The sequence below is a fragment of the Coturnix japonica genome, chromosome Z (assembly GCF_054131305.1).
Source record: "Coturnix japonica strain WE chromosome Z, WE-NBRP24, whole genome shotgun sequence".
Lineage (NCBI taxonomy): Eukaryota > Metazoa > Chordata > Aves > Galliformes > Phasianidae > Coturnix > Coturnix japonica.
The window spans coordinates 33,072,552-33,360,909 of record NC_140702.1 but is presented as its reverse complement, the minus strand read 5'-3'; the positions used below and the strand labels follow the sequence as shown (position 1 = coordinate 33,360,909).

General features: G+C 40.7%; 5 protein-coding genes, 2 long non-coding RNA genes and 1 pseudogene across 42 annotated transcripts; 4 read left to right on the top strand and 4 right to left on the bottom strand.

Annotated features, from left to right (window-relative positions):
- Window positions 1-13,971: 13,971 nt before the first annotated feature.
- Window positions 13,972-21,859, bottom strand: LOC146753907 (uncharacterized). Its single transcript, XR_014939422.1, has 3 exons — window positions 21,745-21,859; window positions 20,944-21,046; window positions 13,972-14,301 (listed from the first exon to the last, which is right to left on the bottom strand). It is a non-coding gene; the product is annotated as an uncharacterized LOC146753907 (long non-coding RNA).
- Window positions 21,860-32,057: 10,198 nt separating this feature from the next.
- On the top strand, window positions 32,058-41,827 carry S1PR3 (sphingosine-1-phosphate receptor 3). Of its 4 annotated transcripts, none has more exons than XM_015849371.3 (3): window positions 32,058-32,250; window positions 37,836-37,910; window positions 38,046-41,827. In XM_015849371.3, exon 3 carries the CDS (start codon window positions 38,227-38,229, stop codon window positions 39,367-39,369), a length of 1,143 nt encoding a protein of 380 aa, XP_015704857.1. In that variant the 5' UTR covers window positions 32,058-32,250; window positions 37,836-37,910; window positions 38,046-38,226; the 3' UTR covers window positions 39,370-41,827. The 4 variants fall into 4 exon arrangements, with proteins under 4 accessions (XP_015704857.1, XP_015704855.1, XP_015704856.1 ...); XM_015849370.2 differs by having other exon boundaries at window positions 32,232-32,354; XM_015849369.3 differs by lacking the exon at window positions 37,836-37,910.
- A 6,380-nt stretch (window positions 41,828-48,207) lies between these two features.
- Window positions 48,208-107,804, bottom strand: SHC3 (SHC adaptor protein 3). 11 transcript variants are annotated; one of them, XM_085529010.1, is made up of 14 exons: window positions 107,414-107,661; window positions 105,209-105,370; window positions 94,852-94,920; window positions 91,999-92,069; window positions 79,591-79,654; window positions 75,613-75,732; window positions 72,709-72,762; window positions 70,311-70,362; window positions 64,938-65,064; window positions 63,525-63,666; window positions 56,832-56,928; window positions 55,766-55,960; window positions 52,570-52,865; window positions 48,208-49,495 (listed from the first exon to the last, which is right to left on the bottom strand). In XM_085529010.1, exons 4-14 carry the CDS (start codon window positions 92,037-92,039, stop codon window positions 49,367-49,369), a joined length of 1,317 nt encoding a protein of 438 aa, XP_085385136.1. In that variant the 5' UTR covers window positions 92,040-92,069; window positions 94,852-94,920; window positions 105,209-105,370; window positions 107,414-107,661; the 3' UTR covers window positions 48,208-49,366. The 11 variants fall into 11 exon arrangements, with proteins under 11 accessions (XP_085385136.1, XP_015704847.1, XP_015704848.1 ...); XM_015849361.3 differs by lacking the exons at window positions 94,852-94,920; window positions 107,414-107,661 and adding an exon at window positions 107,687-107,803; XM_015849362.3 differs by lacking the exon at window positions 94,852-94,920 and having other exon boundaries at window positions 107,399-107,696.
- Window positions 77,406-78,201, top strand: LOC146753906 (uncharacterized; annotated as a pseudogene).
- Window positions 107,805-135,008: 27,204 nt separating the features above from the next.
- Window positions 135,009-137,752, top strand: CKS2 (CDC28 protein kinase regulatory subunit 2). The gene is made up of 3 exons (XM_015849356.3): window positions 135,009-135,124; window positions 136,125-136,252; window positions 137,474-137,752. The coding sequence occupies exons 1-3, from the start codon at window positions 135,066-135,068 to the stop codon at window positions 137,524-137,526; spliced, it is 240 nt and encodes a 79-aa protein (XP_015704842.1). The 5' UTR covers window positions 135,009-135,065; the 3' UTR covers window positions 137,527-137,752.
- A 516-nt stretch (window positions 137,753-138,268) lies between these two features.
- On the top strand, window positions 138,269-168,547 carry SECISBP2 (SECIS binding protein 2). Of its 7 annotated transcripts, none has more exons than XM_015849352.3 (16): window positions 138,269-138,350; window positions 143,446-143,575; window positions 144,003-144,226; window positions 145,287-145,374; window positions 148,072-148,217; window positions 148,654-148,809; window positions 152,093-152,194; window positions 156,531-156,663; window positions 159,244-159,413; window positions 160,852-160,990; window positions 161,430-161,559; window positions 163,236-163,456; window positions 164,161-164,315; window positions 165,323-165,524; window positions 166,235-166,374; window positions 166,981-168,048. In XM_015849352.3, the coding sequence occupies exons 1-15, from the start codon at window positions 138,315-138,317 to the stop codon at window positions 166,342-166,344; spliced, it is 2,142 nt and encodes a 713-aa protein (XP_015704838.1). In that variant the 5' UTR covers window positions 138,269-138,314; the 3' UTR covers window positions 166,345-166,374; window positions 166,981-168,048. The 7 variants fall into 7 exon arrangements, with proteins under 7 accessions (XP_015704838.1, XP_015704839.1, XP_015704837.1 ...); XM_085529006.1 differs by lacking the exon at window positions 138,269-138,350 and adding an exon at window positions 139,689-139,719; XM_015849353.3 differs by having other exon boundaries at window positions 143,449-143,575; window positions 166,235-168,048.
- On the bottom strand, window positions 167,647-254,473 carry SEMA4D (semaphorin 4D). 17 transcript variants are annotated; one of them, XR_014939421.1, is made up of 23 exons: window positions 254,416-254,473; window positions 226,209-226,315; window positions 206,122-206,185; window positions 202,391-202,783; window positions 200,208-200,353; window positions 199,260-199,322; window positions 195,747-195,845; window positions 194,428-194,521; window positions 193,399-193,512; window positions 191,963-192,114; window positions 190,077-190,252; window positions 189,814-189,970; window positions 189,057-189,279; window positions 187,671-187,786; window positions 184,254-184,426; window positions 183,994-184,037; window positions 182,578-182,904; window positions 179,931-180,137; window positions 174,471-174,492; window positions 171,213-171,422; window positions 170,556-170,667; window positions 169,037-169,134; window positions 167,647-168,485 (listed from the first exon to the last, which is right to left on the bottom strand). XR_014939421.1 is itself a non-coding variant. In XM_085529000.1 (21 exons), exons 4-21 carry the CDS (start codon window positions 202,482-202,484, stop codon window positions 168,441-168,443), a joined length of 2,538 nt encoding a protein of 845 aa, XP_085385126.1. In that variant the 5' UTR covers window positions 202,485-202,783; window positions 206,122-206,185; window positions 226,209-226,315; window positions 254,416-254,473; the 3' UTR covers window positions 167,679-168,440. The 17 variants fall into 17 exon arrangements, 13 of the variants coding, with proteins under 13 accessions (XP_085385126.1, XP_015704830.1, XP_085385129.1 ...); XR_014939419.1 differs by lacking the exon at window positions 226,209-226,315; XR_014939420.1 differs by lacking the exons at window positions 170,556-170,667; window positions 226,209-226,315.
- A 22,497-nt stretch (window positions 254,474-276,970) lies between these two features.
- LOC146753905 (uncharacterized) lies at window positions 276,971-284,823 on the bottom strand. Its single transcript, XR_014939423.1, has 2 exons — window positions 284,735-284,823; window positions 276,971-277,324 (listed from the first exon to the last, which is right to left on the bottom strand). It is a non-coding gene; the product is annotated as an uncharacterized LOC146753905 (long non-coding RNA).
- Window positions 284,824-288,358: the final 3,535 nt, after the last annotated feature.

The window sequence follows — 288,358 nt, the reverse complement described above, 5'->3', positions numbered from 1 at the left end:
GAGTAAAAGAGCAGCCGGCACCAATTGCTACAAAGACAGTGCACAGACTGCAGTACTGCACCAACAGGGATTCTTTGCTTCCCATTCATGAGTTGATTTGCCAGGTGGAGAACCAGGGAGTGATAAGCAAAACTCACTCACCTTTTAACAGCCCCATATGGCCAGTGCATAAAGCCAGTGGAGAATGGAGGTTAACCTTAGACTACCGTGGCCTGAATGAGGTCACACCACGACTGAGTGCTGCTGTGCCAGACATGTTAGAACTTCAGTACAAGCTGGAGCCAAAAGCAGCCAAGTGGTATGCCACCACTGACATTGCTAATGCCACCTTCTTCATTCCTTTGGCCACAGAATGTAGGCCAGAGTTTGCTTTCATCTGGAAGGGCATTCAGTACACACGGAAACACAGCCCAACCATTTGCCATGGGTTGGTCCAAACTGTCTTGGAACTGGGTGGTGCCCCTGAACACCTGCAATACATTGATGACATTGTTGTGTGGGGTGATACAGCAGCAGAAGTTTTCACAAATGGAGAGCAAATAATCCAGATTCTTCTGCAAGCTGGTTTTGCTATAAAGCAAAGCAAAGTAAAAGCACCTGCACAACAGATTCAGTTCCTAGGCATAAAGTGGCAAGATGGGCGTTGTCAAATCCCAACAGATGTGATCGACAAAATCACTGCTATGTCTCCACCCAATAGCAAGAAAGAGACAAGGTCTTTTCCAGGCATAGTGGGCTTTTGGAGGATGCACATCCAAACTACAGCCTCATTGTAAGCCTCCTTTATCAAGTGACATGGAAGAAGAATGATTTTACATGGGGCCCTGAGCAGCAGCAGGCTTTTGAACAGATTAAACAGAAGATAGCCCGTGCCGTGGCCCTGTGGCCAGTACAGACAGGACAGGATGTAAAGCACATCCTCTTCACTGCTGCTGGAGAGAAAGGTCCCACCTGCAGTTTGTGGCAAAGAGCATCAAGAGAGAGACCCAAGGCCAACCCCTTGGTATTTTGCAGTCAAGCGTACAGAGGGTCTGAAGAGTGCTGCACTCCAACTGAGATCTTAGCCACAGATGAGGGGGTTCAGGCTGCTTCCGAAGTAGTCGGTACTGAAACTCAGCTCCTTCTGGCACCTCAACTGCCAGTGCTGAACTGGATGTTCAAAGGAAAGGTTCACTCAACCCACCACGCTACTGATGCCACCTGGAGCAAGTGGATTGCTCTGATTATGCAGCAAGCTTGGATGGGGAACCTCAGCCATCCAGGGATCCTAGAGATGATCATGGAGTGGCCCGAAGGCAAAATAAGTTTGGAACATCACCAGGAAAAGAAGTATTGCATGCTAAAAAGGCACCACCATACAGTGAACTACTAGAAAATGAAATTTGCCTTGTTCACAGATTGATCATGTTGTATTATGGGGAAGCATTGCAGATGGAAAACTGTTGTGTGGAACCCTACACAAAGAGCTGCAAAGGCCCCTGAAGCTAAAGCAGAATCAAGTCCGTTTGCAGAGGTAAAGGCTGCCCAGCTGGCCTTAGATGTTGCTGAATGGGAGAGGTGGCCAGTGCTTTATACTGACTCATGGATGGTGGCAAATGCCTTATGGGGGTGGTTACAGGAGTGGGAACAAAACAACTGACAATGGAAGGGTAAACCTATTTGGGCTGCTGAACTGTGGAAAGACATTGCTGCTCGAATAAAGAATATGGTTGTAAAAATGTGCCATGTAGATGCTCATGTTCCCAAGAGTCAGACTACTGCAGAACAAGAAAACTACCACCAAGTAGATTAAGCTGCCAGAATTGAGGTGGCCCCAATAGACTAGGACTGGCAACACAAGGGTGAATTATTTCTAGCTCGATAGGCCCATGAGACCTCTGGTCATCAAGGAAGAGATGCGACATATAAGTGTGCTAGAGACCGAGGGGTGGACGTAACTATGGACACTATTGCACAGGTTATTCATGACTGTGACACGTGCCATAATTAAACAAGCCAAGAGGATGAAACCTCTCTGGGGGGAAGGGCAATAGCAAAAGTATAAATATGGGGAAGCATGGCAGGTTTGTTATATCACCTTACCACAATCTCGCAGAGTTAAGTGTTATGTGCTTACCATGGTGGAGGCAACTACTGGGTGCCTTGAAACATATGCAGTACCCCATGCTACTGCCCAAAACACCACATAGGGTCTTGAGAAACAAGTCCTGTGGAGACATGGCATTCCAGATAATGGGACTTATTTAAAAAATCCTCTTGTAAATACTGGGGCCAAAAATCATAGCATTGAGTGGATTTATCATATCCCCTACCATGCACCAGCTTCTGGTAAAACTGAATGGTACAATGGGTTGTTAAAAATCATGTATAAAGCAGTGGGTGTCACAACATTCATACACAGGGAGAAGTATTTGGAAAAAGGATCTGTCACAATGATCTTGCTAGCTCGCTACATACTTTCAAGGGAGATAAGGTCCCTGTAGTACATGTAAAGAACACATTGGGAAAGGCATTTTGGGTCCTCCCAGCCTCTGGAAAGGGCAAACCTCTCCATGGAACTGTTTTCGTTCAGGGACCTGGGTTGCCTTGGTGGATGATGCAGAAAAATAGGAATATGATGTTGGGGGAGTGCGGTCAGTAGTTGCATATGTGTATGTATGTATGTATGTATATATATATACACACACACACACATACACACACATATATAATATATATATTATATATATAAACACACGTGTATATAATATATACTATATATATATATAGTATATATATAGTTTTGTCCATGCATACATGTGTTTAGGCCTTGTTAATTATGGTTTGTTTGTATATACTAAGCATGATGTAGTGATGTAGAATAATGGGTGGAATGTCATGGCTTTATGATTTTCAGTTATTGGTATTCCACATCATAACATCGTGTAGTGCACCGGGATTTAAAGTATTGACGCTCCAGTTCCAGGTACCTGTCCAGAAGAGAAGAACTTCATTCCCCCGGGGGCTCTGTGGTCAGAAAACAGATACAACTCCTGGCAAGTTCACCTGATCAGGCTTTTCTCTCATCACTCTTCTCCTTCATCTCTCCTGTATGCTGCACATCCTGGCTGCATGAATCACTCCAGTATCAGTGTGAAGCCTTCAGCTTTTTGGACAATCTCACTCTCATTACATTTATTATCTTCAATTCTAATTATATTGTATTATAGTGTGTTATTTTGCAATCTGATATCATATTTAGTAAATTAGTTTGTTTCTCCTCAGATCAGTTTTTAATTACTTTGGTGTCCCCTGTTTCCCCTTTCTGGAGGTGCAGATATTGTGAAATCCCTCCACCCCACTAGCCATGGAACCAGGCCAAAACAGCCCATAAAGCACTGACAGTGACCAAACCTCAACCATTTTGTTGTAAGGCTTCTGGCCCTGGGATGGGGGCGGAGGGGCAGCGTGACCTGCTTCTTGCCCAGGGTACTACAGGATATTCTCCCTCCTCTTCTGCAGAGGACATGACTCCTGGGACCAGCAGATATTAGCAGTTATAGAGGAAACTTTTCTTGGCAGAAGTAGCTCCCAAAGAACAGTAACTAATATCTAAAGCAGTGACATTTTACCCGGGGAAAACAGACATGCTTCACTCTGAAAGAAGAGGGGAGCAGGCATGCACCACGAGGATGTATGGGCAGGAAGGAAGCAGTGCACATCTCTTATCCCACAGAAGCTGTTGACCCAGGTGGCACAGGCCAGGCAAGGAAAGGAGACTATACAACCATGTCTTAGAGAAAGGGGCTCCTGAGTTGCACAGATACAACCAATTGCACCTTCACACAGCTGCTCACTGTGAAAGGCTGCGTTAAACAAGCAAAAGACCTCCCTCTTATTTTTATTCTCCAACCATTGCAAAATGTATCACTAGTCTCTGCAGTCTAGGGGAGCACAAGGAGCTCAGCGCATGTCTATATGCATGTGTGCTGCCCTCACCATGAGCTAGCCAGCTTGGCCTGGACCTGGGGTAGTACTGATACACAGATTTAGAGACAGCAACAAATCAGCTAATGTTTTAGCTAAACTCAGACACACAGAAATAATGAGTTATAACCAAAATAATCCAGAAATTAGCTGTTTTAATGTTTTTTAAAAGGTATAATAAATGTTATGCTGTTTTTATTCATGGAGTGGTCATAAATGGCATAAAACACTTCACTTGGATGTAAAGTAACCATGTGTTAAAACTGCTGGACCTGAAAAGTCTCTAAAAATTACCTGACTGACATGTCTGAGACTTTCAGAAAGCAAAGGAAAGCAAAGCAAAATGAAACAAAACACTATTAATAGTGGGCATTTCAGTGCATTTGCAAAGGTTGTTAAAGTTGAGATGCCTCCAGGTTTACACTTAGTGTAAACTATGACAGGAACAGGCTGCCTAGTGGTGTGAAGGTAAATATATGTAGAGAAGTCACTGCATTAGTTATCTTTCCACAGAGCAGCAACTGTGTCAACAACTTGAAAAGAACCTCTCTCCTCTAGACAGCCTTTACCCCTTTATCTTAAAACAGGGCTGGGCATTCCTGTCTTTTGAGGAAAATTCCAGTCAGGAGCTTTTAACCTTCCTTTCTCAAGTTTCCTGATAGTTGAACAGATAAAAATAAACTACATGCTTTTAACTGATGGCTCCAACAGCTTGATTTTTGCAAGTACTAAAGCTAAGCTGAAACTTAAATACCCATCTATTTACTCTCCCACTGTTCCACCAACTGTAAGGACAGTTTTTGAGCTACTGCAGCAGCAATACAGTGAAAAGAGATATAGAAGCTGATGTGCCTGGGGGCAGCCATAAAATAACTATCATCCTAGTCATTTGTGGTTCAGCATTAGCCAGTCCAACCAAACCTGCCCCTTACTAAATTTTCTATGTTTTCATATTTAAACAAAGTTCAGCTCTCCCAGGCTGTGTGCAGAAAAGCAAACCTAGTGGTCCTCATCTGCTAATCCCACAGAAACTTCCTGTGTTAATACTCCAAGGAATAAAAACAATTTCTAGCCATGATGATAATAGTGTTTTGGTTGCATGCATAATCATGAAGTTTGTTTTGCATAGATTTAAACTAAGGCAAAATGGACATAATCCTGCTACTTCAGGACATGCAGAAATATCTGGCCTGAGCTCTCCTTAAGCTCTGCTTAAGAATCTCAGCTCTTGTGACTTTCCACTCTGAATCAACATAATATTCTCAAGCAAATGGGCTCTTTTCAGAAGTAATGCTTAATTATTTTCCAAACTTGTAAAACTCTCTAGACTCCATATTTCAGCAGAAATCCTACATGGTCTAAAACAGGAAAAAAAAACAAAAAAAAACAAAAAAAACCCACCAAAAAACAAACAAACAAACAAAAACCAACAACCCTGTAACACCATAGGGCTATGGAAAACACAGTAATATGAGCAAGGAGGTGAAGTCCTAGGCTGCAACAAGAGAGGATAAGCCCAATTGCAGCAGCTGTGGACACACACAAAAAAAGTATACAGGCTGCCGAGAGAGGTTGTCTCCTCTTGGAGATACTCAAGACCCATCTGGATGCCTACCTGTGCAGCCTGCCTAGGGAAACTGCTTTGCAGAGGAGTTGGACTTGATGATCTTTGAGGTAATTTTCAACCAGGCCATTCTATGATCTCTAGAAGTCCGTTCTAACTCCTACTATGCTGTGATTCTGTGATTCAGCATTGCACTGGTCTCATAACTGTTATTAAAATGTTCATTGGCAGGACAATTGATTCTTCTTCATAAATGAAAAAATTAATTATCTAGGCACCATATAACTTAGTTTAATCTGGGTGAGAGATTGAACTAGTGTTGTCAAAGACCCCTCAGATCTGATCCTACTTTTGGAAACCTGGTAGCTCGAGCTGAATACAGGGTTATCTGTGAAGACACAGCTAGCAATCCTGAACTATGAATAAATATGAATAGTTTCCAGTGTATTTCTGTACATTGTGTTCCAGCTCTACAGTACTTCATGAAGCTTTCCCCACAGCAGAAAACACAGTTCCTTTATATATATATATATATAAAGTCTTCGATTGCTAGCATCTAATATCTATTTTAGGGATTTCTTCTTTCTGATTTCTTCCAAGGAAAAGGAAATAGTAATTTCTCATTTTAGTCAGGGTCTGCACAGAGAGAAATTTCCTCTAAAGTAAAGTAAAGCTTTAATGCATTACAATGGTGCTTTCCATTGCTGCAGCTGTGAAGTTGTTTTAGTAGCACCATTCGTGTGTACACATCCACCTGCATGTTACCCCCTGATGTAAGAATTCAGATGACACAGAAAACCAAAACAAATCATTAAAGACAATAAGATCATGATTCTTTTCAGATGCATAGCCTTTCTTATTTTATTCCTCTTTCTTACACAGTGCTGTTCTGTATTTCCAAGGCATTTTCCTTTGGTCTGTGAACCACATCTTGCTGTGTTCCACAAGGGTAATTCCTTTGACTTCTGCTTCACTGCAAAATAGTGCCCAATGTTGTGTTGCGTAGGTTTCACTTGCCAAATGACCAAGAATACCATGAATTTGAATGCCTTTGTCACTTTCTCTCTCCTCCTAGGCATCTGCTCAATACATAGCTATTACAGTATGGGCATTTTTATTATCTATATAGGAAATTCTGTTTCTCCTTGTATTTTTTATCTTTCTGTACTGTCCCACAGCTGAAGGGTAATGCATATTGTCACTCATTGTAATTTGCCAGCCTTTGGCTACATGTTCTCCTGCCTGCCTGAATTTAATAGCAACAGTGAAGCTGAGCTCTCAAATACACTTTTCCATAAGATGAAAAAGAGCAAACAGAAACTGGTACACCAGCCTTTCAGGCCAAAGGCTGCCCTCCTCTCCCCATTTTTTCCTTAGTGCAAAAGAGCCGCTGGATTTTTTGGAGTCTTTGGGCACCACTGCAACATAAACAGTAAGTAATGATAAGAATACAATACAAGAATAAAAAAACAACCACATATAAAAAAAAGTTCTTCCCTCCACAACAAAGAGAGTTAATATCCTTAAAACACTGTGTGAAAAAATATTTTCCCACTGAAAGATGCCACAGGAAATAAGAAAAATCATCATTTTTTTACATGAGTTTCTAATTGCACTGTTTCTCTTTGTACAGAAATTTAATGTATATTAAAAACATCTCAGTTTGTTAGCATGCAATAGATGGAATTCAACCTTGATGAATAGCCCTCAAAGCAAGTATCTGTAAATGTTAAGGCATCAAATGAGATGTCTTAAATGAAGGTTCTCTAAAAAGTCTGCTTCTATCACTGAACTTTCCCAATCCATAGAATGAGGAATAGTTTGAATTATTTACAGACTTCTTTTTCATACATTTTTTCTTCTTTCTGATGGATTCCTGGGAAGATTGAGAATGTTTATCCATTTCCACTTACTCCACTAAGCTTGTCCCTGTGACACTGGCATTCTGATGCAGTACTGCAAATCTGCCCTCATTCTGAGAGACCTCATGAGAGCAGGTAGAGGAATAGGGTCTAATTTGCAGTACCATGTGATCCAGTCACAGGAACCGTGGGCACTGACTACTCTTCCCATTGTCCCTCTCTGGGAGTCATCTGTAGCACATGGATCTCTACCTTGCTATCTCCTGTGCAGGAGATGTACATCCACATCTCAGTGGGTATACATTGTATTTCATTTTATGCCTAAAAATCATGAAGAGACATCAGGTAGCATACAAGTGGCCCAGGAGTCCAGCATTAAAAAATTAATATGAATCAATAATGGTGTTTTTCACTCAGAAGTCATTTCTAACACAAACCTAAAATAAAGTAAAACATAAGAAGTGGCCTGAACACACAAAATATGGACAACAGTTCTATAAGCTTTAAATATCAGTAAAGAGAAGCAAAACCTTTTTCATTTCTGTCTACACATCAGACCTTCTCCAAGAGATTTCTTTATGTTATGTATCAGACTTTCAAGATATTGAGGACCCTTTCTAAGTATGCTCTCATAGTCCCTGCCTTCAAAGAGATAAATTTGAGACAATATTTAACTGTTATGCAAAATCACCCGACATTGCATTCCTCTTTAAATCTGTTCTTCTTGTCCCTGGACAATCCCTGTGAACAGAATTCAGTCAAGATGCTAAATTTAACTTCATGCTTCTGAATAAACTCCTCTCACCTCTCTCTCTCCACAAGGCTTTTTCACACTGAAACAGAGAAATGTTATAGGAATTTAAGCTTTGATTTGAATATACCTGCATTTTCATGCCTGACTTACTTCACTGTCACTCAGTTACAACTTCAGCAAAGCAATAAAGCCATTGAGCTGCATTTTGAGAATAAGCATAAGCAGTGTCGCAAAAACAACAACAAAAATCTTCAGAAAACAAACCCAGAAAGGATGTGGTAAACATCTGCCAGTCTGAATCCTCCTTAAAAAATACCCAGGGGAAATACACTTCATTAGTGACTATGCATATTTACCACAGATTTAACCATTTTGTTGAATAATTGAGTACCCTTCACATTCTGAACCAGATGAGTGGTTTAGGAGAGTCATTAGGTAGATTAGACTGCTTGTAGATAACTAAGGCATCCATCTTTTTTTTTTTTTTTTTTTTTTTTTTCTCCTCTCTAGAAAACAAAAGTCCATCCGTGAAGGAAGATCACTCCAGAGGAATCAGTTTCAGAGAATGGTTTGTACAGCCACAGTTGTTCAGGCGATGTTGAATCACTTGGTGGGAAAAAAAAAAAAAAAAAGTTGCTAACTACTGCGAGTTTTGCCTTCAGAAGATTCTGGAAAATCTAACATTCTTTTCTGGATTCCAGTGTGACACTCAGTGTGTGTAAAGAAATGAGAAAACCATTTAAATCACTAATTATGCATTACCACATGAGCACAATATACTTACATGAGAGGATTAATGTTGTTTGGATTTCAATTAAACTTCACATTAGTTAAAAGCTTCCTGTCTATATGAAGAATTACTGTTTGGCAATTAAAACACTCCTGCAATTTACTTAAATCTATGTGTACATATGCTCTCCGTGTTGACATCCTTTTAACATCATTTGCTCCTTGAAACTGGAAAGGCCATGTGCCAAGAGGATAAAGTTATGAACTGCTGCATTTTTGTAAACCCCAGGATGGGAATTTCTATTTGGTCTGAAACCCACATGTTTTTAAAAATCTTTTCTTCTACAGACAGGTGAAGTGGTCCTTAGAGGGGGGTTGGAAAGGAAGCCATTTCCTTGCACCTAAATTACACTCTGCATTTCATATTATTTGTATTAGGGTTTTCAATGCCTTGCAGGAGAAACATATTTTGGATTTAATATACCAAATTAGTGGTGTTACAAGGAAGCTTGTTTTTGAGCAGCTAACTGGAGTGCCTAAGATAAGTGCATCACCTCCTGAGATTGTTCCACTGTGGTTGATGTAGATAGAAACATCTTGCTGTAGTTTAACCTCAAATGGCTCAGAATCACACAGAAGTATTCCAACCACTTCCCAGTGGGATGGGGGAGAGAACTGAGAAGGAAAACAAGTAGAACTTGTGAACTGAGATAAAACTATTTACTAAAATAGAGAAAATGAAAATGATAAAGTTTATGACTATATATATGTATATATTTGTATATAGATGAATGTATATAACAAGTGATACACAAGAAATTGCTCACTACCACCCAACCAATGCCTAGCTATCCCCCCACGTGGTGGAAGAGAGACAGATGAACTCCCACTCCTTAAAACTCTTAATGTCATATGGTATGGAATATCCCTTTTGCCAGTTTAAGTTAGCTGTCCTAATTCTGTTCCCTCCCAGCTCCTTGGGCACTTTGCTGTGACTGGCCTTAGCTGTATACAACTCTGCTTAGCAGCAGCTATAAACACTGGTGTGTTATCAACACTGTTTTTGTCCTGGAACCAAAACATATAATCATACTAGACACTCTGAAGAAAAAAAAAAATCCATCTCAGATGAAACTAAGACAGATCTACTACAGGAATACTGCTTAACAAGTTTTTTGGACAACTACACATGCATGAACACATGCTTGTGTGTGACACAAATTAACTGTCTGACCTCCCAAACCAACCAGCTCAGCTAATTGTCTACAGTGATGGAGCACAAATTTGGCAGCAAGCTACCTACATCATTCTTGCCCATACAGTGCTAAAATGTAAAGGCAGAAAAGTATGGGCTTTATATTTATGAACTCAGTAGCTGCTAAGAGTCTGAAGAAAAATGCATATGGGATTTCCAGCTAGATGTTTGGTTCTTGTGAGGACTTGAAAACTAGGAACCCTTTTTATACTAAGTGAAGCTTCACAGACCTGGTATCTGTTTGCAGATGGCAACACACCCATGAGACTTGAGAGGAGAATTTACTCATATGAGTGCATTGTAAGTAACCAGAGCCCATACTTAACACTGCTCTTAGCAGTCTGGAGAATGATGTAAGACAAGTCTTTTTCATCCAGATTTGTGAGGAAGTCCAACCTGTTGGTCATTTCTGTACAGTCATAGCCAGAAGTACAGGATTGGCTTCTTTCCAAAATAAGCAGTAAAATTTGAGCATTTGGATGTGTCTCTGTTATTCCCCAGAATCATGTAAAGAAACTAGTAGAAGCTAGATAAGATACTGGATTCTTATCTAGATGCTAAATAAGAACTGGAAGTGGCTGCTCATTGCATGCACTCAATTAGCCAAAATACTTCCTGTAGAAGTAAAATGAGACTGGATATTGTAGAAAGCTTCTAAAACTCTGCTTTTGGGAAACACTGTCAGTATTACAGTATAACTCTGTTCTATCAAAGGACATCTACTTCCATGCCAAGTGATGATGAGATGATATCTTGCAAAAAAATACAACTGTTGTTTTATTTCCTATCCACTAAAGTTTCATAAAATACAAGTCTCTTGTACCTTCTATAATATTTGTGGGAGGATATCTCATGCTACTTTTTAATTTTCTTCTATTAGCAATATGTCTTAAAACTTCTAAAATCTCAATAACAGAAACTATACATAAGAGCTAGAAATCAGTTTATATTGCCTGACAGAAATGTTCATACTCGAAAGGATATGAAACTGGAAGCAATATGACCACATCAGTGCTGCTACTCAACCAAACTGATTTGCTTAGCAAAGTGGTGCAGGATTTTGGAATAAGGTACTGTCCACACAGCATGAATGTAGCCACAGAATCACAGAATTACAGAATGGCCTGTGTTGAAAAGGACCAGAATGATCATCTAGTTTCAACCCCCCTGCCACAGGCAAGGTCACCAACCACTAGAATTTGAGTTAGAATTCAACTGAGAACACACTCAACTTAGAACTCATTCTAAGTTCCAACTTAAAATGTTGTTACAATGAGTTTTTGTATCGCTCTCTTTTGCAAAAGATGGTCTGAAAGTCCATATTTATCCCATCTAGCCTCAGGCACCAAATCGAGATATATTTCCTTTAGTTTCACTGTACAATAAACTAAGAGAAATAGACACTTTCTTGTATCATTCGTGTCTTCAGTGAATCCTAAAACATAAGCTGATATTTTATTTAAGTGCTTTGAAAATATTGCCTCTACTATTTTTCTTATTTCCCTAGTTTTGAACATGATTCAGAATTAGAAGATGATGTTTTAATTTCTTCCTTCTTCCATACTTGTTTTCATTTATTTATCAATGAGTGATACATTATGTACAAAACTGTAGGCAAAAGATATAGACTGTCTGTTTACTCCATATTCTTTGCCAAAAAAATTCAAGGTCAAAAATGGAAAGCATACTACATATGAATTTACTTCACAGTGCCCTGGATCCAGCTTGAATTAGAAACATTTTGTTTAATAATTTTCCATCTGGAAGCAACAAGGAAAACTGGTTCATTTCACATTTCTGAATTCCAAAGCCATGTAGGAAAAAGCCATAATCATTCACAGAGAGAGGCGAACAGTGCACTGGATCCAGAAGGTACTGAACACTTTATGCTGAAGTAATTGATGTGACTTTTTCAGAAAATGACCCCAGCACCTGGAGCTTGCATTCCATGTGGGGATGACAGACGAGCAGGCAGCAACATGGTTTATTTCAAAGCATATTGCTCTTGGGTGCTGCTTGGCTTTGATCCATCAGCTTCTCCTTGTGAGTATTTCTTCACACTGCCAAAGCTTCCAAACTCACCTATAGCTTCACTGAAATATGTATTTAATTTTGAAAAGAGATTTTAAATATGAAGACTGGACAATTTTGAAGAAAAAACTGTATATACAGGGTTGGTTGGTTGCCCAAGCTTAGCGCTGCATTACCTCATTTGCATGGCCCTTGATCATTGCAGCAGAAGTAAGAGATACAGTCAGCTTGACAGCAGGGTCAGGATAACAAGACAAGATGCAAATGATCTGTGAGCCACATCACTCAAAATTGTTGCAAACATGTCTGAAAGCTTGCAGTGCCCAGTCATATGTGGTAAGGATACCATGTGCCCACAGCATTCCCAAAGCATGGAATTAGCAGCCACATATACAGCTGCTTTAGATGAAAGTAAGTACAGTTTCCCAATGGAATTCCCAAAAGAGAAAGTAAGCATGCTCCTGGGGGCCTCACTTTTATGTGAACCAGTTCAGCTTACAAAAATACAAGAGGAAATTCTTCTTCCCAGGACCCCATGAAGGAGCTTTTGAAGCTTCCCGTTGCTAACATTTGCTTGCTAACAGTGGAGCCAGTATTTATGCTGCATTAGAGATTTGTGCTCCTTCTCATTATTTATTCCACAGTCCTCTGATATTCAGAGTCATTTAGAGGGTTATTCCAGCTGGCCTGTGTCCAGGGCTGGCCCAAGCACAAAGCTTAAGTTTGCAGCATCTGTGTTTCATTCCAAAATCAAATTCCTTAAATATTTACTTTGAGTACATTCCCAGGAAGCAAGATACTCTGCTGAAATTGTTTTCCACCTGGAATTTGTTACCACTTGGCACATCATGCAGCCTTTACATTGCCTGTGTCTATAGTTCACTGAGGAACAAATGGACTTTCTGGTCATACTCCACGTAGTCGTCACTAGAACAAAAATTATTCCTCCAAAAAATAACAAAAGCAATTCACAACACAAAAACATTTATGTCAGAGAAACTGTAGCAAGCCCATCGCACATTTCCCTGAAAGGCCCATGGCTGCTGATTGATGCCACTTCCTGTACTGTGAGCTATATAAAGACAACAAGCACAGTGCTGATAGTGAGACTAGCATGTTTGCTCTCCTCTAGACAGGACAGGGCCACACTCAAGAGTCAATGACATGGCTGACTGCCTGTTCCAGGATGGCCTAGGAGGGTGCACAGCTCTGTCATGCCACCACATCCAGTTCCAGAAGCCCAGGGAGAAAAGGCTACCCCTGAGCTGTGGTTGTATTCCCTCTGAAGACCTAGAAGAATGCAATGGGCCCAAGGAGATAAAATTCTCTGGCTTGGGTGGCAATATGCATCACTACCTATGAGGTGCAGCACTGTGCTGTGCCTCATACTAGTTATTTTCACGTGTACTTCATGCAGTCATTGAAGATGCTTCAGATTTTTACACTTGGCTGGAGTATCTTGACATGGTTTGCTCAAACACTGCAATTAGATCTAAGGTAAATCAATTTTTTGCATCTTGTTTTTTAACAACTTCTCTCTACCATCTAATACATTGCTTATTGCTTTTAAATAAAACTAAAATGATGCAGTGGAACTGTCAGTGCTTTTAATTCAGACACAACAGGGATCTAGTGGTTATGTGAAAAATTACACAAAAAGAAAATACTCTGCAAACAGAAACATCTCAGAACCTTTCAGCTGTCCAACACTGTTTACAAAATATTTCAGTGATTAAAACATAAGGTAATTTTGCCTTTAGATTAACACATAAACAGAAAACACCTCTGAATTATTGCAGAAAAAAAAATAGATTTTAGAAGTAGGGTCTTTTTATTAAACTTTGTTGTCTGATCAGTCTGAGGTATTCTGCATAAAGATGTGTCGATACATAACATTTTTTTAATCCAAATATACTGGTGTTTTAGTGCATGTTATTCAGCATCTTCAGAGCCAAATTTACACATGAGCAAGTGGTTAAGTGCCTGTCTGGGTCTGCCTTGAGAATACTGGCTTCATTCTTCACCTGACTCGCTAATGGACTTCTGTCCCTCTTAGCCTCTTCTCCCAACACCTGTTGGCTGAGATCACTGAGATCCCGTCCACCCCTTGTGTGCCAAGGTGATGTTGAAGATTCTTAAGCTGTAGAAAAAAAAAGTATAAATATACTGGCTGAGACCTAATGGAAGAATCTCAATGCTATATGTGTCTCTGAGCACAGATCTTCCTCTAGTGACCAGAAAATGCAGATCAGACTTTTTAAAGTTCATGGTATCGTAGATATTTCAGGATGCTCTATTTAAACATTAGCTAATATTTTACATTAAATATATTTTAAAACTGGAAGGGGGAATAACCTTCCCTGTACATAAATAGAGGCTTCTCAGCAATTTATTCAGTGATTTTCACTGTGAAAACCTTAACATTCTCTGGGGAAAAGCCAGTTCATTTATACAGGAAAGCAGTGCTGCATATACTTAGCCCCACAGTCCCATGGTATTAACTTACAGCAAACCAGTTAGTAACCAATTAATTATAACCAGAGTCTGTTACTTTCCTGATGGTGATTGGATCTTCTTTCAGAGATCCTGATCACTGTGACAGGACTACAGTTTCATTCTGATGCAAATGTCATTTCATTTAATTTTGGTCAAGTGGATGCAGTTCTTCAGAAAGAGCAGCAATTCCAGGAATGATCCTCAAAGGATACATCTGACATTTTGTTGATTTCTTAATGAAGGATTTGTGAATGGCTGTCATGAAGACGTTCACTATACACACAGAGGAACCGATGAGCATCACAGTTTTTGCAAAACTCAAGGAAAAGCACAACACAAGAGTTAACAGTGTATTCAATAGAAAAAAATGGGGGGTGGGCAAAAAGAAAACCCAAACACACAAAAGATCAGTTTCAAAAGACCATACTTGCCAGCGCATCCTTCTAGTTTTGTCTTTGTGAGAGATGCAGTATGCTCAGGAGAACTTTTACTCCACTGTGCATGCACTCACACACACATTTCCCTACTGCAGCTGTGACACAGTCCATTCACAGTAGCTTTCTCCCCAGTCTGCTGTACTTTGTTATACTTCTGTTACTATTCTACTCTGTAGTGGAATCTGTTGAGATACACTTCCTATGATTATCATGAGAACTGTAAACGCACATCTGAGTGGGTCAACACTCTTCCCTTTTCTGAAATAGATTTAATCTACTCACATATTCTGGTCACAATTTCCTGAATGGGAATTGCTTCACTGCTACATGATGCTTCGAAGACTACATTATCTGTTGATACTAAATTAGTGAAATGCATTTCTCCAACTCTCATGAGAAACAGGGAGACAAGGAGCAGATGCTTGTATTAGAAGCATATAAAGATGATTTATCTTTGCAGCCTTACATGACCCATAGCACTGCATTCATGGGGAAAGTTTTTCAGTTCTGTTATTATTACACAGCAGCCACATGGGTATACCTGGAATGATGCCACATTCAACAACAGCATTATAGACATTGCATCATTTCTTCTTCTTCTGTGCTAGGGAGTCATACTTGATTCTCCGCACTTTTAACAGGAAGAACTGATATCAAACAAACTATTTTAAGCCACACTATTTTAAGTTGGTCATACATTAGAGGGCTTTAACTGATAGAATGAGAACCAAGGTTCAACTGAAAGCTCGCCAAACAAGCATGTAAAAAATATTTGTTTTCTCAGATTCTTCTAAATGCAACCTATTGACTAACCACACGGAACAGAAACTAAAAGAATGTAAAAATTATAAGATGCACACACGTGGATGTACAATACTGCAGCTATTTTCACTGGGATTACAGAATCAGCACTTGTAAAGGTATGGCATCAAAACACATTTTGAAAACCACTGAGCAGCAATTAAAATAATATAGAAGCTCACTCAGGAATTGTTGCATGTGTACATTATGTAGGAGGATTCTGGTAGTAAGTATTCTCTTAATAGTATTTAGTCTTGTGCAGGGTCATTGCAAAAAATTTGTGTTGGAAGAAGATGTCAGAAAGAGCACCACACTTTTATTTCAGTCTTTCCTTCATCTCTCCCTGCCCTTCAAAGGACTGCAGGGTTCCAGAAGGTATGTAGAGTAAGTGCACTGTCAAAATTTCATTTTTATGTGCATAAGTAGGCTTCAAAGAGTAAGATATTAAAACCAGGGAGTGTGGATTCCAGCAGGCAGGAAAATGTCTTTCACATACACTAAGTGAAGCTTAGACCAAGTGTAGATCACTTTGCAGTCAGAATGCAAGGTCTGCCATTTCTGGATCATAATCAAACTAACAATTTACAAGAAGAAATCCTCATGTTCTGCTTCTAAAAAGTGAGTAAATATATGAAGTGTTTTGATTTATTTGTATAAAACTAACAGAACTAGTTTCTTAACCAAATATCTCAAGTCTTCAGATAAAAAGGAATGCTGTAAAAATGTATTTCTGCAACAGCCATTGCCATGTGTTTTTTCTTTGCCTTCTAGGACAAGGCCAATCATGTCTGGAGGCAGCACAAGAGAATGCAGTTTGCGTTACTATCAATAGAGGAGAGATGCTCTGAGAGTGGAAATACAGGGGAAAGTGCTTTACTGAAATTCTCTTGCTTATTCTCTGTGTAACTTGCACAGGTAGTCTGTGCCTTGAAGCCTGAATGAGTATGTCAGTGTTGGCCAAAATATCGTCTATTATCTAATACACTATTATTAATAAAACATTCTGGATACAGCACCTCAGTGCCATCCTCATGTGTCATCATGCATTCCCAGACACACTGGACTTTGACTGCTACCCTGTGAAGTTCAGATCTGTTGTGGTTTTGTGATTTTTGTTGTTGGTATTCCACATCAGAACATTGTGTAAAACAGTAGGAGTTAAAGAGTTAATGTTCTGGTTCTGTGGACTGCCTTTTTTGGGCATTTTGGGTTCCCAGAGAGGAAGGGAGCAGTGGCATTCCTGGAGGACCTGGCCTACAGAGGAAGAAAGGTGAAGCTCCTGGCAGGACACCAGTGGTTCTCCTTGTTGCTTACTCGCTCTCTTGGTTTGCTGCAGAGAAAAGCACATGCTTCCCCAGCAGTCAACTAGTGTAAGATCTCATATTATGGGCACTCTTTTCTCTCTCATTTTGTTTGATTTTGTTGGATTTAATAAATTACCATTCCCCCTCAGATAGCTGCCTTTCTTCTATCTCCCTTCCCTTCTCACTATCTCCCAACTGTTCTCCCTCTCCCCCTTTCCTGGAGTGCATGGCCCACCCATGGCCGGCAGCGCTGCAAAAGGTAGGGTAGTTTTCCTTCTCTCTCTTGTCTTTTGTCTTTTTTTTCTTTTTTTTTTCTTTTTTTTTTTTTTTTTCTGGCTTGTGCTTCTGTCACGGATTCAGATCTAGAGATAACTCCGTGACAGGGTGGACAGGGGTCTGAGCAACCCGACTGAGATGTATGTGTCCCTGTTTGTTGCAGGGGAGTTGGACTAGATGGCCTTTAAGGATCCCTTCCAACTCTATATAATTCTACGATTCTATGAAATGAGTGTGAACAAGGTGAAGTTGGGGAGAGTTTGAATACTGACATAATAAGATTTATATGAGAGATTTCAAAAATAGAAAGCAGAGCTATAGGAATATACACAAATATAGGAATAGTTAATGCAACATATTGAATAGGAAAAGAGCATACTGGAGCTGGAGAACTTGATCTACAGAAAAACATATTTGAAAATCTGAAGAGTAAAAGAAGAACAGAAAGGGGAAGTTGTAAATGAAAAAGAGACTTAGAAAATAGAAATAATACAAAAATTATTATTATCAGCAGAAATCTCCCTGTTGATGTGAAAAAAAAAAAAAAGACTTATATCACTCAGTTTGAATCAACTGCTAGGCGATATATGAAAGAAAATTAGATGAGTGGCAGACCTAACCACAGTTTAAGGATAGCATTCTCTGCTAACAACCTAGTAAAAAAATTTCCTAAGATCAACCTGGCAAAATGGACTGGAAACTCTTAAGGCATGTAGTGATTGCTAGTATAGATCAATAGCTACAAGAGTTGTTTGTATACTAAATAACTACAGACAATACTAAAATTGGAGTAATCAATTATTCCCTCAACAGGATGGAGGGTGCAGAGAGACATTAACTAATTGGAGTACTGGGGACTCACCAAATACAAGAACAGGTGCCAGATTCTGCACTTGGATTGGGGCAACCCCAGGTATATGCACAGACTGTAAAGTAGCCCCATAGGAAGGGTTCTGGGGGTTCTGGTTGACAGCAAGTTGAGGTCCCTCATGCCCAGCAGTGCTAGATGGTTGAGGGAAGGGAGTGTCCAACTTCTCCATTCTGCAGCTGTGTCACCTTGAGCACTATGTGCAAGTTTGGGTGCCACAATATAAGAAGGACATAAAGCTATCAGACTGTCCAAAGAAGGGCTACAGAGATGGAGGAGGATTTAGAGAACATAATGTATGGGGAGAAGCTAAGGTCCCTTCGTTTGTTCAGTCTTGAGAACACTGAGGGGATACAGCATACAGCTCCTCACAGGTAGTAGAGGGGCTGTGCTGAGTTATACTCTTTGGTGACAGCAACAAGACCAGAGAGAAAGGCATGGAGCTGTGTCAGGAGGGGGTCAGGTGGAGGCTAGGAAAAGGTCCTTCATTAGGGGGTGGTGGGCATGGAACAAGCTCCCTAGGGCAGTGGGTATGACCCCAAGTTACTGGAGCTCAAGTAGCATTTAGACAACATACGCATGAGTTTTCGGTGGTTCCATATGGAATCCGGAGTTGGACTCAGTGCTTTTTGCAGGTTCCTTCCAAATCAAGATATTCTATCCCTCTATAATTCTATGATACAACAGCCCCAGAGAACAGCTTTGTGTAAATAAAGCAACTTATGTGTACTGAATGCAATAAGGACAGGTTTCTCTTTAACTGTCAACTGTCAACCGTTAATGGGATGGTTCAGCCTGGTTCTGTGACTAGTGGGGTGGAGGGACCCACAGAACGATGTCCCAGTGTTGGGGAACAAGATTAACTGAAGGATGGAAATTAACTGAATGGAACTGAGTTATTGCACAAGAGCTGTCAGCAAGATAGGACTTTGGGGGTGGGTAGGGGCAGGTGCACATGGAATTGAGTAAATGGGTGTACAGGACGTGCTTGCACAGAAGCCATGCTGCTATATAAGCAGTGTGGTTCAACAGTAAATTTGAGAACTGACTCCACAGCATCCATGTTTGTGTCTCTCTCTGGACAGAGTTCATTCCAGACGGGTTCCAGCCCAGGGTCAATTGCTGGAAATAACAAATGGTAACCCCACTGTGACTGTAGTGATAGCAGACATGATAAGCAGTGTAAAGGATAGTGTGCCAGTGTGAGCAGGGCTCGGGGTAATCCAGGCCTAACCATGTTGACAGCATCCATCGAGGATACAGTTAAGGTACTGAAGGTGCTTGCTTGGGAGGTAGAGGTTTTGCTCTCCTCCAGCAGCACAGGGGGGCTCATCCAATGGATGTTTCAAAAGGTCTTATTGGGATCTGCCGCACAGGCTATGAACTTGGAGAAAGTCCAGGCAGCAGGGACGGAGTTGTTGTTTTCTGCTGAGGCAGGGAGCAAGACAGTGCTCCAACATATTCTGACATGGGGGATTTTATGTTCTTACCTCCAAAAGATTCAGGAGGTGCAGGGTGTGTGGGCAGCTACAGTAGAGGCTATATGCGGGTCCCCTAGCGCAGTGGACTAGAATAAACTGAGGGATAACATAGAGGTGGTTTCAGCTGAGCTGCCAGTCCAGTGGGATGGAGCGGCAGAGTTGGGCTTTCCTGATTAGTGACAGGTAACCCTCGGGCTCTGTTTACAGATGATAACCCATATGCTCCAGGGATCATTCTGGGTCTCCCACCGCTGTGCCCCTCTGTCACCCTCTTCTGGCGGATATCAGCATGCCTATGACTGGGGACCCTCCCCAGGGGATGGGTGGATCCAGAGGAGAGAGGCACAGGGAAGGGAGGAGACAGAGGACCTGCTGTCTTGAATACTAAAAGAAGTGTGACACATTTCAATCAGTTCTAATACATTGGTTCAAGCTATGGAGAAGAGGAATGAGCACGGTCAGGGTGCTACTCCAAGAGACCCAAGAGGCCATTGGCGGTTGATAATGAAAAACTGTTCTCTCAAAGGGGACATGTTCTTGAGCTTGGTGGATGATGCTGAGCTGTAGATATGTCCAGTGTCTCAAGATCGTCAGGGACTGGCCCTATGTGGGTTCCAGCACAATATGTTTGGCCTCATATCAAAGCAGAAAATAGCATCCAGCCTTCATAGTGACTGGGACTGTGTGCTTCTTACTTACTGGTATTGCTTTGTAATTTGTTATATTACAAATAACACTAGTATTGGTATGACATAGTGGGTGATTTTTCCTGTGTTACCAATGCATTCTCAAGAATTAGAATTATTAGGCATTATCTGTGTTGTTGTGTGCTTCTATTTTAGTAATAGATCGTATGCGAATTAAACAGGATTTGATGTTACCAATGCTGGAATCTATGGGAATAGCTCCTTTGATGTATTAGTAATGTTCAGTTATCATGCTACTAGTCTATCAATTAGCCTTTTCTTAAATTGCAAAGATGAAACCTGGAAAGGTATCCCAGGCAAAGGGATGACCCTGTCTTATGGAATGATTAACTCTCTTCTATCCCACTAATGAGCATTTTTAAAATATGATCATGCATTACTTTAGAGAAAGATGCATGCTAAGAGAGCTAACCTTGCTAGTTCATTCTGTTTTCCAAGCAGGTGTTCCACTTGGGCTCTGTATCACTCACTGGCCACACGGATATGGCATTCAGATGGAAAATACCCTTCAGACCCTGAGAGGAATAAAAACAAGAGAGAATCTGTGGTGGGTGAGAGAGGAAAAGTGCACTTTGAAGCAGGGGATGCCATGCTGGCATTGCCTATCACATCCACTGCCAGCACATTCCTTTTTTCTCCTTTTCCACAGTTTTGCTGTTTCCCAAGGGTCAATAAGTAATAATGCCCCTCATGATACTCTATAATCATCTGTTAGGCCAAAGGCATGGTTGTAAGCACTCTAAAAGCATTTGCTGTACAAATGTTAGTGAGATCATCCAAAATCAATATATCGGAGTATATGAAAGTTGAAGTCTTTCTTCTAACCAGTTACAGATTAACACAGAATGTGGACTTATTTCCAGGTTGCAGCAAAAACGTCCCTGAATTTCTGAAAACTGGGTTCTCTCTTGATGGAGAGCTTTGGGATAAAATTGACATAAAACTCTTGGAGGTTTCTATTACTGGGGACAGAAAAGCTGCTAAACTTTTGTCTGTTTGGCACCAAGTAGTGGAAGGGCTAAAACAAATTCAACAAGGAAGAATTTCTTCTGACTGTTCTCTGTTGCCCTCCCTCCCACACCCACCACGGCCCCTCGGTGCAGAGGGCAGGCCCTGCCCGGAGGCGGTCCGAGACTCCGGCCCCCCAACAGGCTGGGGAGAAATCACGACCAGCCCCCTGTCCTTCCCCCGCACGGCCGCCCTACATTCCAACCTCGACTCTAGCTGAGTCGCTCCCATTCTCCGCCCTGCCCACGTCGCTCGCCGTGACGCTGCCGCCCTCCTCCGCGTCTGCGTCAGCTGCTGCTGTGTCCCTGCAGCGTGCGTGTAACTTGGTTAAAGACAGGGGCGGGTTGGAACCAGAGGAGCTTTTTGATCCTGGTCCAGTAGATCTGGAGGACAAGCCGATCATTTTCCTTCATGATAATAATTTGAAGGATGCAGGAAAGAAGGATTTTTCTACAGCGTACCTGGGTGCTTGGGAGCAGTGCAGAGGAGATACAATATTATAGGGTGATGCTGATACTTTGTGGGCTTTATCTGTGCTATATTATCCAAATCAACCCCTTTCCTCCTCTCCCCGCCCCCTCCCAGTGGGAATTCATGCCTTATGAGGCAGTAAAGGAGCTAAGGAAGTCAGTGAGAGACTATGGAATTCAGTCTGCCTTTACATACAATCTTTTGGTTGCAGTTGGTGACAGTTATGTTATGACCCCTCATGACTGGAAAATCTTGTTAAGAACGATCTCATCTCCCATGCAGTACACCGCATTTATGACTGAATACCGAGATCAGGCTACCATCCAGGCTATGAATAATTTGACTAACTTAAATCATATTGGCATGGAGGAATTCATGGGAGAGGGGTGTCTGGGCAACACCTTAGGCCCAGGCACAGATGGACAGGTAGTGCCTTGAACAAGTTAAGACTGGTGTTGTGTGCTATTCCTTGGACACCTGATACTAATGTGTCTAATGCCTCAATTATATCAGTCAAGCAGGAGGCTGCCGAGCCTGACATTAAATTTCTTGACCATTTACAAAATACTCTAGAGAGACAAGTAGGAAATCAGGCTGCCCGAGATGCTTTGCTTAAGCAATTAGCAGTAGAAAACACAAATGTGGACTGTCAAAAGGTTTTACAATCGTTAAAGAATGCAGATCCATCCATTACTGACAGGATTAAAGCCTGTCAAGATGTACGCACAGAAAGTCATAAAATGGCCTTGCTAGCAGATATGCTGGCAGCCCAATTCGATGCAGGAACAGCATGAAGTATAACAACTGTGGGGAACCCAGTCATGTACAAAGGGACTGTAAAAATCCCAAGCAAGAAAATAAAAATGCTCATGCAAATTGACCCTGTCCCCAGTGCAGGAGGGGGCTACATGGGGCAAAAGAATGCCAGTCCAAACTCCCTGTTGCTGCACAGCCCTGTGATCTGCCATGAAATGGGAAGACCATGCGCTATGACAGTGAATATGGTCCCGAATCAGCCAGCCACTGCCTGGCCAGCTCACTCAAACCAGCCACCCTATGCAGTGCAGGAGTGGATTTGGCCACCGCCCAGTCAGTGCCGCTGACTGATAGCACTGTGACTCTCAAGCAGTATGGCGCAACAGTAAATCTGAGAGCTGACTCCATGGCATCCATGTTTGTGTCTCTCTCAGGATGGGGTCCATTCCAGACAGGGTCAGGCTTGGGGTCAATTGTTGGAAACGACCCACCAGTAAAGGGGGAAAGGAAATATGGTAGGGAGATGAGCCTAAAGAAAAAAAAAAAAAAAAAAAAAAAGTGGCAATGACCTGAGAAGAAACAAACCAATTTACTAAATATGATATTGGAATGCAAGATAACACAAAATAATGCAATATAATTGGAAGTGAGGCGAATAAATAAAATAGGAGTGTCCAAAAACTGAAGGCCTTACTCTAATGCTGAAGGTGAGATGGCTAGGAAGCACACAGAGTACAGAGATTAGCAGAAGGGGAAAAAAGAGGACATCTCATGACCTTCAAAAAGTTTTATCTTTCCCTCTGAATGGAAAACAGAAATGAAGAGTCCTCTGGAGTATATAGTTCTTTTTCCCTTCTGAAACAGGTATACCCAGAACTACTGATAATCTACAGAACTGGTGCATTAACTCTTTAACTCCCAGTGCACTACATGATGTTATGAAGTAGAATGCCAATAACAAAAACCATAAAACCATGACTCCATCCATGGAAATGTGGCAGACAGTCCAGAAGAGGCAGTAGTGTGCCCCTAAGAATATGACTAGCAGAGCTAGTCATCTAGGAGTGTCCCATGCCAGAGAAACAATGCTTCCAGTAACCAAGCTATGTTGTGGATGTTACTACGCAGCACAGACTTACACTCCATATACAGACCCAAAAGGATCAGTAAAAAAATACACTCAAATCTTTAAAGCAATTTGATATTATTTTATACACAGATGTGGAATCATGTGGGTATGCATACATTGTTTTGGGCAGCCTCAATCACCTAAAGGTCTTCTTCTGCCATCCATCAATGCCATTCCATCTAATGACACCATTTGAGGCACATGGTACTCTCAAACTGATCCTCAGTTTAATCTGCAGACTATTGTAATATGGCCATTATTTACTGGAATGTTTCAATCGTTGAATAGGAAAAAATACACCAGTAGCTCCTAAGAAGCTCTCAGGTTCTGATTCAAAGAAGTGGCACAAAAGGATTCTAGGGAACTTCTTGTTTCATCAAATAATAACAGCTCTTAAGAATGCTATGTAGTATGAGAGGATTTTTTCTTTAGTACAAGGGAAAATATATGTTGAAGAGAGAGAGACGTGGGACCATTACGGGGTTTCTGAGAGAGGTCAAGGATTCTTTTCTGAACAATACTTGTTTTATAATTCCTTAATTGTAATTTTGAGTCATTATTATAACGTCAATACAGATGTCTGTTTTTCGACATTTCTGAGCATTCTCAACCCTTATTATTCTCAATGGGGATCAGAATGCTCAATGGCTTTGAAAACTGGGTCCATTACCTTCTTAAAAAGTACAGAATTTCTTCTATTCCCTTCTTCCACTTCTCTTTTAATTTCTTACACTCGGTCCAAGCATAAAACATGTAATCATAAAATATCTTAGGTTGGAAGGGACCCCAAAAATCATCAAGTTCCAACCCCTCTGCCACAGGCAGAGCCACCAACCTCCAGATCTGGTACTAGTCCAGCTTGCCCAGGGCCCCATCTAACCTGGTCTTGAACACCTTCAAAGACAAGGCATCCACAATCTCTCTGGGCAGCATGCTCCAGCATTTCAACCACTCTGTAAAGAACTTCCACGACATCCCATATTGAATCAAAGAGCATAAGATCACAGAGACCACTAGCATTTTCATGTCTCAACTGGCCTACTTACACATAATATACTACATATTACATATTATGTGTAACTCCCTGCATGTTCAGATGCAAGCCCAGGTGCAGATTAGCCTGGCACACTACTAATATATAGAAGGGCCTCTGTATTATGTTCTTTTCCACCTATGGCCACCTCACATGGCCACTGTGAAAATGGCAAACTGTCTGATGAGGGGTCCTAGTCTTCTCAAGCAGATATTGGAGAATGTATATGTAGCCTTAATCCAGGCTGCCTGCATTTGCATGTATGCTATGATAAAGAGAATCTTAAATCTCTTTCTTTATGACCCAGGTTGCATGGACTGCTGAGGTCTAACCAAATTGTCCAGATTTTTGCAGTGTTAAGAGAATAGGTGTCAGATTTTCACAATTAAGTCCCACATATCCTGCTATGATTTTCCTTTGTGACTCCTGACATGCCGTGTCAGTGGTAACTTTGTCCTTCCTGGTCAGTGCCCAGATGTAATCAGTCATACAGTCCCTTCACATGGAGCAGACCGGTGCTTACGAGTCTCAGTATGCAACTTGGATTGTGCTTTCCAGGATAAGCTTTGACAGAATTTCAGAGTTGCATTAATGGAAAGATCAGTGGTGAACTGAGAGAACTTGACATAGGACAAAACTTCAGTGTCTTTAAGCATGGAGTACCACAGAACTCTGATTCATGGACTCCTCATGGAGTTCAGCAGAGAAGACTAAATGTCAAGGCCTTGGGGCAGGCCATCCTAATGGCCCAGCCACTCACAGCTGGCATACCTATTCACAGTCCCTGCCTGGGCCAGCGACCACATTTTAGTCTGAGCTGAGCACCTCACCTCACCCTGGGCTCAGTCAGGCTGCAGAGATCCAGCTCCAGCTCCATTTCCCAATATCCCCTGGCTGTGCCTGGGGTGGTGGTGGTGGTCACACAGTGGGTGGGGCCCTATGACCAGCCCTGTTCAGATCTATGGATGAGGGTCTGGCAGCATGAGGCAGTCCTTGTCCAGGTTCCCAAACACTGAAACAGTTATGGCCACAGTTACCTGCCTGAACAGCTGTCATAGACCCTTAGAAAGGAGATTATCAACTAAGCCATAGACTGACCTGGAGGAGGTAAACACTTCCAGGAAAACAATAAAACAGAGAGCTGTGGACAGCTTAATTCAGCAGGGCTGAAGTAGGGCTGGAAAATCAGTGCCCCCAGTACCATGACACTTCAATACTGCCCATTAAGCATCATTATTACACAGAGCCCGTTCTTTCAGCATTGCAAAACAGATTATTCACCTTTTCAGTAGGAGTTCAGGTGGAAACTTACCTTGTTTTCTGCTTCTTTGCTGTGCCAGAAAAGGACCATTTCCAGCAACAAGTACCAGGAACCCAGATGTTGTCATATTTATTCTGTGGTTTTTTTCCTCTCCCCAGTGCATCAAGATGCTTGATCTAAATGGCTGCATCCTTCCCTGATGCAAAGCAGTGATGCTTCAGTGAATGAAGCCTGTCACTCTGCATGATGGCACACAGCAGACAGGGATCTAGCAGACATTTTCTAAGCATTTTTATTTCAATCTGCAATCCACATATTCAAGGATTCAAGTTTGCTGATTTCATGCACTTTTTGAAAGAACGTTCACTGGATAAAATTTGTACAAAAATAATAAACAAAGAACACTTCCTGCTTCTTCGGAATGGTACTTTGCTACTTTGCTACTCTGCTGTTCTGAATACAGGAATTATTAACCAAAAAAAAAAAAAAAAAAAAAAAAGAGTGTTAATTCTGTATTCTGTGGATGTGCCAATTTTTGGGGGGGAATGCTATGCAGTAATACACCCCTGCTGATTCAGTTTGAGACAGTTATAAAGCTCCTCCTCTATCTATCACAAGTCCATGGGACCAGAGGGGCTCCATCCTAAGGTGCTGTGGGAGTTGGTGGGGGTGACTCTCCAACATCTATCAGTGTCCAGAGGATTGGAGGCTTGCCAATGTGACTCTCATCTACAAGAAAGGCTGTAAGGAGGATCCAGGGAACTGCAGACCTGTCAGTCTGACCTTGGTATCAGGGAAAGTTATGGAGAAAATCATCTTGGGTGAGATCACACAGTACATGCGTAGCATTCAGGAGATCAGGCCCAGCCAGCATGGGTTCATAAAGGGCAAGTCATGCTTAACCAACCTCATCTCCTATGACTGGGTGACCAGACTGGTACACGAGGGAAAGGCTGTTGATGTAGTCTCCCTGGACTTGAGCAAAGCCTTTGACACAGTCTCTCACAGTATTCTCCTGGGGAAACTGGCTGCCTGCGGCCTGGACAGGGCACTCTTCTTTGGGTAAGGAACTGGCTAGAGGGCCAAGCCCAACAGGTAGTGGTTAATGGAGTTAAGTCCAGCTGCTGATCTGTTACAAGTGGTGTCCCCCAGGGGTTGATACTAGGGCCCATCTTGTTTAACATCTTCATTGATGACCTAGATGAGGGGATTGAGTGTGCCCTCAGTAACTCTGCAGATGACACCAAGCTGGGAAGTAGTGTCGATCTACCCGAGGGTAGGGAGGCCCTTCAGAGGGATCTAGATAAGCTGGATTGCTGGGCTGAGGTGAATGGGATGAGGTTCAACAAGACCGAGTGCCAGGTCCTGCACTTTGGCCACAGCAACCCCATTCAGTTCTGTAGGCCTGGGGCTAAGTGGCTGGATGATTGCGAAGAGGAAAGGGACCTGGGGGTGCTGGTTGATGCTTGGCTGAACATGAGCTGACAGTGTGCTTAGATGGCCAAGAGGGCCAACAGCATCCTGGACTGTATTAGAAATAGTGTGGCCAGCAGGAGCAAGGAAGTAATCATCCACCTGTACTCAGCACTGGTGGAGCTGCACCTCAAGTATTGTGTTCAGTTTTGGTCTCCTCACTACAAGAAAGACATTGAGACATTGGTCTCTTCTCCCAGGCAAAAAACAACCCGAGGAAAAGGCTGCAAATTATACCAGAAGAGGTTTAGACAGTTTTCTCTCAGAGAGTGGTTAGGCACTGGAATGGCTTCCCAGGGAGGTGGTGGAGTCACCATCCCTGGCAGTGTTCAAGAGGCACCTGAGTGAGCTACGAGATATGGTATAGTGGCTTGTGGTAGCAATGGTGATAGGAGAATGGTTGGACCAGATGATCTTGTAGGTCCTTTCCAACCTTGAGATTCTATGATTCTATGATTCCTTTAAAAACAAGACTTTCACTTGAATGAAAACTCTTGCCTGACAAAAAACTGTCTATGAATTTCCATCCTCATGGGCAAATGGGTTAATCTGCTCATCTGCTTGCTTACATTCCTTGGTAATTAAAATTTAGTTCTTTACCATATTATCCATTAAAAAAAACAAGTTTCTGTTTTAATGACTTAGTAGTCCTTGGCTAGTCTGAAAGGAATTCAGTTAGTTTTGGTTATTTTTCTCTCAAACAGCAAAATCCCTACATTATGCTGCTTTTGCCAACAACCGAATTTTACTATTTTTTCATACATGTCCTTCTGTTTTTAACTGCAATTTTTTTAAGATTGCTCCACTCACATTTTGTTTACATATTAAAGCAATCAAATAAAAAATAGATGATTGAATTTCCAAGTGATGAATAAGTACTTCAGGAGCATCAGGAAATGAAATCAGTGACAGATCTGCGTAAGGATTCCTAACTAAGGCATCAGCAATACAAGGCACTAATGTTTTTTAATGTTGATAAGCCAAAAGACCCTAAGTTTTATAAGATCTAAAACAGTTAACGTTTTCTTCTGGTACCTGAGAAAGACATTATTAGTCATGTCACATGTGTTTCTGTATAAAAACCACGATCTTCTGTGTGAGGGTGGTTTAGCTTGTGTGGCAGTTACCACATTTATTTTATTCCTCTAACTATTTGTAAATAGAAGTCCCAAAACTGCTTTTATAACTTACAAGCCTGTGCTGAAAACCCTTTAAAGTAAATGATACATGTGTCTCTCATTGAGTGAGTTGAATCAGAAACCACTTCTGAATAATAGAACTTAATTATGAATTCTCCATTTAACACAGATGACCGAGAAACAAAGTCATCAGCTTCCACAGTGTGCTGAGAGACTCCAGACTGATCACACAGCTTGGCTAGGTCACTTCCAAGTCCATTGCTTTGCCTGAGCCACTTCTCAGAGTTCTGAATCTTCCTATTCCACATTCATATTAAATTCCAGCCCTTCCCCCCCCCCCCCCCCCCCCCCCCCCCGAAAAGTGATCAGTTTTTCTGTGTCTGCAGAAGCAATGTTTATGCTGTCACCTATGTGACTGTCCTTTTAGCCAAGACCATGAGTTTTTTTTTAAAAAAAGAGGAAAGAAAACAGACAGGATCCACTCCACTCTAGTTGTGGGGATGGAAGTGTGCTGCCCCAGGAGTTTCTGTTCCATGCTGCATTTGCCACTAGGGTTAAGAGTCATCAGAACTGTACCTGTGTGTGCATTTAACCATTTTCTACTTTTCTCTCCTGCAACATGTTCCTCAGTTCAACACTATCCTTTTCGAAATTTGTTTCCTTTTGTATTAAACTGTCTATCTCCACTGTGTTTTTCCTCACACTAGTGATCAGGCCCAGCCAACTTGCACTTTCTCTGCCCAGAAAACTTTTATAACCATCCTGTCATCTTGTGTGCTCTTTTCTGTAGTTCATTATAGCACGTTATATCATATTACAGGTTTAATTATGAGGCAAAGCAACCAGAGATAAGCTCTGATTTTCATTTTTTAACTTCATCATTCCTAACATTTAGTTTCCCAGTTACAATTAATGAGTGTACAGTGTTTTCAAGTAACTATCCACAATTACACCCCTCCTGTAACACTTCAGACAAATTTGTGCATGTGTAAGTACAGTTGTTTTTTCCTACATTTCACTTATCAGCCTGGAACTGAACACATCACTTTATCATAAGGTCACTCTGGACCTTTGGGGTCTGGCAATTTTTGCTGTTGACTACCCCCAATAACATCAGCAAATGCTGCTCTCCCATTATGTATCCTATTCACCCAGTTACTCATGAATTTCCAGGTCAGAACAGACTCCACATTGCTGGGCAATACGGAGGCTAAACTCCTGTTGCTATGAAAATTGGCCATTGTTCCTTGCCATTACATTCTGTTTCTTACCCGATTGCTAATGAAATGCCATTTCTTTTAAGAGTGCTTCAACAAGTTTGAGAGCTTCTTGGAAAACTGACTGTTTGTAAGCATGCCTTTCAGGCTGTTGCACAATGTTCATAAATGAACCAGAGGGCTGTGCTGAGCTCCTAGAGGGTTGCTGTGGATTGCTGCTGGGACATGCAGTGCTTCCTGAGGAAAACCCCTGACAGCATCTGCTTGAGGACCTTTCTCCACTCATTACTTCTGGGAGGCTCCTCCAGCCTGCACTGCCTCCCTGTCTTCCAGAGAGGAGAGCTGGGGTATAATGTCCTCTGTGCTCACTGCCAGGATCATACTATTCAAGGTGCTTCATTGGCAGAAGAAGGGCTTGGGATGTCAAACATCAGCATTCTCATAAGTGATACCTGGTCTGCACCACATACACAACAACACTTCCCACACACAGTGCTCTGCAGTGAAAGGCAGTTTCCTTGTCCTGTGGTGGGTCCTGGCTATTCACAGGGCCAGATGAAGAGCCTCACCAAATCCACTGCAGACAGCAGGGTATGGCTTGGCACCCCCTGGCACTGTTGCCAAAAGAATCTTTCAAAAGAAACAGCAATGCTGTTCCTTCTATCTCCTCCCTCAAAGTATAAGAAAGGTACTAAAGGAAATACAAAGATACAGAGAAAGGGACAAGGAATAGTAGCAGATCTGAGAGCAAGGCGAAGAGGTCTTTACCAAAAAAAACATCTCTGCCAGAACTGGGCTTTGCAGCATGTGGAAACTGGCTGCCATGGGGACTGCAGAATACCCTGGGGTTGTTTGGAGGGAAACTGCTGGACACGGCTTTTTCATGGTAAAGACCCAGTCCACAGGCATGAAGTCCCCTTTACTGAAAAAAGTGGTGTGTGCATCCATATGATGTGAAGGGAACTTTCCACAGAATTGAGCACACCTCAAACAGCATGCAAGATGGAAAGATGAAGAAGTCAGGCCAGCACCACTCTCACTGCAGCACAGTGCTGCCCATAGTTAGGCAGGGCCACACAGACTGGACCCAGAAGCTTCAAAGTGATCGTACCAGTCTTGGGCCACCTGTAGTCCTTATTTACCAAGGTCCTACCCAGAATCTCCCATAGATAAAAAAGTGACCGAATACTACCATATTCTGTTTCATCAACTTTGTGTAAACTTCTGACTTTTAAGACCCCAGTTCTGCTTTCTTCTAGGACTTTAACCAGAGCAGTGGTGCAGGCAACACGACAGCTGAAACTGTGGCATGAGTCTCACTGTGATGATGCTGAACTGCGGACATCACTGCTGTGAAGCACTGGGCAGCCCTAAAGCCCACCTGCCCTCAACAGCGCTGCTGCGCTGCTCCTGTTCATTGTATGCACTCCTGCCAGAAAGGATTTGCTTTCTGACAGGACACCCTGCAGTACCCACAGACACTTTAAAAACTGGAGTAAATTAAGCTGCTCTAGGATACTGTTTTCAGCTTCTTTCGAGAAGTGTAGTTCCCAGCACTGGAGCAATCTGCATGCCTATGGCTATCCTTGAGATGCTTTTATTCAATCAATACTTCTGTCAAGATGTACCTTGTAAAGGGCCTACTGTAATTGGCAGTTCAGTGTAAAACTTTTGCATTTTTTGCTTGGAATTTCTAAATGCGCCTTTCACCCTGTGCCACCCCTCTCTGCCAATTGCTGATTACTAGGCACAATAAACTGCAGGAAAGGTGAGCTTTGCTTGAACACGCTAATAATTTAAGATGAGTAACAACTACCTAGAATTTCCTCCTCCGCTTCTCTCCACCAGCATTTATACGGACCGCAAACTCCAACGGCGGGCTCTGTTGCCTCGCTCTGTCAGTGCTCACTGCTGTTGCTCCACGTCTGCCTGTTTGTCTCTATAGACATACAGACAGACAGCGGGACAGGCAGAACAGGACGGAGGCGGGAGGAGGCGGGCAGAGCTCGGGGTTGAGGAGGGGGCCGGCCGGCCGGGGCGGCTCCGGCGGGGAGCGGCAGCGGGCCAGGGCTGCCGCCATCTCAACCCGGCCATCTCAGCCCGGCCCGGCCCAGCACAGCCCGCGAGCTCGGGAGCCACTGCCGCTGAGCTTCCGGGGAGGGTGCCGATCAGTACCCGCAGGTACTCTGTTCCCCGAGGGACGGCCTCTGCCCAGAGTCCTTGCTGCAGCGGGTGAGTGCTGTGAGTCCCCTGTCCCGCCGCCAGGGAGCTACTATTCGGGGCTGGAAAGTTGCAGAGGGCGGCGAGCCCGGGATGCGGCGAAGGGCTGCGGAGCTGTGAGTGAGGCGCCGAGCGCCGGGTTTAGGTGACGCCGGCGCTCTGCGAGCGTGCCGGACCTGTCGGGGTTGTGCTCGGATGGCTCCAACGAGCGCCTCGTCACCCCCTTGAAGTTTGAGTCGCTGAGAAATCAGAGTTTGCGAGCTGAATGCTGATTTTTTGGGGGTGGGAGGAATAAGTCGAGGCAGCAGGGGCCGGCGGGTAGGGGCGGGGGTGTTGGGGGGAAGAAGTGAATGTGCCTTCTTTTAACGTGCTTACATGCAGGAACAAAACCAGACGGGGCTGCGAGTAAGAGGAGTACGTGTGCTATTCGGGATTACGGAATGCGAACGGATGTCTGACTTGCAAAGCCACAAAGTAACCATTTGCTAAAGGCTGCCAGCACATTCACTTCAAAACCAGAACTATTTTAAAGTTTATTTGAATTGTCCAAGACATTGTTTTGCAGCAGATGTTTGTTGTCTGGATGCCATTTACATCGAGAATGGCTGTTCTTAAAAGCCTTTGCTTAAATTTAACACTGCCACGGTGTGCCAGACAAATTGCAGACATTTACTTTTAATCTATAAAAGGCCTTACAATATACAGAGGTTTGGCTGTTAATATACATTCTTGTCTTTCACTCTGCTTTTCTTAAAATTGTCATTTTTGGCCAAAGCATATGGCAGTGTGTGGAACTGAAGGACAGGAATGTGTGTGATGGTAATGAGGGGGTCTCCGGTCCATTTGGGCATGCATTTTCATGGATGGTTGGAAGGTAGGAAAACACAGAATCTAGATGAGTTGCAGTGGATGTCCCAAACTTAACTGCATTTTAGGCTGTTGTGAAAGGAAACGCAAGGAGCAGAGAATTGTCGTGTTCTCACTTGTGTTTTATAAGATTGACTTGGGGCTATCATGAAGATTGTTTGGCTCAGTGTTTCAAAAATACGTACTTCTTATTTTTGCTACTGTAAATTGCACAGTGGCACATGAGATGGTAGAAACCCTCTGCTCCCTGTGGGTCTCCTAATAGAATGCCTGCTGAGAACAGAGGTGTGCTGCAAATAGTTGCTAAAGGTTGTTAGAAGTCTGTATTATCATCAGCTCCCTGCTGCCTCCTGGTACTGGGAGTTACGTGGTCCTAGAGGAAAATCGCAGGTTGTCTCCAGCAGCTTTACCCGGACAGTTATCTGTGGGAAGCCCTGCTTCCCCACCTGTGCTATTGGTATGTCTAGAAATGTAGAGATGTACCATGGGGCAGGAATTAGTGTTGTGGTCTTCCACACATCACTGACCTTTCCATGTGGAAGACAGTATGTACCCCACCAGACACTGGGAACATCAGCTGTGGTGGTGAGCTGTGCTGCAACCTGGAACGATGCATGACCCTATGGGATCTTAGACCTCTACAGAAGACCACACTAACAGCTGCTGAAATCATAAAATATAGCAGTGGGAAAGAAGGTTTGCCAGCATGGGCAAATCACAGTGCTCACAGCCACACTACTCACCCCGCTGCTCTTTCCATCCTCAGAGCATGCAGGTAACTCCAACAGCTGAAAGGAGGCAGCTGAATTGTGCTCCACTTGGCTGTTTTTCTTGGTGTTGTTCCTTTGTTTAAACACTGATTTAGCCACTGCATCCTCAAGGAGGCAGTGTCAGGTTGCCCTTACTCTGTCTATAGCTTTATAGTTCTAGTGGTACCTCATTGGTGCAGCAATAGGAATTCTCCTCTTTCCTTTAGAGAGAATGAAATGGATTTCTGTCAGTATCTCAGGGTATTGAGGTACTTAACTGCAGCAGTGCTGAATGTGCAACACAGACCAACGTGTTCTTCAGGGGTTTTTTTTCAGTGTTTAAAGGTAAGGTCCATACTTTGCAGCTAGTGACTAGTCCTCTGCATCTGGCTAGCACAAAGACGTTTGGAGGACTAATCAGTAGAGCTGTCAGGAAGCAGTGGTATAGGCATTCTGGTACACAACCAATTGTATAATTTCTGAGTTACTGACTTCAAAGAGGAAGATGAATGAAAACAATCTTTAAAAAATGGCATGGCTGAATGCTGCTGCCAGAAAAGAATATTTTTTAATTTATTTTGCTATTATTTGTATTAACTTTTAAGTGGCTAGTGAGTGAGATTCATTCCCACAGAGTCTTGGTGAATACTGTTACATCCTTCACTGCCTTGACTTTGGGCTGTCAGAGGCTGACTTACCTTTGTGATACTGAATTTGCTGTAATAATTTTAAGAGAAGAAGTAATTATGAACAATAAAAGAGGCCCAGTATAATTTCTGCTGATTGAGTGCATCAGCTATGCTTTCTGCCAGGGGAACCTGTGTAGCACAGTTATTTTCAGTAGAGTCAGAATGAAATGCTGTGATAGAAGAGTATGATATCTCTGCTTGGAAAAGTCTTACAGGAACATGCATTTTGCTGCATTTGGTGCTGTAACAGCACTGAGTACAATTCCCTCAAGCAGTCTGATGCTAGTTAAGCTGCTGTTAATGAATACTTTTCTAATGAAATATAATTGTTTATTGTACATTGACAAGCATTTGCAATTCATATGAACAGTGGCATTTTGTTCTAAGTCAATACAGTGAAAGACTGTGATAGTCTGTGATAACAGTGTGCAGATTTCAACTGAATTACAATTAAATTGAAAGTTAGCTGAGGTGAGGTTCTGCTGAAGAGCTTTACTGTTCATGCTTCAGGAGAAGTGTCGGCAACTCAAGGGCCCATTTCAGATCTGGAGAAGTCAATGAGGGGGTTGCCATCTTCAGAGAGAAGTCTACCTACAGCTCCAAGAGATAACTGTGCTTCTTGCATGATCTCTCCCTGTGGGTCTCTCCACCAAAGCATTTTGGACATAGAGACTAGAACGGGCAAATAATAATAGAAAACCACTCTCACAGACAATCATTTGGATATATCTGAATGTAGTAATGTCACCACAAGCTTCTGTCAGATTCATTCTTTTCTGAAGGAGAGAATCTAGGAAAAGGGAGAGTAGGAAAAATGAGTAGTGTCATCCTTTAAACCTCTTTACGTTCAACTGGGACTTGCTTGCTCCCCCTGTCTTCTACAAGGCACTTGAAAATGCCACTCCCTCTTCTCCAGCATTCAAAACAGTGTGTTGGAATAGCAGTAACTCAGGTGCTTTTGTGATCTTCAGAAACCTGTGTGCTTTCCAGTGAAGGTACTGTGTTAAACCTAAGCCTACTGACTGCAAGCCTGCATACCTCTGTTATGTAGATTATTTAAGAGATTCCTTGTAATGAGGGTCAGAGGTTGAAAACTGCTGGTGTACTGGTGAAGGCTGAAATCTCAAATTCGTCTATTGATAGACTTCTTTTGAAAGTGCCTTTCACATATTTGGGAAATGCTTATGGCCGTTCTGTAATCAGTATATATATATATGAGTTATAACTCTCATAAACTCTTAAAATTAAGCTACTTTTTTTTTTTTCTTTTTTTGGGGGGGGGTGGGGGGCTGGGGGACTAGGGGGCAGGAATTGGGGTGTGAGTAGCAATAGCAAGTGACCTCCCATGTAGTAGAAATTTTCCTATTTTTCCTGGGGAAAAAAAAAAGGTACAAATTTGCTTCAAATTGAACCAGTTCTTTTCTTCGTCCTGGCTTGGTAGCTGAACTAAAAAATTGGCCTTTCAACCTTGCAGTATGCATTTGAGGTGTGAGCACTGATTCTCATTGGAGTATGCAGTGCCTGTCACATTTTAGTAGAGTATTAAATACTTATGTCACTACTGGATATTTTTACAGAGCTGTGCAGATCTCTTCTAATACTTATGCATGGCAGTGCAAAAAAAGAGATGTAGAAGAATCAGTCTACTGTGAAAATGCAACATATCAAAGTCTGTGGGAAAATGCTGCAATTAATCTAAGTCTCCATTTGAAGAACAGAAGTAAATTGAAAAGGACAATAATTGGTCATTATAGTACTTAGAAAAGAAAAATCTTAAATCAGTGTCTTTTATGCATACAATGGCTCTGTGTCCAGGTGGAGACCAGTAATGAGTGGTGTCCTCCATTGGTCCTTCTTGGGACTAGAAGGACTTTTCAGCACAGACAGTAGAATTGCTCTGTCAACAGGCTCAACACAAGCTGAGTAGTACACCTGATGTAGCAGACAGAAGGAATGCCATCCAAAGAAACCTAGACAGGCTCAAAAAGTGAGCACAGATTAACCTATTGAAGTTCAACAAGGACAAGTGCAGGGTGTAGCATGTGGCTCAGGGCAATCCCAGGTACAAATACAGGCTGGGAGAAGAGCTCATTGAAAGCAGCCCTGCAGAGAAGGACTTTTATGTCCTTGTGGATAAAAATCTGTACATGAGCAAATAGTGTGTGCTTGCAGCCAGGGCTGTATCCTGGGCTACATCAGAGGAGGGGTGGCCAGCTAGGTGGAGGAGGTGATAGTTTCCCTCTACCCTGCCCTTGTGAGACCCCATCTGGAGTACTGCATCCAGGTCTGGTACACTGAGTAGAGGAAGATGGAGCTATTGGAGCAGGTCCAGAGGAGGGCTGCAAGGATGATCAAAGGGCAGCTCTCCTATGAGGAAAGATTGAGGGAATTGCACTTAACTTGGAGAAGGCTCCAAAGGAGACCTGATTGTGGCCTGAGAGTACATGGAGGGAGTTTATAAGCCAGAGGGGGACTTACTTTTTACATGATATATTAGTGAAACAACAAGGGAGAATGGCTTAAAACCAGAAGAGAGGAGATTTAGGTTAGACGTCAGACAGAAGTTTTTTACTCAGAGGGTGATGAGGCGCAAGCGCAGGCTGCCCAGAAAAGCTGTGGATGCCCCATCCCCAGAGGTATGGCCAGGTGGGTTGGGGCCATGAGCAGCCTGATCTGGTATGAGACAATCCTGCCCAGGGCTGTGGGGTTGGAACCAGATGATTTCTAGAGGTCTTCCAACCAAAACTATTCTCTGATTCTGTTCTATGCATATGCATGTGTTGCATATGCAACGTAGAGGAAAAGTAGAAGAAAGATGTGATTGGCTATGTTTGTTTAGAAAAATGATAGTAGTAGGTCAACTAATTTGAATTTGAAGTAGGATTAGCTTTATGATGAATGGCTTTCAAGGTGTCTCCTTAATTGCAACTAACATAGTTTTGGTATTGTTAGGTTTGGGAACCTATTTTAGGCATTGGCGGTGTGCACAATGGTGTCAAGAGTCTTATGCTTTCTTAGATTCTTTGCTACCTAAGATCTCAATGGGAATCTAAAATGCAGTAATTCTGCCTTGTTACTGCTCAGGCAGTGAAGATGGGATGGTGTTTTGGTAGTGCCGCAAACACTTCAGTCTTTCTGAGACTGAGTGCACCAGTTACTGTGCACATATGCTTGCTGAGAGCTTTTGCTAATTGTTCTTGTTACTCTTGCTTTTTTTCTTTTCTTTTTTTTTTTTTTTCTTTTTTTTTTTCTTTCTTTTTTTTTTAAAAAAAAAAACATGGAACTTTTGCAGGAGAAAACACCTACCATTAGGAGCTGCACCATGGAAAGCAAGACCTGTGGCTTCCTCACCACCAGCTTGATAAATGTACGACCTCAGAACTCCATCCTAGCCAACATCCCTCTTGAATCAGGGGCCTGTATTACAGCTTGAGCTATTGCACAATATATAGGTGATGTGTGATGACAGTGAGACTTATGTTGCATTTGTTCTTATTTTCAGAACATGATTTCTTAGCTGCTTTCCCAAATTAACATGAGAGAGTCGCTGGATCTGGGAATATCCACTGCCTGCCCAGAGGAGTACTTGGAGGATTGTGGCTTGATCTCCCTCTGGTGGAAAATTACTGGAACTAAATTCTTGTGACGTTAAAGAAGACACATCCAATAGCAACTAATAAACTATGTCAACAGTTACTGTGATACCTGCTGCTGTTGTTGGTACTGAAGGAAATGAGGAAATGGACTCTCTGATTGTACTGCATTATAATTACACAGGAAAGCTTATTCTGAAGGAAAAGGCAACTGATAACATAGACCTTACAACTGTTGCATTTCTGATCCTGTGTAGTTTCATAGTCCTGGAAAATCTGATGGTGTTGATTGCCATTTGGAAAAACAATAAATTTCACAACCGCATGTACTTTTTCATTGGCAATCTAGCTCTCTGTGATCTTTTGGCTGGGATTGTTTACAAAGTAAATATTCTTATGTCTGGGAAGAAAACACTGAGCTTGTCCTCCACAATCTGGTTTATTAGGGAAGGCAGTATGTTTGTTGCGTTAGGAGCCTCCACCTTCAGCTTATTAGCAATAGCTATTGAACGACACTTGACAATGATTAAGATGAGGCCTTACGATGCAAATAAAAAATACAGGGTGTTCCTTCTCATTGGAACCTGCTGGCTTATTTCAATCTCTTTGGGTGCCTTGCCCATCCTTGGCTGGAACTGTATAAACAACTTGCCAGATTGCTCAACGATTTTGCCTCTTTACTCCAAGAAGTATGTTGTATTCTGCATTAGTATCTTCATAGCCATTCTGGTAGCCATTGTTATCCTTTATGCACGCATCTACATCCTGGTAAAGTCCAGCAGCCGTAATGTCACTAACCATAACAACTCAGAGCGGTCCATGGCACTCCTTAGGACTGTTGTGATTGTTGTTAGTGTCTTCATTGCCTGTTGGTCACCATTGTTCATTTTGTTCCTTATTGATGTGGCCTGCCAAGTTAGGGAGTGCTCTGTTCTGTTCAAAGCCAACTGGTTTATAGCTCTAGCCGTCATCAATTCTGCAATGAATCCTATAATCTATACTTTGGCTAGTAAGGAAATGCGTCGAGCTTTCTTTCGACTTGTTTGTGGGTGCCTGGTGAGATCCAGGGCAGCCAGATCTCTGTCTATCCAGCCCACACCAGATCACAGCCGAAGTAAATCCAGCAGCAGCAACACCCCGAAGCCAAAGGATGATTTCCCGCAGATGAGCATTCCCTCATGTGTTAATGAGAAACATGAGTCTTCATTTTACAATGGAAGCTTCTGTAAGTAAAGTATTCCTCAAGACAAGGACCTTTCTGTGGCTTAGAATTAAACTACAAGTGTAGTTTAAGTATTTGTGCACTTGAATTGTAGGGGGAAACACTAAATTATTTAAGGACTTCATCATCATCAGTTTGCTTTGCATGTCTTTCAGTAAGGCATCTGATTGAGAAAAGACTTTTCATGGTACTCAGCAGTCAGTACAGTGACCATGCACATCTGCTGACATTGTGACTGCGATGGCATTACATTGTGAAGCTGTGTTTGATGCCACCTGATCCTTCAGGACATCAGTAAAACCTGTTACATTCATTAAATGTTCACAAAATAAGTAAAACTTCAGCATTCACTAAATGCTGCTGATAATGAAAAAAAAACGAGTCTGATTTTTGCTGACTCAGAGAAAAGCTCATTCCAAATACTGGGGATTATAATTCTCTGTATCTTGCTGTTACATTAAAGGCCTTGCTAGTATGTGATATAAATAGATGTATATTTTTTACAATACCATATTAAAAAGTCATTGAATGGTTAGAGTTAACTGTATTTTAAACATATTGTAGTATAGAGTATAAGGTGACAAATTATAGTGATAGATGTGTTCCAAAGGGGATTTTTAAAATACATGAAGTAGTAGCTTTTACTGACAAACTTCAATGCCATATCAATGCAGTATTTTATGTTTCCACTGTTACTCAAACTTTTCATGTTTAGTGAAAGACAACATGACAGTTGTCACTGTGACATTTCACAATTTATTTTAAGCACTCAGTAGTAAATAACTATTGTGAAAGTCTATATATGTTTGCTGTTTAAATCAGCTAAATTGTGAACCAACCATAAACATATCAAGTGTGTGTAATAGTTCAATGTGTATGCTTTTACTTACTATTTTTAGTGTATTTAAAAATGCATGTAAAACCTATATAAACCTATGTACCTTGTGAATGTGCTACCTAAACTGCTTCAGTTCTGAAGCACAGATGTATCATTTCAGAGACAGTGAACCACAACCTGGTTCTTGTGGAGTTCCTTGTTCTCCCTCTGGGCGCTACCACAGCATGGGATTGTGAAATAAATTCTCCCTGGGAAGAGGCCCCACCAGTAGGATGAAATTTCTGGCAGTGGGACATCGTGTTTCTGTTGTCTCTGAACACCTTTGTGGATGCAGGAGGGAAGATGCAGTACAAGAGTCATGCTGAACGGCATCACTCAATTTATACCAGACCCTGCCTTGGATCTGGAATGAGGGCCCACTCAGTTCAGAAGACCTTCCAAATTTGCAGGAGCGTTAGAATCATCTTTCTGAGGGGATGGTCCAGAGAAACCTCTATGAAAACAGTAGGCCTTGCCAGACTTGGTGTAGGATGCTGTTTGGCATCACTAAGACCTAGAGTACATAGGACTTAATAGGCGTAAGTTTATGTGGCCTGTGGTACTTCTATCCAGGTAGTTTACAGCTAGAGGCTTTGCTGTAGGCTTTCCCTTCAGTGGAAGGGAAATACTTTACTTTTCAGTGAAAACATCTAATTTTCTTGGGCTCTTTCAAAGATTCCTGTTTAATGTCTCAAACCACACTTCACCTTAATCACTATCAGAGAGGTTGAGGCTTTTTTAATTAATAACTTGTAGGACCTCATCCTTAGCTTGAGTCTGATCTTCATCTTTCTCAACAGCATTAAGACTCTTTCCAAGCATGTATAGTGTGCAAGTGATGTAACGTGTGTCGCAAATGCCTTTAAAATATAGAGGTTTGCATTGTGATTATCTTTACAAGTTAGCAGTGATGTTTTCTTGTTGTTAATAAAGTGTAAGAACAAGGAAGAATATAGACTGCATTTGAACAAAATGTGAAAGAGAATACTAAGTATGAATAACTTCTACCAAAATGATATAACACAGGGCATATGCAGAGAAAGAACCAGCTAAACAAACCTTACCATGAATAGGAGCATTAACTGCAGATATGGGTGAGGTCAGCAGCTCTGTAGGTTTTCTAGAAATAGAACTAATATCACTGTTTTGTTGTGGCATAAGTTTTTAGGTGCTATAGTGCTATTTGTGTGTATTTTCAGTGTTGAAGATCTGCCTTGAAGTTGCCTGTTTGGAAACTGCCTGCTAAAATGTTAATGTGCTCCTAAGTGCTAGCTTATGAAGTGTCCACATGTAACATTTCTTGCTTTTTATAAATGAAAAAGGCTGAAAAGACAAGACAGCTGATGGAGAAAATGTTGTTGTTCCACACCAATGCTCACGTTGTGTTATGATGTTACATGATATTCCATATTTAGGTGAAAAATAAATATTGCAGTAGCCAAAATCTAGAAACATGCCTTGAAGTATGAGTTATGACTTCTGGATGCCAGTCTTAGCTGTTGTTGGTGCATGGTACAACCAATACAAGCAACTGCTGGAATTATGTGATTATGTGTCAATAATAATTAAAAAAAAAAAAACAAAACAAAAAACCTCCAGAACTCTCACTCCACTTTCTCTTTTATTTTGGAGGGTTTTGTGTTGTTGCTGTTGTTCTAAAGTTTTGAGTTTGGTTTTTTTTTTTGAGGGCAGGTTGTTGGAAAGTGGGGAGTATTTCACTGCCCAGGCATACTTGAAGCAGGTTCCTAATACTCATGCTTTTTCGTGGAACACTGATAATAAAATTTACAAAATACAGGCCAGTAAATAAATAAATAAATGACTGGTCTTTCTTTCTTAGGTGGGTACAGCTCACTAGAATATATTAGGTTAAATACAGATTTGGGGAGATTCCATACCAAAATTGTGGAGTAGGATAAATCAGGGGCTTAAAAGTACTGGACCCTAAACAACCAGGAAGAAGCTCTATCTTTGAAGCTTCTTTCCCCCTAAAATTTTATGAAGTCTTTTAAAATGCTGTGTAGAATCCAAACTTGTCTGATTTGAGCCTGCCAGAAATCTGAATCAGTCTCTGTAATTGGAACAAATGGAACAAAAACTGTAAAGCAAAGTCATGTTTGATTCAAACTATTTCATGAATTGAGGGGTTTTGTTTGTTTGTTTGTTTGTTTTTTTAGATTGCAAAAGAAATTGAGATCCAGCCACCTAAGGTGAAAAAAAAAAACCAAACCAAACCTTTCATATGCAGTTTTCGCAAGAGTCACATTGCTGACAGTCTTTATGTAAAGAGTACAGGTACCATAAACATTTAGAAAACTTTTATTTGAATCTCAAAGCTTTGGGCAAAGTTCTTATGTAGCAATCATATTTTAAAGAAAAGTAGAAAGATTTTGGCCCTCCTTAGAAAACACAGGTTTAAATTCTGGATGTCATGCCTGAAAGCACTATCTGTGAGAGCAGTGGCCATCCTAAGGCTGCTGCTCTGCCAGTCTGGAGCCAGCAGAAAGCTCTGCCTCTGTTCTGGGAGCACATCTGCTCTCTGACCTTATCTGCTCTGAGGGCCCACTGCACTGGCTGCAACATTGATAGAAAAGGTACATTTTGCAGTAAGGGACTGTAAATAGAATGTAACATTGGCTGAAGTGTTTGTTTTTATCCAACAGCTTTAGTGAGGAAATGGAAAACAGACCTGGGTGTGAAATGACTGGTGCCAGAAAGCTGAGATCCTGAGGGCAGCCAATCTACTGTTGAACTGAGCTTTGCTAGCACCAATTAGTGTCATTTAACCCACCATTTCTAGTACAGTCTGCAGCACAGACTCTTGATATGCTGGAAGCCCCATCCTGGGGACACTCTTCTCATGGCAAAAACTCACCAGCAGCAAGAACAGCAGTGTTGATCAGGGGTTTTTGCTTGGCTGTCAATGAGCCATGAGGCTTAATACAGCCTTGAGCAGGCTTCAAGCACCATGAAGAGGTATGTGGGCACCTCTGTGGCCTTCAGGACTGCGGATCTCACCAAGAGCAATGTAACTTCCCAGGGCTAAACTTTTCTCCTGTTGGTTTTGAGGAAAGGCTCTTTGCAAGGAACTGTTCTGGTGGTGTAGGAAGGGGAACTGGGGAGTGTCAGCCCAGCTAAATGTCCTTCAAATGTGAATGCTTTCTTCTCAGCACACTAAACAGCTGCTCTTGTATGGACATCATCCTTGCCATCGTTTCCCATGGAGAAACCATTGAACTGGTTACTTTCACCTATTTAGCATGCCAAGCAGGACAGCTACTTTTCAGGTGAGCATATCATCTGCTACAAAGAGTGTGGGCCTGTACTTGCATCAAGAAAATGTTATTTGGCAAAATAGAGAAGTGGAAATCAAAGCCATCTCTGTCAAAGTGAATGGAACTGCTCTAGTGTAAAGTCAGTGTAACTAAGATTACCAGTGTAACTAAGAACCAATACCTTTACATGCTACCTTGTCCTCTGAAACATTTGGTCTCTTATTTCTACTGTGTAGTTCATTAACTTAAAAATATTCAATATCCAATCTATTCAGTTAAATGTGGTAGTAGGTAGGTAGGTAGGTAGATAGGTAGGTAGGCAAATATATATACAGATGGTCTCTTAGGGAACCTGCTCATAGGAGCACAAACTCACGCCCAGTTTACATACATTCAGTATCGACAGCAGTGCTTGTTATTTTATTAATTTGATTATCAAACACAAACTGAATAATCAGAAAGCAGCTGCATGACATTTACATTCCAAACTTTGATGCTCAAGGACTTCCTCACAGACAAAATTTGCCTCCATAGCTACAATATCACAATCAGTAAGGAGTAAAAAACTTGAGGTTCACCAAAGTTTTCGGGGATATAAGTGATCACAATTTTTCCATACACATTATTTTTTCCTGCAGTTCTCAATTTGAAAATGTTTCTAAATGTAGTAAATATTAACAAATATAAAATGTATAGTCAGACTCCCTTTTACAGCAAAATAGCCACTTTTTTGTTTCATTGCTGTCCACAAAATATAAAGAAAAACATGAATTACCTGGTTTCAACTTCCTTTTTTCTTCTGCTTTCCACAGCTTGTGCTGTTGTCAGACAAGTTTTAAACACACTTCCTTTAGCTTTTCCACTATACAGTACTTTGGCTAGAAACCTGCAGCTCTGAAATCTTATCCCCCTTATTGAGATTTTTTAAAAAGTTTTTAAAAACTGTTGTTCACTGTTGTTCAGTGGAAGCCATACATGATGCACATGTTGGAGAATGCAGAGGAACAGATCAGGACTGTCTCAGAAATAGATGAGCCTTAGGCATTGCACAGGTGTTTTGCAACACATCTTCCTGTGGCTCTGCTTTAACTCTATCAGACAATTAGCATGTTTATAATATGGTGACAGCTCTTATTAGTGGCTTATGTGTCTATTGGCTCATGTTTCCAAGCCTCATACTTCTAACCCCCAGGGTCTACTCTCCTTTCTACTTTCTACTGTCTACTTTCAGGCAGCTTTTCATCTTTTGGCTTTCCCCAAGTCTCTGGTTAACTGTAGATTACATCCATCTTGTCATTATGTCCGTGTTGTCCTCTACACAGCCTTGTGCATGTTACAGCTGCATCCTGAATGGATGTGAGCAAAGTTCACAGACACTGAGTATGTGTGGGCAGAATAAGAAATACAGCAGTAATTAGCTCCATACCCTGACAGCTTTGAGGCAGCATGAAGAGTTGAGAGGTGCAAAGTTTCGCACAAAAAATACACTGCAAACCAACGTGTTTTTTTAGCAAATGAGGTAAATCTATATTTGGATTTCTTATAAGCATATTGTGAGACTGTCTCGTAGATTAGAAGGAAAATGTAGTTATTACTTCAGCTTTTTTTTATTTTTTATTTTTTTAAGGAAAATATGGCTTACATTAAAAATTCTTTGTTTCACCACTTCAAATAGACATGGGATTCTAAGAACAATGGTTTCAAAGCTGATTTGTAACATCAGAACAAGCAGAGATTGCAAGGTTCTGTTCTAGAGATGCAAGTGTCTTGGAGGCTGCAAAACAGTTTCGAAGTGCAGCATTTACTACCTACAAATAGCAAAATATGCATACATTCTGTTATGAATACTGTAGCTGGCGCTTGATATATCAGCAGCAGTTGCTGATGTATCAAGTATAAGTAACATATAAATGTTACAGACTCTCCTCCTCTAACTGCACATCCTGATGCCTGAGGACCATGACAATAAGAAATGTGAGCATTTTGTAATGGAAAGGAGAAAAATGATACCAGGATATTAGAAATTTAGCATTGCTAGCTAACAAGAGGCAGTTAGTAAACATTTTCTTATGTGACAGCGCACATTTTGTACTTAAATACTAGCCTGAGACCTATCTCCTTTGTTCTTTTCTTTTTAGTTGAACAAGTACAGTAGATAAATTTCTGATAGAACCCTGAGGATTTGCAGTGGAGAAAGCTACTGTACTTCTCCTCTTTTACCTTCTCCTCATGTACAAAGTAATTGTGTAAACTCTCATTGAAGTCAGAAGGTAATTAAGTTTTCAGCTCATGTTTTCAACCTTTTGGGTTCCATTGCTTGTAAAAGCACCTAAAGAAACTGAAAATTTGTGAATATGACTATACTTCAACTGTCTAATCTAGTGTTCCCAACTTCAATGGAGAATAGTTAATATTAAAAAAAAAAAAAAAAAAAAAAAAGTCAGAAGCAGTTGTTTTACTTGTTTTAAGGAATCTAATGTATTTTCATTGCTTGTAGTTCACAAAGTAGCAATACAGCTGGAATCAGAACTGATAACGAGATTTTCTGATTCAATTTCACTTCAATCTTGCCAACTATTCCCTGGGAAAATATAAAAGGGTACTACAATATTATTTAATCTCAGTGATTTCTGTTAAGCCTAGTAAAATTTTTCAGTTAAATCCCAGCTCTTGAAGTCATGGTTTTAAAGGATCATCATATTTCTAAACAAGTAAGTGTGTTGCCATTGGGACTATATAGGAGAAGAAAATCAGAAGGAGAGGGAGCTCAAAACCAGAGGCAAACATTAGAAGGCTCAAATTGTAATGGTGTTGGAAGTACAGTTTTTAATTAATTGTACAGCATTCAAATCAGTTTCATAATGTCATGTATCTTCAATTGCCTACAATGGTGTTTCCTCACAGAAATGAGCCCTGACTCCTCAACTCTAATGGCAACATCCAAATGGCTATACAGTTTTTATAGCATTGTCATAGGGAGGAAAGCCAGATCTATGAGAGTAACAATGACAAAAAAAAGCAGTGGCAGTGCAAAAGGAACTTTGATTTGCCCCTATGCTATTCCTTCTTGGCTAGCTTCAGAATCATTCCCAGTGACTTAGAAAAGGGTCTGAACCTTGCCATCTGACTGGAGTCTCCCAGGATATTGTCACAGCAGGACGCTGTTGCAGCCCAAAACACTTACGACTAAACTGTAGCCAATCAAGCTACATGTACTTGTAACATCAGTGAACAGACTTAGCAAATTGGACAGAACAGCCTGAAAAAGTCACCTTTTCCTAGAAGCAGTTTGTGACATATAGTTTGAGGAACTGTATGTTTCTTTCTGTCAAGATTTTTCATTTTATGTCTTCTTGACACCTGCTTTAATTTCTAAAACATGCAGTTATTTGGCTTCTAAGTTATTAAAGCTACCGTAAAGACAATGGTAAGAAAAAAAAACAAACAAAAAAAAATGATTATTTCAGTCTGTATTTAGTACCTTCAGTCATACACCTGTGTCTTGTCACATTTTGCCAGACATATGTTGACAAGATACTTAGGAATCTAAAACAGAGAGGTAGCAGGTAGGATTTTTGAAGGCGTATTAAGAAATTAGCCATCTGATGCTTTCTGAAGTGATATACAGTTACGCTTGTAGTACAAAAGAAGCCTTCTCTTATAGCTAGTTATATCACAGTCAAAACTTTTCCAGGACATGGCTGTAGATTGGTGGGAGCCCACAATGACATGTGTTCTATATGATGAAAAAAAAGGTGCCAATTGAGATACTTCAAGTGGAAATATGGTAAGAATGGATATTTATCAATAAAATCAATCTGATTTTATTCAGGATCTCTTCACTTTATCTCACAAATTCCAACCTGGTAAAAGGACAGCCTAGATCTTAAGAATTCCACTTGTCCCACTGACATGCTAATTTGTGCCGTGCTCATCTGATTTCTTTCCTGTGGTCTCAGATTGCACCCAGACTTAGAAACCTAATAACTAACTGCAATCAAAATGAATTGGGAACATTTTGTTCACTGAACATCTTAGTTTGGTTTCAGAATGTCCTGTTTACAGAATTAAAAGCACTTTTATGACACAGGTCACATGATCAGTCAGAGACTTTACCAGTTTTTGTTCTTGAGAGCAACCAAAACAAAACTTTCTAAAGTTGCAAACTCATCATGTTTCAAAGCAAACGGTCCAAGAAAATCATCTGAGGTTGTGATAAGTTTTTTTGTGTTTTGGTCGTTTTCTGTCTGTTATATATATATATATATATATACACATATATATACATATATATATAATGATGTTATCTGAATTCATTCCAAATCAATTCTTCCATCAGTTTGGTCTTAATATAACAAATCTTAAACTTTCAAAATTCTTAAAAGCAAATGTCTATTCTACATTTGACTACTTCAGCGCAGGCAGGTGCATAACCAAGACTTTTCCTGCTGATTTTTGGCCATAACAAATCAAAATCTATTGATTTGATTAGAGATGCTGTTGCTGGTGATCCTGGAATGCTGAATGCTAAATCATGGCTCTTGCTAAAACTTTGCTATAACAGGAACTGTGTCTATTCAGTGTGGCTCAATGGTTTTACATTTTACAGATTCTAGAAAGATAAATTCATTTAGTCCTTGCACTTGAACAGCACAAACCTTCACTAAAACATTTCCCAGTACCAAAAGTCACAGATGTATATGGAAGAAATGCATCTTTATTTAAACACATATTTAGAGAAAAGCTGATATTTTCACTATCACTTGATGAAAGCCAATGTCAAGTTATACTTTGGAAGAGGCATGAAATAACTTGGCAAATGCAAATTACATCATTTACAAAACTGATCATGGATTGTTAATAGTTTTCAGTTTTTATAAGAAGAAAAGTTTTTTTTTGTTTGTTTGTTTGTTTTTTTCCAAACGTCTTTGACTACTCACTTCTGTTTTGCATTAAACCTACTAAACACAAGGTGCTGGAACTTGTCTCATCAGTATATAACATCTCCACTGGAAAGTGATAGTCAAGGACACCTAGCTCTTCACTATAATCAGAGAACTATCTAGAAATAACTTCATCACTCAAAAATAATTTCAAGTTGCAGAATATTGTTATAATTAAAAACAACCAATTGCATACAGACTTGTACACAGAGAGATCACATCAAATCATTGTTAAAGCTAAATACAAATGCTTTGAGTAGTATCATACAAGAATTCAGACTTGACATCAGAAAGATAAAATGCTTTTTGTATCAATAACACTGAATGATGCTTTTAAAAATCCTTTTATGTTAAAATTCTGAGTTGTAGTACAAGTTGCTGAATTTACTCCCCTTACACAGTATTTAAGCAGTGTGATCCAATGATTATCCCCATAGTTGTGCTTCTTAGATAAAGTCACAGATAAGATACTCATTTATTTTTTTTTCTCCTTGAGAAAAAAAAATTGAAATTGAGACTGCTGTATTCTGCTTTTAGCTGAGAAATCAAAACTGGCAATTTTCTTAAGTTAAAAACACATGGCACAGAAGATTAGTTCTATACCATCAACAGACTGACCTGAAAAATATAAATATATATTATATTTATGTATAATGTGTATATATACACTTAATATTCATATTAGAGAATCAGAAGAATTTTATGGAAATTACTTTTTAGGAAATCCTTTTATTTTGACTTCATGTCCACATAAAGCATTGATTATTTTCAAGTGTAACATGTGAAAGAGAGTTTCTTAAAACTAAGGAAAACATACTGGTGAAATATAAGGAAATATGATTTTTTTTTTTCTAACATACAGTTCAAGAAGTTATAACTTGCAAGTTACAAAAATTGCAAGAATTATCTAGAGTCAGTGTCTTCTCTCAGCAGGCTGCTGCAGGCAGAGTTCACTCCCAGAAGAAACTATTGGCAAATTATTCTCAAGGTGATGATTGATAAGATGACTTATGCTGTCAAAGACACGATCTTTTGTACGAACCTTCAAAAAAAGGATGCAAGAAGTAGATTAAGCAGCAAAATACTTTTTCCCTTAACTTTGCATCAAATTCTCTAAGAATAAAATGGGATAATTGATCATGTTTTAGAGACTGATTACTCTCCCATCAGAAACAGTAGAAATTATTCTCTGTGACACTTTTAGTCTCCCCAAATAGATACTTGACTAGCTGTGGGCTAGTATACAGTTTGAAAAGTTTCCATACATCATTTTGCTTTACCATACGATGGACTTCTAGCTCGAGTTTTGTTCTTCAAGAAATTAAGGGCTCCTTTTAAATGTTTTCGTTTTTTTTCCTGGCAACATCAGAATCTCTCTGTGCACTTTAGCATCTCTGCCTTTTTTTCAACAAAGAAGGTACCAAAAAACAGTGCTGGCTTCCACTGGAAAATTCCCTTTGCCTGAAGTTGACCAGACACTTCTTCTATTTGACTTGCACTTGCCCCATGCTGCATGCATAGTATCTGCTTGGGACTTTGAAACTGGAACATTTTAGGACAGGGAATGTCATTTCCTCTGGCCCTCTTACTAGCATTTGTACCAGTATCCTGCTGAATGAAGTATTACTTCTATGATATGAGAAGATTAATGTTGCAAGGAAAACCAGTCTGCTAGGACAGAGCAAAACCTAATTTATATTACAAAGAGATATTTAAATTTATAACTTCATCTTCTCAAAACATCTTTTTCCTTTTTACATTTAAAACTACTTAAGGCATATAGTTCCACAGGTAGAGTAAAGCTAAAATAGTGCTTTGTATTGGGATGGCACTACAGTGTTGCAAGAAAAAGTGTACAGACACTGCTCTAAAATTAAGTGTATTACCTATTTTCTTTCAACTTTCCTCAAAAATAGATAACTTTTGTTAAAACTTTCTAGAAACAGTGTACTTTGGCTAGCATCTCACTTGAAATATTTCAGTCTTCATAATAAAGTTTTGGTAAATTAGAACATGGGATCACAGTATCACAGTCTCATGCAGGTTGGAAGGGACCTTAGAGATCATCGAGTCCAGCCCCCAGGATTGGAGCCTTCTGTGTAGCAGAGCGGCACTTCTACCACTTGCGCCACAGGGGGGATTCGAACCCAGGCCACTGGTGTTGCAAAGCGGCGTTTTTAACTACTGCGCCACCAAAGGCACACAATGTCACAGGAAAACAGCAAACAACTGGCATAACAAATGATGTCTTCCACTCAGCTGCCCGTAGCTGCATCACTAAAGAAAACCAGCAGGCTCTCATGGTTTTTCATACTTCATTAAAACATTACTTTCTGTAATTATTCAATGCTATATTCTGAATATACTCCACTCCATTGACCACAATTCTTTGGACCAGCCATCCAGCGTATGCTTCACCCAGCAGAGCGTCTGGCCATCCAGACCATGGGCAGCCAGATTCTCCACAAGAATGTTATGGGGGACAGTGTCAAAGGCCTTACTGAAGTCCAGATAGACCACATTGACAGCCTTATCCTCATCCACTAAGCAGGTCACCTTGTCATAGAATGAAACCAGGCTTGTCAGACAGTTCATAACATTAGAAAGCTTGTCTACTGTTCATAAACCCATGCTAACTGGACCTGATCCTCTGGTTGACCTTTAATTGGTCCATGATGGTTCCCAAGATTATTCGTTCCATAACCTTCCCAGACACCGAGGCGAGACTGATAGGCCTGTAGCTACCAGCATCATCTTCCTGATCCTTTTTGAAGATGAGATTCACATTTGCCAGCCCCCAATCCACCGCAACATACCTAGTCAGCCAGGACTGACGAAAAATGATGGAGAGTGCTTTGGCAACCACATCCGCCAACTCCCTCAGCACTCTAGGGTGCAGTCCATCTGGCCTCGTGGACTTGTAAGCATCCAGCTTTTGGAGCAGGTCCAAAACTATCTCATCGTGGCTCATGCAGGGCTTATTCTGTTCCCCATCCCCATCTACCAGCACAGGGGGCTGTGTTCCCAGGGAGTAACAAGCCTTAGTATTAAAGACTGAGGTAAAGAAGGCATTAAGTACCTCAGCCTTATCCCGATCCTTGGTGACCAAGTTGCTCTCTGCATCCAACAAGGGATGGAGATTCTCCCTAGCCTTCCTCTTGCTGTGGATGTGTTTATAAAAATATTTACTGTTCTCCTTTACCTTAGCAGCCAAGCTCAGTTCTAGCTGCACTTTGGCTTTTCTAATTTTCTCCCTGCACAGCTTCACTACATGTAATCCATAAACACATAAAAGTGTTAAAAACATTCTTTGACTGCCCTCGTGTGGTGAAGGTAAGTAAGTAGGTCAGAGAGTGCAATGGTTATTCTGGTCAGAGTCCACAAGACTAGCATGATTCTCATGGTCTTCCTCCTGCAGGTGTCTCAGTTGAAGTGGCTGCCAACAGGCCATCTCCTTTCCAGGAGCTTCTCTTTTACTCTGTGGCTTTCAATGCTGTTCTTTATAGCTTAAGAGGAGTTGCCATTTGCCAGCTACCAGAAGCCAAGATTAAAGTACACCAATGATTGCTGAAGCCTGCCTCACCCTCCCTGGAAGTGCAACAGGACAGCTAGAGAAACAAGAAGTTATTGGCAGTCACTGTGCTGCTACTGGGTGGCTTCATCAGCTAAAGGAGTCTCTGTGCAGCAAAGTGACGGTGTAGTTTTTACCACATCTGTCTCCTAGCTTTCAGGGCTGGAAAACTTAATGGCTTGGAGGACTTGGTCTTAGTCCTCAAAACTACTAGCATGAAGGCCGGTTGAATGTGCACAGAAATCAGCAGCTAGAAGGTTAAACAGAGACTTAGCTACACTTTTTGAGTAAGACAATACTGCAGTGGCCAAAGCTGGGGAACCACATCCCTAGGCTTCCTGCATTTTGGCTAAGTCAAGCAGGATGTCTTCACCTACCCCTACTAGAGGTAGGTGAAGAAGTACATCTTCTCCTAGGGATTAGGAGAAAAATAGATGCAACTGGCATCTAACGTGAGGTTGTCATTACAACCACTTGCAAATAAGCTTAAATATTCAGAGAAAATACAGAGTCAGAAACCTCCCATATTACTGAGTCACACTTACAGTTCCTTCTGGATCCACCAAAAGAAGGTGTTTGGCTTGTCCATTCTGCATGCCTGTCAACACGTAAGAGCCTGGATTTGTGGTACTCCTTCTCACAAGGAAGTCTCCACATTTCTTTAACAGCTGTTCAGCTTCTTTCCTGCTCATCTCTCCTTGATACCATGGCTCTATACTCAGCTCTTCTGTTTTAGTCCAGTCAGTAGCTCTACATAAGAGAGGACTAGTACATTCAACAGAAGTCAGTTTACTTAGCACAGGCTCAGACATTTGGTTCTTGAGGGCATCTTCAAATGGTTCTGGTTGTGGAAATAGAAGAAGTGCAAGATTATTCATAGGTAAATCATACTGCAAAACAGTGATATTCCAGTCATTTGAAATTGAAAGAGGCATGCTGCTGGGCCTATTGATTCATGTCATATTCTAAGAGCAAGGAGAGTAATATGTTAAAATAATATGTGACATGCAGAAAAATAGTGACAAAAATTGAAGTGAACCTTGGCAGGAGATTCTTAAATATAATTATTTTCTTTTGGAAATAGCCATTATCAACAGTTGTATTTATATACCTTGATACAAAACAGAGCTGTCCTCTTGCTTTAACAGTTATGTCATTCAGTCTCATTTCAAATAAATTGCATAATACTGGTACCCAAAGTTATTATAATCATATCTGTTCCATTGTCAAGCAACATACTCACTTAAGAGTTATCCATTACTGAGTCTCCAGCCTATTGGTATCTCTAGAAAGAGTCAGTCACCCTGATTACTCAGCCTCCTCCAAGCCTCAGCTTGTGACACAGAGGTGGACTGACACTTGTAGTGTGATTTACCTCAGTGAAATCAGCCGTTGAGAAACAATATTTTAAATTTCAGCTGAATCTTTAATTCCAAGAGTAGAATGAAAATATGTCGTTAAATGTCCCAGCAGTCTTACAGAAATAGTAAATAGGTCAGTGCATGCTTCACTATAGGCTGTGTTTCTTTCAGATTTTTTTTTTGGCCAACTAGAACATACTAAAAAGACATATTTTTTTGTGCCCACTAGACTTACTAAAGGACATCTGCAGAGCAGTACTGTGAAGTATTACAGAAGCTCTAAATAGATTGCTCTAACTCTAGGGACACATAGCCATACTTGTACAGGACCACTGAGAAGTTATTCTAGGTCAGATTAAAAGGACACATACAGAACTGTCACAGTTTTGCTAATTCTTAAATCTATCTTGTGCATGTCTTCACTACATTACAGTCTGCACAAAGCCCATGTTTAACTTGACAAATTACTAATTTTGTTCTAGTTGACATATTTTCGGGTCCTATTTTTTCATTATGTTCCAATGGTCAATAAAGTATAATGAAGAACATAAGAAACTGGAACATAAGAAATTGGTTTTCATTTTTAGGAAAGGAATATGTGTAGTATAGAGTTAAGCATGTTTATATTTTAAGGGCAAAGTTGTTAGAAATCAGTGTTAACATGAATAATTTCGCACAGCAGACTTTTCTCATTCCATACATATGTACACTCCCTAACTTTCTCCCCTGTCCCTTTCATTCTAAAATCAGTGAAAGCATGCCAGAAAGACAGTTTTGAAAAAGATATAAGAAATGGAGACAGGAAGACCTAAGGAACTACAGGCCAGTGAGCCTCACCCCTGTGCCTGGGAAGATCATGAATGAAGAAGATCTTTCTGCAAGCTATGTTAAGGCACATACGAGATAAAGAGGTGATTTGAGACAGTCAGCATGGTTTCACCAAGGGCAGATCGAGAGTGGCCTTCTACAAAGGAGTGACAGCTTCGGTGAATGGGGAAAGGGCAATATATATCACCTACCTGGACTTCTGCAAAGCCTTTGACGTGGTCCCCCACCACATCCTTCTCTCTAAATTGGAGAGGTGTGGATTTGAAGGATGGACTATATGACGGATTAGGAATTGGCTGGCTGGACATAGCCAAAGGGTTGTGATTAATAGTTCTGTGTAAGGGTGGAGGCTAGTCACAAGTGGTCTTGGGACCAGTGCTCTTCAGCATCTTCATCAGTGACATAGATGATGGCACTGAATCATAAGATCATAGAATCACAAGGTTGGAAAGGACCGACAAGATCATGTAGTCCAACCATCCTCCCTTTACCATACCTACAGAAAAAATACTAAACCATATTTCCAACTCCCTGTCCAGACACCTTTTGAACACTGCCAGGGATAGTGACTCCACCATCTTCCTGGGCAGGCCATTCCAGTGCCTGACCACTCTCTAAGAGAAAAAGTTCCTTCTCATGTCTAGTCTAAACCTCTTCTGATACAACTTGTGGCCATTTCCTCGGGTCCTGTTTGTTGTCTGGGAGAAGAGGCCAAGCCCCTCCTCGTCACAACCTCCCCTCAGGAAGTTGTAGAGTGCAATAAGGTCTCCCCTGAGCCTCCTCTTCTCCAGGCTAAACAATCCCAGCTCCCTGAGCCACTCCTCATGAGACTTGTGCTCCAGACCCCTAACAAGTTTTGTTGCCCTTCTCTGGACACGTTCCAGGGCCTCAATGTCTTTCTTGTAGTGAGGAGCCCAAAACTGAACACAGTACTGAAGATGTGACCTCACCAGATCTGAGTACAGAGGGATGATTACCTCCAGGTGAAAGCAAACTGTGGCCTACATTCTGCTGCTGCTTAAATGTGTACTTTAAGACTGTAGATAATACACTGACTTTGGGAACGCTGACTCCCAAGAATAACGCCCAAGTTAAAAGAGATAGCCAGGTAGGATTCCAGTCCTACCCAGAGAAAGAGATAACAGACTTGTAATTTCCCACTCAGCTTCCATACTGCATAAAGTTTTTGCTGTATGCACTGACTTTTTAGTAACACATACTTAGGGCAGGCAAGGAGGTAGTTCTCCAGCCATTAACTCACTTTCCCACATGACAAGGTCCATGATTAATTTTCCTTCTAACATAGATAGCCATGATGCTATGGAAAACAAAAGTTTCAGCTCAGATTAGCACAGATCTAGTACCAACTAGCTTCAAGACTTTGGTCAACTGCGTTTTTAACCATGTCAGATATGAAACCTCTGTGATTTCTAAAATTCACCTTAACACTAAAATTCCATCTGGACAATTCTATAATTATTTGTATGCAGAATTATTGCATAAAGATATTGACTCTCCTGTTAGAAAAGGAATGAAAAGGAAGGGGGCTCACTCATGTCAAACAGATCCTTTTCTGGGCTGCTCTCTTTGGTACTATCTCTGTTTCCACTGATGTCGTTTTCCGCATCTGCCTGAAGCGCCAATAGAGTTTCCATATTTATTTGCTGTGTGTTCACATACGTTGGCATCTCTGTTGTTGTGGTTGCTTGTGATTTCCCTTCTGGCATACTATAAATATCCATGGATCCTAGAAAATGTAAGAGATGTTAGAACAATGTTAAAATGACCAGATGATAAAATCACAACCCATCACCACAGGTTTAGAATTCCCTGGAATGGGAACTGGAACTGATGAACCTTGTAGGAAAAAATGCTGATGAATGGACAGAACTATGTTTCAATGAATTTTATTTTTAATTATTCAGGAAGAAAGGGAATTTTTTGTAAATAAAGACTGTGAGTTTCAAAACTAATATTCAGCTGGGGACTTGTGAGGAAGTAAAACAAAACACCCAAACTGCTGCACATTAATAGCAGATAACATGTTCCAACACTTGAAAATAGAGTCCCCAGAATCACCTCAAAGCTGTCACTTAAAGATGGATAGGGTAAAATTTTATACAGACATTTTGATGTGATTTCCTTATAATTTACAGGCAACAGAAAAATGAAAATTATACAGTATTTGTTTCTTTTAGAGCACAGATCATGTCCAAGGATGTTCATTATTCCATATTTCAAAATAGCTGATGACTTTAGGCTCTTCCTTTGGAAACTCCCTCTTGCATATTCTCATGGATCAGATTTTCTGAAAGGGCCAAAAAGCCTGTCTTTAAATACTAAGACTGTAAGACATGGCAAGCCAGATAGCTGAAAGTTTGGGCCAAATCCATATATGAGTTCTTCTGCAGAATATACATTTCTATATAACTGTAGATTAAATACTTTATGTAGGTGTATTTATCATATGCTTTACACTGCTATCAGCAATAAATTCTTATCAAAAGGAATCAGTGAAATGCATTTCACTGCCTTCAGGTTTCAAGGCATCAGACTGCCACATGCTTTGCACACCCAAGATGTCTTGCAGTATTAGAGATAAAACTAGCAAGTCTCACCTTCTTTAACAGTCTTCTGATGCCAGTCTTCATAGAATTTGTCTCCTAAGTGATGATTCTGGTAATAGATTTTCTCTCTTCTCACTCCTGCTGCAAACTAGAATGGACACGTGCAAAGAAAATTTCAATTATCTTTAAAATACTCTGGTATATTATGAGTGGCTTGGACAATTTCCTTGGTTTTATTCTCTATACTCCCACTCTTCATTTCTGATTTATTATTGAGCCAAAAAATATATCTCAGAAATGTGTGTAGGAGTAAGATATTACTGGTGACTTTCATGAAAACTTAACTCCTTCCTGCTTTTATTAATTCCAAGTGATGCTTCAGAGCATTTGCTTCCACAGGCAGCCCTGACATCCTATGGTGTCATGGTTTTGTAATTTTTGCTATTGGTGTTCTACATCATGACATCATGTGGTGCACAGAAAAGAACTACACATCCCAGAGGACCTCACGGACAGAGAGGGAAATACGTCACGGAAGTGATGCTCATTCTCAGTGCCTGGCAGCGGATGTGGGTGTGCTTCCATGCTGTGGTGCCTTCAATTTAAAAGTAGGCTTCTCGGCCTTCAGAAACCTCTCTCTTGTTTTACTTGATTTATTAGCCTCAGTTTCAATTAGATTGTATTATATTGTGTTATTTTGCATTCTGATATCATAGTTAGTAAAATAAATTTTCCTCCTTAGATCGCTGCCACTGCTGTTTGTTTCCTCGAGCCCAGCTCCCATCTCCCTACCCCTTTCCCTTTTTCCCTTCCCATTTGTTGGGGGCCGGGGGCCCACGGGCCTACTGCTCCCCCCCACCCCCCACCCTCACCCCCTGTCACAGACATAGATTGATCTAGATAACTCCATGATGGTTATTTTGGTGGAGAATGCAGGCACAAGCATAAGATTTTAACATTAATTAGAAGCTAGTTAGTAGGGAAGAAAGAAAAAAAACTGATTTTTTTAAGTCAGAGCATTGCTACTTGACTTTCATAGATTAGACTGTAGCCTGGGCAGTCTGCCAAACTCCAGACACTGTACAGAGTGTCTTCTGTTTTGGTTCTTTATGTTTTGTTTTGTTTTTCCGTTCTCTTTTTAGTAGCTACCAGCTATGAATCCACTCTTCATTCTAGTTGCTCTGTTTAAGGGATTGAAAGCAATTATGTTTTTCTCAACGTATTGGCTGATTATTAACATGATGCTTTCTTGTAGTGGAATTGTGTTTGTATATAACCAAATAAGGGCATTGATGGAGACACCTGCCTGGTACTTATATGCAATGTGGTATAATTTGAATTTTGACACTTATATCCCAAAGGGAATAGCTAATTTTACAAACACCACAATGTTCAATCCAATTTCCAGGCTGTCTTCTCAGTTTGCTGCATGCTTTTTGAAAAACGAGTTAGTGTTTATACTCATGTTCATGTTACCAATCTCCCTGAATGTACTCCTCTCCATTTGTTCTATGGGGAAGTCTCCTCCAAAACCAGAAAATGCTGATTGGCAGGGAATATGGAGATACCTAGGAAAAATCTTAGAAGTGTGGGGGCCTGCAGTGTCATGGGATTTCACTCTTGAACACCTGTGGGATCTCGAGAAACTAAGCCAATATTTGAGTCAGGGATGGTGCAGCTTATATAGATCTAAGGAGGTACGACTTATTTAGGGCTTGGCTTGTGCCTTCTGTGCACCATATAAAACTATTCTGGAGAGTTTCCAAGCTGAGGTTCAAGCTGAAAGGGGAAATCCCCAAGTCAAATCTGATCAGTCACAGGAGGCACCAGTAACAGTGTCAGGCAAGAAATGGAAACGGATGTCCTCGTGTGCAGAACAGAAAAAAGAAGCAGAGAAGGAGGCAGAGGAAGATCCAGATGGGGGTGGGGGTGGGGGGGGGAGGGCATCACAGCACCGAGAAAGGTAAAAGGAAAAACTAAGAGGCATGAAGAGGAAAGTGATGATGAAGAAGTCTGTATTACTGTTCATCAGCCTCTGAAGATGGCTGAAATCCAAGGCTCAAGAAAGGAATTTACACGGCGCCTGAATGAATCTCGTTACCTGGTTGCTTCGCTGTTGGGACAGTGGGGCCAGTAGCTTGTCTTTAGATGGCAACAAAGCTCGCCAAGTAGGAGGCATTGCCAGAGACCCAACCATTGACAGAGGGATTAGTAGATGTTTGGATGGGGCTGCCATCCCCTGGGAGAGAATGTTAGTAGCTGTGAGGGAAAAGCTTCCCTTCAAAGACAATCTGAAGCCTGTGATGAAAAAGTGAGACACAATTGAAAAAGGCATCCAGTACTTGAGGGAAATAGCTGTGGTGGAAATGTTGTATTACCCTAATTTTGATCCTAACGATCCTTGCCAAGACCATGATCCTGAGAGAGTGAGGACAACACCTGATATATGGCAGAAACTCACCAAAACAGCACCAGAAAGGTACATCATTACACTAGCAGCAACGTTTCAACGGTACGAGGAACAACAGAGAAGACCCCTAGTTTTTGAATTGGTTCTTCCACTGCAAAACTCTGAACAACAGTTACCCCCAACTCACGTCTCCATTTCAGCCATCTCAGAAGAACACACTCAATGAAATGCAAGAGCAAATATCTCTATTGATTAATCAGTATGATCCCGTAGTAGTATCAGAAATGATTGATGAAGATCAGGATCACCAAAGGGGTCTAATAAAGGAGCTAATCAAACTAGTCCAATTAATTAAAGGAGATGAACTGAGAGTAAAAGAGCAGCAGGCACCAACTGCTACAAAGACAGCACAGACGGCAGTACTGCACCAACAGGGATTCCTTGCCTCCCATTCATGAGTTGATTTGCCAGGTGGAGAACCAAGGAGTGATAAGCAAAACTCACTCACCTTTTAACAGCCCCATATGGCCAGTGCGTAAAGCCAGTGGAGAATGGAAGTTAACCGTAGACTACTGTGGCCTGAATGAAGTCATACCCCCACAGAGTGCTGCTGTGCTGGACATGTTAGAACTCCAGTATGAACTGGAGTCAAAAGTAGCCAAATGGTATGCCACCACTGACATTGCTAATGCCTTCTTCATTCCTTTGGCCACAGAATGTAGTCCAGAGTTTGCTTTCACCTGGAAGGGCATTCAGTACACATGGAAACACAGCCCAACCATTTGCCATGGGTTGGTCCAAACTGTCTTGGAACTGGGTGGTGCCCCTGAACACCTGCAATACATTGATGACATTGTTGTGTGGGGTGATACAGCAGCAGAAGTTTTCACAAATGGAGAGCAAATAATCCAGATTCTTCTGCAAGCTGGTTTTGCTATAAAGCAAAGCAAAGTAAAAGCACCTGCACAACAGATTCAGTTCCTAGGCATAAAGTGGCAAGATGGGCGTTGTCAAATCCCAACAGATGTGATCGACAAAATCACTGCTATGTCTCCACCCAATAGCAAGAAAGAGACAAGGTCTTTTCCGGGCGTAGTGGGCTTTTGGAGGATGCACATCCAAACTACAGCCTCATTGTAAGCCTCCTTTATCAAGTGACATGGAAGAAGAATGATTTTACATGGGGCCCTGAGCAGCAGCAGGCTTTTGAACAGATTAAACAGGAGGTAGCCCGTGCCGTGGCCCTGTGGCCAGTACGGACAGGACAGGATGTAAAGCACATCCTCTACACTGCTGCTGGAGAGAAAGGTCCCACCTGCAGTTTGTGGCAAAGAGCACCAAGAGAGAGACCCAAGGCCAACCCCTTGGTATTTTGCAGTCAAGCGTACAGAGGGTCTGAAGAGTGCTGCACTCCAACTGAGAAGGAGATCTTAGCCACATATGAGGGGGTTCAGGCTGCTTCCAAAGTAGTCGGTACTGAAACTCAGCTCTTTCTGGCACCTCAACTGCCAGTGCTGAACTGGATGTTCAGAGGAAAGGTTCCCTCCAACAACCACGCTACTGATGCCACCTGGAGCAAGTGGATTGCTCTGATTATGCAGCGAGTTCAGATGGGGAACCTCAGTCATCCAGGAATCCTAGAGGTGATCATGGATTGGCCTGAAGGTAAAAAGTTTGGAACATCACCAGGAGAAGAGGTGTCATGTGCTAAAGAGACCCCACCATACAATGAGCTACCAGAAAATGAAAAGAAATATGCCCTGTTCACTGACGGATCATGTCATACTGTGGGGAAGCATTGTAGATGGAAAACTGCTGTGTGGAGCCACACATGACAGGTTGCAGAGGCCATTGAAGGTAAAGGAGAATCAAGTCAGTTTGCAGAGGTAAAGGCTGTCCAGCTGGTCTTACATGTTCCTGAATGGGAGAGGTGGCCAGTGCTTTATACTGACTCATGGATGGTGGCAAATGCCTTATGGGGGTGGTTACAGCAGTAGGAACAAAATAACTGGCAGTGGAGAGGTAAATCTATTTGGGCTGCTGAACTGTGGAAAGACATTGCTGCCCAAACAAAAGATATGGTTATAAAGGTGCATCATGTAGATGCTCATGTGCCCAAGAGTCAGGCTACTGAAGAATAGCAAAATAACCAACAGGTAGATTGAGCTGCCAGAATTAAGGTGACTTAAATAGACTTGGACTGGCAGAACAAGGGTGAATTATTTCTAGCTTGATAGGCCCATGAGACCTCCGATCATCAAGAAAGAGACATGACATGTAAGTGTGCTTACTGCTTAACTATGGATGCTATTGCACATGTTATTCATGACTGTGAAACATGTGCCATAATTAAACAAGCCAAGTGGATTAAACCTCTCTGAGGGGAAGGGTGATGGCAAAAGTATAAATATGGGGAGGTGTGGCAGGTTGATTATATCACCTTGCCATGATCTTGCAATGGTAAGCATTATGTGCTTACCATGGTGGAGGCAACTACTGGGTGGCTTGAAACATATGCAGTACCCCATGCTACCACCTGAAACACCATACTGGGTCTTGAGAAACAAGTCCTGTGGCAACATGGCACCCCAGAAAGAACTGAGTCAGTTTATGGGACACATTTCAAAAATTCCCGTATAAATACTTGAGCCAAAGATCATGGCATTGAGTGGATTTATCATATGCCCTATCATGTACCTGCTTCTGTTAAAATTGAACAATACAATGGGTTGTTGAAAACTATGTTGAAAGCAATGGGTGGTGGAACATTTAAGCACTGGGAAACGCATTTGGCAGAAACCACCTGGTTGGTCAATATTAGAGGATCTGTCAATTATGATGGTCCTAGCCAATCCAGCCCCCTACAGACTGTAGAAGGAGATAAGGTCCCTGTAGTACATGTAATGAACATGTTGGGAAAAGCAGTTTGGGTCCTTCCAGCCACTGGGAAGGGCAAATCTCTCTGTGGAACTGTTTTCACCCAGGGACCTGGGTGCACTTGGTGGGTGCTGCAGAAAGATGGTGATGTTCAGTGTGTACCACAAGGGAATCTGAAGTTGGGGGAGTGCAGTCAGTAATTCTATGTATTTATATGTATATAGACCTGTGTGTGTAATGCATTTTAATTATTGTTTATTTGTGTATATATATATATGTTTTGTAAGCATGATGTGGTGAAGTAGAATAAGGGATGGAATGTCATGGTTTTGTAATTTATGCTACTGGTGTTTCACATCATGACATCATCTGGTGCAAAGAGAAGAACTACACGTCCCAGAGGACCTCACTGTCAGAGAGGAAAATATGTCACAGAAGTGATGTTCACTCTCTCTCAGTGCCTGGCAGTGGGTGTGGGTGTGCTTCCAAGCTGTGGCACCTTAAATTTCAAAGTAGGCTTCTTGGTCTCTGGAAAACCTCTCTCTCTTTCTTATTTTTCTTGATTTATTAGCCTCAGTTTCAATTAGATTGTATTATATTGTGTTATCTTGCATTCTGATATCATAGTTAGTGAAATAAATTTTCCTCCTTAGATCGTTGCCACTGCTGTGCTTGTTCCCTCAAGCCCAGCTCCTGTCTCCTTACCCTCTTCCCTTTTCCCTTCTCATTTGTTGGGGGCCGGGGACCCACGGGCCTACTGACTCCCCCCAAACCCCATTATGGACATAGATCGATCTAGATAGCTCTGTGGCATATGGGAAAACAAACCACATGTGGAATAAATGGACACCCTACGCGCTCTCCAAGGCTGAAAGACTCACATTGTTACTGGAGGACTCACTCAGGTACTGGTAGGAGAATGTTTTCTGAAGACAGGGCCCTTAAGAGATTTCAGTAGAATTGGGCTGGATCTAAAACTCTTACATGGCTGTGTAGGTACTGCAGTTAAATTTCCAACCATAATGCTGGCAGAAATATCTGAGCTGACTTCATTTCAATGTGAGATGAAAGATCTACCTGTGAATCTGCCTGAATACTAATTGCTACTGAGTTATTAACATAATGAACTGTTAGCAATGACTATGCTAGACTGTTCAAAAGGCTTTGTAACATTATTTTTCCAGTTAGTATGCCCTCATTTCATACTCTGCAACAGATACAGTGTTTACAAATACAGTACTCCTCAATGGATTTATCTTCCTTGAACCTACATAATTTTTTAACACTATGAAAAATTCACTACCCTTTGCACTCAAAATGCCTCATCTGTTGTCTCCTAGATCTTTACTGATTATTCTAAATTAAACTAGCCACACATTTCTGTTCCTGATATATCCACCTTAAAAGACATTTTTTCAGATCCATCTGTGGGAAGGCAGAGATGCAATTGCACTGACCTGAGGTGGGTCTGCAGCAGTGAGAATCCTTGCTTTTAGTCTGGAATCAATGAAGCCACCAGGAGGGGGCATTTTATTTGGGATTTTATTATAATAGGGATGTTCTGCTGCCACACTCTCTTCCTCATCAAAACTCTGCATCCTGTAAGAAAACAAGTGCTTCATTTTATCCTTCATTTTCAAAGCACTAACAGATACTTGCAGCATGTTAAAACTGCTTGTCAGGGAATCACTTCTGCATAGAACTGTAGAATCATGGAATCATTCAGGTTGGAAAAGGCCTTAAAGATCATTGAGTCCAACCATGACCCAACCATACTACTCTAACTAACAAGCCTCTGCTAAATCAATTTCCTGTGCACCAAATCCAAGAGGTTTTAAAACATATCCAGGGATGGTGATTGAACCACCTTCCTGGGGAGCCTATTCCAGTGCTTAACAACCCTTTCTGTAAATAAGTTTTCCCTGATATCCAGCCTAAACCTCCCCTTGTCCTGTCACCTGTTACCAGTGAGAAGACACCAGCCCCACTCTTTCTGTAAGCATCTTTCAGATATTGGAAGAGAGCAATAAGGTCTCCCCTCAGCCTCCTCTTCCTCAGACTGAACAACCCCAGTTCCTTCCGTCTCTCCTCACAGGGCATATTCTCCAAGCATCTTATTTAGAAAACTCATATAACATTATAAGTCAGGAAGGAATGATATATTGTGCATCAGACCTACTCTTAGACAAATTTGCTCTAATTTTTTGAAAACTCCCTTTGCAGTGGGTGAAATTCCTTATTCTGAGTCAAGGATTTTTTTGCTTACCTTCAACAAACAGTAAAAACGGCATTAGCAAAATATTTCATTTAATTTCACAATGTCCCTTGTCATATTATTCCTTCATTGATTGACTAAGCTCTAAATCATTGTCTTTAATTTTACCTACTCCAGCACCAGTAAATCTTCAAAGATATTCCAGAATTCCTGGAATAACTTCATGAAATCAAGAGACTGGATCTGTGATTTTAGTTGGATTTTAACATTTGTTTACATCACTAGTCATAGTGGAAGGCCAGCAACTCTAGTTCACTTCATCTAAATTGACAGAGTGACTATGACAGTAAAAATAATAAGGAAAGTCACAAATTACACCCATTTTTAGCAATTCAGTTCTGCATATAAACAACAACAGAAAACACATGATCATTTTAATAATTCCACTATGGAATCCAGATTTAGCCCATTCTTTTAAAATGGCTGTGTTCCTTTCATATTCATTAGGCAAGCTCTGATTTGCCAGGTTAGCAGAAATCTCTTTCTGAATGTATGTAAACCTTGTTCCTCTTCAGCAATTTTGTCTACAGCACATTATAATAAATAAATATAAAGTTAAAGTAGATTCTCAGCAGTATTCTTTAATCATACTCACCTATCATGGAAAGTAGGTATCTTAGAGGGGCACTGCAAGTACTGCTTAAATCGAAGCTCAAATGCTTGCCCTATGGTGCTGATGATATCCTGGGCAAGGCCATCACAGCATTCCAGTATATGACATGCTACATGAAAAAGATTAACATGTAGAAATTGTTACTTATGTTAGAGTGCACACAGCACAGCAGGGATTCACTGACCTGTGACAAAGCACCTACGTATCCAGCACAGTTGCCCTATTCATAGTATGCATATTTCAACAAACCCTAAACCAAGCACAGTGAACTTCAAACAATTGAATATTCAGAGGTTAAATAAAATTGCTATGGCTTATATCTGTAGTAGGTGAGAGCACAAATCAGTTCCACAATGTTAACAGGACCATGAAGACTGTAACCCTCATAAAACTCACCCATAATTACCTGAATATAACAGGCTGCAAGAAAATTCTGAGGCTTAAGTTGAGCTTATGAAGACTTTAGTAAATAGTAACAACAGCAACTATTACCAATACCAATTATTACAACACTAACTACTTAACCATTCCATACTTTCTTTGTTTTCATTAATGTTATCTCACTTTAGTTTTATTCCAGACTCCCATGACTACAGTGTTGGAATAGAAAAATAAAGGCTTTTTAAGAAGGACACGCAGGGGAGATGAGATGGAGGTGTCACACTCTATGCCAATGACAAGTTGGAGCATGTAGTGTTCTGTCCAGGAATGAAAAAAAAGCTGACTGAGAGTGCATGGGTAACGATTAAAAGGAAGAAAGGGTTGCTGACCTTATTCTGGGGGCCTGCTACAGGCCGCTTGACCAGGAAAATGAAGCCCTCTTCTAACAGACAGTTAACATCTCATTCACACAACATTGTCTTCATGGGGGACTTCAACAACTCTGATATCTTTTGGAAGGACATCACATCAGGGCATAAGCAAGGTTCATTCTCCAAGTGACAAAGGAACCAAAGAGAAGATGTGCTATGCTTGACCTCACTCTTGTCAATAGGGAGAAGCCTGTGGGGAATGTGAAGCTCAAAGGCAGCCCTGGCTGCAGTGACCATGAAATTCAGGAGAGCACATGGCAAGGTCAGTACCCGAGACAAGATGAGCAGACATGGCCTTTACAAGGATCTGCTTGGTTAAGTACTGTGATATACAGACCTTGAGGGAAGAGGGGACCAAGAAAGCTGACTAATATCCAATTATCTCCTGTCTATCCAAGAGCTATGCATCCCAGCAAAGAAATCAGGCAAAATGCTAGGAGGCCTGCATGAATGAACAAGGAGTTCCTAGCCAAATTCAAACACAAAAAGAGAGCCTACAGAGGATAGAAACAAGAACAGGTAACACAGAAAGATGACAGAGACATTGTCCAAGCAGCCAGAAATTAAGCTAAAGCCCAGAAAGAACTGAATCTGGCCAGGTACATCAAGAGCAATACAAAGATAGCAAGGCTACTCTTAACAATATCTAATAATTTTTGCTCAGTTGCAGCAACTGGGAGGAGTGTCCAAAGACTGCAGGGAAGCAATCGCTCATATCTTAAAGAAGGATGAGAAGGATGACTCAGAGAACTAAGGGCCAGTCAGCCTCCCTTTGGTCCCTGAGAAGATGATGTTAATTATGGAAAACATTTTTAAGCGCAAGAAGGAGAAGTCAGCATAGATTCACCAAGAGAACCTCATGTCTGGCCAAAATGCTTAGCTTCTGGTATAAAATCACAAGTCTGCTGGATGAGGGAGGGATGCACCATGGGATACCATTGGCTTTCTTGTCAGCAAGGGCACATTGCTGGTACCTGGTCAAACTGTTGGTTAGCAACAGAAACTTTGTTTCCGTGGGAGATAAAGAAATATCTATCAGCTGATTAAGCAGCTAAATCAGTCCTAGTCTCAGATAAGAGAATGTCTCAGAGGTATAACTTTATGTGGCAACATAAATGAGTGAACTCACAAAGATTTCACTTAACAGAGTAGGAATGTAGAAGAGTTGGAAGCAAAAGATCTAAACAAGCAACACCTCTCTAACATTATGAAAATCCCAGGCAAATTAATCTTCTATACTCAGTGCTGGACAGAAAGATGGTCTACTGGCTCCAGTCTGGATTGGATTTGAGACTCTGGCTCTGTTCCAAGCACTCCATAGTACCACAGGGTGTCCTACCCTGGTTACTTTAGTAATTTGAAAATAAATTATTTACTTGAAAAACTGCACTTCAGTGTATGCCCACTTCGTAGCTCAGTGGAATCAAGAGCTTTGAATATCAGTGTCCTACAAATGCAGACTGATTGTGACATTTATGCAATATAAATCTAGTTAAAGCAATGCGGGGATATTCAGAAAGTCTAACAGTGTCTTCCCACTGATGGTCTATTTGACAAACTTCATAGAAGATCAGACTAAAGAGTAAATAAATCTGCAGTCATGTGGGTAATTGCTAGAGCTGTTGCAGCACATTCTGAGCTTATCGTGAATGCTGCCCTGCTAAACAGATCTAGAGATGCTGTCTTCTCACCTTACGGCATTTGCTATGTCTACCAGCAGATTAAAGCAATATCTAATTTGAGGAAAATGGCCCTGATTTCATGTTGAAAGTGGATTTGTCAGCCAAAACCAGGAGCCTCTATGTACTCAAATACAGAGTCTGACAAAGCTAGCAACAGAATATTTGCTGTTTACAGTCTCTGCAACAGTGTTAGTGATTGGAGAACAATCAGCCCCAGATAAACTGCAGACATATCTCCTTGAAAGTGGACCCGGAGTAATAAGGTCAAAGAAAGCTATAATTTTTGCACTCTGTAAGTAGTGAGGGCATAAGAGGCTACACTGCTCACTGCTAAACCCGCCTGGAACTGAAATAAAGCATGAGACATTAAGTAGTTTCAGTGGGTGACACAGTGAGTAACACGTTTCCTTGGACACATGGATGGAATGGTAGGGAGATGTGCTTCTTTGTAAAAGAATGAGATGGTTTGGCTCATACGGAGATGATTTCTTGTGTATGTTACAATGGAAGACAAATAGACTTTAGATAGCCAGATGCAGAATATGAAACAAGAAAAAAGCTTTTCCAGCCTTGGGAGGAAATTAGTTTAATGCATGTGCAAGCTGTGGCACTGCACTAGACCTCGTGTCAGTAAGAGTAGCAATAACAATTTTGAGATACAGAAGTAAATTCAAACTCTTTTCTGAAGTGACTTGCAGACAACTCAAAGGCTGTCCAGTGATCGTGAAAGACAGCAACCTGGATCCCTTGCTAAACTGTATGTCTAAAAAATGTATTTCAGTACTAAGCACATGTGAAGTCACTGATCTACAAGCTTCTAATGTATATATACTGTTGGGGAAACATCTTTTGGAAAGCTGAAACTCAAAAGAGTTAAAGATCATAGAATCATAGGATTGTTCAGGTTGGAAAAGACCTTAGAGATCATCAAGTCCTCCTAGAAGAGAGCAATAAGGTCTCCCCTCAGCCTTCTCTTCCCCAGACCAAACAGCCCCAGTTCCTTCAGTTGCTCCTCATTGGGCATATTCTCCAAGCCCTTTATAAGCCTTGTTGCCCTTTTTTGGACCTGTTCCAGCACCTCAATGTCCTTTCTGTACTGAGGTGCCCACAACCGAACAAGAACTCAAGATCAAGAACTGCATGAGTGACAGTCATTGACATCACTGAAGTCAAGATCACTGCATGAGAGTACTTCACCCAAGACAACAGTGCTAATTGGCAGCATAAAGTGCTAATTTGAAAGGGCTCTATTACAGACTGCTGAGATAGACTAGACTACTCTGAAAAATAACAGATGTAATCTCCATTTTTAATATAAAGCAGAAAAGGAGGAACAAATGATTTGAAGGATGAAGGACATGAACTGTAGCTGGAGATCTACAGAATCCATTCTGACAGATTTTCCTAAAAACTGTTAAGTGACTTCATATAAACACATCACAAGGAAACAATATCAGGTACTTTTATTGTTTCTCAATCTAGAATAGACTAGCATAACGCAACCATGACATGAAGATAAGGCTAAGTGCATTCAAGTTAGATACAAGGTCCATAGTCTATGAAACAGTTTTTATATAAAATCCATTCACAGAGGAAAACAGAACTGCAGGGCCTCTCCAGGCCCTAAAGTGCATGTATATGTCTGCAGGGTGGGAAATAACTAGGTAATCCATTGCACTGCCTCTGAGATCTCTTGAACCAGTTTCAGCAGAACAGTACTGCTAAAGGAGGGAGGGTGGGGTCCTGCTCTGCATCATATAGCCTCCAGTCTGATGCCTGAGCCTTGCAAGTGGGAGGTACATCAGATTAAAACAAGCACGACGAGAAACTATCATCTCCCTACCTCCCACTCCAGATCTCTGTATTCTTCATTAATCACTCCCAGATTTCTGTATTCTTCATTAATATTTAGCATATTTATGTTTTTAGCAGATGTATTGAGTTAATGCTGTCAAAATCTGGACATTTCTGAACAAGGACACATCAGATTGCTTAAATATCTAAGATAACTAAGGGCCACAAAATACAGATGATATTGAATTAGTTGTGCTGATGGTAGCAGCTCTGGATTTCCAGGGCTGGAGTAAAAGTATCTAAATTCTTCAGAACTCCTGTTGAAAATCTTAAGACATGTTTTGCAGCTAGTCTTTTTCCTCTATTAATCTATGATAATAAATAGATTCTCAGGTGCATTATACAATATTCTGCATTCAGCATTAAGGCCTAGTGATGCTTTCTGCATTACAAGCAGGAATGTTTTATGTATCTATTCTTACACACTGTAATTCTCACTTTTTATAATTTGCTATTATTTTTGAGACTGCACCAGATCTCAGTCTTTGAACGCAATCAGCAACTGGTTCCCTATTCCTGACTTTTCACTGACAAAGAAATAGAATCAGGAATCTGTATTAATAAAACTTCCCAGAGAAAGATTTACAGCCTCCAGCAACCTGGTTCAAAAGCTCATACTTGTTAAAAATACCGGATTCTATCAGGAAGAATTTGTCATGTGCTGAGTTCTGACAGATTCCACTTCTTAATCACAAAGAGTTAATCAGAGGATTGCACCTCGACTGAAGCTAGGTATGAATTAACTGTTGACTAGAAGCTCATGCAGACAGGCTTTTGATTTAAAAGACAAAGAGAATCCAAGTGAAATTCGGAGATGAACTACAGAGAAGGCCTGTTCCAGGTTTCAGAACCAACTTGCATATGGCTGTTTTATTGCTACATAATTGTTTCATTACTCTGTCCAAGGCAATGTTTTATTGGGCTACATTTATTTTTTTTCTGGGAACAAAAAGAAAGCCCATTTTTCTCAAGGGACAACAGATGCCAAACAGACATTTCTAACTTACCTCTCCGATTAACAGGATCCTTAGCTACATAAGCAACATAGTCAGTTGTATCCTGGAAAAAAAAAAAAAAAAAAAAGTTATCTACATTGAATGTAAAAAAAAAAAAATTGCACAGATTAAATTAAATTATCGCGGCGTAGAGTACATATTTCTGTGAGTATGGGCTCAATTCAACATATTTTGCTCTACAGTTTTAAAAATCTCTTCCAAGGTCCTTGAAAATCAATTGAACAAGTCTAGAAGGATGTGGGTAATGCCTAATTTAGAGGGTGTAAAATTTCAAGTCCTCATCTTCCAAGTACCCAGAGAGTTTGTTTCAGAATACAAATATGCAACTGGGTCTGTGACAGAAAGAGTAGGACTGATGGCCCTGCTCCTCAAAAATATTTAGCAGTGTAGTTCATACATGGGTAATAAGTGGGTGTATTTAAATTACTGGCTACAAATACATATAGCACAGAAGTGATCAACCATGGCTAGGCTGTCACAAGCAATCTCCCAGGCCACTCTTCTTCTGCCCATGGGCAGTTCTTATACATTCCCATTCCCACGTGCCAGGTGGTTTTTCTGACAAGAGTGGGTTCATGTCCTCATTTGGGATATATTTTCTGCTCTTCTGTCACCTTCACACATAGTATATCTCCATGCAGATGAAGGAGAAAGGATAGTGCTCCCAGGAAATGTGAGGTCTGCTGGCACATCTGGAAAATGCCAGGTATCCTTGATGCAATCAGGAAACTTTGGTTAAATCCAGCACTTTCTAACATGCCTGGCTAGTGATGTATATTTAAAACTAATTGAAACATATATAGGATATATACTGATCCAATACTATTGACTATTAGACCAGGATCTAATGTCATAACAAACATCAATATACAATTAAATGAATGATTTCTGTAACTTACCTCTCTCTGGAACAAGCACATATACACCCCTACTAAATCACTGCTACCTGTATATACAGTTTCCTTCCTAAGGAGAGGACAGGGGAAATGATGAAGTACATTCATAATTTTGTTGACAGATGGACAGTTGTATCACTTAATGAACTACTGAAAGACAGGCACAGTGGTAATGGGCTTCAATCCCAGGAGACCATTAGGAGGGAAGAGAGTAGATCTGCAGATGCAAATTGCACTGTGCTGTTTGGTTTTGGGGTCTTAAAGCAGACCACAAGTCATTTTGCTCCCTAGTACAGACAGTTAATAGATATATTTATGCCTGAGTAAATCTTAGATTTACCTCATATTATTTCTGAGTGGGGGTATGAAAGACTGGAGCCACCTACTTTTTATTTCTTCTAAAGCCTCTTCATACACAAGCTATGATGAAGCAGTAAGGACAAGAGGTGAGTGAATAAATTATAAGGTTCTCATCAAAAGGGTATGCTTCCAGAATCATCAGCTGGGCAGAAACTGATAAATTGCTCTCCTCAGGGCCTCCAAAATGTCAACAGGCAGCATCAAAGCCAAATGTCTTGTCTAGCAGCCCAGAAACAGACATCTGAAACAACTATGGATGAAAAATGTTTTACAGAGCCAGGGATCTACGTTAGTCACCCCTCTGCCCACTTCAGTAATAGTTAATTTACAGCATCCATTGCAATCTGTTGTATTTGAAAGTTGCTGTTAATCCATTTTTTATTCCCCAGATTATTATGATATGGTGTCCTTTTCCCTTCTTGAACTTAACTGAATTCAGCAGAGCTATTCAAAGATTGAAGTTTGCCCTTATGTTTACCAAGGGTAGTGAAATGAACAGAGGAAATACAACCAGTCTTCAACTTAATGGAGTGTAACTGAGAGAAATAATCTACAAAGCAGGCTGTAAGTCACCTTACCTGTACACTATGACAGATAAATTGTGTATGATAATATGACAAAGGAAAATGTAGATTTATACAATTAGTCTAAGCTCTCATATGCCTAAGGTTATGATAAAAGCACTGTCCTGTTTTACAGTTCTTACACTTCTTTGTAAATGAGAAATACTTTCAGAACACATTTAATATCCCTTTGGATGGGCCACTCATAAAGATAGGATAAAGCACAATGAGAGTTTGCCCTTCTAAAATGAATCAAATGCATAGGTGTATCTGAAAACTTTGCAAAATTACAAAGAAATATCTAGCTTTCCTGAAAGCCAGTCTTCAAACTTTGTGTAATGACTATTCCTGAAGGCAGTACTTCACACACTCTTCACTGTGTTCTTCAAGACAAGAAATAAAAAAAACATATACACTGCACATATACATATAAACACACACACATATATATACATGTATATTACTGCAAAGAAGACAAAATAAAGAATGTTCAGGATGAAAATTCACACAATACCCATTTGCCTATCCTGCTCAATATCTATGTGGGAGAAAGCTTAAATAAATGCTTACCGGATCACCTCCAGATGCAAAAGAGATAGATTGCATGTGGTGATTTGCTATGATCTGTATCAAAAGATCAAAAGAATAAAGTGCAAGTCAGTAAGATCTTTTTACAGTTTATCCCTTTTGGGGGGTGAAAATCTGAAACCAAGATTAAAATAAACTGTGTTATATCTACAAAGGGGTACATGTGTAACACAAGAATGTAAACAAACTCAAGGATGAATGTATTCATTCTGATGTTCTTTGGAACCTGGCAGGACACAGCAAAACTGTCAAATATTCTTAGAACTCCAGTAAATCCAGATTTGTCATACAGAGTCTGCATAAGATTTTTTCCTTCACTTTCTTTATCACAGATAGTGATGAATGGAGCAAAGTGTCCTTTTCATCAGAATACTTTCCTGCTGATGCCATGCTGGTGAAATCAATGACATCATGCCAACCTGCATATTAGCTCAAGTTTCTAACATTCATTTCAATAGCTCTGTATTGTTTTATGTTGCAAATATAATTGTTTGCCACATGCAAATAGGATTTTCAATCTAGCTGCAGTCTAGCATCATGGTCAAAATTTCAGGCATAATCAAGGGCTTTGAAATAACTAAATTCAATTTACTTATGTACAATTTGAACTAATAAGATATTTATCACTGAAGAGATTAATTGTAGTGAACCTCTAATTGTAGGATAACAGCTCCTCTGCATTGCTATCCTGAGATTTAACTTTCATCTTTTAATAATAAAATCATTTAAGAACCAAGAAAGAAAAGGTCATTTGAGAGAAAATTTATCTTGATCATTTTATTCATAGAATCCATACCAAAGTATTCATCTGTTTTAGGACAGGCCTCTTACTCAGTGCCTCAGACATTCGGATCCTTTGCTTGGAGAGGGAACCATAAACTTAAGAAAACAGTTTTTTTGTTTGTTTTGTTGTGGTTTTGTTTTTGTTTTTGGGGGGGTGTGGGAGAGGAAGAAAGAATCAATAAAAAACATTCTGTGATATCTTTATTCATCCTGAATTTTAAAGACCTGAACTAGCAACCATCCTTCCTTAAAAAGAAAACTTCACCAAGTCAGATAGAATCAACACAGAACTCAGTGCTTATTTCATATAAAGAGTATTACCTTTTTAACACTTCTCCTTTTCCACAGCAGCCTCAGAATATGTACTTAATTTTTAAGTTTTCAGTGCAGAACCACCAGTCTGTACTCAACGGTGAGGATTTCCATATCTTTTTTTTTCCATAAAAAGGAAATAATCTCAACAATGAAAATGAACGAATAGATATTTTCTGTGCCTTTAGCATTGTGCAAACAACTCATTCTACATCATAAAAAAGAAAAATTAAGACTGCCTCAAAAATATTTTTTGAATTTTAAGGAAATGGAAATGTAGAAGTGTCTACGTCCTTTTTTTTTTTTTTCCCCCTAAATTCCATAGCTAAACATTTTCATTTAGTTTGAGTCAGGGCTTTTCTTCCCCAATAGCAAAATATTGAAACAAGTGTCAAACAGTTGGTATCTTGCCCAAATTTAAATGAAGTAATTTGCTCCTCTTGGCACATTGTTTGGAAAGACCTCAGCCTATCCAAATCTGCACTTTAAACAAATAAAATGAAGCAAAAGAAAACAAAAAGGTTCCATATGCCTCTGCTTAATATGGTCACAACATTCTTGTGCAGGGACATAATCCACTGCTTGCTTGCCACCCAAGAGCCTGCAACATAATTTTTTCTTTCATTTGAGTTCCTCTGGGAAAAATAGGCTATTACAGATATCTGCAGCCATATTCCTGGGTGAAGCCTCCAAGGGCAGGGCTGCTGTGCCATGCTTATTTTCAAATCAAATGCTTGGCACAAAAATGACACAATAGCCAAATGGGATCTTTGAGAAACCAGATGTTTCCCAGGCTGGGAACATCCAGGACAAGAATGATGTGGGAGAAACATATACAGTTTTGTCAACTATTTTTTTGTTTTGTTTTGTTTTTCAGCTTACTGGTTATCACTTCATCACTCACAGAGAAAAACTGAAGCATCTGGGGGAGGATGTTTTTCAGGAACATAACATTTAATTGCATTTCTACTCTGATGCCAGCTGAAAACAAAGCCACTTTCAGGGCCCTTTTTTTGATAGACGTAATATATTATAAATAGATGAATATATAAATAAATCAAGTTCCTATGCTTCTGACTGTGGGCAACTATCCTCATGGAAACATTACTTTGTCTACTGCATAATAAGGCTCCAAAATACTGCAAGCAGCCATCAGTGCTCACTGTAGAAGATTACAATGCCTTTGAAAAGGAGGACAAGAAAATATAATCACTGAAAATATAATAATAAAAGCAGGGTGGTTTTTTTTTAACACACAGTGTACATATTCATTTTCTTCCATAGTCTTGAGGCTCCTAAGAACAGCAGAACAGCAGAAACATTCTTTTTTTTTCCCTCTGGATGTATCTGGGCATTTCACTGCACTGCAAAATCCCCTTGGCTATATTTTTAGCAGCACTTTAGAAACAGATTGCCCTTTAAGGCTCTAAATGGGAAGAATGAAAACAAAATTAGGGTTGCACATTCCATCCCTTAGTCACCTATTTCAGATGCATCCCTCTGAACACTTTGAATGCTTGTAATTGGGCCTAACAAGAACTCCTACAGCCAGTGAATGCCATTTCAAATTACAGGTCTCAAGAGCAAAACTTCAAGAATGGTAACAAGAAAATCAAATCCGTGATGAATATTCCAGCAAACTATGACTCCTAATATTATTTATATTTCCATTTATTTTTTTAACAACGTTGAGGAATAACACCTTGAACCAGTACTTTGGTAGACTACAAATAACTGCACACTAGGCTGTTTGCCAAAAATCTCACAAATTAATATGGTACTTATACTCACCTGTTTCATATCGGGAGTCATAAGATTTAAGCTTGCGGTAGAAATATTCAGCATTATGCTCATTCCTGCAAACTGAAGATTGCTCTTTCCCAAAATGTTGGACAGAACTTTGCTCGGTGGCTGTGAGGGGGAAAAACACATTTTTGTTGTTTTCTTGGGCAGCCTTTCTTGTAGATAGGGTTAGCACAAACAATAAAGGTTTCTAAAAAGTTGCTAGCCTTTGAAGATCATTTCATTGGAACAACTGTTTTCCTTTGGAGATAATATGTCATTTATACTATTGCTTCTAATAATGATAACAGGTTACGTAGGTATTGACACCTGATCAAAGTGTAACCAAAGAGGTTACCTTGGAGCAGTTACATAGTTCACAAAGTTTCCACCTCTGGCAGCTTGTACAGATGCCTTGTCTGAGTAGATGCAGCCAGAAAAGCAGGCTGCCCACAAACAGCAGACCAAACCATGCACTCACTGCAGATACACAGCTGCATATGCATGTTGGTAATGTCGTTATGAAAGCAGAGCTGTGACTGAAGGCAGTGTTCCTCTGCCACTGTATTTGTGACACAGTGCCTGCAAGGCTGGTAAGCTCTGTGTCTACCAGACTGGCCAATTTTGTACTCTTCCTTAAAGCTTAAATTCATTGTAAACTTTTTCCTTTCTGTTTGATTGATTAAAAACACACTGACTACATATTACTTGCATGCAACATTTGTGCTTCACTGGTTTTAATTTATGATGTTACAGAAAGAGTGTTTTCAGAAGCTTTTTAAAACAACCTCTTTCAGCTATTCTTATTTCTTTTTTAAACCCTTCCCATCTAATGCCTGAGGATCCCCACTTAATGGTACCACTGTTCTCAAAAAGCCTCCTTAGCCAAACTGGTAACCAGTAGAGGCAAAATCTTGGAAGTTATACCCTGACAACAGATAACTTGTCTTTAACACTTTGCTGATATTCTGTTGCTGGGCAAAATTTCTTCTCAACCAGTAGATTTATTTTAAGATCTGTACTTCTTTTCCATAGCTGATAAGTGACACTACTTCTAAATACAGTCATACAGCAAGGTGTCTCACTAGGCAACAAAGATTGTTATATTTTGCATGACAGAACATACAGAACATTTTCAAAAAAGGCATTTTCCTCTTTGCCTTCATTTTTTTGTTTTGTTTTGTTTTGTTTTGTTTTGTTTTGTTTTGTTTTGTTTTGCTTTGCTTTGCTTTGCTTTTTAAGTCTGGAGAATCTAAAACTGACAGTGACATAAATTTCCTGGAGAAGAAAAGAAAATCACAACTTCAATTCTGTGACTGTTTCCAATTATGCTTTCAAAGATGTGGTTCCATTGCCTTATTTTGGGAATATTCCCCATTGCAGAAGCAGAACTGCAGTCTCCCTGTTCTGCTGGGACTGCACACACAGCCAGGCAGTGGCAAGCAAGCATACCTCACCTTCACCTGCCTGTTCTTCTGCATCCAAAAACACACACAAGTGCTACAATTAATTTCATTCATGACTCTCTCCCTGAGGCTTAGTGTTAAATCCCAGCTTAGCTCATGGGCATGTATAAGACCATAAGGTGGTGCAGGGGACAAGCCAAGGCTTCCTCCATTCATTTCTTTGCAGATCCTAATTCCTACTACATGAATAAGAACAAAAGTATAGTAATCAGTGTGCTAGGCCAATGCTGCTCAGGGAAGAGCACTGAATCAGGAAATAGCTGGGCACATTCTTTTGATTTCCAGAAACAAGCAATTTCCAAATATCACCAGTCACAGTTTCTGATGCAAGCCAGGATGCCGTTGGCCTACTTGGCCACCTTGACACACCACTGGCTCATGTTCAGCCCAGTATCAATCAATACTCCCAGGTCCATTTCCTCTACACAGTCTTCCAGCCACTCTGCCCCAAGTGTGTAGTGCTGCCTGGCGTTGTTGTGGCCAAAGTGCAGGATGTGGCATTTGGTCTTGTTGAACCTCATCCCATTGGCTTCAGCCAAGCAATCCAGCCTGTCCAGATCCCTCTGCAGGGCCTCAATACCACCAGGCATATCCACAATTCCAGCCAACATGGTGGCGTCTGCAAACTTACTCAGGGGGCACTCAATGCCCTCATCCAGGTCATCAATAAAGATACTGGAGAGGACAGGTCTCAGCACCGACCCCTGGGGAACACCACTCGTGACCGGTCACCAGTTGGATTGAGCTCCATTCACCACCACTCTCTGGGCCCAGCCCTCCAGCCAGTTCCTTACCTAGCCAAGGATGTACCTGTCCAAGCCACGGGTTGCCAGCTTCTTCAGGAGAATACTGTGGGAGACAGTGTCAAAGGCTTTGCTGAAGTCTAGGTAAACTACATCAACAGCCTTTCCCTTGTCCACCAGACAGGTTGCTAGATCATAGAAGGAGATCAGGTTGGTCAAGCAGGACCTGCCTGTCATTAACCCGTGCTGGTTGGGTCTGATCCCCCCTGCTGTTCTGCACTCACTGCATGATCTCCCTCAAGCCAATCTGTTCCATAACCTTCCTTGGCACAGTGGACAGGCTAACAGGCCTATAGTTCCACGGGTCTTCCTTACATCCCTTCTTGTAGATGGGAGTCATACTGGCAAGCCTGCAGTCTTCTGGGACCTCACCAGTCAACAAGGAGAGCTGATAGATGATATAAAGCAGCTCAGCTATCTCACCAACTCCCTCAGCACTCTCGGGTGAATCTTGTCCAGCACCATGGACTTGCGGCAGTCCAGTTGAAGCAGTAGGTCTCTGACTGTTTCCTCCTGAATCGTCAGGGGTTTTGTCTGCCCCCCAACTGAGACTACAAGATCAGAGAGTGGAGTATCCTGAGGATAACTGGCCTGATCTTTAAAGGCAGATGTAAAGAAGGCATTCAGAACTTCTGCCTTTTCCTTATCCTCAGTAGTCATATTCCCAGCCTCATCCAGTAAACAGTGGAGACTGTCCTTAGTGCTCCTCTTACTGTTGATGCATTTGGAAAAGAGTTTCTTGTTCCTTTTTACCCCAGTGGCCAAGCTGACTTCAAGGTGGGCTTTTGCCTTTCTGATTTTCCCTCTACACATCTTAACAATTTCTTTATATTCATTCTGAGTTGCCTGTCCCTCTTTCCACAGGCAGTAGATGCTCTTTTTCTCCTGGAGCCTCAAGAATATTTCCTTGTTCATCCACACCTGTCTTCTTCCCTGCCAGCTCATTCTCTGCTTCTGCGCCTTTAAGACCTTCTTCTTGAAGAACGACCAGTCTTGGGACCCTTTACTCTCTAAGACTGAATCCCAGGGGACTCCACCTACTAGATCTTCTGAACAATTCCAAGTCCACCCTCTGGAAGTCTGAAGTAGCAGCTTTGCTGCTCCCCCTTCAAGCTCCCCCAGGAACTGAGAACTCTACCATTTTTTTGGTCACTCTGTCCGAGACAGCCCCAGACCTCCACATCTCCTCCCAGACCTTCTCTGTTTGTGAACAACAGGTCTAGTGGGGCAGCTCCTCTTGTAGGCTCTCTCACCAGCTGCATCAGTAAATTATCTTCCACACACTCCAGAAACCTCCTAGACTACTTCTTCTGTGCTGTGTTGTATTCTGAGCATATATCAGAAAAGCTGAAATCCCCCATGAGGACAAGGGCTGGTGAACAAACAGCTTCTGCCCGCTGCTCATAGAACACCTCATCTGTCTCTTTATCCTGGTTCGGCAGCCTATAGGAAACACCCACCAAGATGTCTGCCTTGTCAGCCTTTCCCCTAATCTTTATGCATAGGGTTTCACCTTATCATCCCCAGCCACAAGCTCAGTAACATCAAAGTACTCTCTAACATAGAGAGCCACGCTGCCACTCCTCCTTCCTTGCCTTTAAATAGTTAATGATCTGCAATTCTCAAAGCTGCTCTAAGTCTCCTGCCTGCTGTGGCTGTTCTCCTTGGTGTTGAACTAAGAAAATACAGTGAACTTCAGTACAAGAAGGGAAAAATACCTTTCGTTTCTTGAAGGCTCCTTTGGCAGCAGGCACAGCTTCACAAACACGACTGATAGCTTCCCTGAAGAGACAGAAAAAATGTTTATGGCAAATGAACATGTGGGTTTTTCTTCACTGTGCTTTTGAAATGCACTGGAAGAGAAAAGAGAGTATCTCTGCTCACATGTGAGGACAGTTAGCAAGTCACTGAGCTCTCCTCACCAATAACGCAGTCAGTATTCAGAATAAAGCAAAAGGCAGCGAACAGCCAGCATTAATGCAAGGAAGAACACTTTGTGAACTGCAAAGGATAAAAGTGTTTTCTCACACTATTAAAAAGACCTTTCATTGCTTTAGAATATTTATTTTAATACTTTATTCCATTTCTCATAAGGGTATTAAGCCATGAGGAATCAGAACACAATACATGCACTTGATTACGTTACTTTACACCTTTATTTTAGTACTCTTACTTTCCTGTAAAGCAAGGGTTAGTAGCAATTATTTATCGCTGTACACACTTTTTCAGACATAGCAAAACCACCTTTTTGGCATTAGATAATATCAGAAACCTTCAACATTCTTGGTAATTTGCACGGTGTATAAAGTATGTTTTGACACAATTCTAATTGATGTGTTCAGCATATCTAAGTAATTTATTTGTGACTCTATTTTTTCTATTGCAAACAAAACTAGTGCCCTGAACTTTTTTCCTTAGTTTTCTTCCCATGAAAGCAAATCATGTTGAAAACGAATTTGAATGAAAAGAGTAACCATGTACTAATAATCGTTTTTCAAACTGTACTGCAACAACAAATCTTTTATATACTTTCAGTACTTAACAACTGATTACAAAACAGGGCTTGGAAAATCAACCCTATGAGGAGTGGCTGAGGGAACTGGGGCTGTTTAGTCTGGGGAAAAGGAGGCTGAGGGGAGACCTTATCGCTCTCTTCCAGTATCTGAAAGGAGCTTACAGTGAGAGCAAAGCAAGTCTCTTATCACTGGTGTCAAATGACAGGATGAGGGGAAATGGTCTCAAGTTGCACCAAGGTAAGTTTAGATTGGATGTCAGGAAGCACTTCTTTAGGGTTGATTTTCGAAGCCCTTTGCCCACCTTTTTGCCTTTCTTTGGACCTGCTCCAGCACCTCAATTTCCTTTCTATATTGAGGTGCCCAAAACTGAAGACAGTACTCGAGGTGAGGTCTCACCAATGTACAGAGTACAGGGGCGGGATGACTTCCCTGCTCCTGCTCACATTAGCAAACTGGAGTAACCTCTGAAAATTTAAACTCACAATTATGCCGAATGTATGTTACCAGCAGGTGATACCAAAAAGGCTGCTGAGAATTTAATAATATATAAGCAAATGAGCATTATTTTGTTCTTGATAATCTTGATCCAAAATCTTGGGTACCTTTCAAAGAGGAAAGCTCTCAAAATAGTTTGCAGCTTTGGGGAACATAAAGTAGAGCCATAAAAAACCTTGATTCTGAATGCATACTTACAAAAACCTTTCCTTTTGCACAACCCCCCATATGTTAAGAATAGAATCAAAAAACAAACAAACAAACAAACAAAAAGAAAGGAAAAAAAAAAGAAAAAGAAAGAAAAAATAAAAGAGAGAAAGATGTACTTGGAGGCTTAAACTGTTTGATAGGTCCAATCTTTTCCCTTCTTTCATGAGCTCCAGGTCTTCTTCCATTCAGCCTGGTCTCTAGCTGTTTAGTTGTCAGGGAGATTGACAGGATCTGATCCATGATCACAATAACCTTCAGACCAGGTCCAACCTCAGGTCATTTATTACAGCATTCTCTCAAAAAGCAGCCTTACCAGACATTTCAAAGGAAGGCACAGTAAACCTTACAAAAATAAAATGAAAAAAATTGGTCTGAAGAATATTTTTGTTTACTCCTAATTGGTTTAACATCTAAAACAGGACTTGGACATAAAAAAGAAGTCTTTGAAGATATCTATTAGAATACAAACATTCCAACATTGTATTTTTATGCAAACATGCAATCTTATAAGATTTATGAAATTTTATAAATATACCATATGTATCTGCCTAAAATGTCTGCCCGATGTTAATGAACTGTCTGGCATGACAACACGTTACATAAAAGGCATAAATTTCTCTGTGTAATCAGACCACTTGGTGCCACCAACAGAATCTGAAAGAATGTTAAGACGCTCTGCTATAACTACAACTGCTTCCTTGAATGTTTAGCTTCAGATTCTCCAGCTTTCCAGTCCTCTGAGATGCTCTTTTCTTTCTCATGAAGGCAAGTGGAGGGGAAGAGCTCAATTAATTAGTCTCACTCAGGCTTTGCATTGCCATGACATGTATTAGTCAAACGAATCCAAAAACCTGTTAACATTCTTCCTCACAAGTAACACATCAAAATGAAAGATCTCTATTAGGCATAGAACCCCTTCTATTCTAGTCTGCTTCTGTTCACAGCTAAACAAGAAAATGTAAATTATTCCTTGACACATTCAGCCACTTCAACTATCACTGCCTCACTTAATGGCCTGTTGCCTGAATTATAAGGGTGACTCCAGCCACCTCCAGGAGCTGTACTTCCTGGTAAAGCAGCAGAGACCAGCAGCTTTCCTTCCCAGAGCTCTGGCCCCAAGGTAAGTGTGCCCATGGAAAGTAAACCAGTGATGTTCCCAGCCCTGCCCTGTGGAGCCACATGCCTGGGGTGCTGTGCTCTGTGTTTCCCTGTAAACCAGTCCCTCACTACTGCCCCACACCCAGAGCCCACACAGCAGAAAGCAGGGGCAGGTGAAATACACCTTCTACACCTGAGGGCTTGATATTGAGAAAGCTGAGCTCAGAACTCTCTGAAGATGACACAATGAAGATGGTACCTACTGTCATCCAAAATCTGAGAAGGAAACTCTCTAACTCATATGTCATGTTAGAAAGTGGGCATTCCTTTATTCCTCATGATGCACATCGGGTGACTTGACAAGCATGCCCACGCTCTCAGTGTTCAGGTTCTACATTTATACAGTTAAGACATACATTTGAAGTACTTTGGCATACATATTCACTCTTTTTCAACGTCTCATAGATATGTGCTAATGTCCCTTTGGGCATGCTCAGTGGTGGGTCAAGTGCCCACCTACTTCTTGCCTTTTTTCACAATCAGCTTAATCACCAAACCCTTTGACTCACTTTCATTCACTTTTCCCAAGTTTGGAGGATTTCCATTGCTTATTAGGCCACAGTGAACCACTTTTTTTTAAAAACAGCGAATGTCAGAATGTCATGACAGGCTGAGGGAGTTGGGCTTGTTCAGCCTAGAGAAGAGAAGGTTGCGGGGTGACCTCATTGCAGTCTTTCAATACCTGAAGGGAACTTACACCCAGGAGGGGAGTAAACTCTTAGAAAGGGCTGAAAATAGCAGGACACGGGGAAATGGTTTTAAGTTGAAAGAGGGAAGATTTAGGTTGGATGTTAGGGGGAAGTTCTTCACTAGGAGAGTGGTTAGGCCCTGGAACAGGCTGCCCAAGGAGGTTGTGGATGCCCCGTCCTTGGAGGTGTTCAAGACCAGGTTGGATGGGGCCCTGGGCAAACTGATCTAGTAAATGTGTATGTTTGGTAGCCCTGCAAGGCAGGGGGGTTGGAACTACATGATCCTTGAGGTCCCTTCCAACCCGGGTCATTCTGTGATAAGACCTGAGGAAAATGTCCCTGCATGTTTTGAGGGAAAAGATAAAAGTATTCTATTTTGACTCCAGTACTTCTCATAAGGCAAAACCATTGAGGCAGAAGATAAAAGTATTCTATTATGTCTCCAGTGCAAAATTATTGAGGAAAAAACAAGACTGTTTACCCACTAAAGCCGAAATGGGAAGTTTTAGACTAATGACTTATGGATTCCTTTTGCTAAACTATTATATTGGTACTTAAACCAATGTACTAATGTACTAATCCCTATTGCTAAGCAAACCAACTTATATTACTATCCATGCTCTGAAAACACAGTGGAAATATCTTCCTTTCCAATGTCTTCAGACATTTTTCACTGATGTCTGCTGATTTCGAATTTCTAAAAGAATGCAATTATATTTGAAGGAAACAATTTATGAACTGAATTCATGTGGTTTAGCATTGAACTCAAAACCAACTCAGAAATACAGATTTGCATTCTTTCCCCTTTAAGAGGTTGGGATATTGTTATTAATGAGTTTGATTTTCAGTCTTAATGAACATAGGTTCAGGCCCCAGATATGTAGAGGAATCTCTTTCAAACTATTCAGCACGCCGTAGCTGCAGAGAGGATAAGAGTATGGATTTGGGTTCAGTGCAGGTATGAAATACTTCACTCCCCTGATCTACTTGTTATTAACACTCTGAGCAGTTTATTTAGTGTGCAATGCATTTTGCTTCTCAAGGGGAGGGGCTTTGTTTTCTGAAGCTACATGCAGTAAACCAATTGCATTTGATTAGGTATTAGTGAACTTGCAGTGTTGTAGCCCGGATACTTCTGTACAATAAACACTGTGTGCAACATTATTCTAATTAAATCCAGTGCATAACTACACTCATGCACATAACAAGCAGTAAAGACTCATTATGCTAAAACAGATTTAACAGTGAGCTTAGAAATACTAGATAAGTTGCAAACTCCTTACCTGATCTTTGCTTTATAAAAAGCCTGCCTGAGAGAACAAATAGTGGGGTCACAAAAGCTCAAAGGCACAGTGCACCTTTCTCTGTTGATGGTGATATGTATCAGATGAATGGTTTCTTGACACTTGCAATTAGCTGAGTATTCTCACCTTTAAGTCCTCCTTTTCCTCCTCTACTTTGAAAATTAAATGTTTCTGTTCATCTTGCTCCTTAAGAAAGTCTTCTTGACCTCACAAGTATTACAAGAATTGTCACCTGAATATTAATGATGCACCATGCAGATTTAGATGTTTTTTATTTTTCATTACATTTAACTACTGACCCTTGGTTTGCACTTCCATGTATTTGCTCAGAAGTACACAACATTATATTCATTATAGCAAAGAATAAGTGCAGTACAACTTGTTAGTACCCTATTCAAGATTTCCCATAATGTTATGGTTTTGTAATTTGGTTGGTGTTACAATTCCACATCAGAATATCATGTGGGATAATGGGAGCTAAGGAGTCAAGTTTTTTTTTTCTTTTCTGTGGACTGCCTTAAATGGGCATGTGGGGAGCCGCACCGGAGGGGAAGTCGGGAAGGGGACGGGGTTTTCTGTCCCGGCTCCCCGTAAGGAGGCAGCGTGGTCGGAACTTCCAGCCTCCCACAGCCCATCGGTGAGATTGGGGACTTGGTTTTCTCTTTGTTGAAACTCTCTTCTTGTTTAGCATTATTGGGTTATTAAACTGCCGTTTGTACTCAGATCATTCTTTTTTTTTTTTTTTCCTTCATTTTTCTTTCTTTTTTTTTTTTCCCTAGACCCAATCGCAATCTCCCTTCCCTTCCCCTCTCCCGAAGCGCACGTGGTCGGGCCGCGCTGTGCCCTGCCGTGCCGTGCCGTGCCGTACTGCGCTGTTAGAGAAGGGAGTCACTTTTGTTCCTGCTCCCCTAGGTTTGTTCCCGCTGTCACGGAGTGAGCTCTAAAGAGAACTCCGTGAAACATAATAAAAGAATTTTGAAACTTCAAATATGCAATGATAAAGGAAAAAATTCTCTTAAATATCACACAAAGCTGTTCATTTTTCACAAGATTCAGAATTAGGATTACCAAAACGTGAGCACATGAGAGAGGGATTAAGGCTGCATTTCTCAGCTCGCCTTCCCCTCCTTCTCCAGGCCATTGCTAGGAGGGGTGAGCCAACCCTCAACATCCCTCCCTGTAGTGCCTGCCATTGCCTTTGTTCGTTCTACACCCCCTTGCCTAGTTCATAATTAAGCAAATGCTGTTCTGAAACAATTCTAAGGAAACACGTTCCACATCAATTCCCTTCTTTTCCATAATCTAGCCATCTTCATGTCGCTGGATGATACCATTCTCTCCTAGGGACTTACGAAAATGCAACCCTCTTGCCATCTTTTGGCATATCTTGTTTCCATGTCTCATAATTTCCACCTAGTTGTTTAGACATACACAAGAAACAACGTAAATAACATATGAATATTCCAAGGTAGGAATATGCAATATTCTAAAGTCAGACTATGTAAGCCGTGAAGAGTGGCTTTAGTCAGGCAAAGTTCCGTAACCAACTGGTTAATTTGTTCCACAGATCTGTAAATCCTAATGAAGTATCATAGTTGTATACTGAATTTAGGTCCTTTTTTCCTATTATAGCAATTTTATTTGCACACCTATGCCTACCTCCTGCTCCTCCCCATAGTGTCCAATTGGTGGAGGGGATCCCATACTGAGGGAGTTCCATTTCTCTATCTTTTAGCAAGGCTGTACATATGCAACAAACAGTGAGGTTCAGGCTAGCCACTATTCCTTTAGTTATGTTTAAATAGGTATTTTTCATGCCAGGCTAAAGCAAGTCTTATATAACACATGCAGCCTATAAAACACGTTCTAAACATATTGTCTCTTAATCCTTAGCTTCAGTGGTCCGGACTTCTTAATAGCCCACTGGTGTTGAGAGGTCTTCTGAAGTCACATGTAGCGGATCCACAACACTTGCTCTTTTATCTTCACTACCTATATGATGTTCTGGCGCCCCATGTTTTGGAATTATCTCTTGTAATGATACTTTAATTACTTTCTGCACTTTGTTGGTCCTGCAAGGGAAAGCCTCTGGCCAACCTGAAAAGGTGTCTGTTAATATCAACATATATCTATACTCCCCTTTTCTTGTGAGTTCAGAGAAATTAATTTGTCATTGTTGCCTAGGCTAATTTCCCTTTCCTATATGTCCCAGTGGGACTCCGAGGCCTGTTGTAGAATTAAACAAATCTCACATTGCTGTGTTACCTCTTTAATGATGGTGTATAAATTCCAAGCCACAATCCGTTGACTCAGGTATTTATACAGGGCCTCGATTCACCAGTGAGTTTTCCTGTGCTTAGCCAGGATTATGGCCCATAACAGGGAGGTGGGAACTGTTATTTTGTTTTGCACCCTAATCCACTCTCCTTCTCCCACTTGCCCTTCTAAGTTCTTTATCAATTTTTTGTCTCTTTAATATCTTGGTTTACCTTCAATTTGAATTGTACTGTCTGTAACCAAAGCCTGCATATCTGTGTCCTTCATTTCTGCCACTATTCTTCTCAGTCAGCTAATGTGTTGTCTACTTCTTTGGTTGTTTCTCCCTTCTGGTCGGCTTTACAATACATCGTGGTCATCTTCTCAGGTAGTTGTACCACTTCTCGAGCAACTGTTACCATTCTTCCCAATTTCTCTTTCAGTATAATCCCTGTTTCTGTATACTCCCCAAGCCACCTCAATTAGTTTATCCAGGTCCCATATTTCTCTTCTTTTAGTCTGTACATCATTGTGAGAGAATAAAGACATTCTTGGTCTGATTAGCAAAAGACCTTGGGTGATGTAAACAAGTTCAGCCAGCAGGGTGAAAATAGAAAGACTGTAACTATTTATGTCAGACAGTACCTCTTGAAATAATCACAAGATGTCTAGCTTGTACTCCTGGCATAGGTGTGAGCAGATGCCATAAAGGTCAAGCCTACCAATGGCAAACCCTGCTGAACCTGAGGTGGCTGACAGAGGTGAGTGGCAAGGAACCATGGGTACATGCATGACAAAGAAACAGAAGGCAGATAATTGCCAAATAATGGAAGACCCTATCGATTATGTATGGAATGCACTTTACTTTGTCCCAGCCAGAAACAAACGGGAGAAAACCAGTGCAGAAGGTGAGCAATAACACCAAGCTGCATTTCACAGATGAATGGTTCCATGGCAGGCTAAGAGCAAGGCGTGGTGGGCAGCACATTGCTGAGTGGCTGCTGACAGAGTAGTGCACTGAGACGGGGGCACCTGATGGCTCTTTCCTCATCAGGGAGAGTGAGACATTTGTTGGGGACTATGTTCTGTCCTTCTGGTGCAATGAGAAGGTACGGCATTGCCACATCCACTGGCAGCAGGACACTGGCACCCCCAGATTCTTCCTGATCAACAACCTGGTGTTTAACAGCCTGTTCAGTTTCATCACCCACTACCAGGAGATGCCTCTGAAGTACAACAGAGAGGTGTTGAGATGAGTCTGACAGAGCCAGTGCCCCTGTCCAACACAACAGCAAAAACTGGTACCATGTCAACATCACCAGTACCTGAGTTGAGCACAGGCTGATGTGGGTGCCACAAGATGGCAAAAGAGGGACGAGCCAAGCTCCAGTGACATCTCCTTCAAGGCAGGATGGATGACCCAGCACTGCCACATGCAGCAGGAGAGTCATGTTTAATAAGATACTTGACCAAGTGCGTATTGTTCAAGTTAATCTCACTCAGTAAAAGTCTTTGTTATAGGAGGGTTCGGGGCAGACAATCCCTGTAACCCAAACATGGTTGAAACTTTGAGTTGGGCATCTACCACCCTGGGAGTACAAGGTGTCTATTGGCCCAGTTCCAGAGTACATATTGGGGATAGACATCCTGTCAGGTCTGACTTTCCAAACCACTGTGGGAGAGTTCAGATTAAGGGAAAGATGTATTAGTGTCCAGGTGGTGCAGGCAATCATACGGGGTCATGCAAAAATTGAACCTATTTGTATGTCACAACCACGCTGGATCACAAATAGAAAGCAGTATGGACTCCCAGATGGGCAAAAAGAAATCACCAAGACTGTGCACAAGCTGGAGAGAGTAGGAATCATTAGTCAGGAAGTCAGATGGTACATGGCAAATGACAGTAGGATACAGAGAACTAAAGAAAGTCTCAACATCAATCCATGGAGCCATACCCAACATCGCCTCCCTCATGGATACATTAACTAGAGAGATAGACAGAAGCATATCACTGTGTTCTGGATCTAGCAAATGCATTTTTCAGCATTCTAATTGCTAAGGAATCTCAAGACCAGTTCACATTCACAAGGGAGGGCAGGCAGTGGATTTTTCACGTCCTGCTTATAGATATATAAGATATAACAGGATCCTGAAGGCTGGCCTGAAGGCAGATTCACAGTTCTTGCAGGGGTGGAACAAGGGGCTTTATGAAAACCTGCAAGACTTGAATGAGAGACCAAGAGATGGCAGACCCAGTTTGCCAGTATCTTTAAGAATGTTGCAGACAAGTGGGCCTCCCCACTTAGGATAGAAATTATAGGTAAGGACACCTCACTCAAGTCACAGGTTGGCATCATGAATAATTTTCTCTTCCCTGTCCCTGAGGATCTAGAGCCTGGAAGACACAAGGTAAGATGGCCTTGGAAGGTGCAAGCAGGACCAAAATGGTGTGGTCTCCTTGCACCTTGGCGGAGATTGTCAGAGGATGAGGGAGCAGTAAACCCTCCATTAATTGGTGCATGGCCAGCAGAGGTAGTAGTTCACACCCCTGTTTTCATTGCAGAGGGGACATTAATCATGTCCATGTGGCAAATTAGAACCTCTCTTTCCTCTCCCTTCCCCCCCCCCCTTTGGTACCTGAGATAATGATTCAGCCACAGATATCAGGCAAAAGGGTGTCATATTGAAGACCAGGACGTGCCTCAGTACTGGCAGAGGTGTTGACTCAAGACTGAAATACAGCCTGTATCTTACCATGGAGGGCAGACCTACACCTCCTTGTAACTATCAAACATCTGGTTTGCTCCCCTTGAACTTATAAGTTCACAGGATAGCTGGCAGGAGCAACATTACTCCAGCATGCTTCAGTGTCCATGAGATAAAATTGTGACGCCCTGTGGTGCACTGCTGAACTTCTGGGAAATGGCAAGCACAAATCATAACCACTACTGGTCCTTAAAAAAGATATGACCCAAGAAAGAACATCAAGTGCTGGCCCAACAGAACCACAGAAAAGACTGTCAGTAATTGCCTTCATTGTCTTAACATTCTTCATTGCAGTGGGTATTGTACATACGTTGTGATGTACATTGTATATGAAGTCACCAAATTGCAGGAGCTTACCCCCTACCTGCTCAGTCATTGGTTCAACCTGTGAAGAGGTGGAGTATAGTGGAATTCTAGGGTCACAGCCTGAACCAATGGGTGAGCTACGTGGGTACATGAGTGCCAGGAGCAGTGGGAGATGTCTGGAGCCTCCCTACTTCTGTGTAATCTGAGTCTGCACATGTTCCTCCTCCCCCCCGCCCTTCTCTCCTGCACGACTGTACAAACAATTATCACTCTCAGATAGATGTAGCTTTCAGATACTTCCCCTTTATTTGTAATTAAAAAGTTGTACAGAGTTACAGGTGTCTTTTTGAGAGAGAACTAGTGCTTGTAATATCAGAATATCAGCCATATTAATTCAAAACATACCTTCAAGCCTACGTTATGCTTCTCAGTGCATATAAGCAAGCTAGCTGGCAAATGAGAGTTTTAATTTTTAATAGCAATTAGCATTAACTAATTAAAAAATAGGCTTGTACATGCAACGTTAAATAATGAATCCTGATCAGACTGCTTCCTACAGGTCATGATATGAGGATTTCTGAATTAATGAAATGCAGATTAAGTTGCTAGATTCTGATTCCAATTTCAACTAAAGGTTCCAACTTTAAAATATGTTTTAGCTAGGAATAGCATGATCAGAAAGCTGAATTAGAAAGTTCTTGTTATTTTATGAATCAGAAAATAGCAAATGCTAAACAATTAGCAAACCATGAAAACAGAGCTTCCTGCTTGAAAAAATATCCCATGATCTGATGAGGTCAAGGGAAGATAAGCCAACAATATGTCCAGCATGTAGTCAAATATGCTATAACATAACAAAAAAAAAAAAAAAGATTCAAAGTCTCTTTTACAGTAAAAGCCAGAAAGTATTTTTGTATTTAAAGAGTTTTAAGACGATACTTTGTGCAAATGACACTGCTTCAGATCAACAGTACAATCAAGTTTTGCATAAGTATGTGCTTAAGTATCAAAAGCAGAGTTGGGCTGATAAGCAAAATAATAAGAAAATTGGAATGCTGTTTCAGTGGAGGGATAAAGTGTAAAGAGACGCAGAGAGAAACAAACAAAAAGGTGAACTCTATTCATCTTCAATTATGAAATATAGAAAAAAAAACCTATCACAATAAGTCATCTAAATTCACAGTGATCATCACAGATGTACCATCTGCACATGCAGTCATTTTAGAAGTTCACTGTTGCAAGTAACAGAAATGTACACTATGAGTTTAAAAAAACACAATGAGAAAATTATCAGATGCTACCATTGTCTGTATTGTCTGAAATCCAGAATTCTGCCATTAATCACTCCTTGTGCTTTTATGCCTTTTGTCAAATCAGTGTCTTGACAAGTAAATGCTGAACATTTTTAGGGACACACTGGGTCCTATTCAAGGCTGATATATGCAAGGGTAACTCAAAGTCAGTGCATACAGACCATTAGTATGGCATCCAAGCCTAAAGTAAGTCATTTTCGTCATTTAATGACAGAAATACTTAGCTATCTACAGTATGACCATATTTTATGAAAGACCATCAGCAGCTGTGTCTGTGGCAATTTGAAATGTGATCGCAACACCACAGTTGTCTGTATCAATGACCTCAGCTTTTCAAGTGAAAACATCTTCAAAACACTATTTGCTACAGTTCTCAAAATATATCTTAGTAATAAAGTGATTCATGGTAATTTCTTAAGACACTATACTACCTTTAGAACAATGACAGGATAGGTATCAAAGAAGAACTGTAATGAGAGTCTAATATAAGCTTGCTGTTTGTTACATGTTGTCTGGAAAAGAACATATCTGTTCATTTCTTTTAGATTTCACTGTGGAGATGCATTTTAATATATCCTTATTGTCCGGCTGGTTTTTAATCTGACATCTTTTCATGAAAAAAATACTATTAAAACCCACAAACATGATGCTTCAAATCAGCTCCCTAGACTAATTTTGACAAATGCCTTGCAGGCTTGTATACAGATTGAAGACAAGTAGAGTTCTCATTCTTGCTAGCTTAAATGTCATGAAAGTGCTAGCTAGCTAAGTGCCTTTATAGGAAGCATCATTGAAGAAACAGACTAAAGTTTTCTAAAGTTGTTCCTGGCACATAAAATTTAAAAAAAAAAAAAAATTAAAAAAAAAAAAAAGAAGAAAAAAGAAAAAAGGGAATATATCTGTTAAATTTCACTGGAGCTGTATTAATACTTGGTGTGATGTTTGCTTTTGTAAAGGAAAACAAAAAACAAAAAAACAAAAACAATCAAACTGATCTAAGGTATCCATAAAATACTATTTACTGCATGTCTTGTCTTGCTATTTTCATATCCCTTCCTCTCTGTGGACACAGTTTACACTTTATTTTAAATGTACACTTGAATAAAGTCTTACCTTGTAATCTGTGTTCTGGTATTGAAGTCAAGAGATCTCATTGAACGCAAGACTTCTATACACCCCAAGTACTGCAAGGAAAAAGAAGCAGTTGAAAAACATGAAATTATTCTTGAGTTCTATGATAAACTGTTCACTGAAAGGCGTTGCACAATGGAAGCCTAGAAACAGGAAGGGGCATCAACTCTTTGAAAGGGTAGATAACAGCAGGACAAGGGGAAATGGTTTTAAATTGGAGGGGGGAAGATTTAGGTTGGATATCAGGGGTGAATTCTTTACAGATGGAGTGGTGAAGTGCTGGAACAGGCTGCCCAGAGAGGCTGTGGATGCCCTGTCCCTGGAGGTGTTCAAGGCCAGGTTGGATGTGGCCTTGGGCAGCCTGGTCTACTATTAAATTTGGAGTTTGGTGGTCCTGCCTGTAGCTGGGGGGTTTGGAGATGCATAATCCTTGAGGTCCCTTCCAACCCAGGCCATTTTGTGAATCTGTGATTCTGTGAATATGTATTTTTACATTCCATGAATCCTATGTGCTATGTAGATTTTTGTGATTATGTTCTTGTATAACACAGCTTTTCCATTAACAATTTCTCTCAAGTCTGATTCAACATCTCTCTATAAGTTTAATCTAATGCCATTAATACATCTTGTCCGTAATGTGCTGGTTTTTAGTTTTTCATTTTCCATGTTTTATTTTACATACAAAGCTATTAAAAAAAAAAAAAAAAAAAAAAAAAAAAAAAAAAGCAAAACAAAACAAAAACAAAAAAAAACAACCAACCAACCAACCATACAAACAAACAAACAAAAACAAACGAAGTGCAGAAAAACAAATTCAACTACCATTAGTGGGGAAAAAAACATTGTGGCAGGCAGGGAAGTTGTAAACAGCATCAGCAATCTGAAAATTCCTCACCTCAGGCACAGGTGGAATTTTTGTTAGTATTCTCATTAGTGCAACAATATAAAGATACAGGAAAGTCTTAAGAAAATACACTAATAACAAATGCTGGGAGATGGTTTTGACAGAATTATTCTAGAGAGGAGGGATACGAAGGCTGGGTAATATTTAGGAAAAGACCAGACTTATTGGAGCACACTTCTGCCCTGTACCTCTTTGAAAAACAGGGAGTAAGTTGGAAAATATGTTCAGATGTAACAGTAACTATCATAAGAGAGAGAAAACCTCAGGTGAATTCTCAACTTGCTTCCAAGAGCAGGCATAATTTGCACATGATAAAGCCTACAGCTAAAGCTGCAGATCTCAACAGGTATTTGTAGAATGGCTTTGTACAAACAGCTTATGGCAGGCATATCCAATGGCAGCATCACTGCATGTACTCAGCCATTCACTCAGCTTTTGAAAGTTAGGGGAAGCTGGAATGAGTTTTTAGATAATTAACTTGGTAACACTGTTCTAGCCTAATACCAATCTGCAGTGTAATCAAATCTATTTAGACACAAAACTGGTGCAAAAACCAAGTGAGGTCAGCATTTTGTGTCTGCTTAGGACTTTTTTATTCTACTGAAAAAAAAAGAAAAAAAAAAAAAAAAAGATTTTTTTTTTAATTACCAGGATCTTCAACAGTACTTTTTGTACAGAAACATATATGTTATAAAATGTTTACAAACCAAGGAAATTAAAATTAAAATCATTAAATTGCTCAAATTTGGATCATAATTGCTTGCAGTTTCTGGGAAGGCTTATTTCAAGATCAATTGTTTGTTTGTTTGTTTGTTTTGTTTTTTTAAGAATTCTTCTGCAATTTTATCTTAGGTTTTCAAAAAGTTTGTAAAATCCTTGTGGAAAATAGCTTCTTCATAGAGATCCTGGCACACAGAGCTTTCAAAATAAGGCTTGTAACATTATTACCAAGACCAAAACAGTAAAAGAAAAGGTAACCTCCTGTGTATCATTGCAAGTAGCTACTTTTTTTTAGTAGGTTTCTCCCTGCGCACTTTAAAGTATCAAGAAAAAAATATTGTCATGTTCTGATGAGAGAAGTTAAGCTACTAATTCTATTTTAAAGTATCTCAGAGGCTGATTCGATTTTCTCAAAGATGAAGATCAATTGAGATAATCAGCTGAACTCAGTTAAGTTATACCAATATATAGCAATGAATCATTTTGCTTTAGTTCTATGATTCTTTTAAGAATAAATGTTCCCCAATATTTATTTCATACAGTGTATTTTTTTAATTAAATATGTTGTAAATTGGTAAAACTATTCAAAGGCATTCCCGTGGCTGTTCCTTACTGAAATACTTGGTTTTCATTATTTTTTCAACACATCCACTTAGGCCGCTTGATACCAAAAGATTCTTGAATTGTACTTGTTCCTTCACTTGCCTATATTTGTCACAAGTTTTTTTAAGCTCAGAAATTGCATAATTTTGAGGGCTGAGTCAAATACTTTAGAAGTAAACTGTGAAAGGTAGTTTCACAAGTACATGCAGGCGTGCAAATAAATACACAAACACATATTCACACGTTTTGAAATAAACACACAAGCAATTAGACAGATATCCATTAACATACTTAGAAGGTGTGCAGTTAGACTCTCTTGAGTCATACTACCTGATCTGCATTAATGAAAGTAGAGACAAAACCAGACTGAAGGAAAGTCAGATGGAAAAATTATCTTGTACTTGCTTTATGCATAGTATGGAGACAGCTGAACACAACATAGTAAAGCTTGCAATTTTCCTGACTGATCAAGGCAAAGATGGTAACTGATTTTCTTGGATAAAAGATGCAAACACTTAATCACCACAGCATGTTTTTAAGTAATGAAATTACTATAAAAACTGACATTCAGAAGGCCCAAAGGCCAACTACAGGAACATATAACTCACCTACTGCTATGCTTCAATTATTCCCAAAGACCAACACTGTTCTCTAAAAATATCCACTTGAAGTACATCCTGACAAGGATCCACAGAAAGGAGACATACAACCAAGATAGCAAGTAAATAAATTATTCATTTATTTCAACAAATATATATCCCATTTAAAAAGAAATGCTTTTGTTTTAGGCATTCCATGAAACATTTAAAGTATAGTTATAAAACAGTCTACTTCAAATAAGAGCTCCTCTTCACCCAACACTTAACGCATATTCTAACCAACTGGCTACTGTGCATCATGATAGCATCCCACTAGCATCCTCCCTCTCATGCTCAATTTACAAAATCACCAAATGCAGCTCACCTTGAAGTAGGAAAATTTAGGAGCACCAAGCTCTCTCTGGTAATGTTCTACCTTCTGTCTAGTTTCTCATATCTGAATGAGAATATTCCAGCTTGTATACCTTCACTGAATGGTACCACACCCTAAGGCGACATCTTTCAGATGAATGAATGCCTCCCCATTCAGAGGTTTTAGAATCATAACCAACACTTTGCATTCTAAACTGTGCCTTGCAGGACACTGATGTAAAGCTTAAATGTGTCACATTCTCCTGGAATCATGTCTTCTACTGCAGAGGTTCAAAATCTAGCCATCATTTTTTCAGGTAAGCATAATACATTCCAGGTTTTTAGTTCATTCCACAGCAAAGATTTTTTTCCAAATTCCCTGAAGTATCTCTATCTTCTCTATGCTCTATGACTCACTCAGAAAATTCTTGCTTAGCAACTAATTTTTTTTTTTAATTTTTTTTTTTTTTTTTTTTTTTTTTTTACAGTACTCAGTGCAAGAAAGGGTAAAGAGTTCTTCACCATGTGTCAGAAACAGACAGGTTAAAAAATGAGGGTTGAGTGTATTCATTTGCATGGAGTGAAGAGGAAAGGCAAGCAAGAGAAGTCACCATCAGAGTTATCTTTTTCCCCTAGAACATGAAATCTTGCTCAGAGGTTTGTAATAAGCTCATTCAGAACATCAGTTTACTAGAAGAAATCTTTCAGTTTTTGTGTCAGAAGCTAGTAGTAGAAATAACAAGAAATGTTTTTATATAAATACAGCAGCACTTATGCACATATGGCACTGGAGTAGTCCAGCCTGGGAACAACACATGTTTAAATGGAAGGTGTATGGGTGGCACTGACTAGCAGACTAGTGTCTGCCCAAAGGTTGGGTAGCATGAAAATAAACCTATCACCCACTCTCAGACAAAATAAGGAAGCCTAATCCCTGAATGTAAACTACTGGAATATCATTAGTTCAATAAAGCTGCATGCTTATTCACAGCAAATTAAAAGTGGTTTCAAATCTGTGTTCCCAGCTACTTGCTATAAATCTGAGTGGCTCACAGCACTGCAGATTGCACCTGCAATACACATAGCCTCATGCAAGTTATATAAAGGATAACATGGTTATATCAGCAAACAGATATACACTTGGTAGTAGGCCATAAATTAGTCAGTGCCTTCAAACACTAAAGTATCTGAAATTTGCTCTAGCATTTCACAAATGCTGATAATAGCCTAGGGACTGAATGAAAAACAGAGGTATCGCCCTGTGATTCTGCATGATGTATACAGACCTAATTTTTGAAAATAGAAAGCTCTGAAACATATTGTAAGGTACTCGGTAATAATTTGGACAGTTTGTCACCCTCTGGCTCAGACTGTGCATTTACTTGTGAAGTATACAAAAGAGAACTCCTTTTTACTTGCCACATCTATTTCTCATGTGTATTTAGAGTAATATCCTGACTTTTTTTCTTTTTTTTCTCTTACTTTATACTTGTTAGGGTTAGTGCTAACAACAACAACAACAACAACAACAACAAGAGCTGACTATTGCTAATTAAGCCCAGCTGATTATTCCCTATTTCAAAAGGAGAGCTTCTATGTCAAATTCAGTCTATTTTGCTTCTGTTGCAACATACATTAATTTCTTCATCCAAACAACCAATCATCATAATTTCAGATGATGTCATTACTAGCCTAATAGGCTTGGGAAAAGGACACTAAGAGTTTCAAAATGTTCTACAGGATTTACAACTTATAAACTTGCCTTCCTTCATAAGCCCTATCAAAACTGAAGTCTAGATGCACACTAACAAGCATGGTATAATACAAAAATAGTTACAGGTTAAAGTTAATAAACTTGTCCACACATAACTGAAAACTCAGTCATAGATCTGTATTGTAAATTCTTGCATTGATGCAAGAAAAGAAGAAAACCAAATAAAAACAAAAGCAATCCAAGTCCTAGACAGAGTTGAGAGTTAACCACTTTCAAAGTAATTTTTATCTTTGGCAAAAACATAAGGAAGAATCAACTTGAATCCTTGTAACATCACTTTTTACCATGTTCCCAGCTTACCTGAATTTATAATGCCCACTTACTAAACTACTGAAAAGAAAAAAAGGAATTGCAATCAAAAGGTGTTTCCGTTAATAAAAAAATACTAAGTAAAAGAAGAAGTAATAAAAGATGCAAAGTATTTCATAATCTTTTAAAAATTTGCTTTAACTTAACATTAATTGCCTTGAATACCTTAATGATTGGAGTAAGGCACCTCAAATTGTTTGCACAAAGAGAGGATAGTTTATCATAATATACTTTTGCTCTTCTACATCATAAGAACATTGTACCTTAGTTGCATGTATACCAACAAACTACATAGCACCCTGTAGGAGTAAATCTACTAATTCTGTGAAGACAGTGGCATCTTAGAAGCACTGCAACATCATTAAAAAAGTGAAATTTTATGAAAAGTGAGAAAAAGATACAGTTTTCTGAAATACATAAGGACATCTGACAATACAGAAAATCCTTGCTAAAATCCATAAAATAACCCCCCCCTTACTGGCTGTTGCCTATCTTCTGAATACTACATTTTACTCAATAGCAAACAGAGGCAGCAGAAGTCATTGTCTGAGGACATCTGTCTGAAGGAATATGGGAGTAAAACAGTCCTTGCAAATTTTTAAAGACAAAATGGATAGTTTTACCTAGAATTTGAAATACAGAGTTACCTGTTCTGTTACCTGTAACAAATAGGCACAAGGCAGGAGAACATACCCTACCAGGTCTGCAGGAGGAAAGTAAATTGCTCAACATTTTTTAAGACAGATCTCCTATCCAGTTCAGGCTAATTATTTAAGGACCTCTGTATTCTCTGAAGGTGACACAGTGTTCACACTCCTGTGTCAGGCTAGAGCACTGGAAATGTGTGGGAAGTACTGAAGATCGGAAGGCACAGCTCTATGCACAGATAACTAGGTGAATGGTTTCATGTGTCAACCGTGTCATGGTTTAATAATTTTGTAATTTTTGCTATCAGTATTCCACATCATAACATCATATAAAGCATGAATAATTTTACTGAATCTGCAACTTACAGAAGAAGACTACATCTCCCAGAGAACAACACGATAGGTCACGGGACCTGGACTCTATATTAACTCGGTCGCAGAACAGACTGACGTCTTTCGAGTTCTGGCGTTCAGGGGAGTGTGTGGGAGCCTTCAGCCGTTCGCCTAGATTTGCAGTAGGCCTCTCGGTTATGGGACTCATTCTCTCTCCTATTTTGCTTGATTCGTTAGCTCAATTTTCAATTATATTGTATTATATTGTGTTATCCTGTATTTCGATATAGTATTTAGTAAATAAGTGTGCCTCCTTAGATCGTTGCCGTTTGTTTTCTTTTTCCTAATTAATTTTTTTTCCTTTCGGCCTAGGGCCCCTCCGGGGCCCACGGCCCCCTGTCACGGAGGCAGGTGGATTTTTAGTTCAAACAGTGACACTTCTTTTTAATATATGATAGAGTGGTTATTTCCTGATCACAACAAATAGTCAGTGCAAAGAAAACTGAAATTTCTGGGTTTGTTTGTTTGCTTGTTTTAATCTATAGTACTTACGAAATCCAAACTACCTTCACCCATTTGGAAAGCAAAATAAAAAGAGAATGGAGAGCATGCTAAGCAGCGGTGAGGATCAACTACTCACAAGCCCAGCAAAGTTCTCCAGGATCTTAAGCACAGTTACCTTAACTGCAATTGTTTGCCACAACTAACATTGACAGATATTTGTAGTTCTTATGTATATTTGGATAAAATCTTGTTTCTAATGTAATTACATATGGCGTACTTACGAAGCATAAAACCTCTACCCATTTAACAGAAAGAGCCAATCAAACCAGGTAAATAGTTCCTTTAGTTAAGTGTGGGGTTAGCCTTTATTCACTTTGAACAAAAGGACCACTTTAGAAGGAGGGTTGTTGTGAAGATATTTCCACATAGACAGTCTGAAACTGCCATGCATCTTTCAGCACTGCTGCAAACAAAAGTTAGAAAATGAGCTGGCATAACTATCAATTATGAGTACTGAAAACAATGGGAAGCTCCTAGGGCTGAATTTACAATTGAAAACTTTTACATACAGTATTACTGCATTCATACTGAAAAAGAGTATATATAGGGAATTCATCCATATGATGCTAGGAGCTCCACAGCTGAGCTGGAGCCTTGGTCCCTGCAGGATCTGGACCCACGGGTCAGCTATTGCATTGGAGCATGAGACCTACTCTGAAACCAATCCAGAAAAAAAACATAATATCATAAGGTCGTTTTCCTCTGTATCAGCAAAAAGCCAGAATTTTCTGAAGATCTGCACTTTAGATACGCAATAACCACTTTATTTTTTATAAACTTTAGTGTCTGCTAAGAGGGTGTTTGCCAAACCTCAGGCAAACCTCCTTGTTAATGAAGAGCAGTTGTGCACTGTACTGCCCCAGCTCCAGCACCATGGATGTCTGCAGACTCCATTTCTGCGGGTGTTGCTGATAAAGCAATGTGCCTCCTGGGAAATGGAGCTGCTTTGGCAAACTTGAGCTACCATCTTCTGGAGAGACAACAGTGAGAAAAAGGGCTCAGCATGTACTAAGCTGTTCAGAGTTATGTCAGAGTAACTACATATTTTAAGCATGTGGAATAGAAGATATGCTTACATATTTAAGAGTGGAATAGAAGATTGGCTCTGTGATATTCCTTATATAGGGTTAGTTACAATATTAGAAAAACCTGCAGGCAGAAGGAAGACTTGATATTTGGAGAAAAATAAATTTGTATGAGCAGCAGTTGCAGAGCCTTCAAGTCAGCTGTTAGAGATTTTCCATTTCTCTGGAAGTTTGGGATATAAATATTTGCCTATAAATGCTCTACTTAGCTATCAATTAACGCATAATAAAGTCTTACCTAGAATTAGTGTTATACTGCACATGCACATCATAAAGTAGCATAAATTAATCTTATAGTCTGTTATTTGAAATTTCATCAGTCTTTTGTGTAAGAAGATACGCTTGTAGTGACACGTTTCAGAGATTTCTATACACACAGGCATTTTCTGAACTCCCAAACTAAGTCTCTCCCGCAATTATCTCCAAAATGTAATAACTACACTGAGCCTTAGGATGACCACAGAGATGTCTGAGGCACTGAGGGCTGAGGTCCCTTGTCCATGCACTTCTGTGGAGCCCTGCTGCATGCAATGTCATTTTCTTCCCTTCCCCTAGGGCAAAGCTCACCTTCAGTGCTGCCTCTGAGGGTACCTGGTGCCTGTCCTCCACCAGCGCATGCTGAGGGAAATTATCTGCACCATGCTTTCCAAGTATCTCCATAATACTGCACCTGCTTCCTGCAGGGCTCAGCAGTACTGTAGCAATGAAACAATGGCTGCATCATTCTGAATGAGGGAAATACCCAATATGACACTGTCAGAATCTAACACTAAAAATGTGTCATAAATATATGTTGCCATGAGAAACAGAGAAACACTCTTCTAATTATAATAGTTGTAATAGAACACTTTCATAAAAGTCTCCAGGGAAATAAGACTTTCTCTGTATATCTGTGCTTTGATATATTTTCTGTCACCAAGCAGTAACAGTGTTTGGCATCTAAAGTACATCATTAAAGAATTTAATATTTATAAAAGAAAGGTCACTTTTTAAAAAATCCACTGCATGAGTGTAGGTCACTGTATATTTGCAAGATGCCTTGCTTTAGTCATGTAAATCCCTTTACAAAAAGTTTCTTGAAGATTTTCATTAAGGAATTCAGTCACTTAAGTAAAGAGAAACTTCCAGCAGGATTCTGAGAACAACAGAACAAAGTGCTTCACATTTAGTCAATACATAAAGACTGAAACTTCAACTGAACAAATTCTTAAGACAGATCCACTGCTAGTAGAAATACCAGCTTCTAAACAAAATAAGGCAACTGTTTTCTTTTTTTCATTTATTTGCTTGTGTTATATAAAGAATCAATCCACCTTAATATATAAAAAATCCTTTTAATTTATATATGAGTGTATAATATATATGCACACACAAATCTTAAAGTCCTGTATATTGACTACACATTTGCAGAAATATGTAGTACTATTGTTCTAAAGAAAACTTACCAAGAATCATTAAACATGAAAAAAACACCACTACTTTTCCTCCTTTCTGTAAAACTATTTGTAGATAAATGCCACCAATTTTAATAGTTTGTGGGCAGCTAAATATATCTACTAACTTTTGGCATATTAACTGCATATATCTACTAATAAATGATCTTGAATGTGTAAGAAGATATCAGGATCTGCCTGATACACTGAAAAAGATGGAAATTTGTTATCCTTTTCCCCACACAGAGATTAAAAAAAGTCTGTAAAGGCCCCTCTTTATGTGTGGAGATTCACAAAAACAGAGAGGCCTTGAAGAAAATATGAACACTTTTTGAATGTCTCCCATTCCTTCTGAGAGTGAGTAACAGAGAGAAAGCACCATTTGGCAAAGAAATGGTACTTCTGTGCCACTGTAATCAGGGCAGAAGGACAAATAGAAGAACAGTACTAAGCAATAGATTCTACATTCTTTAACATAACTCTCAATGTATGACTAAGATTTTATGTGACTAAAAATTATCACTTGCTGGGGGAAACATTAGCTGAAGTTAAGCTGTGTAACAAGGTACAGTATTTTCTCCATGATTCCAAGTATAGTTTTCCTCTCTCTACATAGAGAGAGGATATATATCTGTGTATGTATATATAAATATATGTATACATTCAGCATATATATGTGTGTGTGTGTATGTATGTATATATATATATATATATAGGGAGAGAGAGAGAGAAAGAGAAAATGTCTATATACAGATAAATATAGATAAATATATCTTATTATATTACTACATATAGATATTTTCTCTTGATTTTAAGATTGTAACATTTTCTACTTTTTTTTCCCCACTATTCTTCAGAGTTGTAGATATGAGTAGCCTTAGAAATCATCACACAACATCTCACAAATAAAAAAAAACCAACACCAGAACAACAACAACAAAAAAGGCTATCTCATAAATCTGTTCAAAAAACATTCCAATTTGGATACAACTATAATTATCGTAAGAAATTAATAGTAGTTTTACATTTCTCCTCTGTGAAAACATTCTGTCATCAACTCACACTCAAGTCACAGGATTATGTTTCAGAACTCCATTTAAAAAAATGCTAAGTATTCAGCTAGGGAAAGGAGAATATATTTTATCTTCTCTTGAAATGCTATTTCTTAAGTCAACTTTAAAGTCTCATTTCTTGTTAGGGAAATTATCTTTCTCCTCTTCTCAAGGAGAAAGATAGCACAGGGAAGCTAATTTTCCATCTGTCAACTTTCTAATCTCCATCTCAACCTCACTGAAAACAACACATGTTCATAAAAAGGATCTTTTTCTTATTTCTGACTTGCAGGATATGAAAGAACACTACCAACATCTTGCTCAAAAATACTCATAATGGAGATGCTAAAAGGAATGAACTTTAACAAGATTCCATATTTAGAAATATCAGTAGTTTTATATGCACAGTATTTCTTTTTGTTTGTATTTTGCAAACATACATTTTTGTATGCAAAAACTTGGAAATGCTGGAATCAGAAATGCATACATTAGGCACTTACCATTTTATACGTAAACATGTCTTGCATACTGCCTTTTTAAAATTTATTCATTCTCTATGTGTTACAGGTTTTAGTGAAAAAAGAGGCTGCATGTAGTTTAGTACTTTTCAAATGTAATTTTCAAGATATATAATAGAAGATGAATGCAATTGCTGCAGTGTGATATTAACCAAAGCGAATACTTGCAATATGCACAACAGTGTCACAAGTGAAGTGCTTCATTTTCTCAAGTACATACTGGAAATTAGTGAACACTTTCCAGACAGTTTACTTGCTACCCTCAATATTCACTAAGATGTCTTTCCTTTTAAATCTCCATGCAGATTAACTCTAGCAGCTTATGTTCTGCACCAGATTTCCCCTAACACTAATGTGCAAAAGTTCTGCAGCCAAAACATTATGCTTCAAAACCTGAAAATAATAATTAGAAGTTTAAAATCATAAATATGGAGACTGTAGATATATCAGTTTTTTAAGGAACATACATCAGCTTAGACATCAAGCAGAACTGCTTGATTTATTCCATTTACTACAGCAAAGATCCAGAAGATGGAAGTTGTAATGGGTGCACTTGCATTTAGCTGGGTATAAACCTGATGTAAGTTTCTGAAAAACTGCTGAACAACTGCTGTGCTTTCAAGACTGTACATTTGAAGGTGTGATTCCAGAAGCATGCTGCCAATGTTAAAAACCATAATTCAAAATAGACAGTTTCTTACATAAACACTACAGGTTTTCATCACAGGAGTCTAGCAGTTAATATATGTTTTTTCTGAATCTTAAATCAAAATTCACTCATATATAATTTTAATTTTTTTTTTCAAATCAATATATATATATATTCCACCACTGAAAAACACAGAAAATGAATAATGTGTTTGATTTCAGGTAAAACAAACAGAAGCAGTGAATTCTCACAGTGACTGTCTGCCTACCTACAATGTCCAAAGCAAAATAAATAAAACAGCTGAGTTTCCTGACCTAAGCAGAGAACATCAAACAGTATTCTGCCAACTAGATTATTTCTCGTGCAGATGGATCTCCACCGAGTTACATCTAGCAACAGTGGGACATTTTTATCAAGATGCTTCTCAAACAGTAAGAGAGAAGCAATTTATATCCCAAAGTGTAGCACTAACTCTCTTTTCCTATTGTACACCCAGTATATGTCAGAACAGTAAGGAAGTGCTATTTCAGATTAACACTGCTCTGAATTGGCCAACTTACTTCATCTGCCATTGCTTGCAAAACTAGCAGAAAGACACAAAAGCTGCTACCCAGTGTTTCAAAGGTTATATATGTACTCTGCTTTTGACAGTGAAACTTGAGAAATATTGTTAAGAGTTAAATAACAAGCATCCTGATACAAAGTCATGCTTTGTATTGCAAACAATATTTCTGCACCCAAACTAAGGGGAGATTTAAAATAGGTCTATAAAATATTATTAACAGTCTGCCACAGTTTAACATGATGCAAAAGCCTCTCAGCAAAGAAGAGTGACTGAAGAATGAATTGTAGATGTTATTTTTACACTTAGTGCACACTGTGGTAGAAGGCATATCCAGTATCTTACCTGTCTGCAAAACAATGCTACACATAAATAACCTATTCTCAGAAGATCTAATTTAACAGGTCATTGCAGAATACTTTCAAAGCATACCAAAATATTACCCTTGAAACTTGTGATTTGCTGCTCTTGACATGCAGTATCAGTGAACTGAAAAGAGCAATAACATTAGAAGTGACTGAATTCTCATTATGTAAAACAAGCATTTTCCTGCTCTACCCACAACAGTATTTCTATTTGTGGAACACGGTAAGAATTACAATCTGTGCCTTATACTTTCACATTAGAAGCACATGTGCCCTTAAATGTATTTCCAGTCTGAAAAATCATGCAAGATAGATGGCTGTTCATACAACAGGGTGTATTTCTTTCCTATTGTAGATTGCAACAGCCATATTGGAAGCTTTTGCATCCAAGATATATATAATATGCTAGATAACACTGAAAACCTAAATTAGGAAGATGAGTGAGAACAACCACCACAATACTAAGAAAAATAGCTGTTAGCTTAAAAACAGCATTTTAACCCAGCTGTAGCATATTATCTAACAAGCAGTCTATTTGCAGGTTTGCTCTGGTATAAGTAATAAATAAGTAATTTCCAACACTGCCTTTCTGCATTTACATACCATGCATTATGCACAAAAAAAAGGAGCATACAAATAGAGATCCTATCTGCCCATATAGCCTGCCAACAAAACCAGCACAGAATTTTTCATTGATAAAGAAAATGGAAGAAATCAGACCAACCTTCACAATGTACGTCACACCAGGTCCCAGGATCTTCTCACTCAAGTGCAGCCATCCTTGAGAGGGTTTATTGACAATGCTGCTCTTTTGATTCCAGTCTTCATCTCCTGGGCACATTTCCTCTGACCGTGTTTTTTTCCCCATACTCATCTTGCTCATGTCCTGCAGTGAACACGAATTGGCAGAGACAAGGTTACGTGTGTTGTCAGAAGCTTCTGCTGCTGAACTAGAAGCACTCGAGCTTCCCTGTAACTTGGAGACTGCAAGCTCCTTTACTGCAGAGGACAGGTTTTTGATACCCAAGAGGCTGCCTGTATAAGAGAATTTCAAGTGGGACACTTTATGGATGAGGGTACACAGAGTGGTGGGTCCATCTTCTTGGTCCTTGCGGAGAACCTCTGGAGTGACCAGGTATGAAGGTGCTGCTGAAGTCGTAGCAACTGCTGAGACCTTGCTGTTCATGGACAGATTGTGAATAAGATCATCAACTGATGTCACTGAATCATTCCTGAAGCGGTTATACTTGGTACGTTGAAGCATACCCTTCTATCTAGTTTCCTGCATATGTTCTGGCAAATCCGATACCAATGCAGGAGATGCTCGTGCTAACATAGCAGGTGATTCATAGCAACACAGGCAGAGAACAAGATTCGGGGGTAAAAAAGCAAACAATATGATGAAGAACAAGAAATATATATTTTAAAGATATTTCTTGTGGTTCCGCGTTAAGGTTAGGTGAAGTAACAGTTTTCTACAACAGAGATCCCAATCCTGCTTAGAGCTGCCAACTTGCTCACAGCAAAAGCATGACTCACACAAATGAGAAGGACCCTTTTCAACAAAAGGCTCAGTGAGCACTGCAAATCACTTCCTGTAGGAAAAAGATAAAAAAAAAATAAAAAAAATTAAAAAAATCCACCCACTTACAGCACACCAGCACCAATTGATTCTCAAATGTCCTTATCCTCTCTTCTCAAACAGATATTTTCTTTTAAAATATTATTCCTGCCCCCACTACTTCTTTTCATACCAAAGACACTTACCTTTAAAAACGAATTAACAGCCTATCTAAAACACCACACTTTATTCTTCTGTTTGACTGTTCTTTCACCTCACATATTTGTGAATCTATAAAGAAGGCACAACTAGATAGCAAATCTCTAATATATATACATAATACACATATATATTCCCCTCTCCCCCCTCCAGCAAAACACAGATACCTTGAAGGTTTAAAGAATACCTTTAAGCATCTCAAAAACATGTAATAGAAATAAAGAAAATACACCATTTTCCTTCACAAAAGCAGCCTAGCAGATTTTACAAGCTTTTGTGTCAATGTTGTTTCTCACATAAGTTGTTATTTCCAATTTTTTACAGATAAAACAATCCTTCTTCCCTACCTCACAGCAACCCTATGTTTTAATGCAGGATTATATAAAGTACCTATGTGTGAACTGAGTATTTCTCTGATATCCAACAACAAGCATACGAGATGTTTTTTCTTTCACCACTGATATTCACTCCAAACTAAAATGTGAAACACATCTTCCATCCCCTAGAATATTTGCTATAAATCTGAGAAAACTGAGAAGTGCTAGAGGAATATTCAAAAGTTTATGCATCACCTCACTGATGTTCTGCAGTGAAGAATAAAAGAATACACCAGTTCTTATTAAGCATAAATATCAACCACAAGGAATTGATCTGGGGAGGGGAAAAACATGAAGAAATCAGATGCTTCATTTTTCTTCCTTTTTTTTTTTTTTTTTTTCTTTTTAAAATGCAAAGTGTACACAGCCTTGTGAAATACAATGCTCATCACAAGCCACATGGCTCTTTCCTACAAATTGACTTTCTTTGCAAAATATCTTTTTGAAAATACATTACATAATATTCATTTTTAAACAAACAACTGCAGAAAATTTTAAAGGAAAAATCCTGTGCTATTCTTTCCCTCTCCCTTAACTAAAGGCCACAGTATTCGAATACAAAAAAAAAACCAACAAACAAAACAAACAAAAAAGACAAAAACAAACAAACAAACAAAAAACCCAAACCAAAGCAGCTTAAATACAGTTACTTAATTAGTATATTTATGCCATTAAATTAAATCAGCTCCTTTTATCCCCGCAGTGATGAATTATGGCAGTGTTAGTGCTTCTAGTGATCTGTGGAATAGCCTCTCACCATCACACAGCTAACCTGCTACAGCATCCTCACAGCATTCGTTCCTTTCTTCATCCTCCTAGCATAGCAACAGCAAATATGCATATCATAGCCTATTTTTACTTGTCTCTACTGCCCAGAAAACACTGTCACTCCCAAACGGCTGTCTTCATTAGAAGCAGCTAGCAAAACTGCAAAACATGAATGAGACGCTGGGTGTGTGAATGGAAGGACGGGCTAGCAACCTCGCATTTCTGTGAATGAAGCAAGGCCTCACAGCCTCTACCAGGCAATCCCTTGGGTACTCACCAGCCCAGCCAATACCAGCCGGCTTTGATGACTCATTCAGCAAAGGCTTGCTAAGTAGTGGAAGATCTCATTCCGAAGAGAGGTGGTGTCTTTCCTGCAGCGGCACGAGAAAATAAAGCTGGTGCCAGAGTGGGTGACAGCACTCTGCAAAGCTCCTGTAGGTGAAAGGGTGTTGCAGGAGAAATGCAAGGGCCATTTGGGATAGAGGTGGCAGGGGAGGAAAAACGGAGAGCCAGGGCTGGGTTCTTCCCCAAGCTGTTGGTTGAGCTGATTCCTTTGCATCCAGAGTGAGAACGTGAGTGTGCACATTTTGCTTGATGTTTAACTGCTCTGCCTGTGTGCCAGCAGATTCACAGATTTTATAGGTCTGCATTCATATTCCCATAAGGGAAAAAAATAAAATAAAATAAAATAAACAACAATAATAGTAATTAAAAAAAAAACTGCTTGAAAAGAAAAAGAAATAGTAGCAGATATTTATTTGCACTATTAGCATAGTAGATATTTTAAAATATTGTGATCATCAGGCCAGTGAGAGAGAAGCAGAGGGATTTCTTCCACTTCCCAGACCCACAGCAGCAGGATGCAATTCTGGCAGCCACAGAAATGCTATATAGACATCCAGTGGACTGAGTTCTCCTGGAAATATGACATTTAATGCTGTTGCAGAACGGAGCAGTAGTAGTCACTGAGTTCCAAGATCTTGAAATCTGGTCTGATGGGAACTGGTTTCCTTTGAAAATCTGTCCCAAAACTAGAAAAAGTAAATATCTGAAAATTTATAGTAATTCTTGGGACCAGAAAATGTAGAAAATTTTGCCTTGCAGGCAACACACCCAAATGTCTCTCAAGGAAATAATAAAATTAGGAGAACTTGTATTGGCCTTAAAATGCAATTAAAATTAGAATTCAGTCTCTTCACCTGTATTGTCAAATCATAACAAGGTGTCTTCTGGCTACATGCCCATACTTTGCTCACATATAATACCACACTAGCCTGCAACCAGTGAGTTCATTATCATCACTCTTGACAGGAAGGCATTCAGTGCACTATTTCCCTCAAATCTATCTGCAGCAGCTCTAGGTCAGCTAGTAAAGTGAATCCAAGTTAAAAAATGAGCCTTTTTGTTGTTCTTTTGCAGGGATGTGAGCCAGACACTGGCACCATGAGTAATAAATGGTCATGGAACAGTGAGTCCATTGTGGATTCAGAAATAAAATGACAGGTGGAACTTCACTGTTGATAAATTAAAAATAATACATAGCCCTAGCAATATACACATAATAAGGGGATGTAGCCACCTCTGACCAAGCACAGAATTTCTTGGGAACTATTTGGCAATGTTAAAATTTTGTGAGCAGTGGTGGAAAGATTTATCTTGGACAAAATTTTTAAAATGATGTGCATGAAAAAAAATTTTGGAGAAAGCATACACCAAACTAATTTAGGGTCAGCTGTTACAAGAAACACTGAAAATGTCAAACAGCTTTGAATATGGATGTTGCCATGAGTTTGATTGCAACACACACAAAGCAGACATAAGGGCTATTGTAGTTGACCTTCCTCTTTACAAGAAGTCCTAAGTAATCAATGTCATTATGTTTCAGCATTAAATCATCAGCATATAGAATTATATTTTTTCTCCTTGCAATCTGGTAGACACAAGAGTTAATGGTCTACTTTAGTAAATCATCTTGCAGACTATTTAATATCACAAGTGATTGACTGCTTACATTAAAACATAGCATTTCAACAGTCCAATTGTTTTATAATGTTCTGCGAGGATACTTTTCTCTTGATTTGTTAATTAAAAGGGGAAAATACCAGCTTTCCTTCTATGAGCTAGATATTTTCCAGAAACCTCTAGCTGTGTAGTCATCAGGCTTTACCCAGCTTTATATGTGTGAGGGAAGCTCAGATGACATGGTTCTAGACAAGGAAATGGCATCATAACAAGCAGCAAAGCATTATGATATAAACTTCTTAAGCAGGTATATAGCTATTATAGGTAAAGAAATGATTCTACTTAATTTTTATGTATCTATTCTGTTTGTATATACTTAATACATCAGTACCTGTCCTCCTCCCTGTCTCTGATACACCTGCACACAGAGAACAGTTACATGCTCTTGTGATTTTAAGGAACACTTTTACAGAGCTGACAGAAATATCCAAGAGAAGCAAAACATCCATCACTGTGATTAAAAAGAGCCATGACTACTACAAAACAGTCCGCAGGAAAGAAGATAGTAAATGCTCTTATAAATCTGAGTTTTTCACTTGCTGTTTGAGGCAGACCTCAGTTTCTGTATGACTATTGAAAAGGAAAAACAAAACCAAACTGAACAATCAAACAAACAAAGCATGAGTTAAAAAAAAAAAAAAAAGCAACAACAAAAAGCAACAACAAGAAGACCCTCCAACCACTACTTTTAAAAAATTGGGTTGATTTCTTTAAAGAAAAACCTGCTGCAAATTGCCTTCCTCTCCTTTTCATTCTATTCTCTCACATGATCAGTTTTGCTGTTTCCGTGGCAACCTTTTTGCTAAGGGTTGGCTGTGTGGGTAAATTGGAACATTGTCTGCAGTTGTGCAAGTTATTTCTCTGGAAAACCATACTGTTGGAAATATAACTGTTTAAAACTAACGATACTATTTACTAACGTTCAGCTTCTGCCTTAAATTGAAGTAGTCCAATGTAAATTAAGGTTCAAAGTACGACTACAGATTTCTGTGTAAATAAGCACATTTAAGCCAGAAGCTGATCCTAAACAGGATTGTTTCTGGTTGCTTGAAAATACTGGAACACTTTTTCATTGAGACACTTTCACCCTGTGAAAAATGACATGGAATAGTTGGTAGAGAATGCAACTTGCAACTTTTCATGCTCCACCAGAGTGGCTCATGTTGGCTTACTGCTAAAAGCCAGCACAGTAAAAGTTCAGGATGAAGATGGATATTAGACAATACCATATCTGAATGCAGGTAACAAGGAATAGTATAAACAGGCACCTTTATCTTGTATTGTACATCTAACCAAAATCCTGGTGGTTTGCATGATGGCAGGTCCAAGAGCTGTTCAGCCTGCTTTCACATTCCTTTCATTGACTTGTCATCATTTTTTCTGTATTGGCATAAAATGTGTGTTACAGTGCCTGTCTGAAGAATAACACAGAAAAATACACTTTTTTTTTTTCCAGACAGACAAATTCTAGACATACTTTCACTAAATGAAAAATTGAACTGAGGGCAGAGCAAAAGTAGGAATAAGTTGTGGACAGTGCAGAGTTTAAACGTACTAATTGCACAGGTCAAGACAAATGCCTGATTATCTATTTTCACCCTGAAATGCAATCCACCAGCTTGTGCCATTGAATTGTACAGGTTTTCTTGGCAAACAAGAAGTTATGCAGTGTGCCGTATTTATAGTGAAGACATCACTGACTACTGCTTTTACTGAAAGAATTCTAACAGTTTTGCAGCAAATAATAGCCAGCAGTTGCAGGGTTACTGGCAGCAACACTCATCCCACCATACTGAGAATGTGGGATACTTCTGCAATATTTGTACCGGATACAGTAATGTAGAAGAGAAAGCCATAGAAAAATGCGTATGTGCACACACTTGCCTGTGTGGACATGTACTTATGTCTTAAAGATGTATTTTCTCAGCTAGACTGTTCACCCTTCATACATTTCACAGAAACACCAAGGCTGGAAAAGACTTCCAAGATCATCCAGTCCTACTATCCACCCATCACCAATAATTGCCAGTTAACCCGACTTATCCCGGAACCTCGACTGTTCGGGGGAGAGAGACATAAACATGGATGCCATGAAGTCTTCTCTCAATTTATTGCTGCGTCACGCTCCTTATATACCATCCTAAATCCCACACAGATGCGTACACCTGCTATGCAAAACCCGATGCACATGAGAGAACCTATACACACACACACCTAAACCCCTGCCCACTAACTCTTAACCTACAGGCCATAATGCAGCTATTCTAGAACACTCCATCTACTCAGAACTACTGTATGCACTCATAAATCCTTACAGAGACAACTTAGTACCCCAACACTAGTCCTATCACCAGTTACCCGAAAGAAGGCCAACCCCCACCTCACAACAACCTCCCTTCAGGAAGTTATAGAGAGCAACAAGGTCTCCCCTTAGCGTCCTCTTCTCCATACTGAACAATCTCAGTTCCCTCAGCTGCTCCTCATATGGCCTGTGCTCCAGACCCCTCACCAGCTTTGTTGCCCTTCTTTTAAAGTGCTCCAGGGCCTCAATCTTCAAATCTTGCAGCGAAGGTCCCAAAATAGGACACAGTACTCGAGGTGTGGCCTCACCAGAGCTTTGTAGAGGGGGAAAATCACCTCTCTGTTCCTGCTGGCAACACTGTTTCTGATGAAAGTCAGGATGCCATTGGCCTTATTGGCCACACAAAGAAGGTGGATGTTCAGCTGAGCTTCACTCAATACTCCCAGGTCTGTTTTCCTCTACACAGTCTTCCAGCCACTCTGCCCCAAGTGTGTAGTGCTGCCTGGGATTGTTGTGGCCAAAGTGCAGGATGTGGTATTTGGTCTTGTTGAATCTCATCCCATTGGCTTCAGCCAAGCAATCCAGCCTGTCCAGATCCCTCTGCAGGGCCTCACTACCACCAGGCATATCCACAATTCCAGCCAACATGGTGGCGTCTGCAAACTTACTCAGGGGGCACTCAATGCCCTTGTCCAGGTCATCAATAAAGTTATTGAAGAGGACAGGTCCCAGCACCGACCCCTGGGGAACACCACTCGTGACCGGTCGCCAGTTGGATCGAGCTCCATTCACCACCACTCTCTGGGCCCAGCCCTCCAGCCAGTTCCTTACCCAGCCAAGGATGTACCTGTCCAAGCCACGGGTTGCCAGCTTCTTCAGGAGAATACTGTGGGAGACAGTGTCAAAGGCTTTGCTGAAGTCTAGGTAAACTACATCAACAGCCTTTCCCTTGTCCACCAGACAGGTTGCTAGATCATAGGAGGAGATCAGGTTGGTCAAGCAGGACCTGCCTGTCATTAACCCGTGCTGGTTGGGTCTGATCCCCCCTGTTGTTCTGCACTTGCCGCGTGATCTCCCTCAAGACAATCTGTTCTATAACCTTCCCTGGCACAGAGGTCAGGTTAACAGGCCTGTTGTTCCCCAGTTCCTCCTTACATCCCTTCTTGTAGATGGAAGTCATACTGGCAAGCCTGCAGTCTTCTGGGACCTCACCAGTCAACAAGGAGAGCTGACAGATGATATAAAGCAGCTCAGCTATCTCACCAACTCCCTCAGCACTCTCGGGTGAATCTTGTCCAGCACCATGGACTTGCAGCAGTCCAGTTGAAGCAGTAGGTCTCTGACTGTTTCCTCCTGAATCGTCAGGTGTTTTGTCTGCCCCCCAACTGAGACTACAAGATCAGAGAGTGGAGTATCCTGAGGATAACTGGCCTGATCTTTAAAGGCAGATGTAAAGAAGGCATTCAGAACTTCTGCCTTTTCCTTATCCTCAGTAGTCATATTCCCAGCCTCATCCAGTAAACAGTGGAGACAGTCCTTAGTGCTCCTCTTACTGTTGATGCACTTGTTAAAGAGTTTCTTGTTCCTTTTTACCCCAGTGGCCAAGCTGACTTCAAGGTGGGTTTTTGCCTTTCTGATTTTCCCTCTACACATCTTAACAATTTCTTTATATTCATTCTGAGTTGCCTGTCCCTCCTTCCACAGGCAGTAGATTCTCTTTTTCTCCTGTAGCCTCAAGAATATTTCCTTGTTCATCCACACCTGTCTTCTTCCCTGCCAGCTCATTCTGTTGCTCAGGGAGACAGCCTGCTCCTGTGCCTTTAAGACTACCTTCTTGAAGAACAACCAGCTGTCTTGGACCTCTTTACTCTCTAGGGACTCCCCCTACTAGGTTTTCTGAACAATTCCAAGTCCACCCTCTGGAAGTCCAAGGTAGCAGCTTTGCTGCTCTCCCTACTAGCTCCTCCAGGAATTGAGAACTCACGATCACTCTGTCCAAGACAGCCCCCGACCTCCACATCTCCTCCCAGACCTTCTCTGTTTGTGAACAACAGGTCTAGTGGGGCAGCTCCTCTTGTAGGCTCTCTCACCAGCTGCATCAGTAAATTATCTTCCACACACTCCAGAGACCTCCTAGACTGCTTTTTCTGTGCTGTGTTGTATTCTGAGCATATGTTGGAAAAGCTGAAATCCCCCATGAGGACAAGGGCTGGTGAACAAACAGCTTCTGCCCTCTGCTCATAGAACACCTCATCTGTCTCTTTATCCTGGTTCGGCAGCCTATAGGAAACACCCACCAAGATGTCTGCCTTGTCGGCCCTTCCCCTAATCTTTATGCATAGGGATTCACCTATCATCCCCAGCCACAAACTCAGTAACATCAAAGTACTCTCTAACATAGAGAGCCACACCACCACTATGTTATGTGCCCTCCCACAGGCTACTTTCAGCCTCACAGAAAATGGTCAAGTTCAAGAGATGAGTGGGCAGTACCAGCTCCACCCCTGCTGGCTCAGCAGCCTGCACAGAAGCTACCAGTCCCCTGCAACAGCATAGTGCTTTTGCTGGCTTCAAAAAAGCCCTATAAAGAGCATTTTGGTTGGCCTTTTTGCTTACCAAGTCCCTTACCCAGTACAGTCTTACCTGCCCTGAAGCTGGTCTCTGCAGCAATATTTGAGATGATTTATATAATGATGTGAATGAGAAATAGCGTGGCCAACCTGCAAGGTGTCTGAAGAAGAAGCAGGGGTGAGTGGGAGAATTTAAACAGCTGAGAAATGTTTGAGGTGAAAGTAGGAATCAGGTAAATAGGGGCCTTTTACATGAAGATTAAGTATCCTGAGCTCTGGGGAAAGTCAGAATAAAAGGACCAGTGGGACATGTTGACATTTCTGTAGTCAAGACAATGCAGCTGGGCAAACATAAGGGAAAGGTAGCCAAAGAAACTGGTTTTGACTGGATTAAGTGAAGGAGCTGGGTCAAAGAAGGAAGGTCAACCTGAGGAAGACTTCTGACTTCATCCTAACAACCACCTGAGTGAGACCTCTGCTATGGACTGCGCACATGTCAATAGGAGGGACAGCATGTAAATGAGTTCCCAGAAAAGCACTGGATATGTTAATGATTTCTTGGAAATCTGTTGCATATGTATATGCTTGCTCTATAACTTTCTTATGCTCCTGTCTATCTGTGCACATAATAGGAGAAGTGATCCCCCATGTGCCCAGCACTGAATGAACATATACCTGCTTTATAACCTAGTTCTGGTTATAGAGTTTGATTCTGCACATCAAAGAGTAATTTAAAGGAACTGAAGTTTATATTGTAGTAATGTGAGGAAAGACAGGAAGTAATGCAGCTGTGAATGAAGAAGACTGAGAAACTCAGACTTAAGTCCCATGCTTTGAAGCAGACCAGAAGGGAGGAAAGCACCCTTCACTCTCTAAAGGACTGCAAGATTAAAAATGTTTAGAGTGGATGGAGATGAAAATGTGTGCTCTGCTATCTTCCATAGCATCTGATATATTTCTTTGCAGCAGCAGAAGTATACACCAATTCTCTACCTAGGTACATACAGAAAATCTATTTTGTATGCTAAAACAGTACAGCCTCTGAAAACAATTAAGAACATGAGAAGGGATGGAAGCCACTGGTATTCTTAGGATCAGCACCTCTCCAAGGGACCTTGGCTATATGAATAACAGAATCACAAAATCACAGAACACTTTCTGTTGTAAGGTACTTGAAAGACCATATAGCTCCAAGCCCTCTGTTGTGGGCTGGTGCCAAGATGAACAGAGAAGTGCCACTGGCAGAGACACAGGATGCAGCTCCCACTTCAAGAAGGGAGAAAGAGAATGAGGATACTGTATGGTTGTCATGGTTTTGTAATTTTGTAATTTTGCTATCAATATTCCACATCATAACATCCATGTAAAGCATGGATAATTTTACTGAATGTGCAGTTCACAGAAGAATACATATCCCAGAGAACATCACGGTCAGGGATAAGTCACGGGACCAGGACACCGTATAATCTCACTCCCAGGCTGGGCTTCCTTCTCTTGAATCCTGGCAGCCAGGGGGGAGTGTGTGGGAGCCTTCCAGCCGTTTCGCCTAGAGCTACAGTAGGCCTCTCGGTTTTGGGACTCACTCTCTCTCCTACTTTGCTTGATTCATTAGCCTTAATTTCAATTATATTATATTATATTGTGTTATCCTATACTTCGATATAGTATTTAGTAAATAAGTGTGCCTCCTTAGATCGCTGCTGCTGTTTTCTTTTCCCTTTCCCTTTTTCCCTTTCCTTTTGGGGCAGCGGCCCTGCAGGCCAGCAGTCCCCCTGTCATGGGCACAGGTCGATTTTCGCTTAACCCGTGACAATGGTCTATGAAAGCCTGTAAGAGCAGTAGTTGTACCAGAAGGAACAATTCTATTAAGCAGCACTGAAAACAATCAGACTTATTGTCTTCTGGCAGCAACAGGGCTGTTTTCTCTGAGTAGTTAAGCCCATTGCAGCAGCAGCAGCACATCAGAGCATTAAACTGACCACTATTATTATAGACAACATGTAGGAACTGAATAAATGTTGTCTGCTGTTATTAATTTAACTGTGCAGAAAAGAGTAAGGATGAAATTACTACATGTCACTGAAGCAATATGCTAGGTCTCCTCTACAACAGCTATTATTCGCCTCCATGAATGGTTGCTAGCTTTCATATGACTAGGAGAACTTCTGTCTAGCAACACCAAAGCAATGATAGCTATGCTTTCTCCTAGCAGTGCTGCTTATATAACCAAGCTCAAGAAATTACACCAATAATGACACAATTTTTACATTATATTGTGTAAATACCAAAAGCCTGCTTTTGCACAGCATCTGATGAACATATGCCTGACCAGCATATCTAAACTAGCAGAAATCTTGTTTTTATGTAAGCATTAGGACTGTCATACAGCTAGGAAGTCTTTACAGTTGAACTTAAAACTGGCATCAGATAATGATAAAATAAGAAATAAGCCAACTGTGCAAAATTATGTATCAGAATAAAAACACGCATCTACTTCCTATAACTCAAATATCACTGATCGAACCATCACAGTGACAGTCAAATGAAATAAAAGGAAGGTGTTAGGTTTTAGAACAGTGATATGTATGTAGATGTTACAATTCATGGCTTGGCATTGTTTTTACCTTGCCAGAAACATTTTAATTTTGTTTTAACATTTTTGGGCAAAACAAAAGCTTTCAAAAGGAAATAGAAGAAGATTCTACTATATATACTTCTTCGTATAGGCAAAAAAGCAACTATACTACATTCTTATAAGACGTTGGGAGGCACAGACACTTTCATAACGTTCATGCAGAGTCATTTCCCACGATAAACATGAAACACCCGCCCTCTGCTGTCCAAGATGCAAAAGAAACAGGAAGAAGCTTTTCCTTTCCACAGTGCTCACTAACTCTTAAACATTAGAACCCAGGGTCAGTTAAGATCAGCATCCTGAAAAGCACAGCTAAAAGAGGAAATAAGGAGAATGAAAAGTTTGCATCTAAGACCTGGAAAGGTCATGTTATAACAGAAAGAATTGATTGTGGTCCATCTAAAAGTAATCTCGTTTAAGACAGCAACAATATCCTGACTTTCACACCTGTTCAGCAGCACATTACACTGAGAGCATGCGTTATCTCTGTAAGAAATATGTGATGCAGAATTGATTTCTACTCAGATTTTAGTACTTATGAAAGAAGGCATTCAGTGCATAAAATATCACCAATAGATAAAGTGGTACCCAGCCTAGAGGGGTTCCTTTGCAGTGGAAATGATCATCAAATCATTCAAGAAAAAGGAGTCAGAAGTGATTCATAATAAAAAAGGATGAGGCATGAGCAGGGTAGAGGGAACCATATGATTCACCTTTATGTAAATTTTAATTATGTTCCACAAATTATCTTGTACCTATAAATCAATCATGATTATGATTACTATCACTAATTACAATACAAAATTCAGGATTCCTCAGAATTCTGGCAAATTCCAACCACTAATTCAGCTGTCCTCATGCCCATTTCAATAGCACTAAATATGTCACTTTATAATTAAGAGTTTACCAATAGACTTGGTAATTTAAAGTCAATAATTCCTAGAACAAAGGCAAAAAGGAGTTATTTAATACCAACATTGATCTTTCACATAAAACATTTTTGCTGAGTTAGTTCTTTACTGTTACTGGACTACTGATAATTTTCAAGGAAAACAGTTATTTTTTATTGAGAATTCGCATCCATGGGTAAATTGCTACCATAGTCAATAGTCATAGTCAAACTATTTACTGCTTGTAAGCAGAAGCAAAAAAAACATGTCAAACTATACTTAGGAGCCTGTTCTTAGGGAGCTATACAAGGTCTGGATTAAGTTTAGATTTTCTGAGTAACTCTTAAGGCTAAATCATCCCATCAGTAGCTGCCAGTGCTGGGCAGCTCCTGGGCAGGAGTGTTCCTACATAATGCAAATTAATCACATACATAGATTTGCCCCTAACTATAGTGGCTCATACAGTCCAGTCAGATAACACAATAACATTATTTATCAGGGAGCACAATCTAGTGTCAAAAACACACATTTCTCTGTGCTATTCTGGATCTTGGCTATGGTCACCAGGACTAACAATATTCATTATTATAGCTTTTGATATGCAACTGTGGAAACTCCACTTAAAGGGGAAAAAAAAAAAAAAAATTGGAATCTGTGCAGGGTATTACTGTCAGTGAAAGTGGTGGGTAGAGGACAAAACATACTTAGTAAAAAATTAGCTGCAGAGATGTATACTAATCTTGTCCTTACCTGCACCAGTTTCTAAAATGCTGCAGTGTAACAAGTATTTTTAGTAATACAAATATTCACATGAATAATAATTTTACTGTTGCTTTGATGATCTTCTTGCATCCAGGTCAAGTAAACAAACATATGTAAACACATATATAAATACACACACAAGTATAAACACGCTCACTGTTTCTTCCCTGTTCTATGTGTAACCAATATACAAAAGTATATTTTTATGGCTCCTTTTCTATATTGATGGTATATATTTATAGACTTATTTATGTTATTTGTACAATTCTCTACAATTCAAACACATTGTATAAAGACCAAGTAATAACACTAGCAACCACCTTTAATTCTGTAATTCAATTAGTTTGTCATCAATGGGAAATAATGTATGATGGGCAACCATACACATATTTTTTTCATTTAAGTGAAGTTTCTTTTCCTATTTCTTGACCACTATCACCTGAATATGCATTTTCACTGCAGAATGAGCCTGTCAGTATTTAGAGCACATAAAACTCCAGACTTCAATGGCTATCTGCTAAAGATAGCAAGTACATCAAATCACTTTTAAGTTCATCAAAGTCTGTTAGATTTAAAGATATGTGGTATTTAGTCATAACTTTTTTTTTCCCCCTCGTAATCAAAACAGATTAGATTCCATGAGAAACTTAAGCATACTTGATATGGAAGATGGTTTTGGTGTTTGCTGGGTTAATCTGCTATGTTGTGACTACTTGTAACTGTCAGAGGCTCTCCAAGGATAAATAATTAAAGCTTCAAGAAAAATAAGCACTCAGGAAGTGGTGGAGATTGGATGTGTGAAGGTGCTGAGGGAATTCATTTTTATCCAGTCACTGAATAAAAAGCACATTATTCATGCAATTTTATTCACTCACTGCTACATGATCTGCACCACAATAGAAGACTGCAGCATCCAATGCTAAACTGAACTGATTAACTGATTGACAGCTCAACACACAGGAACAGAATGCCATGCTGTAGGTGACTGCATAGCCTTCAGTTAATGCTATAATTAGATGAGTAACAGCTCTTGTGACTAACATTGAAAAGACACAAAAATGTTTCTCATAGACTTTTTTTTCTTAGGAGCAATAAAATCAGCAAATATTATACTTCAAGTAAAATGACTTTCATTTTCTCTTCATTGTAGGTAACTAGAGAAAGTTCTTAAAATAAAAACGAAATAGAATGCACTGATTGATTAGCAAAGCAAAACAAACACAATGCATTGTAACATTTGAGGTACAGAATTTATGATAACAAAATATTCCAACTAAGTGAACACTTTAAGGTGTAAAATCCAAAGGAAAACAATCTCAGCAGTGAAAAACAAAAAACACACATTAAAAAAAAAACACACAAAAACAAACAAACAAAAAAAAACCCCAAACCACACACAAAAAACCACCCTGTTGTGTATTCCTGATGTTTTTTTAAAGCTCAAAACCAATTCTTTGCTATGAAACTGATTTCTTTGCTTTCACGTTCCTATATATGTTCCATGTTTACTTGATGTGGATTCTCCTTTAGGGCTGTTCTATTGTATGCCTGTTAATCACACCTCTAAATAAGCTGTTTATTTGCTTGAATACTGTTTTAGCATACATAAAAGGGGAAAGTCAATTAACAGTGTAGTGAAAAAAATCTACAAATAAACATTCATTGAAATGCTGCATATCTATAATTCTTAACTGAAGACCATGGTTATTGGAAAGCAAAGATTCTGCTAAAAGCATTCTGTCATCTCCCTCCATTATCTACTCACTGTGGGAATTTTAAATACCAGATCAGTTACATCACTCTTAGCAGCAGATGTTACACCTTCTTATCGTATACCGAAGTATAGACAAAAATAAATTAAGATTTTAACTCTCATAATGAAACACAGTCTTTCTACAGAAAGGCTTGAAAACTGAAGAATTTTATGTTGGCCTATTTGGAGGTGCTGAAATGTTACCAGAATTAAACTAATATTATTTTTACATAGAAGACAAGAAAACACTGTCCAGCACATATTTAAAGCAGATAGGAACATGGGAAAGTAATTAGCTTCTAATCATAAGCCAGAAATGAAACAGAAACTTAAAAACTGCAAACACTGTTATTTTAAGCATTAAATTACTCATTGCATTATCCTTCCTAACAAAGGTAATGCAATGAGTAATCTGTGGAGAAAATGGATGGAGATAAGTAAAAAATGAAGGTTCTAAACTACACATTAAGAGTAGGAAAAGAGAAAAAATGTAGGCATGCTGCTAAGGGAAAAAGAAAAAAAAGGAGAGGAAGAGAGAGAGAGAGAGTGAGAGAGAGGGAGATAAGGAGTAAGAAGAAAAAAGCAAACCATAAAAACAAACAAACAAAAAAAATGGACCAGAAATATCTCTGAGGAATAACTGAGCATGAGACCAAGCAGAAATTGGGAAAAATATTAATGATTGTAATAGGACAATTTTAATTTAGAAATAATTGGTTAACTAAAAATATCCAAGTCATCAATAAATAAATAGATAAATAAATAAAAGATATTTTTGTCTTGAATGGAGCAACTATGTTTCTTAACAGAGACCTGAAAATATTATCAAAGACTGTAAAAAACAAACAAAGAAAAACAAACAACAACAACAAAAAACTTAGTATGTTTCTAGTTAATATTTGTTGCTTACAAAGGAATCAAAGGAACTGCTCCGGGCTTGCAATTTGCAGCAAAGCATTTAAACAATTTATTGGAGAAATTAATAAAACACAAGAAAATAAACATTCTGCTATAACATGCGGAGAATTTGGAAAAGCTCTCACAGACTGGAATGGTCTTTTCAGAACCACTCCTTTGACAGTGATACAGAATTAGGAACCAGCATAAAAATCTGGATAACAGATTCCTCCTCTATCTGCATTAAAACTGAAGACCGTGCTTCCTAGAATTAGTGATGCACATGAATGGATGAATGAGATTCCCACTGTCCCTACCTACCATGCAGCAAAACCACAGCAAAGGGAACGGTCTTGGAGGAATCAGCGGGGAAAGAAGACCTGGTTGAGCTTGACTCTCAACAGCAAGCTGAAAATGGTGAGGTTTGTCCTTTATGCTTTTCCTCAATTAACCTCTTCACTGAATCCCTACTAGAAAAATACTATAATATCATGAGATATAATAATAATAGTAATAATAATAACAACAACATTGTCCTGCATTCTGAAGAGGTACTAATAATGGTTGTAAAACATTTGACTTACATTTTGAAAGAAATTAATCAACATAGTGATAAATTATATAATTAAGCATTATTGATGTTGAAATCTAAAATTATCCAACTCCCAGAAAACTCAGCTTTGAGTGATGTTAACAACTGTGTGATGTGACTCAAGAGAAAAGAGATGAGACCAGATGAGGTTTAACAAAAGCAAGTGTATAAAAAAAAGCAAATGTAGAGTCTTGCACCTTGGGAGGAATAACTGCACGCATCAGTACAGGCTGGGGGATGACCTGATGGAGAGGAGCTCTGCTGAGAGGGACCTGGGTGTCCTGGTGGACGACAGGTTGGCCATGAGCCAGCAATGTGCCCTCGTGGACAAAAAAGCCAACGGCATTCTGGGGTGCATTGAAAAGAGTGTGTCCAGCAGGTCGAGTGAGGTGATCCTCCCCCTCTACTCTGTCCTGGTAAGGCCTCATCTGGAGTACTGTGTCCAGTTCTGGGCTCCCCGGAACAAAAAAGACAGGGATCTCTTGGAAAGAGTCCAGTGGAGGGCCACAAAGATGGTGAAGGGCCTGGAGCATCTCCCCTGTGAGGAGAGACTAAGTGAACTGGGTCTGTTTAGCCTTGAGAAAAGAAGGCTGAGAGGGGATTTGATCAAGGTTTATAAATACCTGATGTGTGGGGGCCATAGTGGCGAGGCCAGACTCTTTTCAGCAATGTGTGAGACAGGGTGAGGGGAAACAGCCAGAAACTGGAGCATAGGAAGTTCTGAATGAATGTGCACAAGAACTTTATGGTAATAGTGAAGGAGCACTGGAACAGGATGCCAAGAGAGGTTGTGGAGTCTCCTTGTCTGGAGATATTCAAGACCCACCTGGAAGCCTACCTGTGTGACCTGGTGTAGGGGGGGATGGACTGGATCTCAGGAGGTCCCTTCCAACCTCTATGATTCTGTGATTCTGTGATGCTGTGAAAAGAGCATTCTTAAATGTTGATAAAGAATATAATATTAACCTCCCTGTAGTGTCTCTGAATTGTAAGAGGGTTAACTAGAATGGAAAAGTAACACAAGACTACTACTCCACTTAACATGGCCAGGACATAAACTACTGGTCAAACTTGTAATGGGTTCAAAGTTTAGTCCAAAGAGAGTTACACATTAAAGAAAAGATCACTGCTGACACTACTGGAAAAGAAGACTTTGATTATTTTACCAAAAGGAGGAGAATCTCCCAATATTAGTAATGCAGATGAATAAAGGATGATTACGATTTTCTATTTTAAAAAATTGCTAATATTAAGTAGCTTTTATGACTCATTGTTGCCATTTGTGGTATTGGTGGAAAATTAATTCCTAGATAGTGGTTGACCAATGCAAATCAGGATTTTCAGACATACAAATAAAAGTGATGAATTACACCTAATAAACTCTTGCTTGTAAACTTCAAGTATCTTAATGAGAACTTAGTATGTCTAAAATAGTCACAGAAAGCCAAGTATGATTACTGCATCTCAGCAGAAATGCAACATGACTGTAATAGCTTGTTTGTATCCTACCTATTTATACATCATATGTTTCTGACATTGATACCTAGACTGGAAGTAGGGGTTTCTGAGTGTAGTGCTGATATTGTAATTGAGTAACACGTCCCCTAAATCCATTTTCAACACACCTAATTCTTTTATTTATTGGAAAGTCTTAAGTTAGTCATCTGAAATGCCCTAAACAGACCATGGAAAGAAACAGTCACCTGTACAAGGATTACAGGTGAGTTCAGATCAGAGTTCAGTGCAGTTGAATTACATTTAGTGAATGTCCTACCTAGTAATTAAGGCTGAAGCTATCTGAATTAACAGTTCAAATTTTTGAATAGCATTTGGAACAAATAAATTCTACCTAATCTTTAAATGAGTTGTGTACTTCTCTTACCTAGTTCAATCTTCCCATGAGTTTTTGCGAAAAGCAACTCAGTCTTTTAATCATCATTACTTCTGTATTTAGCATCTTCAAAAACAGATCATTCTTCCTCCTTTCACAACTTGTTTATTTTGGTAGTAAATGAGAAGTAATTTATTATCTAGGAGGCTAGCACAGCAACCTTTTTAGATTAAGGCAGATGAGGAGCTTGTGCACGTAACTGCTTGGCATACTTTAAAAACATCAGAAATTCCCAAATACCATGGCTGGTGTTCATGGATCTTCTCTTTCCACAACCTAAACATCTTCTTTTTCAAACATACTGTTTTGTAAGATAAAGTCTGGGAAAGTAACATCACATTTGTCAGTTTTATTCCAAAAGCATAAGGAGAGGCTTGAGAAAATAACAACTCTAGCAAATGACGTGTTGTCAGTTATAGTTAAATAACTTTTCCAAGGTATATGATGATATGGTAAATAGGAAAAATGAGGGCAGTATTGGCTTTTCCTTTTCAACCATCAACAAACTGACCATATGAAGACTGGAACTATTTACTCAGTGTATATAACAATACATATTCTAAGCCAAATATATTTTGCTAAATAAAGACAAAAATACGGAGTGCAATTGAAAAACAGAAGCAAACAAATAGGAAAAAAACCAATCCTACTTGAATTTTAAACATCTGTAGATGTAATTATCTTCTGATTGCTAAGTTAATAAACACTCAGTATATAATACTTGGGGGGAAAAAACCCTTTATTTTCTGGTGCAAGAAAGCATATCCACAGCAGCTTGAATGACATCATAGATGCTACCTACATATCTTTTCTCATTAGCAGTTTCTGCATTTTAGGAATGCATACATAAGAAATATCAAGACTTCATTTTGTATATTAAAGAACCTGTCATATACACGAGATAGTAGTTTTTAGTTGAAAACAAACTAGCAAACATACTACTTTATTATTCTTCTTAAGAATCTGAGAGGTAATTTTGCAATAAATCTTATTGGTGACTTCTATACCTCTACAGGGCTCCACTACATCTATTGGGATTTATTGCTGATAGATACAGGTAACACATTACAGACATTTCAGAAAAGGTACAATATTTCCTTATTTCCATTGTGTTCATCTCCAAAGACTTGGAGATGAAAAAATACATGAACAATAAATTAGCGAATAAAGATGCATTTCATTCCAGTATAAAATGGAACAGTATTTCAGTTGTGCCATTAAATATTTTGCCACTAAGTACTCAGTGGGAGCTCACGTGTTTCTCTTGCTTACAATACTTTTGAAGAGCCAGCTAAGACCAGCAGAGACAGTTAATTAGCAACAATATACAAACAGAGCAAGATTATGGGAGTCTTTTTCATTTGCTTTTGAATGTTTGTTTTCAACTCAGCACATTAGAATCTCTGCCTTCTTAGCTTTTTTGCTCCCTTGAATAAAGTACACTTTTATTCCCTTTTACCTCCATATGGCAGCTACAGTTCTCCCTCTAGGTAGTTCTTTTCCAAATAACAGGTCTTTAGCATGTGGCTGCAGGTATTTGCATTGAACAACTTCTGGTGGAATGGCCGAAAAAGATACCTGGCTCCTTTTCCTGCTTAGTTAAAGTTGCATCCTCCATATTTCTGTGTTACAAAACTGCAGACTGAGATGCTACCATTCAATGGCAGAGCACTATGAGTTACAGAGATAACTCTCACTCAGAGTGCCATAAACGACATTGGATCACCTCAAAAAACTGTTACCATGCTGACCAGATGCTAACCACATCCCTCTCATTTAGTTGTGCCTCCCATGCAGTGAAAAATATTGCAGTTTTGAAGGAGTTACTGTCAAACTCACACCTGTAATTACATTCAGCTGTTTTAATGTGATTGCATATGCAAGTCATTTCAAAAGGCGTTACCCTGAATACTGAAATTCTCTGTTCATTCACAGAAGATATACAAAGTTAAGTAGGTTGCTCTGAAAGTGATACCTCCCGTTTATTTTCACAGAGACTTCAATGAACACAATAACAGTACATGATAGAGCAAATTCTCAGCTACAACATATTATTTTTCAACACTATTAGCTATCTATTTACATCAGCAGTGAACAAGAGCCTGCATGCTGAGATAAAAATCTGCAATCAGCAGAGGCAGCCTACTGATTCACAGTGGCTACGATTACATCGTTGCTAGGAAATGGTTGACCATGCAGTCCATCTGTCATTGGCCTTAAAATATGGAAGTCAGAAGGCACCAAATCAAGACAATACAGTGGGTGCAGTAGGACATCCAACCAAGACTGGCCATTTGCTCCACAGTTTTCAAACTGGTATGGGATCTAGCGCTATCATACTTGCAAGAGAAATGCTGACTTCTTCTCTAGCCTGCTTCTGTAATATTGAGCTTTCAGCTTAGCCAGCATCACAATGTGGTGGTCAGAGGTTGTCCAGGTTCCAGGAAATCCATCTTTCCTATCCCAAAACACAGCGCATGTCACCTGATCTGCAACTTTTGGGAAATGGGGAATTCACATCTTATCTCTTTATGTAATGCTGTTTTGATTCTGGCTTGTAGTAGTGATATGACATCTATACTTATCTGTTGTGGTTTTGTGATTTTTTTTGTTGTCAGTATTCCACACTGGAGCATCATGATATACAATGCAAGTTAAAGAGTTAATGTTTGAGTTCCATTTACTGCCTTTTATGGCCATTTTGGGTCTTCAGACGGGAGGGGAGGGGTGGCATTCCCAGAGGACCTTGTGGGCAGAGAAAGAAAGGAGGAGCTCCTGGCGGGACATGAGCGGCTTGGACCCGCTCTCTTAGTTTGCAGCAGAGAAAAGCACATGCTTCCCCTGCAGTCTACTTGAGTAAGACTACTTTGTCTACTATTTTCTCATTTTGGATACTCTTGTCTCCCTCATTTTGTTTGATTTTGCTAGACTTAGTAAATTACTGTTCCTCCTCAAATCATTATCATTGTCATTTTTTTTCAGACCCATCTGCTATCTTTCTACCCATTCCCTCTCACCTTCTCCCAGAGTGCATGCCTGTCTCAGGGAGCTACAATGGGGAAGATAGTTTTCCTTTCTCTCCTTTGTTTTTCTTTTCCTGGGCTTTTTGCTCCTGGTCACAGAGTCAGATAACTCTGTGACACTGGTAATGATGCAATGCAGGAAACTGTCACCTTCAACCTTGCATTGGTTCAATAGATCCTAATGCACTTGCATATAGTGTTCTTTCTGTGTGAGCATTCATGGGACCCATTTGGCACAAACTTTGAAATATTCCAGTTTTGCCACCATTAACAATGATATTCAGCTCTGTACACAGTTTCCTGGTCACAATTGGATGAGCTGATTGAGACACTCTTGGTTTTACAGTACAACAGCTGTGCATGGCCATCTGGAAATTGACTTGTCTTTCACACTGCTATTCCCACTGCTGAAACACCCTCCACCGCACTGTGATCACATCCACTGTTCAGACCACATGAATGTTCAGCAAGTGTTGATGAACATCAATAGGTGCAAGTTTTTTTGCATGAAGACTCCTTCAATCCTTCAATGATACACCCTTGCTTCAATGACACACCTTTCTTCATAACGCCTCATTACCTAGCTCATCTCCTGGAAATATGAAGCATATTTTGGCAGTCCTGAGGAAAATATACCTTGAAAATAATGGAAATCATGGAAATTTTTGGTAAATTATGGATTTAGCTCAGTCTTCAATGAATTGGTAAGAAGTCTTACTAGCAGTTAATATCTTTCAGGAAGATTGTTTCCCCATCAAACCCCATTCCCATGCCCAGAAATAAGCAGACAATGGTGACAGACCAACTCTCTGAAAATCTTCAACAGTGATAACCCCAGCTGCTCCATTCAATTTGATGTCTCTTTTCTAATTTTACCTTCTGAGAAGATAAAATATTAAACTCCCCAAAGTTTAATTTTTTCCTCTCTTTCAGATGTTAAGGTTTAAATAAGGTGATACAACACTAAATTAAATAAAGGTTGTCATTAATTATTACTAATTGTTACAGTAATTTATTTTGGCTATATACAGATCAACTACATGAGAGCACAGGTTTAACTAACAGATGATACTATTAAGGCTGTTTGCTTTAATTTATCATCAATCATACAGAATGTTTTTATAACATGTTTAAATAATTTAATTAAATAATAAATAATAATTAAATAATAACATAAAATAAATAAATGGAATAATTTTAGCATTATTCCATTCCAAAATTCTTCAGTCAAACCTTTTTTTAAAATTCCCTTGTGGCTCCATCTGCTGATTAGAAAAAGGTAGCAAAGCACCATGGCAATACTTGCAGCACCGTAAGACATACTGAATAAAATTTTCAGACTGCTCAGGCCTAACAAAGATACAAAAGAAAAAAAGCACAACAGTGTCAGACAAGCATTCCAAATATATTCATTTTGGTGAATTCATTTAGTTTTAGTATATTAAAATATTTATAGACTGCAAAAACAGTCTTTCCCTAATGAAGGCAATGTACTGTTTTGTGGACTCAACACATTCATAGTCTGAAATAAATTTCAAGCACTCTCAAATCACAGTCAGGCCATTCTGATATCTAAATTTCTCTGCTCAGCATCTAGCTACTGGTGTGAATGATCAGTGCCACTAAGAGGCAAGTGATACTCACAAGGACTAACTTTGAGGCACAAGGGGTTAATCTCCCTAGACTTCCTTTCCAGTCAGATGAATAAAAAAAAGTCTCTTACAGGAAAATCCAGAGAAAACAATTTTCCCTTTTAAAGGTATATCTTTGTCACAAAAGAGATACAGATGACCAGCTATATTATGATTAGATTGCCTTTGTGCCCTCAAAAATCAAACCAGTTGTGATCTTCACTGAGAGCTCCTTTAAAATGAAACCAGTCCTGAACTTCATTGAGGGCTCCCTTATAGCAGCACTGCTTAATAAATAATATGAAGAGGGAAAATGCATCATCAAGCCACAGCTTTTACCTGTTACACAGCCTTCTATCTCATAAGAAAAACCACTGGTCTATGTTACCTATACTGTGTTCATTTATTTCTCCCACCTGGAGCCTACCAAGGATGAACCCACTTCTCAAGCCTGTCCTGGTCCCTCTGGATAATATCCCTTCTTTCTATTATATCAGCTGCACCAGTCAGCTTAGTGTCATCAGCAAACTTGCTGAGGTTGCACTCAATCCTACTGTCTAAGTCATTGAAAAAGATGTAAAAGAGCACTGGTGCCAAACATACCACTTGGTGACACTACTTGTCATGGGCTCCCACCTGGACAACAACCCTCTGGCTGTGGCGTTCCAATCAATTTGTATTTACTAAATAGTCTACTCTCCAAATCCATTTTTCTCCAACCTAGGGATGTCAAGTGGGACCATGTTATAGGCCCTGCAGATGTCCAGGCAAATAACATCTCCTGTTGTCTACTGATGCTTTTACTCTATTCCACAAAGCCACCAGATCGGTGATCACATGATACTGTTGTAAAATATGACATTTTAGGCTTAGAGAACATTGATCAAGTCCAACTGCAAAACACCATAAAGTTTTCCGTTTGTTTGTTTTTGAGTTCATAACTCTATCTGTTGAGTTTAATTTAAATTATAATACATTGTCTCTCAGATCTTCTATTAGAATTTGCCTTGCTTTTAATCTTTAATCTCACTATTATTTGAACAGCCCTAATACTTGCAGACTTCATGCCCACCTTTCAATGAAGATTGCTTACCATAGAAGGAATAGCAAAATGCAAGAACAGCTTAAGAGTAAGCTGGCAGAAGCTTGATGGTGTTTGGTGACTTCTGGCATGGATCATAATATTTATCCATTTTTCAGTACTGGAATAAGATATAAAAAATGTCAGACAACTATTAAGAAACAGAATATTTACATGCACTGTACTGTTCACCTAACATTCTAGTGCAAAATCTATTAAAATGAACAAAGGCTTTTCCCTTATTTCAGTGGAATCTCAATTAAGTCCATAAGGATGGTTATCTCTAAAAACTGGAAAGGGAAAAGTTTTGGCATGTCTGCAATTTGGTAAAATGACTGCAAGTTGGCAAAATGAAACCTGACTCAGTATCCATGACAACCCTGCTAATGTGCTGCTATAAATAAGACAAAGACATGAGGACACCAGAATCAGTCTGTTTTATTCTATGAATTTGACAAGATTTGGTGTTGTTTTTTGTTTGTTCGTAATTTAAAGTAAGTCTTTATACATATGTGTGCTACAGCCAAGATTTCAGTCAAGGATATTCTTAATATGGTGGAAGAAAGTCACGTTCTCTTTAAGTCTCCTTAAGGTAAGGTCTGTGAAGATAGACTTTCCTTATAGAATAAGGGATAGCTGGAAAAAAAAATAAAGCTTCAAACTAAGCATGTTGCCAACATGCATCTATTTCAGAAATGAAGTCATCTAAATAAGTAATTTTTTAAATCAGATGTCCCCACAAGCAGCAAGAGTGCAGCAGGAGTCTGGTTAATGTTTTCAGTCTGACAGGTAGGAAAAAAGGACCCAAGCAAAATTTGAGTCAGAATCTTCTATACATTTATGTTATAACTATTATTTTTTTGTATAGATACTACATGGTAAAAAGGAATGAGAGAATTTAAATTGTGGATATTTTTCTTTCAATGAGTATCTAATTACCGTCTTAGGACAATGTGGGTGAATTGTGATAGAACAAGGGTTGACTGTGATAGAACAAGGGGGAATGGTTTTCAGCTGAGACTGGGGAGATTGAGCTTAGATATTAGAAGAAAGTGTTTCACACAGAGGGTGGTGATGCACAGGGATAGGCTGCCCAGAGAGGTTGGGTTGTAGATGGCCAATCCCTGGAGGCATTCAGGTCAAGGCTGGATGTGGTTCTGGGCAGCCTGGTCTAGTGGTTGGGGACCTGCCCATGGTAGGAGGGTTGAAACTAGATGATAGTCCTTTTCAACTCAGGCCCTTCTATGATTCTATGATCAGGACCTGAGACATTGTGTATCTCTTGTTCCCACCCTGCAGGTTGGGCTTCTTTATAGCACAGAAGAAATTCATTCAAGAATGTCTGCAAAAGTCAGTTTTTGAATCAGTGCAGGTAATGGAAAGAGTATCCATAATTGGCTCTGTTTCTAAATTCACTTTAACTTTTCTCTGATGGCAATGCACTGTAATTCATCTAGATTATTTCCAAAACTTGTGCTAGCTTATTTAAAGATAGTTAAATCATCAAAACACAGCATCATTCTTTAGACTCTCCAAGAAATAGTTCACAATTCCATGTGAAATGAAGAACAAAAGATAAATAATCAGTTTTCTTCAATTTACTGGAGAGGTTAATTAGCATACAACTAACTCAATGCTTCTGAAAAGATATTTCAAATTCAGTTTAGCAACAAATCCAAATTTAAGTATCTCAAATCTGATAAACTAATTCTGAAAATCAAGTCTGCAAGGACAAATATTGTTAATTTTAGACATACAGTCTGATTTAAGTCTATACAGCTAGTGCTTTACAGATTTCTAGGGCTGTGAAATACTAGGCAAATACCAAGTGAAGCTATGTGTACATCACAGTCAAAGAAGAACAGAACTAAAGGAGACTGAATTGTACAGATCCATGGTTTATGAATGGCATGTGCACCAAAGGCTGGAGGATATTTACCAGAGGCGTGCATGTGTTTTTTCTTCCAATGCAGATTCTTCAGTGTCAAGTAAGGTTCGAGTTTACTATAATATCTTTCCTCATCAGAATACTTCTGCTCTGTTACCATGAAATATGCAATAATTTCTGTTATGTTTGACTGCAATTAACCAATAGATTCAATCAAGAATCAGATTCGACAGAAAGCATAACAGCTTGATCCTTGTTTTCAAATGGAATAGATTAAAAGTATTAACACACTGTTAACAGTTCATTAATATATATTATGAATGTGATATGTATGTGAATTATTCACAAATTATTAACTGCACATAAGAGAACTGCACTCATGTCCTTCATGAAGAAGGGACAAAAGATTCCTTGACTGTGATCTTGTTCTATCTAGGAGAACACATTCAAGACAATTAGTGACTGGGAAGAACATGTTTAAAAACCAAACTGTAGTAAAAGTACATAAAACTTCAATTTTTCAGATGTCTCATAGAACTGAACAGAAAATGCTGCAGAAAATTATAATAAGAAATTGTTCTGAAGACCACAGATGGGAAACTTTACAACTTCCCTTTCAGCTATAAGTCACAGATTTTTTTTTATTTTTATTTTTTAATCCACAGTTACTTAGTTCCTGAATTCTGTATATGAATTCGTAAGGAGAACATTGACTTTCATTATTACAATTTACATTTCCCTAGCCCACGCAATAAGCTTATGATATTTTTATGAAGTATTTTTACAAATGATATCCCTAATGTTAAGCCTAATGTTAGGAAAATGTTAATAGTGGACCTGAGCAAGTTAATTGTACAGTTGTGGTATTTATCATTCACCAACCTATCCAGTCTAGCAAGGGAAAAGAAACAACAAAAGAAGGAGCTGAAATGGCATTCCAATACTAACAGAATATCTCCTAAACTTAGATTGCAACAAAAAAATATGTTCATTATGTTATCTCTGCTGGTTGATTAACAAATACAGTTCTCCAGTCCTGAAGAACAAGTGTTTTCAAAATAATTTGAGGGATCAAAAGCAAAATTGAATACCTACCTACCTAGGAATTCATTGAATCCTCTTTAAATTCATTTGGTATCATTGTCTTTGAAATGAAAGAAAAAGTTGCTTTAAAGAAACTCCAGGCTCTTACTTCTAAGTGCACTCAAAGGAGGTTTACAGGTAGGCTGCCATTTAGGTCAATTTTCTCTCCTACTCAATATACATGAGAAAAGCTACACAGAGAATGTCTTCAGTGCAGAAGAATCCCTTTGTTGAAGTATTTTTCCATTTCTCTCATTAAATAGTGCCATTCCTATTCTGGGTAGACCTGCCTTAAATGATAAAAAATAATCATTGTGCTGCCTGGAAACTAAGCTAAAAAACAAGCCATATATTTTGTTCAATTTAGCCAAATCCTTAGGAATCTTACAGGTGATTTGTACTTAATTATTGCATTGGATTTGATATTTATGTTGAGTATCTTTGTTAACAAATGAATTTGAACAATTAACAGCACCAGTATAAATGTACTCATTCCATTTTGCCTGTAAATGATCTGTGTAAATGTGCTTCATGTGGGTTCAGTTCAGTTCAGAGAAAAATATTACCGTTGGATTATAATAAACACCAGCACATACCATCCAAATCCTTGCTTAGCGTAATGTTACCTGTTAGATACACAAACTCATTTTGATGTTTATTCAGATTGTTTTAAGCTTTAGATTCAAGGCTTCAGACTTTTTCCCCTTTAAGGGTGCCCTGCTGCTGAAACCTATCAAAGTCACTGTCTCAGCCTGACAAGCTCACATAGCTACAAATTTCAAATAGCAGAAAGCTAATAGAACAGTTTCAAACCAAAGCATTACAGGACCAGAGACAAAACATGCATTTTTGATAACACTATGGAAGCAGAAATTTAATCTAGGTTTCTCTTGAGAAACAACAGAGAGAACAGAAAAGATATTTCAAAGAGAAATGCTGCCTTGAGGACATCACAAAGCCTGTCTAATCTTTGAGGTCAACTGTACCCAGGAAATGGCCCTGATTCGGGAAAACAGAGTAATCACTGTTTACAAACTGAAAAATAACTTGTATCTTACCACCTTTCAGTTTGTGGGAACTTGCTGCTAGTATTTTACAATGAAAATGTTTACTGTGTTGGTTTTCTGTGTAAGAAGGCTTGCAAATTGGTACTTGGATGCACCTGCACCTGCTGTTTGTTACAGGCACTCTGTCCCTGAGCTGTGAGCACCGTCCTCAGGCTGAAACAGAACCATCAAAGTTAAAGATGTAAGGGTGCCTCAGGAATTCCCTGTGCTGCAATAAATACCCCCTGGAAATCCATCATTTTCCTATACAAGAAACATGCCATACCATATACAGGAACAGTGACCTGGTAAGCCCAGAGAGCAGAGGCATTACACAGTCAAAAACCAAGTACCAAGTGATGTTCCCCAGGTATCTGTATTGTGACCATTCTTCTTTAACATTTTTATTAATTACATACATAATGGGATTGAGTGCACCTCTGCAGTATGCTCTTGTAGCCCAGAAATCCAGTTGCATCCTGGGCTGCATCAAAAGGGTGGCGAGCAGGGTGAGGGAAGTGTTTTTCCCCCTCTACTCTGCCTTCATGAGGGGCATTCTGGTGTACAAATGTCCCAATCTGGGACACCCAGCGCTAGAAAGATAAGCAGTTGTTGAAGCAGGTCCAGAGGAGGTTATGAAGTTTATCAGAGGACTGGAAGACCTTTGCTGTGAAGACAGGCTGAAGGAACTAGGCTTGTTTGGCCTGCAGAAGACAAGGCTCTGGGGGAGGCCTGCTTACGGCCTTCCAGTATTTAATGGGAGATTATCAAGAGAAAAGAGGTCAGTTTGGGAGAGTGAGAGGTCAATTTGGGAAAGGAGATCAACTTTTTACACAGTTGTACAGTCAAAGGACAGGAGGAAATTGTTTTCAGCTAAAGAGGTTAGATTTAGATGTCAAGGGTACATTTTTCACAAGAGAGGGCTCTGAGGTACTAGTGCAGGCTGTCCAGAAAAGCTGTGGGAGCTCCATCACTGGGGTGTTCAAGACCAAGCTGTAAGGGCTCTGGGAAGCCTGATGTAGAGAGTGATCTAGTGGATGGTAATCCTGCCTGTAGCAGTGACTTGGACTAGGTTGTCTTTGAGATCCCTTCCAGCCCAATCCATTATTTGATTCCATGACACACTATTAAAGCACCTGCCAGGCCCTGAGCATGCTATATTTTTAACTTAAACTTGGAGGCGGTGAAGGGAGTCTCCACCCGTTGCCCTTCATAAGGAAGCCTCCCCCACACGCTCGGAACGGCAAGTCCACAAGACTGTCACGAGACTAGCAACCTCCTCAACTTCCCTACCTAACCTGCTCCAGAACGTACTGGAACCGGCCAATCACTGCACGGCTCCAGCTCACTCGGCAACGCGGCACAGCGCGGCGACACCCTTTCCTCTCCCAGCTGTCCGCGCTTTACCTTGCGATGATTGGTGGGTCGGCTGGAGGGCGGGACATGAAAAGTCTCTGCGGGACGTCATTGCCAGCAGGCCAATAGGAAATAGAACGGATAGATTCAAATGGAGCGGGCTCGAGCCCGGCAGTTAGTCATCGCGGGATTAACGAGCGGTCAGTTGTGCCTACGGTTCTGCCGCTTTTCGCTATGGCTCACAAGGAGATCTACTACTCCGACAAGTACTTTGACGAGCAATACGAGTACCGGTAGGAAACAGCTGTGGAGCACGGGCTTAGGGAAGCGGGAGGGAGTCCTGCTGGGTGCCCCGAGGCTGTCGCCCGGAGCTCGAGTCTTCTTTGAGGATTAAACTCTGCCTGTGGCCCCCAAGGGGATAGATGGGCTGAAGGCAGCGCCTCTCTGATATTTCCTCATTCGCCTAGATGGGGAAGGCTGCTCTCGACCGATTTTTTTTTTTTATTTTTATTTTTTTTCCCGGACGGGATTTGGGCAGCGCACAGCTTGCGTTCCGGGCCGCGCAGGTGGAGCGGGCTCTCGCTGCTCCTCACCTACTCAGAGTCCTTAGCGGGGCCATTTCTTAAGTCCTTGCCGAAGTGTAGTGCTGATAAATGCACTTTGTGAAGTCTTTCGGTAGTACTAGTCGGTTCTGCAGTACAGTCTTCTAACTTTCCTTGAAAGCACTACTGCAAACGACTGTTTTTGTTGTGTGGTACCTGAGTACCTATTTCCAGCTGACTCTTAATAGTTGTTTGGCCTCAGAAACAAGATGGAACTCTTGAAAATGTGGAAAGAGGGTGTCTTAGGTTCTTAGACTCTTAAGTGGTATTAGTGTTTTGTCTTTAAAAACTAGCACTGTAATCTCTATGGAGAATATCATATTCACTACGAAAGACAAATAGGAATGACTTTATTAGAAATGTGTGGGGTCACTTTTTTAAGTTGCTTATATGATGGTTGATTGCTAGTGACACGTTTTTAAGTATAAGTAGCATAATTAGAGCAAGTAGGGCAATTAATCTCTTCTGGGATGTTCACTCTCAATATGCAGTTGCACTGAAGATGTACATTTAAATCTGAGTTTTGGAATTGACGTTCCATAACTGCTGGTATCCATGAGCACCCTAGTATTCCTTCTAGAGAATGCTAATGCTGGTATTCATAAAGAGACTTGCTTAATGTCTTTTAGTGGAGACCTGTGCAAGGTATGTAGAGATCAGCATATGTAATTTGTTAATTACTAATCTACAGGCATGTAATGCTACCAAGAGAACTCTTAAAACGAATGCCAAAAACTCATCTTCTGTCTGAAGAGGAATGGAGAAGCCTTGGTGTTCAGCAAAGTCTTGGATGGGTTCATTACATGATCCATGAACCAGGTAAATACAGAAGAATAGTACTGATGAAAAACGGAGTTTAAAATATATTTTGAAAAATATTATCTGAAATACCACCTGAGGCTGGTACTCAGCTGATGTATGAAGATGAATAGTTGCTCCTGCTGTTGAATTTGCTTCTAAATGCTTTGATTGTTTTCGATTTCTTTTGTCAGCTCCTTGCTATTTCAGTTATGTAGCAACATAAGTAGCACAGGAGGTTTTTTGTGTTAATTTCACCTCTGGATCTTGAAAATACTAGTCGAATAGTTTAGAAGGGACCATAAAAACCATCTTGTTCTAACTTGTTTGTACCTCTGCATCCAGCTGGTATTTTTTTGTGAGCTCCTGTATGCTGTTACAATATCAGTGACTGTGGAAAACTTCATATAGCAGCATAGTTCTATGTCATGTACCTGGCACACCTACTTAGTAGGAAAACCCAGCAAATGCTCACGTTGACCACATCTTTCTTTAATGATTTGAAAAATCTATGACGTAATTTGAGGTGTAGTAGTTGTCTACTAAATGCAGCTTCTCAATTAAAAGATGATAAAGAGCTTAAACTTCTCCAATCACTATGTTCTAAGATATCCATATCTGGTACTTGTTAATCAAGCTTGTCAGTGGTGATATTTGTCATATTCAATATGATATTCAATTCATCGATTGAAACCAGCCTCATGAAATTCCAGGTTTCCAGAAAAAATGGATGAAGTAGTCTAACTTTCCAAAGCTTCCCTTAACTGGATACTTCTGATCCTTTGAATAGGGTTTTGGAAGGGGTTTGCTGTTAAGTCTAATCAGTACTAATAGAATCTATCTATATTAAGTGAAGTGGCTGCTGTTGATGTTCAGCAGTGTATATACCTCACAAGGAAAGTATGAGCAGTTTCTTATACTTTACATTCTTATACTGAGTATATAAGCTACATATACTTATATGTTAAGGTCTTCAAATAATCTAATGCAGAGAGTGTTAATTCCCATATTTACTGTACTTTCTTTGAGTTTATACCTTTGGAATAAATTTTTAAAGCACATTTGCAGCTTCTAAGGTTACCGTAGAATTGGTCTGTAAATACTACACTTGAGGACACTTGTGGGCTTGATTTATCTGTTTCTTATTCAATAGTATTGTTCAGCCCTCATTAAATTGATGAAATACCTCTCATCAAGGCTTAAGAGGACAGACTGACACTTTGTTCAATTTTATTTCTGCAGAGCCACACATTCTTCTCTTTAGAAGACCTCTTCCAAAAGATGAACAGAAATGAAGCACTGTCTATAAATCTTTAATCTTCTGGAACTCTGTATGCATGTATATATGGTGGTAGTATTCAGTGAATACTTTATTTACAAAACATACAACTGTACCTGTGCATGAGCTGTATTCTTCACAGCAACAAAGCTCAGTCAAATGCAATTTCTAGGCTGCTATTCTTTCACAGAGAAGTGGAACTTTATGTATCTTAGTTCTCTTTAATAAAGTTTACTACTGTGTGCTTTGAGTCTTTTTTTTTTAATCCTGCACATAATAACATTAGCAGAAAAGCTGAGTGCAAAAATGTTGCGTGCTCAAAAGCAGTGCATTACCTGTTTGTCACTAGGCATAAAGAAATAAACCCTGCCTCTAGCGCTCTGTGAAATCTAAACCTCTACAGAGGTTTACCAGGCAAAGCAAATTACCTTACAGAGAAGCTTTAACTAAGTGAATCACAGAACTGCGGAGTTTGGAAGGGGCTTCTGGAAGATATTTCGTCCCACCTCCTAAGGCAGGTTCCCTCCATTACATTACACATTAAAGCGTCTAGACGGTTCTCGGATATTTTCACAGAAGGAGACTCTGCAGCCTCTCTGGGGATCTTGTTCCCCTGCTCGCTCACCTGCAAGGTAATATTTTCCTCACGCTGAGGTGGAACCCCATACGTCCTTACTTATACCCGCTCCCCACGCTGCGCTGCAGCCCCGCCGCGCGCCATTGGACGGACGTCATCACAGTGCGCCGTAGTCCCGGCCGCGGCGTTGCGAGGCCGGTGGACTGGCGGGCTGGAGTTGTCTCGCCATGTTCGCGGGGAGGCGCCCGGGCCGAGGCAGCGAGGTAAGGGCGGAGGGAGCCCTGCGTGTCCCCGACTTGTGGCGTAACGCAGTGGACTGCAGGCCCCGGTCCGTGGCCTCCGCGCTCACCCGCTTGAGGGGATCGCACGCCCTGCGCGTCAGCAGGGTTGACTGAGGCCCCGATTAGGCCTTTAGCTGGGAGGGAGATGAGGCGCGGTCGGCAGGTCGCCCACCGCTCTGTGTTGGGCGTTGCGTAAGGGAGGTCCCCGGCGGGGCTGGGCTGGGGGCTCAGGCGGTGCGCGTTCGGGTCCTGGAGAAGCACTGCTGCCCGAGGGTTTTGGCCCTGCCGGGAGATAGTGGCAGGGAACGGGGCAAACCTCGCCTGCAGCCGCGCTTGGTGCCCGCGGTGCGCTGCGCTACCATCTGGGGACCAGCACCAACTCCGTTTCTAAATAACCGATCCAAGTTTCCTTGTTCGCGTTCTGTATAGTTACACACCTATGTGTTTGTTACACACTTAAACGTGTAGAATTCATACTCCATTTCTCACCGTTGAAATAGCCAAATAGCTGCACAGCGTGTAGTTGGAACTGTTGGTAGGTTTAAGACAGGAGTTTGCAGCTCCTTCTGTTCTCCTTTAGTATGTCAGAGTTCCTTACATGTTTGTTATGAAATCAGTGCAGGCAACCAGAGGGAGCAGTGAGCTCAGTATGCATCTCTAAATGCTGAAACTACTGTTCAGGTATTTTCAAAATTACCGTGTTATTTAGTTACTATAATTGGCCTTGGCAAGTGAAAAGTTTTTCATCCAGTGTGCTGTTTAACCCAGAAATACACAAGTGGCTAATGACCTGTTGTATTTATTGCAGTGAATAAAAGCAATGGGACACTGTAATGGCAGTGAGTACAGTGACCTTTACTTTAGTACTGCTACAAATATATAAAAATGTATATATGTACAATTTAAATCAGCAGTACTTCAGAACAAATGGATAATCTGTCTTAGTGGATTTACACTGTGTAAGTAATGAGAACGCTTTATAATTAAGCATTTTTTTCAACACAGACTAATTTAAAGTACATATGTACATAAAACCTTTATTATTAACGTCTGACTCTGGAAGTACTTTTAATGGCAGTGTTAGTCACACATTGTGAGTTTTAAATCACATTATTTTAAGCTAAACTAAGAGTTTGTTTACTAGTGCTTACTGCATAGTCTTTTTACTCTGTGTAATCGTCTTTTACACGTATTACATGTTAGATGTGGGTATTAAGGGAAATGGTTTTCCAGAGAAGCCGTGTTTTGCACTGGGCTCCTTGGTTCTGCTTCTCTTTCTTTTTGGTGAACATTGTTTTTCATGTTCTGCTGGAAGAGAGCAAACTTCCTTACGACAGTCATGCTCACAGGGGTAAGTTACACTTAGAATATTAATCTCAAAATGCATGTAGCCAAAAAACATTTTGTTTCTCAGGGCATCCGGTTGTCAGCAGAGGTCAAACCATTTGTTCCAAAATATGCAGCAGTGACTGTGGCATGGTCAGAACCCTCAGCAGCATGTGTCTTTACTAGGTACTTAACTACAGGCTATTCATTTGTTCAGGAACTGTCTTTGGAAAAGTATGTATATTTTCTGAATCTTATTTCTTGGGGGATTTTAACCTTCCAGTTTTGGACATTGATTACTCTCAGACAGTCAAAGATCTGATATGATAATATTCTGACTAAATACATTCTCCTCCCTTGCCCTCAAGATTTAGATTTGCACATTTCTATTCTTTGGGTATATGTCTGGTATCTCACCTCTTGTTTGCAAAGACCCAGTGGACTGCTTTCAAAAGAGCTGAATCCTGTTCTTGAGTGAAAGAATGGTTGTGTTATGACAAAGCTGAAACAGACAGAATCGAGTAGAAGGAAGAGGGCAAGGGCAATCGTCAAATCCAAGAATGTTTTTCCTACCGTAAATAATGTATGAGGTTACTCTTCCATCTCCTTTTCACAACCTCCATGTCCCAGGAAAGTAAGACTTAGTAAGAACATAGGAGGCTTTTTAAAGTATTTTTCTAACAAGGACTGAAAAATAGACACTCATGATGGATTTATAATTGTATTGTTAAGCCCAGAGAAGCCTAGAAGAAAGCCCAGATACTGGGATAGGAAATAATTGAATATTGTAACAAACTTTTGATATTGTTTAGCTCTTCAGTTGCTTCTCAGATTAGTAGAACTCTGAACACTGAACTAATTTTGGAATTGCTGCAAAATTGCTTTTATGTCCTTAGAAAGTTCAGGTAGAGCCTTAGAGAACTATTCATTCTAGGCTTTCATAGTATGTCAGCCATTTTATTTATAGGGATTTTACAGGGTATTTTCAACCCATTTTTATGCGTAATATGTGTTTAGCAATGAGATGAGTATGATCTCACAGTATTTGTTAGCATTAAAAAGATCAGGGACAGAAGCAGTATTCTCATGAATGTTTTGCCTTGTTGGGGCTGAGCTGTAGTTCTTTATTGTGACTCAGATTTAGTACTTTTTTTTGTAAACTGATTCTAAGAGTTGTTTTGACTACATGCTGTCAGAAATGCAAAAACATCTCGTTCTGGTGGGAGCATTTTTCAATTTTTTTGTTACAAACCTGAGGTTGAGTTGTTGTCCACTTTGTGCTGAACAACTTTGGATGGAGCTTTCTTTTTCTCTCATTTTTCTTTCCTATTAATCTAGGAACTGATTAATCTTTATGTGCTCCCACAGGTTTTACTCTTTTTTCCCCTACAATTCTTTCCCCCATCCCATTGTGAGGAAGTGAATGAATGGCTGTGTGGTGCTGAGGTGTCTGCCAAGTCTCCCTTACCAAATCTGGATCTCAGTGTACGGAAAAGAAAGGCATGCCACAGACACGTCACAGAAATATGCTGTGCTTTCATCAGTGTAATGGTCCATTTATTGGCTGTCCAAGTGCAGTCCATTTATTGGCTGTCTTACAATTCTGTATTGTATTCCACACATGCCTTATAGACCCATAAGATGCTGTACTCCTACTTCGTTGTTATGACATCTTAAGATGGGTTTCACTGTTTATGTTTGTGTTTTTTTAATCAAGTGCATGTTGTTATACTGCGATTTTGGTTTGCTTCACAAGAAAAAGCCTACCAAAAATAAATGTGAAGAAAACTAGCAACCTTAAACAGAAGTGAAGACTATAATTCTCAAGCAGGCTAGGTTTACAGCTTGAAGCATGTACCATCTGTATTTTTAAGTATTTGCTACAAACGGCATGTTTTATCCAAACAAAATATATTAGTTTTTAAAGAATGTATAGCAGTGAGTAAATAGTTGTTTGAAATAACATGAAGTACTTTCCTTTTGGAACACAGCTTTCTTGTTAAACAGATTCTTCAGCCAAGGAATAGTGTATTTATCTAGACAATGAGTATATGCTGAAGATTTGCCTGGGGGTGACCTCTCATCTCTTTCTCATTGTCCATCACATAGTGTTGTGCGAGATCCTGTATTACATGAATACTCGAGCAGCTCCTGCTCACCTGATGTCATTTCAAATACAAATCCAGTAGCTGTCCCACAGTATCACTCAAATGAGTCATACTGTAATGATTCCGGAATAGTCAGTGAATCTGCTGAACAAAAGTATCCAATCAGACAAGAAAGTAAGAGTCTTTCAAAGGTGAACAAAAACACTTTAAAAAAATTAAATTCTTACTTTAAAGTAGTCAGAATGCTTCATGCATTTTTGAAGTGACTGATCACTCTTTGTGTAGGAATAATGAGTGATGCTTAAAGAGGTTGATAATATCAATGAGCCAAACTACAGATTCATCACATTCTACAATTAGTACAGTTTTCCAAGCAGCATTTTTTGAACATGAGAGGAGTGTATTGTTTTTCCTTATAAAGTAACAACCTGGGTGAAAAAAAAATCACACTGCCTTCGTGAACCATGCTTTCCTTCATTCACTGTTGGAGTTTGGTGCTTTTTTTGGAGTACAGTAGCAGCCTCCACAAGTATAAATTACAGAGAATGTCTGTGATCGGTTACATGGCCATAAGTGATTAGTCCGCAATTATTGTTCAAACATTTCCAAGGCCTGCTACAGAAAACAATCCAAATGAGAGCAGGAATGTATTGGAGTGGAGAGGGAATAAAGGCTCACATTAGAAGTACCTTCAGTCAAAAGTGAAACCGATACTCAATAAAAATCTTCAATGATTTTTTTGGTGGGAGGCAGTTCAGTGGTCTAAGTAATCCCAGGCTGAGCTGAGTACTGTTTGATGATCTTTTTGGCACTTGCATTTTCCCTTTTAGGATCTTTAAGAGAGCAGCCTTGCAATAGTTTGGTCACATCTCCTGGGGCTTTGACAACATAGCTTTCCAGGCGTTCCACTCCAGAAAACAGTATTGCTGCTGGATGTACTTTGAATTTAATTCCAAATCCTCTGAACAGAGTTAAGCCATGCATCTAGTTTGATGCAGCATAATTTGCATAGGTGCCTGTTACTTGTCTGCACCTCTGATTCTTGAGCCCAAGCCTGCCAAAGAGTGTTCCTTGCAAGAATCACAAGGCTTCAGGACTTCGGTACAATATAGATGAACGTTTGCTTTAATGGGAAGATGTAGATACAGCTTTTCTAATTAGATTCATTTTGCTGCAAATGTTTGGGGTGGTTATTACAACAGTCTTATCTCATTTTGTCCATAACATGTAGCTCAGTCAGAAACTTGGAATGCCTTAAGAATTTTAGCCCTTTTCTAGAAGAAACTGTTTCATAAAATAAGAATTGGACAATTTAAGACCAGCTGATTATAAACTGTTGATAATGATGTCATTAATTTTAATAAGATCTTAAATGTGTAGTTGCATAGAAGTGTGGAGTAATCCCTCTTGAGTTTATATAATGTGCAACACAGGTAGCACAGTTAACAGGGCAGATAAAATACAGTAACAAACATCTAACTAACTATTCTGGTTTTGTTGGTTTTTTTTTTTTGTTGTGGTATAGAATTTGTGATGTATCATCAAACTCCAGATGTGTAGTTAGTTAACTGTTGTGCACTGAATGCTTGAAGATTTTACAAAGTTAAAGTAAAATTAACTAAATATGTGACAAATACTTGCAGCAGAGGAAAACAAAGGAGGGTGAGAAAAAATCAGACAAGAAAAAGCAAGATGGAGAGGACTCTTCTGTCAGAATTGTGAAAAGAACTGCATTACAGACTTCTGCAGGCAATGGAGATTCCATGAAGCCAGGTACAAATATGGTATTTGGTTTGAAATACACAGAGTATCCATAAAATAGTTGTCTGCACTTTAACCTCCAGTTTGCAATTGTGTTTCTACATCTAGAATAGTTTAGAAACAGATTATTTTTTACTGTGTGACTTTCTGACAAGGGATGGTAGCAGTAAATCTTTTGGTGGTTGCATGAGCTCATGTAAATTGAAACAAAAATATCCTCAGAGAGTACCTGAATTTACATTTGGTTGTTAATTTGGTGTTGTCTAAACACATTGGTGATAATCACTAGATTTTTTGTTTTGTTTTTTTCTTTCATGCCAGGTATTTATAGCAATAATTCTTGTGACTATTGCTGTGACTGTGTCACTGATGCTGTAAGATATATGCAGAAATGATTGCAAGCAAGTTTTATTTTTTAGACTTTACTTGCTTTATTCAGACAGGTTCAATAAAACTGCAAGCAAGAAGTCAACTCAAGCTCCAAAAATAGAGTCTTTTCCTGTACCTGCATTTGAAACTACTATTTTGGATTTCCACAAGTTGCACAGTTTGGGAAGAAGTGAGATATTGAATGTGCATCATAAAAATGGACCAGCATGTTCAGTGGAAAGTAACATTATGTGCCTTAGTCAACCACACATGTCTCCTTTGTTGAACACGGAGGTTAGCTATACTTTCATGTTGCAGAACTCATGAAAAATACTTTTCTTTCCAAATCTCAAGAGACAATTTTTGCATTTAGTGTATTAATACCTGATTAAGTAGCTTGCAAGCAGGAAGTTTCATAGCTACAGGTTTTATGCTTCTTCTTATAGATGGAAACATCAGTCCTTGCTCTCCTTTTTTTTCACTATTTCTTCCTCCTCTGTGCTGCTAGCAGATATGGAAAAGCCAAGCCCTGTTACAGTTTAGTTTGATTCTGCTATGGTCTAAATTTCTGGCTCATATGTACAGAACACATATCTTTCCTGAGGTTTCTTAACAGCTTGATTTTCTCTCACCTTTAAATAATGAGCGTGCAGCCAATTAGACATAAGTTTTAACTTATTTAAAAACACATATGTGTATGTAGTTGTTACTTTGTGCTAAAGGAGGAAAAATTAGAAACTGAATTCTAGAAGGAGGAAAAATATTATTAATATGTAAAGATTGCTTAACTTAATTATTTTTGTAGATTTTTGTATTCCTAGTTTTGCAGCTGTTAGTAAATTCAGTACTGACACATTCAGGTGTTTGTCACATATGCTGAATCAGAGTTTTCAACAGTGGTTAGAGGTAAATCATTTTGAAGGATACAAATATCATAAGACTTTTGTTACCTTTAAGTTAAAAAATGCATATGGTGGCAAAAATGCACTTTACTGTTTCTTTTTTCTATTACTAACTTGAATTTAATGGATAGTTTTCAGTGTTGCTGGAATGTTAAAACTTTTTCTTGTTCATTCTTAGAGTCGTTGTTTGGATGCTTTTGTAAAATGTAAGCAGGCATCTTCCTTGGACAAAAGCAGAGAGGCATCTGCTTATACTTTAAAATACAGTAGGGTTCAAATGATATTTCCACTAAAAATAGTAACAAAAAAAAAAAGGTGGGCTACAAAATTCTTTATGCCTCTGTGCACATGAATTGAGGATTTTTTCATTTTTTTTTTTATATGATGTTTAGCTTTCTTCTGGCAAATGCTTTTATTCATACTTCTATGATACCTGACCCTCAATTTTGCAGGAAGATGTTTCTGTGGAAAGCAAAGCGTCGTCAAAAACTTTAAAAGAAACAGTAGCAAGCTTAATTCCCTCCTCATTTGATGGTAGAGGTAAGTACTGCTAACATAAATTGTTTCCTCATATTTGAACTGCTTGTATCTCATCAATTTGGAACAATAAAGTATTGTCAGGAGCTGCTGAACTCTCAAATATTCTTGAAATCAAAGAGCAAACTCATTACAGAGTAAGAAAAATGAAGTTGCATCTGTTTCTTCCAGATGAGATTATATTCTTGCATGTAGATTTTGTTAGTAGATCAAAACTGCAACTGTCCTCTTTCTCTTCTGTTTCATTGATGCCAAAGGACTAATGTTTCTGTGAATGTCTCCTGTGCTGTTTATTAGGAGAGGAAATAATGCATATTGATTATTGGAAGTCTTTTGAAGTATTTTTAAATTTTTTCAACAATAAATCTGAGCAAATATTTGATGAGCATTTTTTTAAAATAGCTGTCAGTCTAGAGTCTGCTATGTAGTATAGAACTTATTTGTTTTTCCGAATTTAAGAATTTTGCACAGATTGTTATTCCAGTAACTGTGAAGTTATCTGATAACATTTTTCCCACCAGCGGAATTTTCAGTTTGTACCCCATTGTAGAGCAAACAAGGCCTTTATAGGAAAAGATATCAAAGGGGAAGTAACTCACCCCTCCCACTAACAGTTTGGAGGAAGGGTTGAGCTGAGGAATGAGTACCATTCGTACTCTTGTGCTGCAGGAGGAGGGTGTGGGAAAGGAGAACCCCGGACAGACTCAGACTTCACGTGTGCTTCCAGAAGCATTGCTGAGACAAAGAGGGTGACTCTAGTCCCACTTACCTGCTCCAGGCAGTCACGTGCTCATGTATTGGTTCAGGCTGTGACCTTGGAATTCTGCTACACTCCACCCCTTCACAGCAAGAACCAGTGACTGAGCAGGTAGGGGTTGATCTCCTGCAGTTTGGTGGCTCAAAGTACAGTGTATGTCATCGTTCTTGTACAGTGCCCACTGCAATGGAGAATGTTAAGGCAATAAAGGCAATTATTGACAGTGTTTTCCGTGGTTCTGTTGGGCCAGTACTTGCTCTTCTTTTTCAAGGCCTATCTTCTTCAAGGACCAGTAGCAGTTCTGATACATGCTTGCCAGTTCCCAAAAGTTCAGCAGTACACCACAGGGTGTCACAATGTTTCCTCATGTACACTGAAACATGCTGGAGTGGTGTTGCTATCCTGTGAACTTAAAACCTTAACAGGAGTAAAACGGATGTTTAATAGATACGTCAAGGGTTACCGTTGCCCTCCACTGTAGGATACAGGGTGTATTTTGGTCTTGAGTCAACACCTCTGACTGTGTCAGGACACACCCTTCTGCTTGATATCTGTGTCTGAATAATTATATCAGGTTCCAAAAGGGGGCGTCTAATTTGCCACATGGACGAGATTATTGTCCCCTTTGCAGTGAAAATAGGGGTGTCTGCTACTACCTCTGCGGGCCATGCAGCAGTTACTGGGGGGTATACTGATCCCCCAACCTCTGACAATCTCTGCCAAGGTGCAAGGAGACCACACCATTTTGGTCCTGCTTGCACCTTCCAAAGCCATTTTACCTTGTGTCTCGTGAGCTCTGGGTCCTCAGGGGCAGGGTGCAGAAGATTATTTATGGTGCCAACTTATGGCTTGAGTGAGGTACCCTTACCTATAATTTGTGTTCTAAGCAGGGAGGCCCAAGTTGTCTGCAATATTCTTAAAGCACCAGGTCTGCCATCTCCTGGTCTCTCATTCAAATCTTGCAGAGTTTCACAAAGACTCTTGGTCCACCCCTGCCAGGACTGTGAATCTCCCTTCAGAGCACCTTTCCGGATCTTGTTATATCCTTCTATTAGGCTTGCTCTTGTTGGGCACATGTAACCACCATTAAGTGATATTGTTTTCAGCTCACTTGGTGTCTGCAGGGCTGTTTCTTTCACATTTTTCTCATCCAGTCTATCACAGCTGCTTCACAGATTTTTTTTTTTATTTTTTTTTCTCTTTTTTTACCCTTTCTTAAATGTATTGCCCTAGTTATGTCCCCCCAGCTAGCTGTGGGGCAGCCCCTGCCATACAGCCTCCCTACTACCAACACCTTGCCACATAAAACCAATAACTTATTTGATCTCTCATTGGAGGTGTTTTTTTGTTTTTTGTTTTTTTTTGTTTTGTTTTGTTTTGTTTAAGCTGTGTATTTATTATGTGTTAGGAATATTTCCAGAATGGAATGAGTAATTCTTCTAGAATGCTGATACCACCCAGTGGTGGTGGATGAAACTGCTGTACATTGAGGCATATAAGGAGATTTTTTAGCTTGTGTTTATATATCTACAAGTTGGAAAGTTTTTAGAAAGTAGAAGATATTGATATGACTTTGCATTTAAAAGCTGTGTAAGTTATAGTGGGATAAGTAATAAATGAATTCAATATATAAATGTGATATAGAAGTTAATAATTTTAAAGAAAAATAGATTAGAGAATAAGCATAGTTATATAGCTTGTGTGATGGTATAATTTCAAATTATAATGAATGTATTGAATGTGTGCATATAGCATGGGGATGTAGGTGGACTAGAATATAATTTGTAACCAAGCAACTTTATTCAGTTTTTCATCAAAAAAGAAATATAGCTCTGCTCTGTATTTGCAAGTCCTTGATAAAATCCTCTGTTGATCCTATGTCTTTTGAATATTTGAGAAATATTTTCTGACATCTTTGGGTATCACTTGTTTTTCCACATCAGTCTTTCCTGAAGTGTCTACAGATGGCTCTGCTCAGTCATGTGTGTCTTGGGCCACGGTACTTTCACAGCCCCCAAAGAAAGTTTCTTCGTCACCAGCAACTGAATGTCTTCCCAGATACAAAGGGAAGCAGGATAATCAAGCAAAGGTACTGGAGAACTGTGCTCTTGAAACTAATTTCTGTTACTGTATCAAAGGTATCAAAAAGTCAATGCAATTCCCACAACACAAACTTCCAGACTAGCTGATTTACTTGCACTTCATTTAGGCAGGACTTCGTTAAAATTTTCAACTTCTAAATCAGGCACAAAACATGGAAGCCTTGTCCTTCCTGGGTGGATATTGCCAAGTGAAATCTCATATTATGTTCCGACAGCTGTAAAGCGTCTTTCACATGAAAAGTTCTTACAGTACCTCTGAATTTCAAAGAGATCTTGAATTTTCCTTGTTGCTCAGTGGCCTAGCCTTGATTGATGCATGCTAACTAGATGCATGTGTATGCATGTTCACTTGCATTTATGCTGGTAGGTAATAATAAAAGAAAACAATTTCTAATGGTCTTGCCTCATGATTTTTGTCAACAGGCAGAAGCGAAAAATGATGGTAGTGAAACTGAGCCTGAAGAAGTGTCAGAAAAGAAGAAGAAGAAAAAGAAAAGGAAAAAGAAAAACAGGTCACCCACTACAGTAGAGAAGCCTCATCATGAATCTACTACAGTGCAGGAGCCACCAAGGATTGAGGTACAGTAGTGAGGTTTTTGTTGTGGTGGTTTTGTTGTTCCTAGTGTTATGAGTATTTATTGGAAGACGAGAAGTTAATCCGCTTTCTGCAAGTTTAATATCAAATGTAATTAGTAGAGGAAATTGGGTCAGGTCCACTTGAGTTAAGATTCATGTTAGGAAACAGTTGTGCCTTTTAATTATTTATCAAGGATTGAATGAGCATAAATTTCTGCAGGAGAGTGTAAAGCAAAGTGCACAAAGAATGGGATAATGGATAACACAGGTTGTTATTGAAAGAATGTGGTACTGGTAATACAGTGGTAGGAATGTAGGCCATTCAGAGAGACATCAAGAAACTTGAAAGGTGGGCCCGAGTGAATCTGATGAAGTTAAATGCAGCAAAGTGCAAGGTTTTAGACTTGGGCCGTAGGAAACCCAGGCATATGTACAGACTGGAAGGAGTAGCCCTGCAGAGAAGGACTTGAGGGTCCTGGTAGATGAAAAACTTAACATGAGCCAGCATGTTGCAGCTCAGAAAGCAAATGGTAAACTGGGCTCTGTCAGAAGAGGGGTGGCCAGCCAGGACAGGGAGGTGATTACCCCCCTCTACTCTGCCCCCATGAGGCCCCATCTGGAGTACTGCATCCAGGTCTGGGGCCCACAATACAAGAAAGCCAGGGAGCTGTTGGAGAGGATCCAGAGGAGGGCCATATAGATGACCGGAGGGCTGGAGCACCTCCCCTATGAAGATGGACTGGGAGAGCTGGGCTTGTTCAGCCTGGAGGAAAAAAGGCTGCGGGGTGACCTCACTGTAGCCTTTCAGTACCTAAAGGGAGCCTATGAACAGGAGGGGAGTCAGCCCTTTGAATGGGTAAATAATAGCAGGACAAGGGGAAATGGTTTGAAGTTGAAGGAGGGAAGATTTAGGTTGAATGTTGGGGTTGAAGCTCTTTACTATGGGATTGGTGAGGTGTTGGAACAGGCTGCCCAGAAAGGCTGTGGATGCCCATGCCCTGTCCCTGGAGGTGTTCAAGGCCAGGTTGGATGGGGCCCTGGACAGCCTGGTTTAGTATTAAATGTGGAGGTTGGTGGCCCTGCCTGTGGCGGAGGGGTTGGGGCTTGATGATTCTTGAGTTCCCTTCCAACTCAGGCAGGCCATTCTGTGATTCTGTGATCTCAAATGTGGAAACAGTTCTTACGAAATGTAGATTATCACTGTTTATATTTCTGATGATCAATTCAAATATTTTTCACATTCATGTAACTGTAATATACACGTTAGTGTTCTGATGCTTTTGTTAATTTTGTTAATCTGCAAGATACCAGGTCTGTGAGTGATTTAGTATCTAAAGATAAAGAATGGCAAGAATTGTAGAAGCTAGTAGAAATGTTGTGTCTCAATGAAGACATAAATGGGAAAAAAAATAAACTTCGAATCATAGAACAGAGCATATGCATTACACTGAAATCCATGATTTGGATGCAGAGTGTGGTGGGGTAGTTGGAAACAGCTTTCAGAGCCTCCTGGTTTGCTGTAAATGCTTATCAATATGAAAAATGTGTGAAATGCTTGTGACGTTCTTGTGACAGAAGAACATGAAAGGTCATAGAACTTTTATGGACTCTGAAAATTTAAAAATTGATGTTCTGTATTTGCAGCTACTCAATGGATCAGTATATTGGACTGTTAACTAGGTTTATAGAAGTCACAGATTTAAAGATAAAATGCTAATGAGTGAAAAGTAATGCATTTTGCAGGAAAGAAATGGTGTTCACAATGACTGGCTCTGATCTAGGTATTTTTGCTGAGGGAAGAAATAAGAAGCTCTTACTCATAAGCAGGTTTGCACCGTAGCACTGGTCCAACATGCATTATTAGGAATTGTTAGAAAAATATGAAATACAATTAAAAACATTATAACAATATACAAATCTAGGACAGATCTGATCTAAATATAGTTTGGATTCTATTTTCTTGTGTGCCACCTCTCCTTAAAAGTATACACATATTTGAACTAAAAGAGAGAGGAAAGGCTCCACAAGTGATCAAAGGTATGAAATAGTTCCCATGGGAGGCAAAACTGAATAAAGTAGGACTTCTCTGTCTGTAAAATAGAAGTCCTAGAGGGAACTGGAAGATAAAAAGGAATTTTTTTCTTTTTGTTCTCATTATTTCATTTGATGTCCTCTGGTTCCTGTAGGTGCCAAGTTAAGAACAAATTGAAGGAGGTATTAAGCCACACTCATTGCTAGAATTTAACTGTTCCCTTTACTACAGAGTATTGCAAACTACAGAAATTTGTGTGAATTCAAGAAGAGATTCGGATGAAGTGAAATAACTATTTTCTTTTTTGAGGGCTATTTAAATCCAAAGATACTACTTCTGATTGAAGAAATCCCTAAGATCGAAGAATGCATTTGTGAAACCTTCTTCCCTTTCTTACAGTCTTGTTCTGACCTACTCACAAGCTTCTTTCAAAAATAGTTTGTTTAGTTAGAAGTATCTGCTCAGACTGAACATGCCTGTTCTTAGGTGTCCTAGCTCAGGCTGTTTAAATCAGATCTTGCAGGCTTCAGAAGAAATATTGGTATGCTCAGTAGTATTGTTACTACTAGAAACCTAACAAGGTCCCTCAGAAAGTGAGAGGAGAATCAAGTGGATGAAAACCAGGCTGGTGGATCAGAGTCCTTCTGATTGAATTAGCAAGCTCTCCTGGTCTTCAGGTGGCCAGCATAGAGAGAGCTCCAGTCTGTCACTGTTTTAGTTAATCCAGAATCTGGATAACGTATTCTCTGCTAATAAAATATACTTGTAACTAAGCCTACACAGTCCTTCACTGATTTACCTGTTTATTTCCATACTAGTATTCAAGATTTATTACCCTTATGCCTGTCATTTTGTTTTCACCACTAACACGTTTAAGGTAGAATTGCACAGCTGGAGACTGTACTGGAAGAAGAGGAAAGATGTTTGCAATGCTGTTAAATGATCTGAAAAGTACTCCTTTAGGAGCCGTTTACCTCTGATTATTTGTATCATCTCATAGCAATAACAAGCTACCACTGGACTTTTCTTTCTAGGTTCCTTCAGCCTTGAATTAACTACTACTTTATGGGTGACTTAACTGCTGTAGAATTGATTTTAGTTGATGGTCCTGCACTCAGCTTTTGAATTTTATACATAAAAGCAAACTGTGATGAGTGATAAGCAGAAAGAAAGTCATTTGAATGTTGCAAAAACTAGTTTTAGTAATGTGAACATAATAGTTCTTATAAATACAACATCCTGTGTCTTGTTTAGGATGCTGAGGAGTTTCCTGATCTGACAGCTGCTTCTGATCGAAGAAACAGATTAGGATCTCAGAAAACATCATTTTCTCCTGCTGGCAGGAAGCAAGCTGAAGTAAGTAACATTATGAATGTAATCTGAATATTAAGAAAGTAGGCAAGAGAAGACTACTTGTAGTCTGAACCAGAGAGTTCAGACTCTTTGGTGTGTGAACTGCTGTCATAGAATCATGTAATGGCTTGGGTTTAGAGGGACCTTTAAGACCATTTAGTTCCAAGCGCTCTGTCGGGGGCAGTGTGGCCACCCACTAGATCAGGGTGCCCAGGGTGCTACCGGCCTGGCCTTGAACACTTCCAGGGATGAGGTATCCACAGCTTCACTGGGTACCTTGCTCCAGGATCTCACCACTCAGTATTATTCCTAACACCTAATCTAAATCTCCTCTCTTAGTTTAATACCGTTCCCCATGTTTGATCACTATATACCCTTGTAAAAAGTTGATCTCTGTCCTGATTGTAAGTTTCCATTGAATTCTGGAAGGCCACAGTGAGGTCTCCCCAGAGCCTTCTCTTCTCCAGTCTGAACATGCGCACATTCCTTAGCCTGTCTTCAAAGTAGAGATGCCGCAGCCCACTGAGCAACTTTGTAGCCTCCTCTGGATCTACTCCAAGAGCTCCAAATTTTTCTTATGTTGGGATCCCAGACCTGGATGCGGTACTTCAGGTGGGACCTCAGAAGGGCAGAGCAGAGGGAGACAGCCACCTCCTTCTCCCCTCTGGCTACCCCTCTTTTGATGCAGCCTGGGATACAGTTGGCCTTCCTGGGTGAAACTGCACACCGCTGGCTTGCACCAAACTTTTCTTCCACCAGGACTCCTAGGTTCTTCTCCACAGAGCTTCTCTCAAGGAGTTCTCCAAGCCTGCACTGATATCTGGGATTGCCCTGCCCCAAGTGCACTTGGCCTTGTTAGATCCCGTTAGGTTCATGAGGGACCACTTCTCAAGCTTTTGCAGGTTGTTTTTTTGCCATCTGTTGTATCAACTGTACCACTCGGCTTGGCGTCATCAGCAAACTTACTGAGGCACTTAATCCCACTGTCTGTGTCACTGATAAAGATGTTGAAAAGTAGACAGACCCCTGGGGCACACCACTCATGACTGGCCTCTGCTTGTACATAGAGCTGTTGACCACAACCCTCTGGCTGAGACCATCCAAGCAATTCCTTACTCGCCAAATACTCCATTCTTCAAATCCAGCTGTCTCCAATTTAGATATAAGAATGTTGTGTGAGACCATATCAAAGGCCTTGCAGTTATCCAAGTATCATAAAATCATAGAATGGCATGGGTTGAAAAGGACTGTAATGATCATCTGGTTTCAACCTCTTGCTATAAGCAGGGTCGCCAGCCACTTGACCAGACTACCCATGGCCACATCCAGCCTGGCCTTGAATGCCTCCAGGGATGGGGCATCCACAACCTCCTTGGGCAACCTGTTCCAGTGCGTCACTTCCCCCCTGTTCCTCCTAATATCTAACCAAAACCTCCCCTGCCATAGTTTAAAACTATTCTCCCTTGTTCTGTCACTATTTACCCTTGTAAACAGTCATCCCCCCACTTTTTTGTATGTTCCATTCAAGTATTAGAAAGCCACAATGAGGTCTCCCAGAGGCCGCAGATTATATCAGTTGCTTTTCCTTTGTCCATTGATGCCATTACTCCATCATAGAAGGCCACCAGATTGGTCAGTAATGATCCTTCTGTGTAATTACCTTGTCATGGAGTTATCTCCAGGTCTGTCTATATCCATGGCAGGAAGACAGCAGGCCCACAGGCCCACTGTCCCATAAAAGGGGAGTTGGGAGAAAGGAACAAAGAGGGGAAGGAGGAAATAAAAAAAACGGCAGCGGCAACAGTCTGAGGAGGAAAGTTAATTTACTAACTGTAATAGCAGAAATACAGGTTAATTGGGATTGAAGCTAATAAACCAAACTAATGAGTGTCCAAAACTGAAGTCCTTACTGCAATGTATGGCAAGACAGCTAGGGAGCATGCAATGCAGAGATGAGCAGTAAAATGAAAAAGGGGTAGTGTGGTGACTTGCAAGCAGTTTTATCTTTCCCTCTAAATGGAAAATGGAAATGGAACAGTGAAAGTTTTCAGGGGGTTGTAGTTACTTTTCTGTTCTGAGAACCAGATTACCAGAAATATCAACAATCCACAGAACTGGAGCATTAACTCTTTAATTCCCAGTACACTACATTATGTTATGATGTGGAATACTGATAACAAAAATCATAAAACCATCTCACACTTGATACTCTCACTTATGCCTTAAGGTAAGCTCCAGTAGCTACCTGAATTCTTGAATGTTAATTGGGATGTAGCTCATGCTGTTGTGTAGGCAAGTTAAAGTTAGGTGAAGTAAATTCTCTCAGTATGGTTTATTGTCCTACAGGTAATGTTATGGTTTATTTCTGCATTCTATGAAAGGACAGAGAAATTATAGTAAGTCTCTTATTCTGTAGCTTTTCAGTTTGTGCATACAATTAAATTTCATGGGCATATTTGTTATCAAACTGTATAAAAGTTAAGAACCTGGGTCTGGCTTTGATTTAAAGTCCAGAAATTTTTGTCCTTAGTTTTGTTTCACTGAATACAAATAGTATTTAAAAAAATAGAACACACTTGTTTAGTCTGTTTGGGGCAGTAAATTTCACAGAGGGTTAGAGGTAGATAGCAAAAGACAATGTGATTGCTGAAACCACATTTGCTGTGATGGAAGTGCTTTTTCAGACCTGCACCTTAAATGAAAGAAGCCTTCAAGCTTTTGTAAGCTTCTGTGGGCTATTGCCTCTCAAAACATACACAGATTGTAAAGTTATTACTATAAAGTCACTTATATTCCTCTGTAACAAATATTTGAAAAGAAAAATGCCTTTCTTCTTATAATTCCAAATTTGAAAATGGAGAAATAACAAATCTGTTGAAGTAGTATGGCGGCAGATAAATGATTGCATCTGTAGAAGAATTTCATTGCCTGCTACTTAAGGTGTAGATTATACCTTTAAACCTCAATTACTGTAAATAGGTTGACTAGTGTATATTATTTGCATTTAGTATGACTTTATTCCTTTTTTGAATGTCTTTTATTATTTTCTCTTCCTTCATTATTACCTCTTGTCTATAAATTTCAAAGATCAATCTCCCCAGAGTGTCTTGCAACAGTTCTTCCACAGTGGATGGAACTCTCAAGGTTGATGTGCTGTCAGGGAAGCAAGCTTCATCATTTATATTAGAAAAGAAGAAGCAAGTAAATTAATAATACTTGAAAATAAATTGAAAATTCAAAATGATGAAGAAAACTTGCATCTTTACATATAAAATTAGTTCCAAGCTTATCTGTAATTGTATTCATACTTTGTCCTTCATACTTGGAGGTAAATGACAACATCTCCTTGTTTCAAAACATTCAATAGTGATTATTGTTAACTCCCTGTTTGTGTTGCAGTTTTTAGAGAGAAATGCTAGCTTTTCACTAGTACATGTAAGTTTCACTGTCAGGAGTTTTTCCTTCCTGTTTTACTTGGTCATGACATAGGTCTAATCCTCACTGATTGTCTTAAGTTTAGAACCTTTGGCAGAAGCGGTTCAGCCAGATTAAGACACAGAGATCTGCTTAGCTGGGGCAAAGAGAAAAACACAACAGTGAGGTCAGTGAGTAGGTTTGGATGTAGCTCTGATGCAGGTAAAGCTGTGGTCTCAGAAAGAGGAGATTGTCATCTTTAGTTGTATTATAATAGGAGATTTAATTAATCTTCCAGAATATATGCAGTACCAGTTCCTTCACATGTTCTGGAATTACAATTTATTCTGTCCTAGTCTTTACTGAACTACACATTTGTAATCTTTTTATATTATGAATCATTACATGTAGTGTCAAATATGGGACACCACTTTCAACTTCTCTTCAGAGCAGACAAAAAGACTACTGCTTCTGAGGGAATATTGCTTAAAGGAAAAGTTGGTGACCTTTCCTTTTTCAATCAAAAGGCACTGAAGATAACGATGTATGTATATTGCAATCACATGCCCTATGGGAATCACAGAATTTTTTTTCACAGTACTTTTATCAAAACTATAAATTCTGATAAGCCTTTTTTCTTTTTCAGAGATAGATGGTAGTTTGACTGAAGTGGGATACTGACATAAGGCACCTGCTTTAATAAAGACTCAATTTTATATGCTTTATTCTAGCAGCTATTAAAAGATAAAAATACATTATTTGAACTGTTTTTTACTAATTCACATTAAAGGTTATGTGTGTCTAAATGTCCAAATAATTTGTAAAATCAAGGTAAAAATGATAAGTATTGTGAATAAAGGAGGTAAGAATATGTTTTTGCATTCTGAAATGAAAAGCATTCCTAATCTGTATTGTTTTTGTTCAGGAAACATCCAAGAATAGTAGTAAGAAGAGTCAAATTCCTGTGCAGTTGGATTTAGGTGGCATGTTGGCGGTCTTGGAGCAGAAACAGCAAACAGAGAAGTCAAAACAATACTCTAAACCTGTGGTGTTGTCAGGTATTGGTAATATAAATTAAGTTAAATATACTTTATTTGTCTTTCATCTTCAGTTGCACCTAAGTATTCAAACTTCTAAATGCTGCCTGATGCTGATATGTAGTGATCTATGAAGCAGGAGCACAGTTCACAGCATGCCAGAGAAAGTCACATTGTGCTTTTTGCTGGTCTTTGTTTTAAAAAGAAAAAGAAAATCTGAATTGTTTGGAGAAAGGCTTGGGGACAGAAAAATCTTTAGGACAATGAGTTGTGAAAGCATACTTCGTGTAACTACTAGAAGTTATAAAAATTGAGCTTTGAGGAAAATAGTGATGTTTTTAGTGAGGTTTTTGCTTTGTCTTAGAATCTAAGTAATGTGTTGCTGTTGTGATTTTAAGTCACAAGAAAATTCTGTGATAACAAATGACATCTTAAATTCCAGTGATGCTAAAAGGTCTAGAGCTGTAACTTGAGCAAAAAGAGTAATACTCCATTGCAGACACGGGTTATAACGGAATCAGTCAGCCCAAGCCAAGAAGGGTTGAGTTCCTGATAATTGTGAAGTAATTGCTATTAAAAAAATGCTGCATTTTGGCATTTTGGTGATAGAATTCATACAGATTTGTTGATGTGCACACAAGAAACAAATAGCTCTGTGTATTCTCTGTTGAAGGTGTAAATTTGGTCTTGGTTGTGTTAGTGCCTTATATTTTTCAAAAAGAAACATAATGTTTCCTAGTGGTTAATGATGATAAAATTCCTCACCTTATTTTGGCAATGTGAGCTAATCAGAAGAGCATCGATCTCATAATGTTTAGCATGATTTCTGTGAGTTATTGAAAAAAGCAAAAATTACCAAGCCTCATTTAGACTTTGCTGAGAGATTTGTAAGATTTTTTTATTCTGCTCTTGATTTTTTTCCCCCACTATTTTAGCCAGTCAGTGCTGCAGAGTTGCTAGCAACCAGTTTTGATTGTATATATTTATATTATACAGGGACTGCAAACTAGGTGATAAGGCACAAATTTGTGGACCATAGGACTTGCGTTCTTATGTTGCAAATGTCTGAATCTGCTGCACAAGATAAATTAATGTGTTGTGTTGATATCCTGGAAGTATAAGGCACATGTTACCTCACCTTTGTATTTTATTATTCCTAAGTGCTGTTAAATCAGTGTACACCAGAATTCATCTTCATTTTCTAATGTGGCATTGTGCTGAGCTCTGTAGCCATGGAAGAAGCACAGAGAGCAAGAAAGTCAGGGAATGCAACTGTGGAGGGAATTAAGTATTCATTCTTCTTGCTACTTCACTTGGAGTGTAATATATAGATGGAAGAGCATAGTAAAGTAATAACCATTTGAATTTAAAAGTTCAATTTTGGAAATGCACCTGTCATTCAAAATGACAAACTGTTGAAGCCATCATCTGCAGTAACAGTAAATGAAGAGGTGAAATCCACAGTGACTGAAGTATTTGGTGTCTGCAGGTTTTATAATTACATATTGCTACAAATCCAGCTTTAATTCTTGTCTTTGCATGTGCTAGCACACGGCACTGCATTCTTGACAGTGTTCTCAATTTGCTTTTTTGTGCAGGACCCAGAAAGAAAAGTTGCAGTGTACAGTTTTATGAAGTAAGCTGTTTGTACTAGTTATAGTATATGTGACATTGGAGGTTTAGCGTGTAAGTACTTCGGAGGCAGTAAATGAGAATGGATTAAGGCAAATTGCCAGAAACTTTGTGTAGTTTTTAGTGGAAAGACAATTCCTCAGATGCAGAAATGTCAAACTCATTCCACTGTTACTTATGTGACCCTGTTCTTTTACTTGGTAATGTAACCTGGTTTATATTACAGGTCCTGGAAGTTTGACCAAGTGCTGTCACCTTTATACAGCAGGTTTTTTGTGATCTGAGTTGTAAGTGGAGTCTTGTTAGGTTGTGTTTTGGCAAGTCCAGTTCAGTCACTTGATCAGTCATTTAAAGCTTCTGTGACCTGAGCCCACAGAATAATGCAGGTATACTAGGCATCCAAGGCCAATGCTTGTTGAACAAAAGAGACTTAGAAATACTTTTACTTTGTTTATTACTTACTTGCAAATGAACTTCAACCAACATTATTTAGTCATGGTTGAATGGTTGAAGTGGCTTCTCCAGACTACTTACAGCAATTAATTTTAAACCTTTAATCCTAGAACTCAGTGTTCATATTGACACAATACAGAATGTGAGCATGGAAGAAGAAATGCCATTACAGTGAAGCCTGGAGATTCCTGAAGGCTTACTAAGTTTGAATTGTTTAGTACTGAAGGTAGCATGGAGTGCAGTGATTTGCCAAATTTTGCTTTTGAGATACAGTTTGTGATTCCAGTAGCTTGATGGTAGTAGGAGGAATGTCATTAACTTGTTAGGTATAAAGGAGTATCTTTATGGAGGAGCACTGTTTCATGACACAGGGTTGCCTATAAGCATTTTTAATAGCAACACAACACAAATGTAATATGTGTAATGACTGCAGCAGGACTAGTATACTCTTGCATTAGATCCTGGCTTAGCTATTCTGTTACAGGTGTCTGATACAGACTTCTTTTTTTATCTCAGTTGCTGGTGCCATACCATTGCTCTCTAAAGAATCTGCTACAGCCACGAAAAATCACCGGTTATACCAAGGAAATGTACCTCATAACCCCTTGGATTCCAGTGCTCCTTTGGTGAAGAAGGGGAAGCAGAGAGAAGTCCCTAAAGTGAAGAGACCAACACCTCTTAAAAAGGTGCTGATATTTTTACCTTAAATAGTATGATACAGTCTAATGTGAATTTAGTATTACTCAGTTAAATCTTGTAATACAAAAATCTGCATCTCAGCTTCCACTTGCCTAAATTCAGTTCCAGATTTCATTGGTTTAAGAAGAAGAGGGGAGGGAGAAGTCTTGCCAAATGATGTATACAAATTTACCTGAAAATGTGTTTCCTCACTTAAATAACTCAGTAGCTGAAGTGCCCGTACAAAATTGTGTGCAAATGATTGTTGCAGGAGGATGTCCAAATAAACTTTGTTTTGGACAGGATATGCTTACTTTCAGGACTGAGGTGAATGGAATGAGCAGTCATTAATTAATGTGACTGTTTTTCCAAACTGGAACTTCTGCTGACTCTCCAAAAGCTAGTGTTAGATCAACCGAGGGGTTTCTCTTTTCTTTCCTCTTTCCCCATTCATATTGTTCATTGTCACACCATCCATACTAAGTATTTTGAAATACCAGCAATTCCATATCTTGCATTTTCCTTTCCTCATGTTGTGCTCCATCACTAGTTTATGCTTTGATCAGTAGTTATTCTATGCTGCTTAGTTGAGTTTGAGAACTGTATGGTATAAAATGATAACAAACTTGGGAGATGACAGTAATGATTATAATTTGTGTTTTTGGTGCTCTGTCTTCAAGTCATTTATTTTCCAAACTAGGTCTGAGAAGACAAAGATCTACTCTGTCTCTGTAATGTTTGTGTTCTGAGTATGGTAGGAAGCTTATTTTCATTCTTCATTCTTCCTTTCAAACACAAATGGATAAATTTATTTTGGCAGTTAGTCTCAATTACAAACTTTGAGCATATGAGCTGAGCTAGTAGCCTTGTGTACATTAAGTGCTTGTTAGCTAGCTACAAAGGTAGAAAATGAGTTTTAAAAAACAATTAGTTCTTTCACCTACAGCAGCATCTGTACCATGCAGATGGTTATCTCTACTGATTTCTTCTCTTTTCCTTCATCCTGCAAGTTCAGAAACAGCAGTTCAATACAGCCTGACTTAGCTTTCTAACAGGAGAGCAACTTGGCAAGTGAAAAACACTGCATGTGATATAACATGGGCAGGGTAAGGGGAGGCAGAGAGTGTTACTGAGCTGTATAGCTACATATTGACAGTCTACAGAAGAAAGATAAAGGGAGATATTTTTACTTCCTTAACTTTTTCTTTGCCAGCTCCACCCAAACACTGGTGCTCCAGGAAAAAGGAATCTTGCATGTAGAGTTAATATTTTTCCTACTCTACAATGGTGCTTTGAGGAACTTTAGCATTTTTATGTAAATTAAAAAAATACATGTTGTAAACTTTGAATGATAGTGCCAATTTTATTTTTGAGTGGTCTGTACAAAAGCACTTGGTAAGAGAAACTGCTTTGTGATACTGATTTTTAATTTATTTTTATTTTTAGATTATTTTGAAAGAAAGAGAACTGCGAAAACAGCAACACCTGTTAGAACAGACAGCAGTACCAAAAGATGGAGGTAATTCTTGTGTGTCTGCAGAAAATACTACTGAAGATGAAGCACTTCCACAGGATAGTCAAGCAGGTATTTTTCAAGGGAATGCTGTAATACAATACACAGGTTGGGGTCTGTGAGTGAACACACTTGGTACATTAAAAATAGTACTAAATACTGCCAAACCAAAATTGTTACTTTGAAATTTTCAGTGGTTCAGTATGGGCTTATCTAGAATTTAAAGTGTGCCTAAATTGCTGCTCTATGTAACTAAGAGGTATCCAGATTATTGCTTCACACTTACATGCTTGATGGATTTATATGGTGTCATGAGACTGTGTCTTTCTGGCACTCAGTTTTAAAAAGAGGTATGAGAGAAAAAAAAGAAAGCTGAATGACTTGTTTTCCTGTTACTTCAGACTGCCATGATACTGAAACAACTTCAGGAGATAGAAAACTTGCAAATTCGTCTCTTTACAGCAGCTTTGAGGTCTGTCTTTGTATTGAAACATCTTTATTTGCATGATAGTTGTTCCTGTAATGCAAATTGCTGAAGGGCTTCTGGGGAGCACAAAGTTCAAGGAGTTTCCAGAAAGTTCTACGACTTCAAAGGAGTCAACCTCTAATCTTCCAAAAATCCATAGTAGAAGATTTAGAGAGTAAGTATTGATTGCACGATGCCTGTTTTTTCACAATACCACAAATGTAGCATTTTTAAACAACGTACGTTAACTGCATTGTGTGCAAAACTATTTGGAGTTTAGATTAATGATTCTACGTTTCTTTTCAGTTTTTCTGTAAGCTGGCACAAAAATGAAGAAATGGTATCCAGAAAAACAAGTGTACATCATTGTAATTTTCACTTCAGAATATATGAACCTTGCAGGGGAAAAAAAAAAAAAAAAAAAAAAGAACCTTGCAGGGGAAAAAAAAAAAAAAAAAAAAAGAAGTCGAAAAATTCGTGAGAGGCTAAGGGAATGAGAAGGAGCTGCTATTTAGTATAAGTGTGTTGCATTAATAGAGTACCAGTCTAATACTCACCATCTTATTTTTAGTGTGTAATTTGGTTTTCTGTTAACAGGCCAAATGGCAAATGTGTAAAGTATGTGACTAGTGAGATTGCATTTTCATGTTGTGGCGTGTCAAGGAGACTTGTTATTTATTTTGTGCAGACACTTCAGTGTTGTTTAAATAGATGTCTGTTTACGCTTCCTTAGGAAAAAAGAATTAGTCATTACTATGTGTGAAAAGGTCAGAGATCCAGTATAGTTATTATGACAGGTTTTAACAACTGTTACAGGCAAGTAGGTTAAACTTATGATTTTTCTCCCTTAAAAGTACCATTAGCCTTCCTTATAATTGTTGTTATAGTAAATATTAGTCTTGATATCACTGTTATTTTTTCTTCTGCCATTTATTAATTTAACTTATTTGCTTGAAAAAATACTTAATTGATGTTTATGCAACAGTGTTTTACTGACTGTCTTGCTGGGCTTGAATATGCCCAAGGAGGCTGATCTGTCCATTGTGAAGTGTAGAACATTCAGCTAAAAATATTTTGTATCTTTAGATTAGATTTTCCAAGTTTTTCAGTGTTTTAGTTGACTTAGAGACTCAGTGAAAAAACTGGGAACAGTAAATAAAAAAAAACCTCTTAGAAGTTAAGTGAAAGCTTGTATGTCTTCAAGAGTGAGGACAGATCCTGAGTTTTCTTCTTATAATGTATGTGAATTTACCACTTGGCATCTTCTGTTGGGTATGTAGTTGAGGTTTTTCTAGTTTCTTTCCTTGGTATCCTTCCTAAACAAATTAATTGTGTGAAAGATGGGGAAAAATTAATTTGGAACCCTCGTGTTTCCTATGGAATACCTAAAGGATAAATTACATCTGTTATCGTCTTCTTATGAAAACCACAAGCTTGTGGTCTGATAGCTATGATAAATAAAACAGGATGAAAGGCAGAAAATATGAATCTGAGAAGGATAAATTTGTTTCAGATTTCCACCTTTATCATAAGTAGAAATACATTTAAAGAAAGCTTGTACTGTTATTGTACTGTCTGATTTTGATGTCAGAAAAATTCTTCAATGGAAAAAAAACAACGTATTCACAGAAGCATATATATAGGTTTAGTGTGTTTATATTCTGTGTATGTTTTAGTGTAGTATCTAACACTTTTATGAAACTTTTCTCTAAGTTCTTCGTCACTGAAAAAAATCTGAAGTAATTTTTTTTTCTTTTATGTCACGAGTGCGTGCAGATTGGGGATAGAAAAAAGATGAAGACATATTTGTAATTTCAGGGTTGTTAATGTTTGATTTATTCTTTTTTCCAGTTACTGCAGCCAAGTACTTAGTAAAGAAGTTGACAGTTGTGTGACAGATCTCTTAAAAGAACTGGTTCGGTTCCAAGATCGTTTGTATCAGAAAGACCCAGTAAAGGCGAAGATAAAACGCAGGCTTGTTATGGGCCTTAGAGAAGTTTTGAAACATCTGAGGCTGAAAAAACTGAAGTGTGTCATCATCTCTCCTAACTGTGAAAAGATTCAGTCAAAGGGTAAATAAGATTAAAAAAAAACAAGAAGTAAAAAAAGGTGTATTTTTTTAATAAAGGAAATGAAAGAAAGAAGACATTACTATTAGATGGACTTACTTGAACAACCTTTGCAATCCAACCATATAAAGATGCCTTCTTTCTTCACACTGTTTACTGTTGTGTTTATAGCTGATGTGTGAACTTAGTCGAGAATAAATACCAAGAATATCGGGTGGGGGTGGGGGAAGTTATTGAAACTGACCCCACTATTCTTACTGATTGCCAATTGTGTAAAAGATTGCACTGGCATAGCTATGCAGAAGAAACAGTAAAAGATACTGTAATCAGTATCTTTTAGACCACAGTGTGGCAATAAGTTTTCAGTGACACTTTGTTTAAAATTTGTTTTATTACTTATTCCTATTTCTTTCTAATCACTTTTAAATGATTTCTTAACATTGAGATTTTTTTGTAGTTGACTTGTTTCTGTAGCAAATGCTATTCCTCACATACAGCAAAGTATAAAATAGTACCATACTATTAATTAGCAAAACTGCTAATTAAGAAAAAAGTGTCAAATTCTCCTAGCAGATCCGTATATTCTTTCTTGTAAATTCTTGTCATTTCTAAATGTTCCCATAATCCTGCAGCTTTTGTCCTCTTTTTACATTCTGTCTTCTAGCCTGAATAGTGTAATTCATTGTTAATTCTGTTGTCTGCTCCAGGTGGATTGGATGAGACTCTGCATAACATTATTGACTGTGCCTGTGAGCAGAATATACCATTCGTTTTTGCCCTTAATCGCAAGGCCCTAGGCCGTTGTGTGAACAAAGCAGTGCCTGTGAGTGTAGTGGGAATTTTTAGCTATGATGGAGCTCAGGTGAGTTAAAAGATAAACTTCAGACTTTTGTTTTGCTTTACTTAATTTTTACCTTTAGGGGAAAAAAGTAATTCTAATTTTGAGGTTTAATTTTGCTTTTGAACTCCTACACTCTTAATTCCAAGCCAGTGATTTGAATGTGTGACCACTCCGCACATTTTTTTTTAAAAAATTGATTTTGCCATCTCTTCCTAACATCCTCTCCACTTAAATCTCTTTTCAAAATGTTTGCCTCCAAAGATTTGATGTTTCTATTAATGCTTCTTTTGTTTTTCATACTTTGATAACAAGTGCAGAGTTGCAGCATTTAGTCAACTAGTGGATGCTTTTAAACAATCTTTTGTACGTGGGGGAAAAGCTAAGGTTAAAAGGGAAGTCAAGAGCATGAGGCCAGGCTCTTTTTTTTTTTTGTGCCCAATGACAGAACAAGGGGCAGTGGGCACAAACTGGAACACGGGAAATTTCATATGAACATGAAAAAATTTCATACGAACATCTCAACTGTAACGGTGACAGAGCTCTGGAAGAGGCTGCCCAGAGAGGTTATGCAGTCTCCTTCTCTGGAGATATTTAAAACCCACATGAGCTTTCCTGTGCAGATTGCCTGCTTTAGCAGTGGATTGAACTAGATGATCTCCAGAAGTCCTTCCCAGTTCCTACACTTCTTTGATTCTGTGAATATGGAGAGCAATTTTAAACATCACCTTGTTCTGGTTAGCTGAATACATGGGTGAATGAACCATCAAGATAAGCTTGCCTTGAAAGTGAATGTAATATGTAGAGCAGTTTTTAAAACGTGCATGGACAAAGCTTCATTTGTTGGTTTTGAAAAAAAATTCATTCATGATATTGTGGTAAAATATCCATACTATCTTACTACAAACACAGTTTATTTTCCATCTTTATGTATAAATATCCATATGTTTTGAATAGGAAATGTCCATTACAGATTTTCATAAACATTTTAAAGTTTTGTCTGATGAATGTTTATACTAATATTTCCGTAGGATCATTTTCATAGAATGGTACAACTGACAACAGAGGCCAGGAAGGCCTACAAGGATATGGTAGCAGCTTTAGAGGAAGATGCTGAAGGAACACATACAGAAACTGAACTCTGCATTGTAACCACTGAATTTGAAAAAAGCTGCTTATCAGAAACTGGTAAAACTTCTTCCAGGGACCAAGATGAGGATATACCAAATTACAGTGAGTATTTATTGACTTATTCAGGTTTTCAGCCTGCTTTACTATTTTCAGTGAAACTAATGACACCTGAAATGTTAATGGCTAGTAATGAGGAACTGTTCTTTTCTGTGGTAGTTTTCTTTTTTTCCTGGTTCTGTGAACCCGAGGTCAACTCTGGCTAAGAGAGACTAAGTAACTATGTGAAATTGTCTAATGTTAGGTGAAATGCCCTGTCCAAGGAGGCTTTCACAGAATTCTTATTATGTACATTTCTTAGAAAATGATGTTTCTTTCCTAATCTGTAATGCTTTGTAATTTCCTAAACTGTATGCTCTGTAGTTACAGTAGACTCAAGTTTTGTAAAGGTCTTCCATTTCTGCTAATGCATTCAACTGGTGATAGTTATCACAAAATACTATGCAACCCTAAAGTTTGACTGCTTTAGCCCCCTTCATTGTTAAATGTCACCCAAGCAGATGGCTGGACCAGGGACCTCAGTGCATCCTTTCATGTATGAAGTTTTCTTTCATGGGTCATCTGGTGTTGAGTGGTGTATATGCCTGTGTGCAAATTGTCTTCACATTTGCTTTGAGAATGAGTATCTTAAGAGTTAGTGACTTTTCATTTGAAGTTTTCCCTTCGGTGTTATGCAGTAACTTAGGGGATTTTTTCATTTTGTTTGTTTGTTTTGTTTTGTTTGTTTTGTTTTGTTTTGTTCTAATGTCCTCTAGTTAAAATCTGGAAGAAAAAACTTGAAGAAGAATATAACCCCTATGCACTGGAACTGGAAAAGAGTGCATCTGCTGACATGGTGGTTCTGAATTCAGAAGAGCATCACTAAAGGCAGATTTTATTCTGCTGGGCTTTCAAGGTTTATTTTGTAATAGATTTACAAATATTTTATCTAAAATTAAATATCCAGGTAGGAGAGTGGCATAGCAAGATAAAATAATTTATGAAGTGTTTATTTTAAGTCAGGTGAGAAAGCTGATCTGAATCCCCTTGCAGAAAATGCACACTGAAGTATATGAGACACTGGCTAGTTCTTCTAAGTTTTGTGTACTTGGCTGATTACTATAGCAGATGATAACAGCAAACAGTTGTTTTAACCCAGAACAACCTGAATAAGTTTGGCATATTAGTAATGGCTTTATGGACTTCTAATTTGTTAACAGTGCAATATACCAAAGGAATTTGTTAGCATGATTGTTTGGGGAGAAATTCCATATGCTGGATGTTTGGAGCTTTGGGGATTTGTTTTCTATTTTTAATTCTCGTTTAAAGAGTTCAGGCTCTTTTTTAACTTTTTTTTTGTTGTTGTTGTTTTTATATTGTTTTTCATAATCCTGCTCAGGTGGGCAGGTTGGCATGTCACTTTATACCCTTCAGCAGGAGGTGAAATGGAAACTAACTAAGGAAAGCCATGATGTGGAAGATTACCAGTTAGTTCATCCCCTGTGATGATATTTTTTTCTAGGAATATACTGCCGGTGCATAGGAAAGAGTACAGACTGTAAAGGTCTGAAATTCATGAAGTGAAAAGGCCCTGCTTGGCAAGTTGATAGTCTGAACAATTATAATGCTTCAGAGATGATGCTACTGTGGTCACTGTAGATCCTGCTTTCAAGTTGAAGGACATTGGATGGAACAGCCTGCCTTCCTGTTTGTACTTTCCCAAGCTGACAGATTCCTCATTCATTTCAGGATTATGCCAGTGTATATAAAAGAGTTTTTTAAGTCAGTATCAGTTTGTATCTAAGGTAAGGAAAAACTTCATCCTGTACATTAAGTAAATTTTGAAAACAAAATGTGCTCATAATGGTGTGGTTGAGCACTTTCATGGGAATGTGTATATAAACACTTCAGTTTACAAACCACTGATGTAATAGGACAAGCCTAACAAAGTCATTGGAGGAGGCATATGTAACTGATCAGCTGTTTTGAAAAAAAGATACAGGTATTCCATGTGCTGCAGCCAGCATCTCTGTAGTGCATTTATAAATGCTGGAACACATTTAGCAGTGGTAGTGCTCTACTTTGGAAAGTAACTGTCTCATGAAGTCAGATGTGATACAGAAATCTTTAAATTATTCTTAGGTAACATTGTTCTTGCTTAAAAATCATTAAGATAAAAGAGAGAAAAATTATTTCAGATACTATTGTTTATTGGATGCAGGAGGCTGAATCTCTGAACAGCAATACAATAAAACTGTGAAATAAGTGGGTCCACACATTTTCAAGCTGCAGTTGTCCACTAGAAATAAGTGAACTCAACAGGGTAGTCTTGAAATTCACCCCCTGTGTAAGTGTTGGAAGCTACTGTAGTTAACTCAATATGGGTGTTTTGTAAGCCATCTGTATTTTCAGCATTAGTCAAAAATTCTTTGTTTGGTACAGAAGCTTTATAACCAAAAGGTGTATGTTTGAGCAAGCGAACTTGCTTGTACCAGAAAAGAATGTTCTTCAGAATACTGAGTTCAAGGGTGAATGCTTGAAAAGATTGGAAGAGTGGAAGTGCCTTTTAAATAAAGTTATTAAAATCTTGTTTATCAATCTGTAATTTACATGCCAAGAGCCTCAAGAGCAAAACAGTTAGTTTACTTAATCAACTCAGAACAGAAGGCATAGATGATGTTACATTGTTTGAGTTGCACAAGTCATACTAGGATGATTTCAATTCTTTGTTAAGCTAAAATAACATGCATGAGAAAAATAGATGGTTCCAGCAAGGGAAAGATGGCCTCTCTTGTAGCACTGGCACACACTGTGCTCATTCTTTGATGAGCGAGGATATCATGTTCCACTTCAAACTTCAGCTGATTTCTCCTGAATACTAGTTGTAATGCCAGCACTAACATTTGCAATACCTCTGTGAAAGCTGTGCTATTAAGAGTGCTGGGCACTGGTAGGTTGCATATGTTCCTCCTTCCAGTTTGTTTATTCCTTTGTACATGAGAGGCTGCTTTTCTTGTTGCAAGTTTCCTGAAGGATAAAAAGAACAAGCTGTCAACATATCATTAAAATAAAGTGGGTTTAAAAGATTACTTACTTATACTGTCTGTTACACGTGCAGCAAGTACATGCTGCATCCACAGCTATCAATTAATGTTTGCTGTAACAGTTGGAGAAAAACACTGAAAGCTAAATAGACGCTTGGGGTTCTGTTTTGGTTTTGTTTTTAAATAAGGGTGGCTTTGATTAAACAATATCATTTACAAACTCCAGTAATGTATTGCAGACCAAAGTCAACAGATTAATGTGGTAACATCTGCTGTATTTGGTAATCAGACTTACTCTTTGGGATAGGATGAGGACTACTTATTGATTCAGAACTTGATTAATGCGCTGTGGGAGCAAGCTGACATAGCTGAATATATGAAGCAGATCATACTGTTGTGTGGTCAAGATTGACAGCATGTACATGATTATATAAACCCATTCAGCTGCCAGTGTGTCGCCGGCTATTTACAACTGTGATACTAGTCTGTCCTATAGAAAGGCCCATAGGAGATATCAGTTCCAAAAATTCTTACCCATGTCTTCCTCCAGTTTTGCATCATCTTGTCATGTTCGCTGATAACAGTTCTCCAGGTATCCAATTCTTTGGTCCATCCATCTTTTCCAACACTGTCTAAAAATTGTAAATGGGATGATTATTTCACCAAGTAGTGATCAAATAAACTGACATCAAGTCAGCCATAGCAAGTTTTATGGAGAATTGGGCTCAAAGGAAGAGAAGGCACCATTTTATCTTCTGTTCAGCTCTGCCTTCTCTTAGGTTACATGGAAATAAGTTCTGTTCAAATGGTGGTCTCTTCCCCTCTGCAGCAAACTTTACAATCTCTGGTGTGAACAGACTCAGTGCTTTTATCTGTCAGTCCAGGTATTTAAAAAAAATAAAATAAAAAAAAAAAAATTACTTACAAGCTTAAGCCATTTAGAAGCACAGGAATGTTTCAGTTACACCATGCCAAGGATGAAGGGAAGAATTTAGAATCATCAAATCACTCAGATTGGAAAAGTCCTTAAAGATCATCAGATCTAACCGCAACCTAACCATACTACCCTAACTCATAACAACCCTCCCCTAAATCATGTCCCTGAGCACCACATTCAAACAGTTTTTAAATACATCCAGGGACAGTGACTCAGCTGCCTCTCTGAGGAGCCTATTCCAGTGCTTAACAACCCTTTCTGTAAAGAAGTGTTTCCTGATATCCAACTTGAACTTACCCTGGTGCAACTTGAGGCCATTTCCCCTTGTCCTGCCACCAGTCACCAGTGAGAAGAGACCAACCCCACTCTTGCTGTAAGCACCTTTCAGATATTGGAAGAGAGCAATAACATCTCCCCTCAGCCTCCATTTTGCCAGCTCCATCAGTCATTCCTCATAGGGCATATTCTCCATGCCCTTCACCAGCCTTGTTGTCCTTCTCTGGACCTGCTCCAGCACCTCAATGTCTTTTCTGTACTGAGGTGCCCAAAACTGAACATGGTACTTGAGGTGGGGCCTCACCAATGCCAAGTGCAGGAGCAGGATGACTTCCCTAGTCCTGCTCACCACACCATTCCTGATACAAACCAGGATGCTATGGCTTTCTTGGCCATCTGGGCACACTGCTGGCTCATATTCAGCCAACAGTGTACCTGTACACCAAGGTCCCTTTCCATTAGGCAGCTTTTCAGACGCCCCTCCCCAAGCCTGTAGGGTTGTCTGGGGTTGTTGTGATCAAACACACCTGACACTTGGCCCTACAGTTAACCCTGGCCCATCAATCCAGTCTATTGAGGTTCTCCTGTAGTGCCCTTCTACCCTCTGGCAGATTAACACTCCCTCACAACTTGGTGTCATCTGCAAGCTTAATGGAGGGTGCACTCAATCCAGTCATCAAAATCATCAGTGAAGACGTTAAACACAAGTGGCCCCAGTACCAACCCCTGGGGGACTCCACTCATGATTGGCCACCAGCTGGATTTAACTCAGTTGACCACAACTCTTTGGGCCCAGCCATCCAGACAGTTTCACCCAGTGGAGCGCATGCTCATACAAACCATGGGCAGCCAGCTTCTCCATGAGAATGTTGTGGGGGACAGTGTCAAAGGCTTTACTGAAGTCCAGGTAGACCACCTCGACAGCTTTACTTCCATCCACTAGGCAGGTCACCTTGTCATAGAATGAAATCAGATTTGTCAAATAGGATCTACCATTCCCAAACCCATGCTGATCCCCCAGTTGACCTTTAACTGGTCTATGATGGCCCCTGAGATTATTTGTTCCATAACTTTCCCAGGCACTAAAGTGAGACTGATAGTTTTGTAGCTACCAGGATCATCTCTTTGGCCCTTTTTGAAGATGGGTGTCACATTTTCCAGTCTCCACCAGGGCATTCCCCGTTAGCCAGGACTGCTGAAGAATGATGGAGAGTGGCTTGGCAACCACATCCACCAACTCCCTCTACACTCTAGTGTAGGTCTGGCCCCATGGACTTGTGATTCAGCCGACTGCCCAGTTTGTGATTTCCCCATTTTACAGTGATGTTATGTAGTAAGTTGTTCTTTATTCCATACTTCAGAGCAATTTTCTGTGTCTGCAAAACCTTTTCATATACAAAGTAAGTGGGTTTAAATAGAGCAAAGGAGAGTTAACAGCAACACATACGCATGAATGATATAAAGTATTTTTGTTGCATACAGTCAGAACCAGCCTACCTTTATCTTCCACTTTGATGAGCACTTCTGATGATGTGTTCCCAATCTTTGAGATGAATGAACATTTATATTTTGTATTTCCTGATACTGAATCTTTCACCCAACTTAGGACATGCACTCTGCCATCAAACAACCTGTGAGACTGTTCAGTGATGCATGTCTTCATTTCCTGTCCATTCTTCTTCCAGACAAAATGGGAGTCATCTGGACCTGTAAAAATGTCAGTCAGCTTACTTGGGGAGAAAACACAAGCTGAGTGTTTTCACTCAAAAAGGAAAAGTTTAGGACCTCAAGATTAGGTTCAAAGGCATAAAAAGTTTGATTTCAGTGCTACTTAGGTTTCTTCAGCTGAAATTCTAGGTACCAAAAAACTGCTTTAAAAAAGTACCATTGATAATTTAGGTTCAAACTAAAGTTGTAAATAAGTTCATATGCAAAAATAAGTTTTCTGTACATGTATTCTCACAGTGGGAAACTGATCCACAACCATGATAGACCAGACAGCAGAAATCAGTCTGTTGCTTGAAGATACAGGCCATGCTAACTTGTGGTGATGAAGCTTATATCTGGCAAAAGGCTGAAGCCTTCTGAGATACCTTCCAACATCTGAAATAGAGGTCAGGTGGGGAAAAAGTTCAAGAATTCAGTGTGTTAAAGATGCCAGAACAAGTGAAAGGCAAAACTGGAAGAAGTGTGGGACCATTTGTCACAGCAAGCAATTAGACAAGACAGAATTTGGAAACAGCTTGGATCAAGAACAAAGAGCAATCTAATCTTTTACCCCTGTTGCTATTATTCATCTTAACCTGTGAGGACAGAAATTGAATAAATCTGAGAATTACTGATAGTAGCACAGAGGACAGAACAGCTGTTAGTGGAAAGTCAGCAAGGTTGGATGGAGTGTACTTGGCAATATCTGAGTCCTTTCACTTTGCAGCAATTCTTACTTAAAACATAGAATAACAGAATGATAGAATAGCCTGGGTTTAAAAAGGACCTCAGATATCCCATAGTATCAGACCCACTGCCATGGGCAGGGTTGCCAGCCACTACACCAGGCTGCCCAGAGCCACATCCAGCCTGACATTGAATGCCTCCAGGGACATGGGATCCACAGCCTCCTTGGGCAACCTGTTCCAGTGCGTCACTTCCCTCCATGTGAAAAACTTCCTCCTAACATCTAACCTAAACCTCCCCTGTCTTGGTTGAAAACCATTTTCCCTTGTCCTGTCATTATCAACCCATGTAAACAGGTGTTCCCCTAATTGCTTATATGCTGAAAGGCTACAGTGAGATCTCCCTGGAGACTTCTCCAGGCTAAAGAAGCCCAGTTCTCTCAACTTTTCTTCATAGGAGAGATGCTCTAGCCCTCTGATCATCTTAGTGGACCTCCTCTGAACTGGTTCCAAGAGTTCCACATCTTTCTTGCGCAGGGAGCCCCAGGCCTGGATGCAGTGCTCCAGGTGGGGCCTCAGAAGAGCTGAGTAGAATGGGATAATCACCACCTGCCAGCCACTCCTCCTATAATGCAGCTCAGGGTACTGTTGGCCTTCTGGGCTGCAGGGACACACTGCTCACTCGTGTCTAGATTTTCATATACCAGGAATGGAAAAACACATCTGTTTCTCCCTTAGAGGCTGGGATAAGAACAGCCTTCGAACACCAAGTGAAGGTATCAAAAGAAAGATGGATAAAAAGAAAATAAATAATTATTTCAAGTATGTCTTGAGAATAGAACCTGGTTCAGCAGTCAGATTTTGCTGTTTTGATTTTTTTTATTCCAAAATGATGTGGAATTTTCTTTAGGAAAATATGTGATTCTAGGCCTGCAAACTAGTTAGATTTCAGATTCCCTTGTATTTATTGATTTATTGTCTACCTACATGGCAGCCTTTACATCTATCTGTGCGCTTTCTCAGCATATGTTAGAGTTAGATATAAATCATTTGGAAACAGAACTAGTATCCTACAAACATGGAGAAATAAATTTGTATTAAGCACAAGGATGAATAGCAGAGAATGTGATCTAATTGCAGGGTGGTGGATATAATCTTGGAAGGAAGGAGGGGTGGAGAAAAGGAGGCAGGAAACAAGAAGTGTAGAATGTTCTTTAAACAAAGTAAGTGATATTTTACAGATGACTATACTAGCTCTGTGATTAATTGAAGGTAGGTTCCATGTAACCAAAAACATGGGATACATGAACCATGGACAAATTATTTCAGTACATTAATGGAGTTGGTGCTTGGACAAATGGAAAGAGAAATTAATTACAAGCACAGCACCAGGACAGAAGCAGTGAAATAATAAAAAGCCAGGCTTTGGATTTATTCCTTGATGAGTTGAGAGAACAGCCTGGATGGGAACTGTGGATAGTTGCCATGGCTAAGTCTGTTACTGGGTGAGGACCAGAGAAGAAACCTGCGAAGGTTTCAGAGGTCAGGCTGACTTGGGAGGCACTAGGACTGACTCAACCACAGTGTGAATCAGGAGCTCACTTGAAGCATATCAGTCACTGCTCCATTACAATGATGGATGATTATTACAATAATGAGCCATGAGCTCATCTGTTTAACAGCCGTAATTCAAAACCCTATGACATGACAATAGTGCAGTTTGATACCTAAGTAAGTCCATGAATTTGAAAAACACTGTTCTAGGGCCAGGCAAGGAAATAGTGCATTCAGTGCAGGGTATTCTCTAAATGTACTTCAAGTGCTTTGTGTCACTGCTGACACCAAAGAACCTACTCTGTTTACAGGTGCTGAAGGCAACACATATTATGGAAACAGGACTGAATGCCCACTCTAGTGACACATTTCTCCCAAAAAAGAAAGTTTCCCAATACAAGGAGGGTTGTGGTCTGTGTTGGTTTAGGCTCCCTCCCCTCTCCCCCTCAGTGGACTGCAGTGGCATGGTTGCATCCAGATGTTGCGTGGGCTGAGGCTTTGCCTTAGCTGCATTCAGCCCTGATTCCAGGAGGCCATGCAGTATTTTCCCTATTTTGATTTCCTTTTCAGAACTGCACAACAGAAAAACACACTGAAAAACACAGAGTTACATCTGCAAAATAATGAAGTCACATTTCTCAAATTCAGATTTTCTGCAACTCTGGAGTGAGATAAATTCAGGCTCAAAGATGTAGCAGTTACAGATTTATCTTTTGAAGATAAATGACTGTGAGAATACATTCACTAAGGTAACTCCAATGACATATAGACTTTAAAACAGAAGTAGCTAAAAACATTATCTACTTACATTGCCATCCACCTTAAGAATGCTTGAAAGATTTAAGAAAATACCCATGTTAAAATATAACATACAAGCAGAGTGTTAAACAGCAAACCAGTTTGGATATGTAGACAGGTACACTTAGGCAACAATGAATGATTCTTCACATAGTTAATTTTGAGAAAATTGCTTCATCACAATAAATTCATTCATTACTCCACAGTCTGAACTGTTTTAGATGGGAGATGCCTAACACAGTGCGGCAAAACAAATATGCCCTTTCTCTGTCCAGGCCCTCCATAATGCCCAGTGGTGGTGTGATTGCTCATTTCCCAGGTGGGTGTCATTCTGTCAGTGCAGTGTCTTTGCCCCTTGAGATTTGCTGTGTATCCTATCAGCCATACAGAAAGCTAAAACTTAACCTGCTTCAGCTGCCTGCAGTGTTAAAACTGTGTACCAACCCTCCAACTTTATTCACTGAAGTGTGGGTTTATGTTCCATTTCAGCTTATAATTAAGCAGTAAATTGGGATGTGAGGAATGGAGTACAGCTGTAGATGCAGAGCAGCACGCTGGGGATCCCACTGTGTTGTCCCCAGTATCACATCTGCTGTATCTGCATAAAATCCTAACAGGCGTACAGCTTTTCTTTTATCCTGGAGATACCAGTATAAGTGTTGGTGATTAGGGATTATATGGAGCTGATCGCATAAACTGAGGAGTGGGAGGGAGCTGGGGCCAGGTCAGGTCCTACTGGCAATGCTGAGCCTCACAGAGCTGCCCCGTGGGTCTGGGACACAGAAGGGCTACTCAGAGCAGCTGGCCTAACAGCTGAGCTGCTGCCAGCAAGGGGTAACAGTAGAACCACACCTCCCTAACAGATAGAGAAACCTTTCCAGATAGGGAGATCTTAGCCTTGTGCAGCAGAGCAGGTCCTGTCAGCATGGGCCGGGCTTCAGCAGCTGGTGGTAATATGTGTGGCTGGCACGTGCCTGCAGGGACTGCTTGGCAGGGCAGTAGGAGCTTGTCATACACAGCTGTGATAGAAGCATAGCATCACTACAGTGTCCATCTACAGACATGGGGTGTCTTCCTCCAACTGCTAGCATGTTGGCTCCCCAGAACTTTTCCAAATATCACTTAATATTAAACAAGCAAACAAACAAACAAAAAACCAAAACAATAGAACCTGGATGTAGCACTCAGTAACTAGCCTGCAGCTTGGGTTTGTTTTGAATGCTATGAACCAATCACCTGGATTTTCAGCATACCACAGGAAGCTCATATTCGGATCAGGGATTAAGTTTGAAAGACTCTGTAATGTGGACACAAAAACATTACTTTCAGAGATGAAAGCACAGGAAAGGTAGTTGTGTCCTGAAGCACCGAACAGTTGCAATCCCACGAGGCATGAGCAGGGTCAGGTGGCATTGTCAGTTGGTGCTGAGAGCAGTGCAGCACCCAGCAGGGTTAGCGGTGGAGCTGCAGTGGGAGGGTCACTGAACTGTGACAGGGATCTCTGTAGCACTCTGAAACCAGTTTGTAGTTTTGTTCAGTTAGCTGGGTTAGAATATTAGAAATTATGAAACAGCTTGTGTGGTTTGTCAGCTGGCACTGGTGTAACAGTGCTGCTGGCTGACACGGCTGGACTTGAGGCCACACCAGCGTGCGCACAGCACAGGCACAGCTGCACTACTCAGCTGCAACATGGCTGCAGTACAGCTGTCCCCGCTCCCTAGCACTTTCAGCTGTGCTTTGAGTGGAGCCAGAACACAGCTGTGTGTTTGGAACCCAGGTAACTGCCTCCTGGGAGTAATTAAAGTGAAATGCAAAAAGTAATCTGGGGTCTGGCAATTCTTTTGTTGCACCTTCAGCCTGAGCGTGCTTGTTTTCCCTGCCATGCACACTGCCCCACGTCTTAAAGTTATGACATTATCTTGTAAAACACAGAGGAAAAATTTAGAGAACAGAAATACCTCTGGCAGTAGAATGCCTTTTCAGTCACCTCTCCAGAGCATACAGTGGACAGACCCAGTTGTGGCAGATAAGGAGATGGGCAGCCTTGCTGCCAAGGGTTAAAACAAAACAACAGCTGCAAATCAGCTCCCATCACATCAGCCATCACACTTTCTGCTACATACAGCAATAGACATACCGCAGAAGCAGTCACAGACTCTGCAGTACACATTTATCTGTGTTGCTGAAGCCTCCCAGCAGTCACACACATTACATGCAGGAGGGAGTTGAACACAAAGGCCTGCACCAGTGCCATCTCCCACAAGTTCTCCTGTGCTGGGCTCTCACCCACGCCAGCAGGGGCAGCTGCTGTCCTTGGCCTCAGGAGATTTTATGGCAGAGAACAGTTCATTCAGACAGTACAGATTTTAACTGGAAGCTTCCAACAGTGCAATTTCAGGTGCTTGAGGAGTATCAACCTGCTTTATTTTCTCAGTGCTTCACTGACATGTGGTGCAGTTGGTATAACCTGGAAATGAATGCACCAGGGCACGCACCAAACTGTTTCAGTAGGGCACACACAGGTGTTTCACAATGCATGACAGGCTACAATGTGAATGTGCTTCAAGATGTTTTAATCTTTAAGCTCATCACAACAGCAAAAATTACTGGCAGAACACAATTATCCATTCTAACTAGAATGACTCCCTCATGGGGAAAAATATTTCAATTTCTCTTACACTTTAAGCATTGATAACATTGCCAAAAGTCAAATAAAAAGAGGGTCTCCAGCTGCACCTTGTTGCTCACTGTGTTTCTTAATTCAGCCAGGGGTTTCAGATATGAATGGAAACAAAAATTTCTATGCAATGTAAAATCTGCTGTTGATGCCAGAATTTAAAAATGCTGCATTCACATCATGAAACCTACTGTCACTAATTTCCATTGGCTTGCAGATGTCACTGAGGAGGAGCCACTGGAGGGCTGAAATGCTTCATGTCTGGAACCAGAACTGCCAAGAGCCAGCAAGGGGAGCATGGCCTTATAGAGCCTGTAGGAAGGGTGGGAGAGACTGCCAAAGTGTACAGTGACAGGGCAAGGGGAACAGCTGCACCTGAAAGAGGGGAGATAGATTACATGTTAGGGGGAACCTTTTCTCTCAGAGGGCAATGAGGCACTGGCACAGGCTGCCCCGGCCCTGGAGATACCCCAGGTTGGATGGGGTCCTGAGCAGCCCATGGCAGGAAGCTGGAACTGGGCAGTCCCTTTCAACCCTGGCGCTGCAGGTATTCCTGCATGGACACTGCAATCTACTGTATCAAGATTATATACTCTCAGGGTCTTCAACTTTTAGGCAGTATATAATTGATTCTCAAACCTTAAGTTATTACAAAAGATATAATACCTTTTAAGGCATTAACAGAACACTTAAAAGAGCAATCTTAGCTTCTGAAGTTATCTCCAAGGTGCAGCTTAAATAACAAAGAATGTGGCATTCTGCAGATCTGTCTGAAGGAAAGGTTTTTCTACTAACATGGCTTCAGGTAACGAATATTCACAGTCGGAGCAGGAATAACTGGAATAAACATTACCATCCCATACCTTGCATTTAACTCCATCAGGCTCTGGCAGACTGTTAACACTGACGTGCAGTCAGCCAGTAGCAGCACAACAAAGAAGCTGGTCTTTAAATTGAGACACAGAGCCCTCAGCAAGGTGCTGGCACAGTAACCCGTATGAAGGTAAGGACAAACCCAGGATGGGTCAACAAGAACCACATGGATCAAATTCAGGGGCCACTGCTCTAGTGAAGCCTCACCACTAAATCTCAAAGTCTATTACACTGAAGCAGTGCAGTAGAGCTCGCGTGCTTTAGGGGGACTGGCCTACAGCCAGTGCCAGGCAGACACTTGGCACAGCTTTGGCCCTGCACATGGATAGACATGTGGGTCTATCCTGCATTTGCACTGCAGAAGCATTCCCTGAGGTTGAGCTTGGTCTGCAGCAGTCTTCCCACTGCCCTCCCCTTGCACACCTTCCTGTGCAATTCTAAATGTTCCTGAAGAGAAAAAACTTTCTATGAAACTCTTGTGACACTGACTTGTGAGTACTGCAGCTTCCCCCCATCAGGTGGGAAGCTGTCCTGCACTGCCTGTACACAGCACCACTGCAGGGCACAGCTGCAGTCTGTAGGTGTGTATCACGCACCCACCTCAGTGCCACTGCAGAATGATGACTTCTTTAAAGAAGGATGCCAATTTTGTAGAACCTGTTATCTTCACATACTAGGGTTATTTTAATGAGACCAAAAAGCTACAGAACACGTAAGGAAAGCTTCTAACAACTTGAACAGGATCAGAGTGAACAGTAACTATCTGCAGGGCAGAAACACAACAATATCACAACATCGCTCACTGGTCATCTGCAAATACACTCAAACTGTTGCTCAGCACACTCAGGACATTGTAGAATATCACTTGCCTATGACAAGTCCAAGGATATACTGCACTGGGTAGTGATGTTGCTTGTGTTAATGACATTTGAAACAGAACCAAACTACCAAACTAGCCAGGTTCCACCACACCTGAAGGTGTGAACACAGGTGTGAACATAATCAGCTCACTGCTCCTCCTCTGCCCCAGACACTGCAGTGTTTGCCTAGTTAGCAAATTGCTTAAATCTTTTGCAGTATTTATACCATTATTCTGTGTTCTGTTGTCATAGTGGGTAGTAAGAGGTGTCAGTGTCACCAGCAGCAGTGAAAAAATCACTGCTAACCACATGGACCCTGCTGCTGTTGTTACTAGCCAAGAAAATACAAATCATGCCCTTGGTAAGACCTGCTTTAGTGAAGATGACTGCATTTTGATCCGATTCCATGTAACATTTAACAATCACAGGCACACCAGTAAAAAACAATCCTACTTTCAAATTAACCTCTATTTTTAATGGACTAAAGTTACATTTTAAGACCTGTCTAGATTCATTAAAATCTCACTTAACCAGGCAACTGCTGTCCAAACAAAGACAGATGTTTAATTTCTACAGAAAAAACAGCTTTGACTTGCTCCCATTGATCACAGACAATATATTACTCATAAAATGGAAATTACCATTACTGTACATACTTTATCATCTGAAATAAGTAACAAGGAATACCTGATCAGGTCCAAAATAAGAGCAAAATTCAAATCCAACAGAACAGTATTTTTTTAATTGCATACATCCTAACAGCAAGGATATTTACCTACTACACATCTATATGCATGCAAGCACATCACTCAACTCCAAATGAGCCTTCTGAAGTTAACTGACTTTGCATACTTAAGTAGGCTGCTAAATCAGACAATTCTGCATGTCAGGGTTTGCAATCCCCAATTTGCAGCAAAAGCATTTTCACAATACATCCCCAAATAGTTTTTTTTCTTTCTTTCTTTTTTAGGCATCAAAAAAGAACACACACAGTACATGGCCACATATCCAAACCTTTAGTGAAGAAAATGCTAGTTCATGCAGGGCTCCTCCAACTTACCTGTGGCTAGGCAGAAGAGGTGGAAGGGTCCCCGAGCACTAACATGCTGTGCCTGGTCATTTAGGAAAGGTTGCAACAACATGACCTTTAGAGAGTCTGTGCTAGACCAAACATCAGGCTTGATACTGGTGGGTGAAGGAGGTGGACCACATCCCACACAAGACAAAAAGGAACTACCAGTAGGAGGGAAGGGTATAGGAGATGAGGCTGTGTAACAGAAGAGGACAGAAAAGAAAGAAAAAAAAATGGTACTAAGGAAAACAGTTGCAAGAAATACATCACACACTGAAGAAATAATGCAAAAAGACAAATGAATTTTAGAAGGGTTATAACAGGAAGTATCTCCAGGGGCCTAGGAAAAAACACTTTTCTCCTTCACTCATGTCCTTTTCCATCTGTCCTATCCCCAGAGGGTTACAAACCAAGAAAATAACGCCGAGAAGAGAACCTGCTCCAAACTGGTGAGAGTTTCCTCTTTTCCCCATTAAAGGAAGCCACAAGGAATATTAGCACTCGCAGTATGGAAAGGATTACCATTATGTCAGCTTTCATAAAAGTCAAAGTGAAATACAATTTATTTTAATATTTATTCTGTTATATGTACATAATTAAAAATAGAAAAATAAAACCGAACTGAATCTTATAAAATATAAACTGTTCACACTAAGATGGTCTAAATTAAAGTTTGCATGGAAGTTCAACATAGAAAAGCAGCCTAGGCACACTGCTGTTTACTATTAAAATGCATTCCTAGCTGTATTTACAGAAAGATGCAATGACAGGGACAACTCTTTGTGGGACTGTACCACACAAAATACTTTTAGAGACAAATAGTGCAGCTGTGAACCAGGCTTAGAACAAATGCACATTTTCACTTTTGCAGACATGATTCAAACGAACAGTTCAAATTACGGATTGTTTGAGGAGCTCCAGTTTCAGTCTCCAGTTATGTAAGAGATTAGAAGATGTCATCCAGAAAGGGTGACACTGCAAAGACTTGTCACAAGAAGAGAAGTTACTTCTGAATCGGAAAAAAACACATCCCCAAATATTTCTTATCAGGCTGTATCCTAACAGTCCATTCCAGATGAGTTACTGCAGGGAATTCTCAGTTCCTTTTTTGCTTTCACAGTGCAAAAAACTTCACTCAGTGTCACTGCGAAGTGACAGCTGCTTGTCTGTACTGATTCATTAAAAAAAAAAAAATCACAAGGAAGTGGAAAAATCCAACAGTGTACAGAAAAAAAACAACAAGAAAAAACCCAACAGGTGACTATGTCCAGCTTGGTTAAGGAAAATAAAATGTTTCTAAATCTATCATTTATTCTTTCCCCTTCTTACTCCAGTCCACAAGTTTTATACTGATACCGTTACCTACATTTCTAGAAAGCAGCGAGAAAAAAAGCCTTTAAACAAGATTGTCCCTGAGAATCTTACACAAATCAAGCCAACTATATATCCCCATATTCTTTAAAATCTAAGATACTTAAAATGCAGTTAAAGTAATTAACTTTAACCAACTAAAGAGATCTAGCGTGCCAAAACACAAAGTATCATATGAAAAATAATCACTAGAAGCAAAGAAAAAAATGTCCCAATTTGGACAATAGTCTATAATTTACCAATCTGATAAACTAAACTTAATTTCCAATTTGGAATTCAAATTAAACTAAACTTTTTTTAATGACAGCTAAAAGATTTGCAGACTGCAGTACTTTTTAAAGCCAGCTGTATTAGTTACTTTTATCCTAAGGAAGAAAAGGGCCAAACAGGAGCGGGAAACTGTTCACCAGATTTAAGTACTCCATGTGTGCGTAAGAACTGGGAATAAACAATCTGAAACTGTACATTTAAAGAAAACTGATAGAACAATACAAGATGCTATGGTCTGCAGATGAGAACACTGCTTCTGTTTCTGGTGAGATCTGAATGCGAATTGGCTTGCTGTGTAGCTGAAGCACATAAAGCTTGCCTATGGCTCAGTGGTCACAAGCATGCTCTCGGCACTCAAAAACAGCCATAGTACCATGGTTAATTTCCAACAACAATGGTTGTGTCCTTCAGTCTCCCTCCACATCTGAGTCAGCAAACTTGAGATCACACTTCACATCAAAAGGTTTGTCCTTTGCCTCCCGGGGCACCTGCACATCCCTGGCCTGAAGCTGTCCATTCCCACAGTCTGGCTCCGTCTCATAGCCGGTGTCATGTGCTGGCTTTGGCTGCTCCCCACTCTGGTGGCTGATGCTGCCTTGCTCCACAAGGGTTTCTTTAACGCTCTGTTCACAATCAGAAAAATCTGACTTTGTTTTTTTCTTGCCAAGCAACATGATTGATCGAAATTTCAAGCACTGCCCTGGCAAATACCCTTTGTAACAATTGTAGGAAAGCAGGCACAAGAAGAGAATAAAAAAGAAGAGGAATAGGAACATCAACAGGAAGTTATCATTTGACTTCAGAAACATTGTCTTTTCTGGGACTGTGTCCGGAAGTGAATTGAAAAGCTCTATTTTGGAGGTTGCGCTTGTTAGGACAGGGCCAATAGGTTTTGTTATCCTCGCAGTTGTTACTGGTACAATCTGAGTGGTTGAGGGTTGAGCAGTAGAGCCCTCAGTTGATATCGCGGACACTTCTGGTATATCACCATTACCTTCTATTGGTGCAGCTGCCACCACTGGGCTTGCTGTAGTATGCTGGACTTTCTTCAGTTCCAAAACATGCTTAGCCAGCACCTGAGAGAATTTCTTATTCTTCACTTTTTCTTCTGACAGACACTGGTAAACCCCACTGTCTCCCTCTGATAAATTAAAGATGAGTAGCGCCTTTTCCAGTAGACGGTATTTGGGACTCTCCACTCTCAGTATGTCATCTCTGAACTTCCAAACTACCTGTGCCAGGTTGGACTTTTGAGAACACTTGAGCTCTGCTGTGCTCCCGTGCTTGAACGTATGCTGTAGTGAATTCTCTTTTACTTTATCTGGAACACCAAAATAAATGTGCAGAGTATCAGCAATGATTCCTGTCTGATCTAATCTATGCAGTTTCATGAGACGGTGCTAGTCATAACCGAAATGCACACTTCTGTGTTAAGAGTATCTCAAGACCAAGATAACGGCATGCAAATCTGTGAAATACTAAAATACAGGTGTGTACAGGACATCAAAACAACAAGATCAAACACCTCAAATTCCAAAACAGCTTCCACTTCTAGAAAAGTAGGGGGAGACTTTGTCGATCCAAACTGGGTGTGCCTCTGATGTAAGTTACCATTTGAATCAAGATGTTCAACTTTGTATAACTGTAAAACCAGTTAGTATATTTTAAATAACCACAAAATGTTCAAGAAGAAATTTAATTTTAAGAAATTTAAGTACCAGTACTTAAATTAACCTCTCTTCTGAGAACACTGCATACCCACAATACGATATGATAAATGAGCGATATAACTAACTAGTCAAACTCTCATGGTGGCCCTCACTGTGTTTAGGTAAGAACTGAAAACAGAATAAAGCCACATACTGTTTACTGCAGTACAAATCTTCTTTAGCACTAGCCTTCTATAGGATCTCCATAATCTGATGGCAGCAACACACATGAGAAAAGAAAAGGCCTGCAGTTGCTTGTCTTAAAATACACTGAAGGGTACTTCAGCTGCTCTCTATGACGTACTGAGTCTCCCTCCCCTCTCATAATAAAAGCAGCTTTTTTCAGGATCATTTCATCTGATCCAGCAACAACAATCAAGCACTTAAGACTACAGTCGAATGCCAAATGTTACTTTATCAGAGACAGAAACCTCTGTACCAGAGGTACTTATGGTAGATGGTACTTTCATTCATGAGGTGCTGTTGAGGTACCCCATTCATTTCAGAAGTCTGTGTAATGCACAATGAAATGCACATAAATACAAAGATTTTAAGAGAAGATGAAGGCTGTATGGATGCTCAAATATGAAAAAGAAACTCATACATATTTTAATATAAGTGAAAATCTAGATAATCACAAGCACAAGTCTTTCCTATTCCACCTGGATAAGTTAAGTAGCTCTTCACAGAATGTAACTCACCAGAACAAGAAGATGCATCTCCACCTATGTTCTGAATCCAATTCCTGTAAAAGAGTGTGACAGCTTCAAATGTTATTCCCATTCTCCAGCGTAAAAAAAAATAAAAATCTAAATAGCACAAGCTGACATTTTTTATGTAGGCAATTCATGGATAGAAAGAAGTATGTGTTTGAAAACATTAAGTTAAAAAAGCTACCTTGGTAAGATAAAGTAAGACTGATACAAAACCAATTGCAACTATAGTCAAAGGCTGCCATTACCTTTCAGTTTCACTTTCTTGAAAAATATTAACACAAGAACCCTCAAGAGGTTTCCAAGCACAGTAAGGATCCCTTGCTAAAACACAGTCGAAACAAGTAGTGTACATGTCACAAAATGCCACAGGAGATTGAACCACACCAGAATTTGAACCAGCATAGAGGTATCTTCTGCTCTAGAAACAAACAAAACAACAAAAAACATCTCAAATAAACAAGACTATGCAACCAATCACATTTATGAAGCAACTGAAAAATTATCAAAAGAGGTGCACACATACTTGTATGTTTGTAAAAAACTTTTAAAAAATATTTAGCTACACTTGAAGTGGAAATAAGTCAAAAGAACAAAAACTTAAGATCAATACACTTCATAAGAAAAGAAAGTAACTCCCTAACTGTGGCTCTTACATGTCTTTTTTCTTCATAAATATGAATTCAATGATAGACTTCATGCAATGAAAGACAAGCACATGCTAATGACAAAAGGCAGTGGATACATCCAGGTCTGAGAAGGGGAGGTTTTCTACACTGCTCCTACATCTGTTAATCCAAAGCAACTCCTTGCCTACTAGTCAGGTCCCTGCAGCCCCAGTGTCAGCCTTGCATTTGAATCTTCTAGTTGCTTACCTGCAGTTAGTTCCTTGAATGCTCTGCAAGAAAGAACTGTGAATAGCATTCAAAGGAATGAATGTTGGCATAACACTTAGCAAAAGGGGATATAAAGAGAACAACTCTTTCACCTACTGTTCCTGGAGATCTGTAACAACTCTCACTTTATGCACAACAGGAAAAATGTCATACTCATTCTGATCATCCTTGTCATAAAAGAATGAAACAGATGAGTGAAATAGGCAAATATACAACTTCAGGAAAGCTGATGACTAAAGGTACACTGCAAATTTACTCACCACTATACAAAGCCTCAGGAAATAGGTCTGCCCTCCAAAAAAACACCATAAGCAATCTACCATCTAGTATTTCTCAGACACTGTGCACACAAAGCCATACAGTATGCTCCACCTTGGCAACAGATTTACTTCCTCCTGTGTATACCAAACGTGTAGGCACTTTACAGCAGTTGTCATGGCAAAGAAGTCATATCTAAGCACCGAGTGGTTTTTTCTGTATTGATTTTCAGTATGTAGACCTGAAATTCTGCACTGATTTTTAGTATGTAGAAATGGCATTTGGGGGAAGCCTTTTTGACTCTGACAGGATGAACACTGTCATAGAGTCATGGACAAGTATCCAGAAAAACATCCTAGTAAAGCAAGATTCTTCTTAACATTAATAGTCATGGTGAAGACTCGTTCTTGACATCAAGAACAACTTCAAGATACACAAACAAAAACACTTAAGGCTGAATTTAGATTTGGAGGCTTACTGTCATGTTTTTATTTAACTATATGAAGAGGAACTATCATGAGGACTCAAAAGAGGGGAGTCTCTAATGCAATGAACACAAGAGCACATGCTTTTGAGTAAATGAATGCTTCACTGTGACAAACAGAAGCGCCTAGAGGAAGACTAAGCAAAAAACTACTTTAGATCCCTCATATGTGTGAATTTCAAGGAAAAACCTAACAAAAGACAAAACTGGGTCAAAAAAGAAATGCACGCTACTGGAAGATGGCACTTTCAAAGAGAACTAAACTTCAGAGACACACAATCAAATGCAGTCTTTCATACTAACATTTAACTTAACATTAGTCTGTGCTGGAGCATCCACATAATAAATTCACATGTATGGCTTTCTAGGAAAAGCTTCCCCTGGTTCACTGCAGTCTGTATAACTTTCTAGCATTCTGTGGACTAACATAAAAGCCAAGAGGGCAACACTGCACAAGCGTATTGGTGCCTTGACATGGTTCCCAGCTGGTACATTCAGGGAGTTCAGTAAACAAGTGGAGAAATGAGCAGACCATTGCAAAAATCCAAACATGTTTCAGCCAAACAGGAGTTAAAGGATCAGCTGTAGGCTCATGTTACTGACTACAACCCTCTGAGCAAGGTGAAGGTATATGAGGCTCTGAGGCCCATCGTCAAAAGTAGGAACTACTGCTCTCCTATTGTTAATCAGTTACTTCGGGATGCCACTACACATATCAAATCACAGCTGTATGAATGACTTGCTCTGGGTGTCCCTTCTAGAGCAGGGGTTGGAGCAGATGGACCTACAGCTATCTGCCAACCTTAACTATTCCGTAATTCTGCACCTGGGCCAGTGTGAATCACACAGAAAATCAATAGATTCCACTCAAATCCATTAAAAAGGCAGCTTTTAATCACACTGGCTTTGACTTGTCTGTCAAGAGTATGCTCTATTTTCACAATACTTCTTTCTGTTATAAGGACTACTACAGATGCAAGATGAGCTGGAAAGAATTTTAGCATAAAGCTCTTTTCCATGGAATTGATCATGTTAGAATAGCTGCTCTTAAGATATCTTGGCAGTATTCCTAAATCCCTTACATCAGAGCGCTTACTGATTACTGGGCACTTGCTGAGTGTCAGTAAGATTATCAGACACTTTTAAACAGTCGTTCTTTCCTCAAGAAGCACAGAAATTCACCAGTTGAAGGGTTTGACAAGCTACCGCTTATGGTAATAATTTTGTAGACATTCATGGATCTGCATGTCAGGGCCAGAAGACTAGCATACAAAATATACAAAATGATTATTCTTCCACTGTTGAAAAAACACTCAATAATTAAACCTGGTGATTATTTAATAATGCAAAACATCCCTGTGTTTGGAGCCTGTAGCAAAGCTTGTGTCTTCCAGATGTGGCTGAAGCCCCTATCTGGCTGGCAGGACCTCACCAGTAATCTTTTTCAGAGCTTTACACCAGTCGCAGCAACAACATGCTTAGTATTCCTAATAAATCTATCAGACAAAACTAGCCTGGTAAATCTGGGAAAGCAAAAAATCAATTAAGTACAGACTATTCAGTCTGTTAGAAAAGACTTTCTCCACTAATGTCTGCTTCCTCAGAAAAAATGTTATCATTCCTATATTTATTTCCTGGTGGATTTTTCCTGGCCTCAGCGGGTCAGGATTTTTATGCTACTCCTAACCTCAAAATCTGTATCTCTGAATACATTACAGCTTTTAGCTCCTGTACAACCACAGTGAGACTGCACACCTCTGTTCCCATTCCACCACCACACACACTCTCCCCAGATCAAGACAATCTCAAAAGCTTGACACCTGTAAAACATAACAGAAGTTATTAGGGAAAATACTGATACTACTGCAGAAACTATAGCTACAGATTTCCACTATCTGTATTGCTTCATTGTGTTCTTTTTACAAGATGGTAGGTAAGTTTTATAGAACAAGAAAAACAGAAGAAACAAACAAAAAAAAAAAAAAAAAAAAAAGGATTAGTGATGCTGTGATTCTTGTAGCACCTACTTTTTTGGATGAAAGTAAGAGTGTTTGGACTGGCTCAAAGTTTGGGAAAAGCTGTGTTTCTTCAATAATATGCATTCCATTTTCATAGCTGATAGCTTTGTGCAGGGCCCCTTGATCTGCAATAACACAGAAATGTATTTAAGTGAGATTCTTAAAATAAAAAGGCAAGTAAAAATGCACACTTGTACAATTTGCTTCATTTATCCAGCTGAGACTTCACACCAGCCTGTGCCAATGGTAAACATTATACGTGCCACTGCAAGGAGTTCTGGAAAAGGCCTTCTGAAATGAAGAATGGCTTTCAGGGATTATTTTGTGAATGTTTCTGCAGTTTGCAGAACGGCTTAGGTTGGATGGTATCTTAAAGATCATCCAGTTCCAACCCCCTGCCATAGACAGGCCTGGAACCCACTAGATCAGTCTGCTCCTGCCCAGGGTGCCATCACACCTGACCCTGAATGCTTCCAGGGATGGGGCACTGACAATTCCTCTGGGCAGCCTGTGTCAGTGCCTCACTGCCCTCTGAGTAAAAGATTTCTGAGTAACATCTGACATACAATCTCCCCCTTTTGAGTTCAAATCCTATCCTCCTCATCCTATCACTTTTAGATCATGCAAAAAGTTGGTCACCCTCCTGCTTGTAAGCTCCCTTTTAGTACAAGCTCAACTTCCTCAACTTTTCTTCATAGGAGAAGTGCTCCAGCCCTTTAAGCATCTTCATGGCCCTTCTCTGGACCTGCTGATATAGTTTCACATCTTCCCTGTACTGGGGCCCCCTTACTTGGGCACTGTACTATAAATGGGACCTCAGGAGGGCACAGTAGAGAGAGGCAACCATCCTCAACTCTCAACCCACTGGCCACCCCTCTTTCAATGCAACCTGGGATACTATTGGCCTTCCAGGCTGCAAGAACACACTGCAACAGATCCCCAAGTTCTTCTCTGCAGGGATGCTTTCCATGAGTTTTCCCAGTCTGCACACATACCTGGGACTGCCTCGACCCAATTGCAGTATCTTGCATTTGGCTCTGTTAAACCTCATTAGATTCTCATCTGCCCACTTTCCAAGCCTACTCAGGTACCTGTAGATGGCATCCCTCCACTTCTATTGTGTCAACTGCCTCACTCGGCTTGGTGTCATCAGCAAATTTGCTGAAGGGTACACTGTCAATGTTGTTGATTAAGGGTTTTGGTTTTTTTTTCTGATCTCCTCCTGCAAAAGCCCCTCAAAGCAAGCAAGGTTCTCCATGTACATATTGTGGCTCCCTGTTTTTCTATGAAAATATCACATGCTGCAAAAATACTGTAAATATTTTGAGTTTCCATTAGAGCACATTGCCTGAAGAATAAGTACCATTATTAAAAAGAATGTTATGCAGAACTTACCTGTACTGATGAACATAACATCATATATTGTACCATTGAGTGCTCTGACTCTGTCTACTACAATCTGGGTATATTTCACATCTCGTTTTACAAGGCGGGGTCTGTCTCCCACTGGAGTTACTGAATCATCCATTAGTGGATGGTCTTTAACAAACTGCAATGTTTTGTCTGGTAAGTTCAGAGAAGTCATGTAGTTCAAGGCTCTGGCTTCACTGTTTATACACTATTATTTAAAAACAAAAGAAAGAAATCATATAGAGAAAAGCAAATTATATCCTAGCAGCAGGTACATGCATTTTCTTCGGCACATAAAGACATAACTATACATTATACTCATCCAAGCCTAGAAGGCACTCAAGTATCGCAGCACCTTGGCTTCTGTAATATGCTGATCTCTAAGCAAATGGTTCATATTTCATTTTTATTTGGACCCAAAATATATTATAGGAAAATACATTAATTTAGTATTGAAATAAGGAAAACACAAACACTACAATTAACTGTATGGTAAATTAAACAAACAAACAAACAAACAAAACAAAACAAACAAACAACAGATACAAGCTTTAAAATAAATCACTTGAAGTGTTTTTCAGCAAATCTTTACAATACAAAGCATCCAGATCACAGCAATCTAATAGTACGCATTAGTAGGGCTTTTTGTGTTTTTATTGTTTGGTTTTGTTTGTTTGTTTGTTTGTTTGCTTTTCTAGTTTCTTTACTCCTGAGCATCATACCCAAAATTACAGAAACTTACTGCACCAGGTCGAGGGTTAGGAATCTCCCCATTGTACCGTACCCACTTAGTATGGGACTGTTCTACTGTAGCACTCTGCATATACTTCCCTTTTGAGAAAACTTCTTCTACAGCAGACAAATTGTAGGCACAAACGGCTGACAGTCCCACATTATTCCTAAAAATATAGGGGGAAAAAAAAATCACAGGAGTAATTACTTGATTTAACAAACAGCTGAGATCAAAACTACTCATCCAGGGAAATACTGTAATAGCACACTTACAGCTGTGGGGTAAAGACTCCATATATCACTGGTTCCTTCAGGGTTGGAGACTTCAGAATAAAAACATCATTGATAATATTGAAAATTAAATTCCTGTCTGGAATGGTGCATATCAATCTGGCCTTGAGAAAAGAAGTCCATTTTTTTTGCAAAGTCCTCAGTCCTCCTTGGTCCCTCTTTTGGCATTGGGGAAAAAAAAGATAAGTGTCTATGAAGGCAGCAGTTTTGTACTTAAGAACCACAGCTACAAAGCTACCAAACTACTTTTTTCTTCTATTTGCTAACTGTATTTGAACTCCTCTAATTACTATACTTCTTCAACATTTCATCTACAGCAACATTAAAAACTGCAAATATGCTCATATACATAAAAGTAAGGGAGACACAGAAGTTAATAATTTACTTATTGGAGTCAACAGAAATAACGCAGAATGGTTTTTGTAAACATCTAGAAATAAGATGAGACACTGGACTTCTAAAAGAACTGTTCTTCAGTACTTGAAAAATAGAGATCAGTAATGTAACTTTATAAAACACAAATGCCTACTGTAACAATTAAAATAAACATGGAGGCACTATACACATCCTTTAACATAAATCAGCAACAGCTCATTTGTTCTTTGACATCCAAACACAAATGATTTCTACTGTAATTTTGAAATATACACTTAAGATGCCTGACATTAACAATTCCACTAGGAAAAAAAATGCACCATTGGCCTATTCCTGTGGGCAGTTATGATGTTTACGAAGGATCTGTAGTACTGAAAGATATCTTTTACCAGACTAGAAATGCTTCAAAAAATTTAGTTTATGAGTTCTAGCTCTGTTATTTCTTTACAAAAACAGGCATATTTGGGCACTGTTAATAGTTTTTGTTCATTATCCAGAGCTTTCATGTAAAGAACTGAAGAAAAACTGAAAGTTTAAGTAGATCTAAGTAAAAATTAAGTAAAAATTCCTTTCGAACTGCAATCTGCCATTGATTCCTTTTATTATCAAGCAGAAGCAATACATCTCTCATGTTCTGTGATACTCCTGTTCTGAAAAGCGCACAAGCTGTATGTGGGCAGAGGGCTATAATATTAAGTCCCATGTAAAGCTACCTCCAGCAGATTATTTAATAGAAATTTCAAAGGCACTAACTTGTTATTGATATCTCAACTTCCATATTTAAATATAGAAAAGTTAGAATAAAACATTTCAACTTAATCAAAATGAAATGGCTAGGTGATAACACTCCAACGGAAAGGATATTTTGTACTTGAAAAATATCTTCTTCCATTAGCAAGATTTTTAACCAATACTACTTGATTGAACCAAAATAATTAAGGTTTAATCACACTAAGTGCGGCAGACTGCTTGTTTGTGGCTCTGGCAGCACCACAGAAGTCCCATCTGCTGTAAGTAGCTGTGACTACAGAAAAAATGATAAAATGATCTTCCTTACATGCTTCTGCCTGAGAATAACTTGAATATGACACACTTCCTATCTGCTCAACAGCAACTTAAGCCTTTTTTCTTTTTTTTCATCCCCCCCCCCCCCCTCTGGGACCATAATTACATTTTCAGTTTAAAAAATAAAACAGAATCAAGAGTCTTTTTTTTTTTTTTTTTTTTTTTTAACCATTGTTATTCTCCAACACCTCCCAGGAGAGGACAGAACCCTCACACATACTGAAATTTCACTGTTAATTAAATTAAGTCAAGTATTAGTTTCTAAAGCAAGAAAGACACATTGTCAGTTATGACAAACTGGTTAAAACTGCTGTTTCAGTGAAATGAAGTTAAACCATTTCCATTTAATTTACAATAAATGTAATTTTTTTTTCCACTAAAAACAAAATCTACTGTAATTAGTAAAAGGCGATTGAACCATGTCCCACCTTGCACACTCTAGCTATTCTTGGAATCATAAGTTTTCCAACAAATTCATATTCCACAGACACCTCGGTGAAAAAGAAGTATATCTTGTCATCTTCTCCATCTGTGCTGTTTTGATCTGCTCTTACCACATCAGCAAAAACAAAATTTGGCTCTACAAATACAAAGAGAATAGTTCTACTTTATAAACAACTCTTTTAACTTTATTTTCTTGAACACTTTCTAGGAATTTTCTTCTCCCAAACTTCACAATGCATTTATCTGTTCTTCAGTTACTGATCTGCCTACACTGTTGAGCCCATGATAACACTTCTAAAACAGTACAACAGTGGAGGAAAAAAACCCAGCTATTTAACATACCATACCTTAAAGATCTCTAATACTTCTTTATCTATTGTATCTCATTACTGCTCATTTTACACCTACATTCAAACATGGGTTTTCTGATAGGTCTGGATCTATCCTCCACTGCCCACCTCTCCCTCCTGATGCAAACTTAAGAAAAGCCACATTGTTTATTTCTGTTCATTCATATTTAAGGATAGAATTAGCTAAAACATACAAGCAATAATTTGCCAGGGCTGGTCAGCTACCAGTTTTCCTATGTGGCTGGACACATAGGAAAACCACACAGTGCCACAGAAAAACTGTAACAAATCTAAAACTACTAACCACTCTCCCAAACCCCACTGGTTTTTAAACATGCATACTCTCACTGTTGTCCTTCATTCCTCATGCATTAAATCACATATAAGATTTAGGCTAACTTCATCTTGTAAAAACAACTTCAACTACATGTACATAGTACCAGCCACTTAGTCTTTCTGCTGCTAACTAAAATAACAAATACAACAATAATAACAGGATGTACTACAAATTCAGAATCCTGTCCTTCTTGGATGCTGGGGTTTTTTTTGTTTTTGGGTTTTTTTTGTTTGTTTGTTTTGTTTTTGTTGTTTTTTTACCAACATGCTGCCTTCATTATTTCAGTCTTTTTTGGGCCAAGAGCCACAAAATTCTAAGAGTTCACAAAACCTGGCCAATTCAGAAAGTCAAGAACTGTCATAATCAGGAACCAAGAACATACTAGTTTTAAAATATATATGCTGAGGACAAGGAATATTCTTCTTACTGCATCACAAGTATGTTGTATCACAGTAAGGATGAACAAGTGGATACAAAATAAAACACAGCACTTGACTGTCAAAGTCTATGTGTCTCTAAGCTGTTTTCATTGTTGGTGCTGATAAAAGTTCTGAAAGTTTTCAGAGAAAAAAAATCTAATAAGGACATACTTCAATATAACAAAAGTCACCCTCTTTGAGACAGTGAACAACTGCTCCTTACCTCAAAAAAGAAGCTCAAAGTCTTTGTCTGACTTTGTGACACTGAAGAAAGAAACAATGATTTGATCTGCTGTGCTCTCACACCCACTTACCATTAAGCCACGGTATTGCATACTCTGTTCTCAGAGGACTCTGCTGAGAGTTCCGTGAAATAATAGGTTCACTTCCCAAGAAATTGTAAGAAGTCCCAGAATAAAGCTCTTCATCTTTAAAACAAAATCAAATATTTTAAACTTTCTTATGCACTGTTTACCAAAAAAGATATATAAATATTTTGAGAGACTATGTTAGCTTAAACTTCTCACAAGAAAAGATAAACAAAAATTCCCTCTCAGTTGCTCCAGACACGTCTTCTATGTTTCTACTGACCATTCTCAGAGCTAACAATTTTACAATTTGTTTATTTCTCCAACACAAGCACCTGGCCAAAGTCAGCACTGTTTCCACTATACCTTAACACTTTCTATATAAACGTTATGTTCATGTATCAAAATGCATCTATGAATTGCCACAGAAGTTTTTGAACTAACTGCTTTTCTCTTTTTATGTACCACCATGATTCCAACTAAACTTAAGAATTTAAAGAACAACATAGTGAGTGAGCTCTTTTTCTTGTTTCCTAGTGACATTTTTCATATTACTCTAAGCTTCTCTTTTATGATCTTGTGACACTATGATAGAGCTATCAACTCTGGTTTTATCCGTCAACATTTAGTAGTCTAACCATGTGGTAATGTAGTTGCAATACATAACTCACTTTTCTGTTCCATTTCACCATGTCTTCAGGAAAGTTAAAAATTCCACTTGTTAAAGTCATTTAGATTACTGTAAATGGTACTACATAGGCAGTCAAAGCACATTTACACTATCTGGACTAAAGCACTTGAAAATTACTACCTTGAAAGCTGTTGTTTTAAAAGTTGCTTCCAGAACAACCTGAAGTTTTCCTATGTTCTACTTATAAGAAACACATTAACTTTGAACTCATGAGTACTTTTTATATCTACTTACATGCACAGTAAAGATTTAGAAACCATCTTAATACTGAAAGGCTGGAGAACAATAGTGGAGAAGGCTGAATATTTATACATCGCAATGAAGTATGCAAAGACAGAACTTACCAACCATAACAGACGTGTAGCTTTGAGCAGGATCAAATGGGCATCTACCTTTACCATCTTCATTCTTACCTTCGAGCTCGAACATAATTAAATTCTGCAAAAAATTAAGTTGAAAACCACATGCCAACCATCTGTACCCTTTCTTTCTACTAACTTAATCATGTAAAGGTAACTAAAAACCAACCAGTAACATACCAGTAACTTTCAGTGAAATACCTACTTTCCCAAGTTTATAAAACAGATAGGAGTTTTCAGAAAACAACTAAGAAGAAAAGGAAATTGAGGGAAGTAGGAACAAAGAACAGACAAAAAGTTAAATCCAGGCAAAGAAGGAGAAACATAGGAAAGAGACATCTGCAAAAGAAAAAAAAAAAAAAAACCAACAAAAACCAACCAAACAATATGGAAGGCGGAGAAATTAAGATGATGAAAGGCAAGAACTTGCAATTATTAAATTAGCTTGCACAAAATTTGTCAGTTTTACAAACTCAGAACGCTTTCTGAAGTGCACTTAGCAATTTTTGAAACTGTTGAATTTGTTAGATAGCGTATAACTTAGACGTATTTTTCAAAAACAACAGAATGACTGCTACTTCATAAAACCATTAAAAATCAAGGGAATAAGGATCAGAAAGATGATTGAGAGCTGAAGCAACAATACTGGGAAAATAATCACTTATGCTGCATAATGAAGACACTGGAGTCTAAGGACAGTGACTTCTGGTAATGTTCCAGGGCTACTGGCAGAAAAACTCAGAGGCAGGGGAGACAAAAAAGAGCAAAGTTGAACATAATTACAACAACTCTGAATTTCAGAATCATAAAGAGACACAGTGAGGAGAACAACAGAAGATTAAGCAATGAAAAAAGGGAGTTTTGATCTTAAGCCAAGACTTCATTCTGAAGCAGTCAGAATTACAAAACTATGGCACTGCCAGAAGCAGAGACAAGACAAGCAGAGACAGGAATATTAAAAATTTCAGAGAGATTCAGCACTGGATGGTCACAAAGAATGTCATTTCAGTTTCAGGGAGTACTTCTATGCTAATGTAAAATACACAGAGAACTACAAAAAGTAACGAAAGAGTAAATCTGCTGATAACCAAGCTGAATCAATAATTCAGAGTTTTCAAAAAGGAGCAGTGTAGTTTATTTCTGTACTCTAATTATCACCGTGAGAGACTGTCATGAATATTTCAGAAGCTATGACAAGCACTGGAATTGCAATGCTATTTGGGAAAAAAAGATTAACTCATTGTTTAGATGAGCTGCTTTTTTGTTGAAGTTTTTACTGGGTCACAAAATCTACATACTCTTACCAGGTAATCACAAGTTGGTTGAAATGCATTAGTACCACACACATAAAGAAAAGTGTCGTTTAGCTGCTGTAGGACACGCACATAGTTACGGCACTCAGTCTGTAATAAAGGATGAGAAAAGGACAGGTCTGATAAACCACAGCTCTACATTCCAACAAAAATAAACAAAAGTGCTGTCAACTCTCCTGTTGCTGCTATTCATGCCACATTGTGACAGTAAGGAGTTTGAACAAAGCTTTGAAAAAAGGATGCTAAAAAGCAAGCATGCCCAACCTGCAGCCTGCTTGCAGTCCAGCACAGCTTGCTCTGCAACCCACACCCTGCTACCACACCTTCACGGCGTCAGCTTTGCCCCACCAACTGCTCCAGCACAGGACATGGGCAGGGCACAGTGCAGCGCTGAGAAATAATATGGCACTATGCTTAATTGCAAAGAAACTGTGTCAGTTTTTGAACATTAAATTTGAAAACACACTACATGCAGAAATGGTGCCAAATCTGATGCACATCAAAGAAGGTATCACCAAGACAAAACAGTGGAACTGAAAGAAAGTCTGTCACCTCAACCAAGTATTTTGTAAGAAGTTAAAATTCAAACTGACTCTGTTTCAAAAGTTAGTTAGGTGGTAGCAGATTTGACTGGGAAAAAAAAATCAAAGTCATTTCCTCATGGTGACTCTTAGTTAAGCAATGCATGGAAAGCATGGCAGATATAATGTGTCCTTATAAAAAAAATGGATTTCAGAAAAATCAGTTTACCTCACCAGACGGTAGCCAGGTGAACTAAAGAAACTGGAAAATATACTGGAAGAAATTTAGAGTAAAGACACTAATTTCAAACTTTATGCTTTGATACTTTATGCTTTAGCAAAAGATGGCTACAAATATGGCTCACCTTGCCATTTTCATTAGAAGTATTGATAACAAATATTAATGGAACGGAAAAAATGACTTCTTTGGTGCTATTAGAAGACACAACTAAATCTCTTGGCTTGTATGAAGCAATAAAAGAAACATATTAAAACCATTTCCTTTAATGAATATATCTTGTGTAGCTATTGATGGCATTCCAGCAATAGTTAGTGAAAAAAGAGGGACTTATAAGATTAACAGAAGATGATGAAATTGCCACTGACAATTCACATTTGCTGAAACATCACTGCACTGCACATCAACAAAATTCACATGACAAAGCTTTAAAAACTGATAATATTCTGCAAATCATCATCAAAGCTGTGAATTTCGTGAAGTCCAAGGGACTGAATCATCACCAATTCCAGGAGTTCCTTAAAAGTATGGATGCCAATTATGGGGACATTATTTACTTTTCTGAGTGGCTAATTTGGTGTAAGATGATTAAAAAAAAACTTCACGATTTGCAAAATAAAATCTAGTCCCTTGTGGAATCAAAATTAAGTTTGTGCCATAATGCTAAGATGAAAAATGGTTCACAGATATAGCATTTTTGATGGATTTGTTCACTCATTTAACTGGGTAAAACACGTGCCTTGAAGGTGAAAAATCAACTTATCTATGCTGTCTGTGCTGTTTCAGACAGTAACAGTGTTTGAAAGGAAAAATTACAGCAAGCCCAAGTTACAGCAAATACTTTCATGCATTTTGATACATTGGCTAAACACAGTCCTATGCAGCCATCCTTTTTTCTTTTTTCTTTTTTTTTTTAACTGTATCATATACTTTATATATGGCCCACAACAATTCCCTTTTGTTCTCCGAGGCCCAGAGTAGTCAAATGGTTGGACATCCATGCCATAAGAATTCCAAACTACAATGACAAACACTGTAAACATGCACTCAGTGGAGAAAAACAGTATCATCAACATCCCTTAATTCTCTCTGCTACACAGCTAGGTTCCAACACTGTACTGCAGTTCCATAAACTATTTAAGCAAGTATAACCATTGTCCTTACTCTTCACTCTTATGAGACAAACCAAGTATTTCTCTAACTGTGTGGTGGGTTGGGGATGGAAGAAAACTGGAGACAAAAAGAACAAAACAAGTTTTCCGCCAGATTAGTTTCTTGAACAGAAGTGTAAATTGTTTTTTGCTAGCACTACATAATATAGTGAAGATAGGTGAGGGAGAGGACTGCCCATTTTAGTATAAGAAATAGCAGTGATTGTTTAATACTTATAACACTTGAAACAACTGCACTTTGCAAGACATTATGGCTACAGCATAATCATAGCTAGTAATAAATCCTGAGTACAATGGAGAAAAAGCACTGCTGGGAATAAGCGTAACATAGTGAAACCTGCTTATCTAAGGGCAGAAAAAAAATAGGAAGAACATTCTGGAGTTCTGAGAGAGCTAAGGCAAAGTACCTACTTACAGACTCTACCATTCTTTCCAATCCACCATCAATAATCTCTGAAAAGGACCTGTGCATACCTAGACATGCCTGCAAAAGTGATGAAGGTGCACGTATGATGAGTCACATCATATACACCCATCATGACTGTATATAATTATTGCTACCAACCTCAGTCAAACCTGGAGAATAAAGTAATCAGAATGCATCAGGAAGAGCCAAAGAGGAAGAGGAACTGGTCCTCAACAGCCCATCACACCTTGTGTTAGGCAGATAAATTGCCTTGATGGCTCTCAGTTCAAGTGAAAAAGGGAGGGAAACATACTACACCTCAGATGAGTCTGCGGGTGCACCTGGAGTTTTATAGTCAATGTGCAACAAAGAAATTGGAGATGTGAGGCGCACATGTCAAAACTCTCTAATTGGATAGCTGCACTACTTTTTGCACATGCAGTCTTCTGAACCCTGCACTTTCAAAACCATGATGAAAGCCTGACCATGAATCTTGCCAAGTAAACCCCTAGTCTGCAATACTATTAAGCCAGTGGCACAACACAAAGGGAAAGGCACAACCACCTAAGGCCAATCACCATAAATAAACTACCTCTAAAGAAAGGCAGTATGCACAAGGCAGCCCGTGCCAGCGGTCCTGGAGGGGTCTGAGGCTGCCAAAAACCCTGAGGGAGCCCAGTGTCTGAGTTGCCTGCACTGCCACATAGATTGGGCTGCTCAAGCACTGGCGAGCTGTCTGAGCAGACAGACCAGCAAGGAGCACACCTGCTTAGCATCACAAAAATGTATGCAGTTAGTGAAAAATGCACTGGTGGAAAAACAGTGGCCTTGAAAATAAACCCTTCATCCTAAAGCAAAGCAGGTAAAATTAGCAGTCATTCAGGTGGTATCAATTAGCTCAGTAAAAGTAATGATGGTTTATTAATATAATGGAAAAAATTATTATACTAGGCACATAAGAATGTTCTCAGTTTCAAACAAGTTTCAACAGCAAGAATTAATGAACTAAGAATTACAAGAGAACTAACTTTAGTTTCCAAAGCATGAGTTAATTAAATAATATAGGTGATCTGAAGACTTTAATTTCAAATACTCAGAACCCTTCTTCTTTATAATCTCTCCTCCTACAAGAAATGTCAATCTTTCTTCAGATTCAATAGAACATACCTGTTCTGATTTGCCCTTGACTGCACATTTAGTCCTTTTATCTTCAGTCACCTTCCAGTGCAACTAGCAAAAAACAAGCAACAAAAAGTTGTATTCAGAACACTTTAAGGCAAATGCAGTAAATTCAGACTTTGCACAATGCACAAAACAAACAATTTTAATATTTGTGTCTGCATTATTTATAATTAATTTTCTCAGTAGCTTTCAAAGGCTTAAAGCTATTCTTTTCAGAAAAAATGATGCTTTCAAATGAATGGGTCATCAGAGAGTGCAGAACCACTGCTAGCATCTTCTGGGTTCATTATAATCCTTCTTTTCCAATTAATGAATATCTTCATTAACATATTCATTAGGGAAATGCAAGTGTAATTGTTTTAGTTATTTCTTATTAAATTTGCATTAAAAAGAAGAAGAAAAAAAAAACACGTAAAAACCTTACTGGACCAACTTATATTTTATGTTAAAGAATAACTTTCACAGCTATATCCACTCAAAGTAGCAACTGAAAACCAAGTTTTATATGCATGCAAAATTTCCTATCACCATCCCTAAACATTTTGTTCCGATTAAAAATCAAGACTATCTTTCAAAACGTCCTGGTTGGGAATCCACACCATGTCTCTAGGCACCGGTCTGTGTTGTGGATGAGTAAGAAGCTTGAGAAGAACTTGGGGTAACACAATCACATCAGCAGATTTCTGCATGGGTCAACCCACTCAGAGAAGAGTCAGAACATCCAAAGTATCTCTGTAGGTAAGCTAATGCCTAGTGAACTGGATTGTATCTCTCTGTGCCATCACATGTGTGCAGGCACCACTCAAAACATCAAACAGAAGCAGAAACCTAAGGCGTAAGACCCTCATCTCAAGCACAGCTCTACTGATAACAGAAAATGAAGTGACTGGAAGTATGATTTTCATATGGAGGATAATGTATTTAAATGCATACCTCATGCTGTTTTTCAGCAATATTCACTGCATTTAATGCAAAGATAACTTCTCTGGCTCCCACATATAAAACATCTCTGTCCTCTCTTAACAGCAAGGTTGAGTAGTTTGACACTCCAGTTTCATGAAAATGTATTAGTTGTACCTCTGTTGAAATGAAAATAGCAGGACATGGAGAAACATGATCACCTTGGGTCAAGTTTATGGGTCATTAATCTAAATTGCCTAAAAGCCTTTGACTATCTTTGAAAGCAACAAAGCTTACTTTGGACAACACACATAACAGTTGATATATATACCCCTGGAAGCTTCATTCAGCACAAACAGCAGCTCCCATCACTGACGTTAAAATCAATGGTCCCTACTTTCTAGTTCAATTTCAAATGCCTACAAATTTCCTCCTGCAATGATCCCTGTAACTCATGTCTTCCTTCATTTTCTCCAGTCATTAATTCTTCCTTTTTCTAACCTCCTATTCACACATCTACTGTCAGTTCTTTCCTCACCCTCTACCTTCCACATACTGTGGAAAATTTAATTCACCACATGAATTCAGCCTCCCCGGACAAGTCTAACCAATAATCCTGCACCAAGAAAGAAGACATTTCAAATACTACCCCAGCAGAAAGACACAACCTACAAAGGAACCATATACACAATGCAAACAAGGTGATTTTCGAACGGAGACTGGAAATAATTGCACAGAACAGAAAGGAATAAGGGAGAATCAAAATAAAAAGGAAGAAGACAGAAGAAAGATGGAGGCATGAGGGAAAGAGACATGCAAACTGAAACAGAACCACTTGGAGAAAGATGGCAGAATTATTAATAAACAGGTTTATTCTGCACGTACGACTGTTATAGAAAAGAAACTGAAATTTGGGGTGACAGACTTTGTAATGGAGACTACCACGCGGTTAATTCAGTTTCATTTTTAATGGTCAGGCAGAAAACATACTACTACTCCCAGTTCTAACACAAAAAATGGCACCTTTTTATCTTTAGAACTCTGGGAAACATTTATTTTAAATTAGATTCGTATGTGTGCATTTTAAAATCTTTCACTTCACAGGAAAATCTTTTCCGAATGGATGACCTGGTTCAGGCAATTCTACCTGTTTACTCCTCCAATGATCTAAAATTTCACTTCTATTCAAAGCTTCTCATACTTGAATACAATACTATCAATAAGCAGGAAAAACAGGAAAAGTATATCCTACAGCCATCTCATGAAACAGCTATTTATGTTCTTAACCTCCATTTATCTTTTCCTGTAGTGTGACTCTTCAGCATTTAGCATTTTTATTTAAGGCATCTTCTTCATGACACGCATATATTTATTTGGTTACAGCATTCCAGGGTGCCTAATCTTAATCAACAGTAAAAGCACAATTCGAAGAATCTTTTAAGAGCTAAAATATCCATGATGCATGAAAATGCAGGAGGAAAAAAAAAAAGAGAAGTTCAACAACAGCAAGTGACTACTTCACAGCCTGTGCTCCAGAGTTCTCTTCAGGTGTAGGCTGAACAATTAAACCAAAAGCCTACAAGAGTATCTGATCCTTCATTGCTTCATTGGCCACCTCCTGCTAACTGCATTGGGAGGTTACAACTACTTGCTGCAACTTCCAAGTACAGCAAAGGAAGGGGTCTGTGGAAAAAGCTACAAAGGTTAAACTCCAGGCATCACAGAACACTACCAGAAGAGGACTTAATGTTTCTTTCCTTCACTGGATGATTTACCTAGTGCTCAAGACAATTCAGCATCATCATTCACCTCACCACGATAAAGCATTTAAAAAAAAAAATTAAAAAAAATAGCTGGTGAGGTACATTTTGTTACATATGTTCAGACCTAAAGTCTAAATAACTTATTAAAACAAAATAGCTGTTGAGTTTTTCTCTTGGAGCAAGATTCAGCTACAAGATCCTCCATCTGAGAAATTTCAATCCAAAACTCCTCTTTTAAAAAGTGACACTTCACAACTGTTTGCAGGATATGCAATCGGTCAGCTCAGTGCCCAAGTGACTTATGAACATTCTGGTCTGAAGCACTACAGATAGGCTGAGCAAAACCAGAAACATCTGACCAAACTTCCTGCAAGCAGGCTGGAAGAACAAACATAAAAAATCCTGATGTTGTTGCAGTGCCCCACATTACACTAAGGAAGTTTCTCTTCTTACCTCTGTGCTCCCAAATGATTCTTGGTACTGGACCAAATGCCACTGCCAATTCCAGCAAAACAGCCCAAACTGAATAAAAATCAAGCTGAGCCATCTTCAGTTCCCTTGCTCCTTGAGAATCCCTGGATAACTGCAGCAGGTAGTGTTTCTTTAGCAAAAGAAATGCAAATTCCAGGGAGTGTTAGAGACCAGGCATTTCAGAGTTTGAGAGCACTGCAGAAGGACTGTTCCAGTCTGCTTTGTAAGTATTTATTTTCAGCAGATCACTTCTTCAAGGGGACACACAATTTCCGGGACGCTGAATACAGACTACCCACACTCTCCACAGGCTGCAGAGCTGCTGAGAAGCGCCACTGAAAGCATTCTTCAAATTCATTGAAGAAATAAATGATGCTGTGGAGAGAGGAGGGGAGCAAGAAGTAGAATAGAAAACAGAGGATTGCCAGAAATAGCATATTGCATACACTGATCTTGCAGTACTTCTACAGCTGTCTACATTGGTTAATTTGGATTAAGAGTTCATAGGTGAAAATAAAATCCTTCAAAACACTCCACAGATTACATGGCAAAAAAGCAGTTAACATAAGCATTCACTTCAATCCAGAATCTGTAGTATAAATATTTTGAGCTTATGTTTGATGCTCAAAATTCGATTCCAATGTACATATTTTCTTACTTAAAAAAGTGAGGCAAAAAAAAATCACCTTCTGTTGTAAATACTCAAATAAAGATCAAATAAATCACTAGGACTGATTTCAGAGAGCAAATAACATAAGAAATGTAGCTTAATGCTAAATGCTATTTAAATATACCTGCCCCAGCTCACATTCTCAGGATCTTATGAACCGAACTGTCATTTTTAGCCGTGTCTTTTTATGCACTTGGTGCAGGGAGTAGAAAGAAAAAAAGTACAAATCCATCAGAAGCGTTTACATCTGTTTTGATATATTTGATAAATACAACTTCGTATTTGGTAAATACAATTCGCTCAAGCAAAGCAGTTTATTTTTTTATTATCATTATTTAATTCTCGATTTGGTTCAGATCTATTATAATGGAAAATATACCCAAAAAAAATCGTTTTTCAACTCACTGTAATTTCAGTTAATTTAACTAGGTTTGTTTGTCTTGTACCTTTCCTGTTTATTGCCACAGCCAAGCAACTGTGTTTCTCTATCTAACTTGTTAAGACCATGAATATGAATTACAGAAATACCACGCACATTGTGATGCCGATAGTCTTACAGTTAAGTATCTAGAGAAGAAACAGCAGTTAAATGATTACTTTGAAGGCAGCCTAGTAATCTTATTTTAATGGAAACGTCAGGGGAAAAACGGCAGTTGGAAGAAAGAATTCTAGGACATTATTAGGGGCTTAAGAAATCTTCTTTGTGAACAATTCTTTGTCTTCCCAATGCCATGGTTATAATTCTAGCCTAGCTCATCTATCTCTGGAGAAGCAAAATGGCAATAAAACACATGGTACTACCTTCTGAAGAAGACAAAATACCTGGCTGAGTTAGTGCTTACTCTGCTGTGGGCCAGGGAATTTCTCAAAGAAGAAATATCTCATTTCATATATAAGTTTGCAAGACAGAGCCTTTTCATATTATTAAGTTTGCAAGGAATTTATTTGCTGATCTAAGGTAAAGTTTTGCATATTAAAAGAGGGGTGTAACACACCAGAGTGCCGAATCATGCAAGATGTTCTTACGCCTCCTAGTTTAAATAGTGATTAAAATGCTCTCAGGACCCTGTCCTTTAATTTAGCTTTCAATTTAATTACTCCTCCTCTTCTCCTCCTTCACTGTGCTGAAAATTATCTGGAATAACTCCTTAATTCACATCCACTAGGAAGTCACCCATGATCTACTATGAAACTGTTTTTATGTAACACAAGGGGCAGAAGGAACAAAAAGCACACCTCCATAGGTGTTCACTGTCTTTGAATTGAGTACTTTGCAGTTTTGGAAAGTTTGACACATAATGCTTTAGGTTTTATAATAAAATATAAGCGGCAATTGCATTTATTAAGTAATGCAAAAACAAACTTGAAAAGCTTAGTTAAATAATTCAACTCTAATTAAAGTGACTACAAGTCTACTTTTTTCTGTAAAATTGCTGAAAATTTTCTGAGATAAATTTAAATGAATCTCATTTTACCATTTTGCTCCTGTTTTTAACTGAACTTCTGTTTAAGTGGAGTAAAATAATCTGCACACCATGTGCATGAGTTTTCCATGTTTGTACTTATGGTGACTGAAAACATGCAACTGCAGTAAAAGCAACAATTAACAGAGCTCCTCTCAGTTTGGCAGAGCACTGCTGTAAACAGAGAGCTGTGAACATTCCTGTTGACACACACAACTAGTGCAAAGGCATAGAAAAAGGAATAGAGAAGCTCCTGCTTTCAAAGGACAGAAAATAGGAAAAAAAAATGAAACTGTTGGAAAAATTTCAGAATAAGGACCTGCTAGCAGGGAATAAACAATGTGAAATACTAGTATAAATTCAGAAAGCAGAGAGTTGCTATTTTGACTGTTTCTGAGACAGAAAAACATCTACCTCACATGAGTGGGCATCAAAGGAATACTTAACAGACTGATTGGAAATAAAGTGTTCTGGTCCACCTTCTGGAAAAAAAAAACAAAATACAAAAAACACACCACAAAACAGGCTCTGCAATGGGAGAAGTTGAGAAACCAGTATCAGGGAACAAGACTGCCATCTTTTCCATCCGCCACAGAGAACACAGAAGCAAAGTACACCACAGAGTTGTATGTGGAAAATAGTGTCATCTTTTACAGGTGTTAACTTCAGAAACTTTTATCACTATTGCATCAACTGACTAATGAATATTGCATTAATAAAATGCAATACCAAACAACAAGAAGTCAGTGCATTCTCCTCAGCCAACACTGCAAAGCTGCACTCAGGTCTGCAACCGATACCTGGGATACTTGCACAATCCACATGAATTTTGGAACTTCCAAGACAGGAAATCAGGAAATGCCTGATTTTGTAACCCCGATTTTGAAAGTGTTTTTTTGTTTTGTTTTGTTTTGTTTTGTTTTGGGGGTTTTTTTGTTTGTTTTGGTTTTTTTTCTTTTAATAAGTACTTAGTTATACTGTGCAACACTTAAATTCTGTTCGGTACTACTCAAAGTGTTAGATGGATCTTTTATGTTCTTGACAAAGCCATAAACTGCATGGTCAGCTTCTACATAATTTCTTCTTAGACTTATGGGTCTGAGTCAACCAGTCAAAATTATTTAAAGATGTTAATGGCAAACAGTGGTACTCTCAAAGGCACCTGAATGTCCATATCAGCTGTTCTTGTTGGTTTTTTTGTTTGTTTGTTTCTAATTAAAACTATACAGGATGTCCAGCAATGCTTTCAAAGATACAGTTGTCTCTGAAAGCAAGGCCACTACCCCTCTGATTCAATCTGCAATCCTGAACAAGACCTTTAAGTAATAACTAACACACAGCTTAGAATACATTTTGTTCTTAGGTGAAAAATGTCCCTTTAACAATGAATTTCTTGAAAAATATTTCAATCTCAAATGGAACAGAATAATAAATCAAGCTTTTTATAAAATAATTCATGTTTGCTATACAAAAGAAGATACTAGTCTTCCTGCTTGTGAGTATCCTATGAGTACAACATATGTAACATCTACTAAGAACCACACAGCAAGCAGGGAGAGGATAACCGCATTTTACCATACCTGGCACTTCTTGGAAACTCCTGCTCAACCCTGGAACTGTGGAGTCATCAGAAATCCGTCTCTTCTGCAAGAGGTAATATACAGAATTTGACATTAGCACCACATAAAACCAAAGTGCCATTTTTGCTACGGGAATTATAATAAAACCTCCCCCAGAATTTTGCTTTCATTTCCCAGATTCTCTTTAAGAGACTGTTTCCAATAGAGACAAGAACTGATATATCTGTATCCAATAAACCAAGATACTGCACTTAATAAAAATCAATAAAAGAAAAAAAAAAAATTACTAAGCAGTCCTGGTAAAAAGCACATGCGTCAGCCCTTTCCAAACTCAGTCTGTTCCCCTTCTCTTACATCCACCTGGACAAAATTGTTCAGCATTTGTTTGTGGTAGCAATTATTGATTCTGGTAAGCACCTGGGACCTCTCTTACACTGTGACTGAAAGTATAAATAATGTTCTATAAATTCAGACTCCAGCAGTTAGAAAAACAATTAGCTTTATCAAATCCACACACGGCAATTTCAACACTCTCCTGCATTACCAAACTGCTCTTTACATGAGCTCAGAGCAAGAAAATATGGATACCTTTAAAAAAAACTAGTGTGTTCATACTTGTAGGGTTAGTGTCATTAAATGCTATTCACCACAGTTCCCATTTGGATTTTTAACACTAGAAGGGTTCTTGCCCATCTGAATAGGAAGGGAGCACATCTGAAACAGTTGCTGCTGTACATCTGAAAGCTCAATTCTGGATCCAGAGGATTACACTTCAAGGCAGACAATACAAAAGGCTCAAAAAGAAATAGACCAGAACAAAATTACAGGAAGCTGAGACAAATATTACAGGTCTAAAAGGAATGGTGGAGACTATACAACGTATTATCAAAACCACAGTGTCTGCCCCATCCTTCAACAATATACATACATTTTGTGATGGCCAGTACACTAGCAATTCCAAACGGCTACATCAAACCTACTTTTGATAGAGAAAAATGTCTTCTTTCAGTAATTAAAAATCTTTTTAGGTTACAGAAAGGGACATCTCTGATTCTTTCACTACAATATTTTTTGGACAAGATATCCCATGGAAATTTGTTCCCTACCTGTGCTATTTCCCAGTAGATATTTTTCACATGCACTAGAAGCAAATAAGCAACTTTTTTATTGTTGCTGTAAATGCAACTGCCTGCCTTTCATTTTGCTTGAGAAAAAAAAACAAAAAACAGCAATAATAGGCTGAATCATTCTGGAAATTACGAAGCTTTTCTTAGGCTGGCTCACATCTGATCATCACTCTGGCTGTACAGAAGTGGGGCTGAAATTTGTAAAAACGGCCACTTGCCGTGGTGATTATTGTTAACTTTGATTTTTAGATCCCAGCATGCTTCCTCACATCTTATTGCTTCGAGTGCAAACATACCCATTTCAGCTGTAGGTACACTAAAAGGGGAACAAAATTATCTTTTGCTCTCCTTAGAGATAATGTCTAATATACTGTGGCTTTTACAAACATTTTAATTATAATGTAGGTCTCACATCTAAGTAAATAGTTATAAGTAGATGTCAAATTGCTCCAAAAAAAACAAAAAAAATTTTTTTTTGGCAGCAAATCAGCTGGCCAGAAGACTTCAGCAACTCTTAAAATGGCTCACCAAGAAGCAAGCAGCTTCAAGTTTCTGAGCTGAGATCAGCAACTTGGGGGAGCTGAAAGCTGTACAAAGGATGGGCACGTGGACAAACCCCAGTCCAGGAAGCCCCAGATCTCCACAGAGGTGGGAAAAGTGGTAGGCAGCTGCAAAGACATGAAGGCTGCCATGCCTCAGCTCCAAAACTCAGCCCCTCATGAACACTTCATTCCTCCTCAGGGCTTTCCCTCTTGACAAGGGGGATGGAAGGAAATGCCTGCACTTATCTGGTGGGGGTCAAGGGTGTTTTTTAATTGTTGTTTTTTTTAAATACAGAAGCACACAGATTCAGGGCCTGGAGTGAGGGTAGCTAAATGCAGATGTCTGCAGTACAAGTAGATTTGATTCTTTGATCAGGTCTCTGTTGGCTACCTGTTTGGACACCTGTCGTCATGCAACACAAATAAGTAACCAGTCACAGACTGTCAAAAGGCATAATTACACATTTTAATTCAACCAGTACTTGAATACTAAATTAACATTCATGTAAGTAATTGAAGTTTTCAGGCACTCCGCAGATCTTCTCATTTGACCCAGATCTCTCATCTGAACAGGTACTGAAAGAACTCCCTAGCAACCTTAAATGTTGTCAGATTTTAAGGGTGAAATCCATACTTCAGTGTAAGTTTGAGGAAAAGACCTCATTCTTCTAGTAACGATTACTTATGGTTGGGAGAAAAGTACATGGACAACAAAAAAATGTTACACCATGAAAAGCTCATTATTTTGACAACTGTGACTAAGTCCTCCAAGATTAAAGAAAACACCTACTAGATTATAAATGAAAGACAACCTGGAACATATTAAGTAGAATAACATGACAGTCACCTTAAGCAAAATTCACATGAAAGAGCTTCAATCTTTTGCATATCCATGCATATATAGACACACACATATATATATACATACATGCATGCATACATAATTATTTCTTTGAGGATTTTCTTCTAATCTGTCAAACTCCAAAACATACTAACGTGTCGCAGTGTACTTCTGACTGCCACTTGCACAGAAAAAAATAACTTGTACTATTTCCTTCTGCATACCAGCTACCATCCAAATCAGAAGTATTTAGTCAATCCTTTATTTGGGCTTGCTCCTTATGTAGATACAAGAAAAACTAACTGAGAAAAAAGAAGGAAGGAAACAAAAGAAAACTATCTCATAAGCAAATTCTAAGCACTCAGAAAACTCTCTCAGAGACCACGAAGGCAAACGTTAACTTTGGGAATATTTGCTTTTTTACAGTATCATTTACCCATCTTAGCAAAACTGTTTCCAGATCAAGATCTTGATGACTGCAAGTTAGCATTTGCTTCTCAAATCTAGTCAGCCACAACCTATTTGCACTCTAGGGGTTTTAGAAAACTATTTTTACAGTTGTACAGAAGCCACAGGTTAAGCAGGCAAGTGGCTATGAATAATTACAGCCACGTACACTGTTCATGTACAGCATGCTAAAAATGTTCTTGTGGCTATTTTGTGTGACGTTAGAGTTTTAAAATAAAATTACACGAAATGATAAGTTAGATAACAAATTTAAAAACAGTAACCGCTATTTCAGTAACAGGTTATTTGACATACCAGAACTCTTCTTAAGTCTCAGTCATTTTAATTTAGCCGAAGCTAGACTGCGACAGTCAGCTTCCTCCTCACCGTCCTAACTCTTCTTGAATCTCACAAGCACCGTCAACTTTCCCAATGTTACAATCTTATCCAAACATTAACTCAGGACTATTCTAGCAAAATTTTAATCAAGAGTATACTGGTGGTTCTGAATCAGATTCCAGGGTACCAAAATTACATCTCTGAAAGACCAAGAGTCACAGAGCACTAGAGAAAAGGAAAGAGGAAGCAAAACTGCATGTAGATAATAGCAGATTATGAGCATTTAGACTGAACTTAAAGCCACCATTTTATGGTGCTGTAGAATTTACGTGAACTCACAAGGTATATTTGCTTAGCAAAGCAGCATTAGAATATTTTAAATGTTCAATACACAATGTACTCTTTGCAGAGGAAAGATCACTGGAAGCGTATCAGTCACACTTGCAAAAAGATCAGTTTAAAAAATAAAATGAAAAACAAGAAACAAAAAGAAGCTACAACCTCTGCTTCGTGGATGCCTTATATGGAAGTGCTTCTCAGTATTAATCAGAGAAGTGAATGTCATTAGTTTCCATATCCGCTATAACAAAAAAGCTAAAATCAACATGATTTAATTTAACATGTAACTTTAATAGCTTAGATTGTATGTTCTGTCTTCTTTCAAACATTTATTACTCAAATACTCCATTTGATTTCCTCATATTTTTTATAAAAGATGCTCTATCCACTATTATAAGCAACAGTCTAAATATACTCAAGAGCACTACCTGAATACTGAGACCACAAAATACACAAGTGGTGCTTCCAAAATGTTTTCCACTAAGCAGTTTTCATCACTTCACAATTTTCTTCTCCCTTCTTTTGAGAAATGTGTGGATTCTTAACAAAATTGAAGGCAATAAGAAGATGAATCTTCAAAGCATAAAGAACAGAAGCTTTCAAAACAGTTTCAAAAGTTTCATGAATTACTTGAGTTATCTGACAGACCCTGAATTTTTCAGTTTTCAGAAGCAAACACCTTGTCAGCAGAGTGCACGTTCTTAAGTATTCAAACATCATCAGGACACTGGACAATTCACAACACCAGCTAATAATGAACTGTACAAACCCAGTATGCACTGCCAAGCATACACTGCTCACAGAAAGCTGCACTGACATGGCAAAACAAAAAGACAACCCTTAAACCACAGATCTTCTAAATTTAATGTATTTTGTTTTTCGGTTATGTTATTGTCTTTTTTTTTTCTTTTTTTTTTCTTTTTTTCTTTTTTTTTTTTTTTTTTTTTTTTTTTGTAATAAACTGGTAGCAGGTGGAGAAGGAGGAGAAAAAAGAGTTTCAACCGACAGTACAAGGTAAAAACCTGCACAACAAAACATTGTTCAGCTTCCTCAAGAGAAGCCTTGGTATATGTTACCTGTAGGTCCTGAGTAAAAATGTCAGTGCTTTAAGAACAGTAACATTCATTCCAGGAAGCCAAACGCTACTTCCTAGGTTGTGCAAGTTAAAGGGTGGCTTCCCCAAGGGCACTGAGTGAGACTGCTGAAGCAGAAAACTTGATCCAAGTTATTCTCAAAACAAAAGAGAAATAACAAAAACAAGGCTTAATTTTGTTGGGCTATATGAAATTCATAAGTTTAACCTTGCAGTAGAGTTCAGCTATTAAAAACACGATTAAAATCCACAAGTGGAATTTACCCACTTTTTGTAAAAACAAACTAAAACTACTCATGTCCAAACAATACCCTAAGAGATATCAAAAAAGGATTTTTTCAAGCTTTACAAGTTACATAAGAACAGCTCCAACATAGGAAAAACAGGTAAAATCTGTTGAGCTTCTGAACATTCTGATCTTACCAATCGTGCAGTACTACTCCCTTACCACACATGCCTTTAGAAGTATATTCTCACATATCCAGCTCCACAGTCATTTACATAGTGAGACTATGCCTGTGTGAAAAACATGCTCACTTAATGGCAAAACAACCACCGTGAACTGCAGGAGACTGGGACATTCACAAATCCTTCCATATTGTACTCCCAGTTTCATTTGTGACAAAGAGCTGTGACTCCCAGCTGGCAAATGGACCTGCAGAAACAACCAGAGCTCTCAGTTGCAAATGAAGAAGGAAGGCAGTGTCCCTCCCATGCCTCACCAGCCATTCCACTCAGCTGCCCTGCTGCACACTACACAGACAAGCTTTATATCTGACATGACTTATGCTGGTTCAACTGGAAAAGCTGTGCCATTTTTCCTTCATTAGCAAAGCCCTGTTTGAAGTGCCAGACATGTTCTTGACTGAAATACACACTTCCTTTGCACAGAGCTGCTTGAAACATCACGAAGTGCTGCCATATTCCTTCCTGGGCACCCAGATGAAGCCAGTGCTTAAGAATTTATTGAGCAGCAATTCAGCTAGCAATGGCTAGTAGTGAGCAGCTCTGGAGTGTGAAAAAGCAGCCCTGACTTTGTGAGAGCTGGCAAAGATGAAATGACTTCTCTTACTGCAGCTACTCCATGACATTACAGAGCATCAATAACATCTGCTCCTACACTGGTATAATCCTTTCCTTGGCACTACAAATGCCAAGATAATTCTGAGCATTATCTATGAACTGAGTATCACTCTTACCCTTATTATGTCTTCCTGCACATTTAAAAACATAAATACAGGTCTTGCATACAGATGCTTCAGATCTTAGATCAAACAATGTATGAGTATGTCAGCAGCAGGATTAATAGAGGCTTTGCTTGCAGAACATTCTCATGAGCATTACTGGGATTTTAACTCCTGCCAAGCCTAAAATTAAGCTTTTTCTTATGCTAAATGAAATGCAGCAGGGAGAGTCAATATTATACTTGAAGATTAACATGCTTTCTTCTTGCTTTCACCATCATTAAAGACATTATGAAAAGACAGATGTGACAGTCACACAGTATGCAGGTTCTGCCTCAAAGTTTATTGAACCAACAATTATTGCATACTTCTAACCCCTGAATGCTAAGAAAGATAACAAAGCTTGATGTTTTAAATATTACAGAAAAGCAGAACTATAAAATGACATGAAAGCATTCATCATAAAAAAAGATAAAAATTATGTGCTTCCAGAGAGGGTTAGGGCTCAATAGTAAAACACAAAGCAAAAGCTCAGCAAAGCTGACCTCAAAATACAACAGCAGCTATCCACAGGCCAGCCCCCCAAACCTTCTCAGCTCTCATAATTCAAGTTTCAGTGAAACATCAGGTTACATTCAGCCATATGCAAAGAATACAGTTCAGAGAGATTTTTCAGAAAACTTGATAATATTTAACATTTTTAATTGTGTGATGGATTCAGAAGAAGTAACCAATCTGTGAACTGTTCCTCTTTATCCCTTCTTAACATCAAGTTCTGTATCTGCAGTAATTTAATATTGTTGTGCAGCTCAGCACCACATCACTCACTCACTTCCCCTCTTCAGTGGAACAGGGGGAGAAAACACAATATTAAAAAAAGCTTGTGGGTTGAGATAAGGACAGGGAAATAAAACACCAAACATGCCACAGGCAAAAGAAACATGGCATAAGGGAATTAATTTATTACCTATTGAAAACAGACAAGAGCAGTGATAAGTAAAAGCAACCTAAAAACAATTTCCCCTTATCCACCTCTTTTTGCCTCCTCCACCTTAGCATGGTAGAGAAATGGAGAATAGATGGCTGTGGCCAGTCCATAACATCTTGCCTCTGTGGCTCCTTCACAGTCACTCTCTGTCCTTGCTGCACTGTGGGTTCCTCTGCAGCTACAAAGAGAGATATGCTTTACACAGAGTTCATAAGCTGCAGGGGAACAACCTACTCCTCTGTGGACCTCTCCTGGGCTGTAGGGAGCTCTGTGTTTGGACCTCATCCTGTTCTCCTCCTGCTCTGACCTGGGTGCCTGTCGGGCCATTTCTATCCCATTCCTCATTCCTCCTTCCCACCTGCTGTTGTGCAGCAGTCTCCCCCTCTTACATCTGCTCTCCCAGAAGACAACCAGTGCCCCTCAAGGCTCAGCTCTGGCAGAGGTGGGTGCCTTTGGAGAAGTTCAAGTTGGCTCTGCTCTGACATGGGACACTGCTGGTCTTGCTCACATAGGCACCCCAAGCTACATAAATCTTGCCATATTAACTCAATACAGTAAAACACCATCAAAAGATATAGAAAGATTAAAGAGAAAATACTGAAGACAGCTAGGTCCACTTCCTGGCTACATCTCAGGACAGCCATTGAACTCAAGAATGTACTGCCTTCACCTTCTTTGCAACTGTCATTTTGAATCTCAGCATAACCTTCCCTTCTGAACTGCACCTCATAGAACAAAAAATCAGCTTTATTTCCCCTATATCCTGCAAAATAAATAGTCTGTTTCTGTAAAAAATGTTATTCCATATTAGCTTAAATCAATTAAACTTAAGTTCAAAATTCTCTGTGGATATATTCAATTCCTGCATTCCAAGTTTTATGTAGATGATCTCCTGAAGAAGTTTAATCAGATATTTCTGTTTGTTTTAAAGTTAGGGTAGATTTCACATAGCAAACAAAATTACGATTCTTACTAAGCATTAGCTTCCTCTTGGCTACTGCTGCACGCTTCCTCCCTAGTTTTCATTAATTAGGATGACTAGATTTAAAAGTACCACAAAAGTGCATGTCATCAAATCAAAAAACTGTCTAATATTACACTGTGAACTCAGCTAATGTCATGAGCTAATTTCATTTATTTACAAATAGGAGAACTTTTCACGGACACTCCTCTTTCCAGCCCAACACTTATCTAGACTCAAAGTCAAAAGATATTTTTTCAGAAATTCAAAAACACTGTTTCCAAGAGAACACACAAGATAACACTTAGAACAGTCAACTACCAATCAGCCTGCATTTCTTAAATAGCTTTTGCAGATCTCTTAGAAGTCTTCAGTGGTACCTAGGGGTAATTATAAACAGGAGAGTGACCAACATTTTAAATGGTGCAATAGTGACAAGGGGGAACAGTTCAAAAATAAAGACGGGAAACTAAGGTTAGATGGTAGAAAAGAATTCTTTACACAGAGGGTGAAAAGGTACTGTCACAGGTTGCTTGGAGAAGGTCTGAATGCCTCATCCATGGAGGCATTCAAGGACGTCATGGATAGAGCTCTGTGAGCCTGATGTGAGTGGGTGGCAGCCCTACCCATTGCAGGGAATTGGAACTAGGTGACCTTTAAGGTCCCTTCCAAATCAAGCCACTTCATGATTCTAGGGTCACCTGGACCACCCTCCCTGCCTAGGCTCAAGGCACTACAAAAGCAATAGCTAGTGCACGCTCTCTCTATGCAATCTTCATTAAATAAAGAAAAACAACAAACACCTGCGGTCCCCTAGCCTTTGCCCCCAGTAGTTTTGAAATTTAGACAAACAAGTTTACAAGATCTTAAAGTGATCCATTAAAGTACATGAAGAAAACACTGCAGCAACCTGAAAGAGATAGCCACAACACAAATCCCACTTCTGGAGCTGAAAGGCCGTCAGAGCCACAGTAGACCATAGGGCTGTTTCTGCTATCACAGCCAAATTTAAGTGGAAAACACTAAATGAAAATGAATGCAGAACATCAATTTATTTAAAGTCCATTTCAATAATGTAAATTGTTTGTAGTCCAAAAGATTAAATTCTGTTACATTAATACAAGTGATACGTCAAAAAAAAAGCTACTCTGAATATTACATCAACAATGCTGACAAAGCCTACCTAGGGAAAAGGCAAACTAGCAGGCCTGGAACTGGGAGAAAACAGCCAACCCTTCCAGGTAACACCAAAGCCAAAAAACCTTGTGTTTAGGCAGTGGGACCTGCAGCATGGGCCCAGACACTCAGCCCACACAAAGGGTGCCACTTCTCAACCAGGTCTTGAAGAGGACAGTGTAAAACTTCTCAGATTTTCTGCCTGAGCGGTAAGCAGCTCTGTGCTGAAGAGCAGGATTCGTGCTCAAAACCATGCCTAGAACCCAGCATCAGAGCCAGGTAACAAGCTCATATCAGCATGCTATGCACCATAACATCAATGTGCAGTAAAGAGGCATCATATGGCTGCTAAGGAATCCCATCTCATTCAGCAGAGAGCTACTTCAGGGAACAGATTTTCAGTCCAGGCACCCTACAGATCCATCATAAAGATCTCATTTGAGGGAATATGAGTAACACAGGACACAGGGAAAGGGAGAAACAGGACAAGGAACACTAAGTTCCTGATTTCTGTATAATCTGAAGGCACAACTCAAGCCTGAATCCCCAAAGAGTTAGCCTTCCCCCTGCATTTTGCTTTTCGTGGCAGCTCAGAGCAGTGCAAAACCACTCCTATTTATGAGATATAGTGCTGACAGCAGAATCTGAGCTGCCTGAACAAACACAACAATGATGGCCTGGTTTTCTTTGCTGCAGGTCAGGAAAGCTCTGGAAGCAATGCAAGCAGTAGCTCTACCTGAAGATTACTTTTACTCAGATCTCAGTGGGCGTTTTATTTTTTCCATGTAAAGGCAAGACATAAATACAAATCAGGGTTCAAGGAAGTTGATAATTTACTTAAACAGCATGAAAAAAGGTAAACACAACAAGTGTGAAAGCAAAGTTTTTCTATGGGCCTAAACATCCTAAAATCATGGACTGCTAAGCTGTAATCATTTCTGCATCCACGGGAAAAATCCAAAGTCAGAATAAGCTAAGTGATTTTATATATTCATAACCACATTAAGCTGTTCATTTCTGGCAGAATGTCCCAGACTTCATAGCAAACATCTCTGTATGTGAATGAATAAAAACATTTGCTCATATAAGCTGATTAAATGTGATTCACCCCAGATGTCTGGATGGCTTAGAAGTCTTTGTTGTGAGATGTTTGCAAAACATCAAAAAAGAATAAGACACAAATACATGATGGAGTGCCTATCCAGCAGATGTGCAATGCCTGGAATTCAACAAGACTATTTTTGGTAACAGATACTGATAAAATTCATTGGTGTACCACAACTGTGACTGTAATAGCATTCAGTTCTTGTTGAAAGAAACAGCAAAAACAGAGTACAATTTGTTCTGTAATGGCAGTTAAGGTCCTTTCTCTTACGCACACAACACTGTTGCACTGATAAGCAACAAGGAAAGGCAGCACAGTAATGAGCTCTATTAAAAACTACCAATTCTGAGCATGCTGGAAAATACCTAAAGCAACATGTAGGAGGGAAAGCGTTGCACTTAAAGTCTTGACACCAATCCTCAGGTCTGACAGCAGTGCACCAGGATAACTCTCACAAGTTTATCTTATGTATAGTGGCAGGTGTTAGTTAACTAGGGTCAGAATTCTACTTACAGTTAGACCACTTAGCTATAAAAAAAACAGTAGCCCTAATTCCATGTTCTGGAGAACACATATAATGGATAACATTTTACAAGTACGTATTATAGCTGTATAAAGCTCATCAGGAGCAAGGAAAATATCATGCCAGTAACTCACACACAAGGTCATTTACTTCTCTCCCTGTGAAATATATTGATTCTAATTAAGCACAAATTTTCCTGCAGCAATAGTTGTTTATATGTGTTGTTCAGACAGTTTCTGCAATGCACAAATAAGCCGCCAGTTTACCCTTAAAATGCAACTTACGGGAAGAAAAAAAAAAAAAAATTTCTTCTAGTATACAAATATACTTTTCTGCAAGCACACAGGTAGAAATTCCTACACAACCTTTACAGAGAAATGTTTGCTTTAAAACAATGAAACAAAATGATCCAAAACCTCTGCTACAAATAAAGGCTTCCCCTACCCATGGTGTTCTGACAACAGCTGCATCTCAATGTCACCTGCCCCTCATTGTCACTCGCTGTAGGCCTCTTGGACTATCTTGCCAAAACTAGTCTGGCAGCTTGGTTAGTATTCAAATTCTCTCCACAACACAGTATTTTTGCCATTGGACAAACCTCAACAGAGGAGTTCAGGCTCCCCATCAGCAGATGCCACAAATTTCCACCTGAGATTAGCTGGTACCTTGCTTTGTAATACTGATGCATTTCACAGGTAAAGGAATGAACATGCAATCATCAATAAACCAATAAAGTCCACTACTACAATACAGCACACTCTTACCTACTATCAGGTTTATTGCCTCCAAATGTAATGGAAACAACAACAAACCAACTGACTGAAACACACAACCCTGTAAAACCTTTTAACTACAAGAACAAACGCCAGCTTCAATTTCTTATCATATTCCATCCCTACCTTTGAAGTTCTACACACCTTTTCCTGATTTCAGCAGGATATTTAGCCTCATAAATAACTTGTAATTCCTAAGTACTTAGCTTAAACCAAAACTTTGAGGATTGTTTTTAAATTGTTGTGGCAGAAGGAAATCAAGCGTATCACACTCAGTTACAGTTTTGATCTAAGAATAGCAAAAAATTTCCTCATAATCTTCATTTTGAATGATGACCTTACATAATGCAACTTTAGCCCACAAAACACTGAATCTCTGAGTAACCACAGTACTTGAAACGTTTCTGCTAGACATCTTCGTATTCATAAGGGAGGAAACGTACATTTTAGACAGCACTCTCCTTCACAAGTTATTTATGAACAGAACTAGCTGTAGATACATTTTTCATTACTATTCCCTAGAAAAGAAGGTAAAACACAATAGAAATTGTAAGATTTTGTTGCAAACTGAACTATATGATGATTTTCAGGATTAAGAAGCAAAAATAACCCAAAAGCCCAACCAACAACAAAAGAAACTAGCAGAGCTTCCTCCACCCAAGATTTAGAATACAGGCAGAAAACATGATGACTTAAATATTCAATTTTTTGTCCTAACTTTGTCTATCAGCTTATGGAACAGAAATTTCACTTTTTACCTAGTTTTTTTTTAAGGCACTTGGACCAATTGCTTTGCATAAAACAGTTCAACAAATAGTATTACTACCTGCCACACACTTGGAATAGCAACATAAAAATAGTTGCCCTAGCCAATTTTCTTCCAAAGGAAGCAACTGCTCTCCTTGCTCCTAAAGAGAATTTAATGAAGCCATCTGCTCATGGCTGAGCATATTCTAAAGGCATCCTTTATGTTCCCTTTCACAGGCTAGCAACCAAAGGCTACAACCTTTGCAAAAAGCAAAGTAAAAAGCAATATTAAAAATGTTCTGTTCATATGTACACTAAAGTACTTCAATATTATATTGAGTATCACTATATTGTATATCACTGTAGCGCCCATATTGTATATCACTGACTACAATTCTGGCAATATTTATGATTAAAATAAATAAGAGATAAAATAATAAATTGCATCATGCATATAAAATTGAATCTTGCAATGCTTATTTTTGTTACAATGCAGTATGTTACTTGGTAATCAACCATGTCAAACCAAGGAAGCTATTAAACTGGTCAACAATTTTAAAATACCTCTGTGCTAAGACCCCATATAATTTTAACAAAGAAATGAAAAAACATTCCTTTTTTCCCCAAAATCTCTTTCCAGTCCAACTGTAAAATACTGAAAGCCCAGTGATAAAGATGTAAAACAACTGCTGTATGGGATCCCAGGAAAAGGCTCTTGTACGACTGAGCTGCCCCTTTCAGTTGTAAGGATGTCTCTTGTCTTTCATAGATATACAGGACAGGAGCGCTGAAGAGGTGAATGCAGACAATCTGAGCATGGGTCAATCTTCTACATTAAGTTATTACAGAGAGATAAGATACATAACACATAAAACCTCCATATTTACAGGTATTTTATTCCAATTTCTTGTCTGTTAGCAGCCGTTTGGCAGCTGACTTAAAGGATGACTTTTCAAGGTGATAGATCACTGCAGAGGATTAAATTCTACTGCAGTCAGCTGTATAAACAAACATAAGCCTGCTTTTCCAACTCAAAAAAAACCAAAACATTACATACAATCTGGGCATAAAAAGAAAAAAAAACTGTTGCACCGTATTTCCAAATTAACAACATTTCAAAATTAACAGTGCTGCAGGTCATTTGGGGACTGAAAATACATTCATCACAATGCCAAACACAATGGAGCCTTCAATTTTGCCCGATGCTTCTATATGATTTTTCTACACAACTAGCCATTGCGTACAGTAAGGAAAAAAAAAAAAATATATATATATATATAGGACACACAGGAATAGTTTTAAATAAGACAGAAGAGACTGAAGTTAGATATCAGGCAGAAGTTTTTCACACAGAGGCTGGTAACACGCTGGAACAGGCTGCCCACAGAAGTTGTGGATGCTCTGTCCCAGGAAGGATTCAAGGCCAGGCTGAATGTAGCTCTGTGCAGCCTGGTCTAGTGGTTGGTGACCCTGCCCATGGCAGAGGGGATGAAACTAGATGATCTTTGAGGTCCTTTCCAACCTAGGACATTCTATGATTCTAGGACAATCATTAATAAATAAATAAATAATCAAGAAAATTTTAATTGACATAATGGGGTGAATAAACAGATTTGTATTTGTAAGGGTCTAAAGACACCAAACAGTAGGAGACTAAATATGCATCATGCAGTGTTCTAGGTTTCATGGTCTCTATCATAAGATTTTTAAGAGGCAGAAGACAAAAAATAGGAAAGTATTCCCAATATGAATGGTTTTCATATCAGAATATTTTCAAAGGTCTACTTTCTCAGCTGGAATTGTATCTAACATATTAGACTGCATATTCAAAATTTCAGTAATAACCTGGAGGTTGGGATAGTTAGAGAAGTTGCAGATGACAGGGAAAATCAAAGTTAAACTGTTATACAAATACAGCATAATTCCACAATGAAAGGTGAGCATGAATCTGCTTGAATCACCTTGAATTACCTCACTCTGCTATTGCAGCACTAAAAACCCAATTCTGTGATCACACTTCAGAACATTTGTGTCAAACAGCTGTTCAAAAGCCAAACCTCCTCCAGCATTTAAAAAAAAAAAACCACAAAATTGAAACATGATCACAATTTACACTTTTTCTTCCAGATTTCTCAATAATAAAAACAATCCTTGCCTAGTGAATTCCAAATTTAGCCTTTTCACATTCACAGAGGAATGAAAGGAAGGCTGTTATTTTTTGATTTTATAGTAGTGAGAAGCAGAAGTAGGGGTGGTACTGCAGAGACCAAGACATCATTTTGTATCCAGTGCCTGCATTGTCCAAAAGCAACCATAGATAACTTGTCTGAAATAATATCTGAATATCTGACTGTGACAATTCAAAAATTAGGCCAAGGGACTCTACCAAAATTTAAATTCCACATGAAGCCAGTTCTCCAGTTGCAAATGGTTTGGTTTTCTCATTCTGCACATGCTAAATCATTAAAACAAGAGATTAATGAAAATCAAGGCAGAAAGCATAGACATTGAAATCACACAGCACTTTCTATTTGGAGAAGGAAAATTACTCTGTAATTCAGAGGGAAATGGTACAGACAGAGTGTTTATGACATCTGAAGATTTAAAACAAACAAGCACACCTTTTCTCCTCAGTACTGGCACACCAAACTGTGCCCTGACTGCAGCAACCAGCAAGCTACTGCCTGTCCCACTGTGGAGGCAAATGCAGCACTGACCCTGCTGCTAATCTCCTGGATCAGAGCTGCCCAGGCATTTGTCACATGCCCCTGTTTCCACGAAGCTGTATGTTTTTCTTCTTGGCTTCAGGCCTGAAAACTGCAGACAAAACCACATCCAATCAATGAATGACAGAGAAGCAAAAGATATTCCCACCAAAGGTGGCAGAGCAGTATGTGAAAAGGCTGGTGGCCCTCTGGTGAACTGAAGTTTCAAAGGCACCTTCACCCAAATCCTTCTCACAGCACTCTCTTCACTGCAGTACCACACAAACTTTGGTCAGACAAAGCTGGTTTCCTCTGCTAATGTAGCAAAAAGAACCACAGCTGCCTCTTCTCAGCTGAAAGCAGAATACCAGGAACCTGTTCTGCTGCTTGTTCTAGCACCTCTTGGACCAGAGGAGACTGGCAATTAATCTTTCTTGGATACATAAGAACAAAAACTGATAGAATTACATCTCTGCAGACAAATTTCCACCCCTGTTGGCTGTTGTTTGATGAGTGTTATCAGGAATTAATGTCATGAACTAACAAGCAACTGCTTGAACCTCAAGCATAAGGGAAAGCCCCAAAGCTTTCTTGCTTCACTGTGGCAGGCAAGAGAGGGAAGAGAATTTGAACAAATATTAGTAGAACATTAATAATGATGCAGAGACTTGCCAACAGCAGACATTATCTCCTCCCCACTACAACAACTCAGGACAGAATACTGCTGCTCGTGGGACTATGGGCAACAACCATCAGACTAGCAGAGAAACTCTTTGAAGACTCTGAACTTCTGAGTTTGCAGCACCTAAAGGTACACTTCCATAGCAGAAAACACTCATATGCCAGTGGAAGAGATGCAAAAAGCTGTGTGTGCATAGCTGTCTTACCCTGTTCTTAGAGACAAACAAAAATAATTAAATTTAAGAGTGTTTGTTGGTTCAAAAATCTATTCAGCTAGAACTGAGCTATTTGGTTGTCTGGACAGAAATGGAGGTTGAGAAATGTTCTTCTCTCCTGGATTGATATGTGCATATAGCTCATTGTACAGCCAAAGAAAACAATGAAATAAGTAATATCTCATTTAACCTGCAGATTTTCAAGACAAATATTCTCCCTCTCTTTAACTGTGCAGAACTGCAGTTTTGGAGAGTGCTGAGGTTTTACTGAAATTCTGCTCATCAGAGAGACTCAGAGAGTAGCTTCCCCATCAGTTGTCCCAGAACAAAGTATTCTCGTGTACTGAAACTGTTTCTTACAAGTTTGCTTCCTACTGACCCACCTGTTCTAACTCCCTGCATGAGGGAGCCTGTAGCCCACTATTCCAACACACCTCATCAGAGGTCTGATGACAAGTTGACGGATGCCTCTTTGAGTTAGTCTTCCCCATGCTGACAAGCAAAAATGGTTCAAGCACAGCCTGTACTCCACATACCCATGCTGAAGAGGCCAAGCAGTCTGCAATGCTGCACAAAGGATGGCAGTGGGTCTCATAGAGGGCTGCAAAGAGGGAAGGAGAGGGACAAGTGCCCCAGATAGAAGCCTGCTTGCTGACTTGTGTTTATCTTCTGACTTCACAGCACTATAAACCATTTGAATGCCGGAAGATAGAGCAGATAAATCCCTGTACCACAAGTTCAGCAGCTACAACTTCTGCCACAGGCTGGTTTCACTACCTGGAAATCACAAAAAAAGTACTGTTTGCATATTTTAGCTCACCTGCCCCATGTTGGAGTGTGAGAATGTATCGTGAAATATCAGTTATGAACCCCATACATTTGGTGTGGCAGAAATGCACAGTGCATGTTGCACAAAGCTTCACGCAGCTTCAGGCAGCAGCAACACCAGCCTGCGACACCAACACCAACTATGGTCTGTGAGGAAACACACTGAAATAAACTAATGCTTAACCACTGCCACCTGACTCTTTTCAAGTTAAACTGATATCCTCATCGGATGATGGAGAAGCAGTGAAACCAGAAATTAAACACCACCCTCTTTAAATCAGTGAGCAATAACTGACCGACTACAACATGTGGCACAGATGCAAGTGCATGCAGCAGGCAGAAACTACTGCTTTCTATCAAAGCTATGGCCAGACAGCTATGTCAGAAGGAAGTTAACATACAACTACAAACTCCACACACTTTTGTTAACTGGCTGGCTTTTCATGCTTTGCATTCCTTAGTAGTGCAAATGTTTGTTAACAGAGAAGGTCTGGTGGGGGATATAAAGGTTGGAGGCCACCTGGGGCTAAGTGATCATGAGACGCTAGATCTCTCAATCCTTGTTGAACCACAGAGAGAAGTAAACAGAACTGCCACCTTGGACTTCCGGAGGGTGGACTTCAACCTCGGTTGAGAGGGTCCCTTGGGAGGTAACTTTGGAGAGCGTGGGAGCCCAGGAAGGCTGGGAATACTTTAAGGAAATTGTTCTAAAGGCGCAGGAGCTGACCACCTGGAAGTCATGGAAGACAAGCCGATGGGCAAGGAGGCTGGGCTGGCTGAACAGAGATCTGAGATCTTGAGATCTTGGCTGGATCTCAAGAACAAAAGCAAAGTTTAGGGTCTCTGAAAAAGAGGACAAGCTACTTAGGAGGATTACAGGTATGTAGTGAAGCTATGCAGGGAGAAAAATAGGAAAGCCGAAATGCAGCTAGAACCTGAGTTTGTCCACTATGGTAAAGAAGAACAATAAATGTTTTTATAAACACATCAACAGCAAGAGGAAGGCTAGGGAGAATCACCATCCCTTGTCAGATGCAAAGGGCAACTTGATCACCAAGAACTGGGATAAGGCTGAGGTACTTAATGCCTTCTTTGCCTCAGTCTTTAACAGTAAAACTTGTTGCTCCCTGGGAACACAGCCTCCTGTGCTGTTAGATGGAACAGATGGATGGGGGAACAGAATAAGCCCGGCACGATCCATGATGAGATAGTTTTGGACCAGCTCCGAAAGCTGGATGCTTGCAAGTCCATGGGGCTGGATGGATTGCAACCTAGAGTCCTGAGGGAGTTGGCGGATGTAGTTGCCAAACCACTCTCCATCATTTTTCAGCAGTCCTGGCTGACCAGGTATGTCCTGGTGGACTGGAGGTTGGCAAATGTGATACTCATCCTCAAAAAGGGCCGGAAAGATGATCCTGGTAGCCACAGGCCTGTCAGTCTCACCTTAGTGTCCACAAAGGTTATGGAACAAATTATCTCGGGAATCATCATGGACCAATGAAAGGTCAGCCACATTATCAGGCCCAGTCAGCATGGGTTTATGAATGGTAGATCCTGTCTGACAAACCTGATTTCATTCTATGACAAAGTGACCTGCTTAGTGGATGAGGGTAAGGCTGTTGATGTGGTCTACCTGGACTTCAAAAAGGCCTTTGACACGGTCCCCCACAACATTCCCGTAGAGAAGCTGGCTGCCCATGGTCTGGATGGCCATACGCTCCACTGGGTGAAGCACTGGCTGGATGGCAGGGCCCAAAGAGTTGTGGTCAATGGAGCTGAATCCAGGGCTCAGTGCTGGGGCCGCTTCTGTTTAACATCTTCGCTGATGACCTTAATGAGGGGATTAAGTGCACCCTCAGTAAGTTCGCAGATGACACCAAGTTGGGAGGGAGTGTTGACCTGCCTGAGAGAAGAAAGGCACTACAGGGGAACCTCAATTGACTGAATCGATGGGCCAAGGTTAATGGCATGAGGGCCAAGTGCTGGATCCTGCATTTTGGTCAGAACAACCCCAGGCAACCCTACAGGCCTGGGGAGGAGTGGGTGGAAAACTGCCTGACAGAAAGGGACCTCAGTGTGCTGATGGACAGTTGGCTGAATATGAGCCAGCAGTGTGCCCAGGTGGCCAAGAAGGCCAACGGCATCCTGGAATGGTGTGGAGAGCAGGACCAGGGAAGTCATCCTGCTCCTGCACTTGGCATTGGTGAAGCCTCACCTTGAGTACTGTGTTCAGTTTTGGGCACCTCAGTACAAAAAGGACATTGAGGTACTGGAGCAGGTCTAGAGAAGGACAACAAGGCTGGTGAAGGAGAATGGAGAATATGCCCTATGAAGAATGACTGATTGAGCTGGGGCTGTTCAGTCTGGGGAAAAGGAGGCTTATTGCTCTCTTCCAGTATCTGAAGGGTGCTTACAGTGAGAGCGGGATGGGTCTCATTTCACTGGTGACAGGTGAAAGGATGAGGGGAAATGGCCTCAAGTTGCACCAAGGTAAGTTTAGGTTGGACGTTAGGAAACACTTCTTTACAGAAAGGGTAGTTAAACACTGGAATAGGCTCCCCAGGGAGGTGGTTGAGTCACTGTCCCTGGATGTATTTAAGAGCCTTTTGGATGTGTTGCTCATAAATTCAGCAGAGGGTTGTTAGAGTTAGGGTACTGTGGTTAGGCTGAGGTTGGAATTGATGACCTTTGAGGTCTTTTCCAACCTAAGTAATGCTATGATTCTATGAGATGTGATATTTTATTTTAGAAATCTACCTCACTATCAGTATGCACTATCAGAGGTTCCCAGAGATAAAGCGCTATAGTTGCTAAATGAACTTACATGTGAGTAGTATCTGAAGAAGAAGAAATGGTAGGTCGGTGATTAAAACTCAGTCTACATGAATGATGTCCATGCACTTCCCCATCAGAAAATCTGGATGCTAAGCCCGTTACTCCAAAAAGAAGCTTGATGGTGGCTAAATCAGAACTCAGCCACAGGCTTTCAGCCTAAACTGTCTATCAGCAGATTCCTGAGGCTGTGGCTCATGTGACAGTCTGAAAGATTTTCAAGGCAGATGACTAGATCTCCACACATGTCAATGTACTGCAGAGCAAGAGCCTGCTAGCACAGTTCAGATGTGCTGTAATAACAGACTGTTCATTAATCAAAGTTGATGCTTTGTTATCCATTGGACAACAGCACATTCAGGAACTACCACATAATAAAACCATTGTTAGTCTTTTCTTTACGTATTCAGCAGCAGAACAAAAGGTTGTACAGTGTACAGCCAACAAGAAGCTAAATTTCTGCAAGAAACTTTGCTTCTCAAGAACAAACTCAGCAACATAAAGACCTTGCACTGAAAGAAGTGAAAACTTTCTAATGTAAAACAAGGAAAACAATACCTACAGCTGTCACAGTTGTTTATGGAACACCACCTTTCCATAAACTCTGCCAGCCATTCTGACTTCAACATCATACCACTTACTCATTAGTTAGAAAGACAGCACAAAATGCCTCCAAAGGAAGGATAGTTTACTCTCCACCACAACTCCCAAGTTGTCACCTTTAGCGCTCTCTTTCAAGTTTTCAAACCTACAAACAAAATAAGACATGTGGACATGTGAATGTGACAGCTATGGGACAAACTTCTCAATAAATTAGATTCTTTCCAAAATATTTGTGGTAAGACAGTTATCATCATTCAGTAAAAAAATGTAAGAACAACATGCTGCAGAGCATTTAACAGAACCAGACGCCTTGCATAAAGAAGCACGAAGAAGATTCTGAACTTGTGGAATAGGCCATGAATTTTTACAACATATTTAAAAACAAAAATCCATTCATGCTCATTCCCATCATAGAATCAGAATGGCTTAGGTGGGTGGAGGCATTAAAGGTCATCTAGTTCCAACTCCCTGCCATGCTCAGCGCTGTCAAACACCAGAACAGGATGCCATCCCACCTTGCCTTGAATGCCTCCAGGGATGGGGAGACAACAACTCTGGGCAGCCTATGCCAGTGCCACACTGCCCTCTGAGTAAAAAATTTGTTCCTAACTTCTAACCTAAATTTTGCCTCTTTTAGCTTAAAGCCATTCCCCCTTGTCTTATCACTTTCAGACCATGTAAAAAGCGGGTCCTCCTTCTGCCTATAAGCTATCCTCAAATACTGGAGGGCCACAACGAGCTCTTTCTGGAGCCTTCTCTTCCCCAAGATAAACAAGCCCAACTTCCTCAATCTTTCTTCATAAGAGAGATGCAGAGGTGCCCCAGCCCAGATCATCTTCCTGGCCCTTCTGTGGACCCACTCCAACATCCTTCCCGCACTGGGGGCCCCAGGCCTGGATGTAATACTATAGATGAGTCTTCATGAGAGCAGAGTAGAGGACAATCACCTCCCTTGCCCTGCTAGCCACCCCTCTTTTGATGCATCTCAGTACACTGCTGGCTCTCCAAGATGTAAGCACACAACTGCTGACTCATGTCCAGCTTTTTGTCCACCAGACCTCCAAGTCCTTCTCAGCAGGGTTCCTCTCAATTAGTTCTTCTCCCAGTCTGCACACACATCTGGGACTGCCTCAACCAAAGTGTAGCACCTTGCACTTGGCCTTGTTAAACTTCAGTGGATTCTCATGTGCCATATTCTCAAGTGTGTCCAAGTCCCCCTGGATGGCATCCCTACCTTCTGTTGTGTCAACTGTGCCACTCGGCTTGGTGTCATCAGCAAACTTGCTAAGGGTACTCTTGATCACACTGTCCACATTGCTGATAAGGATGCTGAAGAACACCAGACTCAAGACAGTTCCCTGGGGGACACCACATGTGACTGGCCTCCACCTGGACATACGAGTCACTGACAACAACCCTTTGGCTAGAACCGTCCAACTAATTCTTTATCAGCCTTCAAATCCATATCTCATCCCTATCTTCTGGAAAAGAGCAAAGAAGATTAAAAACAATGTCCAAAGGTACAGAGACAAGAAAAGAAAGGAAGCCCTAAAGAAAAAGTAATAACTACAAAAAACAGAAACAACAACTTTTCTTATGGGTCCTATACAGTGGCTTTTAAATCTGTTTTATAAGGGATTAAGAAAATGGGCTTTCCAGGACCTCATCTTCTTGATGCAATCAACTTCGGAGCCAGAAGTCCTGACTCCAGAGTCCTCAAGACACACTACTCTTGCAATGAGGTCTCTCTTAGAGCGAAGGATCTCTCTTCATTTCCTTACCTTTTTTTAAAAAAAAAACAAACAACAAACAAACCTCAGCTGTGATCTCAGTGCACTAAAAGCTTTCATTATTGATGCAAGTTCAGCCAGATCAGCTCAGAGAGAGTGCTGGTACAGTGGGGAAGCAAAAATTACATTTTAGAGCACTTCTGCATCCTTTTTAGGAGCCAAGACACACAGTTTTTTGAGGGAGAAGAAGCTGAGAGTTAAATAAATAATTCTTTTGCCAATGTATATGTATAGGATAAGATACCGAGAATAACAAAGGATTTCTGCAGGGACACAAACTTGAGTATTCCATGAACAGTTACCTCTCTTACATCTGAATCCCGTTTTCATTTTCTTAAGCAAGTTTTAGCAACAGTAAGATAGAAAGAAGAGTAAAATGTAACAGGAGACTGTTTAAGTGAGCTTGGTATATCAAAGAAATATAACGGTGTGAGTCACTGTTTGGAAGAAACAGGTAGCAGTCTGGATGCTATCAGATCACACAGAGGAAAACCTTACTGGCATCATTAAAAGGATACATATTTCGCAGAAGCTGTTGAGAGGAAGAAATTCCATCTCTCCGAGGCTGGCAGGAATCAAAGAGTTTCGTTTTTTCCCTCTCTTCTGCACCAGACTGAATATTTACCTGGACAAGCACCACACCTGGTAAACCACCTATTTCTCCATTTTGCCCAAACCACACCAAGTTTGCAGGTGGCAGGGCCACCTGTGCTGCTGTTCAGAATATGCTACCAGTGGGTAAAGTAGCCAAAACTCAACAAAGCAGCACATGTGACAGAAAATACTGCAATATTTAAAAAAAAAAAAAAAAAAAAAAAGAAAAGAAAAAAAGAAAGAAAAAAAGCAACACACACACAAAAAAAGCAAAATCCATAAATCACTGCACAAGCCATTACTGCACTGGTGCAGAAAGGAGCTCAGGCAGTATGACACATTTTTCAATCAAAGGGGTGAAAAAAATCCACATGCTTCCTGGTGGTAGGTAAGAGCAGGTTTGTGACTGCCTCCTTCAGCTTCAGAAGTCCCGAACAAAAGAAAGCATTTCAGAGAGTGGGTACCTGGCAGAGCCTCTTCCCAAGAGCAAGTGCCAGGCACAGTGCTACACCAGCAGGGAAAACACTGCTGGATGTCCATCCATCCATGACCACAAGCACCCTGCAAACATGTAAGGACATGAGGACCAGAAAGCCCCATTACCCTGCCTCTTGCCTTGGGCCACCAAAATGTGACGGCCAGAATTCCTGCTAATCAGTCAGTATGAACTTGTCAGGAGAAGTGCCGAATACAGAACTTTCAGGTGGAAGGAATCAACACCAATCAGCAAGTCCAACTGACAGTTTCAGGACTGGCCTGCAGTTAAAGTACATAATCATGTAAGAGCATTATCCAAATACCCTCTTTCAGACTTGGCTGAAGAAATGAAGGTGACACACAAGCCTAGTGAATATAATTTACCATTAAGAATTCAAGGCACAGTACCAGACAGTTCTATTATTTCATAAAGTGCTTTGTTCAATTTTAAACCATACAACTGATCTATTGGAACCTTGAAAGGTACCTTATTCATGCTGAGCACAGTAGCTGATAAGACTCTTTTCCTGAGGCTGTCCGCATTCACATCTACCAGTTTTTGCCATCTAAAATCAACAAACACTTCTACTTTAAAGTAGAATCCAAAAACAAAACAAAACACAGAAAATTTACCAGTTCCAAGTTCTAGTGTACAAGAAACTCAGCTGATCTACACTCCTCTTCAAACAAACCAACAACAATTGCACCTTTTGAAAAAGATGGTCCACTGACCAAACAAAAGGAAGTGTGTCAAGGTCTGTGACATTCATTTTCATTAGCTCTTTTGTGACAGTGTCCCAGTTCCTGCAGTACCTGCAAGGGAAGCAGAACCCAAGGAAATGGTCGCAAGTTGTACCAGAAGTGGTTTAGATTGGTTTAGATTGCTGTAGCTACAGTAATGGGAGGATGGTTAGACTAGAAAATCTTGTAGGTCCTTTCCAACCTTGTGATTTTATGATTCCATAATTCACACACTACTTTATTAATTATAGTTGCTTCTCCAGGCACTCTCTAAGAAGCAAATTCAAGACTCATTATCCCTGTAGCTCTCTTTCCTTCAGGAAAATGATTAAAGAGAAGAAGCTGCACACTGTTCTGTCCCCATGATGCAAATTTTGATAGGTTTCTGTGTGCCTAAAAATAAAAACCTCAAATCAAAGAGGAATCTAAGACCACATCATTAAAGAGCTACAGCTTCCAAAACATTTTTCTTAGATTTTCTTTCCACCAATTCAAAATAAATGATGTTAGATAAGACACATTTATGTAGTATAACATTCTGAGAAATGCCTATCAATCTACAGTGGTTAACCATTTTCAAATTCAAACAACATTTTTTGCTTTTATCCTTCTTACCTAATCAGTATTGCAGTACTCAATCAGCAAACATTGTGACAAGTGTCTCATAATGGTTACCCGAAGCCAGACAATTCTGTAAGAAAACACTGCCTACATTCCGCAAATCTATTACTGAATAACTATTCCCCACTAAAATCAGAAACTTGTGAAACATACTTAAAATATACATAGGAAGGAGTGTATTAAACCTTGGGAAAACTACTTAAGCAGCAGAATGTGCATTATGAAAAAGCACCATCCACCAGTAATAACACAAAGAAAAAAATCCACAATTAATTAGCAGCAAAGCAGTTAAACAAGTTGCACTAGTCAACACTGGAAAACACACTTAAAAACACACTGCCTCCAAAGCATATTAGCCCAACTTTGCTCACCTTACAGACAACCCTCATCTTATGAGGAACGTCTATTTTTCATAGAATCATAGAATCACCAAGGCTGGAAAAGACCTAAAAGATCATCCAGTGCAACCATTCACCTATTACCAACAGATACCACCAAACCATGTCCCTCAACACAATATCCAGTCACTCCTTGAACACCCCCAGGGTCGGTGACTCCAACACCTCCCTGGGTAGTCCACTCCAGTGCCCAACCACCCTTTCTGAGAAGTAATGTTTTGTAATGTCCAGCCTGAATCTCCCCTGCTGCAGCTTGAAACCATTCCCTCTAGTCCTGTCACTAATGACATGAGAGAAGAGGCTGACCCCCAGCTCACTACGACTTCCTTTCAGGAAGTTATAGAGGGCAATAAGGTCTCCTCTGAGCCTTGGCTGAATATTCCCAGCTCCTTCAGCCTCTCCTCATAAGGCCTGTGCTCCAGACCCCTCACCAGCTTTGTTGCCCTCCTTTGAACACGTTCCAGGGCCTGCAAGTCTTTCTTGCAGTGGAGGGGCCCAAAAGTGGACACAGCACTGGAGATGCAGCCTTACCAGCGCTGAGTACAGGGGGACAATCACCTCTCTGCTTCTGCTGGCAACATTGTTTCTGATGCAAGCCAGGATGCCATTGGCCTTCTTGGCCACCTGGGCACACTGTTGGTTCATGTTCAGCCCAGCATCAATCAATATCCCAGGTCCATTTCCTCCACGCAGTCTTCCTGCCACTCCACCCCAAGCCTGTAGCATCACCCTGGGTTGTTGTAGCCGAAGTGCAGGAAGCGGCATTTGGTCTCATTGAACCTCATCCCATTGGCTTCAGCCCAGCTCTCCAGCCTGTCCAGATCCCTCTGTAGGGCCTCGCTACCCCCATGCAGATCCACACTCCCAGCCAATTTGGTGTCATCTGTAAACTTACTGAGGTCGCACTCAATGCCCTCATCCAGGTCATCAATAAAGATATTGAAGAGGACAGGCCCCAGCACCGACCCCTGTGGAAAACCACTTGTGACCGGAAACAAGCCAACCTGCAGTGCAAAATGGTGTCATTTTGACTGCTACTGAGAGCAGATGAAACAGTGGAAGTGTGGGTATGAACAACAGATTGTCAGCATTAAAACTGGAGAATAAACAAAATACACACAGTCACGGTCTAAGAAAATGTCAGCAGAAAAACATTATAGTGCCAGATGCCTTTACTAAACTATGTTGGAGAAGTGGAAGGTGAGGAGCAGAAGAAAACACTGAGCTGAGAAGTAGACAGCAGCATCAAAAGGAGTATGTAATGCAAGAAGTGGGGGGAGATAAAAGTTAACTTGACAGCCTGCTGCCACAGAGATTATATCTATCAACTTCAGGAAGATGCATGGAATTAAAATAACCTCATTTGGTTGCTGCCAAGGAACGTGACCTCAGTTAGATCCACAACTAATAGCTTAAAGAAAGCCAGTAGCTATGAAATATTTTTACTGTCTGAAAGAAACTGTTACTTCAGTCAAGCCAGATTCAATCCTAATCTGTTCATGCCATTTTTGTGCCACAGCTCATGGCAGCACTAATTCCACTGCAGTTTCACAGGCCCTCCGCTCCCCAGCAAAACCTGTAAAGCAGCTCTGGCCCCACAGCGATGTCGTAAGTCACTTGTACGACATACAACCAGTGAACAGTGCTAAGGTGTCTCAACTCCTGGCCTCCATACGGCTGATCCACCTCTGGGAAAGCAAGGAGAAGGGTGAGAAGGGCAGAAGCTCAGGATGACTCTTCAGATATGGGAATCATGGCATACTGATGGTGGGGAGCAGCAGACTCCACAGACTTTGCCACTTCGATCACTTTAAACCACAACCACTGCCACTGCCATTGTAGCTTGAAGAGTACCAGTAACTCAAAAAATTGTATATTTACACACATATAAATATAACACGATAAAACATAGTTCACTACAGCTTTCAAGCTTTACTGAAACAACACATACGATCATGGTGGAGAAAAAGGCAACGATTTCCTCTGAGGGCAGTCAAGACGAAGATGCAGACTAGCACTCTTTGGGAACAACCAGGCTGTCTTGCCAAGAGTACTCAAGCTCATGCTTTACTTGCTTCAAGATGCACCTATATGCGGTTTAGGAGGAAGGAGAGCATGGACACTGGTATGAGCCCAATAACATGGAAAGGTCACAGGCTCGAGCTACCATACCACTTTTTATTTCACTATCCTAGCAGCACTATTGTGCCAACACTAGCCACATACATTCCTCACAAGGTCCTTCTCAGGAAGGCCCATCACTCTCGTGCCCAAAAAGCCACCTAACACAAAAGTAAATCAGTGCTGAGGTTCCCTGTAACATGACAGTCACCTGGCCTCAGCTCAGCCTTTTTGCCCTTGGCACAATGCCAATACCCATCACCAGTATCAATGTAAAAATCAGCAGTGCCTCTTTTTCTGGGTTTTCATGGATGTGTAACCTGCATGCACTAACAACTATCCCATGGCAAAGGACACACCCTTTGCTGTAGTTGAAGTGTGCGAATACTGTTGGTAGCCAAGTAACCACCTCCATCCTTAAGTAATCTTTGTAAAAATAAGCCTCTTCTATGCAGACCGTCTACGTTCACACTGCTAATAAAGGACAAAGCTAAGTTAGCATTAAATATATGCTTCAGGAACATGCCTCAGCACAACACACGGGTTGATGAGAAGGAACATGAAACTTTTTTTTCAAAATGTATCAAGCTCCTATAACAAGCTATACGTCTAACTAAAAATCAGGCCTCTCTCACAAACTTGTGTACAGGATTATAGACTTTTTTTTTTTTCCTAAAATCAAGTTTCACATTTGTGGAACAGATCCAAAGAGCTGGTTTCTATGCATTCCTGAGGGAGAAAGGGCTATAGAAAAGCCTTTTTTTCCTGCATGTATTTCCCAGGAGGCCTAACTAATGCAAAAAGAAACGAATCAGGCTTTTACAGTGGGGGAAGGGCAAGAGAGGATTAACATGTTTTATTTGCAGAATGTGCAAGTGGGGAGGACTGAGTGCTTCAATACTAGTAATTAAATGTATTTCTGCTGTAAACCTTATGGTTCAGATAGCTAAAAAATCCTTTTCAATATAAAATCCTACTTGAGTAAATGTCAAGGTAAATTGTCATGAACTTGGTCAAAAAAGCTGCTGTGACCCTGAGGGACACTTTAGATAATATACATACATCTCTTGAGAGTTATCAATATCAGCACATCAGCATCCTGAAGTTAAGAGCAATAAACACAGGAGTCCATGCTTTCATTACATGTCATCATCACCTGAACAGTTTCACACAAAAGTACTAGAAGTGTTTTCCTCCTCCTAAATTGATTTTATACACACTTTTCTGCTTGACTTTGCAAGAATTTGCCAAGGTCAACCCCAGGTTCAGAAACTCCTCAAACTAAACTCAATTAAAAAAAAAACAAAAAAACAACCAAACCAAACCAAAACAATGGAGAACAGAGCAACAGACTTTGTTCCAGTTTGCCCCCTGAAAGAATAGGAATCACTCGAGGACTGGCTGTATGTGGCACTCCACAGGGGCTGGTGCTGGTGCCTGTCATCTTCAATATCTTCACTGATGACCTGGATGAGGACACTGAGTACACCCTCAGTAAGTTTACAGATGACACCCAATTGAGAGGAAGTGTCAATCTGCCTGGGGGTAGCAAGGCCCTACAGAGGGGTCAGGACAGCTAGATCACTCAGCTTAAGCCAATGGGATGAGGTTCAACAAGATCAAGTGCCAGGTCCTGCACTTTGGCCAGAACATCCCCGGGCAACACTTCAGGCTTGGGGCAGAACAGCAGGAAGACCACATAGAGGAAACACATCTGGGTATACTGGCTCATGTTCATCTGAGCACTGTTTCCAGCTCCAGCTGCTCGTCACAGAACCATTGCTGTTCAGCAAGTGGGTCCCACCTCCACAACTCCTGAATCTTTGCTCTTGGGGTTTCACTGCTGTTTTCGCTTTTATAAGCTTTCCTCTTCCCCTTAACTCTATCAATGCAATAGCAATTACAGCAAATGGTCAAAGGATGAGTTTGCTGAATGCAAGCTGCCTTCATTTCATCCTGGAGGAGAGGCAGCAGACCAGGTGGCTGCAGCCCACAAATTAGTACATACTTAAAATACAAATGGACAAGTTTTCAAGCTTTGCTGCACTTGAAGGTTCAGAAACTCTTACTCTACCCTTTACTTAAACAGTTTTTGTTTTTAATATAATATGCAACTAACATATAGCTGTTTCCATACAAAGTAAAAATAAGTTCATTCACAGAGTTATTTGGCATTAATATAAGTTACAGTATGAAGAACCTAGGTTATTTAACAAGTCCACTCAGTAACATGATCACCCATCCTTCCCCCTCTACCCACTTACAGAAAGGTGAGAGAAGCCAAATTAGTTATTAAGTTAAAAACAAATAATAAAGTTGTTTGTTCTGAGACTATGCTTTTAGGTAATGTGCTACTTAGCACTGTATTTAAAACTTTTAATAACTGGAACAAAAGCAACCAAAATTTATTGGTGATTTTCCTCAGCCATTTATTCATTTCCATAATTTCATTTTACAATATTTTAAGACTTCCAGCATCACAACATTACAACTGGATCAATAATTTCATACGTGATAGGCATCTGTACACCTTTCAGCAGTAAAATATTTGCTAAGGAACTGAAAATACACTAGAGTCTAAAGAACAAGCTACTACATCCTAGCAGACAATTTCTACATAGTACAAGGTGATACTGAATAGCACAGTCTTTCATTTAATAATATGGCCAAGAAGTAAAGATCAACAACAAAACATTGGAAATACTTGTACAGACTCTCAAGGTGCAGAGTAATCCCAGGGACTACGATGACACAAGAGATTTGCCATTATTAGGGGAAAAAAGAAAAAAAGAAAAAAGAAAAAAAAAAGAAAAAGGAAAAGAGATCTCTTTTCTGGATAAGAAAAACAAGACGACCATGTGAACTCCTGGGCTTGCTATCAGAATTTCACCCAATAGTTTCAGATTTACTCATGGGCTAAGGTAACAACTTACTTTCTTTCCACAGAATCATGTAACAGTGCAGGTTGGCAGGGAGCCCTGGGTCCATCTGGCTCAGCCTTGTTCCAGCAGAGACACCCAGAGCAAGGTGCCTAGGACCATGTCCAGGCAGGTTCTGAAGATCCCCAGGACAGAGAGAGGTATCAGCCTCTCTCAAGCAACTTGCTCCAGGGCTTTTTCACCTACATGGTTAAAAAGTAATTACTGATATTCAATTAGTTGTACCTCCAAGGAATACTGGGTTATATTTTTGTCAGGTTACCTTTTTGACTGAGGTAAGCTCAAACGTACTACACAACTTGTCTCGGGCAAGAGAGGGGAGCACTGAGGAGTAGGCAGGATATGAGATGATGTGACTTTGGCCAACTGTTTTCCCAAATGCTTGTCTGGCTTTAATCAAGCTGCACTTCAGGTGACAACATCAATAACTGTTCACTTTAGATACAAGATCCACAAGCAACAAAACTGTAGCAATAGTATCCAAGTCACTCCAGTGTAATACCACATGAAGGCAGTAACTAACTCTACCGCCAGCTTCTCTAAGTGCTACTATCTTTTCTTTCTTCATGCATGCATTTCCCTGAGAGACAGCGAAGAACGTATTTCTCTCTTTCTCCACAAAAGTCTAATCATTACAGCAGCTGTTTTTTTGTGGTTTTTTTTCCATTATTACTCTACCCAGTGCATCACCAATATGGAAGCTGCAGCCCATATCAATACATCTATGTATGCTTTCAAAACTTAATGTCTACTTAGAAGAGAGAAAGGCCCCATTCAGTCACCTATTTGAAAACCGTTTTGAAAAAACTTCTTGATTGCTGTTTAGCTACATACACAGCTTGGATAAAACCCACCTAAATTTCAAAAAGGTCTCCTTCACAAAGCCACATTCCTTAATGTCTGCTCCTACTTGCCATGAATCACTCCAATAAAAGTTTTCCATATTAAGTCCTCCAACCCTGCATAGCGTAATTTAAAATATTCTCTTTGCATATTTTTATATATTTAACTGGGAGATATTTCAAACTAATGCAAAAGAAATGTCTTAGTACACGTTTATTTCATACATTACACTTGCATTACACCATTAACTTCTCAATTTCTAGATAACCTCTAGTATATTGCCCATGTAATTTATAAACAGCAATTATAACACAATATGTATTATGGCATAAGTACACTGAAAGAACATCAACAGAAGGTAATGCAAAGGGAACTCTCAAAAAACTGCACACAACAATTGAAAGCCATTACAAGAAATCCCACATGAGCTAAATAAATAATAATTTAAAAATAAAAAATAAAAAAAACAATCTCATGTCAGGCCAAGAAATCTATGAAAATAGATTAATGTGAAGGTAAATTTCAGCCTCAAGATACTATGTGTTCTGCATGCAAACCAGACCTCAAAAAACCTCCTCTTGAGACACGAAAACAAAATCAGAAGCTGTCTGGAACCAACTGGAGCAAAAAGAGAGCAGCAGTAGGTGGTGTTTTGCCTACAGATGCAACATGATTTGAGGAACTTGTCATTGCTGGTACAACACATCACTGTCCAAATCATTATTCAGTACAGCATTACTGCAGGTTGAGGGGTTACTGAGGAGCATGTTAAAAGAACACAGTGCTGAAAGTCTGGCTAACGGAACCCACCTCTATGGAAATGGCTCGTGAACCTGGAAGCCAGCAGCACATGCTGGCACAGTGTAAGGATTTCTTTTCATTTTCAAGTTTCCCCTTGATAATATTTCCCTCCTCAAGACTGAAAAAAAATCACAACCGAGTGGCTAGTATAGAGGCACCACTGATAGGTATTTGAAGGTACCGCCCAGTAGCATTGCAAATCTCAATTGGCACAATTCCTGCAGGAAATAATGCATTCATGCCACACCAGCCAGACAGCAGAGTTGGCCTGTATCCAGATAACTAGCCTCCCTTCTCCCTTCTTTCCTACTTCTTAGAATAGCTCATCTGCTTCTGTCACTCACAAATCTAATGCAAGAACAGAAGATCCTATAATATCACCTATATGATCCTGAGCTTATAACTATAGCTTGCCAAGTTTAAAAAACAAAACAAAACAAAAAGAACAGGTATAACTTGACGAACTTCATGAAGAAATAATATGTGTCCTCAGTATGACATCTGAACTTTAAGCAAACATGGCCCTTCAGGATCCTGTCCCTCCACATCTTGAGACAAGAAAATTTGTATTTACCTGATAAATATAATTACTATAATTACTTATAATAACATGTATTAGCATATAGTATATGTTGCATACAATGATATTACTGAAGTAAAATAGTTACTGATACAGAACATTTTCAAAAGGTACAGATTTTTAACTGGCCGTTGCCTTTAAAGTTTAAAGCAACATTTAGTACTAGAGCACTTAAAAGGCATGAAGGTCAGGTTACACACTTGTTCTATGTTGGTCATTCAGGCAAAACTAAGCAACAACTTCTGCATTCTGAAGACTTTCCTCCTAGCTGAAGCATCAAAATTTTGGCTTAGGTAGTCCATACAGCTAGCTTACATGATCAAAACACTGTCATCACCTCAGAGTCCCAGGATCTATAGAAGCAGATCTCATTTTGCATCCAGTCACACTGCAGCCTTCCCAGAGCCATGAACTCTCCCTTGTGTGCTGCCACAGGCACCTTGGGAGGGTAACACAACAGGCCAATACCATCAGCATGTGTTAGCTGGGAAGATAAGGATGCAGAGCTCACATCCCATCTGATCTTTCCTCATGCTGTCCCAGCAATGAGGAATCTAATCCCAAATGTGTGTGGTGCTTTCAAAAATGATGGCTGGTTTCACAGCAGCTCTTCTGGATCTTATTTCACACTGAGGCAATGGCCAGTAGAACAACAGCTGCTTTGTGCAGTAAAACAATGTAACACTGCCCAGATCACTCTGAATCACCACACTGCATACTGCACTATGTGAAACAGATTAGCTACCAAGCCATAAAGCATCAGATCTTACAGGTTCCCCTCTTGTACTTACCCCTTCCATTCACTCTCTCAAAATAGATGTCAGCTCCTTCATTAGCTACACTTCATTAATAAAAAAAAACATGCAGCCAGATTATATAGACAGCAGCAGTGCACTCCTGAGGCTTTAGACATGGAGACCACTGCCATGCTGAGGGCATCCCACTGCTCCTCACCATTCCTCTCTCGGCAGCCTGCTCACTGATGCTCCTGAAGCCACCAGTATGCAGATCTGGGACCTTCCAGAGCACAGGCTGAGTGGGTTGGGCACAGGTGCCAGATGGCCCAGAGTGGAAGTTGGACAGGGGTAGGCAGAGAATCCTATCAGCTTCCAGTACAAAGCAGAAAGGGAAGCAAATTACAAGGTGAGGAAGACATACAGGAGCAAGGGGAGAATGCTTTGTACTCAGTGCATTCATGATCCCTAGAAAGGGTGCACTGTTCATGAAGCAAGGCATCAAGACCATAATAAAGTACAAGGAGACAGCAGAAAGACACCAAAGCCAGCATAAGCAAGACTGTTCCTCCAGCTGCTGCAGCCCCACAGGTGGCCCCATGCCACAGCCACCCCTTCTGACCCATCTACAGCCCGCCCAGGCCTCAGCCCCACAGCATCTCCTAGAGAACCCTCCTTTCCACATGGCCTCATCTGCTGCCCACTCACTCACCTCCTGCAGAAACCTTCTCAACTGATTTCAACAAACAAACAAGCTCATTATGCACTTAGACCCTGACCACAATAATGAAATCATCCAACAAATATATGTGTGGATGTATCTGTTAGTACTGCAAGGCAAACTTCTCAAAATGTTTAAAAATTCCTCACTCCTTTTTGTTTTGTCTTCTATTATTCCCTATTAGAAAAAGAATCAATGCCTATAAAACACAGAAGCAACCTCTCACTGTTTAACACATTTGTGTTCCTATGCAAAACAGTACTTTCAAAACCATTGATTATTCTGACATCTCCTGAAAAGCAGATTTGTTCCCTGCTTGCTAACGCTACATAGCAAAATGCAAAATACATCCTACTGATTGTGGATCTGGACAAAGTGAGTTGTTTGTTCAATCAAGTGAGCTTTGGTGATGCTGATAAGCAAGGCACACTTAAAAATTAAGTGCAAATGGAAAAGTATTTACTAGTTATGCAGCAGATTACTAATAAACAGCAAAAGCAACAGTCTCAGCAAAACCTAAAAGCATTAGCATGATTTAATAGCAATAACAAGAAAAAAAAAAAAGCAGTACTTTCTAGAGCACAACCACAACTGAAGACATTTTTCCCTTCATTTGTTCTTGTTATATGAAAAACACACTGATATTCAACTGCTGGTTATTTATATAAACACAGACTGTTCTATATATATATGCGAATATCAATCACTTCAAAGTGGTTCAAAACATGTCTTGAAAGCCAGACTAAAATGTTGCTCAGCAGCAGCATACACATAGGGGCAACCTGTACAGCCACAATTGACACAATGCATCAACAAGTTGGGCATTATTCTTTTTTGTTATTGCTGTTACTTTTTCTTTTGTTTCTAAACTATATGGTAATAGAAACCATACAATATCTGTACACAACACACCAACAGAAGAGAAGGTTCCCAGTAGGTCCCATCATAGCAGCACTAAGGTCCTTGGGCATTTCTGTTCACAGAGACTATGCCTAAACATGCACAAGTATTCTGAATACAGACAGGTGTTGAATTCAGGCTCTGACAGAAATGATTAGACTTGTTAGAGAAAAATGATCTCTCTCTGCAAAGCAAGAGAGATAAACATAAGACCATTTACAATTAATCTCCATACAGGGAATGTGACACACAGTTGGATTAAAAAACTCAATTCAAACAGCCTCATTGTTAGTGGAGATGGAAAGAAATCAATCAATCAACAGTGACAAAACCATATAAACCTCTCACATTTGGAGCCTATACCACTACACTTTACAAAACTGAAGCAATTATTTTCTGCTGCTGTTCATTATTCCCTCTTGTAACAATTTAGTTGATAAATCTTTAACCTTTAAATAAGCTTTTAACTTCTGCTGAATAACCAAAAATATATTTCTTACCTTCAACCCAAGCTGCATGGCTGTTCTCACAGCTCTGTCACAAAGATAGTAGGAAATGGCTGCTTTGAGCCATAGGAAATGGCTTGAATTTTGTTATCAAGTAATAAGTCTGCCACAAAAATAATGACCACACAGCAGCAGCCTGCTGGATATCAATCTGTACACTGCTTGAAACTAGATTTTGGATCAATAGTAAAACAAACCAACCAAACTAAAAACCCCACAATACTGCTAAAAGAAGAGCAGAAAGAATTAAAAGCATCAGTGTCGGTCTCACTGACCATACAGTAGGATTTATATTAGCAATAAACAATCTTTTAAGTATATGTTAAAAGACGGTCTATGAAACAGAACAATTAGCTGCACATAGAGTCTAGCTGCATGTAGAGTCAACCACCAGCCTCAAAAGCTTCACCATGCCAATGGTGAAAGCTTTCTAACAAGAGATCCCAAGACACAGAAAAATCAAAATAAATGCTCTGTGTTCAGTAAGCCCCCCCCCTCCCTCTCTGGCCCAGCTCTTCATGTCCTCCCCCAGGGCCTTGGTTCTTGGTTAACATCTCTCTGGTTGGAAATAATTGTCTGCCTCCAAAAAGCATCTGGGACTGTGTTCACTCCTTAATCAGCAGAAGGACTCGACACAAGGCACTGCCTCCTCCTCCCCAGAGTAATCACACTGTCTGTGCAAGGCAGTACTGTGCCATCCAGAATTAAAGTGAATTCAGATGTGCTGCTCTGCTCTAATGAGCGCCATTTCCCTGCACAGCCTCCTCCACAAGCTCACTTCACACCACTACACCAGCTGCCTGTTAGGATGTTTCTTATCAGTACAGTTACTGCCAACGGTCAGTCAGTCCAGCTGGTATGCCAATCTCAGGGAAAACTCTCTTGTAGAGATAAACTAGGCTTGTGGTATACCTCAGTACATACATGCCAGCATTAATCAATTGTTTTCTCTACTTTTTTTTTTTTTTTTAATAAATCACTGTGTAAGCATAGTAACACACCATAGTATGCATTAGCATATATTTACAAGTGCTCATGCCCTGGCAGAGGCAGGATTCCAATAAAACTTCCCTAGATTTACAAATCATGGAAGAATTTACAACAGAAGACATTTAAGCAGCTCTCTGCAGAAATAACTTCGAAAATAAAATTAGATATCTATTTCACAGTGAAATGGGGAGAGAGGGGAAAAAAAAACAAGGCTTGCAGGTTTTATCAATACACTTGCTGCAGGTATGCCACGAAACAGACTGTATGAATCCAAGTAACAGCAATCTCAGCAGCTGTCGTAGCTTCACTCTTGGATGTAAAATCAGCATCTAAAAAACTGCACAGCCATGTTCACTCACAATAGTCCCTTTTCTTCTGTATCACATTTGGAAGATAAAATCTGAACGCGTCCTCAACATCCTCAACCTAAGAGGCACCAAAATCATATTTTCTGGCTAGACATTACATGCCCTTTTATCCATGACTAATAATTTCTCATCACTTGGTTTGTGAGACTGAGAGGAGGCCTCATGGCAGCTGCAGCTCCTCACAGGGAGGGAGGGGCAGCGCTGAGCTCTGCTCTCGGTGACAGTAGCAGGGCCAAAGGGAACAAACAGCACAGAGCATCATCAAGGGAGGATCATACTGGGGGGTTAGGGAAAAGGCTCTCCACCAGAGGGTGGTGGGCACAAAACAGGTTCCTCATAGCAATGGGCACAGCCCCAAGTTGCTAGAGCTCAAGCAGCATCTTGACAGCACTCTCAGACATAAGGTTTGAATTCTGGTTGGTCCTGTGTGGAGCCAGAAATTGGACTCAATGATCCTTCTGGGTCCCTTCGAACTCAGAATATTCTATGACAGCCACTTTTCTGTCCTTCAAATCAGCAGCCTTCTTAACAAACTAACAGCCAGAGCCCCTTTTCTCACACCTTTCAGATCCATGTCTGCAGCACCATTTAAAGGAAAGCACTCCCAGACACAACAGCTGACCAACATGATGAAGCCAGACAAGACAGCTCACCTTTAACCTGCTACAGCTCCACTGCTGCTCCTCCTGTGGGGCTCACATGCTTCTTGGTTCAAACCCTGCCACAAACTTCCCCCTGAAGGGTTTGTCTTTCCCATATGTGTTTATCTATAAACACTGCATAGCCCGTAAATGCTAACAGTGCACAACAGCCGTTCTGCTGCAGTATAACAATCAATCATGGCCGACTCTGATGGCTTCAGATACTTGCAGGAAATGGAAATCATTACTTAAGAAAATGACAAACCATCCTTCCCAGCCTTCAGAACCCTCCTTTGCACAAAAGCAACTACTTAACTGTCATATTACTGTTAGATTGATGCAATGCAAATTTCAAGTTTTGTAGAACCTCATCCATGTCCTCTCAGAGTCTGCAGCAAACCTAGCTTGTTGTCACATTAACATTTTTAACAGCTGATGTTTCTATCAAATGGAGATGATTAAAATACTGCTAGTCCAACCCATGTCAAAGACACACAGAAACCTTTAAGATCCTTCAAAAAACATCTGAAAAACAAGTGAGAGTGCACTTGGGTATTGACAGTAATGAGTTTTGAAAAGGGAGGAAGACATCCTTGCTCTGGGAGATCAGAAATAAAGTTTTCTATTCTTAAAGTGATGACAGGAAACAGAGGAAAGTCCCATATAAGGATGTCACTGCCAAGCCCAGACCTGCTGCTGCTGTGCAGGACATCATGGCAACACTGTGCCTCTCACCCTCTGGCATGCACAGTGCTGCTGGAGAGTTCAACAAGCCTGGACAGTGCATGCCAATATAGGTGGCTACCTACCATGCACAATTTTCAAACAGCAGATGGATATGTATATTTTTGTCCAACAGTACAGAGTTAGGAATGCAAAGCAAAGGCAATCACTACATGCAATTCTGCTTTGTTCTAGGCATTAGAAATACTATGTATACAACCAAATTTACATGTCCGAGTCACTAAAAGCAAACTGCAGTACCTGCTTTGCTCTACATGTGTAAATTTCCAGTTTGCTACCAAATTTGGACGAAAACAATTTCAAAGCAGTTTAGTATTAAAAGTTTAGATCTAAAGTGGTTTTAATTCTAACAAAGCCTGAATTCTAAGTCCTGTACAATTATCTTTATAGAGTATCAGATCCCCTTTTTATCAACTGCTTTGAAAAAGAGGAAGTGAAACAAAGAATTAAAAATAAATTGTATTTTAGCTACCACTTTTTTTTCTTTCAATGACCAGAAGTAATCATCTGGCTTTATTACAGTTGGTTTTTGTTTGTTTGTTTGTTTTTCCCACATTCTTATACTCAAGGCAATCCAGGAAGGAATAAAGTTGTCTGTTCCAATACATGCAGTATCCACCTGACCTGTTTTGATTCACAGCAGTACCAGTAGTTCTACTGATGTATTGTCAAAATTGACTGGTAGAAACAAATGCAGCAGCTCAAAACTCTATTTTTTCTTTATTAATGTTGATTGTAATGACACCTACCAATATCAGTCTCATAGCAATAAAACATTGTTTCTCACTTCCGAAGAGAATCTTAATGTATGCCAGTGTTAAAAAGAGAGGCCTGTGAAATGCCAATGATTTTACTGTCAATATTTGATTAATTTTAAATCCACCTAAAGGTACCTCTGTAAAGGAAGGAAACCTAACATGCGTTATTGTTTCAACAATTAACATGATAATACTGCCTGGATAACTAAGTACAACATCTGAGTATCAATACCACATTTGCAGTTCTGAACAATAATGCCTCAGGTGTACATATTTGTTCCTGTTGACCTCCATGCAGACAGACACTGTAGGCTCTGCATGCTTCTGTCACCAAGACTTCCCAAATATCATAATTCACACAAATTCAGAGATGCAGCAGCACCTTTCAAATTGGATGTGCACTTTCAGATCATGAAAACTTCAAGGGGATGAAGTTGTGCACATACAATATGGAACAAACTCCAGATGCTTTCAATACGCATAATTGTCAGACAATTCAGTTCCCCATCTCTATAACTTTCTGTCTGGTTTTGAGAAAATGCCCAGTGAACAATATTATTAGGAGCTTTCTTGTCATCATTCTCCCCATGATGAAATAATTTACAGACGCAAACAGTTTCAAAGCTCCTACGCATTTAAGATGGAGCTTTCAAATCTTATGAAACTGGATTTCAAGAACCTAAAATACTAATCGAAATCTCACCTGTGAATGTTACAGAAGCAAACTAGCAAACCAATTTATTAAACATACCTAACACCAGGAAAAAGCATCAGAGTACGCACATTTCCTTGACTTCCACTGTCAAGAGGTGTAACTAGACACAGTTATGGAATCTTTTATTCAGGTGGAAAGGTAACTCGATCTAACTCTTGGTTGAGCCTTAAATGCAATTGTTTAACTGCAGTTAAGAACAACAGTTGTCAGAACAACACCTCAGAAACTGGGAAGCAGCTCAGCAAAAGAAATTTAGTGATTTCACATTCAGATGGGTCTTTATTTTGACAGTAACTAAATTCTGGGGACCATTTTCCATTTAACTTACACTAGAGCCTTCCTCCCTGTAGAACAGAGGTTCTACTTGGCTGGTCCAAGGGAGCCTGTCAGACAGCACTTCCCTGGAGTACTGATCATGTGAAGCTCCAACCTCAGGGAACAGCAGCTTTGCTCTGCTGAGTCTTGCCTTCCCCACCATACACAGAGTGGCTTCAGGCAGGACTACTCATGTGGTGCACATGTGGAACACTGTACCTGCAGCTATGTCACTGCTGAACAAGCTGTCACCACATCTCACTACTATAAATCTTACATACTTTAAGGCTTGTCTACTCAGTAAATTTTAAGGCAAACTTCTTCAGAGACCCTGAACCAGCAACACTTATATGTGAGGGAGGAATTCCTTAATGCCATTCTGGGTGGGGCTTTGGGCAACTTCAACCAGGAGATGTCCCTGCCTGTGGCAGGGAGTTGGATAAGGTGATCTGTACAGTGCATTCCACCCCAAGTCACTCCGTGATTCTGTCATTATATGATTTAGCTCTGTCAAGCCGGCAGCCAGGACACTCATCACATCAACACAAAAAGACACTCAGAAAATCTGGAAGTCCTCAGGCACTGTAAACCCAGCACCCTTCATCAGAGCCCTTCATCAGACTCTGGGGGATGTCCTCGCATGTACCAACAGTGTCATTCAGCCTCCCCCTCCTCCACACATCAGCCATAGCCAAGCTCCTCTTCTTACTACCAACACACCTCCTAAGGGGAAACAGCATAAAGATTAAGCAGGAACTTTTACAAGAAACCATGTGAGCTGTGGAATGGTTGATGATTTGTAAAACTGCAAATGAATAGCTACTGTAGAGGTAGGAAGGAAGAAAATAGAACAAGAAAGTAAGACAGGATGCCCAGGGAAGAGTGGTTGAGTCATCATCACTGGTGCTGTTGAACATTTAGATGCTGTACTAAGGGGAAGTGGTTTAGTGGTGAAATATTGGTGGCAGGTGGACGACTGAACTAGATGATCTTGGAAGTCTTCTCCAATCTTGGTGATTCTGTGATTCTAAGGCAAAGAAAAAAAAAATCACCGTGAAGCACAGAATCATCATCTAAATCTGTACAACACAAAACAGAGCAGAGTCCCCTGAGTACTAGTAAAATCCATACTCTCACAGTCCTAGTAAACTAGGACTATGGACTAGTCTGAAGCAAAACCAAATGTCAGTGGCCAAAGCAAAGACGCAGAAGAAATAAGAGCTTTTCTCCATCCCTCTTCAGAGCTCCCATTTGTCTAGTCCTCAAATCAAGGCACAGTTTTCAATAGCACAACTGTAGAGTCCACTAACATATTCAGTATTTCCTCCATCTTCCCAGGAATGCATGCAAAACAGGAGCAAGTGAGAGGCAGGAAAGTTTGAAAACAGAAAAATACAACAGAAATTATTCCAGCAGTCAGAAACCTCCAGAGAGCAAAATATGCTGCACACAAGCACTACGCATGAGAACACCTGACCTAGATGAAGAGCACTGCTGCCCCAGCATGGCTGTGGAGCACAAAGTATCTAAAGAACATGAAAGTGGGGCTAGGAGGAAGGTGTACCACACATTCAGCTGCCCTTCTGCACAACACACATGCTGTTAGCCACCCTCCCTTCCTGCAGTCACAGCTAGCTCTCCCCTCTAGTACAAAGATTTTGTGCATCACCGCAATCACTGCACAACTTCAGAGACTGTAATTTACAATCTATTTTGTGTTCCTTCCCTTTAGAACTCAGTTTAATCAACACAAAAATAGTCATTTTCCTCAAACCTTTACCAGAGACACAAATCTCCTTGCGTGAGAAACTTCAAGTACAATTTTGATGCAAAAAACAGTAACGTGAAAAAAGAGTAACTAAATTGGTGGAGTGATGTCAAGCCAGCTATGATCAAAGTCAGACTACTATCTCTAGAAGATGGTGCTTGCCCCAGATTGTCATCTCAAGGCCCATCAAATGGGAAGGGGCAGCTGCACTACACATAAAACATCCACACTCCAAGGAATGTAAATAAGGGATATTGTTAAAACAAAAGTTTTAGTAATAGTTAGTTAAAAGCTTTATATTTGTAATGTTTAAAAGGTTTTCCCCTTTCTGTATCTTTAATCAAATGTTATAAATGTTTAAATAACAGCTGTCACCACGGAAACATGCAGTCCAGGCTCTCTCTGCGGGAACCTCAAAGCCTCATCACCACTGAGTGATGCAAGGTGGGGGTCACGTTAACACCTCTGACTCCCAGGGCCCATTTGTTGCAAAGAAATTAGTGCAGCTGACTCGCTTCACCTCCTGCCGGCAAACATTAACTGCTCCTGCTGACCCAGCTTCCTGCTGCATTCAACCCTTCCCCAAGGTGCCCTGATCCACCCCTTGCACCACTGCTTCTGAGCAGCACATAGATCCCCAGTGCACACAACACTCATGGCAAGCCTCAGCCTATCAGACACCTCACCTGGTCAAAAGCACTGTTCCATAAAGTATTAAGAAGCTGTTGCTAATGCTACTGAAATACAACACATTCCCATCCGATTTTCAATGATTAAAGCATGGCTATGAAGAACAACAGAAGGCAGACATGCAGCGACAGGAACAGAGTTCATATAATAGCCAAAAAGTAAATTAAAGAGCAGAAGACAGACTCCGGACAACGGTCACTGGTGATTGTCAGTACTAAAGCAGGAAAGAAAAGCTCTTAAAAACCTCTGTGGAATTCCCAACTACCAGCATTTATCATTAGATGCACAATCAATTTATGCACATGGGAGGCCGGTCTCAGGGCAGGTATAAGCAGATACTTTAAAAAGGAAAAAGAAAGAAATCAACCCTTTGAGAGCATTTCCATACTGGTATTTATATTGTAAGCAAACATTAATTCAAGCATTAAATATATAATATACAATATGTGAGCTAAATATCTATGAGTCAGAGATTTATTTCATACATCCTCACCAATTAAATGATGAATTCCTCAGACACATGAAACACGTGAGAATCAAAATACACTGTTACTCCTTTTAAGTGTTTGAAAAAAGAATAAAATTCAGAAGCACCAACTTCTGCTTGAAAATATTTAGTCAAATATCTACAACAGTGTATCTAATACACTGTAAACGTATACGTATGGATAGAGTTTTCTTCATTACTGTTTAATTCTTTTGGGAGATAGAATTGTACAGAAGAAAGCTCTTATGCCTACAAAATGTTGTCTTACATGTTCATCACAGAATCCCTCAAAACGAATTCCTGCACAAAGGAAATGAAAAGGCCATTATGCGCCTCACTAACCTAGCAGATAATCAGGACGACCTTTTAAAGCAGTATATCAATGCCAGTGACACCTAAAGTAAAACTGCAGTCAGATTCAACCGAAGAGTGAATTTATCTCAGAAGGGGTAAGCATCTGGACTTGCAATAGCAGATTTTTAAGAAATCTAATAAATTCAAGAAGAGAAAGACAGGCATTCTCTATCACCTAGATAAGACTAGATTTTAACAGGAAAAAAAGAATAATTCTTACTCCTGATGAAAGGACAGATACTTTTTAGTGACATACATATATTTATTTTTTTTAAAACACTTTTATCAATGGCATTAATTTTCTTTACACTTGCACCTGTGATGGACAATTTGTTGTCTGACAGACAGATCCTTCAGGTAGAGTGGGTCTGAAGGACAAATGAGGGTGATCTGTCTGGGCACACATCCACATATTTAACAAACACTTCATAATCACACAACTGCTGACTCAAAACCAGAATGCATAATATTTTGCCTCAGTCAGTGTGTGTTATCATGTCGTTATGTATTATCAGTCATTATGCCTTTTTCGATTAAAAAACAAACAAAACAACAAACAGAAGTATGAGAGAGGGGATCTCCACCAGCACAGCATCACTCCAGCGATTTCCACATCCACGAAGGCACACCAAAGCATCTCTGAGCCATCATGGCAGCAGCTACTGCTGCGCTTCAGGGAAGACAAGATGGCTACAGCTGCACAGATCCCATGCAGGGTGGAAGCCATCCACAGCTAGTTCCTCCCTGCAGCAGGCCCCTCCACCTTTAGATGTTCTGCAGACAGTCCTTGCTGCGCCCAAATCAAACACAGACTTACAGACAGAAATGTCTCACCACCCACAGTACAATGCCTGGCAACAATTACAGAGGCTACTATGGAAATCCAAGCTGGGGCTTACAGAGAAGCACAGCAAATGCTGTATTAGATTAAGCAGGAAAAAATCTCAATGTCTGAAGACATGCCTGCACTCCCATCCCTCTCCGAGCCATATCACCAGCACATGGAGAGAAACTTCCCCTGAGACAATCCATATTTCACATGTACTCCTGACATAATAGGGTTTGTTCTTCCAACAACTATGGGTCACAACAGCATGCTGGACAAAATGAGTCCCCAGACCCCCGAGCCCTCACAGAGACTTCCAACAGGAGGAAACTAAGCTCTGCAAGAAACACCCAGCTTTTCCTAAAGCACTTTCGTGGGGGGCTTTGCTACTACAAACCTAAGCAAAACCAAGCATAGCCTGTAGACCTAATTCAAGGCAAAGTCATAGGATGCTTCTTTGTAAAAAGAAGTATGTATGGTTCCATTCTCTCCCAAACTTATTAAGTCTGAAAGGAAAGAACTTGAACATGAGTCCAAGACCTTTTGCGTTTCTAGGTCTGCTGTCTACACCCCGTACTATTCTTCTAGTAACAGCCAACTATAATACATTATCTCTTCCAGTTCAAATGAACACAAAGACATACCTAAAAAATAATAATAAAAGTTACTCTCCACTTTTCAGCACATTCGTTTTTATAACAATGACAAAGTTCATAAAACATCAGTTGTTTATGAAAAAAATAAATCAAGCACACACACATATATATAAAGCAATCATTTGGGGCAAGAATAATGCCTGCTTTATATCAAGGGAAAGAGGAAGGACTCGAAAAAAGTGCAGCTAAAGCCTGTTCCTGAAAACTACTCCCAAACAAAGCAGGAACTGTAATCACTTTTCATGCTCTCTCATCCCACCCTACTAACCATGCAGTGGACAGTGGCACAGAGACAGGCAGGCTTCTTTTCACCCCATAGCATTATCACAGCCCCAGCACAGAACCGGAGGCTTGCCAAGGCTCTGCTTTCCTGCCCACAGTCTGACAAACCCAAATATTTCCCAGTCACCTCCATGAACGTGCTCCACCAATAAGGCATCTGCTAGGCAAGTACAACTGAGAGCCAAACAACCCACCCATCCTCGCTGAGAGGCCACACTGGTTCTGCAACACAGCGTTCAATCCTCTCTGGCCTCCCCCATACACAGGCTAATACTAAGGCTAATACTAATTTTTTAAGAGGATAAATGCAGAAAATGCCTACTGGATAACGAGTTCAGTGTTGTACATGAACAGAAGGAAAGGACGCACATGGAAGAGAAGGGAGACAGCAAGATGCAACAAACTTGGGCAAAACTCAATACATGGGCCACAATTATCTTCATTTGTTGTCCTCAGAAAGTTCTTTGCATCCTCACAGCTACAGTTCAAGTTTCTGTTAATTTGCCACCTGTTTTGTTTCCCTATATGTACTGTAAGAACACATTCCTGCAATAAAGCCTGCTGCTTCGTGCTTTAACACACTTACTGTCAGTGAGCTCAGAACTGGAGCACTGCCAACACACTCTTCTTCTCTTACCATCCCCTCATTATAATAATAATTAAAAAAAAAAAAAAAGAAAGAAAGAAAAAAAAAAAGAAAAGAAAAAAACACCCTAACAGGATCTAAACAACTTCCTACTTATGCATTCATGCCATTTCCATAAGTCTGCTGCTGCTCTACCTGCTGCACTTCGCACACAGGACAGGACAGCCATCTGCATGGAAGCCACAGCAGTATCCCTAGGCCTCATAAGACTCCATGCATGCAGACGCCAACAGGCAGCTACTCATCAACCCCATCCCTGAGCACCAGACCTAGTGAGATCAGCAGGACTTTCCCATGCTTCTTAGTGAACATCCACCTGTCTGCCTAGACACACTTGATCATCATCAGAGAAACAGACAGGGAGGAAGAAGAGAGGCAGAGATCCAAAGAGAGAACAACCAGGTACAGCAGCCAGAGGTGTCATCAGCTCCACGCAAACCTCCAGATACACAAATAGGCAGGCACATTCCCTCTCAGTTAACTAAGGGCAATACACAGCATCAGGCAAAAGAAAGAGCAGCCACAAAGCATGCAACAACACTACATCAGGGAGGATCTCAACTCTGTAATTCCCAGCAAAGGAATTTGCATGTACAAGCTAAAATAAAACCCTTTAAAGGATGCATCACGGAGGTTTACAATCCGCTCTACTTTTTGTTGTCACCTTTTAGAATTTGTCATCACACGCTACCCTATTTACATTCCCATGTTTCATTTTCATCCCATTTCATTTTTCCAAAAGTCAGCCATTGTGAAAAACTCCCTCACAGTTTTGTCTTTAATTAAACTTCAGAGGCATAGTAGATTTGCATCCACGCACAAATAACACACTGGTTATGCACCTTCAGAAATGATTTTTCAACTCATTTAAATCACAGAATAATTTGAATTTTTATAAGATCCAACATTTGGAAGCATCAAAGTCTTACAAGGTTACTAAACCTTGGCACTTACGTCTTCCCTTACCACTATATGTTTCAAGCTATCTTTGTACAGCAAAACCTGAGAAAATGACTCTCATCTGTGAACACTGATGGGAAATGTTTTATTTTCTTAAAATCTACAAAATCCCTCTTCCAGCATCAGTGGCATGAGTCCCCATTTTTCCTGGGGACAATAAAGAACTTGAAGAAAACATCTGAAAAGTTCAGGAACAGTACAAAACCTGGGAGCTTTCCTGTCATAGTTACTGCCTGTGAAGAGCCCAGCTCTAGAAGACACCCTCAGAAGCAGAGCAAAGCTACCATCTACCCTTGCAAAACAGACAGGCATAGGGAACAACTGAATCCAAAGCTACCAGTAAAAAATCAAGAATTAACTTTTGCACATCTGAAACAGACCTGCTCCAAGTGCAGTTCCAAAGCCACCTACAGCCCTGTGTTCCACTTGGGACAGACAAGCAACCTGGTTGCATAGCCATGGGGCTGCAGGCTTCCCCACAATTCCTTTTATATCCACAGAGGGCCGTGTGGAGCTTCCAACACAACACCTCAGTTGCACTGGAGGCAGCCATGAGGAAGCAGAAGGTACTAGATTCCCCCCTCATCCTCATGGGACCCATATCATAAAATTACAGAATATCCTGAGTTGGAAGGGACCCATAAGGATCATTAAGTCCAACTTCAGAGAGGACTAGCCACAGAAAACAAAAAGCCCAGCTGTCTGTAAGTATAAAGCCACAATATTTGGTGTCACACAGTTGCAGCCATGCAGTCTGACTGGCAGAAGGTTTAAGACAGTAGCTGTTTACACTGGGGGAGGAAAGGGCACTGAATCATAACACCAGCAGAGAAGGCAGCACAGCACATGAAAGAACATCTCCAAGCACACCTCTATGCACACTGTCCAGAACAGCTACGAGTCAATCTCCCAGCTTTGAAACAAACCCATTCTCAACAAACACTGATATCAAATGCTTAATTCACTATGGAAGGAGCAGTCACAGTTGTCACCAGCTACAATGCCTTCTGTTTCAAGGGAAAAAAAAAAAAAACCCACAATAAAATAACAGCCAAAACCGCAGCTCCCTAATTTTAGTGGGGCTGAGAGCACAGTGCATCCACCAGCCACTCTGCAGCTCCCTGAGCACTGTAAAGTAAGCACAATGATGGCTTTCCAGGGGCAATCCTACTGGAGACAGACCTTAACCGCATGTGCAGAGCCAGCTCCCTCCTCAAGGCCAGTTTACATGCAGGAACCTGCTTCCTCACTGCTCACTCCCTTTCAGCAAAGCAGAGCCAACTGCACAACACCTGTGCTGCCCAAAAAATGCCCCTGGACATGATGGACCTGACCATTGTACTAGCATCCAGAACCCACCAGAAATGCTGGGGTGCAAGAGCTCAGAGATGGCCGTTTAGCTAAAGCATCTGGCAGACATAAAAACAGGTTGTAATGAGAAGGCAGGAACCAAATTCAGACCAGAAGCACACTTAGAAACAGCCTTCCAAGCCACTGAACAGACAATAAGCTCCGGCATTCCTGGCAGCTGCCATACAGCAGAAACGAGAGCATCACAGTGTCTGCTCCATCTCTCACCCTCAAAACTCACAAACGTGCCCCACCCAAAGGGGTGCAGCCCTACAGTTCCACTTAAAACTCGCACTGGACAAGTAGTAATAAAGTCCTGATGTCACCGTACCCATCTCCTGCACACTCAGCACCTCAATTCAAATTTGATTTAAACCCTCCTGACAGCTGAGAAGTAGAGTAACATTTCAGAGCCCTTCACACACATGCAGCCGGTTCCCGCGGCCAGCACCGCGCGCAGAACCGACCCGCGGACCACAGGCCCCTCCGCCGTGCCGGCACGCGGCAGGAGTGGGCGGGGGCAACTCTGCAGACCGGACACGCCTCGATCCCCGGCTCCTCAGCGAGCTGCAGCAGCAGGTGCAGCGCCTGCCCGCAGGCCCACAAGCAGGGCAGACGACCACGGCCCGTAACCACCCCCAGCCTTCCCAGATCCACAACCCTGATGGCCGCGCCCTCCTGCACGTATCCCGTCGTGCTCTAGGCACGCTCCGTAGGTAGCGCGGCGCCACGATCCCGCCCGCCAGGCCGAGACACCCACCTTGGAGGCGCAGGGCCGCAAGGAGGGGAGAAGCGGAGTGGAGAAGCGAAGCGAAGCGCAGCGCGGCGCGGCGCGACTTAGCGGTGGTGCAGCCGCTGTGTTTTCACCCCTGCCTGCGACACTGCCTCTGCCTCCCCGCGCCCGTACCCCAGCCCAACCGCGCTCCTACCTGCACCAGAGACGTGCTTCACCCTGCCCTGGCCCCAGCCCGCCTCGGCTCCTCCTCCTCAGAACCCTCCTCCCGCTCCGGGTGGGGACGGGGCGGGGCGGAGAGGAGGAGGGGGAAGGGGAGAGGAGAGGGGGAGGAGAAGGCGGGGGTAGGGTGATGGGAGGGTGATGGGAGGGTGATGGGAGGGCTAGGGCCCTGGGCTTGCGTCGGGTGGAGTGGAGGTCGGGTCGCCCTTTTCTGTGGCGGATGGAGCTGCAGCTTCTCCTGCTGTGTGTGCTGGAGAAATACCATCAGAACGGCGTTATCGAGGAAATGGAGTCTCTTAAAAGCATTGAGCTGTGATGGTAACCTCCGGGGAAGAAAGTTTTCATGCACTGCAAGACCTGGCCGTTGAGATATTTCAGGGCTGTTAACAGAGATCATTGCAAGCTGTACACAGTGAAACCCACTTCCTCTTACTATCTCATGCTTTCCCCAGGTGGTGGTTTTACTTGGGCCCTGGGCTGCTCTCACACCAAAACCCAGCACCGCCGCACTGAATGGTGGCTTAGTGAAGCCAAGAAAACAACAAAGTAACTTGACACACCACTGAATTAAGTAAAGCAGTTATTGCTTTTATTACAACTCTGAGTTCACGGGATTGCTTCACCAACATGCACAGAGAGAAGCAGCAATTATGTATTTAAAGGCCTAACGTATACATATTCATTGCATTCCAAGAACATGGGCAGAAATTTTAAGAAAAAATTCTGGTGGTCATGGGATGAATGATGAAGTCATTTTCATTGTATATTTCCAACCTTTAATGGGGAGGGGGTAGCCCAAACCATTTCCCACTGCCATCTTGTCTTCCGTAACAGGACATCTGTTCTAGTTTCTTAACTTCACTTGACAACAAGCTCCGCAGCCTCCCCTGCATTCTGTTCTTGAGCTTACATTTATACAAGCCTCCATCCTTCAGTTTGTATCTGCTCAAGTTATGCAAAAGACTGTTCTCACAATATAGAAAAGCTGTTCCCATTATTCAGTCCCCCGTTTTCAATAACCTAGGCAAATTCTTTTGCCTGCAGTAGCCCATTGACCATTCTTGAAGTATTTAACTGTTTCCATCTGGTGGTTCATGTGAATGTCTCTTCCAGGTGGCATAGTCATCTAGGCCTTTCCAACAGTACCAGAGAGTGCTGTACAAGCATGCAAGTTAACACTACAAAGATAATTATTATTACCATGCTACAAACAGTTGCTCTAGCCAGGTGAATTTAGGTAGCCAGCCAGTGAGTTTATTCTGTATATCTGCAGATCCAAATAAAGTATATTCTGGGCCACCTGTTGTAATAGGCTGCTCTTTCCCCAGATTGCTTGTATACCCATTTCTACCTATTTTTCTTTATTAATATAGGCGTAACAGCTAGAATTAATTACTGTACATACAACCCCTTTAGCTGCTAATAGGTCTAGGGCTTCTATGCTCGGTAACACTATCTTGCTTAGGGATGAAACTTATACTTGCAGGTTTTCTATGTCTCTTGCAGTTGCATTTTCTGTTTGTTCCACGGTGGCCAAAATATTGAGAATCACCTCCAATTTGCTAGCTCCAAGGGAAAGTATATAACACCTCACAAAACTTTGGAATGCTGTTGGTCTTTCAATTAACGGATTCCTAACACTTCTATTCCAGTGGATCACCTGGAAAATATACCCAATCCCCTAGATTAATAGAATGGATTGGATGCTCCAGTCCCTGGGCTTCAGTCCAAGGCTTGACCCTTATTCATAGGAGGGCTATCTGTTGTTTAAGTAGATGGTTCATCTTCTCTACCTGACTGCTTGCTTAGGGCCTATATGGGATGTGTAGTTGCCAGTTGATTCTCAGGAGCTTACTAATGTGTTGTTATAGCTGTTCACAAAAATGAGTACCCTTATCCTTTGATATTATTTCAGGCATGCCAAGCCTAGGCATTATTTCTTTCAATAATATCTGTGAAATCTTCCTTGTATTATCTGTTCTTTGAGGAGAGGCTTCTTGCCAACCTGAAAAAGTGTCTGTCAGCACCACTAAGTACCAATGTAAAAGACATCAGGAAGGCTCTCTTCCATTCTAAGTCATTAATTAGACTCCTGTTATCTCTAGAATACTTCACAGGTTCTGACACAGGTTCAGAAATCTGAAGCTTACCATCTGGAATTAAAGCCAGTTCACCAATTTCTTTCCCTTCAGCTGACTGTTTTGCCACCTGATCCACCATCTTATTTCCAATTTCATGTACAGTGTTACCTTCAGGAACACTGAATTTATTTTCATTATCTTCATCATACTGAATTTATTTTCCATGTCTGTCAGTGATCTTCACTCTTTCCAGATGGTACTATGAGTGTGTACTACCCCAAATGCAAACTTAGAATCTGTCTATGTATTTAAGACTTTTGTCAAGGCAGTTATTTCAGCCTTCTGGGCGAAGTCACCCCAGGTAATGGTTTTGCTTCAATTACCTTGTCAGTAGCTACTGCAGTAGCTACATACAGTTTCTTTGTCTCACAAAACTGCTTCTATAAATCCAGGAATCCCCAGCATTGTCCAATGGTTCCTCCTGCAGATCTGACTAACTGGCATAGATAGCCCCACGCACTGCTGACTTAGAGGCAGCTCTCTGTCATTGTTTTGGGCATTTGGCAAATTGCCTCCTTCCATTCTGTTCCAAGTTGTCTTTGCTCAGTTGGGCTTTCTGTTGAGAAACTTGATAACCGTTTAAATCAAGGAAATTCAGCACACACACAGTCCATTGTACACAGTCCTCTTTTGTTACTCTGGCATCTACATACTGCAGTAAAATTCCACCTTGGGATGGAGGAACCCAAGTCTCCGGCTCATGAGCTGACTGGTTCTCAAAAATCTGTTCTTACAACCCTGGGTAACACTGTCCATGTTAAAGGAGATTTTTCTCCCCGTATTGGGGTTTTCCTGCTCAAAGGAGACTTTCTCCAGCAAAACCAGGCAGAAAAAAAACATTCTTCAAAACCAGAATAGTAAACCCCACCTACTCATTCCTTAACTTTTATAATGAAGTGTATGGATTTGCCACCACTAGGTGTATATCTTCAACAGTTCTATTTCCTGCACTCAAACCTTGTACCAAACTATAGCTCTTGTCATCCAATTTTCTACTAGCAAGACTGGCATATTTTATTTGGGTTCACATTCAACTAATAATCCAAACTCAAAAAAGTTATCTGTTATTTCTTTTATCTTTCTACAATCTCATATCCTCAAAGGGCACCGTTTTACCCTGACTGAGCTGGCTCCCGTTTTTAACTTAACTTCTGTTGGGACTGGATTTTTGGCTCTGCCAGGCATCTCTGATGCCCACTTTCTCCTCTGGGCTGGCTGCAGGTATTGATACAGCAGTGAAACCTTCCTGGAGTAGGTAAGGCTAAGCAACTCCTGAGGGACATCATTATGACATTTCAAGGGAAGAAAAAATGTTTCGTAAGTTCTTTTGCATTGTACAAATTCCAGGCAGTTCTTAGAACAGATGAGGAAAATCAAAGGAGTTTGCCAGGCATTCCCAGGTAGCTTATGGTCTGTATGATCTTCCCAAAGCCCAGAGAAGCACCAAGGAGACAGAGTGAAGTCCAGCACCCAGGCAGAAAGCATTGCTTTTGCTGTGCATACCTAAGCTAGATTTCCTCAACTTTATAAATAATATCGTTCATTGTATAGCATAGTTTTCAGTCTCCAGACTCAGTAAAACTTATACAGTGTTTTGATACGTCTCGCAAATACCAGTACCTCAGTACTTCAGGGTCTCCTTTCGAGTCAATTGCATTGCCCACAGCATTAAGACACTGAAAACGCTGTAACAGTATCAGTTAAAAACAAAAAACAAAAAACAAAACAAACAAACAAACAAACAAACAAAAACCCAAGTAGCAGAAATGGTACTACTGAAAATTTCTGTTGGTTCCTATTACAAGTAACATCTTTCACAGTTTTTGAAAACAAGTGGCCCCAGAAATGCTGCTTTCAGACTGGGAGGTTTTCCAGATGTCTGTAACATTGGACTGGTTTGTACATGAACTGATTGATACTCGCAGTTATCATAACTGGATTTGTTTCGATAGAAATGATCATTATCCTTCCAATAATACATGCTGCTTCAGTGGGATCATATAGTGAGTAACTATTGAGGAATGTCCACAGCAACTGTATAATTGGCATTCTAAATGCATACATGAAACATACTTTTTAAAAGCTCCATTATAAGCATAGTAATCTTCAAAAGAACATATAATCTTTGCAATGAAGTAATAATACGTAATGAATGCCTCAATCATGACAGATATATCTAATTCTGAAATCATATTCAGGGGCATATCCTAGGTAAACTGTATCAAAGCTGTGCTGGGGAAAAAATAAAGATAAAAATAAATATAAATATAAATATAAATATAAATATAAAAATTAAAAAAGCTATTAAGGAAAAGTTAAAGAAAGCTTCAACAACAGACTGCTCTTAAAGTCCTTAATTAACCTCAGGAAGAAACAAGTTACAGAGGAGAAGAGCAAGGTTAGAAGGCAGACTGGAGCTATCCGGGAAGCTGGGTCTGAAGCTGGGACAGAGATGTTCAAGAGTGAGTGAGTGAACAGGTGGTACGTATTTAGTCAGGGCAGGGACGGGGAAGTTTGCAGACATATAATGCAGTGAATAGGTCACTGGCAGAGTATGTGAAAGAATGAATGGGTGTGTGAATAAAAGTATAAATGGTTGGGTTGAAAGCATGTGAGTATGTAAACAGTTCTAAACAATGTTTAGCTATACTGTTCTATGGCTAGATAGCTATGATTTTGTGGCTCAGATGATTTTTCATAGGTGTCAATCACTGCTTAATCTTAAAATAAGATGCATTCCTAAAAAGAAAAACATACCAAAAAAAAAAAAAGTTTTCAACTAACAATCTTGGGAAAATAAATTGATGAAAGCATTGATTTTAAATATGTCTTATAGTAAAGACAATAAAAACAATTTTGGAAACTATATAGAAAAAATAAGCATACAGAAGGCACACAGAAGCACACAAACACTGTCTAGTACATTCATGTTGCTTAATATTAACATTATTAAACTAATGATGACACAGGCTTAAAATTGTTTGCAGAATAAGAAAATGTTATTAACACTTCGTCATAGCTAGGAGGATGATGAACTTGAACTTGAAGTGACTTATGCAAGATTATAGAGTAAGTCAGTAAAGATCCATAGACAGATGGATCTTGACCTTCTACATTTTCCCCATCAGGCAGAGAAAATGCACTGCCATTCATTTTGCAACTACAGAAGCACTGGAAGTAAATTACAATAGTCAAAGGGCATTATCCTCTGATACTGTGGATTGTTGTTTTTGTTGTTGGGGTTTTTTTTTTTGTTTGTTTGTTTTGGTTGTTTTTTTGTTTGTTTGTTGTGGTTTTTTTGCCTAAAAATTTCCTATGTTATTATGGATAAAAACAGCAATTATGTAGACTGTACACTCCAAGGTTTAAAAACTGTCTTTGTATTTGCCATGTGTCTTCTTGTATGTCTAAGACAGAAGGAGAGCGGGGAAAAGTATGTGTTGCACAGGCACCTGTAGTTAGATTGTGCGCTGCAAAGGAAGTGTGTGATTGGACTGCATGGATGAGAAGGGTGTTCTTGTCCTCTTTTCATGAGTATAGTGGCCAAGAGTACTGAACACAGAGAATAATTTCTTTTTCTAATCTCCTTACTTCCTAATCTGCAAGAACAAACTTGGTGAAGCTATGCTGTAGTGTCCAGCCAAAGGGCAGTATCCATGAAGTCTCCCTGCAAAAGCCTGCAAAGTTCACTGAAGCGATGGGGGACAGACTGATTTTACCAAAGGGCTGCAAAGATTATAAGAATTCCCCTCAGTCTGATTCTGTGTACAAGTCCCTAATTTACAAAGAGTGCTCACTAGCAAAATGTATTACTGATATGATTTGCTCACAGACAAAACAGGAACAGCTAAAAAAAAAAAAAATAGTTTTCATGTAGCAGTGTTCAAACTTTGAACCTTTAATCCTTACTTAAGCAGCTAATTCAGCCAAATTACAATCAGGGGTACAAAAGGAAGATTCTCACCTTAAGTGGTGAATGTAGTATGGAAAGAAGCAGGATCAACATGAGTACTCAGTGGGGGTGGTAAATGGATGATAAAAAGCACTTTACACATAATAGGAAAAGTGCATGTGCTAGTGGGGGAGACACGATGTGTTTATTAACAAGAAAAACAATACAGGAGGTGTTAGCAGTGCCTATCAAACTATGAATGTGGCTCGACTGTGCTAGTTATGAAGAAATCTGATGCTGGAGAGATAATAAAGGCACTTCATTGTTAACACATGAAGAGCAAATATAAAGTGACAGCAATGGATCAAGGTACTTGTAGATTTTACACTATGTTTTCAGTATTCCTGCACAAGACCCACATTTTTATTGGCTGCAGAATCACAGAATGGCGCGGGTTCGAAGGGACCTCAAGGATCATGAATCTCCAACCCCCCTGCCAGGCAGGACCACCAGCCCTCCCCATTTACTAAACCAGGTTGACCAGGGCCCTATCCAACCTGGCCTTGAACACCTCCAGGGATGGGGCATCCACAACCTCTCTGAGCAGCCTGTTCCAACACCTCACCACTCTCATAGTAAAGAACTTCCCCCTAACATCCAACCTAAATCTTTGCTCCTTCAACTTAAAACCATTTGCCCTTGTCCTACTGTTATCCACCCTTTCAAAGAGTTTACTCCCCTGCTGCATATAGGTTCCCTTCAGGTACTGAAAGGCTGCAATGAGGTCACCCCACAGCCTTCTTTTCTCCAGGCTGAACAAGACCAGCTCCCTCAGCCTGTCTTTGTAGGGGAGGTGCTCCAGCCCCCTGGTCATCTTCATGGCTCTCCTCTGGACCCTCTTCAACAGCCCTCTGTCTTTCTTGTGCTGGGGACTCCGTACCTGGACACAGTACACCACATGGGGCCTCACAAGAGCAGAGTAGCCTCCCTGTCCCTGCTGGCCACCCCTCTCCTGATGGAGCCCAGGATACCATTTGCTTTCTGAGCTGCAAGAGCACACTGCTGGCTCATGTTAAGTTTCTCATCCATCAGGAACCCCAGGTCCCCCTGTGCAGGGCTGCTCTCAAGGACTATTCCCTCCAGTCTGTATAGATGTCTGGGATTCCTCCAGCCCAAGTGCAAAACCTTGCACTTTACCGTGTTGAACCTCATTAGGTTCACCCAGGCCCACCTTTCAAATCAAATCTGTTGAGGTCCCTCTGAATGGTATCCGTTTCTTCCACTGTGTCAGCCACACAACTCAGCTTGGTGTCACCAGCAAACTTGCTGAGTGTTCGACTCGGTTCTGTTGTCAATGTCATTGATAAAAATTTTAAAGAGCACCAGTCCCAAGACAGACCCCTGGGGGATGCCACTCGTTACTGGCCTCCACCTGGACATAGAACCATTAATCACCACCCTCTGTCTGTGGCCTTTCAACCATTTCTTATCCATCAAGTGGTCCACCCATCAAATCCACATCCCTCCAATTTGGAGATGAGGATGTGGTGGGGCACCATGTCAAAGGTCTTGCTCAAGTCCAGCTAAATGACATCAGTTGCATTCCCCTTGTCCACCAATGCTGTCACTCCATCATAGAAGGCCACAAGATTGGTTAAGCATGACCTCCCCCTGGTGAAGCCATGCTGGCTGTCTTGGATCACATGCTCATTCCTCATGTGATCAAGCATGTCATCCAGAAGGATCTGTTCCATGATCCTCCCAAGCACAGAAGTGAGACTCACTGGCCTGTAGTTCCCCAGGTCCTCCTTGCTCCCTTTACTGTAAATGCGAGTGATGTGACCCTTCCTTCAGTCATCCAGGACCTCACCTGACAGCCATGACTTTTCAGATATGATGGAGAGTGGCTTGGAAACCACCTCAGCAAGCTCCTTCATAATTCTAGAATGCAAGCCATCTGGCCCCACAGACTTGTATGCATTCAGTCTCATGAGGTGGTCTCAAACTTGCTCTGCCCTTACAGTGGGGGGAGGATCCATTGAACAGCTTAAAGTTTGCTCTTCCAAAGTTCAGTGTCCTAACTCCAATCTTTGCCAGGCCCACATCCCTTGAATTCACAAACTGGACCAGGGCATGGTCACTGCAGCCCAGGCTGCCTCCAACCTTAACACCTTTAATGATCCCAATTAATAATATTTCATGATTTGTTTATATTTTCTACAATCGTTTCTATAAATTAATAATTTCATATCACAATTCACAAAAAGAAATTAAGAAATGGAATTATCAGGGATTTGCCTGGTGGCTAACTAGAATGTAAAAGTTACTACCATAAACCTGTTATCTCAGCTGTGTGGTGAGCACAGAGTTTGCTAAAACCTGCAAAATGGAAGTCAGCAATATGTACAGTACAGTCAGCAATGCACCTTGAGTGAAGTGTGAAAGCAAACTCCTGTTCTCTTTTTCTGTGCCCTCTTTATTTCCTCAGTGTTGGCATCCCCTGTGCTTCTCACTCCAAAATAATGTAAGAACCTGATGTGATTTGCTGCCAAATCTAAGATCCTCTAATAGCCAACCCTTTGCTATGCTAAACTTTCTCAGAATTATGTTACAGGGATGTTTATTTCCCACCTTACAGTAAGATTTTGCTTTCCACCAGATGTTCCTATTAGAATTCTGTTACTTCATATAGAGAATAATGACAAAGGATCCAGTTGCCTCACTATTCTAAATTAAATAAGAGGACACAGACTTCAGGAATGGATACAACTTTCTAAGATGATATGTGTAATTTGCAATGAAAAGTCAACAGATGGAGTAGCATGGGTCAAAAACAGTCTTTGAGAAGAGACTTATAAAGACATAAAATAATCACATTAGGACATGAAGATAACAACATTTTTTAGCTTTTCTATGCCTTGCATAACAGACTAAGTGAGTAAAATAGCAGAATGTTGAATTTTTTATCTGTAACTCTCCATTCTGTCCCTGCAAAGGAAGCAAGTACAAAGGCTTTCACTTACTGCATTTTATGTGCACTAGGCAATCTGCCCAGTACAAAAAAGTGTATCCTAGGTCTTTAAAACATCCTTCCTTAGAAGGAGAAGAGGTATCAGAAGTGTTATTATAGAGCAATATGGATTTTTTTTTATATGATCATGGAAATTTGCTAGTGGTCAACATCATAACTGTCAGCTGTCAACCAGTCTGCACTGATTTTCACACCTCACTCCCCAGTCCCTCAGTGGTGCATACAGAATCACAGAATCGTAGGGGTTGGAAGGGACCTCTAGAGATCCCTTTTGTCTGCAAGGATGGCTTCCCAGAGGCTCTCACCCAGTAATGCCTTAAAAAGCCTTCAGTTTGCTCTCCTGAAGTTCAGGGTCCTGACTTTGCTTTTTGCTGGGCCTGTCGCCCTCAAGATCTCAAACTGCACCCCAGCGCGTGGTCTCTGCAGCCCGGGATAGCTCCAATCTTCACCTCTTGAGTGAGCTCCTCTGCACTGGTGAGCACCACGTCCAGAAACACACCTCCTCTGGTCCTTCTGCCTAATACCTGCATCAGGAAGTTATCCCTACCATGCCTGGGAGTCGCTGGGATTGCTTGCAGCTTGCCTGAGTTGAGTATCCGTGGCTGACAACCGTGACCCTGCCAGAAATCGGCCCGGGAAAGTCATCGGTCTGGTCGGTGAACAGCAAGTTCTTAGCTTCAGTAGGATTCTAAGTAGGTTGGTAGCAAGGGGGGAAAAGCTAGGGAAAGGTATTTAGGCTGTGAGCCAGCCTCCCTCTTTCAAAATCCAAAAGGAGAAGAACAAGTCAACAGACACTCAGAATGTAATAAGATTTGGCCAGTTGTTTATTTTTGTTAATTTCTGCCTGATGGAAAGGGAGAATGGAGTACTGATGGACCGTTGGCCAAATAGGAGCCAGCAGATGGCATTCTGGCTTGATTGGGTCATGGTGTGGTGAGCAGGACTAGGGAAGTGATCCTGCGTCAATGGTGTGTGAGGAGCAGTCCCGGCTCCGTTCTCGTAGGAGAGATGTTGCCGTCCTCTCAGGAGCTTGGCTGCTGTTCATTGGGCTCTTGACAGCGTGCCCAGGTCTCTGCTGTACTGGGGAGCCCAGACCTGGGTGAAGGTCTCACCGGGGCTGAGCGGAGGGGAACGGAGCGATGACATGGAGCTGCTCCGAGCCCTTCTCCTGACACGGTGCAGGGAAGTGATGTCCGTCGAGCTGACGCGGAAGATCCTCGGCGGCGCCTCGGCCTTCTCCCCCGCCAGCGCTTCCCCGTCCCCGCGCTGTCCCCAGGTGAGCTCGGGCCGCTCGCTCAGCCGCAGGGCTCGTCGCGGCCGCGGGGCCCGTCGCGGCCCCGCTCGTGGTCCCCGGAGCCCCACCCCCGCTCTCGGACCAGCCTCAGCCAGTCCTCGTCGTCCTCGGCATCCCCGCGGCGATCGCGGTCCCCGGAGCCCCACTGCCGCTCTCGGACCAACCTCGGCCAGTCCTCGGCGTCGTCGGCATCCCGCTGGTGCCAGTAGAGGCCGCGGACGAGCCACAAGGGGCGTCTGGAGGGGCTGCGCTGCGCGCGGCGGGGCGAGACGCTGCGGGAGCGGTGCGGGGATCTTTCCCGCGGGGATCTTTCCCGCTGCCGTCGGCTCCTCCGGAGCCTTCTCCGCGGCCGGCGGGCGGTGGCGGCCGCTGGAGGAGGTGGGGCCGGTGGCGGGATGCTCACGAGCGCGCCGACGAGCTGGCGGCACACTGGGCACTCGACCCCGTCGGCGGGCCAGTGGTCGGCGCAAGCGGCGCAGAAGCTGTGCCCGCAGGGGAAGGCGCGGGTCGGGGCTTGCGGTGGGCCGAGGCAGAGGGGGCACGTCTCCTCCTCCCGGGCCTCAGCCGGCCGCGCCTGTGCCTCCCGGCTCCCGCTGGCATCCGCCTCCTGGCTCATGCCCACGGCTGCCCTGGCACGGAGGTGCTTGGAGGAATGAGTCTCTGGAGGCTGCCTCCGGCCCCCGGCACCTCTCGTGTGGTGTGTGTGTCCCACCAGTGATGGACACCTCGTGTGCCTCTGGCAGGACGTCTGGAGTTCCTTCAGCTGGATCCTCGGTGACTCGGAATCCGCTCGCAGGACTCTTGACGGCTCACGTAAGGCTGGCAAGGTCTCGACGTCTCGTGTTCCAGCAGGAAGACGTTGACGCCTCGAAAGTCCCCAGCAGGACTGACTGAAGGTGGGCCGGGTGCTTCAGGCACTTCTAGGCGCCTGCCCTACTGTGAGGTCACAGGGTGACTGTGACGCTCGGGTGACATCACAAGGCACGCAGCTAGATGGACATTTGCTTCCCGGTAGTTGTGGCATTAACAGCTCTGCTGTTTGCTTGCCAGAGTCCACCCAAGGACTTTCACGGGGCTCGCTTGGTACAAATAGTACAAACGGTACATGTACAAACTACATTTGAGTTCTGTCCATTTACTTTGACCCTGTACTACGGAAAGACACATTTGCTGTAGTCTGGTTGCTCGGTTTCAGTATATTTCACAGGATCAGAGAACTGTCTGGGGTTGGAAGGACTTCCAGAGATCATCAAGTCCAACCCCCCTGTCAAAGCAGGTTCCCTACACCAGGTCACACGGGTAGGCATCCAGGCGGGTCTTGAATATCTCTAGAGAAGTAGACTCAACAACCCCCCTGGGCAGCCTGTTCCAGTGCTCCGTCACCCTCACCGTAAAGAAGATCTTGCGCGCATCCGTGCGGAACTTCCTATGCCGTCCGGTTTCTGGCTGTTTCCCCTTGTCCTGTCTCCACACACTGCTGAGAAGAGCCTGGCCTCACCACTTTGCCCCCCACACCTCAGATATTTGTAGACCTGGACCAGGTCCCCTCTCAGTCTTCTTTTCTTCAGGCTAAACAGAGCCAGTTCACTTAGCCTTTCTTCTTAGGGGAGATGCTCCCGGCCCTTTGCCATCTTTGTGGCTCTCCGCTGGACTCCTTCCAAGAGATCCCTGTCTTTCTTGTACTGGGGAGCCCAGAACAGGGCATGGTACTCCAGATGAGGCCTTAGCAGGGCAGGGCAGAGTAGAAGGGGAGGATCACCTCCCTCAGCCTGCTGGCCACGCTCTTTTTAATGCACCCCAGAATGCCACTGGCCTTTTTGGCCACGAGGGCACATTGCTGGCTCGTGGCCAACCTGTCGTCCACCAGGACGCCCAGCTCCCTCTCTGCAAAGCTCCTCTCCAGTAGGTCATCCCCCAGCATGTACTGGTGCGTGCAGTTATTCCTCGCTAGGTGCAAGACTCTACGCTTGCTTTTGTTAAACCTCATCCGGTTTCTTACTGCCCAGCTCTCCAGCCTGTCCAGGTCTCGCTGAATGGCAGCACTGCCTTCAGGCGTGTCAGCCAATCCTCCCAACTTCGTATCGTAGGCAGACGTACTGAGGGTGACCACTATCCCCTTGTCAAGGTCACTGATGAAGATGCTGAACAAGACCAGACCCAGCACCGACCCCTGGGGAGCGCCGCTAGTCACAGGTCTCCAACCGGACTCTGCACCGCCAGCGACGACCCTCTGCACTCTGCCGGTCACTAACTTCCAGGGTCTGGGATTCCTGAGGGAGAGCTCTTTCACTGAAGACAGAAGCAAATAAGGCGTTCAGTACCTCCGCCATCTCAGCATCCCCCGTGACCAGAACATCCCCCTCACTTAGTAGTGGACCCGCATTCCCCCTAGTCTTCCTTTTACTGTTAACATACTTAGAAAAGCCTTTTTTATTATCCTTTATCACTTTTGCCAGATTCAAATGCAGGTGGGCTTTAGCCTTCCTCATCGCACCCCTGCAGGCCCTGACAACGTTTTTATATTCTTCCCAAGTGCTCAGGCCCTTTTTCCACACTTCATGGACCTTCTTCTTCCCTCTGAGTGTGTGCATGAGCTCCTTGCTCGTCCACGCGGGTCTCCTGCCACCCTTTCCCGATTTCTTGCTCACGGGGACGCACCAATCCTGAGCTTGGAAGAGGAGCTGTTTAAATGCTGACCAGCTCTCACAGGCCCCCTTGCCTTCCAACAGCCGAGCCCGCGGGATGGCTCCAAGTAGGTCCCGGAAGAGATCAAGGTTGGCTCTCCTAAAGTCCAGGCAGCAATCCTACTTTTTGCTTTGCTTCTTCCACTCAGGATCTTGAACTCCACCACCTCGTGGTCACTACAACCCAAGCTGCCCCCGACCTTTACTTCCTTCACAAGTCCTTCCTTTTTTAGTGAGAATAAGGTCCAGTAACACACCTCCCCTCGTCGATTTCTCCACCACCTGCAGCAGAAAGTGGTCTTCAATGCATTGCAAGAACCGTCTGGACCGTGCGTGCCTGGCCATGTTGCTCATCCAGCAAATATCTGGAAAGCTGAAGTCCCCCGTAAGCACCGGCGCCTGGGATCGTGACGCTACTTCCAGTTCCTTACGGAAGGCCTCATCAACCTCCTCCTCCTGACCAGGGGGCCTGGAGTACGCACCCACAACAGTGTCACCCTTACCCGCCTGCCCCCTGATTCGCACCCACAAGCTCCCCACTGCTACGTCGCTCTCCCCCAGGTGGAGTTCAATACATTCTAGCTGCTCTCTCACATAAAGAGCAACTCCACTGCCCTGCCTTGCCAGCCGATCTTTCCTAAAGAGCACACCGCCCTCCGTGACAACATTCCAGTCCTGCGAGCTGCCCCACCATGTCTCTGTGATCGCAATGAGATCACGGCCTTGCGACCGCATGCACATCTCCGGCTCTGCCTGTTGCGCGCGTTAGTGTACAGACACTTTAGGGAAGTAGCATTCCCCTGCCCCTCTCCATCCCTTTGAACTCCACCCTCTTCGCCCATCAAGCTTTGTTCTGAGCTTCAAACTAGCCACTCAACCCTAGTGGCCCTCATTTTGTCCCCTTCCCCCTGCACAACTAGTTTAAAGACCTTGCACTGAGTGCCGACAGTTCCTCGGCTAGGAACCTCTTACCCCTTGGAGACAGACTACTTCCATCTGCAGCCGTCATGCCGGGTGCCAAGTAAATCGCCCCATGGTCAATAAAACCCAAATGCCTGTGTTTGCACCGACTCCTAAGCCATTTATTTGAGGTGGGTTCTTTGGATCCTCTCAGTACCCTTTGCTGCCACTGATGGTAAAGAAGAGAAAGCCCACCTGCACACCTGTTCCTTCAACTTCCCACCCTAGTCCCCTGAAGTCTTTCTCAATAGTCCTCGGGGACCGATATCTGCAGCATATTTTGCTGTATCAGATCTGGCATTTCCTTTCAAGGCCTGGAGTCTTCCCTCCATGTTTATCCTGCAGTGTGGTGGCATCTGGGTTTCTACATTGTTTGCTTTTTGGCAGTCTTTATACTGCTCTGCTCTGCTCCTGGCTGGAAAAACACCAGGGTTGTTACGACTTCATACGGCTGCATCACAAAGCTGTGATCGGCCTAAAGCGTCCAAGAGACCATTTTTAATGCCTGTGTTCCAGTTCTGCCATTAAAAGTCCTAGGACTCCTATTTCAAACAGTAGCAACTCTTAGACTACTAAATCTACTTCAAGGGAGATCGTCCCCACCTTTTTGAAAAGCACAAGCCCAGAGCTGGCCTGAGAAGGAGAGCCCCAGCGGCCCCATCTCTGGAGGTGGGGCTGAAGGAAGCTTCCCCAGAGGCAGCAATGCAGCTCAGCCCGGGCAGGCCGCTGCAGCCTGGCAGGAGCAGGGCTGTCTGCAGCAGCTCCGGAGGAGGACACTCAGCGGCGCCCGTGGCTACCCTGCTCCCGAAGCACCTTAGCAAAGCTCCTCCCTGGGCTGCCAGTGGCTGTATTTCAGCTCTCCAGAGGAAACAGAAACAACTCTGCCACCAATTTCAGAATTCCCCGTCATTTATGGATGTACGTACTGAGTACCTCAGCCTTCCCCACATCTGCTGTGGCCAATTCTCCTTTCTCATTCTTCAGAGCTGGTAAGCTCTCTTTGCCCTGTCTCTTCTGACCACTGCATTTCTAGAATTCCTTCTTGTTATTTTTCACATCCCTCGCCAAGTGCAGTTCTGTCTGTGACTTTGCTTTCCTGATCCCATCTCTGCATGTCCAGGCAGTATCTCTGTATTCTTCTGGACTGACGCGTCCTTGTTTCCACTACCTGTGCATGTCCTTCTTGCCCCTCAGTCTGAACAGCAGACCCTCACCAAGCCAGGCCAGCTTCCTGCCTCCCCTACTTGTTTTCCTATATTGGAGGACTGAGGGCTCCTGCACTCTCACAAAGGAGTCCTTAAGGAGTTGCGAGCTCTGCTGCACTCCTTTTGTCTGCAAGGATGGCTTCCCAGAGGCTCTCACCCAGTAATGCCTTAAAAAGCCTTCAGTATGCTCTCCTGAAGTTCAGGGTCCTGACTTTGCTTTTTGCTGGGCCTGTCGCCCTCAAGATCTCAAACTGCACCCCAGCGCGTGGTCTCTGCAGCCCGGGATAGCTCCAATCTTCACCTCTTGAGTGAGCTCCTCTGCACTGGTGAGCACCACGTCCAGAAACACACCTCCTCTGGTCCTTCTGCCTAATACCTGCATCAGGAAGTTATCCCTACCATGCCTGGGAGTCGCTGGGATTGCTTGCAGCTTGCCTGAGTTGAGTATCCGTGGCTGACAACCGTGACCCTGCCAGAAATCGGCCCGGGAAAGTCATCGGTCTGGTCGGTGAACAGCAAGTTCTTAGCTTCAGTAGGATTCTAAGTAGGTTGGTAGCAAGGGGGGAAAAGCTAGGGAAAGGTATTTAGGCTGTGAGCCAGCCTCCCTCTTTCAAAATCCAAAAGGAGAAGAACAAGTCAACAGACACTCAGAATGTAATAAGATTTGGCCAGTTGTTTATTTTTGTTAATTTCTGCCTGATGGAAAGGGAGAATGGAGTACTGATGGACCGTTGGCCAAATAGGAGCCAGCAGATGGCATTCTGGCTTGATTGGGTCATGGTGTGGTGAGCAGGACTAGGGAAGTGATCCTGCGTCAATGGTGTGTGAGGAGCAGTCCCGGCTCCGTTCTCGTAGGAGAGATGTTGCCGTCCTCTCAGGAGCTTGGCTGCTGTTCATTGGGCTCTTGACAGCGTGCCCAGGTCTCTGCTGTACTGGGGAGCCCAGACCTGGGTGAAGGTCTCACCGGGGCTGAGCGGAGGGGAACGGAGCGATGACATGGAGCTGCTCCGAGCCCTTCTCCTGACACGGTGCAGGGAAGTGATGTCCGTCGAGCTGACGCGGAAGATCCTCGGCGGCGCCTCGGCCTTCTCCCCCGCCAGCGCTTCCCCGTCCCCGCGCTGTCCCCAGGTGAGCTCGGGCCGCTCGCTCAGCCGCAGGGCTCGTCGCGGCCGCGGGGCCCGTCGCGGCCCCGCTCGTGGTCCCCGGAGCCCCACCCCCGCTCTCGGACCAGCCTCAGCCAGTCCTCGTCGTCCTCGGCATCCCCGCGGCGATCGCGGTCCCCGGAGCCCCACTGCCGCTCTCGGACCAACCTCGGCCAGTCCTCGGCGTCGTCGGCATCCCGCTGGTGCCAGTAGAGGCCGCGGACGAGCCACAAGGGGCGTCTGGAGGGGCTGCGCTGCGCGCGGCGGGGCGAGACGCTGCGGGAGCGGTGCGGGGATCTTTCCCGCGGGGATCTTTCCCGCTGCCGTCGGCTCCTCCGGAGCCTTCTCCGCGGCCGGCGGGCGGTGGCGGCCGCTGGAGGAGGTGGGGCCGGTGGCGGGATGCTCACGAGCGCGCCGACGAGCTGGCGGCACACTGGGCACTCGACCCCGTCGGCGGGCCAGTGGTCGGCGCAAGCGGCGCAGAAGCTGTGCCCGCAGGGGAAGGCGCGGGTCGGGGCTTGCGGTGGGCCGAGGCAGAGGGGGCACGTCTCCTCCTCCCGGGCCTCAGCCGGCCGCGCCTGTGCCTCCCGGCTGCCGCTGGCATCCGCCTCCTGGCTCATGCTCACGGCTGCCCTGGCACGGAGGTGCTTGGAGGAATGAGTCTCTGGAGGCTGCCTCCGGCCCCCGGCACCTCTCGTGTGGTGTGTGTGTCCCACCAGTGATGGACACCTCGTGTGCCTCTGGCAGGACGTCTGGAGTTCCTTCAGCTGGATCCTCGGTGACTCGGAATCCGCTCGCAGGACTCTTGACGGCTCACGTAAGGCTGGCAAGGTCTCGACGTCTCGTGTTCCAGCAGGAAGACGTTGACGCCTCGAAAGTCCCCAGCAGGACTGACTGAAGGTGGGCTGGGTGCTTCAGGCACTTCTAGGCGCCTGCCCTACTGTGAGGTCACAGGGTGACTGTGACGCTCGGGTGACATCACAAGGCACGCAGCTAGATGGACATTTGCTTCCCGGTAGTTGTGGCGTTAACAGCTCTGCTGTTTGCTTGCCAGAGTCCACCCAAGGACTTTCACGGGGCTCGCTTGGTACAAATAGTACAAACGGTACATGTACAAACTACATTTGAGTTCTGTCCATTTACTTTGACCCTGTACTACGGAAAGACACATTTGCTGTAGTCTGGTTGCTCGGTTTCAGTATATTTCACAGGATCAGAGAACTGTCTGGGGTTGGAAGGACTTCCAGAGATCATCAAGTCCAACCCCCCTGTCAAAGCAGGTTCCCTACACCAGGTCACACGGGTAGGCATCCAGGCGGGTCTTGAATATCTCTAGAGAAGGAGACTCAACAACCCCCCTGGGCAGCCTGTTCCAGTGCTCCGTCACCCTCACCGTAAAGAAGATCTTGTGCACATTTGTGCAGAACTTCCTATGCCGTCCCGTTTCTGGCTGTTTCCCCTTGTCCTGTCTCCACACACTGCTGAAAAGATTCTGGCCTCGCCACTCTGCCCCCCACACCTCAGGTATTTATAGACCTGCATCAGGTCCCCTCTCAGTCTTCTTTTCTCCACGCTAAACAGTCCCAGTTCACAAAGAAGGCCTTTAGTATCTCCCCCTTCTCAGCATCTCCCATTACCAGAACACCTCTCTTACTTAGTAGGGGACCCACATTCTCTGTATTCTTCCTTTACTTTTAACATACTAGAAAAAGACTTTTTTATTATCCTTTTGTCAGATTCAATTCCAGGCAGGCTTTAGCCTTCCTTGTTGCATCCCTGTAGGTCCTGACAACATTCCTATATTCTTCCCAAGCGGTCAGACCCTTTTTCCACATTTCACGGACCTTCTTCTTCCCTTTGAGTTTGTGCATGAGCTCCTGGGTCAAGCATGCAAGTCTCCTGCCACCCTTTCCTGATTTCTTGCTCAAAGGGACGCACTGATCCTGAGCTGTTTAAATGCTGACCAGCTCTCATAGGCCCCCTTACCTTCTAAAACCCTCGACCACGGGATAGCTCCAAGTAGGTCCCAGAAGAGATCAAAGTTGGCTTTCGTGAAGTTCAGGGTAGCAATCCTACTTTTTGCTTTGCTTCTTCCACTCAAGATCTTGAACTCCACCATCTCATGGTCGCTACAACCCAAGCTGTCCCCGACCTTTACTTCCTTAACAAGTCCTTCCTTGTTAGTGAGAATATAGGTCCAGTAACACACACCCCCTGCTTGGTTCCTCCACCACTTGCATCAGAAAGTTGTCTTCAACACATTGCAAGAACCGTCTGGACTGTGTGTGCCTGGCCATGGTGGTCATCCAGCAAATGTCTGGATAACTGGAGTCACCCGTAAGCACCAGAGCCTGGGATCATGACACTACTTCCAGTTGCTTATGAAAGGCCTCATCAACCTCCTCCTCCTGATCAGGGGGCCTGTAGTACATACCCACAACAGTGTCACCCTTACCAGCCTGCCCCTTGATTCTCACCCACAGGCTCTCCACTGCTCTGTCACTCTCCCACCCAGGTGGAGTTCAATACATTCTAGCTGCTCTCTCACATAAAGAGCAACTCCACTGCCCTGCCTTGCCAGCTGATCTTTCCTAAAGAGCACATAGACCTCCATGACAACATTCCAGTCCTGCGAGCTGCCCCACCATGTCTCTGTGATCACAATGAGATCATGGCCTTGTGACTGCATGCACATCTCCAACTCTTCCCGTTTATTTCCCATGCTGTGTGCTTTATTGTATAGACACTTTATGGAAGCAGCATCCCCTTCTCTTCTCCATCCCTTTGAACAACACCCTCTTCACTCATAAGGCTCTTTTTTTGAGCTTTGAACCACCACTCAACTCCAGTGGCCCTCAGTTTGTCCCCTTCCCCTTTCATACCTAGTTTAGAGACCTTTCAATGAGTCCCGCCACTTCCTCAGCTAGGATCCTCTTACCCCTTGGAGACAGGCTACTTCCATCTGCAGCCATCATGCCAGGTGCCATCATTCTAGGTGTCGAGTAAATTGCCTTGTGGTCAAAAAAATACAAAATTCCTGTGTTTGCACCAACTTCTAAGCCATTTATTTATGAGGTGGGTTTTTTGGATCCTCTCAGCATCCCTCCCTGCCACTGAAGGTATAGAAGAAATAAACACCTGCACACCTGTTCTTTCAACTACCTGCCCCAGTCCCCTGAATCTTTCTTGACAGTCCTCAGGCTTTTCTCAGTGACTTTGTCACTGCCAGCCTAAACTGTCAATAAAGGATAATAATCAGAGGGGTGGATCAGACTAGGAAGTTTTCTTAGAAATATCCCTGACCCAGGCCCCAGAGAGGCAGCACACCTCCCTATGGGTAGGGCAGGCTGACATATTGGGCCCTCAGTTCCTCTTAGAAGGGAGTCACCTATGACTATCACCCTCCTTTCTTTACTGGAGGAGGCAGTCTTTAAGCATGGAGCTGACTGCCTCTTCTGAGAAAAGCCTGAAGGAGGCAGTCCTCCCACCTCATCCTCAGCCACCTCACCCTTCAGTTTCAGGGCTTCAAACCTATTACATAGAGGAACCTGGGGAACTGAGGTAGATCAGGATGTGGGTTGCCCACATCAAGGAGCTGGGACCTGCTGCCATTCCTCCTCTCAAGTTGGCTCTCTCGGTTTGACTATGGCAAGGGAGAGAGTCCACCACAGTATGGGGGGCTTCAATCTCTGCCTCTTTCTCACAGAGAGTGACACCACCATCTGATTTCACGCTCACACTATTGGATGGTTCTTAATCTCTCCACCTCCTCCGTAAGCTCCACTACCAGACTGAGCAGCTCGTCCACCTGCTCACACCTCACGCAAATGGCATCCTTCCCATCCTCCCCTGGCAGCAGCGGGCTCCAGCACTCCCTGCACCTGGAGACCTGAACCGCCACATTTCTGGACAGGCAGCAAGCCCACCATCTGGTAGAGACCATGTTTGAAGCTATGGCCTCAGGGTCTGTCAGTGAGCGAAGACAACTGCCACAAGACCCACCCCTCACACCTACAGCTGCAGTAATGTATAGGCAGTATGAGCTGTGCTTACACTCACACTTGCCTCCCTGTTATCACTGGACAGTAACACCCCTTTCTCACCTGGCATGTTATGTACTGCTTTTAGCCTTGCAGAAAAGGGTCAAGGTCACCTCAAGAGATAAGAGTGGGCAGTGCCAGCTCCACCCCTGCTGGCTCAGCAGCCCACCCACAAGCTGCCAGCCCCCTGCACCAGCTCAGTGTTTTTACTGGCTTCAAAAAAGCCCTAAAAAGAGCTTCTTAGTTGGCCTTTTTGCTTTAGGTCCCTCACCCAGTGCAGTCTTACCTGCCCAGAAGCTCGTCTCTGCAATATGACAGATAAAAGTATACTCTGAAGTATGACAGATGCCAGCCACACAGCTGGATCTCTCTTCTTTCTATGGCCAGTATGCTGCACCTTTGGGCAGGTTTGCCAAAATGGAAGAGCTACCATAAGCCCTATGGCTCAAGCGTGCTCCTGGCTTGGATTCTGCTTTGATGCTGACATTAGCTGCATATGCCTGAACGGTTGCCCCAGAGAGGCAGTGTCATAATATTTACTCTTTTTAAAAATTTTGTTAATGCTTTAAATTTCTAATTATTTTAAGTTAACAGAGATAAGAAAAAGCCTGAGAAAAATGTCAACAAAAGAATATTAAGGACGTTGTAAGATGATAATTGCCTCTTGTCATGATTTTATGATTTTTGATTATTGATATTCCACATCATAACACCATGTTGTGCACTGGCAGTTAAAGTGTTAATGCTCCAGTTCCAGGTATCTGTCTCAGAAAAGAAGAACTGCATACCCCAGGGGGCTTTGTGGTCAGAAAGGAGACATAACCCCTGCTAAGGTCACCTCATGTCACTTTTCTCCTTTGGCTCTCCTGTTGCTCATCCTGACTGTACCCATCACCTTAGCACTACTGTAAGACCTACAGCTTTCAGACACTCTCATTATTTGCCTCAGTTCTAATTATATTGTATTATAGTGTGTTATCTTGCATTCTGATACTATATTTTGTAAATTAGTTTGCTTCTCCTAAGATCATTGCCACTGTTTTTAATTAGTTTGGGGTCCCCTATTTCCCTTTTCCCAGGGGCATGGATTTTGCAAAATCCCTCCCCTTTTGATCTTAATAAAAGTCTGAATGATTTTCAGGGATAACTATCACACCTATTCCCAGCAGCCACTGGTGCACTACTATCAGACCTGCCTGCTTTCTTTTTAGTATAAGGTCTGGCTGCTTGTAAGAAGACAAATAACAGCCCTGGCTCCCAATCTGATGGTACCCTATGTGAGCAGAGTCCAGCCTGGTTTGCTCCTCTCATGCTAGACATCCAAGGTTGGTCGCTTGGACATACTTGTAGACCCAACAGACAGGCATGTCTGCTGGTCTTTTGCAATTATGTAGTATGGCACAGTTGAAACAGCCAACAGCATCCAGAGGGAAAATCATGATTTTCTCTGAGACAAAGAGCAAACAAGCCACATGCAGACATATAAAGATGCCAGATATCTTTTCAAGAAAAATTTTCACAAATGTCAAGTCAGCAATCTCCCAGAGCCTAAATTCAGATCTTAGCAATAGGCTTGGATTACCCTTTTCTGTAGTTCCTTACCAGTGATAGAACCCAAGGGGACAGCATGCAGCATGGAGCTGCAACAGGGAAGGCTCATGCTGGGTAACAGGAATAGATTCTTCACTAGAGAATGGTTTAACAGTTTTCCCAGGGCAGTGATCATAGCAGTGAGTGTGCTGGAGTTCAAGAAACATCTGGACAATGCTCTCAGTCATGTGATTTAATTTTTTGGTGGTTGTCTGTGGAACCAGGGGTAGGATTCAGTGATTCCTATGGGTCCCTTCCAATCTGGAATATTCTATGATTTTATGATTTTAAAGTACCTCAGGAAAAGGATCCTGATAATAACAAAGTGAAAAGGATGAGAAGCAACATTATCTCCAACTTGGACTGGTGACAAAATACTCACTGGTACCATGTGATATGGTTACTGAACAGGTGGGAATGATGAGATAACCAGTAGCTGTCTCAGGGATTTTAACCCTTGTAATAACAGATGGAAGGTATTATCTTTTCATGCATTCGTTTTGAGTCTTGGGCAGTTAATTTTTTTCAATGAAACAGAGAAGGCAAGCAGTAGTGACATTATGTTATATTGGTAACAGTATTTGCCAACCTCACTGACATGGATGTTCCTCTCTTTAGTCTCTTCATGCCAGCCCAACCAGCAGTTTTGGCAAGATGGTCTCACCTACCTCCAGCTCTCTTAGCACTGACCAAGTCTGCATTCAGCAAGTTGGTGAAGGACTGCAAGCCTTTGCTGCATCAGCTGGGCAGACCCTGCTGGGCTGGCCACATCCCCCCAAGCAAAAGCTATGGGTGCAAATGACAGCACGTCCCTCTGTAGAGACCTCTTCTTCTCACAGAATCACGTAATCATAGAATCCTTAGAGTATGAAGGGACCTCTGAATGACATCTAGTCCAATTGCCCTGTAATGAACAGAGACACCACAAGTAGATCAGATTACCTGGGCCTTATCCAGCCTCTCCTTAACAGTCTCCAGGGATAGGGCATCAATCACGTTACTGGGCAATCTTTTCCAGCACCTCACCACCCTCACTGTAGAAGATTTTTTCCTTACATCTAACCTTAATCTACCCTCTTTGAGTTTGAAACCATTTCCCCTTATTCTATCACCACAGACAGTTAGTGATAAATCAACTTGTTTGAGCTAATGAACATTCACTGACTTTAAAGCAGTAATACAAAATGGTAAATACATTGATGTCACTGATGCATAGAGTAGTAGATTGTCAGGAGAGCCAAAACAGGCCGTCCACACCTCCTGTGTTTGACAGGCCTTGCACAACTTGTCCTCAGTGCCTCCACCTTCCTCCTGTCTTCAGACATTCATTTGACCTTTATGGAGCTGGATTTCTGAAATCAACGAATGCAGTGCAGATACCTGGTTAATTGACATGTTTGTTATACCTGTTTCGTTATCTGAATGGAGGTCTCTCAGATACGCCAAAAGTTACCCACCGGCCAGAACTAGTAACAATATGAATTCATTAATGAGAAGAAGTGAGAATAGGAGAAAAACAAGGTGACTTTTCACTTGATTGTATATTGCTCCTCCCTGTTCTCAGGACATCTCAAAAGAAGCTGCAGGAGCTGTCATTTGCATAGCTTGGTCTTGTTTGTACATGTTATTAAACCACTCTTCATTCTGGTTCAGTTACACCCAGTACAGACAGATATAATAAATGCAGGATTTTATGAGGCAGTTTAGGAAGTGTAGAGCCATGTGTACTGGGGCTTGGTACTATAGATAACAGAACCACTCAGATCACAGTGAGTTGCTCATTTCCCTCCTTCTATTCATAGATTTTGAGGATTAAGCAAGATTGGTCATCCAGTCTCACCCTTTGTGACATAGAGATCAGAGAATTTCAGCCAGGGATTCCTACAGATGATAAGGAGAAAGGGTTTTCTGGAGGACAGTGCAGGTAATCTTATTTGAAGGCAGAATTAAGTTGGCAGGATGCAGCTCTGTCCTCTGGTCCTGAACTGAACTGTGTCTTATGGTGTAGGAAGCTTGCCCACCCGGTATTCAGAGTTCCCATAATTGCTTCTCATGCTGCTGCTTTGAAGGAGAGAATGTTTTCATATTATCCTTCCAACACAGTTCACAGACATGAATGCTGCATTCAAATGTATGCACATGGATATACATACTCACCATGCAAGACTGATCATTTGCTTTCAAAGTGCCAGAAAGCTCAAGAAATGCTGTTCTGGTGTACGTGTAGCCTAATAAATAAAACAGGATTGCACACAGTAAAATAATTCAGCACAAAGCTCAAGGGGATAACAATTTGGTTGCTGGTTTTCCTCCCACTCTGCCCTGGAACCTGTAAGTCTTAAAAAGAAATACATGTGGGAGTCATATAATGTATTTCCTGCTTGAGTGGTGGTTCTGCAAGAGGCGGTCTGACAGCGTTGCTGCCTGAGAGCTGACTGGCCCACCTGCAGGATCTCAGCAGCATGGGGATTCTGTTTAATCTGGGGGCACCAGCTAGTGACCAACTGGCCACCTTCTCATGGCATGTCAGAAAACTGCAACAGCATTTGCTGCATGACAGAAAGATCCTTCTCCCACAAAGCTGCAGAATGCTCTTCTGCTGGAGGAAACAATAAACTCAGGCAGCTTAGCCCCCTCTGTGTAGTAAAATTACTTGTTATGATTTGGTTCACTCTGGTCAGTGCCCTCAGTCTTCACGCGCAGAATAGTTTTCCTGAAAGCAACTGCGCTCAGAACTCGGCAATTACCATCTCTTGCCTCCTGCTGGCTTTTGTAGCAATAAAACTCCTTTTTTTTTTTTTTTTTTTTTTTTATTATTTTTACTTTTTTTTCCATTAAGTAAGCCAAAGTATCAATGCTTTAATGGCATTAGAAAGAAAGAACAATGTGTTTGGCTCCAACTTTGCTGGATACCAATTGCAATACCAATCAGGCTTGAGAGAACAGAGAAAAGAGGAAGAGGCACAGATAACTCTTTATGCATGAAACTGTACTGTACTTAGTGCTTGATGATTCACTGAGCTTAGGCACAAACAGATCTTCACTCACGTAAATGCTATCACACTCCACGGCTGCTTCCTTGTCAGCCACGCTGGCTGTCTGCTGGCATACACATATGACAAGCTTCTGCGCAGAGAGCTTCCACGCTTCCAGATGCTCAGGGGTGAGGCCACCAAGCGTTTGGTAACAGTACCTGCACATGGCATCTCTGCTCCTTGCTGTGCCCCCTGTCATCAGCTGTTCGCTCCTGCTCCTTCCTGTGCACCACGCTTTCCGCTGCGCAGTGTCTGGTTCTTATTGGTTTCACTTACCCCTTCATTAGGTTGTTTGAAGGAGCAAACCTGGAGCAGTCTCAGCAACATGGCCACCAAGAGCTCTATGTCATGAAACTGCAGCCTGAGCAATTGTGCTTCTGTCAGCACCTCTCCTGATTTCATTTTAGTGCAGGGAAGACAGGTCACACGAGACAGATCAAGGGGCTGAGATGATTAATGAGTTAATTAGTTAAGTTTGAGGTGCCCAGCATCTTCCTGGCTCCCGAGCACAGAGCAGGGTGTAAGGAAACAAGGAGGTAACACTGAGCATGGCAGCTGTACCCTGACAGGCTGCAGGGCTTAAACAGCCTCCTGGGAGAGTCAGGCCTTCTCTTTGTGGGGCTGTGCTCCTCCAGCAGCATTCCTACTTCACCTGCCCACAGCCCTCATTGCTATGCATTTCTGGGAGCTTTACTGCTGCTCTACAGGGCTGGGTGGTTTCTCATCAAGCTGATTTCCATCTTTCAGAAGTTGTTCATCAGCAATGCAGAAAAGTTTCCCATGCGCTGCAGCCCTGTGGCACTAGGTTTGATGTCACACACTGTTCCCTGCCAGGAAGCTGGTGTCTGCTTACTGCCAGACTACAGAAACATCTCAATTTACCAAAAGAGATGCAGACTGAACTCAAAATTCAGTGTCTGCTAGTACATGCATTGCTCCTCTGGTAGCTTGCTGGTATGAATCAGCATGGCAATAAATCAGGGGGAAGTGATGCATGATTAGTTCTTTTGCAAAACACAATTATGTTGCAGTACTGCTTATTACATATGCAGTCCCATTCAGCAGTAAGAATGACTTGTTTGCACACAAAGTATTTTGTTTAGTCTAATTGTACTCAGCATGCATACGTGTGCAATTACTGCTTGAACCACAGTCAGCATTAGAGAAATCTGTTCATTGCTAACCTGCTATCATGGTGGCTGAAATATTTCTCCACAGATTTATGAATATCCTTGATATTTCTTGATGAACGAGGGATAAAGTTATTACTTCTGCATGGCTTCATCTTTCAGAGAAGGCCTATATCTGCATTCCTTGTGAATGAGTAATATTATTTCCATGTAAATAATTTTACTTCTATTTTGTTACATGTTTAATGAGTCTAATGCCAATGTCAGAGGAGGATTTACTTTTTATATGAAGCTTAGGCTTCTTAAAAAAGGAGGCACTGATGCAAAAAACACTGAACTTGGATTTGCCATTTTTTACGAAGAAAGTCTGTGGCAGAAACAATCTTTTCTTAACAATTTTAAAATTATACATTTTGGTTTTGGGAGTTTTCTTTTTGGAAGAACAGTCCAATGAAGAAGCTTTGAACTTCCACAGATATGCTGAGTCAGACTGCTGAAGTGCCCTCTCATTTGTGAAAAGTTTCCTTAGATAAAATGAGAAGAAAACATCTCCAAGACAGTTTTACATTACAGCATGCCACGGTGAGTCGACTGCTATAGAGAGGCATTTGTAGTCTGTGAAGAATCATATGAAGATTTCCTCCAAAAACTTTATCTCTTTAAAATCAGGCCTTGGGATCAAATCGATCTGTCTGTAGATTGATCATAAGGACTGTCTTTTTTTTCCATAGAATCATAGAATCACAAGGTAGGAAAGGACATACAAGATCATCTAGTCCAACCATCCTCCCATCATCATTACTACCACAAGCTACTAAACCATCTCTCTTAGCTCCTCATCCAGATGCCTCTTGAACATTGCCAGGGACGGCAACTCCACTATCTCCCTGGGCACGCCATTCCAGTGCCTGACCACTCTCTGAGAGAAAAAGTTCCTCCTTATGTCTAATCTAAACCTCCTCTGGCACAACTTGTGGCTGTTTCCTTAGGTCCTGTTTGTTACCTGGGAGAAGAGGCCAAATCCCTCCTCATCACAGCCTCCCTTCAGGAAGTTGTAGAGTGCAATGAGGTCTCCCTTGAGCCTTTCTCCAGGCTAAATAATTCCAACTCCCTGAGCCACTCCTCAGAAGACTTGTGCTCCACAACCCTTACCAGTTTCCTTGCCCTTCTCTGGACACATTCCAGAGCCTTGGTGTTTTTCTTGCAGTGAGGGGCCTAAAGCTGAACACAGTACTTAAGGTGCAGCCTCACCAGTGGTGAGTACAGGGGGTTGATTTCCTCCCTGCTCCTGCTGGCCACACCATTTCAAATGCAGGCCAGGATGCCATTGGCCCTCTTGGCCACCTGTGCACACTGTCAGCTCATGTTCAGCTGAGCATCAACCAACACCTCCAGGTCCCTTTCCTCTTAACAGTCACCCAGCCACTCTGCCCCAAGCCTACAGAGCTGCATGGGGTCATTGTGGCCAAAGTGCAGGAGCTGGCACTTGGCCTTGTTGAGCCTCACCCCATTCACCTCAGCCCAGTGATCCAGCTTGTCTAGATCCCTCTGAAGGGCCTCCAGCTTATCTAGATCCCTCTGAAGGGCCTCCCTACCCTCAGGTAGATTGAAACTACCTCCCAACCTTGTGTCATCTGTAAACTTACTGAGGGTATACTCAATCTCCTCATCTAGGTCATCAATGAAGATATTAAACAAGATGGGACCAAGTATTGACCCCTGGTGGACACCACTTGTAACAGGCAGCCAGCTGGACTTAATTCCATTCACCACTACCTGCTGGGCATAGTCCTGTAGCCACTTCCTTTACCAAAGGAAAATATACCTGTCCAGAACACGAGCAACCAGTTTCCCCAGGAGAATACTGTGGGAGACCATGTCAAAGGTTTTGCTGAAGTCTAGGTAGACTACACCAACAGTCTTTCCCTCATCTACCAGTCTGGTCACCCAGTCATAGAAGGAGATTAGGTTGGTCAAGCACAACCTGCCTTTCATGAACCCATGCTGACCTGGCCTGATCCCCTGGACACCACATACATGCTGTGTGATCTCACCCAAGATGATGTGCTCCATAACTTTCCCTGGTACTGAGGTCAGGCTGATAGGCCTGTAGTTTCCCAGATCCTCCTTATGGCCCTTCTTGTAGGCCAGCAAGCCTCCAATCCTCTGGTGTGGAAAGTGGATCAGCAATCACCCCCACCAGCTCCCACAGCACCCCAAGATGGAGCCCGTTTGGTCCCATGGACTTGTGGCAGTCCAGATGCAGGAGGAGCTCTCTAACTGTCTCCACCTGAATCACTGAGGGTGTATTCTGCATTCCATCCCAGACTTCCAGGTCAGAGCATAAAGTGCCCTGAGGATAACTGATCTGACTATTATAGGCAGATGTAAAGAAGGCATTGAGGCCTTCTCCTTATCCTCTCAGTGGTGACATTCCCTGCTGCATACAGTAAAGGACAGAAAATCTCCTTGGTTCTTCTCTTACTGTTGATACATTTGTAAAAGAATTTCTTGTTCTCTTTTATTACAGTGGCCAATGTGAGTTCAAGTTGGACTTCTACCTTCCTAACTTCCTCCCTGCATACCCTTGCAACCTTCTTGTAGTCTCCCCGAGTAGCCTGTCCCTTCTTCTAGAGGACGCCAACTCTCTTTTTCTTCTGGTGTCTCAACAGTAGTTCCCAGTTCCATGCCAGTCTTCTTCCCCTATGGCTTGCCTTACAGCACTAAGGAGCAGCCTGGTATTGTACCTTTAAGATTTACATCTTGAGGAGCATCAAGAGCTCCTGGACACCTTTATCCTTCAGGAACAACTCCCAAGGGACCCCTGCAACAAGCATTCTGAACAGGTCAAAGTCCACCCTCTAGACTTTCAAGATAGCAGTTTTGCTAGTCACCCTTCTGACATTGCCAAGAATAGCAAATTCTATATTTTAATGGTCACTCTACCCAAGATAGTACCCAACTTTCACATCTCCCACCAGTTGTTCTCTGTTAGTGAAGAGCAGGTCTAGCAGGGCACCACCCCTGGTTGGTTCTTGTACCAGCTGTGTAAGGAAGCTATCCTCTGCTCACTCTACAACCTCCTGGACTGCTTCCTATGATATTTCCAAAATATATCTGGAAGTCTCCCATGAGAACAAGTGCTGGCAATCACAAAACTTGTACAAGCTGCCTTTTCCTTCTCTTCATCCTGATTAGGTGGTCTATAGCAGACCCCACCCCTTACAGGCCTTCCCCTGATCCTTATCCATAGACACTCTACTATCATTGCCAACCCTGAGCTCTTCAACATCAAAACACTCTTTAATACGAATAGCCACACCACTACCCTTCCTTCCTTGTCTACCCCTTCTGAAGAGCTTGTGACCGTCCATCACAGCACTCCAGTCATGGGAGTAATCCAACCATGTTTTTGTAATAGCAAGTAGGTCACAGTTAGCTTGCCGCACAATCACTTCCAGCTCCTCCTGCTTATTGCCTATGCTGTGTGCATTTGTGTAGATGCACTTCAGCTGAGTTATCTGCCTCAACCCCAGCTCAAGCGCTGTTCCCCAAAGCTCACCTCTGGTGAGCCCTGTCTACCACACCCTTCTACCATCATAGCTAGTTTAAAGCTTTTTTGATAAGTTCTGCTAACTCCTGCACTGGGATTCACTTCTCCGTTTCAGATAGGTGGGTTCTATCCATGGACAACAGACCAGGGGCTGAGTAAACTGCTTCATGGTTGAAAAAAATGAAGTTCCCACCTTGACACCAGCTTCTGGGCCAATTATTCTTTACCTGTGTTTTCCATGCCCACTCCCTGCCTTCCACTGCCCCTGAAGGTATAAACAAAAGATCACTTGTGCTCCCACTCCTTGAACTAAACACCCTAAACCCTCAAAACCTCTTTCCACAGTTCTCAGGCTTCTCTGAGTGATCTCATAACTGCTCATCTGGACTTTGAGTAATAGGAAGTAATCAGTGGACTGAAAAACTTTGGAAGTTTTCTAGTTTTGTCCCTTACCTGGGCCCTAGGAAGGCAGCATACTTCCCAGTAGCTGGGTCTGCAAATGGGGCCCTCCATTCCTCTAAGAAGGGAATTGCCCACTATGACCACCTTACATTCCTGACAGCGGAAGTCCCAAGGCATGGGGGTGACTGCCTCACCTTAGGCTCCCTCCTAGACAGATCCTCCATCACCTCCTCTTCAGCTTCCAGCACATCAAATTCATTGCGCAGTGGGACCTGGGGAAACAGGGTAGACAGGCAGGTGACACACTCATGACACTGAGTCAGGTCTCTCCTTCAACTCTGCTGATCTGCCAGGTCTGTCCAACTGTGACAAAGCAGGGAGTCTGCTGCTTTTCTGGGGGGTATCTCCCTGGCACCCTTCCCTCCAGCATGCCAGCAAGTCACTCCACCAATCCATCTCACACTCCCTGATGTTCTTTAGTCTCTCCACCTCCTCTTTGAGTTCTACCACAATACGAACAGCTCATCCACCTGCTCACACCTCACACAAGAGAGGCAAATCCACTGTCTGGTGGAGACTGTATTTAAGCCTATAGTCTCAGAGACTGCCAAGAACTAGTCTCCTAAGCAAAGAGGGACAACACTTACATACCTTGCTACTAGACCCACCTCCCACACCCACAGCTGCAGCACCAAATGGGCAGTGCGGGCTGTGCTTACTCACTGAACCTCCCCCATTCTCAGTGGGTAGCAACAGAAGTTACTCACCTGATGTGCTCTTCTCAGAGGCTGTTTAAAGCTTATCACCAGGTGCCACGGTCAAGGGCAGGTGGTGACACGTTTGTTTGTAAAGTGTTTAAACAGTGCTGCTAGTATGCCTGCTCCACCCTTGCTTGCTCAGCAGCCCACCCACAGGCTGTTAGCCCCCCAGCACAAGTGCAGTGCTGCTGTTGGCTCCAAAAAAAGCCTTAAAAAGAGCTTTTTTGTTTGGCCTTTTTCACCCCAGATCTTTTGTCCAGTTCAGTTTTATCTGCTCTGAAGCTAGTGTCTGCAGCACAAAAACAAAACCGCCTTTTGTTGAATTTTGCTCTTTCTGAATATTGGGATTTCTGGTTGTGGTGCTGGCTGTTTCCCAGGCAGTTAGTGTAGTGCACAAATGTTCTACCATGTGCTGGAGGGACAGCCACCTGTTAGACTTCCTGCTTGTTTCTGGAGGTAAAATCTAAATCTCATTTTTAATGAGAGTTTTAGACTAGCAATGTTACTGTGAAGGACCAGATGGCCAGGAAGACTGACTATAGCTTGCACTTGGTGTCCAGTAGCAAGGAAGAACTGGAGTGACTTATAGTGACAACCTCCTCACTCTGGTGGCCCTGTGTCCTTGTCTGAATGATATGGGTTGATGGTTGTGTGCCTTTGCTGTGGAGCCTAGGGACACATGGAGTCCAAAGGGAGGCACAGAGAGGGTCAGCTAGGGTGGAGGCTGTTCCTATGCCTGACCAAGCATGCTGTACTGCTGCACAGCTGCCCACTGCCTGCAATGGCTGTGCAGCCAGGCAGGCTGTGCCATCTGAGCAATGTGAACTTTGCTTGTTCCCTTTTTGGAGGTAATTAACTGGAAAGCCTTTCTAGCTATATAAATGTTTTACTGTTGAGCTGAGGAGGAGGGCTGGGGAAATACAGTATTGGAAAAAATAGCAACTGAATGTTAGTTAAATGCTTTGTCTATAATTAATTGAAATGTAAAATGGGAATGCTATCAGATGTGAATCCCCAAGGATATTCCTTGAGAATAATTACACTTAAACCAGTGTAAGCAGGTTGTGGGGATGCTAGTCACACCTAGCTAACATGCGTGCTTTTCTCATTGCAGGAGCCACCGTGAAAAAAGCAAATGCTGTCAACGTGTAGGAGAAACCAAATGTGGCTTACATCTGTAAGCTGTGTTCCCTTATAGAAATTTCAGAAATGGATTCTCCTCAAAGCAAGTCTTTACTGGTCTGAGTGTGTGTTGGCCTTTTTCAGGCTGACAGCTTTTTGATCACAAAGGCTCTGTTTGTTTCAAGCTGGCCTTTGAGAGCCATGGAGCAGTCATAAAAATGCATAAAGAGCAAAGAGGAATTTGAATTGCTGAGTGCAGCTAGGGGCAAAACACAAAGCATATAAAACCCAGAAAAATCCAGGGAGATTTTCTATAATGAATTGTACAAACCAAACACCCTCTGGCTAGGGAAGCATCCACTGTACTGTTGAGTTACAAACCCACAAACATCACAGCAATGATACAATGCTAACTTTTGCTAATGATTACAAACTGGAGTACAAATCTGGGGAAACACACCTACTGTTTGAAAACAAACAGAGTGTTGGAGCAGAGTACAAAACACCTCCTTGTAATAGCAGAACCTGCCTGGACAGGATGCTGATCTTGTTGGGGGAAGAAGGGACCTGGCCCCATCCCACCCTCATCCTCTGTTGGCCCCCATTCCCCGTATACTGTTTATTTCCCCAGTGTGTACTTCCTATCTGGTTTGTCACATCTTCCCTTTTCAGTTCTTCTTGGATGCTGGCCCTACTGTCCTCTCAGGAGTATGCTTTACTTCTGCCTCCGAGTCTTTCTTTTTTTCTCCTTTCTTCTTATTACTGATATTCTCTTTGTTTACTAAAAATGTAAGTCCCATGTTCTGAGCGCTTTCTCCCACATTCTATGTGTTTCTCTTCATGAAGAGACCTTCTGCCCACTAGCTTACTGTCTGTCCCCCCATCTCCTTGATATTTGATTTCTAGAATGATGCCCACAGTCTTATGCCTGGAGTAGTCCTGTATATGCTTGCATAGACCCTATGAAAGCACAGCGACCTTTCTCCTTGCCCTCCCCCACTATGATGTGAGCCGAAGTTTAAGGAACATTATTCCTTCTTTATCTCTAATACTGATTCATGCAATCCCCATGTCTATAGATGCTGCATTTTTCATCTGCAAAATAGGGTATACCAGACATCCCTTCTGACAGCAGACACCTGTGCTAAGCAGCTACATGCTGCTTTGGGCAGCAGCCCTGAAGAAGCTGCAAGCTGAGCACTCTGAAGCAGGCTTGGGAGTGAATCTCAGCCCAAGTGAGGCTGTAAGGGTTTCAGACAGGGGGCAGATAAAAATCAGACATGTATATAGCAGAAGGAAATCTTTTCTATCCGCGCTTCTGACTCCACTGCCTCCTGCATAAATGTGGTCTTATACCTGTGCCTGGTATTGCCTTCTAAAAACCCTTCTCATTTAACTGATGGGACATCTTCAGAACCTGCCTGTCCCTGTGCATTATTATCACCTCTCTCAAATTATACAAATTCAGTGGATTGAACAATATATGTTCACAGAGATCTAACTACAGAAGGAACGCATTTGAATGCTACGTATGGATCAAGTGATCACTAAATAATTTTATTAATTACTAGAGCTAAAACACCTGTTTTTCATTTTTTTTTCTCTTTTGTTTTATTTTTTCTATACTAGGTAATAAATTTAACTGAAAACAAAATGTACCTCAGGCTGCCTTCCCTTATTAAAAGTCAGTATATTTTTCACCCACTCTTCTTTAGCTTATCTGTTAGAGCAGATGCAGACCTCTTTGCTTAAATCAAGGCTTGTGATTCACTGGCACATCAAAAGAACAGCCCTGGTCATGTTGCTTTTATTATTTCATTTTTTCTCTGTGATTTCCACTGCATCCATGCTGAAGAAGGATGCCACTTTATTACTTCTCTTCCTTTCCTCCTGCTCTTTGTGGAATCTGAGCTAGCAACCATAATAATAATAGTTTAT

What these genes read in the sequence shown, in the direction of transcription:
- CKS2 (XM_015849356.3), top strand. Translation starts at nt 135,066, where the DNA reads ATGGCTCACAAGGAGATCTACTACTCCGACAAGTACTTTGACGAGCAA. An exon ending in GACGAGCAATACGAGTACCG is followed by an intron (nt 135,125 to 136,124) that starts GTAGGAAACAGC and finishes ACTAATCTACAG; the next exon opens with GCATGTAATGCTACCAAGAG. An exon ending in TTACATGATCCATGAACCAG is followed by an intron (nt 136,253 to 137,473) that starts GTAAATACAGAA and finishes TTATTTCTGCAG; the next exon opens with AGCCACACATTCTTCTCTTT.
- SHC3 (XM_015849360.3), bottom strand. Translation starts at nt 105,748, where the DNA reads ATGCTTCAACGTACCAAGTATAACCGCTTCAGGAATGATTCAGTGACA. An exon ending in ATACCTACTTTCCATGATAG is followed by an intron (nt 63,667 to 64,937) that starts GTGAGTATGATT and finishes GTTTTCTTACAG; the next exon opens with GATGCAGAGTTTTGATGAGG. An exon ending in CTGCTGCAGACCCACCTCAG is followed by an intron (nt 56,929 to 63,524) that starts GTCAGTGCAATT and finishes TGTCCATTCTAG; the next exon opens with TTTGCAGCAGGAGTGAGAAG.
- S1PR3 (XM_015849369.3), top strand. Translation starts at nt 38,227, where the DNA reads ATGTCAACAGTTACTGTGATACCTGCTGCTGTTGTTGGTACTGAAGGA.
- SECISBP2 (XM_015849352.3), top strand. Translation starts at nt 138,315, where the DNA reads ATGTTCGCGGGGAGGCGCCCGGGCCGAGGCAGCGAG. An exon ending in GCCCGGGCCGAGGCAGCGAG is followed by an intron (nt 138,351 to 143,445) that starts GTAAGGGCGGAG and finishes AAATACTTGCAG; the next exon opens with CAGAGGAAAACAAAGGAGGG. An exon ending in CATAGTAGAAGATTTAGAGA is followed by an intron (nt 161,560 to 163,235) that starts GTAAGTATTGAT and finishes TCTTTTTTCCAG; the next exon opens with TTACTGCAGCCAAGTACTTA.
- SEMA4D (XM_015849343.3), bottom strand. Translation starts at nt 202,484, where the DNA reads ATGGCTCAGCTTGATTTTTATTCAGTTTGGGCTGTTTTGCTGGAATTG. An exon ending in AATCATTTGGGAGCACAGAG is followed by an intron (nt 200,354 to 202,390) that starts GTAAGAAGAGAA and finishes TCATTTCAACAG; the next exon opens with AGGTACAACTAATACATTTT. An exon ending in CTAACCCTCGACCTGGTGCA is followed by an intron (nt 189,280 to 189,813) that starts GTAAGTTTCTGT and finishes TTTAAATAATAG; the next exon opens with TGTATAAACAGTGAAGCCAG.